At 45.5% G+C, this 247,626-nt stretch overlaps 3 protein-coding genes, 2 long non-coding RNA genes and 4 other non-coding genes across 17 annotated transcripts; 8 read left to right on the top strand and 1 right to left on the bottom strand.

The window, feature by feature from the left end:
* Window positions 1-6,228: 6,228 nt before the first annotated feature.
* Window positions 6,229-39,065, top strand: STAU1 (staufen double-stranded RNA binding protein 1). Of its 7 annotated transcripts, XM_037401999.1 has the most exons (17): window positions 6,229-6,402; window positions 12,160-12,226; window positions 16,812-17,088; window positions 17,918-18,042; window positions 20,044-20,200; window positions 21,712-21,850; window positions 22,576-22,741; window positions 28,299-28,397; window positions 29,748-29,978; window positions 30,500-30,643; window positions 31,504-31,650; window positions 32,455-32,527; window positions 34,622-34,941; window positions 35,634-35,756; window positions 37,333-37,418; window positions 37,518-37,560; window positions 38,066-39,065. In XM_037401999.1, the coding sequence occupies exons 3-17, from the start codon at window positions 16,896-16,898 to the stop codon at window positions 38,090-38,092; spliced, it is 2,073 nt and encodes a 690-aa protein (XP_037257896.1). In that variant the 5' UTR covers window positions 6,229-6,402; window positions 12,160-12,226; window positions 16,812-16,895; the 3' UTR covers window positions 38,093-39,065. The 7 variants fall into 7 exon arrangements, with proteins under 7 accessions (XP_037257896.1, XP_037257895.1, XP_037257893.1 ...); XM_037401998.1 differs by lacking the exon at window positions 37,518-37,560 and having other exon boundaries at window positions 29,766-29,978; XM_037401996.1 differs by lacking the exon at window positions 37,518-37,560.
* A 10,719-nt stretch (window positions 39,066-49,784) lies between these two features.
* On the top strand, window positions 49,785-56,059 carry LOC119154776. 2 transcript variants are annotated; one of them, XR_005106534.1, is made up of 5 exons: window positions 49,785-51,288; window positions 52,148-52,283; window positions 52,988-53,535; window positions 53,986-54,107; window positions 55,464-56,059. It is a non-coding gene; the product is annotated as an uncharacterized LOC119154776 (long non-coding RNA). The 2 variants fall into 2 exon arrangements; XR_005106533.1 differs by having other exon boundaries at window positions 49,806-51,288; window positions 52,988-53,125.
* LOC119155180 lies at window positions 50,985-51,076 on the top strand. The gene has a single exon (XR_005106629.1). It is a non-coding gene; the product is annotated as a small nucleolar SNORD12/SNORD106 (small nucleolar RNA).
* LOC119155182 lies at window positions 51,981-52,073 on the top strand. The gene has a single exon (XR_005106631.1). It is a non-coding gene; the product is annotated as a small nucleolar SNORD12/SNORD106 (small nucleolar RNA).
* On the top strand, window positions 52,823-52,913 carry LOC119155183. The gene has a single exon (XR_005106632.1). It is a non-coding gene; the product is annotated as a small nucleolar SNORD12/SNORD106 (small nucleolar RNA).
* On the top strand, window positions 53,819-53,911 carry LOC119155181. Its single transcript, XR_005106630.1, has one exon. It is a non-coding gene; the product is annotated as a small nucleolar SNORD12/SNORD106 (small nucleolar RNA).
* Window positions 56,060-74,457: 18,398 nt separating the features above from the next.
* On the top strand, window positions 74,458-87,012 carry LOC119154906 (somatomedin-B and thrombospondin type-1 domain-containing protein-like). Its single transcript, XM_037402899.1, has 5 exons — window positions 74,458-74,729; window positions 78,035-78,229; window positions 79,170-79,248; window positions 81,055-81,231; window positions 86,040-87,012. Exons 1-5 carry the CDS (start codon window positions 74,501-74,503, stop codon window positions 86,155-86,157), a joined length of 798 nt encoding a protein of 265 aa, XP_037258796.1. The 5' UTR covers window positions 74,458-74,500; the 3' UTR covers window positions 86,158-87,012.
* Window positions 87,013-91,923: 4,911 nt separating this feature from the next.
* On the top strand, window positions 91,924-94,287 carry LOC119154697. The gene is made up of 3 exons (XR_005106519.1): window positions 91,924-92,068; window positions 92,848-93,112; window positions 94,036-94,287. It is a non-coding gene; the product is annotated as an uncharacterized LOC119154697 (long non-coding RNA).
* Window positions 94,288-111,991: 17,704 nt separating this feature from the next.
* KCNB1 (potassium voltage-gated channel subfamily B member 1) lies at window positions 111,992-245,151 on the bottom strand. 2 transcript variants are annotated; one of them, XM_037402586.1, is made up of 3 exons: window positions 244,952-245,151; window positions 242,240-242,892; window positions 111,992-119,685 (listed from the first exon to the last, which is right to left on the bottom strand). In XM_037402586.1, the coding sequence occupies exons 2-3, from the start codon at window positions 242,804-242,806 to the stop codon at window positions 117,664-117,666; spliced, it is 2,589 nt and encodes an 862-aa protein (XP_037258483.1). In that variant the 5' UTR covers window positions 242,807-242,892; window positions 244,952-245,151; the 3' UTR covers window positions 111,992-117,663. The 2 variants fall into 2 exon arrangements, with proteins under 2 accessions (XP_037258483.1, XP_037258482.1); XM_037402585.1 differs by lacking the exon at window positions 244,952-245,151 and adding an exon at window positions 244,010-244,409.
* Window positions 245,152-247,626: the final 2,475 nt, after the last annotated feature.

Here is a 247,626-nt window from a genome sequence, read left to right as displayed (position 1 = left end):
ACTGCAGGGATATAAATAAATCTAATTATAGAGACTGGAAAAACTCCTGTATAAGAGTGAGGTCTCAGACTTACATGATACTAAGCAGTGACATATGTGATAGATTTTTTTAGTTGTCCATAGAAACTCTCCAGATGACTTGAATCAGGACTGGGTTTTTGTAGTTAGAATGCTTGTTGAAGCTGGGCCTCGTACGAAGGAAGTTACTGAATTTACTGAGGGTGAAACACAGGGCAGTCTTTCAGTTCCTCCTTAGTATGTGTGGCTGCCATGTGAGGATGCGTGCTGGCCATATCTCTTAATATATAAAGAAATGAGTTGCTTGTTAGACAATGGATTTAAACTACTAAGTGCCTAAAAATGTGTAAAATGAGTTGGCATTAACGGTTTTCTTGAATCTGGTCTGTCATGCAGTCTCAGACCCTCTTTGTTCGTAGGTATGAAGTGAAAGTAGTTCTCAAGAGTGAAATAATACAGTGGCGATCATGAAAAGCATCTGCCTTAATGCTGATGAGAGAGACTGTGATGCGTGTTACAAGTTTGCCGAAGCGCCTTGCAGAACGAATTTCAATAGACAGGCTGAAACCACATGGGAGTTGTGTGACATTTGCAAGGAACTGAATGCCTACCTCGAATGTCAATGTTAATTGAGCTGTGGTCATTCAAAACCTGCCAGCCAAAAGGATACTTGGAACGCTGGTCTGCAGCTTGGTCTTTTTCCTTGGATAATAGGGAGAACAATTCTACAGAGAACTTGCAGTCTTTTTTTTCTCGTCAGCCTCAAAGAACCAAAATTAAATCTGTACTGGTGGTCATGTAACAGTAATTTGACATGATATCTTTGCATCTATTCAAGTAGACAACCTGTTCTGCATGTATGCTAGATAACCCTGTGCTGAAATGGGGTTCTTCAGCACTGTGCAATATTAAGGGGCTCGTATTAGACCATCTTAGTTCTGCAGTTCTAAGCAAGATTCCTTTAAGGGACAGGTTGCTGGGATATGTACGTCAGTGAACAGGTGTTTCTTATTTTACCAGTACCACTATAGATGGAACTGGACAGGATTTACAGCAACAAGCCAGAACCTTTTTGAGAGGTAGCCAAAGAAAAATGGGTGCTTCTGAATGGAGAATTATCGGTGCATCTTGATGTTCACTTTCTTGCACTTCCTGCAACATGCGACTTCTTGTGGTTGGACAGACATTCTGTGTAAGTGCCTAAGTGATTTCAGATCAACACATACTAGTGGCGTCTTTGTCCTTTAGTTCACTCCAGAGCCGAGTAACTCAGACTTTGTAGATGTGGCACTGTTCGTGACATGTTACTAGTCCTGACATACTCTGCAAATTTCTTAAGGCATGCAAGTGTTTCTGTGGTGCACTTACCCTTTCAGGGAAATGAACTTTTCAAGTGTAGTGCAGGCAAGCAGATGCGTCTCTGCTTCAGACTACAGGCAAACATTATTGGCAGTGCCCTCACCTTCGTTTAGGTGGAGACCTTATTGCTACTTCTGACACCTCCCGTTCTCAAGATTCAGAAAGCAATGCAGTGTTCCAACTGTATTTATCTGATAATTTTAGTGGAACCTGACACAAGCAATGTCATAACAGTTTTTTCGCAAGATTGTTGAACTTCTCTGGGCCACCCTTTGTATGCCTTGTTGAACCGTTAGGCAAACAGCGATTTCTTTGGAAAGCTCAGGCTGAAAATGCCTTGTGTCAGTGGATCTTCTGAGGACTTGAAAGCATGTAATTCAGTATTAGGAGGTTAACTCCCACCCATCACATGAGATCATCTTCTGGAAAACCCTGAAAAACTACCACCCTCAAGACCAGTACGTATTCTTGTTTTCTTAGTTTGTGAATGGACCACGATACTACCGGCATTCCTACAACGCTGGCAGCATGTACTAAAGCCAAGTTCTATTTCTCTTGTTTCTTCATGTAAATATGTGCTAAGAGTCGAGTCATCCTCTCAGTAAGACAGACATCTCATTTAAAAAATCCTCCCATGAGGCCAGAGCACATCCTTTCTCTCAGTTGACTCCTGCTTTCAGAATAGTTGATTTTTTCTTTAGGCTCTTCCATCAGGCTGCACTTTGATTGTTGTGTGCAGTTTTGTGCTTGCTCCATGACCTTTCCAGAACAGCCTTCCTGAGAGATGCAATATTGTCAGGAAAGGGGAGGCCAGATTAAAGCTGTCAGAGCATGTCTTTGTCCTGTCACCAGCACGAGTTAACCGTAAGGCATTGTGTGAGATTGCAGATCTAAGCTGGTCACAGCAATCTCGTGTTTGCAGCTCTTCACCCTTCCTTGAAGTTCACTCATTCTTGTACAGAAGAGGTTTGTCATTCAGCGAGCTTTGTCCCAGGACTGCATGCTTCAAGCTGTCAAAAGCTCTGCTAAAATGCTGGTGAATCACTTTGAAAACATTTTGACAAACTTTGGAAGAAGCGAGCGGTGCAGCGTCTGCACACCTGTACTCTGGATAATAAAAGCAGCCTGGCTGTAGCAGCAGGGAGATGCAGGCTTCCAGCTACCTTTGGAGTAAGTTGTCTCACCTGACTAACAGAGCTGTCTCTGCCCGACTGCACATGGTAGTTCATGGAAACCTGGTTTGGATATAGCTGTACCCCATCCACCAAAATAAATGGCTGGGCAGTTTCCTGGTACCAAAGCTCCCCACTGTTAAACCTTGATTTTTGTCTTTTCATCATAGAAACAATAGTATTTCTTAATACCTGTTACCTGTTTTGCAGATTTCATCAACCAAAAAAAGCTGAGAGAAGAGGCATGCATGTTCTTTTAGCCCTCAGCTGGAGTATTATTTTCTGCTGTTTCAGGCATTTGCTGTTAAAATTGTGCAGCTGTTAACTGACAAAGGTATGCTCCAGGCACGACTCCTCTGTGAACATTTAAATCTATCTATAAATCTTCCCAGCTTTCAGAAAGTAGGATAACTGCTTTATTTTCCGTTAGCTTTCTACCCTTACTTATTTAAATGAAGCCATTATTGCCTTTAATATAATTTAGAGGAAATTGGAAGTGTTCCTGGGGAATATGGGCTATAATAATAGGTACCGGCTAGTACATGAAAAGCTCAGTGACTTCTGTTGACAGCTAGTTGCAAAGTGACTATAGGCTTAAAAATTTTCTCTCAAAATAGTAATCTAATTCACGTGAGCTCAAAGCGTGTGCTGGACTTACTGTGTTGTATTCAAGATGAAAAGAAAATGCTTTAATAATAAAGTAATAAATCTTACTAGAAAGTAAAAGATATTTTGTTACAAATGAGTAACGTGTCAGAAAAGCAGAGTAAAGGGGTTTTAGCACAGCTAGCTCATAAATTGAGCTTCCTAGTAAAATGTTTTCATTTTCAAAAGCTGTGAAGGGGAATTCACACTCTGTTTTTGTGCCAATAAGAGGTATTTTGAAGTAAGAAAATATATTGATAACAAATACCAGATTTCTACATGAACATCTGAAAATACTGCAATTGCAGTACTGCTTCATAAAAGAAAAAGTTTCAAATATTTTACAAATTATTAGCTAGAAATTAGTCTCTGTCCTTGTTTAAGCTGCTGCATAAATGAGACAGTCTTTTGTAACATTTTTGAATAATTAATAATCATACACGTAATAGAGGAGTGAATATCCTTCAAATGAAAGGACAGATGTGTTGGATATCTGAGGTGGTGTGCCAAGTGTTCCTTGGACTTTTGAGTTACATATTTGCTTAAATTATGTTCAACTGCTGCAGATACTTATTGTCCCAGTTGTGCAGATTTTACGCCTACCCAGACATTGACAGTTTTCTGGGAAAAGAGAACATAAAACTAAATTTGTAATGTAATTCAATCTGGAAGAAAAAAAACCAGCTTTGTAATTCCCTGTCTCCACCTAAGTTTCTACAAAAAAACCTGCATAAATGTTTCTGTTATTAAACCTTGCAGTAATGATTACACAACAGTTGAAATTTCATTTCCTTCTGAAGTATAACAGTTGCTGGCTTGGAATAATTAAAGCATCTAACAGCACATATTATTATGCAACAGACCACAAGAACATATGAATAGGTGTTTAAATGTGATATGGGATATATATCTATATACTTATATACTGGAGAATGTCTTTTAAATGCTATATTGTTGATTGATTTTAAGTGTATGATGTATTTTCTTTATAGTATCTTTGGAATCCATACCAGTATTAAATACAGAAATGGATATGGAGCTTTAGGTATATTGGTTTTTATTTCTAATTCATTTTTGCTGAAATGTTATAGTTGTGATTCTCCCCACTAAATATGAAAGCTTTTGCATTTACTGTAGAATTAAGTTATGTGTTTGGTTAGTAAATGTTGTGGGCTGGGTGCCACGTTTTTTTTGCTGAACAATGGCAGAAATTACTGACTTGCGATTTAATGATGCCATAGGATTTAAATGCAACCTTGTGACTTAAAATGTATTTTTACCTATTAAGAAAGATAAAATATTTCTAAACCAAAAAGTTCTCATAGTATCTTTTTCTGACAGAATGGATGGACCTATTCTAGCACTACTGGGGACTTTAATACTGTACTGTATTTTTTGCTAGCTGCTGTGCTAATTTGTTACAAAAAGCAGCTATATTGCTTTAAGAAATCATACAAGTTAAGGGAAACTGTTGTCTTTAAAATGCTTAACGATACTTTACTTGAAAAAAACTAGCGATGGCATTTATTTAAATCTTGTCTGGCATTTTGATTGCTACAGTGACCCAGGAAGGGAAACTTCTGCTATGTCAGAAGTTAACTGTACAGCTGCACACTACTGTTAACATCATTTTTGCTGCTCTTTCAAGAGCTAGGGTATCTGAAGCAATGTAATGGTATTGAAAGACTCAGGCTGTATGACAAATCTGAAATTACTAGAAATTATAGACTTCAGTAGTGGCATGCTGGAATTTTTGCATTCATAATGCAAAAGAGGTAGTTTCGTGTCTTGGCTTTGATGTGCTAATTTCAAGGGTCCTGCAGAAACAGTGACAAAGTCACAGGGAGCCATCCCTGGTTAAGGCAGTGGCACTTAGTTATTGGCAGCGGGGGGGGGGGGGGGGGGGGGGGGGGAGGCCTTTGGGAAATGCGGGTATGGATGCAAGAGGGCAGGTTAAAGCTGTGCGGAAGAACTATATCAGATTTAGCTTACATGCCTTTTATGTATACTCTTTTGATTCAAATGTAGAGCATGAATTTAAGTGTACCCCTTAAGTGTTAGCTGCGGTTCTGCACAGCTGTACACACCAGTTAGGGAATTTTTTTCCTGGGCAGTATGGGTTTGAGGGATTTTGCATGTATGTTGTTACTAGTTTTGCTTGTAACAGCACGGCTTTTCCTTCCCACCCACCCAGGTTTTGAAAGTTGGAAGGTTTTTTTGTTTAAATACTCTTCCCTAGGTGTGTTGGCTGACACTTGCTATTGACTCCTTATTTGAAAATAACTTTTGACGTGAACGTGCGCCCGTGCTGGACATGGATGTGCCTTGGGCCTCGTTTCGTTTTTCTTTACAGACAGCCCAGGCTCCCCGGGGGAAGCTGCCAAGTTCTGCATTTCTCTCGGTTCAGATTCCTCTTTTCCCAGAACGCAGCGATGTAAGTGAAGAAGGGGCTCTGCTGCGCGTGCCGCTGCGCCCTGAGGGGAGGTGAGGGCCGGGCACAAGGCGGGCGGCCGGAGCGCACAGAGCCGCCCGCCGCAGGAGCCTCGTACGTGGCCGGTTCCGCAGCGGCGGACGGCGGCACAGCCCGACCCCAGGGCCGCTCCCGCAGGGCCTCGCAGGCCGCGGGCCCTCACGACGCCCCGCCGCACCAGAGCCCTCGCCCGCTGCGGGAGAGGGGCTGCCGGGGCCCGGAGCGGGTGGAGACGGGCGGGGATGGGGCCAGCCCCCGGGGACGGTGGCGGGAGCGGCCCCGCAGCAGCGCGGCGGCGAAGCGGCCCGGCCTGCTGTCGCCCTCCGGCACCTCCATCTTGGCTGGGCACGACGCTGCTGCCGCGCGGGGCACGCCGGGAGCTGTAGTCCCCCCGCCCCGAGGAGGGCTGCGGCTCCTCCGCAGGGCACGCCGGGACTTGTAGTCGCCGGGAAGGGGGCGGTGCTCCCAGCCGGTGCCCGCGCCCATTGGCTGAGAGCGCGGAGGGGGGCGGTGCCCGTGGGGGCTCGGCCGCCTTCGATTGGCTACGGGCGCGGTGCCGTCACTTCCTCCCGGCCGGAGCTGGCCCCGCTCATTCTCTTTAGTGTTTGCCCTGTGCCCGCCGCCTCCCTCCGCTGCCGCGGTCGCCCCCCGGCCCCCCCCCGGGACCCGGCCCATGGACTGAGCCGCCCGCTGGCCCGCACCACCAGCCGGCCCGGGAGCCGCAGCCCAGGCAGCCAGGTGAGGGGGGAGGCGGCCCGGGCTCCCCCCGGCGCCGAGGCGGCGGGGCGGGGGGTGGCGACGGCGGCGGCGGCGGGGCCTAGCGGGGGCCGCGCCGAGCCGTGCCGGCGGGGCTGTGGGGGAGGGGACAGCCCCCGCGGCGGGCGGGCCCGTCCCGCCGCTGCTCCCTCCTCACCCCCCCGCTCCCCCCCCCCCCCCCCCCCCCCCCCCGTCCGGGGCTTTGCCCGGCTCCCGGGGCGGCGGCGGGCCGGGCGGGCAGCCCCCAGCCCCTTCCCCACCGCCTGACGGGGCCCGCCGCGGGGGAGCGGGGCAGGACGCGGCGGGTGAGCCGCGGGGCCGCCCCCCCGAGCCTCGATGGGGCCGTGGCGGGGGCAGCGCGGGGCCCCTGCCCGCCCGAGGGCCGCAGCGCCCCGGGCCCCAGGGGCGAGAGCGGGGGGCGGCCGGTGGTCGGGGGGGTGAGAGCGGCGGGGCTGCGCTCCCGGAGGGCTGCCGGACCGGGCTGGCGGCGGGGCTGGCGGTCCTTCTGTGGCCAGGATCCCCGTATCGCCTTGGAGGGTGACAGTGGTGCCTCGGGCCCCCCCAGGAACAGGGCGGGGGGTCGCAGCGCGGCCGGCTCTGAGCCCCTCGGAGAAGGTGGTCGCAGCCATCCTGCTGCAGGCGGCCCGGGCGGGTGACAGCGGGCGGGCTGCGGGGTCCCAGGGGCACACGATCTCGGTGGCAAAACTCCTGAGACTGAACTAGACTTGTCTGATTGTTCTGATAAAAGGCATCGATACGGTGACAGCAGCAGGAGACACCCCCAGCCTTCTCCCGGTACAGATGACAGTGTAAACACGGAGACAGCTGGTATTAGCAGCATTAGCTTGCTTTCTGAACACTGGCATCATCACACTTTCTCCTCCTTGCCCACTGGGTTTGGCAGCCATCACTGCACCAGTCTCACTTTTCTTTTCACTGTTTTTTGATCACAACGCCGGGTTTTCAGGAGATGGTAACAGCAACAAGTTCCTTTTAAATCTTTACGCTGCCTTTATCTGTCGTAGAGGTTATCCTGGGTTTGATTCCTTTGGGTTGTCTGTCTAGGTGATACTGTAGCTAGTAGTGTTGACAGCCATTTTTCTGATTTAATTCATCTGTTGGGGTATTTTTGTCATTGCTTTTCTGGCAGGTTTAAGGCAGACCTTGGCGGAACATAATTTGGAATCTAAATGGAGGCTAGGTGTATATATAGCAGTGAAATAAAATATCTGAATGAAGTCCTTTGTCTGCTTTTGGAATAGTATATTTATAAAATCTTCTTTCTTCCAATTGGGGCATGCAAGCGTACAACAGAGTTCCCTTGCTCAAACTGGCAAAAATGTATTTTTTTCAAATACCAGTGAACATCAAAACTTGAGTTTTAATGATGCGGCTATAGCTATGATGTAATACAGTGATCTCTGATTTGTCTGTTGATCATCTCACATGTGCAACAAATTTGTATGTTCAGACTTTTACAGAGATCTTCCCTGGTTGTCTGTCACATCTTGTTGAAAATTTAAAGAGCCAATAGATTGATTTATTTACTGTATTTTCTGTATTCTGATGTTGGATGCAAATCTTGTTTCAAAACTCTTCTTAAAGGATGCATGCAAGACACAATTACTATTATTATTTTAAACAGCCACTCTTTCTTTCTTTGAAATTTTTCATAATGCTTATAAATAATTTTTCCGCTGTCAGTACCAGTCAGTCAAAGTATTGCTTATTTTGTGGCAAAATTAAAGTACTCATAGATTGAAATAAATTTGAGGTGATGTAGCCATACAAAGTCAGAGCAAAACTGAAAACTGCTCTGTGCCTTTCAGGTCTTACTGAAGAACAGCAACGTTATTCTGAAGACATAGGAACTTTCAAAAAAATTTTTTTTAATTCCTTTGCTGGGATCCTTGCTGAGGAGTTGATTATTTTGTTACAAGTTCTTGAAGCTGCAGCTGGAACAATAGAGATCTGTGCACTGATTGCCATGTCAACTGTAATCAGTGTCAGTGGGCTTTTTTTGACCTGTCCTACAGCAGGAAAAAAAATCATTAAATATTTTGTCACAGTACTAACTGATTCAGCTATAAGTAAGCCTTTAAGCATTTATCTTTATTCATGATTGACTTATCACTCTCTGGTTTATTATTTTGCATTATGTTTCGAACTGTCTTGTTTATGTGTACATCTGCTAGTTCCCTCTTTTCCTTCAGATTTTACTTTCAAATTTTAGCTTTTCATCACCTGTTCTCTTATTAATAATCCATGGTTTGGCTCCCAAACAGATTTGCTTAATATTTACCATTTCTACCCTTGAAAATTCATCTTACCAGTACTCAAAAAGAGCATCATCTTTTTGTACAGTGAACATTGCCTTTGAGATGCACTTTGCCTTGCCCAAATATTGTAGAAGAAGATTTATCTAAGAAAAAAACATTGTTTAGCTAGTGGTTTACATTTCATGTAAACAGCCTGAAGTCTGTAAAATTTGTGGTCTTTTTTTATCTTGGTTGGTAACAAGTATATTTATTTAGAGTTTCCAGCTGTAAATAGCTAGATGTTCTTAAACACTGTTGCAGCAGTCAGATGCTTTAAAATTCTATGCTGTATATTGCAAAGTTACCACTGATGTAGGTTTTTCAAATGTATATTAGGAAATGAACCATCTGAACAAAACTCCTAGAATTTGTGGAAATTTATTCTTCATGCTCTGAAATGGTTGGGTCTGGGACAAAAGAGCCTCAGCCACCACATTTGAGTTACTTAAACCCCATTTTTAAAAAGGGAGGAGAGAGGGAATCTTTCCAACCAATATTTTCTCTAGGTAATGAATGCACAATAATGTAATATTCCCCAGTCTGCAAACAACAGGTGAAAATGATGTTGTTGGATAGTGGGTCTGTCTTTGATGTGCCTGTAAATTCTGATTTGAGCGGTGGGGGATTGGCCGCCTCTGTCAGACCAGCTCAGCAGATTGTTCCTGCGTGGCAGATAAGCGCTACTGCAGTGCTGCGCTTTTGCCCAGATGAGGGTTGGTTGACATTGAGTGGCAATAGAGTACATGCATGTAAAAATCCAGGTGACACAGGGCTTAGTGAGTAAATGTTGTGTGTTCCAGGGTTGGTTTAGTAGTTTCAGTTCTGCCTAGCCCCCGCCTCGGATACCTACATCCTTTTGCAGGGATGGGACTTGAGGTTTGTGTTCTAGTTGCCTGTCTGTGAAATAGGGATAAACGAACTTTCCTGCTTAGAGAAGAGCGTTTGTTCTTGATAAGGAACAATTAATCTTCCATGCTGTCTGACTGAAGGGTCAGTAACTGTTCAGATGCACCATGTTGTGTAGCATCCGCTTTTCGGGAAGAAATTAATGCTTAATTTAAAACCTCATTTCCTATAGCTAAAACTTTTTCTTGGATATTTTTTATGAAATGTTTTTTAGTTTGGTGATGTCAAAAAGTCCTTGTAATTTGAGTCTTGATGGTTTTATCTGGCATCTATTCTGTTCCTCATTCTACTCTGTTCCCATTCCATAAAAAGCCCTCCCTGCCTGGAGCTGGTACATTCTGAATGAATGCAAAGAAGGTTTCAATGGGCTACACGTGCAAGTTTGTAACAAGTAGCATAATGAGAAAGTCCTAACTTCCAGCCTTCCAAACGTGTGCATCCTAAGGAACAGGATATCTTTCCATATTCTGGTCCTGACAATGAATAAAACCTGTTTCTTTGAGGAATTAGTCTCTCTTGTATTTTCAAGTAGTTTATCATTGTTCAGAGCAAGTCTGTGGTGGGACCCATGTGAGATCCCCCTTCTTGCCAAACCTGTTGTTTAACAAGGCAGTTGTCTTCCCTGGGTAGGGGGTGGAAATGTGCTGTTAGAGTCGGGTACACGAAAGCGCGTTCACAGTCGTGGGAATCTGGGCTGGGAGGGACTCCAGGGAATGAAGTGGTCCATCCCTCTGAGGTGTCAGGTGTGCCAGCTTCGTTCTAAGTGGATGTTTATCAATTCCATGAAGTTTACTAACAGTGAAGTCACCTCTCTCGCCCAAGGCAGTATAGTTCATTGCAACTATTACTATCGGAAAGCATTTTTTTGATGCACTTTTAAGCCTCTTGCTTCTAGTTCTGTCACTTTAAGCGTGAAGAACAGATTATTCTTTTCCACTCAAAAAACCTTATATGTGCTTGAAGACTGCTGGTTGTCAGGCCCCAGCCAGCCCTCTCCTCTTCAGCATATACAAGCCCAGCTCCTTTAGTGGTTTTCTTACAGGTTATATTTTTCTAAAGTTGAGTGTTTTCTGCTTTTCCTGCTTTTTTTTTGCTAACTGGGTGCACATCTGTCTTGAAGCATGGTACCCATGTGAGGATGCAGTGCTCCGGCCGAGGGTTCAGTTACACTGAGTACAGAGCAGAATGACTACTGCGGATATCTCTCAGGCTATTTTTCCATTTCTGTATCTCAGTGCGATGATTATTTTTTCTAAAAGACCCTGTCAGCATTGCCTTGTGTTAGTTAATGATGTTATGTTGGTTGTAACTTCTTCCACGCTGCTGGTGTCAGTTGATGGGTTTTCTGTCCTGCATTTGATCGGCAGACAGTGCCTGGTCAGAACCTTGCATTTGTTCCTGCTGGGATCAAGTGATTCATTTTTGAGCCTGGTTAGACCACCAGAGATGGCTGGAGAAAATTTAGTCATCTTTATACAACTTGGGTTTGATCCCACCTGGAAGTATTATCCATTTCCTTGTTTTCCAGGTGCTTAATTAAGCCTCCAGAAAAACTTCTAGAAGAAAAGCTGAACTGACAGTAGTGTAATCCTCTTGTCTTCCTTCTTCAGTCTCCAGTTAAAAAAGCAGGTGCAGTGTCTACCTTTTTCAGGCTCAGTATCCTCATCTGTTCTGTAGGACTTCTCCAAGATTTGTTATAGGATTTTGAAATGGCTGGCTGAAGTAAATTCAAGAGCTTATCTACGTCCTCTTCTAACCCTAATCAAGCTTGAGTTCTTACCCATTTTGTTGCTGGTAGTAATGTTGCTTGCATCTGCGTGCAGTTGGCTTTAGTCATGGAAAAGAAGGATTAAACACTTCGTGCTATATTTGTAAGCAGAATAAAATACGTTTTGATTTCCATTTAAAGCAGTCCATGCAGTGACAGGTTTCATATGCAGTACTGAAACAATTTTATTTTAAAATGGTTTTAATTAGGTTTATTTTTTATATCCCTATTTATAAGTGCAATTGTTAGAGTGGAAATGTAGCCAAAAGGTAAAATTTATATCAGATATGTACAGTTAATAGCTGCCAGAGTTTCTCAGGTTAGTGGCTTGCTTTTGGTTTGGCTTTGTGAAATAAGGTCTGGCTCTAATTTCAGTAGCTGATCTCTAGGGCTGTTACGAAGAAGGTTAACTTCTACAGAACTAGAAGCCTTACTACAGAAAGAAAATTTGCAAATGACTCTTAGAATCCTGAAAAGAGCACTATTGTGAGATTCCACAGTTTGTGTAAGAAAAGTTACTTGCATTTGGGGAAGGAGCAAGGGAAGAAGGTTCTTGGATCATGTTAAAATTTCTGCTTGGAAAAACATAGCTGTGTTGAGCAGTCTGTCAGTGGGAATTTAACGGTCATACAAATTCTTGTCATCTAAACAGCTGAGGCAACTCAATGTAGTGGTGACACATTTACTACAGAAGATCTTTTTGTAGCTTTAGGAAGCAAAATGCTAACTCTCTATTTTTCCTTTTAGGCATTCTCCATCATAAATATCCTATTCAGAACTAAATCCAAATCTTCACTCTCTGGATCTCCTAAAGGTACAGGAAACTTACTTAAAACATTAAAGTTTCTTACCTTTTATTTGCATCATATTAAAGAAACCACGAGCTGTGGTAGAACATGATTATCCACAGGAAGGGTCTGGGTTTTGTTTGATCCTCTGGCTTCTATCTGCAACACCTTTGAGATTTATAACACAAAAAAGACCCAAGAGAACTTTTATCTGAAAATACTACATTCTTTCTTTTATATAGGAAGAATTTAATTTATTTTTGGCTGAGTGTACTGAGACTATGTTCGTGTCTTTGTGCGTTTCTTTGCTTGCCCTTTGGTTACCTTAGTGACTACTGAACTTAGCATTTTAATGTATTCAAAATTTCTGGGACTATTCCAGCCATTGATGTGCCAAAAGAAAATACAAGTCTAAAAACTGGAGTGGGGAACAGTGCTCTGTTATTTGAAAATCCATCTCTAAGTTTGTTGTTGTCCATAGGTCATTGAATTAATTGTTTGATGGCAGCCATTACCATCATAAGGGTAATATTCTAGCACAACACTGTCTCAATAAAATTTAAAATACTAATGCCTGAGTTAGCAAGAAGTAAGTGTGGAAGGGTGGGAAAGGAGCAAGTTATATGGTTAGCTGCTAGCTAAGGCGGTGTGAATAATACATTTGTTCATTCACTTACCGTTCCATGTTTGTGAGTGGTTTTAAGTTCTAGCAATGCCTCAAGTGTTGTGCAGGGGTCAGTTGTTTGTACTAGTATTTGTCTTAAAAGAAACCCAGATTACATAGAAAAATCACCCAAAATTCTGACATCTCTTTGTTTATCCACTGAAACAGCCTTTTGTAAGCTGTTAGCCTCAACTTTCAAGATTGTGGTGCTTTTTCTTGGATAGTTAGAATTTTGTAAGCCTGTTACAGGGTAGAGTTTATATTACTTTGTAAAAGCACTGTAAACCCTTTTATAATCCCCAAATAACCTATAATTAAATGTGCAGTGATGGACAGTGGGTTCTTATACCCTAGTGAAATACATCACACAAATGAACTACAGTATCATAAACTTCACAGGTGGCTGAAAAAATACAAACAAAATTCCACTTTATTTTGTCAGACTGTTCTTTGAAGTTGCTTGTCATAGTGTAAGCTGAATGCTTTTAAAAAGCAAACTAAATATTCTATATATATAAACTTGTAAGGTACAATCTTGTAAGTTACTACCTAGTGTCTTAAACTGTCAGAAATTTGTAAAGTGCAATTTCAGCAATTCACAAGATGTTTTTAATGCCTACGTTGCTTTGGTTCTGCCTCAATTCAATCTCATGAACTCTGAAATAGTTCTGAATTGGTGATAACTTACAGGATACGGATTCAGCTTTTGATCTGAATATAAAAACGTGAGATTGATGTATTAGTGAAGGAGAGAAAAACATGATGCCGTAGCAATTTGTGTAGAAATTATGTAGGAATTTATGTAGAAACAAACATTATATTAACTTTGGTTAAAAATGATGCATTTGTTGGAAACGCTTTATTGTCATTGCAAATCAGTTCTCTTCCTGGTAAAAAAGTTCTGTTCAGCTGTGACAAAGTAGTCAGCTACTTGAATGTCTTGGGGATAAACCTTGAACAGCATTGTGTTCTACAGGTTTCAGATTTCTATTTCAAATAAAGATATAGCTTATGGATTCCTTACAATGAATTTTCAGTTAGGTATTGCAGCTTTTCTTTCCACCGTCTTTAGAAACGTTCGTGGAAGGGAGCACTGACATGATCCAGTTGAGTACATCCTTTCTCTTGCTGAATTAATGGCTCCAGCAGCCATGTATTTGTATGGTGATTTTGGTCATCAAATCGTGGCTACATTTGTAATTGCAAAGCATTTTGCAAAGAAAGGTGGGTGGATTGTTACCATCTTACACCTACATGAAGGGAGTTGTGCTCAAACTCTCGATATTTGGTTTCTTGCGAGGTTGGAAGTCTTCTGGATTCCCAGAAGGTACACAAAGGCTGAACTCTTCCAGTTTGTTGAAAGGTTGGGGGAGGGCATGTAGCGTATTCCAGCAAGGCGTGTATCAGACACTTCCCTAGGCCCATACTAGTCCGTTTTGATGTGACTGGGCAGCCAGCCTGCTGAAGAAGCTGGGCAGTTGGTCTCTGCTGAGAAGCAGCAGGTTACGAGCTGTAGATGTGTCTACAGCAATTTTTTTTGTCTGGTCATCAAATGTGCACAGCTGAAGCCTATTCAAAGTTGGATCAGTTTCCAAAACCTTATTGTTTCAAGCACTAGGATGTGACCTCAAAGTCTGCGTAGATTCTTGTGAATAACGGCTGAATTGTCTGTCCTGAGTATTACTCTAACCAGAGGTGTTTGAAGAAAAGCTTTTTCAGGCTGAGAACTGATGGCTGGAACTCTTAATGGAGAGGGAGCTGGGCAGAGAGCAGCCTGAGCTGTACGGCGGTGAGGTTCTCTAGTACTCTGCCGTAAATATAGAAAGTGAACTAATAATATCCTTGTCAGGGACTTCCCATCTTGGGAAAAAAAAATTACTAGGGATTGGTGTACTGTTCTTCTCTGCATTGTATGACTAGAAAACCACCTGAACCTCTGGATTTTGGAGCTGGAATTCCATGTTCCCTAAAACCAGGGGAAGGCAAATAAATGAAGGATAGTGCTTTGCTTTAAAAGAAGTACTTGTAGGCAGAGCGTTCTGGAAAACATTTCAGACTTCCTTTCCAGCATGATATGAAAGATCCTGACTTGAAATTAAAGACTTTTGGTGTCGTCTTCTCAAAATGTGCGGATTAGGAACTGTTTAACTTCAGTTACTTTGAAGGGCATTGCACTTCAGCAGGAAAGGAGAATTAGCTTTTTTTATTGTACTGCAAGACTCTGAGTCTTTTCCAGGCAATTATTATTATTGTTGTATTATGTTTGAAAATTTTCAGTGTTTGTAGTGATGCTCCTGGGAATGAAACTTAGTGATTATAAAATTATTGCCCTGGAGTGTTACTCTACATACTTTTCATCTTTGTCTTACAACTTCTTTGAGTTCCTTTAGGTAGGCTTTCTAATACCATTTTCACAGTAACAGTGCACCCTATGCGTGGAACTCCTGCAAATTTAGTAGTCAAATACAAGCTTTGGTTTGAGTATAATCTACATAAAGGTCTTCTGAACTCGTTTTGCTCTGTAATAAAAAACAAAGTTATCCAGCTGGCATTGTGGTGAGCCTGACGTGTTTGTGATGTTTTTTCAAAGTAAAAATATTCCAGATGGTAGATGTGTTGCTGTATCTCTTGTTTCCCAGTAGCTTCTTTCCTCTTACTTAATAAATAAATCAGTCTTTGTATCCATGTATGTATGAACCTGGGTTCTCCTCTTAGGTTTGTTTTGTCAGTAAATGACTAAAAACTTCACTCTGACTCATTGCTGCTCCTCTTACATTTGGAAGTCCATTCACAGGTTCAGAATTTGAAGCTTACAGAGCACTAGTGGAGTTGTGTTGCTACAAATAGCTCCCTGGTGGTATCTGGAGCAGTGATTTCTCTTCTCCTTCTCTAAATTATGAAAGAATAAACCTTTGTTTGCTGCTGTAATAAAATCTGTAGGTGGCCAGTGTGTGTGCACCTTTGTGTGAGAAAATTATTTACTTGGCTGTAAAATTTATTTTTAATAAATAAATTGATATGTGGATCGTAAGCAGATATGGGCAGCTGAGCTCTGGCAGAAATGATAGCCTTCAAACTGCAATCTGTTAGTGTATATTTAGGCTTAACTGTCTGAGCACGAAGCTAATGTTGCATCCATGTGTAAGAGAAATCTAGTACTAATTTGTCAGGGGAGGAACGACCTATCACAGTACTTCACATTGACTTCATCGCTTGGAAGTGCTTTTTCTTAAATGAACATAGATGCCTATGAGCACTTTCAACACTTGTTTGCAGTGTTCCAAGGCCAAATAACTCTAAATTGGTACTTGAACTGCGACACGTTCTGACTTAAATAGAAATAACCTTCAAAACACATGTAGCTTGTAAAGTTTTTGAACTCTACACCTTCGCTTTTTCCAGTCATAGCTACTTCGGCATTTTCTGCTGGACATGGGTTGTGCCCCCCTTAGAAATGGCTGGGCATTCTTCTTGATGATCCTGGGGGAAAAGTATATGATTATAATAAAGGGTGCGTGCTTTAAATAGTTTTTGGTAAAGACTGCATTTATTGCTTGCCCTTCAGAGTTAAAAACTTCAGCTTCAAATGGTAGAATGCATGAAGTGTAATCTGTGCATGAAAGCGGCTCTTTGTTTAGTGTGTAAGCAGTGGCTATCAGTTCAAGTAACTGGGTTTGCCTTGTAAGTGGATTCAGTGATGGGGAAAACAGATGGATAGTTATCTTAAATGAACAAGCACAAATAAAGCTTCTCTATAAATGAAAGAAATATGAAATTTAAATGTCTAGCATATAGATTGAAATATGCTGCTAATGGAAACAATGGATCCTCAGTTGAACACTTTTTCCCCTTTTCCCTTTTTGCTGATGGAGAAATAATTTCAATAGATTGTTGGTTAGAGGATGCTAAATATTTAGTATAAACTTTTTTTTGTCTTTACATTTTAGGTCAGCAATTTGGCTTCACCACACTGAGTTTGCCTGCATTCAAAGCTGTTTACCTACAGTAATTTGCTCTGGCTGGAAGTGAACATGTCTCAAGTCCAAATTCAGAATCCTTCTGCTGCCCTTGCAGGGAGCCAAATATTGAATAAAACCCCATCTCTTTCACAGCCTCTGAGTATTCCCTCTACTACTAGTTCTTTGCCCTCTGAAAATGCAGGTAGACCTATCCAAAACTCTGCTTTACCCTCTGCATCAGTTACATCCACCAACGCAGCTGCAGGTGAGATGAATGTCTCTCAATAAGTGTATATATTCTTACAGTTTGGCTTGATATCCTGATGTCTTGCACCTACAAATACTTTACAAACAGTATTTATCCAACTTACAGCAGCTTGTAATGCTTTCTCCCTATTGAATGAAATCTGTCTTGAGGCATACTTTTCCATGAAGTCCTGATAATTAATTGAAGTGTTTGTAATAGTAAAGAATTATTTTAAATTGTATAGCATTGAATTTTTAGAACATTGCTATCCATCTTTTCTACAAGTAGCTTTTTTTAATTATAAAAACAGTGTGGTTTGAAATAGTTTGTTTATTTCTATTATCTTTAGTTCTTTTATGACTGGTTTAGTGATAACTGTATTGTGCTAATAAAATATAATAGAGCAAATAAAAGGTAATGAATAAAAAATAGGTAATAGGGGAAAATAGGAGAAGGAAGAAGAAATTAACTGTCTTTTGAAATTATTTAAAGCAAGTGACCGTGATGAATACTTCGAAGATTTGCTTCTTGAAATGTACTACATAATATGCAAGCTAAACACAGAAGTCTGCTAACTTAATGCTTCTGGTTTGCATTAAAACATTACATTTAATGATGCTCTTTTAGGCATGCACATTGCTTGGAAATCCCAATGTTCAGAAGATTGTTGCCAGTTTGGCTAATAAGCAGAGCTGTCTATTCCAGCAAATCTTTTCTGAGAAGTGGTGTATTACAGACAACAAAATGCTAAGACAATTAGATACTTTTTTTATTATTATTATTATTAAGAATTGTAGTGCCGTTCATAGCTACCTGTTCATTTATCTGATTTTCTGTAATCTTTCAGCTCCTTCAAACATGGCAAACCCCAAAGAGAAAACCCCGATGTGTCTTGTGAATGAGTTAGCCCGTTTCAACAAGATTCAGCCTGAGTATAAGCTTTTGAGTGAGCAAGGTCCAGCTCATTCTAAGGTAAATATGAATATAAGTGTCTTATTGCTGCTGTTCATGCTCTTTCATTTTCTTAAGTGGAAAGGCAAAGTATATGCTTTTGGTGCAAGGTCATACAGAATTAATAGAGAGGAATGGGAAGCTCACCTCAGTACCAATGGTAGGGAAGTGTGAAGCTGTTACATATGTACTAAAAAGTTGATTTTCCAACATACATAGAGGTTGAACTTACCTACTACTTACCTTTTTTCAAGAGTGATTTATGTTAGCTCCATTGCGAGATACTTTGACTTTAATAAAGCAAGGTTTGTCCGTTGCATCCTTTGCTAGAAAATTTTGTATTAAGTATGGATGATCTTTATACAGTCACCTTCTAGTATGATGTTAAGCTTTTGTCCTATGTCTTGCCTGTTCTGCAAATTTTCTGTGTTCTTCCTGTGGTGCATATTAATGTTTTGAGATGAATCCCACCAACTTTAAATGATTAAAATAGTTCCTTAGTCCACATTGGCTCATGAGATGCTGGAAGATTTATGGCAATTACATTTCTTTAGGAAGAATGCTCTATAAGGAGTTGTAGTGCTTTTGTGTCTATGTACTTGGCAAGGTACAAATCTGTATTTGTTGACATGCTGGGATAAGTTTTACTACTTAAAATTAAGAGTTGTTCTCTCTTATGCACATCATAATTGAACATTGCTTGGCTGTTGCTCTGTTTTGGTTGTAAATAAAGTGAACCTTTCTGTCCTAATTGGCCATTATTTGGAAAACAAAGGTCTTGAGATATGTTCTTTGATGCCTGAAGTACAGTATGATTGAACAGCACTGAACATTCATCTGTTCTGGAACAGTTATTTTAGCAAAATGGTCTTTAGTTCTTCACAGTGGGAATATATGAATGCCTAGGGTAGACCGGCATGTGGATGCATCCCGTATCGTGGCATATTTTTTACAATGTGTCAAAATCTCGGTAATATACAATTCCTTTGGTGTTCTGTTCATATGCAGAGAGGTGGTTTCTCGGGAATGCAACAAATATACAGGCAGTTTGTATTACTTCAAAGAACACTGAAGAAGGGACTTGGCATTACTGAACTTCTTAATCCTCACTGAAGATCTCTTATTGTAGGAGAACTGAGGTCAGGGCATACAAGGAAGATCAGCCTGGGATGCGTCTAATCTGACTTTGTCTCCGTAAGGTGTTTCCTGGAGCAGTGTTTGTTGTGTTAGAGGAATTGCCTTGGAATTGAATAATGTCAAGAACTAAAAATCTTTTGTCCAAAATAAGTATAATGTCAGCTTCAGTGTGCAAAGGAGGCAAGCTCTGAACTTACAAGAAGTATTGGAATAACGTTCAGAGCATCTGTTCAGTTGTGTTTTCATTCTGATTGAAATTAAACTTAATTTAATTACTAGAGAGACCTTGGCTTGCTGATGTCTGATTAATTTGTGAAAATTTAGGGCAATATATATCCTTCCTTATCCCACATACTTAAAAAGAAGTGCCACAGAACTTTGCTCTATAATCACATAGGCTTGTGCTCACCTGTGGACATGTAGAAGCTTTTATGGTGCAGTGTGAACTTACTTTTCTTCAAACTTCTGAAAAACACCATTAAAAAAACCCAACAGTATTAAAGCAAGAATTGAGTTATGTAAAGTCTGAATTTCAAGGCTGCCATTCCGAGTAATGTTGGCACCCCAGCTGTCCATGTAGCTGCCACCTCTGTACACATCGTGTCTTTTTTTTTTTTTTTTTTTTAGCCTATACGATGTCGTGCAGTGCACAGGATACTTGCTAGCTACAATTACTGTGAAATTCTTAATTTGGTAATCGGGGAACTCCTATCAATGTCCAAAGTGTTTAAAATCTGGAGATGACATGGTAGTTGTGGAAAGCTTTGATTACCATATTCTCAACTTTTGCATCCTAAAAAACTCATTGTTTTGTATAAGAGGGACTAATAGATTATGTGAATTCTGAAGCAGCTCATAATAAAATTCATGTTTTCTATTTTTGAGGTGTTTACAGTGCAACTGACTCTTGGGGACCAGCACTGGGAAGCTGAAGGAACTAGTATTAAAAAAGCGCAACATGCGGCAGCTGCCAAAGCTTTGGAAGGGACAAAATTCCCTAAGCCTACGGCTCGTCCATCTCGTAGTGAAGGCAAGAATCCAGGTATATGCCACAACAAACCGATTTTAAAAAAATAAAAATATAGTTTACACCTTTCTAGTTTTGGTATGTATTTTACAGTTGCATAAGGATGAATAAAAACTGTGATTCTGTGTATTTAACAATGGCATTTGTCAGGTTTTGTGAGAACAAACCTTGATTTAATCTTTGATTGTTGTAGGCAACATGATAAAAATCGTCACATTAACAAGTTAGAAGTGTAGGGTTTTCCCATCAAGTCATTCAGGCTGCTTAACTTACTGTCTGGTAACACTTGGTGAAATCCTGGAAAAGATGTTTATCCTAATCTTAAAAAGAGGAAAACTAAGTTAAAAAAAATTCCAAACATAAAAAAACCCAAGAAACAAAAAACCATGAGGAATTTGGTCACAGCAAAGAATAATCTTCTGCATGGGCAGATGAATGTGTTTGGCAATTCTGACAGGATAATTCAGAAGTTTCACAATAAAGATTTCTTTGGAAATATTTGCTTAAAAAAAAGGCAAATTAAAAAAAAACCCAAACCTAAAACCTGAAACTTTTAAATTTGTGTTGAGGAATTTGATCAGAACTTTGGAATTTGCATCATTTGTACTTCAAATAATAATACATGTTGATTTGTATAAAAGCATTTAAGTTGTAGTTCACTGTGTTTAGGGAACTTAGTAATAAGATTGCTTTTAAGGTACATTTACAATGTAAAATTAAGTATGAACTAGCTTCATATCTCAGCTGCGTGGGTGCTTGTTTAGCATTTACTCTCAGTCACTTGAATTCAAAGCTATTGGGATAGCATTGGTATGTTCAGCAAAGGTGAAAACTTACCTTTTGTGCCAGTTGTATTCTGGTATCACCTAAATTCTTTCTTTAGAAACACTTTGTACAGTCAATATGAAAAGAGTAGAAGCTAGTAATTACTTATTTTGTCTGTGAATCTGTGCCATCATTTAATTTTCTTTTGGCAATTGCCTTTTAACTACAGTACACACTGGTTTTTGAGCCAGTGAGGCCTGTGATAGAAAAAAATGACCCTTTACATGACTGTGGTTTTTTTTAAATAAGAGTAGTCAGGGAGTCAGTTCTTCATCCACACGGTATCTGCATTGAGAGAAATGTTTATAGCCTGAGTTAGTAATATACCTTCCTTTGGAAAGTCCGGCTGCAATTTGAAAGTGAAGAGTCATAAAAACACTTCTTAGGTCAAGAGAAAACAAAAAATTAAATGTAAAAATAAACAAATTGAAAGCTTCACAAGTTTAAAGCAAAATTTAAAAAATCACTTTTTTCTAACAGGATTTGTCACAGCTCTGCTAAGCTGTTAATTTAATATGCATCATATAGACTGACTTTCTTTGTGTTCATTACCATTTCTGTTCGGAATTCATTCATTTTAAGATACTGCATGTGGCAAATCTTGAGCTCGTTTTTGTCTGCTTTGGGGCAGCGTAAGAGTTTAGATTTTTTCAGTTCCTTGTGACAGTTGGACAACTCTTTTTATATTCCTTTTTATTTAGACAGTGTAACCCCCACAGTGGAGTTAAATGCACTTTGCATGAAGCTGGGAAAGAAACCTATGTACAAACCTATCGATCCTTATACAGGGATGAGATCCACTTACAACTACACTATGAGAGGTGGTACTTATCCTCCACGGTATGTATTGTTTAATTTTTTGTTTTTGCAGTCTCATATCTTTGACCTTTCACTTTGTCCGACTGCTTTGATGCTATATTCTGAAAACTAGCTGCAGGTATGACATCCCTTAAAGGGGTACTCAGCTTGAAACGTAGCCAGCTTATGAGGCAAAAGGTTTTGATAAGTACACCCCATTAATATCTGCAATTTGTCTTATTTATGGGTTTTTTCTTTGGGGGGAGAGGAAGGATTGGAAAAAGGGAACTGAACCAAATGATTAAGTGGTTTTGAGGACATTCAGATATAGCAAGCGTCATGAAGTAAATAGCTAAATATTTCTTGCATTTCCTTTCTGTGTAAAAGCAGAAGTGAATAAAACAGTTTGATTCTTTTTCTAAAGCTATTTAAATTAAAGCTTCAGTTGAAAGAATTTTATATGGGCATAGGAATTGAGAATTCAAAACTTACTGACCTGCCAAGTCTGTAAAAGCCTAGTTACATTGTCTTTATTTTAGTTCCTTAGAAATGTGTTGGTATTGTAAAATAAGAAATGTTGATACTCTGTTTCAAAAGTGTCTCCCTAAAATCTTGTAGACTTTAAAACAAAATTCGGCTTTTTAATACTACTGCTTCGGTGCTGAGTCGTGGTTACTAATATCCAAGAGACTCATCCGTGTATAACTTACACTTCTGTGTCCTTTGTAGGCCAAACTGTTTGCTTATTTCTTTCTCTTTCTGGGCAGGTACTTTTACCCATTTCCTGTTGGGCCCTTACTTTATCAAGTTGAGCTTTCAATTGGAGGGCAGCAATTCCATGGGAAAGGAAGAACAAGACAAGCTGCTAAGCACGATGCAGCTGCTAAAGCACTGAAAGTTCTGCAGAATGAGCCCTTGCCTGAGAAACCTGAGGTGGGAATTAATCTTAGTATTGTAAGCATAAATTGCTAAGAAACTGAGATAATATTGCAGATTTTTTTCCTTATTGAGAGGAAGGTGACAGTTGTGAAATTTAATTCTGTGTAGTAGTGTTGACCTACTTGTGTTAATAGACACAGTTTGATTTAAAAACATAAATTTCTATGGAACTAGAGTTTTCCCAAATGAAGTTGTTAATTCTTTTGCTGTCATATTTTTCCACAGCAATGCTATAGACCTCTGTCAGATATGAGCACTGGAAGCATAGATAGGAACTTACCAGGTACAGATCATATACAAAGTTCTGTAGAAGTGTGTAAATGGGGTACTTGCATTCCAGTATGGGCAACACAGAAATCAGACATCAGAAATCAGACATAGGTTTGCTTCCTGGGCAAAATTCCTGTGTGCTTTTGGAGAAGCCATGGAAGCTCTAGAAGAGCAGGAAGTTTGTGGAAGTCATGAACTCATGTGCACATCTTGGTGTGAATGTAAAAAGCAAATTCTTATCTCTCCGTATATTTGTGACTGCCCAGCATTTTCCATTCCAAGACCCTCTTACTGGTATTTTTTGATGCTGTTTTGTTAAGTTGCTTTAGACAGAACGTCTCATTGCGTGCACACGCATTACAGCTTCCGGGGCTGGCTGGATGCGGGCACCCCCTCCGTATGTGCTGGCTGACTGGCCAGTGACTACTACAGAGAGTGTATTTAGTCTTTCCCTTACGGGCATATTACACCTGTTTGAGTTACGAAGGCTTGACGTTAGAACTAAGAGCAAGAGATCTGTTGATGTACTCCTTGCTGGCATCTAGATCGTGTTGAGGAGAAGGCCATGCAATACAAACCTAGAAGCAAGAGAGACTATGGCATTGCTGGAGAGGTGAGGAACGGGGAGTGAAGGTTAGATGGATAACTTACAATCTGGGGAGCGTGAGAACTTGCTGGATACGGAGTCTGGCTATGTGCTGAGAAAGGTCGAAAATGAAGAATTGGGCAAGAAGGTAACAAGGGTTCTCAGGCTAGGAGAAAAAAAAAAAATAACTGGGAACTACCAGGAATGGCAGAGCAAGAGGACTGAGGAAATGTGTTGTGAAACTAAGGAACACTGAGTTACAACTTTAAGTGTGTTTGCAGGAGAGAACATTGCCCAGATAATTGGGCAAAACCACTGGACCTGGTGGTTCAGGTAGGAGGCCTAGGAGGCCATGGTGGTGGTTCAGGTGACAGAAGGCTCTCCTGGAGGAATGTAGATTATTGGGTGATGGAGGCTACTAAGGGTCAAGGGAGTACACATGTTGTTGGGGAGAAGAGAGTGATACTGGGAATAGAGGCTGAAAGAGTGGAGATGAGTTCTGTACCGAAATCTGGAACTGGTGATAGGCAGAGTGTGGTCAGGGACAAGCTGGAGGTCTTCATGCAGGAGAGGGCAAGCCTGCGGGGAATGTTCCCAGTCGGTGCGGGGGAACCCCAAATTCCTGAGTATTGTCATTCTGTTTCAGTGGTGTGTAACCTCCTCTTTTTGCACTCTCCCTTGTAAAAGGTAACTACTGTCATCAGCCACTTTTCTGCCTCAGGTAGCAAAGTTCTGTGTACTGGATCCAAGGAGTCAAACTCTGCAGAAAATAATAGGATCACATGCAAGTGAATTATTTTCTGTTCACTTTTTTAGAAATGCTTCTGTACAAGTGGCTTTCTGAATATTTGTGGAGTTTTGTTTAATGTTGAGTAATATATGAGGTCTTAAGAACACGCGCTGCAATTGTCTTTACATGACCACGTATCCTTTTCTATAGGATATCTCATGTAAGGGGTGTAAATTGAGAGGTGAAGGAAATAAACCTACAGAATCGCTCCTTTTTTTTTTTTAATTTTATTTTTTAGTGACGTGATAAGGGAAATACTGTTGTGAATGATGCAAGAGATTGCACGAAGGGATAATTATTTTATTAATAAAATAGTTGCAGGCTTGCTGGGAGCTGAGTGCTGCCTTGACCCTGCTATACGTTTCACAAGAAACATGCATTTCTCATGTTATTTTTTCTATTTATATTTGACTTCTCTACAGAATGAACAGGAAGAAATGCAGCTATGCCTAAGGAGAGCAATCCTTTGAACAGAGAGTACTGTTTTATAATAAGTACTCGGATAAATCAGATCTTAATTTAACGTTTGGTATTTAAATGCTAAGTTTGTGAATATTTGTGGCTTTCAAATACTGTAGTTTTAGGAATGTCTGAGGGAACTGCTGTTTTTGTAACAGCATTTTGCACTAGGCTAGAGGAAGATAAAATAAGGAAGATTTTACTGCTAAGTGAGCACTGTTCGCTCTTGCATTCAGTGAGGCAAGGTCCTTGAAGGATATGGTAGCGTAAGGGATGTTTTATAATGCATGGATACAGTGGAGACAAATTGATTTCACAAGCAGACATAATCCTGATACTTCCTACCTGTCATTTGATGTTGCCAGTAATTTTCCTTTTAAATGTATGTAATTTTATATATCCCATTTGTGTGTGTCTGTGTAAACAGAATGTACTTAAACTTGAACTTTTGTATTTTGGGGGGGAGGGTGTAATTTTGTAAGTTTTTTTTTAAGATTGTTGTATTTACAGGATTTTAGTCTTGTATTTTTAAATTAGAAAATATTCAGTGCTTAATAATGGTTGGACTCGGTGATCTTAAAGGTCCTTTCCAAGCTAAATGACTGTGTGATTCTAAGAAGAAATTGCTGAATAAAATTCTTGGGCTTTAAGGGTAAGAATGACCATAGCTCTCAACTGGACAAAGTCCTGCCTGAACAACCCAATTTAATTTCAGTCTGCTCTGCTTTGAGTGGGAGGCTGTAGTAGGAGACCTCCAAAGGACCAGCCTAAATTGGTCCGACTGCTGGAGTTGAGACACACTGACAAGTCACAGGATGGTGTTACTTTGCATATTCAAAGACAGAGATAATAAAGCATTGATTTTAAAGCTTTGAAAACATAGGCGGCTATGCTTTCTAGCACAGTTCTCAGACAGGAATTCTAACTTTTACCTGAAGACACGAAAACCAGAATTTCTTCTATGTTTTTTGCCCACTTGTTTGGTAAATAGCAGTTGCTCTTTATACCCTTAACGTGGAAGAATATAGTCAGACTGATAGCTATGTTGAAATCAACGTCGTTCTTATCAGCAACTCCACTGGTTTTCGTAATTTTGCTTATAAGCAGTCTTTGAAGAAGTGCATGTTGAAAGAGTTCCTAGAAAAGGGTGAATCCCTTTTAAAGGAGTATATTACTTTTGCAGTTTGCTTGGGAGTTTTTTAATCTATTGCTTTTGTTTCCTTCTGTGACTTTTTTTTTCACTTGTTAGAGATGGATTTTAAGAATTTGATGAGAGCTAAGAGCATTAAATGCTTATATTTGTGGTCTCATTCTGATTTAGTAGCGTAGATTCCTTGGAGAATTTAGTCTATGCATATGTGCAAACTACTTTACAAGCAGACTTTATAGATGATCTGCCTTGATGGGTGCAGGGAAAGAGTAAAGAGAGTGTGTGTATATGATTATTTTTTATTTATAAAATAAACTGATCCAGAACTCAAGTAGAGGCAAAGGAATCAATAGAATAGCTGTTAATTGTTATTTTGCTATTAATTTACTCTTTTTAGATAAAGGTATTGAAGAAAAGTACCTGTATTTTACACCGTGTGAACACACTTGGAATATGTCAAGAATATATACCGTAATAGAGCAAATAATTTCATACTATTTATTTGTATTGTATTGGAAGGGTATTAAATGGGAAAAATCTAACTCAATAAAGAGAAGTCCTGGTCACCTTCGTAAGGAAAAATGGTGGAATCTGAAAAACTAGAATATATCTGAAGTTACAAGGAGGGGAAAAATACTTGTAAATAAAATGATTGTGCTAATTTTTTGACAGTAAGGGTAGTGACAGATCATTCCTATAGATGCTGGTAGTAAACTTGCTATAACACATAGACTGTAATAAAATAAGACCTTAGTAGTTCAAATATTTTTCTGGGTGTATGATGCTATTCCTTTTGAACTTACCAATTGCATTTGAAATAGGTTTTAGAATATGATGATCAAGACTTTTGACTCCTGTATTCAATCTTGGTTTTGACAATTTTTACCTGCGTTGTGCCTTCTGCTGAGGTATAGTATGGTTCCTCTAGCGTAGGTGTTGCCTCCACGTTTCTCATGCAGTGTAATGCACAGTGCATCTGCCTCGCTCCTGTGGGATTGGTGCCATCATGTGGTCTCAGTTTTCACAGACCTGAAGTTTGCTTTATGTACACCTCTGCGTAGAGGCTGTGGAGACTGGATAGAGTAGTGGGATCAGAAGTCGCGGATGTTACCGGTTGTGAAAGGGTGTTGGGCTGTATGTGCTCTTTGAACTGTTCGCAGCCCAAACCTGAAATACAAGGTCAACCCATAAGAACATTGTGAAATTTGATGGGACAGTGGGAGGAGTGAAAACCACAGATGAATTTTACTAATTTTTTTTTTTTTTTCTGAGATGGGAAGAGCCTGCTTAAGGTGGTGGGAAAAAAATTTCCTCGTGTTTTAATCTGGCTTGTTAGTAACAGACATTGGGGATGCTTGCTACCATCAAAACTAGCTTTAATCAATGAGAGCTCTCTAGCATATTTCTGCTGCTCCAATAAAATCTTTAAATCATTTTTGTTACCTGGTTGCATAACTAGTATTGTGGCATGATATAATTGGTGAAATTGTTGCTGTTCATCTTTATCATAATCTTTCCAATATCACTGCTGGACACTTAGTCTTAAAATTTCTCTGTTGCTGTTACCATGCCTCTTAGTTCATGTTGATCCCAACATCAGTGAAGACATTTTTGGAATCACAATCAAAATTTTACCTGGAGATACGTAGAAGTGCCTGTAGGTAAGCTTCACCTGGCACTGCTGTCCTCCTAGCAGGTGTAAGTTCTCAGAGATGTACACCATTTGATATAAGGCAAGTTCCTGATAGTATGTTCTTCAGATGAGAAAAAAAAAAAATTTCTGTAGACAAAGCACTTACAAGGGAGCATGTTAAAAGACAGGGCTATGCCAGGATCTAATTAGCCATCCTTTATTCACATTGGTCCCATTCTCAGAATCTTTATTTTTCCTGCCCTTTCTCTTATCTGATACTGTCTTTAGTGCTTTTGGTACAAATGTCCAATCAGTATATGAAAATTGTATTTCATAAAGGTACTTCCATTTGGAAATCGGTTCATTTAACACTTCAGTTTGTTTTTATATAAATAGATTTTTAAACCTATTGGCCCTTATTCCATTTGTTCTTTCCTGTAACGAGCACGTGAAAATATGAAGGTTTGCTAGCTTTTACACATACACCTTAAATAAGCTTTTTAAGTTTCAATTCTGTAGTATGTGTGCTGCATTTCTACACATTCACGTAAAATGGCAGTCAAGGTTAGACTACTTAAAATTTTGAAAGTTCAGTAAACTGGTTGGATGGATAAAATTCAATTTAATAGGATCTTTATTTTAAATAGAGTATGCTTCTTTTAGGTTAACGGAAAAGAACCAGATGATGAAAATCTCAATAAATCTGAAATAAGCCAAGTTTTTGAGATTGCACTTAAAAGGAACTTGCCTGTGAATTTTGAGGTATGTTTATTTTACAAGCTTTAGATTTGTTTTTATTAGAATATTAAGGGTACACATTAAGTTGAGTTTCTTCTAGATAACCCGAACAACTGACTTTTAACATGTCTTGTTAGTTGTGGATACACTTTTACTTTTGACAGTCACCCTGATTGTCTTGGCGTTTATATGGTAAAGTGAAGTACCATTTACTTTATGGTAAAAAGAAAAATCCACCTGTTCACATATTCATGCACTAAAATCATAACATGAGTGAACAGCTATGCTGTGGTTGTCTGTGCAATCTTTTTTCCAAGCTTTTTGAAAAATCAGTATTACAGCGAACAAATAAAACACAACTCCACATAATGGTTAGAACATTGAAGTGCAGAGTCGAGGCAAAAGAGCATAGCTCACTCTGAAAGACATTTATGGAAGTATTTGCTTAATTAAACACTGATATGGACTACCCGCAAGTTGCAGAATCTCACAAATAGGTTTCTTTTCTTGCCATGAGGTGACCTCATGTGCATCTTACTTTCCTTTCCCTTTGGCCTGGCTGCTTGCTGCCTCTTTGCCCCTCCTTGATCGTTTTACTTATCTTAAATCAATAGCTTCCATAGGAGCATCTCTGTTTCACTAAAATATTAATTTATCATGCTGCTTTCCTGAGCTGGCAGAGTAACATTTAAGTCAACTATCTGAATTCTTATAGTAAGAAAATGCAATGGTGTGTAGCTAAATTGCTTCTAAAACCATTCTATGAAATTTGCCATGAAGCTTTCAATTATTGCAGATTAGCCTGAGCATCACTGGTAAAAATATAGTCACACAAAGCCAGTTGTGGTGGAAGTTCTTAATTCGTTCTTACTTTTTGACTTTATGGATATTTTGAAGTATGACGTGTTATCAATGGAGTTAGAAGATTAAATCTGTAGTAGGCAGCTATCTCTTGGATGTCTCCAGAATTCTTGATTTCTGAACTAAAATGCTGGATCCTAAAGAATTGCTTTCTCTGCAGTGTTCTATTACCGTAACGTGATGTATTTAATGAGGTGATGTTAATTGTGTGGCAGTACACACTGATGAAATAGAACAGTCATATTTTAATATTGAAAGGGTGCATCAGTAAATTAAGTAAGATGGGTTAATGACTTACATTTAAATACTGTTTACTGCTTGCTGCATCTGATGTTCTTAAAGTACGCGTATATTTGGTTTGGGTGGGATTATGTTATTAGAGTATGATTTACATCTCTACTTTCTGGATTGTATGAGAATGTAAAAACTCTTTATCCATAGTTCTTGAGAGAAGTTTGCTGTAAACAATGTGCCCTACCATTTTTAATATGTGTTTATCACGCTTTCACTCAGTTTTTCCCTCTGAAACAGGTGACCAAGGAAAGTGGGCCTCCCCATATGAAGAGCTTTGTAACCAAGGTGTCAGTTGGAGAATTCATGGGTGAAGGTGAAGGAAAGAGCAAGAAGATCTCAAAGAAAAATGCTGCAATAGCAGTCCTAGAAGAACTGAAAAAATTGCCACCCCTTCCTACGGTTGAGAAAATGAAGCCACGAATCAAAAAGAAAACAAAGTCAATAGTGAAGGTAAGAGACTGGAAATCTGCCTGTTAATAATAATCATCAGATGAGAAGGCATTTCTGAGGTAATAGTAAACACTCTTCAACTGCTCAACATTTATCAGCAGTTTGGTACTACAAATGAAATTATATTTTGCTTCCACAGTAAATTCAGGATAAAAGAGAAACCTTATAAAAAATAAGTGGCACATAAAAATGAAGCTCTGACTTTCAAGCCTTAGACTTTACAGCTTTGGGTTTTGCATGATTTTGCTTGTGCAAGTTCTCCTGCAAGCCTGTCCCTTCTAATATAGCAGGATTAGAACTTGTAAAACTATTACCAGTGGTAGGTTATATGTGGTCAACTGTGACAGCAGAGCCAAATAATTTGAGTGTTTCTCTTTGCCTGTGACAGTTTCATTAAACAACTTTTATTTCAGTTTTTTTAAAATTCTAGAGATGAGTGATTTCAATGGCATGCTGCATTTTGTCTATTAAACCAAATATTCACAAATTTTGGCTTATTTCCTAAACACTGTTCTGCATAGCTGCAAACAAGTCCAGAATATGGTCAAGGAATGAACCCCATTAGCAGACTTGCCCAGATACAACAGGCCAAGAAAGAGAAGGAGCCAGAGTACATGCTCATCACAGAACGTGGTCTTCCAAGGCGCAGGGAGTTTGTTATGCAGGTTTGTATGTTAATTTGAGAAATCTAGTTGCGTGGCTGTGGTGTCTTTTTCTGTTGTTGTTGGTTGGTTGGTTTTTTGTTTTGTTTTTGGCTCATGGTAATCAGGTGGTCATGATGATATGCAAAGTTAATGGGATTATGGCCAAATCTCCATGAAGTTTATTAAGAAAATATGTAGTGGGCTATATTCTAGAAAGGAAAAGGTTCAAGAAAAGTGATCTGAATCATGTTTTAAAAAAATTGCATAGGGCACCAGAAGTCTATGTTGTAACCACCTAATGTTTTAATTAACAAGAATATTAATATTCCATTAAGAGATACTGAGATGCTTATATTTTGTAATGTAGAATCTATTAACATGAACCTGGGTCTCCTTCATTTCCTCCTTCCCCTGAGTTTTGGTGTGTTGCTTTACTGTGCAGCAGTTTTTGTAATCTGCATTGCAAATCCCAGTAGCATAGTAATATTTTTAATACTGAATATCTGCTTGCCTCTAATAATTAAGTGCATTCTCCACACCCCTCTCCTATCCTGGCCAAAACAGGAAAATTAATTGCTTTCTTTGCATTGGTAAATCTGCTAAACCTGTAACTTAGCCTGTATCTGCTGTGATACCAGTTTTGAGTATTTAGGCTGTTGCCAAGGTGAGATGATGAAATACAGTTGTTTGTGTCACTTCTGTTCGGGTTTTTTGTGCTTGGAGGCCAAGGATCGTTGATAATGAATGACAGCTTGCTTAGAATAATGATCACTTGAACTTTTTTGTGACTTACGGTGTGCTCAAGACACACATCCCTAATAAGTGAATCTTCATACTGCTGTTTAAGAATTGATTTGGTATTTTCTTCTTCTTTTGCACAGGTGAAAGTTGGTGTACACACAGCTGAAGGAATGGGCACAAACAAGAAAGTTGCTAAACGCAACGCAGCTGAAAATATGTTGGAACTTCTAGGTTTCAAAGTCCCTCAACCTCAACCTCCAAAGCCAGCATTAAAGACAGAAGAGAAGGTAAGAGTCTTTAAGAATCAACTGCTGTTTAGCACTACAGCAGCAGCTGAGTTGAAACGGTAGCAGTTTTGCAAGGCAGTGACAGTGTGGTAAGTTCATACTTTCAGCCCTAGCCAGGAAGCAGTTGTATGAAGGTGACTGCTCTAAAAAATAGTGTCGTTTAGATAGATCAGGGGTTCAGTTTCGCAAGTAAATCAAAGTCTCATTAGAAGGCTAACAGTGTATTTCTTCTTTATGGAATGGCTCAACACTTGTGATAATGGATGTATTGGTCTTAGAATCTTGCAGACATGTAGGTGTTGAGATGTAGTAGCACTGGTTTTACACAGCCTTATCGCCAGTTGCAGCTGGAAGCTTGTTACAGGTCTCTTTCTTTGGTGGGTGCCTGAGCCTTGCATTCTCCTCCTGCTGTAGCAGATGTTGCCAGGGAGTTAAAATAGTGAGTCTGGTTCTAGTTTCCTCCTTTTCATGCATGTGCTCATTTGTGTCCAGTATGTCGTTCTCAGCAAGACCAATAACTAACGTTGGTTTAACTGGCTTTATTATGGTATCTAGTTCTCAGTATCTCTGTTCTTAATACCACTTCAGAGGTCTGTAGAGAGTTTTAGTCTTTCAGTGAATAAGAATCACTGAACTTGTCACTTCTTGGTAGCTATGTAATAATTGAGGTCTCTGAATAATAAAATTTTCAGTAAAATTTTGACTATACAGATCACCTTCATCTTGAAAACTTTAAATCTTGGGGGAGGAAAAGAAGTTTTAGAGGCTTATTGTGTGTGTGGCTTTTTTCCTTTTATTTTTAAGACACCAGTGAAGAAACCGGGCGATGGAAGAAAAGTAACCTTCTTTGAGCCGGGCTCTGAAGAGACTTCAACTAGTAAGTGACTTTACTGAAAGAAGCCTGGCCCGGTTGGCCCGTGTGTGTGTGTATGTAAGATGTTTCTCTGTCACTTCAACAGTGTCATTTAACACACTGCAGGAATGAGCAGAGGTGTGCCGCTGCTGGCTTGCAAACTAAATCTACCCCTTGGGAAGTTTTTGTTCAAATCTCTAAGAGTTTATTCCTCCCAAGTCATACAGTATTCGGCCTGCTTGGCCTCCTGCTCAGGGGAGGGGGTAGGTAGCTGAGCCACAAGCATGTGTGTGCTAGCAGGTCGGTCAAGCAGTTTGTGGAGGTGCAGTTGCTGCCGCCTGCAGTGTCTGAGCTTGTCTTACCTCGATCTGAGGGGTCTTGGGGCAGGATTTAATCTGTGTCTGGAGCTTTCGGGGGACTCAGTTCAGAACTGAGCTTGGTTCTGATCCAGGGACCAGGCTCCTCCTACCAACAGCAGGAGTGAAGTGGGGGTAATTTCTGGGGGGGAAAAGGTAAGGGGAGGAGGAGAGATCAGCCTCTTCGGCTCAGCAGAACACTTCTCTGGTGTAGGGCTCAGAACACTTCTCTGGTGTAGGGTTCAAATGAGGATGGGAGCAGATTCCCTGGGAAAAGGGTTGGGGTTTCTGCCAGCTGGGAATAGCCTTCTGGATTTGGAAGAACAGTTGCAGGTTAGAAGATGCCCCAGAAATGTCACTCTTAAGCCTGAGGCAGAGCTGCGATGGGAGGCTGGTGCTGAATTTGTTGGGGCAGAGTTAGCTGTGTTGTTTGGCCCTGTCGCCTTACAGATGTTGAGGAATAACTGCAGTATGTTGAAGGCTTTTCCTGGGACGAAGACGAGGAAGGGTGTCAGTACTAACTGAAACTGGTCTTCCTAAAGCAGAGTTGGAGAAGGAAAGAATGGCTTTGTAGTACACAGCAACCTCTTCACCTGCGCTTGGTCTCTCATGACTGAGAGAGCAAGGAGCTGTGCCTGCATTTATTTCAGACAGTTGGTGGTTGTAGTGGTCAGATCCACAGATGCCTGTCTGGAACAACAAACCCCCAGACCTGCCCACCCAGTATGCAGGGTTGGCTTTCTCTAATGTAAACTGTGGGGAGGAGCCGTTAGGGAAGGTTTGTCTCTTGCAATGTATTTCTGTTCTGAATAGTACATTTCAGGTGCTTTATGTGTTGAAGTACAGTTTTGTGGTTTAAATGATAAATAGTTGGGATTGACTTGGACTTGAGTAACATTTTACTGCATCTGTAAGATCTTAGGTAAACTTCCTGACTTCTTATTCAAACTTTGCCATCCCTGCTTTCTCCCATCTACAAGTTACGATTTTCAGCCTTAGACTTGAAACAGCTCAGTCCTGCTGAACTTCAATCTGTTCTGCCATAACAGTGACTCCTCCTTTCAGTGGCACTGTCTTTGCCGCCTTTCTTTAGCACACCTCTGTAGTTTTCCTCCACAGTTCTGTGTATATGTCTCCCCTGTAAAAAGCTGTTCTTATCCCTCTTAAATATAACTTACACCATAACGTCAATAAATTGCTATCAATTGACTGTGGTGGCATATTTGCTGTAAATAGTATTTCTTGCTTCCTCATACCGTGCTAGTGTTACATTTAACCTTATCTACCTGTTGACATTTTCACAATACGCAGTTTAAACTTTGTGGACTATCTGGCACTGTCTTTACAATATTCAACAGTGGCTCTGGCCATTCTGTGGTTTCATTATTTGCTCCTACAGTTTAAATAATGACATAAAAAATTCTGAAACCAAAAGATGCATCTAGAATGTGGTTGCAACTGTCTGAGGTGTCTGTAAGCTTGACTAACCTGGAGAAGCTGCTCCCGGAGGTAAAGGTGCTCTTTTGACAGATGCAGGTGTTGCCCTGAATGATTTATTCAGTAAGCAGTCACGTTTTGATGATGCTGAATCTCTGACCCACCAAAGGCAAATCAAGCTTGCTAAGTTCGTTAGCATTTCAAAAGTAATTTGAAACAATATTTTTTCAAAACTGGCCTTTGATGCCTGTATATGCCTTCACGTGCCTGCAGAAGGCCTCAGAAATAGCTAGCGTCTGTTTCGTATGTACCTCTCTCTTCTCAGGTAATAAAGAAGATGAGTTTAGGATGCCTTATCTCAGCCATCAGCAGCTTCCTGCTGGAATTCTTCCTATGGTCCCTGAGGTTGCACAAGCTGTAGGAGCCAATCAAGGACACCACACCAAAGAGTTCAGTAGGGCAGCCCCAAATCCTGCCAAGGCTACAGTAACAGCAATGATTGCTAGAGAGCTATTGTATGGTGGTACTTCTCCTACTGCTGAGACCATATTAAAGAATAACAACTCATCAGGCCACGTACCCCACGGACCACTCACTAGGCCCTCTGAGCAGCTGGACTATCTTTCCAATGTTCAAGGAATCCAGGTAAATGCTCAGCTTTGCAAGATTTCTTCCAAAGCTATCCAAACTGGTCCAGCCTGTTGTTTGTTCTAAAGCTTTGTAGTTCTGCTGGTGACTGACGTATTCTGAGGCTGCTTGTTAAGCTGAAATTTGTCTAAATATTTTATTTTATCTATGAAATGTACTGAATTTTACAGCTTTTTAATTTAGTTTTCAAATGTGCATGTCTGTACTGCATCCTCAGCCTTAATTCAGGGCTACTCCCAAACCTTGTATGAATTTGAACTTAGCTGATCTGAAGTCAGTTTTTTGAGTAATCGTTCGTATATTACCATTTGCTGTAAGCTGTACATTTTCTTGTGTTTCATCCCTTTAATCAGAATTGCATGCAAGTTCCTATATTAATATGTTAAAGGAGCTCAGCAGATTAAGAAGAGTAATAGGGAAAACTTTAAATACAGATAGTTATGATCACAATAAGAGTCCCAGCAACAATCATTAAGTAGCCACTTTTATTCAGAAGGCTTGCAGAGCTCTCATGATTACTAAAAAACATTGCAAGTAAAGTCACACTTCAAACTAAATGGTTCTACTGGCTGACAGAATGATTAAAAGTAAGGCTCCACTTCACATATATGTGTAAATAATCTGTTGCACTTGTGATATTTCCTGTACTTGGTTAACTGAAAAGAACTAAATCCTTCTCTTTTCTTCAGGTTGAATATAAAGACTTTCCAAAAAATAACAAGAATGAGTTTGTATCTCTTATAAACTGTTCCTCTCAGCCACCACTGATCAGCCATGGAATTGGAAAGGATGTAGAATCTTGCCACGATATGGTATGACAAATATTGCTGCGCTGCTTTCTCTTTGCCCTTCAGTGAACTGGGGGATGCAGCAGATAGACCCAGGGTTTCACGTTACTGCTGGATAGCAGTGAATTCAATGCTGTACAATTCCCTGGCTAATTTTTGTCTGATATTTCACAGGTTGCTGAAATAATTGATTAATAATATCAGAATCTAATGTAAATAACCTTGAAAAGATTTAATATATGCTCACAGTTTGGGTCCACAAAAACTGTGTTGGCTTTATCTTGGTATTATTTGCATGAGCACCTAAGAAAGAAAATGTATGAGAAGGAAACTTTCAAAACATAAGAGCATATCAGGTTATTTTCTGTAATGGAATGGGCTGATGTTTCATTGTGAACTGTAATACTTGGGTTCATGTTACCAGACTTCCTGGTGGAACAGAATCCAACATGGAAGAAATGCAATTCACCATTAGATAGCAGGAGACACGCTAAATCTGTTAAGTTCGCTTTGTAAATAAGATCTTTTATAAACGGTAGCTGAAATACTTCTTTGTGAAAGAATGAGTCTTAAGACTGTAAACTGTAAGGGACTTTGTCTACAATAGACATTACATATTGCTAACGATATGGACGCAGTTGTAATTTGAAAGGAGTTTCATTCTTTTGGTATCCAGTGGTGACCTGAGTACTGCCTGCAGGCTACAGTAATAGTTTGCAATGTGGAAAAACCTGGTTTTACTGATTTGTGTACTAAAAAAATTTTGCAGTAATTTTCTAATGGCTGTAATTCAGTACAGATGTCTTTGAACTCTGTCACTTAATTTTGACATTTTAATACCCACCTCTACATCCTGCTGTAAAGAGCCTCCTGTAAGGCACGAGTCGGCGCAGGAGGTAGAAGGGAAAAGGACAGCCAGTTCAGAGCTTAAATATTGTGACTGGGCCAGCGTGAGAACCTTGCTCTGTTCAGATGCTCAGCTTTCACTAATGCATGTGCCGTAATTAATCAGCGGTATTCTGAAAAGGTGTGCCTGAACCTGGTCTGAATACAGTTGAAGGCAATTCTCAGTTCTCAAAGGAGGTGACTTACTTTTGCATTACCCATGCCACATCGAGTCGTCTTTTAAACACTCACATGTGCCCTATCTGTGTTGTCTTTTTTATTCTTATGTAACTTGTTTTCTTTTTCTGCAAAGGACTTTTTTTGTTCTGTGTATTTTGATGTCCTTTGTTTTAAGCTCTGTACAGTTTTAAGCCATTACTAATTTAGTGTCTTTTTCCATGGTATTAATAGCACTGCTGAATTTTATCCCATTGCAAAACAAATGCAGTGCGAATCCCCCAGCCACAGCACCATTCTGTTGTTTAGATGTAGCAAGATGAAATTCTACACCATTGCATTTTTTCCACCATAATGATGCATCTTAAAAAAAAAAAAAAAAACAAAAAAAAACCCCAAACCAAACCAAAACAAAAAAACCAAAAAAACCCTACCAAAATTGGAACGTTTACTTTATTTTAAATGAGTCCTGGTCCTGCTTTCACTAAATGAATGAAACGGACTCGAGCTGAATTGCTGACTGCTCTCTTTTCTGTAGGCTGCATTGAATATCTTAAAGTTGCTGTCTGAGTTGGACCAACAAACCACAGAGATGCCAAGAACAGGAAATGGACCAATGTCTGTGTGAGTGTGACCCATTGACTTTTCCTTGCATTAATGAAAACCTCTAACCCTATGATGTTCTATAAACAAATAAAATGTGACGGTGTTTCTCTTTGCCAGAAAAGTTAAAATGGGCTGTTACCTTCTTCAGGAGGAGAAGAGGGTAGGTTTTGTGATCAAGCCTGTAATTTTCATGTGCCAAATGCAAATACTGAGCAGGAACAAGGGGATAAATTGTAATAGCTGTGATACAGAGGAGTTCGGACTGTGATCCCTCTGCTTAAACGATTTGTTCGTGTATATTTGTAAATAGTGTGACTTTGCAGTGTGTTGAAGTGTTACAGCTGCTCCTCTCTTTCTAGAAATCTTCTGTATGTAAAATGTAAACGATTTATAGGTATCACAGCTTGCTTTCAGCAGAAACTGGAGGGACTGAAAATTACTCCCTTTGACCAGGAAAAAAAAATAAGTGTAGCCTCTCACTTAGATAATAAGCTGTCGAAATGGCGGAATTAACAAAGTGCTAATTGATTGAAAACGGAGGCCGTTTATATGGAAACACCTTGTTATATATATGCACCTCAAATATTTTGTATCAGATTTAGAAGCATCTTACTCATGGAAATTGTATTTTATCTCCTAAGTAACAGGTGTTTTCTCATTTGTAGATGTGTGAAACAAGAAATGGAAAGTGATCCTCTTCTCAAACCAGCTAACTCAAACACTTTGGGACAAACACTGGACAGCACTGCCTAAAAAAGGCTTTTGACTGGACCCAAACCGAAAGCACCAGAGAAAATCAAATGCTTCCTATTAATGTAACCTAACTGTTTTAGAGTGCTACAGTCTTTACAACCTACTGTAGTGTCTAAATCATAACCGTTGCTTTTTCTTCAAACAGTGATAAATTTTTAGTTTCATTATGTTGTTTTGATTGAAATGACACTATAAATTTTTCATTTAAAAGTTTCTTAATTGTATCTAGAACAATAGCACAGTTTAGAAACTTTGTCTTCTGAGACTGACATGTTATCTGTGAACTAACTTGGGAAGATCATATCCGTGTATGTGGTTATTTTGTTTTTATTGAAATAGCACCGTTTCACTGGAAACAAATTGTGTGCCCACCATTTTAAAAAGTCCAATATTTTCGCAAACCTAGCTTAATTATCCAACGGTTGAATGAATTAAAACACTTTAGGAATTTTAAACTTTGTTTGATCATTTTTGGTTAACTTCTAGTTTTCTTGAGTTGGGGGGGTAGGGGAACTCGAATGCAACATGACTTTAAATGATCTGTCATCTATGTTTTAAGGATTGCGTATATAGATGGCACACGGCTCACTACATTACAGGATATGATCTCAATGTAGTGCATATAAAACTGCAGATTGATTTTCCTTGAGTGCTTTATACTGTTTAATTACATCTCCATGTAGGGCTGAAAAAAATTACCTATGTTTATATATAAACTGTGTTGCTTTTGATGTTGTGTTATTGCGCACTGAACTGTGTGCAATAAAGTTTTTTGCATATGGTCCAGGTAAAGCACGATAGCCTTGCAAGTTAAGTACTGCTTCAGTTCATTGTTTACGCTGGAATTTTTTCTCCCCATGGAATGTAAGTAAAACGTAGTGTTTGTCACCAATAAATGGTAATACTAAATTTTTTTTGGTTAATTTATTCTTGTATGCCACTACAGGGGCTGCTTTTTTATAGGATTTGTAATGCTTGTGATATAGTACGGGCAGTATTGTAAAGCTATGGAGTAACTGTACAATGGTTATCAATTACATATAAATAACTACTATTTAGTAATGTGGAGGATGTGAAAGCCTGGCAAGGTCAAGGAAATTCAAAAGTAACGTGGGTACATTTTGGTATTTGTGCCACAGTGTGTTAGTGCAAGTGTATTAATGGGAGCTTAAAGTTACGATTATGACAAGAAACCTGGCACACAGGTTGGTATGATTTCAAAGTTTAAGTCTCTACTTTTAAGTTTCCTTGTTTGCTTGTAATTTGAATCATAACCTTGCCTTGCACTTAGTAATTTTTGGGGAGTAGTACTTTCAAAACAAAACTTTCCCTCTGGCAACAAAAGCTGGCACCGTAGACTGACACATGACAGTGTATCATTTGGATGTGGACTACGTTCAGTGTGTACTTAACTAGTAATCTGTAGCAGCACTTCCTAAACACCTGTTTGCAGTGTGTGTAGTAACTCTTGTCACAGAGAGCCGTTACTGCATATGCTGTGTCTCAAAGCTAAATGTCTCGGCCACTTCATTTGCATTATTGAAAGCAGTTGGGCCACGTTAACTGCATACCAGACTTCATTGAATCAAGTTGGTTTTGATCATTATAAGCAAAAAAAAAAAAAAACATTGTAAAGGTTTTTTGGGGTTTGGGTTTTGTTTGGTTTTGTTTTGGTTTTGTTTTTTTTTTTTTTACATTTGTAGAACTAAAATGCTGTACATTTAAAAATTAAAAGAAACTTGCTAGGCTGAGGCTTTGTATTGCAAATTCTTACAACTTAGAAACTACTTACGAATTTATGTTGGAAAACACATTGAGAGTGGGTGTAAATGGTCTCCCTGCCTTTATCCGCTGCTACTTAGGAGTCTTCTCTTTAGGTGGGACTACAGCCTATTCTGACTGTTTTGCGGCATTCATTTGTTGATAGTGCTGTGTTCCGTATTACCTGATGTAAGGTACTTTGCCATGGATACCTCTGTTTCAGTACTCTTAAATGCATCTGTCATCTTAGAGGTGCTATGTAAGAGAAGGTTCTTTTGTCAAAAACCTTGTAGTCACAGCCTCATGATGGAAGCCTTCAGGTCACTGTGTGGATTCTAGGTAAGCCAAAGTGAGTTCGAGATAAAAGTGTTTTTTCTGGAGCACTGCCGTCGCTTGCTTTTCTGGTTGTCTCCCCTGTGCTTGACGGAGCGAAGGCTAGAAAGAATGGCTACATATTATATGTGATCACCTGAAGGCTTTATATGACACTTCTGTTCAACAGATACTAAAATGTTCTACAAAAAATAAAAATATGAGAAAACAGAGGTGAAGGTGAAATTCTCTGACCACAGCAGTCTAGCAGACTAGTACTGGTACAAAGCTTACATTTCTCAGCACTAGCAAAGTGCCGTCCGCAAGACACCTCACCTTCTTGGATTCATTCTTTGAACTTTTGGTTTTGATCTTAGGAAACCTTTTGACTGCAAGTGAATGAGCTGGAGCTTTAAATATGAATATTAGTTTACGTTAGCTTGGGCTTCATGCCATGTGTTTCAGTAATGATGCCATTATAGAAAATTTAAGTATAGGGTCCATTCCAAAATTACTTTCTCATATTCAGATCTTTATTGCTTGGGGTTGTTCTTCCACAAGTGGATTTTACCAGGCATTTTTTCTCCCCATTATTTTGACTCTGCTTAAATTACCACATTTTTAGTAAATTAATGCATTTTTCCTATGTTTCTCAGAAAGTACTTTTGAGCGCTAATAATAATATAATAATTAATAATAATATGGCACTACTAATCTGAGTGTTCCAGAACCTGCTGCACATTTAGTAAATTGTCAGATTTTGCACTCAGAATGTTTAGTTCAGCTACAGAAAACTTCCCTTTAATGAGTTTCAATTGGGAGTCAGGAAAACGGTATTTAATCCGATCTATCGGGCTCGTAACTATTGTGCTAACAACTAACAACACCTGCTACAATGATCTTGTTTATTTTCAGTATTTACGACGTTACTACCCAGCCTCTTAAATCCTCCAGCCAGTGTTCTGCAAGTCAGGTTGCCCTTGGGTCACTGCTGCAAGGTGCAGAGGAAGGAGGTCTGATCCTGCGGGGCTTCCACTCCTGATTTAGTAACTTGTGAGGGCAATTCCTGAGGAGGTAGGTCACTGGGGGACGGGAGAAGTAATGTGGCAGAACGAGTCACTGAGTATCAGTGCGTTTCAGTCTTGTTCATTTGGACCTTTTTTAGCACCTGCCCATCCTGCTTCCAAATGCAGAGCACACAGGCTTAAAAGAGGTAGCTGGAGTTTGGAAAACAGATCCTGGAAATATTTATGTTCATTTTCCAACAGTTCAGCTTGTAAATAAGATCAGCAGAGACCAGACAGTGTAAGTAACACATTTTCTTTCACCAAAGAAAACGTCCTGTCTGTACTCCCTCACGCGCCTAGACTTTGACAGACTCCAGCCTCAATGTTATTTTCTGGTATTGGAAAGAAAGCACTCGTACCGCTTTCTCTTTGCATTGCTTTCCGTCAAGCCTTTTCTTAGTCGTACAAGTATACAGCTGCACTTTGTAGTGGCTCTTGTCAAAAGAATTGCACTGTGCCACTGCTCTTTGAAGAGATGCAGTCGAATGTCTCATCTAAGAACCTGAAGAGTGGCTTTGTAGATGTGCTGCATATGAAACCTTTCCAGCACTGTGTTGTCAAGCTGTACAACTGCTGCTCAAGTCTCCTATGTTAAGTAAGAAGTTGCGCTCTGAAGTTGGGGTACACACAGGAAGGGAGTCCATGTTCAACCAGGGATTGTGGAGTATTGTCTGCTTTCTTGAATGGGTCAGTTTGCTGTCCTTGAGACAAAGCTTTTCTGTGAGACTGCATCACAAAAAAGTTAAAAGAGAATAATGAAAATTGGTCAGGGTATTTTTTTCTTAAAGCAGAATATTTTGTTAGTAGGAACTCTTGACTCCCCAAAGGAAGAAACATGACATTTCATGATCCTTAATTCTTGGTTTCAGGATGGAGAGCTTAAAGAAAAGGATTTGTGCAAAATTTATTTTTGGGAATGCTGACCTGTAGGATAGCTAAAATGTGCCTACAGAATGAGAAGCAGCCTGGATTCACTGCGATACCTGTTATTCAATAATAGTAAAATACATTCCCATAATGTTGTGGTTGTTGCTTTGGTTTGGTTTGGTTTTGGATATAGACAGCTGATATTTCTTTCAGAAAAGATTTATCCTAAGGGACTCAGTTGGTGAGTCTGGAGTCAGCAGGGGAGTTATTCTTGGTTCTCAATTCTCCAGCCAAGTATTAGTAACATAGATCAGGGTTAAATGTGGCAGTACTTGGAGTTCCACTGCAATTACTGTGTTACCTAAGGATCAAACCAAAATTCTTTTCTAACCCACTGATCAAAGTTAAAAATAGTTTTATTCTGTCCTAGTATATATAAAGACAAATGGTGGAGGTTCAAAAAGTGCCTAACTGCAGGAAGGGATAGGGTATGTGTATACCACTTCACTAGTCTGCATTTGTGAAGCAACCACATAACAGTTTGCTGCTTTTATTGTGAAAGTCTGCAGATAGAAACCAACAGAGTAAGTGTGATTCCATGTTAGGTCTTCCTCAAGGGCTTCTATGTTTAAGTGATTTTATTTAGATGATGACTCTGTTTAAGCTGAGACAAAGAACTGTTGCTCCAGAGGTGATTACAAACCTGAGAATACTCAACTTCATCTCTGTGGCTGTGACTTGCTGTGTCTTCCCTTTACCTGCTGATTGGATATGTACTTTAATACTTTAATAGTATTTAATACTTTAATACCCAGGAACTTCTGAGCATGAACCTGAATATCCCATGGAAGGAGGCTGGGGAAAAAAAATCAAGTTGTTAGAGCAAATTTCTAGGGTATTCATTTAATCTCTGGATTAGAACTGAATAAAAGCATACAGATGGCAAATCATACTTACCCAAGAGTGTATTTTGTTCTCAAAAAACCCTCAAATTATTTTGTATACCACTAGCAGTATCCTAATGCAACAAAATTGTATTTGATCAGAAATGAAAATATTATCGTTTTTTTAAACTTTACTCATTCTAACACTTCCAATTTCACACTTTTAGCCAGCTGCTAATAGAGAATGTTTTAGATTTTAAAACATCGTCCCATGTTAACGATGCAGAAAATACTCTTCACAGAGCATGTTTTCAATACTTTCATTCTCTACTACCATTCTCTTATTTTTCTCTATTTCCAACCAGAAGATAGTACTTTATGTTTCAATACCTTTTTTTTTTTTTTTTTTTTTTTTTTTTTTAGGGAATCCCAACCCCGTGTTAAGGGACAAAGGCTCTGATATTTTTCATGTCAAAGTCCAAATGCAAAATCTGTTTGGGGACAACTGGGTATCTCTACAGATAATTTCCTATTTCCTATTCTCCGTTTTATCATGGGTACAATCTCCCAAATTGCCAATTTTAACATTTTAAAGCCACAACCAAGTACATCACAGTACAGATACATATTGTGGTCTGATTGCTAGGTATTGCTTTCATTCTGTTTTCACACAGTAGCTTGGTTTTAACAGAGATGGGCCATATAGCTCTTGCCTAGAAAAAACAACTGGGAAAAGAAAGCATCTCTGGGAAAATGAATCCATTGGTAGTTTGTTGTACATAAGATTCAGTATAACTGTCCTACAAACTGCCACTACATTTGCATAAAAAGTTTGTAAATTCCCGTTAAAGCTTGTTAAGTAGATACAGAGAAGATTATGTATTAAAATGTTAAGCCACCAAGTTATTTTAATTACTAAAGTGGATAAAAACTTGAAGAAAATGGGCTACTTCAAACTCACAAAGGCTAAACATTTAAATAATTCTCTCTTTAAGCAATCTTAGCAATAACTGTTGTGCTTTCTCTTGTACTGTGTAACCTCAAAGATAACTGGTGTTTTCAGTGAGTGTTTTAACTCCTTGTTTTTCCGTGTGGTAAAGGGCTGATGTAGAAACCCAACGCTGATTTCTATTTAAAAGAAAAAATGATTTTTAAGAGTAGTTTTTCACTAACACCTCCCCATTCCGCTGTTCCATAATTGTACGCAGATAGGGAAGATGTACCTAGATTAAAGTGATACTTAAACAGGGTCAAATGCAGACCTCTCATCATTTGTCAGGCAGCTGGATATAACTTCACTGATTTTAATGGCTTTTTGCCACATGCTGAATGTGGTGCATTTTTGTTTACACTGGACATTAAACAGAGCTAGTCCCACTTCAACAAGCACGTGGCAAGTGTTCAAACCACCAATGTGCACAAGCTTGCACATATTGCATCCCCAAGCACTTGAGCCCATGGTCTTCTGGGCTACCCAGGGAGGGAATGATGTTTCCAGATACCCTGTGGATGCTGCCATTCCTTCCCATTTTCTTGTCTATCAGTATTTTTTGTTGGCACTTTCTTTTGGGAAGCTGGTTTGGCCTGTAGTTATGTGGCATACTCACCCCTCCCTTCCTACTTCATAAAGATGCCTACTGTCTTCCTCCCCTTCTGTCCATGAGCAGGATCCTACTCCTAGAACAGTTAACATCTCTTAAAGCAGGCTTGAAGATTATCTGGCTCATGATGGACAGATTCCTACATCTGTGAGGTATATGAAGTATCTTTCCTTTCCTTAGGGGGAAACACGTGTCAATGAAACGTTCCATGAGGTGTTCTTCCAAACTCGGGTGGAAGTCAGAGCACATGCTGTACTCACGTTCAGGGTTGTGTGGGGTCCTGTGCTCTTCACCTGACTGCCCTGGAGTGCTGTTGAAAGATCACCCCAGTGCAAAAAATGGTGCTGTTGAAAGATCACTCCAGGCACTGCTCTGAAAACAGGTCAGCTCCTACAAGATGCATTTTCTCTTGGTCCTGTCTGCCTACCATAACACCTCCTGATCCCAAGAAGCCACTAGCAAGGCTTGTGGTGCCTCCTGACTGTAGCTAATAATACACTGCAGATTAACTAAACTGTTTATCTGTTGAACCAAAGCATTTCCATATGAGTTAAACTGAAAAGGAAAAGTCTTGTAAGGTATTGGACCTCTTGCATGTGTTCTTTCAACACTGCAGCTGAAAAGCTTGTCTCATGTAAATGGACTAAAAACACTTGGATATTTTTGCAAGATAAAGAAGGATGTAAATTCTAAAGTGACTTTTAAGTTAACACTATATTGGTCTTCAATTTCCTCTGTCTTTTTGCTCCATCTCTTTCTGTCAGAACAGTGTCTTTCATCAACGCCTATGTAAAAAACATTTGCTAATAATCAAAGAGAAATCTGTAAGCCATCAAAGCTCCCTTCTCCCTCCAAAAACGTTTTCTGTAGAGTCTAGCCCATAAATTTGCAAAATTTTACTCGTGTCATGCAGCATCTGAAATTGCTGTATTCTCAGTACAAAGCTGTTAACAAGGCAGTTGCTCGTCTAACAGGCATTTATTGTTTCCGTGTTTTAAGTGGTTTATCTGAGCTTGGAAATACTGTTGAAACGTTTTGATCAATTTTAAGGGTAAACCTGGACAGATGCATATAATCAGCAGAGGACTTAGTCCTGCAAGGTGGAGTTCTCTGGCTCACCCCACGACTCGCTGCAATGCCCATACCCTAAAAAAACACAGCATCCCTGTGGAAAGTTTGCATTCATCAGAAAATGAATGTTGGGATCTCTCTGTAGGAGTGCTTTGGTGATCCTGGTGATCCGACCTCTCTGCTGCTGCAAACAGCCCTGAAGTTCCTGCTACAGTCACACTGTAGCCATGATCTGTTTCTATCATTTCTGGAAGGAAACCCTTGACAGTCTGTAGGAAACCATAAAAGAGGCGCTCATTTATGTGCAAATAGGCCCATTAAACTAGTGAATCTGAATACATCTCCCTGTTGGGTCTCTTGCTGAAACTCAGCTGGGTCATTCACAGTCTTAATTTCTGTCTAGTTTTAGCTCCAGGCTAGAAAAATTCTGGCTCCACAACTAAACTACAGCAGTTTCTTTCTTACTGCCCTTTAATCCATTCTGTGAATTTTGTGTTTGGAATTTTTCATATTCCAAATGACCAGTGTGTATTATTTGGCAGATGCTCGTTAAGACTTTTTTTCAATACCTTGTCAGTGCGCCATTTTATTTTATTCTTGCAGTGCTCTACAATGAAATTGCTGACCCAACAGTTCAGAGAGATCTCTTCAGGGCTTTCTTGATGCATACTTTTTTTAAAAAAAAAAATCTATTACAAAATTTTATGCTGGAAAACTACAATCTGTATTAGAATTTGCCTGAATATTGGAGGCATCTGGTGCTGGGTTTTTAGTTGAGGTTATTATGTGGGGAAGTCAGAGGCTGCATCCCAGTTGAAGTTTGAATTTCTTCATATTCAGTTCTGATTTAAAAAGAACCCCAAACGTAACAATGTAGCAGTTGGATGCTGGCATGTGAAATATTTAATCATCCCATGAGATTAACAAGGTCTTGTTTAGCAATTCAGAAGCATTTCTTCTTTCATCAGGTTTTCCCTTCCTAGAGAAAAAGACTGATTCTGTGCTAGCACTCCGTGTTGGCATTTGGAAGAGGCTGAAAACATGTCCCTGTGAAGCCTGGCATACAATACGAAAGCATTCTTTAGAAATCGTGGTGCTTTTAAAAAAGCACATGCGACCAAGTGCCTTTTAACCTTTTACCTTCACTTTGGCCGTTCTTGCAAGGTTAGACGGAGGAACTGCTCCTGCATGACTCCTACAAGAGCAAACACAGGGACACAACACTGGAGAGGTCCAGCCCCAGCACATGGTTCTTGCCTGCAGCTGCAGTGAATATCCACCCTGTGCAAGAAAAGGGTGCAATTGTCCTGCAGCCAAAAGTCTTGCTGATCAGCTGTGAGGCAAAGCTTTCACAGGCTGGCTGCTCTGGCCAGCAATGCCCCACAGAAGAGGTTCCTCCATAAGTAAATAACAAGGAGAAGTGGAACCTGAGGATGTTCTGACTTTTGCTGCCTCTTGAGGAACTTCCTGAGTTCGAGTCTTGCTACAATGAGCCCTGACTGAGCTGAAGAACTCATCTAGCTGAAGAGATTTTCAACACGTTTCTGCCAAGGAGAATAAAGCCCAGTGAAATCAAACAAATTTGACATTAAGTTCTGCTGCAGCTGTTCAACGTCCCAGACCTTCCCATTTTTCTTTCCTTGGCAAGGTAGGCAACACAAATCACATTTAAGGTTTCTTCTGCGTTGCACATGTGACATGGGTTTGCAGTGTAACAAGATTAGTTTTCCCTGTAATCCTCTTAAAATGTCCTTCCTTTGATTGTCTTTTCATCTTTTGGTGTTCTGGAACTTGGATTAATGGGATTGAGATTTATTCCACAAGTCCTGTTTGATAAGCTGCTTTCAAGAATTAGTTGCCTACAAACACATTTAATTTGGAAAAAGCATTTTAATGGTAGCTGAATTATGCAGTGTTATGCCAAACATACTGTAAGGCCTATATATGTACTTGCAGTATGTATGTCTGTAGATACTACTAGACAAGGAGGTGACTAAGACAGGCTTGTTTTGGAGTGTCTAAAATATCTCACATGGCTTCTCTAGGCAAAGTTGCAGAGCCTTGGCCGTGTGTTTGCAAACTAGCTGACAAATTGACCACGTGCCTTTTCTTGTTCTCATCACATTTCAAGCACCACCCTTGAACCACCCCTTCCATCGGTCCCACAGGTTATATTCGCCTGTCAAGCCGCTTGATCTGGTCCCCTTGTCACTGAATCCCTGTTTAGTTAGTAAAACCTTGATACCGAAGTAACAGCTGGTTTGCTGAAGCACTGATGTGACAAGTCACCCAATGCTAACACTTCATACAACTGAGAGTGAGCAACTGAACAGCTATGGCTGGTGCCTTGACATAACCAGTGTGCGTTTTGCAAATGGAAAACCCCAATGCATGGAGCAATTACACGATTCTGAACTAGACTAGACCACAGCTGCTTATTGCAGAACTAACTCAGGTTTGTTCAGCTCCTGTGTTTAGTCCAAAAGACCACCCTGCTGATGTAAAACTAGCATATGGCTTTGTGCCTTCCTCTGCCTGTCCCCCTGCCTCTTAAACTTTGACTCCATTTCAACCCAATCTCTTTAGCTGGTCTTACTCTAGCGACAATAGTTCCTCCCTTCCCCAGGAGGTGCTGTGCAAGAGGGTCACGGCTGCAGAACATTTCCGAATCATACGGTGGCATCCCTGCTATACAGTGACCACTGGTGAGGGATGAAACGCTGTGTCTGGCTGATCTTTCAGAACATGAACAGATGCACACAATCTGTGTGAGTGTAGGTCAGTGAGACCGTCAGCGGGTATTCAAGAACGTCATGCGGCAGGAGTCCACTGGATGCGGGTGACTGGATTCATACCCCATGTTCAAAGTGAACTTCTAGCTTAAAATCACTGCACGCAGCAATGCTCAAGCGAGATGCCAGGCCGTTCTCATTGCAGACACAACCTTTGCTGCCTCATTCCTCAGGTTACTCCAAGGCAAGCTCTTTAATGCAACATCATGCCTGTCTGTGGCCACCTAAAAACAAGATGACGGCTGCTGGGCTGGTCCCCCCGCCATAGGCATTGCCCCAGCGACAGGCCCGAGCTGGAACCCAGGTGCGCATCAGCAGGAGCCTGAGCTGGGGGAAAGGAGCGGTGTAGGGAGGCAGTCCCGGAATTACACTGGAGGGAAAGGAGCGGTGTAAGGCGGCAGTCCCAGAATTAAACTGGAGGGAAAGGAGCGGTGCAAGGCGGCAGTCCCGGAATTAAACTGGAGGGAAAGGAGCCGTGTAAGGAGGCAGTCCTGGAATTAAACTGTCTGGGGGCTCCTGCTCCGGATTAAGGTTTGATCACAGGCTTTATGTTGCGCATGCCTGTGGACAAACCACTAAACATCTTCAAACCCTTTTTTTTTTTTTTTTTTTTTAATTTCCAAAAGCACACCGGCCCATGCCGGCAAAGCCCGTTGGCTGCACCGACGCCCCAAGGCCGGGACCACGCAGCACTCGCCCAGCTCCGAGCCCCGCAGCTCCAGGCAGCGCGGCGGGAGCCAAGGCCGCCCCGCGGGGCCATGGCCGGGGCTGGGGCCGGGGCCCAGCCCCGCAGCCGCCGGGCGAACCGGCCGCCCCGCCGCCTCAGAGGCAGCCCGGGCCCCGCCGCGGCGCTGGGGCGGGCTGCGGGCTCCGAGCGCGCACCGCCATGAGGGGAAGGCGGCCAGCACGCGGCGGCGCGGCCGCGGTCCGCCCAGCCCTTCGCCGCGAAATGGCGGCCCCGGCCGCCCACGCTGCCAGGCGCACCGCGCCGCCCCGCCACCGGCCCCCCGCCCGCCGGAGCACCGAGCTAACGACGCTGCCCCCCGCCGCCCCCGGGAGAGACCCCCGGCGGCGAGTGCACAGCGGAGCGGGGGCACGGGCCGCCCTCGCGGTCCCGCCCAACATGGCGCCGGAGCCCGGCCTCCCGCCTCAGCGCGGGCGGGGCCGGGGCGGGCCCGGGGGCCCTATAAATTGCCTCGCTCGGGGCTCGTCGCCCTCTTGCTCCGGTGAGGCTGAGGTGGGTGTGGGCTGCGGCGGGTGGCGGGGCTGGGGGGTGCGGGTGTCCTCTCCCGCCGGGCCTGCCCGCCTGAGCTGGCTTTAGGCGGCCGCCGGCGGCGCTTCCCTGTCGGTCCCGCTGAAGGAGCGGCCGCGTGGGCTGGCGGCACGGCCACCTCTCCGCTCGGCCGCGGGGCCTCCGGCCCGGTCCCACACGGGCCCGGTGGTGTTTCCCGGTGGGCGGCCGCGCTGGCGGGGCTGGGGGCAGCTCCCTCCCCGGCCGGGCGGCGGTGGGGATCGCTCGCTGCTCAGGCCAGGTCGCGCCTGAGGCGCAGCGGGGTCCTGCGTGCCGTGCGGGCGGGGCCCCGGCCTCTGGCAGGTGAGCCATGCTAGGCCCTTAAAGAAACCGCTTCTCACTGTTTGAAAGTGCATATATATACAACTATGTATGGGTTTTTTTTTTAAAGAGTTACAGCGTTGCTCCTGCAAGGCCTTGCCGGGTCGGTGTCCCGTGAGGCTTGGCAGCAGCGCGGGGAGGGCCGCAGAGCGCTGCCTCCCGCCGGAGCCATGCGGCCGGGCCCTTTGTGCCTCCTCTCGCTCCCTGTGCCAGGTGGCACATCCAGCTGGGCGAGAAGCCTGCGGCCTGGGCACGGTATGGGTTGATGGCCTCAGCCCCTGGCGGGTGCCCCGTGGCCGCAGGGCTGGGACCAGGCCTCGCTGGAGGCACACGGCGTTTTGCTGCGGCCCTGCGTGGGGCAGGGCAGGGCTGGCCTGGCCACCCTTGGAGGGGACGCTGGTTCTGTACTTTCCAGCCCTGCCCCTTGCTGGTAGGTGTGCGTTGGTGGTCACCGCATGGGCGATGCCATGTTCAGCCGAGCTGTTGCCTCTACCTGAGATCTGACCGCAGCATTTACTGCCCCATATGTGACCTGCTTTTGTGTTGGCAAGGTGGAAGTCTCACATGGCCATAAAGCCTAAGCCTGTAAGGGTGCATAACCTGTTATTTCTGCCTGCCGCCCTTTAATTTCTATCTGTCTTGCTGCCTTGTGCTCTACTGTGGAGCTACTTGTGCTCTACCCGTATGTCAGTGGTGTTTCTCTGGACTTCTGCAGTTTCCCCTGTCCCATGAGCCCACTGAGCATGCCAACCATCCAGCTCTTTCAAGGGAAGGATTTGCATGAATTGCTGCCCATGGGTCTAATGGGGGAGGTGGGAATGGCACAGCTGCTGTGAGTGTGCAGCCACCAAAGCCCTGGGCCTCGCTGGTGTAAGTGATGACTGAACTTTTTTCCCCATCAGAGCGACAGTGTTGATTTCTTACTGTTCAAGCCAGGTCACATCTGATGCACCAGCAGGGGGGTGCTGCTGTGTCCCACACCCCAGCAGGGCCTGGTGCTAACTGTTGTTCCCTTTGGTTTTACTCACAGCATTCTGCAGAGGCAGTGGGGGTGTTGAGCCCCTGGGAGACCTGATGTGATGGCTGTAGCTGATGGAAATAAGTATGTGATGAGGGCATTTGCCTGGTTTGCTCCACCATGCTTTTGAGCCTTCAGCAAGTAAAAATGGTAAGTCCTTAAAAGTAGCTGTTGATCACGTGTTTTAATTAAATTAAAAAAAAAAGATGGTGGGCAAGTACCTTTCTGTAAGAAGTTGCTTCTAATTTGTTCCTGGAGACTGATGTGTAAAATTTGAGCATTAGTCAAAGGTGATGTAGAGGTGAAAGTACAGTTTTTTTTCTCGTGCAGAAGCATTGCAACAAGGTCCTTTGTGCCTCCTGTTGCTGCTGTTCCAGCATGTCCAAGGTAGCAGGTGTGGCTAGTGAACAGGAACCAGCAGGGCAAGGAATCTGCAAGCTGCATCAGTGCAGGCTGAGTGGGAGCAGGATGGTGGTTTACAAGCTCTGTCCTGTTTGTTTCCCTGATGCATTCATTCTGTTCAGAGCTTATGTTAAGGACACCCTGCATGGGGACATGCAGGTAGGTGTGGCTCAGAGCAGCTTCCCCAGCCAGGGACAGGAGCCAGCCTGACTGCAGAGTCCCTTTGGAAGAGAGGTGGTGTTTTTTCTGCCTCACCCCTTGCTGGCCAACTTAAGGGAGTGTGAGGGGATTGCAGATGTGCAGTGGTGGCCATATACCAAGTGTGCATGGCTTTTCTACTTCTTCTGCCATTAGTTCACTCAGTCCCTGTGGATCTGCCAGGCAGGGTGGGAATGTGGTGCAGCTGCTGTGAGTGTGCAGCCACCAAAGCCCTGGGCCTCGCTGGTGTAAGTGATGACTGAACTTTTTTCCCCATCAGAGCGACAGTGTTGATTTCTTAACTGTTCAAGCCAGGTCACATCTGATGCACCAGCAGGGGAGTGCTTCTGTGTCCCACACCCCAGCAGGGCCTGGTGCTAACTGTTGTTCCCTTTGGTTTTACTCACAGCATTCTGCAGAGGCAGTGGGGGTGTTGAGCCCCTGGGAGGCCTGATGTGATGGCTGTAGCTGATGGAAATAAGTATGTGATGAGGGCATTTGCCTGGTTTGCTCCACCATGCCTGAACCTTCAGCAAGTAAAAATGGTAAGTCCTTAATGTAGCTGTTGATCACTGGTTTAAATTAAAGATGGTGAGCAAGCACCTTTCTGTAAGAAGTTGTTCCTGGATACTTTACTGATGTGTAAAATTTGAGCATTATCCTAAGGTAATGTAGAGGTGAAGTACAGAAGTTTTCCTTATCGGTGCAGGATGGTGGTTTACAAGCTCTGTCCTGTTTGTTTCCCTGATGCATTCATTCTGTTCAGAGCTTATGTTAAGGACACCCTGCATGGGGACATGCAGGTAGGTGCGGCTCAGAGCAGCTTCCCCAGCCAGGGACAGGAGCCAGCCTGACTGCAGAGTCCCTTTGGAAGAGAGGTGGTGTTTTTTCTGCCTCACCCCTTGCTGGCCAACTTAAGGGAGTGTGAGGGGGTTGCAGATGTGCAGTGGTGGCCATATACCAAGTGTGCATGGCTTTTCTACTTCTTCTGCCATTAGTTCACTCGGTCCCTGTGGATCTGCCAGGCAGGGTGGGAATGTGGTGCAGCTGCTGTGAGTGTGCAGCCACCAAAGCCCTGGGCCTCGCTGGTGTAAGTGATGACTGAACTTTTTCCCCATCAGAGCGACAGTGTTGATTTCTTACTGTTCAAGCCAGGTCACATCTGATGCACCAGCAGGGGAGTGCTGCTATGTCCCACACCCCAGCAGGGCCTGGTGCTAACTGTTGTTCCCTTTGGTTTTACTCACAGCATTCTGCAGAGGCAGTGGGGGTGTTGAGCCCCTGGGAGACCTGATGTGATGGCTGTAGCTGATGGAAATAAGTATGTGATGAGGGCATTTGCCTGGTTTGCTCCACCATGCTTTTGAGCCTTCAGCAAGTAAAAATGGTAAGTCCTTAAAAGTAGCTGTTGATCACGTGTTTTAATTAAATTAAAAAAAAAGATGGTGGGCAAGTACCTTTCTGTATTGAAGTTGCTTCTAATTTGTTCCTGGAGACTGATGTGTAAAATTTGAGCATTAGTCAAAGGTGATGTAGAGGTGAAAGTACAGTTTTTTTCTCGTGCAGAAGCATTGCAACAAGGTCCTTTGTGCCTCCTGTTGCTGCTGTTCCAGCATGTCCAAGGTAGCAGGTGTGGCTAGTGAACAGGAACCAGCAGGGCAAGGAATCTGCAAGCTGCATCAGTGCAGGCTGAGTGGGAGCAGGATGGTGGTTTACAAGCTCTGTCCCGTTTGTTTCCCTGATGCATTCATTCTGTTCAGAGCTTATGTTAAGGACACCCTGCATGGGGACATGCAGGTAGGTGTGGCTCAGAGCAGCTTCCCCAGCAAGGGACAGGAGCCAGCCTGACTGCAGAGTCCCTTTGGAAGAGAGGTGGTGTTTTTTCTGCCTCGCCCCTTGCTGGCCAACTTAAGGGAGTGTGAGGGGATTGCAGATGTGCAGTGGTGGCCATATACACCAAGTGTGCATGGCTTTTCTACTTCTTCTGCCATTAGTTCACTCAGTCCCTGTGGATCTGCCAGGCAGGGTGGGAATGTGGTGCAGCTGCTGTGAGTGTGCAGCCACCAAAGCCCTGGGCCTCGCTGGTGTAAGTGATGACTGAACTTTTTTCCCCATCAGAGCGACAGTGTTGATTTCTTAACTGTTCAAGCCAGGTCACATCTGATGCACCAGCAGGGGAGTGCTGCTGTGTCCCACACCCCAGCAGGGCCTGGTGCTAACTGTTGTTCCCTTTGGTTTTACTCACAGCATTCTGCAGAGGCAGTGGGGGTGTTGAGCCCCTGGGAGGCCTGATGTCTGTAGCTGGCAGAGATAACTCTGAGGTGCCTGGTTTGCTCCAGTATATGTGTTCCTTGGACAAGGCTGTAATGGTAAGTCTTTGGTCCACTTGTGTTCGTTGGTTTAAATTTAAAGGGAAAATCACCTTTCTGCAGGGCAGTTGCTTCTGTAGTGCTTGACCAGTTAACTGTCCCTGGAGGTTAAGTTTCCTTTTACCATCTTTCCTGAAAGGATTAATACTTTGTTCGTGGTTCTGTATGTGAGATTTGTCAAAGTCATTGATTACCTTTTTAATGTTCAGCTGAAGAGCTTTAGACTTTTTTTTCCCCCAGTTGCATTGGCAATGCTTATGCAGAGTTCTGTTTTAGCCAAACTGACTGATTACACAGATGCAAGATGCTTCTGTTCCTCATGTGGCTGTATGTTGAGGCTACACACTCTTGTAACTGTGTGTAGCATACATGTAGTTTCCCTGCTTTGAGGGGTGGGCAGCACTGGAGGGTGCTGTCTGCCCATACCACAGTGACAGTGATTGTATAACACTATCTGATGTGTAAAAGACTTGAGGATGAAAAGTGAAATAATTCCTGCTTTCAGAAGATCTTGAGTAAATGGTAGAGAGCTCTTGACAGGTTTCAATTTAACTTTGAGGGCATTAGCATAGCTTTTTTGTTTTGCCCCACGTAAGCAGTGTTAAAATGTGGTGCTTGAAGTCGGGGAGCTTTGGTTTTTTTTGGGGTTTTTTTTTGGTTTTTCTTTTTTTCCTGCCCACCCCCCAATGGGAGGTTCTCTCAATGCCTTGGACAAATGTGGATCAAAGTTAGCTTCCAGCAGTGTGTCTACTTGAAAGAGAGGAATTGCTTTTGCTGTTACTTTTTTTTTTTTTTTAAAGGTGAACAATGTGCAGTCTGAAAATTTGGCTGTCCAATTAGGATTTCAATAATGCTGTAGAAAATGTGCTTAACAGAGCTCTTCCATTGGATAAACTGCTGTTGTTGCTGGCTTCACTCGGTTACAGCCTTGTGTTACTGTTCAGGTGCCTGTTGTGCAGCTATCATCTCTCCAAGGAGGATGAGGTCTCCTTGGTAGCCTGTATCTGTGAAGAGTGTAAATGTAACCCTTCTGTATGGTACTCCTGAATTCAGAAGGAGTATGGTCTGTGTCAGAAGGTGAAGCTGGTAGAGCTGACCAAAGATGTTACCTTATTCCAGTATTCTCTTCTCAGTCAGCTCCCCCAGGCTTTTATCAAGGACTACTCCAAAAGCTCCAAAACTGCAAACAATGCAGTTTGAAGAGCACACCCTGTCTGCAGTGCCTAGCAGTGAAGAAGTTTTTGATGTTTGCAGAGCAGCCCTAGCTGTCTTGTTTCTTTTGGGGGGATTTGAAAGCTATGTATTTGCTGTTTGTGGCAGAGTGGACTGACAAAATGTTGGCTGTTTTCTTGACAGGTTGAGATTTGTCAGAAGTTGTCCTGGGACCTGCTGTGATTTCAGTGTACTAGCAGAAAGCTGTCTTCTGCTAATGATGTCCCTCTCCATGCTGCTGCCTGTGATCGTGATCCCTTGTCCAAGCTACAGCATTCACATCACCCTGCAACAGCTCTGGTCTATTCTCAGAGCTAGCAGGAGTGATAAATGTGTCCTGCCAGCTTAAGGACGAAGGGTGTTAAATTTTTCTTTCCCTTGGTATGAGGCGTTTAACTGCAATGGATTCTGGAACTTGCCGCATGTTTAATGTAATTGGATGTTTTTGTCTGCAAGGGCTGCATTCATCACAACAGCTGTTGTTATCCTACCAGGATTATTAAAAACAAGGAATGCTCTCTTTGAAGAGCAATTGTCAAGTATGGGAGGATGGCCTTCTGTGTAAGGAGGGGGTGGGATTCAAGTCTTGGCTCTCCCCTGTTACCTGGAAAGGTTTGGAAATATATTATTGGCAGCCTGTGAAGTGGGGAAGGGGTGTCTTTGATGCTGCAGCGCAGTGTACATTTCTGTACTGTTTAGAGCCTATTTTTAATAAAATAAGAGTACTGGGTAGAACTTGGCTGGTGACTGAAATTCTCTTTACACACCTTTAACAGCCAATTTCTGGATCTCCTAATAGTTTTTGGGAGTTGAGTGGCAACAGTGCTTCTGTGTAGTGGTTGCTTTACATACCTGCTGCCTCCAGCTAGGAGAAGGGCATGATCTCATGGCAATGTAGCTTCACATACCCTGAAGTAAAAGTGCTTCACTGAGACTTGTGGCTGCTGCTGTGCTGCAGGAAGTGTCACAGGCATGGCTCTGTACACAACGGCTGGGTGCTAAAGGTCCACAACGGGTCTGTGCTGGACTGAGGGGAGAGGTGTAGTATGTACTTTGGCTCTGTTTGGACAAGGACTCTCCCATAGCTTCTCCCTTAGATCCTGTTGCTGAGAGCAGCTGGTGTAAATGATTCAGTGGGGGGATTTTAGCTGGCCTGCTAAAAGGTGTAGATTAGCATGTTTATAGGTAAGTCACTGGCTTTGCAAATTCTTCCATACATGAATTGCAGAAAGGTGACAGCAGTCTGGGAAGGTAGGGAAGCTGATGTCAGCTTATGTGAGGATTTGAACATTTCCCTGGTGCAGTGTGTTCAGCTAGTAGGGGATGACTGTGCTTCTGGTGAGAGAGACTTAATGGCAGATGTTCATTCAGATAGTGCAGCCTTCCCCTGGATGCTGTTTGGCAAACTTCCAGGTTTGCAGAGCAGGAGAATGAAATGAGAATTGTGCTCAAGTGCTGAAGTAGGGAACCACTAAAGAGGAAGCTAAAGGCTTTTCCAATACCTAATTTCCTAATACCAGAGAGGCGGTCAGGAGCCCTAACATTGCTTCCTATACCTCTGACTTTCAGATCAATTGACTACACATCTGGCAGCGGTAGAGGTGAAAAATCTGTCGATGCACCTGTGCTGTGTGGTGTCTGCACACGGAAAAGGATTGAATGGAGTGTCTGCTCTGCAGGGAGGGAGAAGGCATTTTCCATCTGCTGTGCCCATTAGCCTGGAAGTTGGTGGTGTCTGCATGATGCACAAACAGGCCGTGGCAGATGCTTCATGCAGGTCCTCATCTGGTACCATTTGTACACCCCACTGGCAATGCAAATGAAGTAAATAGCCCCTTCAGATCAAGCTGGTGGGAAGAATTGGGATATATATTAATGCAGTGTCTCAGCAGGATCGGATTCAAATCCCTGGCCTAATGAAGTAGCTGTTCCCCATATGCCGCTGTTGGGAAGCAGCGCAGCAGGTACATGCCTTTTGGATGGGGTTAAAGACCAATCCCCCCAGCAGCCTCATTAGGTTCCTGAGGAGCAGGGCTCCCCTGGCAGCTGTTGAAGCTTCCTGGGTTGCTAGTTCTGGGCCTGAGGAAGCTTGTAACTGATGGGTCATACATGCTAGATGCCAGCTTGAGGGGTTGCTGCCTGTACACAGCTGGGTGCACATGCAGGGGCTGCAGTGAGCTGGGCTGGTGAGCTGGCTAGCCCAGTGGTGACCTTTGGCTTAAAGCAGCTCAAGGGCATAAGTGAGGCATGGCTAACAGGCTGAGGAAATGCTTAAGCAATGATTTCCTGCAGCATTTGAAGTATTGCTCTGTCACTTTTACTGCCTGGTAGCAACAGTGTAATTAATATTCTAATATTGGACTGGAAGTTAATCAGCCACAAGTTTAGAGGCTATTTCTGCTACTTACAAGCTTAAAAAACTGTGGTTTTGGGGGGGATTTGGTATCTGAGCTAATGGTGGCCTTTAGCATGTATGTTTAGAAGCAAACTGCAACAATGGAGAATTAGCTATTAATTAGCATTCAAAGCAGTCTTCCATTAAAAACTGGGTAGAGATTTTTCTCATTAGTATAAGCAGCATGATCTCTTGAAACAACATATTGATGAGGGATCAGAACTGCTGCTAATGTAATTACTTTCATAATCTAATGAGCATACATACCAGCAAGCATGCTCTAGGGCGTGGAAAGTGCTGGTTGCCCAGTGGGAGCTGTAAGGACAGATGTAGTTGGAAAATGTTCTTTACAGTTTTTATTACTTCTCCAAGGCAAGTTGCTTGGGTTGAGATTCAAGCACTGCTGCTCTTGCATGTATGCATAGGGATGGAGGACAAAACTGCCTGAGGATAACGGATCCACTGTGGGCAACCTGTGAATGGTCTCTAGCCTGGATGCATGGGCTAGCTGGAGGAACCATATGGCATATGAACTTCAGCGTGGAGGTCTCTGACCTGGCATCTGTAGAGGGTGCTGTGAGCATGCGTTGCCCAAAGCTTAGTAAGGGCCAGATGGAATTTCTGCACCAAACCATCCATTTGGGTTGTTCTGTGTGTATGTAGTCAGGATTCTTTCACCTTACCCCTATAGCAATGTGCTGTAATATCCCTCTGGACCAGTGGTCATTAGCTTATCTGAAAGAACAAGAAGTTTGACAAAGTGGAGACAAACCCTGAAAGTAAAATCTGAACTTTCAGAGGCGCTTATTTAGAGGAGTTAGAGGTGGAGGAAGTCTTCTGTGCTGAAAGGCTTTTGCTTCAAAGCTCTCATCTGCTGGAGTTTCTGGTGTGCCTGCAAACAGCTGGGTACCTTGCTGTGACTTGAATTTACATCTGTGTCTTTCTTCTGGAGCCAGTTTGGGTCTGGAGAGCATCCCCTAGCACTCCTTCCACACCTTTGCTCCAAATTCCCACATACAGCGCTCAAAAATGTGATTGTGACTGCCTTTACCAAAAGTCTGTCTGGACAGAGTTTCAGGAAAATGAGGATATATGGTGAGCACAGACTGGCAAAAACAGGCTGTGGGGAGTCGTATTCTTTAGTGCCGTAATGTCTTTTTTTCTGCTGTATGGAATATCCTACCTACAGCTGCTGCTCCAAACACCCTGGGTAACGGAGAGCTGGCTGAACTTGGCTGTGGCCAGCTGTGGGCTCTCGGCAGCATTGTGTGCTATAGGCTCAGATAACTTTCAGGTGTGTAACCACAAGTTATTCAAATACTTTTCAGCTACAGTGGACTTCCTAGTACAACTGTTACAGCTGAGTAATGAAGTAGGCCTCCCGGTTAATAAAGAAACCATCAAACAAACTATTCTACATAAATTCCCATGCATGGAGGGAAGATGACCCCATTTGAAAATCTCTTAATATAGCCCTTTGATAAAAGATACGGGGGGAGAGGTTTCACACTGAATTTAAAGCAATTTAAAGGTTTCCTCCTCAAAGCTGTCCTTAGCATTTGTTGTCCCATTGCCTGCCTGACTTCTGCATGATCTGGAGTGTCTGCTGGTTGTTTTGCATGTGAAGATGAAGGCCAGGAGGTATGTTTTGGATGAAGGCTGGCTTACAGCTTTTCCTCTGCAGAGAGCTCCCTACTAGCTCTCAGAGGCTGGCAAAGGATAATCACAGCATGTCCAGAGGTCATATTCTGCTGCTGTGAAGTGGCTGAACAGGGCAGTGAGGATTAAGGCAGAATTGTCAGTTCTGTCAGTTATAGCAGGAGGAGACAATACTGCATGTACTTCTGTAATTTTCTAAAACTGAAATCTGGAGTCACTCACTAGGCTGGTATGTTTAAGTAAATGTTTACTTTTCTCAAACAGCTCTGTTTCTTGGTGCCATGAGATTTGAGAGGAAAATACCACAGATTATTTCTCTGTCTGATGTTGCTTTTAATAGACATGTTTTCATACACAGAGACACACTTAACATTTGTATTCCCCAAAATACAGGCATCTTTTTGACTGCATGGTGATTATTATATTTTTGAGACCCACCTATTAAGTAGCTGCATTAGCTTATGGGATAGCACAATCCTTTTACTCATTGCTGCTTCTACTCTTTGCGTTATTTTTTCTGCTTCCATCTCTGCTTAGTGATAGACTTAAGTTATCTGACACATCAGCTGCGTTGACAGGTTAGATGTTACCCTGGACAGCAATGAAGCAAAACTTGGTTTTGTGGTTGCCCTAGGAAGATCCAGGTTTCAGGACACTCAGACTGCCCCACAGGCAGTAAGGGGAAGGCTTTTTGAAGCAAAGGGTTTCTTCTACAGCATCCAGGGTTTTAAAGAGCTGTTCTGCAGTTATGGACTTCTGTTCCTCTTCCACCCCTTTTTGCCAGATCCCTTGCAGTGGTGGGGTGAAGCCAAGTGTCTTGGTTCAGCCTGAGTCTCTGTTTTGGCACTGTGGAGACTGCTGGTTTGTTATAGCACCTAGGGTTCCCAGGCACTTTCCCATCTAAGTGTTGGGTGTAAGGTGCAGTTAGGGCTGAGACCCTTTGGCACTGGCTGTCTTCTGGCAGCTTTCATCTTGCAGAAAACTGCAGTTTATGTCCCTCTTGCTGAGACTTTTCTTGCTCAGGCCACCTGGCTGATCCTCAGGTGAGCTCATGCTGCAGAGGGGAGGACTGGTGCTCTTTCAGTGGGGTGAATGGACAGGGGACAGTGAGAGAGTGACCTCAGAGGTTCCCAGTACATACTGCCAAAATCTCCCCTTTGCCTTGTGATACCTACCAAAGACTGGTGCTAAAGCCTTCTAGGCTGTTCACAGTAAATTACTCTGGAGAAAAGTGCTGGAGTAGGTTCTCTTTGTGTTTACAGAAACAGGTACTCTGGGGTCTGAAAAAATTCTTTTCACCTGTTTTCTCTGCTCAGTGCCAGCATGAGGCTAGCAAGGGCTGGATGTGGCCCCTGCCACAAGACTTTCAGTGACTGAAATGGGCTCAAGTCTTTAATAATGTGAATGGGAAGCACCTGGCAGCTTGCAGGTAGTAACAGAGTTGCCTTGGTAATAGGTAAAAATATTCTTTGTGCAAGACCATATTCATGGTATAAATTGAAACAATTCCATTATATTCCCTAAGATTTATTTGGGTTCGCAGAAACGGGTTCAGGGCCATTTCTATCTGTTACCTGAGAATCTGCCTGATTTTTTTAGTGTTATATTTAGAAAAATTGTCCGCTGGATAGTCTGCACTTCACTGTGCCTGTCGCTTGCTCTGTTTGGTTTTGAATGCTGTGGGTGGGTCACCTTGAAGCCTGCCTTCTGGTGCTGAGAATAAACTTGACTTCCTTAGTCTCTTTTTCAAAGCAAATACTAAAGCCAGGGGCTGTCCTAATTTCTGTACTTTGTGCAGAGTCCCTTGAGTTCACGTAACTTTCCTCAGCGAGGATGGCCAGGGCCAGAAAGACTCTTGGAGATATGGTCTCAGCGTTGACTGCATGAAGAAGCAAGGCATGCTTGCCATCCCTGACCGGGTGCAGGTGTCCTTCCAGTGGGCTGAGGAGGCTCAGCTGGTGCACGAGGGTGGGAGGTGAGCAGATGCAGCCACTTGCCCAGATGGATTCCCTGAAGCCCATTCCTGAAAGCTGCCCTCTGAAGGTGGGGCAGTATGTCAGTGTGCTGGGAGTAGTGCACACGCTCTCCATTCCACACATGATTGCATTTCCCGCTGTGGGTGGCCGTAATGTCTTCAACAGCCTATTGCTTCTGGATCTGGGCTGCTCTTCAATTGAAAGGGTGAGGCTTGTGCTTTTGATCCTCCCACAGATACTGGAATGCTTGCACATCAGGCCAGGATAGAGCCTGGCCTGTAAGCAGCAGCTAACTTCTGGATACCATTTCTCAGTGAGAAGAAATACTAAGCTCTACTTCTGCCCTTGTTTAGTAGCTTGGAGTATGTGCATTTTCTTTGTGCTGCACAACTGCCTTACACCCACCAATTTTCCCAAATCCAGCTGGAGAACTTAATGGCCGGCTGATGAAGAAAGACGATTGCTATCTCAGGCAAGTGGTTGCAAACCATCTGCAGGCCCATGAGATTGTTGCTGTAATTGTCACATGTTACACTGGCTTAGTCTCCATTCATGTTTGCAAGAATTTTGCCTACCATGAGGAGGTAAAAACTTTTTTCCCTGAGATATAGCACTCATGGGAAAAGGTCTACCATGAGAGTGAAGCAGTTTTTAAACAGATGTGGATGAGACCTTTGATACCAGCAGTTCCAAGCAGACTTCTCCTTTGAGTATTCACTGTTGCTTTTTTTACAGCAGGATATTTATAGGTGCAATTTTCTTGGAAATCTACAGAGGAGGACTGGAAGTGTCTGAGAAGTTTTGTTAGTCAGCAATTTATATTGCTGTGGAAACACCTTAGCAGGGCTTGGGAAAACTGCCTGGAGAAAAAGGTGGTTGCCAAAGATGCTAACAGCGATGCGTATCTCCTGTTGGTTTTTAGCTTACCTAAACTTATCTATCAGGCACATGCTTCACAAGAGTTGTGTCGTGACAGTGACACATATTTTGTGCTGCTGGTCATGATTTCCTTCTGTAAACCCTCTCGGTCACTCCCCTAAACTGTGACACATACTCCCTGCCAGTCTGTCTTCTGATCCTGGATGGTATGCTGGGTGCCAGAGTGGCATTGGAAGTCCTTGTAAGTGAGGTTGCTGGCTGTAAAGGTAAGTAGCAACATCAGTGGGGGTGAGAGGGATGCTGATGAGGTCTCCTGTTTCAAAATGAGTTTCAGTGACTTCGTGAATATATTTGCATGCAAACCTGGCTTCTTTTCTAGCAGAGATGACCAGGTAGATCTGCTGTTATGTAGGCCTTTGGCAAGGGGAAGGCTTCGTGAGAAGGGGTCAACTTCTGATTTGTCTTGTTAGTATATAAAGCAGATATAAATCTGCTTCTTGCAGTTCTTTTCCTGCCCACCCCCCCAGCCTTGGAGAAAAGTACTTGCAGGAATAGAGCAGAGAAGGGGGGAAGCACAGGTGGGTTTCTTCAGTGACAGCAAGCAGAATCAGGGCTGGGTGTGACTGTCAGACTCGTGGCACAGCTGCTGGGTGCAGGGTTCACAATGCTATGTGGACTGGATGCAACAGGCTCAAAGGATGTCACAGCTGTTGCCTGAGAGATGTGATGCAGCTTTTTCCTTCCAAGTGGCAAGTGGGTGCCTCTCTTACTCTGTTGCTGGCTGCTGGAAATGGCATTGCTGGGTTCTCCCCTGTGCTCTTTTTGTTATTTTTTTCTTTAAACAAAACAGAAAGGTCACAGTTTCCCATGAGATGCCTTCTCCCTGTCTGAATTGTGACAGGGAATCTAACACGGGTATCTATCCATGGCTGAGCCTAATGATTTTCCCTCATATGGAAGAGGAAGGGTCACCCTTATCTGGGTGTTGTCAGATATTCCCTCTGATGGTGGGCGTCTGTCTGTCCATCACAGCATTGTTTCCCCCCGCTCCGTGGCTCAGGAGCTGAGAGGAGGAAGATGCAAAGCTGCACAGGGGGTCTGCAAGGCTAACAGAAGACAGGATCTCTCAGGCCTTCAGGAATGCACCACTGGGTTCAGCCACGTGTAAGAGAGTTGTGGTTTCCTGTAGGTTTGCCTGATCCTTAAACCCCTATAGGATCCCTGAGAGAGGAGGGGGCTAGTAGTCCTGTAGCGAGAATTGTAGTGATGGAAGTGTTAGGAGGATCTCACAGGGTTTATTCATTTCCCTCATACTGGGAGCAGAAACCTCAGGAGCTGGAACAGTCCTCATGTCCTGTGAGATCTGTATGAGTACGCATGGTGCTCTGGCTCTTGGCTTCTGCAGCTGTAACTCATCCAAGTTGCTGTCAGAGTTAGTTGTGAGTTGTCTAAAGCAGATCAGTTGGCAGTCTTAACTTTTCTTGCAGAAGCAAAAATTGGTTTTGGCCCCTTGGGCCATGTTGCAAAGGACTGTGTACAACTGGACTGTGTAGTCCTGGTAAGAGATGTTACGTGGCTTAGCTCCTCTGTTTTTATGCTAACACGGACCCAATTTATGCTGGTACAATGATGATTAAGAATCTAAGTGGAAACTGTGTAAGAGGGAATCTCTCCAGGAAGCTTAGCAGCTGTGTAAACCTCTGGATTAGAGGAGAGCTAAGAAAAGAAAATCTTTATTAAAATAGTGACTCTGGCCCCTTAGCAATACCCTTATAATCTTCATGTCATCTTATTCAGGGGCCTGTTATCGGAGCACTAAGCATGTGGAGGTGGAAAGATCTCATGGGGTGAACTTCTTTTGCTTTGTTTTTGCCTTCAAGTTGGTGGTTAAATAAACAGCAGTTACACAATTTTCCCAAAGCTGAGCTTTTTGTACCTAAGTGAAGGCAGTGGTTGTAGGTAGGGGGAGTTGGTTTCATGCTGAATGTTGATGACATGTTTTACTGGGCAAATATTACTGATAAGAAATGATAAGAAATAAAGGACTCCCACACTACAGTCTTCTGAACATGCTGTCTAGAAGCATCTCCATCTGCTGAATTGTTTTAGATCGAATTTCTTCTATCCCATATCTTTCCACAAGCTACTAGGAGGTCTTTAATATGCTACTTCCTACAGTTACAGTAAGAAAAATATAGCAAGTTTCTTAGCAATGAAAACTAAAATCGATCAGAAATAGCTTAGTGGAGTTTTACAGGTTGTTAATGTAAAACACACTTTAATATCAAGGGGAAGAAAAATGTTTTCCTCACACACTTAATTTTTTTATCTTGTTTACAAGATTTTTCTTCATGTAATTTATGGCATCATTTTTCATGGGTCTGTGCAGGAGCCTGGGTATTCAAAAGAGGAATGTGCTTTTGAGGAGCAGATCAGATTATTCCTCCCAGAATTCTATAATTCACACCTGGGTATAGTTGAAATAGTAAAAAAGGTTTGGTTTTTTTTTTTTTTGGGGGGGGGGATCAGTGCACCTTATTCCAAATAAAATAAAGCAAAATTTTTTTCTCTTTGCATTTACTAAATTACAAAGTGACCTGTGCCTTGGTGACTTCATTTTGCCCGTGGAACATAAATGCTTGACTGGTCAATGCCTTCCCCTGCCAGCTTCTGCTCTCATTTAGGAAAATAAATGCAATAGTTTCTGTCATGTAAATTGTATCATTTGAGTAAAGCTGTTAAATAGGTGAGGTGGTGTTACAGGTTCTGTTTATTTTCATCCCAGCTGTTACTGCATGCTGCTTCCTAGTTGCACTCAGAAATGCCAGGCACAAAAGGACTGTGCTGAGAGTTGACTTCTGTGAGTTTGGGTCAATGCTTTAGGTTTTGGCTCTATTTTGCATCATATTTCTATGCTGCTGCTTAATGTTCTGCCAAGTGTTTAGCTGTCATCTGCAGAGACAGGATTTGTGCAGATGGGTGGCCTTGAATCTCTTGTGGAATTATATTCATTGTAGATAAGGCCTCTGGCTTCATCACTTAAGTGGTACCCTATTGTAAATAAATATCTGCTTCTTTGTAGATTAGCTGTAACTATTAATTTACAGGGGTGAGTTTACTACCTTTTCCCTGGTAAAACAAGGTAAGGTGGGTACATTTCAAGAGGCAATATGGCTCCAAAACTGAGGGGGAGCCCAGAAACTAGGACTCAGTTGTTCCAGTTCTAGTCCTACAAACGCTTGGTCAAGGAAAAAGACCCAGTGACGACGGGGAACTGCTGGCACAAACAAGGGCTTGTTGGTAGATGGGACCCAGTAGGATCAAGCTTTGCTTACAAGATTGAAACAGTAATTTCCATGCCACTTGGTAGGCAGATTGCACCAGATGTGTCTGACTCATTGCATCCGTGACATGCATTGTGCTGCGATTATCTCTGGCAGGCAGAGGTGTGGATCAGACCAGGAGTCCTCCCCTTTGTGGACTCCAGGAACTCTGCACAGCAGAGATTAAACTGGGGTCTGTGCTCTGACCTCTTTGGCTTCTTTACAATTTGACATGTATAAAACAAAGCCAGTGTGACTGTGTGATACAGGCAGCACCTGGACCGCAGAGATCCAAGACAGTGTAATCGGGAATCAGCTTTTTCTGTTACTGTAGTTACCAGTGTCAGCTAAAAGCTTGGCTAATGTTGGCCATACTCAACCTGTTTTCCAACTGGCCAATTTAAAATTCTGAAACGTACATTGGCACTAAACCAATTGTCTTTCAAATTTCACCTATCAGTCAAATACTAATGTATGATCAGTTTATTGGAGACCTTTATTTAAAGCCGTGGTCTCTTAGGCTGTGCAATTAACTGGCAACTTAGAAATGGGACCAGTTATAGTAAGCCTATCTGCTTTCTTCTGCAGCTTGTATAGCTTGTTACGGAGCCTGGTTAGTCAGAACAGTTATGTTTGTGTGCAGTGTAATATTCCAAGTACCATATTTAAGTGTGCTCTTGAATTTGGAGAAGACACATCAGTGTCCTGTGTAAGCAGCGTCTGTACCACTTTAGGATTTGCTTTCATTTACTTTACTTTTTTCCTAACGTCTGGGGAGAGACTTAGCAGAGCGAAAAATGTGACCTGGATGACAACTGCATTGAAGAAATTGTACTGAAGACTATTCCCAACTGTTCCTATGTTGTACAGTGTCCCAGGGGAGAAGTGGTGCTGTGTCACCCTGGAGCTTGCTGCTGCAACTTGCATATGACCCATTTGCAATTGCTGACTCATAAAACAGCTCAACTGACTTGACAATTCAGTAAATAAATCAGTGGGGTTTTCTTTATTTGTGGGTGGATTCATGTATCCCAAGTCTTATGCTGCTTGGAAGAACAATACCAATTTTTTATTGTCTGTTTTAGGAAAACCATTGTAAAAAAAAAACTTTGATGTTTCTCTTGGATTTATCAGTTATAGAAAATGAAGATGTTTTAGCTATTCCATCTTAATCTTATAAATAGCTGCTTGTGAAAATAAAGGGGCCTGGATTCTGGCCTGTGCCAAGTTGCAACTGTTGCCTTGTGACTAAAGAGAAGGAGAATTGGTGACCTGGAGTCCCAGGCTCTTATGTCGAGAACACGTTAGCCAAAGTGATCAGCTTACATGAGGCAGGATGATCTGATGGTGACTGGGAAGGCTGATCTTGTGGGGTGTGAACTGGGCGGCTGTTTCTTGGGTATGAGTGCATTTCTTGTTTCTTCTGTAGCATCTCATGCACACTTGGGAGATTCCTCATAGGAAGGGAATAAATGGTCCATGTTAAAGAAGACAAAAAGTTCCATCTTCTAGTTGAGCCACAAGTTCTTTGGAGTGAGGAAAGACCTGCTGGGAGAAGCCCCTTGCTGCGTTATACATGTCCCTGTTGACCTCTTCTATCCTTAAACGGCAGCAGTAAAATCCCGTGGGCTATAGAACGGGAATGAGCTGCAGCCGGAGTCAGTGAAGGGAGGGAAGGCTGCTGCTGCCTGCTGCTCCTGGAGCCATCTCGTAGCGTGGCGTGGGCTGCAGGAGAAGCATTGCTGGAGGAGGATGCAAAGGTGCAAGGGCTGAATGAGGAGGCACTTGTCTGTGGAGGCAGCTGGTGAAAGCGTGAGAATGGAGCTTGTTTGGGAGGAATCTGAAAAGTCAGGCACTGCTTTTGACTTAATGTGGGAGAGGGTCATGTAGCTTGTGAAATTGATAAAAGGATTTTAGGCATTGTGTTCCTTCTGCTAGAGAGCGTGCCTTGTGGCAGTTATTCTGGATTTGAAAGATACCCAGAAATGCTTTGTGGAGTCAGGTGTCAACCTGGGCCTTCAGAGACTAGGGGAATATTCCAGGTTTGATTTGAATGCAAACCTGGTCAAGGTTTGTCTTCTGCTTAGGGGATACAGTATGGCTTACCTTATTCGTAGGATCCCCTCTTGTGGCTCAGACTCTTAGAAATTGTTCCTTTATTTTCTCTTAGGAAAAGAAAACTGAGAGTACCAGGTCCAGAAAAGTTGGCTGGTTTCCTTTCCTTTCCTTTGGGAAAGCCAAAGGCCTAGAAAGAAAACCACTAAAAGCTTTTTATTAAAGTATTCATCGTCTTATTTTCTAAACAAGACTTCTGGCCACTTTGAACCTTCTCCAACTTGTCATTAAAAAGCTATTATCTTTAATGAAACAAGTTTGTTTCATTTATGGCCTGGGATGAGTCACAGCCCTGCTCTCTATGGAGAGGCAGTATGTGATGGGGTTGTGTAGTGGCTTTTGGCAGAAGAGAGAAGGCTAACACCTGTGTTCTCCGTGCCTATGGCCATGTTTGAATGAGAGGGGTGGGAATTCCCTGCTTCTAGCCTGACTTCCCCCCATGGTCTTATAATGCAGCATTATATATGAGAGAGGAGAAGGCAGAATAAGCAGATCATGCTTCCCATGTGTTGGGAGTCTGCTGAAGACAGTAGGTTTTCCACGTTGAGATGAAGCCTTTATCAAGGGTGAATGCTTTTGGGGTTTAAATCCAAGAAGGTGTTTGCTCAGCCATAACTGCTCTGCTGTGGTGCGGATTCTCTCAGCAGTACCTCAAGAGTCTGTATCTTGAGGACAAAACTGGTGAGCTGAAAACCAGCAGATGCTTTGGACCTAGCTGGCCATAGAGTAGGGCTCTGGAGCAGACTGCTGCCCTCTGCGCATGCCCTCTGTGTGCTGTCTGGGAAGCTTATGCGGTTATTTTGCAGCCAGTTGAGGCTGAGTTTTACAAGGGTGACAAAGGCACATCTGAAGAGGTGTGAAGCAGTTGCTGGCCTCCTGAGCACATGCAGAAAAGTCCAGGTCTAACAAGAAGGTTTTTTGGGTTTTTTTTCTGGATGAGATGCTTTTTGGTCCCTGGGTCAGCAGCCCAGTTCAGGTGTGCTGGCCAAAACTCCCTTCAGTCCTACTGAGATCCCATCCCTTTGTCAGAGTATAGGACTGCTCCTGGGTGGCTTTGTTTAGGACTATTTTGTTCGGTGTCCTTCTCTGACAAAAGACAGAAGAATCTGAAATATATGGACTTACAATCTGATTTTTCTTCAGGAAAATCTCTTGACTCCTTCTTGGTATTAATTCTCCTCCCGTGTCTCTGTGTGCTAAAAACTAGCAGATGTGTACAGAAGGGGAATGATGTTTACAAGTCTTTTCACTTCTATTCTAAGGTCTCAAAGGATACTGCAAAGGAGAGAATCACAGCGCAGAGTTTGAAACTCCTCCAAGTAAATTGGCATTAGGATACCTGCAGTTGTATTCTTTGCCTACTGGTCTCGATAAAAGAAAATTCTATCTGAATCCTTTATCAAATAAGCCTTTTTAACGCTCAGTGCTTAGTCTTCCTCCCTTTCCTGACCCCTCCAACACTTTTAATTATGGCTTTCTGTACAGGGTGCCTGAGGAAAGCAGGCAGACAGGCATTTAAAAAAAGCAGTAGTAGAAGTAGATCAGCCAGCTCCTCTAGTTCTTACTATTATTATTTTGAGTTTGTCAAAAGAAAGAAGAAAATTTAATTCTTGCATTAGGATATTCACAACATGAGACTCTTCTCTCTTTCTCAGTGCAAAGAGCTTGTTATCTGCCTGTGTGAATTTGTGTTTATCTTGGCCTTAAGTGCATGAATTCATAGTGTGAGCGGGTTGCGTGGGAAAGCAAGACCACATCCACAGCAGCCATTTCTTTCACTGTGAAAGGTTAGCTCACCTAAAGAAGGACTCGAGAGAAGCAGGACCGGTGAGGAACTGGATGTTAGAAACACAGCTGTAGCAGAGATCACAACGGAGGAGCTGCTGTGGCAGAGTCTGGGACGGTGACACCCCCCCAGCTCAAACTGCTGGCCCGGCAGCCCCTCCTGGCAGGGCAGTTTTTCAACCTACAGGAGCGATGATTAAGGGACAATTCAATGGAGATCTATAAAATCCCGAGTGGCCTTGAGAAAGTAAATGAAAATTGATTGTTCCCTGTCTCTTCCAATACAAGAACTAGAGTTTCAAATTAAATTAGCTGACAGTAGGTTCAAAACATCTTTGTGCCCTGTGTAGCGTAGCATTTTGCTACAAGAGACTGTGGGTGCTGAAAGTTTACGTGGGCTCAAAACGAGATGGGAGAGAATTGGCATAAGACATGGACTGAGGCATAGGCACCATCTATTAGGAAATCCTGGAGGTGAAATGACCAAAAGCGTGAGAGCATTCTGGGGAAATACTGCTATACATTCAACCTATCTTATATTCCCTCCCGGGCGTCTGCTATTAGCCTCTATTGAAGACAGATAGTGGGGGTGATGGGTCTTTGTTTTGACCCAGTGCAGCTTTTCTAGTGGATGAATAATCACAGCTTTTTATCAGCAGCACTCTGAGCTCAAATCCCAGTTTCTGCTCCTTGCTCTGGTATGGTTGGATCTGCTCTGAGGAGTCAGAGGACACCACAGTAGCTTGTGCAAAGGGCATCTTTGGCCTGCCTTGGGCAAGAGCTGGGTGCACTGAGCTTGTGTGCTGGGAGCTGGGGCTGGCAGGCTGGGGACAGCAGCATCCTCAGGGTCTAGGATGGAATGAAGGGCTGAGTTGCTTCAAAGATTTCCTACTGCCAGCGCGTGGGGAAGGGAGTTAAGTGCTTGAAACAAACAGTGAAACCTCAGGTGAATGACTTCAATGGAATAGCCAGGCAGGGTAAATTGTGGGAGACAGCCAGGTGTGTCTTGCATGTGTTCCCTCCTTTTCCTGAGCTGTGGACATTTTTTTTTTTTTTTTCCTGCCACACAGAGGGAAGGATCTAGGATGGGAAAACATTCAGCCAACTACAGCAACAGGTAGGTGCCATGAACACAAAACCACAGCATTTGCTTTGGCCTTGGAGTGAGGCCAGTTTACCCCTGTTCTGCCTGATTAATCAGGCACAAGAGTAAGGGACCGTTTGGAAGGGAGAGTTGTTAAGAATAACGTGGGGCAGTTCAGTCTCTCTTTGGATTGATGTTGATGGTCCTCTCCTGCTGCATTTTGTCTCCAGTTCAAGCAGGCATGGTGTGGCATAAGAGCAAATGCTGCTGCTCAGCCAGAGCAGCAGCCTTAGAGGAGCAAGAGGAAATGTAGGGCTTGTGTTTGAATATAAATACTGCTGAAAATGAAACAGCTTGTTTCAGAGGATGCTGAGGAACCATTTCATGAAGGGGGTTATCCCCCAAAACAGGATGATGGAATTAGGAGGAAAGGGATAGAAGGTTTTTACCTAACTTTAGGTAAATAAAGGAGCTCAGCTTCCAAAGGGTGGAGGGGTGACAAGAGCTGGCATTCGGTGTTGATTTGTACAAGTGCTGTCTGTGCTTAGAGCAAAGTCCCTGATTATCAACTATCCCAGAAGGTCTCAGCCTCTTGCTGGGTTTCTTGGTTATGGAGTTTTGCTGCTTCTATCGGATTAGTTAGTTGTAGGAAGCTTGATCATTTGCCCCAGCTTTTCTTTGAAAACATTTAAGTTTCTGAGGGTTTCTCTGCTTCCCTGCTGCTATTTAAAAGCTGAGAACAAAGTTGCTGTGTGGAACTGAAATTCCTCCTGTGCTTCTCTATGCCCTGCAGGACATAGTCTGTTTAGGACCACATGTGCTAAAACTCACCAGCAAAGCCTGGAAAAGTATGCCCTTGCACGCTCTGGGTGTGAGATAGGAAAAGCAGCAGATCACAACAGAGACTGCTACAGAAACTGATTTTCAAGTTAGTACCTGTTCACAGCAGCAAAAGTGTAGGTGGAAATACTGACCTTTGCCTCCTTTTGGATGAGTATTGTTGCAATTGCTGTTGATTTGCGTCATGTTCTGGAAAGCTTGTGTGAACTGGTGGTGATTCTTGCTGAAATATAAGGAAGAAGCAGAGCATCCCTGTGATAGCCTTGGAGAATGGTTTGTATGAGGTGGCAGCCAGCTCTCCTGTGGCCTTCACATATCTGTAGAAATCAGCTCCAAGAAATCAGATCATGTGGTTGGCTACTTTCCTTCTATGCTTTTACATACTTGGCTGTGACAATGGAAAGTAAAATCAAACACTCTAAACCAGAACCTTTTTTTTTTTTTTTTTTTTGGTCCTGCAGACTGATAGCTCTGCTAGTTTCCTTATTGCTGGAATGCACAGGAATCCCAAATCCTGCACAAAGGACATAAAATGTAAGGGGCTGTATAAACACAGAACAAAGAAAATACTGCTGTCCTAATGTGTTTGTAATGTATGTCTAAATTATCAGGTGATAGGGACATAAAGGCAAATGGCTGAATGCTTGGAAATAGGGTAAATCCTATTTAAAAACCTGGTAAATCCTATCCAGGCTAGATTATCTTTTTTTTTTTTTTTTTTGGGGTGGTGGTGGTGAAGTTATGGCAAAATAAAGTTTAAGAAGGGGTCGGTATTGGACAGCATTCCACAGATGGGTGGATCAGCCTGTGGTGCAGGCATGGACACTGATTAACTACCCAGAGTGAAAGTAAGAGTAAGCTTCCCTTTGTCCTTTGGAAGGGACTTTCCATCTGCAACATCCTCCTGCCCCTCAGAGTTAATGAAGGGAGCAGGAGGGCGTCTGGGAACTGGGTCAGTGGCAGCTCCAGCACAGTGCAGCTTAATTAAGCAAAGGAAAATGAGTGAGAGGGCAGGAACCCCATGTGGTCAGCCAGGAAAGCGGTTGAGTTTGAACAAGCAGATAAAAGCTGCATTTCCACCTGCCCTGGTGAGCTGCCTCTTGATGTTCCCCATAGGTTGGAAGACAGAGTTTCCACTGGCAAGGTCAGCGCTGCAAGCTGTTCTCCTCCTGAACCTCTCCTTGTAAGATGGACTAGCCACATTTCCTTTCTGTAAAGCACACTCACTTGGCTCCAATATCCCTTAGAGGGCTAACGGTCTTGACAACTCTCTTGCAAGAAATCTGTTGCTGGGCTGATGTGGTCCAGCATGGCTTAAGCCACGTTTTCCTTGGCTTCTTTAACATTACCATCTTCAGAGCCTGTCAGGGAACAAATAGAAACAAACCCTAACACCCCCTCCCCCCCCCCGTCCCCAGCCGCCCCGGGGCTTATGTCAAACCAGAATGAGGGAGAATTTCTGCTTTCAGACTGGGAATGTGAGATGAGCAACAAAGTTTGCTCCCAAGAACTTGTGTGGGGGTGGATTGAATATAAACCTCCTGAGATGTCTGAACCCAGATCCAATTTTCCTAAAAGCGCAGGGTCAGTCAAATTTGCAGTCGTTATGTGGATGCGTTGCTTTCTGAGGCTAATTTTCATTCAGTCAGTTCTCTATGCCTCATTAATGTGAAGGTGTTCCTCCTACCTCCACTATTGTTGGCGGGGGGGGGGGGCGGGGCACGACTCGGAGCATGGCAGCATCAGTGCTGGAAACAAACACCTGGGAAGCGCTCTCTGTTACTGCCCCTCAGTTAATTGCGCAAGAGCCTCTGGTTTGTGTTGACTAATTAGCTGAGTAATGCAATCTCCTTTTGAATGTTCTTCCTGTTCTAGATCAAGAATGAGACATACATTGATTAAGTTACCTACCTGTGGTCACATAGCGAGTGACTCATTGGCAGAGGCAGGAATTAACACCTGGTATCATTAAATTCCTGCTTCCTAGCCCCCATGGCCTCTTGTATGTAGTGCTCTTCTCTTTCCTCTCCTGGCCTTTTTGCCTCTTGCCCACTACAGGGTTTGTTACACGTGTGACTTCCAAGGTGACAGTATCTGACCACTGCCAAGAAAATGAGACATTTTGCTATGGTTTTGACATACAAAGAAGCTAAAGTTCCTTTTATTTCTGATCTTTTGGGAGTGTTTTACCATGTTATCCCTGAGCTGATGCGCTGGCCCCGGTCTCCTCTGCTCCCATGCCTCCAGCACTGAACATGACAAAGGTGTTAGCCTGTCCTCTAACATTATTTTCTGTTTTTCTAGAAGCATCTTTGCTGCAGTCTCCCTGAAGTGGGAACGCTCTGCCCATACCCACTGTTAGTACAACAGTAATCGGTTGCAAAAGAACCAGTGGGTGGGTCCTGTAAATCCCAGCTCAGTATTCAGCAAAGTATAACATCTGTCGCGATCAATATTTTAGAGCAAGCCTGTTTGATAAAAACTTACAGTAAAGCCTTTAGCTTCCTCCTGAATAGCTAAATAATTCACGCCAGTGGCTCTAATCGCTTTAAGCTTCTTGCATTTGGAAGTAAGCAGCAAATTCAGGGTAAATCTGCAGGGAGGCAGCATAGCCAGCTGGAGCGTCTTTCTTGCAGGCTGCTGTGCTGGGAATGGAGTACCTTCAGGTTTGTGGTGGCTCCTGGGGTGTGCTGGAGTGCAGTCCGGCCCCAGATGGGCGCTTTGATCAGTACGTTTCGATGATGATCTGGCTGGTAAGCGCTGGCCGTCAGACATGCGTGTCCGAACTCTGCCCAGAGGGTCAGGGCAGAGGCACCGCACGGGAGCGCCCGGAGAACACGGGGGCTGGTGCGGGGCGGCTGCACGGCGCGCCCCGGGGCCGCGGTCCCCCCGGGCGAGGCGAGGCGAGGCGGGGGGGGCCCGCCCGCTGCGGGGCCGCCGGTGGCACCGAAGGGCTCCGGGCCGAGGCGGCCGCCCGGGTTGGCGGCACCGGGGCTCCGCCCGGCCCGCCCCGCCGCCTTCCCCCCTGCCGGGCGCGGGGAGGCGGGTCGGCTCCTGCCCCCTCCGCGCCTTGGCGGCCGGGCCGGGCCGCGGGCAGCGCCGCTGGCTGAGGGCGCCGCGCCGCCATGGCGGGCCGCCCCCCCTGGGCCGCGCTGCTGGCGCTGCTGGTGCTGCCGGTCCTGCCCCGCCGCGCCGCCGCCGGCTGTGCCGCCCGCGGGCTGTGCTGCCCGGGCCGCGACCAGGCCTGCCGCAGCGCCGGCTGGCGGCCCGACGGCTCCCGCGGGCCCTGCTTCTGCGACCAGGCGTGCGCCCGCACCCTCGACTGCTGCCACGACTACGCCCGGGCCTGCCCAGGTGAGCGGCCGGCGGGGCTCGGCCCCGCTGCCCCCCGCGCAGGCAGCTGCCCGGGCGGGAGGCGCCGCTGGGCGCCTGGGGACGCGGGAGGGGGCGGCCGGCCGGAGGGATGCTGCGGGCACGGTGGTCCCCGCTGAGGCTGTGGCTCCCGGGGGTGCTGGGGTCCCCTGGAGCAGATCGCTGGCGGGACGCGTCGGGATGCTGCGTGCTTGGACAGGAAAGCGAAGTGGGACTGAGTCAGAATCCCCCGATCCCTTTCCCTCTTGTGGGTTGAATGAGTATGGATGGGATCAGTTCTGCGGCACCTGTTAGTCCGTGCTTCCCGGCAGAAGGCACCGACAGCTCCAGCATTGGATCTGGTGGCAGCCTCGACCACAGTGCCTGTGTGGCCGTGTGCCGGGTCCCAGGCAGCGCTGCCCTCCCAGGGGCACAGCAGCACTCCCTTCCTCCCTCCATCCATCCATCCCTCCATCCATCCATAAATGTCTTCTGCTAAAGTGCGGATGTGAATTGAGGAGGTAAGTGATTTTAGTGAGTGGTGCAATCTCGGATTCCTTTCCCACAAACAGCACCTTCAAAAAGTCTTACCCGCTCGCATCATGTCATTTTTTTGAAACCTGCATGGCTGTGCCTTAGCAGCAGAGTTTTGCTCTAGGCAGATGGGCCTGCATTCCCGTGATTCAATTGCCCTTTTCCTTTCAAGTAAGAGCTGGAAAAAAGGGGGGAAATAAATTAATTCCAAAGTGATTTAAACAAGCCACGTCAGTGAATGAGGACAGGCTGGTGGGTCTGCGGACCAGCAACTCCTAAGTGCAGCGGAGAGCAGCAAGCATCAAAGTGTTGCCCATGGGATCCCGTAAACCTGGCTCACCTCTGGCCTGGGGCAGGGCACCCCAGGGCTGTGGGGAGGGTGCAGCTCGGCTGTCCTGCCGTTGGGGCTGGATGCCCCCGTGCCTTTGGTGCCTGTTCTGCACATGGCTGGGCTGTTGGGTGCTCCTGCAGTCCCGCTGAGTCTGTGTCCCGCTGCCCTCAGCAGTCAGGGATAACTGGGATGGATGGGAACCCCTTGTGTCTATTCCTCACATGACAGAAGAGTAATAAGGAGAGTGTTTGCAGCCCTTGTTAGGCATTGTGAGGGGGTGGAACGGAGCGGTGACTGCCCCTCGCTGCGCTGGGCACCTTTGCAGCCGTGCAGGTGTCCCAGGGCTGCCCTCGCTGCCAGCCCGGGGCACTGGGCTGCCTCTCCCAGCCCGGTGCCATCCTGTGGCTCGCTAGAGGAATAACAGCATCGGCGAGAAAGCTGGTTTTGTGGAGGATGAGGTATTTCTGCATTATTTCCTGTGATTCATTTGCGGTGGATGTAAGGGACCCAGTTCTACTTTGACTAGTATTGCCTTGGCAGCCTGGCCTTTTTTCCTTCCTCCCACCGCTGAAGAGCTGCTTTATCAAACTGAATTGTAAAGCAAAATATTAAGGCAAAGGCATTAACATCTGACAGCAGACAAAACTGAAGAGAGCAGAATATTCTGAGTAAATCAGATGCACAAAATGATAATAACGTTGGGAAGCCTACGATCCAATGCACAGACTTTTTTATGGTGCCATTGCTGCATAGATGAAAAGTCTCGATCACTTAGATAATTGATTTAACGCCTGATCTTTGAATAGGTTTAAAAAGCTGTTTGTGGTGACTTTAGACAAAGAAGAAAAGCAATAGCATTTAAAAGATCTTCCTGAAGCTTTGAAAGATAAGGGCAGTTTCAAATGAGGTTAATGCAGTGATCAGGGGTGTCCTGATTTTGGTTAAACCAGGACAAGGGCTTATCTGTGTTTGGTGGGAGAATAAACTGAAGTATCAATGCTCAGAAAGGCTGGGATTCGCAGCAGCATTTAGCAGTTCATATCCCAGTGAAATCACTGGGACTCAGGCTTTTGAATGCCTTTCAAATTGGGGTGCAAATGCCTGTTACTGTAAGGTGCTGAGCATAGTGGCTCTTCGCGGATTTGAATGGGCTCATAGAATCGTTTAGGTTGGAAAAGACCTTTAAGGTCATCAAGACCATTGTCTAAACAAAACCTTGCCCTGGTTTAACCGAGCACTTCCAAGTCCGTCATTCAACCGTATCTGCATCTTTAAATTGATGTCCTTAGAAAGGCTGGTGTGGTGTCTTGTCACACAGTGGCTCAGCTCAGTCACAAGATACAGAAATGCAAGGAGAGGGACTGTAGCCAACTGAGAATATGTAAGGCAAAAAATAATATATGATAATATATGAGTTTAGGCTGACCTGCAAGTGTTTTTCTCTGAAGGTATTGTTCTTGATGGTGAGGTTGTGTTGGTTAAGTACAACTGATCAAATATGTCATGGGCTATGGCTCCAGTTGCCTTTGGGAGAGACCAGCAGGTGAATGCTCTTGTGCTTGAGTGATTCCTGTGTTATTCCTGATAGCTCTCCCCAAAGGTTCAATCCTATGAAACTCAACTATGGGCATGCTCATGGAGAAGAGATCACGAAGGGGATATGTGACACAGGGAGTGGTGCCAGTGTGTTCCAGACTGAGCGAATGGGATGTTGAATGCTGAAGGCAGGCATTTCTTTAGCTGCATTGGAGGTCAAAGCTTAGGAGTTTAGCACCGTGGCTACTATGTGAGAGCAAGTAGGGATGCTCAATGCTGAGAAGATTTTTGAAGCACTACATAGTGCAGGTTTCCAAAATTTAAAGTCATGAGTCACATCCTCAGACTATTTTGGGACTGGTTCCAACACGTAGAAAGTGGAAGCCATTGTATTTCATTTTAGTTCTTGAACTTAACTCCAGCCTGCCATGCTGTGGTCCAGACTCCGTGGCTGGTCATCATGTGCTGTGTGACATCTCACAAGAGAAGTTGGTAAGATTTCAGGCCTTATCTGCATGAAGGGTCTACAACACCCTCCCTTTTCTCCTGCTCTTTATCCTGCTCTTCCCCTACCATGCAATTTGACCTTGTCTAATTTTAAAACTTTTCTCAGTTCATCCAGTGCAGGTCCCAGTTTGCAGGGGAGGGTTGCAGCAGTATAGGAGATAGAAATAATAGAAAAAAACCAGAAATAGGTGACTGGCCCCATGTAGACTGCTCTGGATGGCTGGAGCAGGTAATTTCCTGGGAGCAGAGCTACTGGGAACTGCTGAACAGAACTGTGGGACAAGCGTGAAATAAGGAAGGTTGTACTGAGCTTTGTCAGAAAATGTCTTTTCTAGAGAAGGCACATCACTGACATAACTTCTGTAACCTTCTATGTCCCTGTTTGTTACCCTACCTCCAGTTATCCCCTGTGTCGTGTCTCAGTGGAGCGTCTGGAGTGGCTGCGTGGAGCCTTGCAAGACCACGTATCGTGTTCGGAGGAGGCACATCATCCTGGAGCCCAGGAACGGAGGAGAGGCATGCCCTCCTCTGGAGGAGAGGGCTGGCTGTGTGGAGTACTGGTCTCAGCAAGGAACAGAGTGCAAACAGTCCCTGAGTAAGTCCACTGAAAATGTAAGTGGCTGGATACGCGAGGAGAGGACCCGTGTTTGAGGCAGCAGAGCTGATCTTTCTTTACTGTACTTGAAAAGAGTTGCTTTCAGACACCAGCATGTTTGCTGTGGACCTGTCTGGTGTAACTGAGAACTGTGCTCTTCACGCAGGGGCTTAGAGATATCCTTTCCTGGACAGTATTTGAAAGCAATGCCTGCTGTGGGCTGAGATCTGCTGTATTTCAAAAGTGAAATACTACAGGCCAGTTGTGATCTCGCTTATACAAGTGTAAATGTCTGGCAATTTTGATAGAGTTGGTAGATTTATGCCTGTTTAAAACTTCTGTAAGTGAGTGTTAAGCAGGATTTTTTTCTTTTTAATATTTTTTATTTTATGAGTCATCTGCAAAAAGTCATGAAGGAGCAATACCCATCAAAGGCAAGGTATGCCTTCTCTGCACTGGAGCAGAGTGCATGCAGAGGAGACCTCCATCTATTTCTGGAGAAAGAGCCTGATTTCAGTTTGTTCAAGTCAACTTTTCATGATGTACCTTAAATGATTTTTAGAAGAGCTGCTTGTCATTTTTACTGGTATTTTGGGGTCAAAATCGGTCCAGTCTGGATGTTGGCTACAACTGACTTTTTCAAACCTGTTGAGAGTTGTTAAGTGAATATTGCCTCCCCACTCTGTCTTTTGGGTCTGCCTGGTAAGTAGGCTTACTCTGCTTAGGTGGAAAACTGGCAACAGGACAGTTTCTCTTTTTAGTGAAATGGTTGATGGTCACAGATAATGTGAAAATACAAAGTTAGAATTGTTTTTGTCTCCTCCTGAAGATAAAAGCATATGACATTAAAGGCCTATCTTTACTGTTTTGCAGATGTTAACAGCCTTAGTGCATTATTGCCACTTATGCTATGTGTACTCTTTCCCTTTGGTATACGCAGTCCCAGCATTAATAACAACAGGAGGGTTTGGAAAAGCGAGGAAAAGAAGAGCTGCAGCTGATGGCAATGAAAGAGCAGGGTAAGTTGGAGGCTCAGCACAGGCGCTCAGTCACACTCCACCTTCAGTGTCTCACTGGTTGCAGTTTTGGGCCCAGCTTTTTGCCCATCAGAATCAGCGTTTCCCAGCAGAAGGGTGGCTCTTTTCTAGAGCAGGGTGCTGCTCTCCCATCAGCGACAGCAGTAACTGCAGTGCATCTGAAAGCTGTGGGTCTGCCTTGATATAAGGCCAGTACAAGACTGAAATTCAGCTCTTTGTTGATGGCATCGCTGCTGTTTAAGGTTGTGTGATCAAAAATCCGAAGACCATTCATTCAGCACTTCCCAGTGTAGAATCTGGTGCAGTCTGGACTTTTTTTACATAAATGGGGTAAATTCCCAGGGGACAGGGTTTGCTATCTTGCTGCATGGGAAGAACATCTTTCCCCCTTTTCAGCCCTTTCTTGGCTGTAACACTGCCTGTTTTCCTCTGCAGCACTGTTGCACCGCACAGGTACAGGCAGGGTTGTGCAGAAAGCTCTGTTGCATGTTGTCTTCTGAGACACAGCCATCTCTGTGTGTGTGCTGCTCTGCCTTCGGGCTGGTGCCTCAGACACAGGGGAGCTGGTATCAGCCTTCCCACTCCCCTTCTTTCCCAGCTGGGACCATGGCTAGCAGTGACACAGTGCTGATGGGAAAGGTTACCTTCCACTCTGTAACCCCTCATACACAGCTTTGCAAGCTCGTTATTCCCCAGGGGTTCTTGCTGCAGTCCCTAGTGTTTTGCCTGTTTCTTGTTGAGATCTGCTGTTCCTGTAAACACTGTGTGGAGTTTCCCAAAGCTGCTCTTCCAGTGTGATGCAGCCATGCACTTGTTGATTTATTTCCCCAAATGCTGTTGCACATGTAAGTATTTCCATAGTGTGTGAGTGCATCCATCCCCCTCACTTTCGTGTCTGAAGGAAAGAGCATCTGTTCACCCTGAGCCTTCCTTGGACTCCTCATTAGTTGAGCCTTCTCCCTGTAAAATTCAAAAATGTGAACACAGCTCTATTGCACACATATTTATCCTTGCTCTTTCCCTCAGGTAAGACAAGGAAGCAAATAGCTCACATGGTTCAGTGTGCTGCTTGAAGGTGTTTGGAAATCCCCGTAATGACGGATACAGACCAGTCTAGGCTAGAACCCAATCCTCTGCTGTGTTTCTAGATGGTTACTGAACTTCCTTGGTTTTCCCCTCCAAACAAGGCCAGTTCCTTTGGGCTTTCCTCTCGGGTCTGGTTAAAATCAGAAGCAAAGCAAAGTCTGAGCAGGGCAGAAGTGCTGTGTCAATCTGGTAGTCATCCCACTGAGATATGACAACCCCACTGTGTCACTTAGGAGGGGGATCATCACATCATCGTGTACAGACTGATTCTTAGTTCCTGTTGCAAGCTGCTCTGCAAAACCCGTTATAAGTAAGTGAGAGTAGATGATAAAGTGTGGTTCAGCAAGTGGATACCAGACTTGCACTCAGAAGACCTGTCTGTTGGTGGGGTTTTTTTTTGCTTTAGTCAAATGCTTGACCAATCTGCATCTCTATTTGTAAAAAAAGATGCCAGTAATACCTGATATTTTTTGATATGTCAGTTGAAAACACCAGCAGAGTAGTTTTCTTCCCTATTTAACCTTGTTGAAGTGCAGGTACACCCCATGTTCTGGTTTTTATGACCTTGGGTGTGGGATTTTTTTGTTTGTTTGTTTTCTGAATTAGTGTCCTGTGGTCATTCAGTTTAGTCTGTCTCTTCTAGTCCCATGGAGGGCTCTAATCTCGTTACTGAGCTAACCTGCTTGGTTGTTTTGATTGCAGGTACTGTGTTGAATTCCAGCTTGTGGCCATCACGCCGGGCTGCTTGCACAGCCACCACTCATACACTCACTGGATGCAGTATCTCAGGGAGGGCCACACTGTCTGTGTGGAATGTCAGCACCCAGCTTTAGACTCCAGAAGCCTACATTGTTATGGGGATGGCAGTGGAAGCAAAAAGTAAGAGTTTTAGCTTTTGTTTTCCTGTTGAATTTTTCATTTTTCTCCCTTGATCTGCTTGTCCCAGTTTCATAATGCACTGCGTGCAGCTCTCTGGAGCACTCTACATATATTAACTGGTCTTTGTTGCATACCATGAGTTTCTTGCAGATACAAAATAACCTGGGGAAGCTCATGTATTAAACCAGTGACAGAGCCAGGACTGAAGTGTGGCAGTACCTGCAGTTAGCCTGCTAAATCTCATTGACTTTTAAGTGGCACAGTTGTGGAGGTTTTTTGTTTTAAAGACACTCTAGCAATGCTTCTAAGGTTAATGGTCCTGTCTGATGTCAAACAAAACCAAATCTGTTTCTGATTTTTAAGCACTGGGGATTATGTTTCTACAAGTGACCCTTTGTGAGTGTTTCTGGTGAGTGGCAGCTGGCTTAGGGACTTGGTGTGTGTAAGTGTGCTGGCACTTGAGGTTGGATGGAAGTACTGTTAAATCTTTGCACTTTCAGCATCCTTTCCCTGGAAAGCTGAAGAAGCTTTGGGGTGACTGATGGGGACCACCCAGGTTGTACAAATTGAGCAGACTCCAGCAAAGAGGAAGGGAATGGCTTGAAGCTGCAGAACACATCTGTGGCAGAGCCAGAAACAGAGGAATCCTGGCTCCCGAGCTCTGCTGTGGTCACTGGAGGGACAGCTTCTGCACTGCTTTTATGCTCATACTCTTAGCCCCATTGTTAGTTTGTTAAAGGCATCCTCTGAAACCGGTTGGCAGCCCTGCCTGTCCATCAGTGCTGGGCAGGGATATTTTAAAATCTTATATAAATGTTGAAATAAGCATGTTCATTTGAATTAGAAACTCTAAATTAGCATTGTCAGACCTGAAGCACACAATGTGTTGCACTACCAAGACTGCCAATAACGGCCTTTTTTAGGCAGGGTTTTTCTCAGGCTTTTTTGTAAGAGGAAGTCATCTTCTCATGCCTCTTCCTTCCCTGCCTGGGCTTGTTATGTACAAAGGTTCCAAAAGCTTTTAGATAAAGAAGAAAAAAATCACAGTTGGTTTGGCCAGGAGTAGCTCTTGCCTGTGTTCAAGATGTAACTGATTATAAAAGCTTACAATAATGTTATTTTACTAAAACCCTGGAGCCAGACAGGAACATCAGATTAAGCAAAATAAAAATATTTTCAGGAATTCATTTCCTCATTGGGCTGCGAAAAGAGGCGAGCATTTTCATTTGCTTGACCTGGTGAACAGCACTGAGTGGAAGCACAGAAAATGGCACTGTGTCCTTTAGGATTGGTGATCTGGTTGTCAGGTAGCTGGTAGGCTGAAGGCTGGAGAGGGGTAACGATAATGGAGCTGGGGTGAACGGTGGCTGGTTCACTGAAGTCAGCACTCAGCCCTCACCTCAGCAGATGGTTTAAATCCATCCCAATTGAGCAGAGCCTAGAAATTGTTCCCAGAGTCTTGCTGGGGGTCTGTAAGCTGAACTGGTGGGACCCTTGCACTGCAGGCATGTGAGAGCCAGCAGGAAAGCCAACTTCTAACACCGCCAGCTTTTACCCCTCCGGCGTTGCTGCCTGTAATGTCAAATGAGGTCATGTCTGTGGCGTTTTCTAGGCAGGTATGAGCTCTCTGTGTGTGCCAGGCTGAGGTACTGTGTGTGTTCACTTGGTTTCATTGCCAGGGTGGTAACATAGACTTGAAGGAGTGGCAGAGGTGGCCTGAGCAGTGGACAAAGCTGCCCTCTACAAAAGGCAATGGAGATGCACTTTAAGCCTCCTTGAACCAGCAGCGCTGGGCAGCTGTGTCAGCGCTGGGCAGCAGGATGTGTGACTGGCAGGTGGAACATGAATGATGTCTCTGGTCTGCAGCTTCCTCATCGTGCGTGCGTGCGTGCGTGCGTGCGTGCATGCGTGCGTGTGTCTGTGTGTCTGTGTGTCTGTGTGTCTGTGTGTGTGTGTGTGTGTGTGTGCGCGTGTGCGTGTGCGTGTGTGTGAAGCCTCCCTTATATTCCGCATGGATCTTTTAGGTAACTCTCCTGTATCCCCCAGATAGGACACCTCCAGAACATGGTCTGGTGATCTTTATCACTGTATGTCCTTACAGTGGTGAGTCAAGGAGATTGTTGGCCAGGGCTGGGTATTTTGCTTGATTTTCTTGATATCAACATCTCAAGCGCAACTATTTGCTATAGGTATTCTTTATACGAACAGAGCTATCCTCTAATTTGTTTCAAGAAAGAATATACTTTTTTTACGAGGTTGCATGGAGGAAAAAACTGACCTCTGATCTCTGAGAAGATACTGGGTTGTTGGTGGGGACAGCCATTGAGTGGGATGAGGGAAATGTCTGTGAAAAGGCTTCTGCCTTCTGTTAAAGTGGCCATATCTGAGTGTGCACTTTGCAGGGGAGCAGTGCTCTGAGGGGATCGCGTGGTGAGCTCCTCAGGCTGGGAGTCGCTGGCTAGATGTGGAAGGCGTAAATGCGATGCTTGTAAAGAAAGGTGGAAGGAGATGGGAAAGCAACTGTTTCCCTGAGAGGGAGGATGGTGGGAGGCCAAAGCTGATGCCAGAGCCTAGGATGCGGCGAGTGTTGTTTGCCTAGATCTGTTCACAAGTCTCTTGGCTGTATGCTCGGTTCACGCTCATTTTGACTTCTTGCTGGTGTAACTCTGCCAGGACATGGGGACAGTTTGCGGTAACCACAGAGCGCTGGTTGTGCCGGCTGACCTGTGCCGTGGTGGGCTGGCCCGGGGCTCTGGGGCTGCTGGCTGAGGCTGTGCGGGGAAGCATGCACAGCTGCTGCCGTCGCACCCACGCGTGCCTGCACTGTGCTTCTCACCCTGTCAGCTCGGCAGCTTGTGCCAACATTAGTTCCCTGAGATATTGTTCCAAGAGTGACTCTCAGGAAGGAAAACATCTGACAGAGTTTAAAATAAACTCAGCAGTGCTGGTATATTTTGATGAGTATTTCCTAATTATCTTCTTCTGTCTAAGTGGGGTCTGGCTTATAAATGCTTCAGGTTGAAGAGAGATGCTGGTTATCTGTGCCTTCCACCTGTCTCCCACTCTGTAGAAGATGCTGGTTCATTTTAACCTCTGTTATGCAAGCTGAGGAGGTTTTCCAAAGTCCTTGATTTTCGGCCAGACCTGTGGCCATCAGGTGAGGATAGCTAGGATAATCTAGCTTGCATTGGCTTCTTTCTTCTGGAAGGTTATGAGATAAACAAGGCAAAGCATTGAGCCAGGAAATTGATCTGTTAATTTTGGGTCATCTTCTGAAAGATCTACAAATAAAGCACAGGCTTGACATCTGTGAAATTGTTGCTCAGCCTGTGTCTAGGAGGATCAGCTGGTTTTCATCATCTGGAGCAAGATGTGGCAGTTGTAGCACATGAATGTCCAGACTGCAACAGTCTGGGGCCATGCTCGTGGGATGGAGGGAGAGAGGAAGGGTGGACTTGATTTATGGCAAAGTCAGTATTTGCCTTCCTCATCAGCAAGATGAGAGTAAGCAGGTTTAGCGTATATGTTTAAGGAGTAAAGCCTTTTAAAGGTAAAGCTGCAGCCCAGAGTTCTGAAGGGTATGGGACTGCTCTGTGCACAGCTGGCCTGATCTGGGATCTGAATCCCCCCTGTGCAGATTCTGGAATTTTGAAATGACCCCAAGCCAAAAGAAAAATACAATGAGCCTTTTCCAACCATGCGTGATGCATAAAACTGTGCTCTGGAGCATGATATCTCATTAAACCAAGGTCAGGGTTATGTTTGTGGAGCTGGAGCAATCCAGTTTCCAGAAAACTATAAAACAAGCAGAACTTAGAGGTCTGTTGGGCTATTCTGTGGGCAGCTGTCTGCACAGGGCAAGAGTTGATCCAGTTGTGCTTCTCTGAAGGTCAGGGCTGGGACATACTGACGTGAGAAGTTCCCTTAGACCAACAAATGCTAAAATGTGGGAAGGAGCACGGCGCTATAGCAAAACTTAAGTTTCTGTGGCCGTTAGGCCAGCACTGCTTGGGAAAAATGGCCCGCGGACCTGCTTGGTTGTTTTAACAGGATATTTCTCTGTTCAGTTCTGGTCAACGTATTGATGGACCTGGGAGAAAAAGTGGTTTTTGTCCTCTACTTAAGAGGCCTGTGAGTAACCTTGTCCCAACACTTGTGGGTCTGGTACCTCCAGCTATTTGCCAGCCAGAAGCTGTGTTGGCGTGTAGCTCTTAGCAAGGCAGAAAAGCTTAGGCAAGCGTTCCACTACTGTGGTTACCCAGAGATGCTCCTGTCTCTGCACCTGCTCACACAGACACGTGCTGTGTGTTGCGTGCTAGGTACTTATCCAGCACCTTGGTGGCTATGGGTGGCAATAGAGCTCTGCCTGCTGAGGGGGAGCATGGTGTTATAAAGAAAAATGGAGAAAGGGGTGTAACCTGTCGGGTAACTTTGTAACCTGTCAGGTTTTTCACGAGAGGAGTTATGGGGATGTGGGTGTGCTTTGTGAATTGTTGCATGCAGTGCTGGGCACCTCGAGGGAATATTCCTGTGAATCCTTTTGGACTTAACATCTACAGTATGTGCTACTCTGGGTTCTTCTAGTCCAGTGTGCCTGCCTGACTGGGGCTTTACTTGGCACTATTGTAATCCTATGGGGGTCACTGTGGTTGCTGCTTCCTTACAGCAGTAGAAAGGCAGAATTGGATCCATGGAGTGAAAATGGATGTTAGCAAACTAAATGGGATTTACGGGGTGATTTAAGCCCTCGTTGCCCTGCAGCGGCGGTGCAGCACATTAACTTTCTTCCTCTTATGATTATGTTTCAGGAATCAGCTGTTGCACTGGCAGGCGGTAGGGAACCCTCGATGCAGGGGAACCTGGAAGAGAATTCGCCAGCTAGACACTTGCTCCTGCCCTTCTGTTCACAGCTTCTTGTTCATCTAACTTCTGACAGTCCCAGCGAGCGAGTGCTGTGATGGCTGGCACCAGCGTGTGGCAGCAGTCGGAACCACAACCAAAGCAATGACTTCATGTCAGAGGCTGTGCCACTTACTTTCAAGAGGTTGCTCTCTGTACTGGGGCATCCTGAATCCTCTCTGTCTGTGTGTACTCCTCGATTTCCAAAGAAATCAGGGTGGCTGTCAAGTGCCAGTTTCTTTCTGCCCTTCTATCCCTGAGAGGGGCCTGTCTGACCCTGATGACTTCTTGCAAATTCCCCCTTTCTTGAGAGGAACAAGAATTCACCAGATAAGGAATTGGACAAAAAAGGCCATATGAACCCAGGTTTAATTGTTATTTTTCTAAAGTCTCAATGAAGAATCAACAACACAAAATAAATTAACTCAAGTGCCTGCTTTTCATAGCAATGGCACTTCTTCATGGATGCTTCCTGCTTATGCTTATATATCTTCCCCTTGTTTTCAATCTCCCTGGTCTCACCATTTCATATTGATCCTCAGTCTTACAGAGGGTTGATTTTGTGCTGCTGAGACAACAGCAAAACATAGAAATGAGCCTGTTCAAATCTGTGAGAATAGAAGGTACCAGGGATAAATTAGCTCTTGGACTTCAGGTTTCAAGGAGCATCTCTGAGTTGCTCCAAAATGCAGTGCTCTCCTGGGGCTCTAAATAGGAAGTCATCCCAGCTGTACCAGGAGGGCTATCTTATAGCTTTGTATTTTTGACTGGAAAATATTTGAAATATTTTCTTTAAATTCTTCTGATTTATATTCATATTTTTCTATAAATGAAAATAAAGGAGACTGGAGACATTCTTCCAGTGTGTATCTATTTGATTAACCTGTGTAGTGCCGTCTCTTTAGTGCGTGAACCTGCCTAATTTGTTCCAGCCGATCCCGCTGTTGACTCCTCTGCTCTAGCAGGTAAGACTGGAGGAAACGTCGCTGCTATCCAGTTCCAGAATTAGTCAGGATTTACAGGTGTAAGTCCAGCACCACGACCTGCCACTATGCAGAAGTGGATGTGATGTTTCTTTTAATATACACATGCTTCTGGATCTGCTTAAAGAAAATTACAGAAAGGACTTGCGCTTTGCGGCAGGGTGCTGCAGTGGTGAGCGTCTGTGTAATGACATTTGTCAAAACCCAGGTGAGTGGCTGGGGGTGGCTCCAGAAGAGAGTTTAAATGCTCAAGTCTGACTCTAGATTTGGATTCTGAAACCTGTGTAATGTCCATGTTGAGGCTCTTTTGTGGAAACATTAAAGGGCTCTGTGGATACGTGCTTGAGATGCTTAGAGGCATGTGTAGTATGGCAATGAGAGGTCTGAAAGTGCCTGATGCCTCTTGGCCAGTACAGTAGGGATTTGAGAGCAAGGCTCTGCTTTTCATTATATGTTACAAGCTGTCTCTGTGGATTAATGATTCACAGTGGGTTGATCACATCCCAGAGTAGCAAGATTTTAAGGAAAAAAATAAAAAAAAAAAGGGCTTGTGCTTCACTGTCTGACATAATGTGTAACTAACTTGTGGCCTGCTCAGGAGTACTTGCTGGTTTGTGAGCAGAGGGATGCGAACCTCTGAGAGATGGCTTGGGAATAAATAACGGGAGTACAGCATTTCAGTTTTTGCAGTGAGGAATTCCTGTTGAGCTGGAAGCCAGTTTCATTTTCTTGGTGGAGACATAATCACGGTAGCATTTAGTCATTGGAAGTTGTTCTTTGTCCTGCAGAAGCCCCATATTGGGTCACAGGACTGTAAAGAGGCAGCTGGTCATTTCAGGAGCAGAGTGGAGCCTCCTATTGGAAACATTTTTCATTTTCAAAATCTATCCAAACTTTTGACAACACGAAACCCTGCTTTTATCAGATGCTTTCAGAATTGAGTACTTAAGATATAAAGGACAGAATTTTTGCTTAATAATGCTTAAAAAAACTTAGTCTTCCAGAAGTTACGTTCACTCCAGTGCCCTTCTCCTATAACATCAGAACCAGTCAAGTAGAAAAAGGCTGTATTGCAAGGTTATAAATGATAGTGTCAAGTGGGAAAAGCCTTATTGTCATCAGTGAAAGGATGTGGCAACTAAAAGCACATTAATTGCAGTACCTATTATTTACTGAGTATACTTGTTATCTGCGCTATGTTTATGTGTATGACTTTTATTAAATTGTCATAGTACTTTCTGTCACAGATTTAGTCCTGACACTAGTCTGTTTGGTTGTGAACCTTTCAGGGTACCAGACTGCCCTCCTGATTCAGTGTCTTGGGAATAAGTGAACCCTAAGAGACATTCTTTTGATAATACTTTGTCCTATTCTGGCAGAAACTGTAGGAAACTCTAGCCAGGTTTGGTGTAAATTTGATGTCTAGGAAGTTTGCAGAATCAGTTTTTTAAGTGAGCGAAGGTAGCTGTGGAGAGTTGAGAAGTTTGAGAATAGGCTGCTTAGATATAATAATCTGGGTCAGATCACTACAGAACCCGGGCTTCATTATATGTTTTGGAGTTTCATGGTAAGTTTGCTAAAATGCACTTTAGGTTGACTGAAACTGCTTGTGGATTCATGTCACATTTGATGATTAGTCCTCGTAAATGGAGACAGAAGAAAAAGGGGGATTTAGAAGTGGTGGAATGTTATTATACCTCCTAAGAAGTGCTTTGATCTTTGATTTTGGAGTTTTATTTCAAGAATGGAAACAACATGAGTCAAACAAAGTATTTCATTGAGCCTGCTCATTGTTTCCAAGCTTCTGTTTTGAGGAAAATGTCAGAGAAAAAAAGCCCTCATTTTGAATTGACCGAAATGAGTTATTTATCAATAGTGCTCTCTTTTGGGTCCTGCTTGTGAGACAGCCGTGATACTAAATTAGTAAGCACAAAATAGTCTGTTCCTATGGCCAATGACTTGTTGGTCAGCATTTTTTTTTTGCTGCTGCATTGGCCCTGAGAGCTGATAACAGAAGTTCCTAACAAGAGCTGCTGGTGCTGGCTTGGTAGGACTTCCAGTCTTTGCTTCTGTCACCAAAACCCTGGGGATGCAGGAGTATGAAAGAATTAGTCCCTGAGGGACCCTCACAGCAGCTGTGGTTCTACACTGGCTATGTCTCTTAATGAAACAAGACATTGCAAATGTCTCATTGCATCAGCACATCCTAAAAAGGGCTGTGCAGTGTGCTGGCTTCACCTCCACGCTTTGGGTGACTGTACAGACAAATCCTGTTGGTAAATTCCTGGAGGAAGGAAGGAGATACAAGTGTGTGTGTGTGAGAGAGAGCAACAGTGAGCCTTTTACTTTGACGAAGATAATGAAGCTGTCAGATCACTTTCCCTGCAAATGAAGATCCACTCATGGTGTAGACACATACTGAGTCCTGCTTGTTTCCTTATAGGGGCTTTATCACCATCATCATCATCATAACCTCCATCATTTCTGCTGCCTGAGTTTTGGGAAAGACTTGGAAATCCAAAGCAAAATACTCCTGAAAAAATGGCTTTGTACAGTAAACATGCAAGGCAGCCAGACGTTGAGGAGAGGCTGTTCACCAAATATGACAGCCGTTCCCATGACAATGCTAAAAACCTTTCACCAGTGGGTATCACCAGGAGAACGTCTCCCAAGGCAAGTACATGAAGCCAGGAGCGTAGTCCTCATCTTCCACAAATCATCCTGTTGGGCATGGAGAATGAGGCGCTGCCAGCTGTGCACATGCAGCTCCATCTTCCAGGCACCAGCTTGGCTCCAGATGAAAGAAGAGCAAATAAAGCCAAAGAACCAGTGAGCCTGATTTATGCAAAAGGAAAATTAAGCTTGATTGATGTTCCTAACTTCCCTCTGCTCTCCAGCTGAGGATCTCAATTTTTAATGATGAAAAGCCAAGCAAGAAATCCAGGCCATTTTACAAACTGCTGAAGAAGCCATGTGATTTTCTCAGTTGTAGAGAAATCTTTCCAGTCATGATGGAGATAGAGGGAGACCCTGGGAGAATTCTGCTTTTCTTCACCTTAACCCTGTAGCACCCAGCCTGTGATTCAACAGTTTTCTTCTGCATTTGAAACATAAGGTGGTAAAAGACCATTCAACAATGAATGTATGAGGATCTGCTTCCTTTCTTAGGGAGAAAGCCCTTGTGCATTTGGAAAAAAGAGATAAGATATGCCCAGAAAGCTCAGGAGCCAAAGGTAAAGGTAAAGAACAGTAAAAAAATGTGATTTTCTTAAATAGCCTTGTCGCTTTCAGGACAAACTATTTTTTTTCTTTTGCTCAGTGGCCAGAGAAGTTGAGCACATTCTGCATGAATGGTAGGAGTCAGCAATACTCCATAAATGAGACTACTCTGTTATCTTTAGCTTTCCAAACCTGATTTTTTTTACCCTTCATTTTGTGTATTTTGAGTCCTTAAATATTAAGATCACTGCCTTTTTTTTTCTTTCTTTTTTTTTTTTTTTTTCTGTGAAGAAGGTTTTTTTAAGTCCTTTCCAGTTATAACATTAGTTGCTTGGTGATAGTCGTGACACTGCAAGTGGAGGAGTAGAGGTGAGAAAGGAGAGGAGAGTCTGAACCAGCAGAGATTATTCTGTTCTGTAAACATGTCTCCTGCAGCTTAAAACTACAACCCCAAATATTAGCAAGATATTTTTTTTTCTTTTTTAAATACCCTGGTTCTCTCATTCTCAAGCTGGGTGAAATACATTCACTTGTAAAGACTGTTCTATGCATCCGTCAAATCACCAGCTTTTTAAATCCCCAGGGCTATGCAGGGTCTCCAGGCTGCTGGGCTGTTGTACCCCCAGCTGGGCTTGTCCTGTGACACATGTGCACAGCTCGCTGTGACACTGTGGGACCTGGATGTGCATTCGGGACAGGACGTGCTCGGCTGCATCTTGTAAACAAATTGATATTGGAAAGGGAGAAAAGTGGAACCATGGTGCAGTTTGTCCGTGTCTGCTGACCAATACCAGAATATCACCCTTTTTTCCTGAGTTCAGGCACAGTGTGTGACCCCATACTCCCCCAAAGCCAGGAGTTCCACACCCTGGTCCATGCCACAAAGGAGGTGCAATGTTTCTTTTTACCACCATTCCCTAACCCTCAGGGTTGAAGATCCTGTGCTGGGACCTGGGCAGAGGTCGGCATCGCTCTTTCTGTTCCCTGTTCCATTGCTGTTACCTGCTGTGCTCTGTGCTCGTTGTACTTGAGCTCTGTTGTGCCCTTTCCGTGCTGCTAACGGCTTTTGGATTCCTGGAATGGTGGTGCAGGATGATGCCAGCACTATTGGGCTTTCACCTTCCTCCTCTTCTGTAACGATCCTCAGACCAATTAACCGATTCTTGATGTATCCCTTGCACCATTTTTCAGCTGTTAACAGGTGGAGCAGAAGCTGTCTGCAAAATGGGAAAAATGGGAGTTCCTCAGCTCCTTCTGCTGGCAGGGGCGAGCCGACGCTGCCTGGCTTGCTGGATCCTGTGCCTTCCTGCTCACCCACAAGCTGAGGCTGATCTGTGAGTGCTTGGAGCTCCTGTCTGAGAGCACGTAGTGCGACTGGACACCATCCCCATCCGAGTGCAAGTGTGCTTGTGTCTGTGGGGGGCTCCCCTGGGGCAGCACCTGTGACCTGATTCAGCATCCTGGCTGCTGGGAGAAATGGTGGGATATAGGAGAGCATCTCCAGGAAACAGTTCTCAATTGTGTTAGAAGGATACTAGGTGGAGAAACGGGGTTTCTCCAACATGACAACAGGATGCTGTTATTTTTCCTTTCTCTGTTTTAACTGTGTCTAGCAGCTGGATGCAATACAGAAGCAGATCCCTGAAATTCTTTAAGAAGGAGTGTGGCTTAAAGCTCGATTTTGGTTCAAGGGGATAAATGAGCGAGCTGTTTCACAAATGATGCTCAGGCACAAAGTGAGTCACCTCACCCACCTCTCCCTCTCAGCTCCCCGCTGGGGGCATCGGCTGTGCTGGTTTGGGCACAGCAGTGTGAAAATGCAGCCTGTGATCACCAGTGGAAAGAGCCGATTGCATGTGGTTACGAAAGCCCACAGCCACGGAGCTTGTGTTCTGCCGGGCTTTTCCCCCTCGGTTTGCCTGGTTAGGGTGAATCCTGACAGGTACATGCTTTTGCGTGCTGAGCTCCTCTGCGTGCTGCACTCTGAATATTAATGTCATCTGCCCAATTTAGGAATAAAGTCCTAAGCCATTCATCTTTCTATGGCAGAAATAAAGCTTAAATATTTCCAAGAAACCCACCACTGTTTATTATGCTGGCTAAGCTGGAAAGCCTTAGTTACAGTGTGTACTGAGGACTGACAGCCAGCTCCAAAAGACATAATACACGAGCCCCCGGAGCACAGCACCTCCCAGGGTGGCATGCTTGTGTGTAGGGGAGACAAATGCAGCGTGAGGCTGCCTTGTTTTACCTCTGACATCTAAACAAATGGGAAAGGAGCTGTGCTGTGAGAGACTGAGCGCGCTCTGGGCACCGGGGGGAATATCAAGGCTTTATGCAGGAATAGGTTCCCCTAAAAATGAAATCATCATCAGCTGGGAGGTTGCCAAAATGAGTTGCAGTCTTCTCTGCACAAAATGACCCTTTAGAGCCATAAGCTTGCTACCGGCACAGGGCTATGAAATATTAAGACTTCTGCTGTAAGATGCTATTTCTTCTTGTTGTTTGTCCTCAGAGCTGCCTGGCTGCGGGGAGAGACTTGTGAAACTGCCCCTCCGCCCTGATGGGGACGGGGTGTTGTTGGCACGCCGGGGGGCACCCCAGACATGATTTGGTAACAAAAAGGTAGGACAAAAAAGACAGCCACGGAGAAGAATCTGCAAGACCTTCTTCCACAGAATAGTGGAGTACGAACTGCAGGACCTGGTGAACATAAACATCTCAGCTTCCAAAAACTGGTTAAGCTTTTGCCATCAAACAGCAAATGTCAAAACAGAGAAGTAAGTATATATGGTAGCCCAGCCAGCCCTAGCAGTGCCCCTCTGTGCGTCACTGCAGCTTTGTTCCCCACTTACACTGCTTCCTTATATGAGCATTTTCTTTGAAAATATTATATACGTGGAGAACACAGAGGCAGATCAGTTTTGTATCCTATATAGCAATGTTCACGCCTGCTTTGTTACTCCAGTCTCATTGTCTCAATAATCCAATAGATCTTTACCTAGTTTTAAGTTTTGAAGGTCTCAGTTTTAATGATTAAAGGCTTAGACCTAATGCGAATTTCTAAACCAGTTTTTAAGAGCAGTTTCTTGACTGGAGCAGGACTGCCCACACTGGTAATGTTAACTACATGTCAGGTACCAACAGAAGGACAGGTCCACCTTCAACAGCATCTCCCGTGCACAGAGCCCCAGCTGGTGGCAGCTCAGGGGACCAGGTAGATGCCCTTCCCAAGGGGCCAGAGGTAATTCACTCTGAGCTAGTTAAATTTTGAATTTAAATGGTCTCTATTTGCCAGTGATAGTTCAAATGTTGTTATTAATAGATATATATTTAATATATAAATATATATTAAATATATATATATATAAATATAGAATTAATATATGAAGCAGTGGGCAGAATTTACTGTGTACTTCTCGTACCGTGTATAGGGCAGCTGGCCTGCAAGTCAGTAGTAAACCCCAAAGCAGAAGGATCCGGCAGGTAGCTGTGCTGTCGGAGATGCTGAGCGTGCAGAGGAGAGGCTGTACGCGCACCTGGGCGATGGGCTGATGGTGCAGGGCATCTCCAGTGCCTGGCTCAGCAGTTGCAGTTGTATCTCTCGCGGCTCCAGTCGCAACCGCAGCGTTTCGGGAATAGCTGTGGTTTTGTTTGTAATGTGGATGGGCTTTTCTTTCTTTTTTCCTTCAAATGCAAATAGTCTCCAAGGTTAATGCTGTTTCTCCGAAGGATGGTCCTGCCTGTGTGAAATCATGGACAGCTGACCACCACATCTTGGGTGCAGGCTCACAGGGCAAGTATGGGGACTCCTCTAGCACATCAGCTGTGTGGCTTAATTTCTGTGTCAAAATGCAAAACAACCTGATGGCAAATGGGACCTTTGGATGTGAGAAATCATTCAGCTCCACTAAAGTGGTTTTTTCTGGTTTTGTTTTGGGTTTTTTTTTGGTAACATTTAGAATTGCACTATCAATAGTCATTAACAGAGGTTTCCTAGAAATGAAAATTACATGTAAAAACCAACGTACAATTAAATTGATGTGATTGGGGTTGTCAGAGAGAGGGGAGCGTTTACCGTAGCTGGCATCAGTAATTGGTGTTACTAATGTAAAGGCATTGACGTGTCAGGGTGTGTTACAGCTGCCCTCAGCTGGAGTTTGAAGCAAGCCATGCAGTCACAGTGTGTCACCTGTGTCCTTGAAGGAGAAGGGAGCAGAGCTGGCGGTGAGGCAGGATGGCACATCTGCTGCCTGCCCGCTGCCTGGCGCTGCCTGAAACAAGTCTTTTTTTAAGAGTTCCTCACCACACAGCAGCTGTACGAGCCCCGAGCAGCACTGAGTCATAAGCAGTCATGGGAATAAACCCATTCAATAAGTCATAAGTGTCACAGGAGTGATGGGCAGTGTCCTCTGCCCGGTGTCCGCTGGGTGAGGGGGAGGAAGGATGCCTGGCTGGAACAGGCAGGCAGGGAAGGGCAGGAGCAGGGAGAGGCGCTGCGCTGCTAATAGGTAGCAAGAGAAGCGCCCTGTGATGTTCCATATCTCCAAATGCGCTTCTGACCAGCATTTCAAGCGCCTAGAAGTGGCTTCCAAAGCAAGAACACTGGAATGGTTGCTACTTTAACCTAGTGGGAATGGGTTATTAAACAAAATGTGCAAATGCAATGGCCAATACGTTAGCTTTATGGTAGTACATTTCAGTAAAAATGGCTTAATGACTGTATTGAAGTTGTTTATTGGGAAATGTGGAAGCCATGCAATTAGGCAAATACATTTTCCAGGATTATGATCATCCATTTTTTTATATATCCTGTATGCCTGCAATGGGTCTGTTCTGTCCTGTTGTGCACCTTTGGTAAGAAGTGGGTAGATGTAGCATAAATAGAGTTGTTCTTCTAGCTCGTGGATATGCAAAAAGCCATTTTCTCTCTTCCATCTGGGAAGTGACCTCACTTTCATGGAAGAGTACACGGCAGGCCGGAGTGTCTTTAAAACCAGCCAAATCCTTTAACCCTCTCCAGAAATGCACAGCCTTGGGCTAAACCAAAAGGCAATGCAGGTGATAAGGTCCATCCTTCTCCCTCTCACAGGCTGTCTTCTCACTGCTGCGTGCAGGATTTGATTAAAAAACTGATCACTTCAGTGCATTGGGGTCTTGGAGAAGAGCTTGAGGTGATCAGCAGAAGCAGCCCTTTGCTTGAAATCAGGAGTGAAAAGGTGTTATGTAGAATCAGTGTGACAAGTAGATGTTCAAACTCCTCATTAGTAGCGGAGGTTTCTAGTGTGGGGCAGAATTTCTTCTTTCATAGTCTGGATTGTGCTTTGTGTTCCCGCCTTACACTAAACCCCACCAAATCTCAGAAGAATCTCAATTGCTTGGAGCAGAGGCTTTCCACAAAACTGGGTGGGAGTGGGCTTTCTAAAGGCTCTGGGACAAGGTAAAGCTGCCTTCCATGCTTGGAGCAGCCAACATTGTGCAGGAACCCAATGGACGTTGGTGGTCTCCAAGGGGGCCGCAGACAGCTGCATGGTGGGGCCAGCAGTGCCCACCCTGGCCTCTCAAAGGGTCTGGAAGGGTGTAAAATGGCCAGATCCACAGAAGGCTTTAGGTGCCCAAGATAAGAGAGCAATGTCCATGATGGAAGGTTTTTATCAGCATGACTGTCACCTATTGATCAGAGATGAGGGGGAAAGGGGGACAGAGATGATCATGATCCCCAGCGGCGATCCTGCCTGCTGGCTCTCAGGTCTCTGTCCTTTGAGCATGGAGGGAAATCAAACCAGTTCTCAAGTCGGCTCATGTTCAGTCTCCTTCTTGACCTGTCATGGAGGGGGGGCAATGGTAAAACTTAATAAGGAAATTCATTTTACGCAAGATCCTAGGCCTGTAGTTAGCTATGTTATAATTGACTGTGTTAATTTGTGTGCCTATTTTGCTCCTCTTTTTAATCTTTGCATCTATTAATTATTGCAGAACAGTTCTTACTGATAACTCCCTGGCAGTTTGTGCTGCTGTTCCAAAATTACAAAATGATATAGTTGGCAGAATGGGTACAGACATGTACAGTTAATTGGGTTTTTGCAGAAGGAAATTACATAGTATAATAATATGCCCAGGGTGCTATGGGAAGTGCAATTTCTTATTGCTTTAATAAATAGGATTGAGAGAATATGAGCTCTGGATTATAAACTGTCTTGGAATTTATCCCAACGTTGTAGAGGGTTTCACAGCCCTGTCACTGAGCCCTGGCATCACAAACTCATTGCTGTGAGTGCCCCTGGGTGTTTTTTTTTCCTCCCCCAGCTCATTCATGCAGGTAACAGGTCTGGCTTTAGAGTCCCGGGGTCGCTGATCTTGTTGGGTGCTCTCTGCCCAAAGTCATGGGGGTCACTCGATTGTAAAACAAGTGGTGGGTCATGGTGGCCAATGGGTAAGCTGTGAAACCCCAGAGCTTTGCTGGGGGACACAGAGCACTTCTATTTCTCATCTCTTTTTTTTTTTTTTTTTAGGAAGCAGGATTGGATAGAAGTTGTTGAGGAGGTTTTTCTAAGTGAGAAAGGTTGGTGAGAATGAATGTTTTTCATTTCTTGCTAAATGCAAGTCTCAAAATCAAGGCTTTTTTTTTTTTTTTTCCCCCTCCCCAAACCGCAATCTTCGGTCAACTTGAAAGGTGTTAAACAAACTGGGTAGTTTTGGTGCCTGTGAAGACTTTCTTAAATAAAAACATGAACAACTTGAAGGAAATCTGAAGGGCAAATGGAGATTGAAAGTTTATTTCTAGTAAGAAGCCATTTCCTTTGAAGAGAACAACTCCCCAGAAAAGTTTGAGTAGCAAATCTTGATTATTGCTACCTGCTGCCTTAGCTGGAAACGTCAATAATTTGACATCAGCCTCCGCAATTCGATGTCTCACAAGTGCTGCCAGCTGCAGCACAGCACAGAGACATGGACCCTGATTCCTGTTCAGCCTCTGGTCTCCTGCATGCCTCTGAGACTGCAGCTCTTCTCTTCTCCATTTCATCTTCTCAGCTGTCAAAGGGGGGGTTGTAAACTTCACCATTTTTGTGAAGGGCTGAGTCCCTCAGCGAGATGCTCTGGATGCAGGCGGCATGCTCATTTCGTCCTGCATATATATACAGCGTGCAACCCCCTCCAGCCATCTCCACTAATCTCATTAAAGCTCTGCTTTTATGAGTTGGGAATTTGTAATATTTTTTTGTTGTTGTTGTTGCTGCTACTGCTGGTTTTCTGCATCACCACCCATTCTTACAATTAAAGTGACAGCTCTTGAACTAGTATGTCAAAACAGCATGGTTGAGGTAGAAAAGTACTGGGAAGATCATCTTTAATCAGAAGCAATGATTCATGTTTAACTGGGTGGATGGTAAGACCTCGCTCTCGCTGGCTCACAGGGGTTTCCCCATGGACAGGCTGTTGTTAAGAGTTTTACACAACTGCCTAGTCCCCACCGCTTGGGGTTTTTGATGGGAACTGTTTAATATGCAGTTTCTGTCGCATCAGAGCTGTAGCTGGAGAGCTCTGAACCCTAGCAAATCTTTTCAGACTTATTTTCTAGAAGCTGTACAAAAAAAAAAAAAAAAAAAAAGTAAAGGAGTTGGTTTCAGTTTGAAGATCAGCTGAGCCCTCCAGCTTGGTTGGAAATTCATCGTTTCCAGGAGTCCCAGCTCTTTGTTCCCTGGTCTCTCAGCATCACAAAGTCAGCAACACTAATCCTGAGGGTATCTCAGTGGAGAAGTCCCAAGTGCAGGTAATGTTTGCAGCCACATGAACTGTGCATCTTGCCTGTGGTGTGCGGGGCACGAGGGGCTCCAGGGCAGAGTGGCACAGGGCTGCACGGGCATCCCGGGAGCTTCTGACTCACTCTTTGCTCCCACTCCAGGCTTAATGTTTGGTCTTGTTTTCACTCTTCCTCCTGCTTTCCCTGCTGTCTGCTCCCCTGGCATCAGCCCATGTGGCTGTAGATACCATGGTATATGTGTAGATGTACACCACAAATGGCTGTAGATACCATGGTATATGTGTAGATGTACACCACAAATAAATAACTCTTGCATTCCTTTGAAGGTCCCACTGCTAGGTGTAGCTGCTTTCCCAGAAGGGTTTCTTTTTTCTCTGTGCACCCAATGCAGGGCCATGCCATCTGCTGTAACCAGACAGCTGAAGTCCCTAATATTTCAATATATTCCAGTTCCGAAATAGCTGGTAGCACCCAGCCAACAAGTGTATTATACTTGTTTTCCCTTTTGTACAGTTAGGCTGCTGACCCCACTGTCAGGGAGGTAATGCGAGATCTTGGGGATGGCTGGGGATGTATCAGGGTATGTGAAGATTAAGGGCTTGTTTGGCCTTTGGAAACCCTGGGGCTGAGGAAAGGGACTCAGCACACAGGGAAGACCCTGATCAGCTCTTGCTTTTTAAGGTTCTTTTGTCTCTCTGGGTTAATAAAGCTTCTTATTACAGATTTCACCTGAAACTCTCCTCCTCCTTTGAATTTCTCCAACTTTTTGCAAAGGCTTCGTGAATACGTGTGGAAAACACCCCCCACCTCATGTGTTCAGCTGGGCCTGATTAACTGAGACCTTTGAGGTAGACCCATGGGAAGCAGGAGCATATTCATTGTTCATTTAAGATGCCCTGTGACTCTGCAAAGCAGTATCATGGCAGCCTGCATACGGGGAAGCCTTTAAATTTAACCTGCTTCTGCAGCAGCCTGATTTGTAGGGTACAAGAACCCTGGATGAATGGCAGTATCTTTATATTGCCTTAAATAAACTCTTATTCTCGACCAGAGGTTTGTACTTCATTACATCGGTATGTTAAATGCAGTATTTATTTGCAGTGCTATGCAATTGTACAGTAACATTTGATGCTACTTCAGATTAAAAGGCTGAGGTTTCAAGAGGTGAAAGGATTTCTAGCTGGAAGGAATCAGACCTCCAGTGCTCAGATTCAATGTAGCACAAACCTGAGCTAACAACTTATTTTCCAGCAACATTTCCAGCACTGAAGCTGCTGACCTTTGTGAGAAGATCACTGGAGCGGATAGCCCGGCGCGGGTCCGGCGTGCCCGCTTCTGTATTCCTGATGGGTTTTATTTTTGAGACAATATTCTCTCTTTCTCTCTCCCTATATGAATGAAATCTTTGATTTCAACACTCTGGATTGGTAAAAAAAAATACCTAAAGTGAAAAAGAGGGGTGAGTAGGTGGGGTGCAGCTGTTCTTTACACACGTGCTGCCCACTGAGGGTCACTGAAACGGGAGTTTGGTCCTCAAGCACAACAGCTGGAGTAGTGCAGTGGCTACATGAGGATGCTCTGGGTGAGCTGAGTGCTGCTAGGATCCCTGCCAGAATGGAGATGAATATACATGACACACTTGTGAATTGCTCAAAGAAATTAGTGGGTGGGAGGGGAAGGAGAAGGGGGGAGGTGGGGCTGCCTTTTTCTCCTGTGACTGGGAGCTATTGAAATGCTTATAATTGTCTCATTATGGACAGAAAATGTAATTAAAAGGGACAGCAATCTTTCTTCAGATTCAAACCACTGCAGTCTATCTTTGAAAGCAATTTTGGCTATTAGCACAGGTGGTAATGTCCCAGCAATTGAACCCAATCTAATTTTGGTATCAAACCGCTAAGGAGAAAAAATGAGTTCCCTTCTAGATGCCACCTGACACAGCTGCTGCATCTGGAGGGGGAAACGGGAGCATGAAGCAGCACACAGAGCTCGGGACAGGCAGCCTGAATGCGGGAGCACCTGGGCATGTGGGTGGGCACCCACCAAAAAAGAGCAGAGGCGTCTTTGTCAGATCTGTTTCCCCCCGGTGCTGCCTCTCCCTGAGATGGAGGTATGATGGGTCCAGAAAGCAGCACGCGATGGTGCTGTCTGCAGATGGCATCAAGTGTATTAGGTTTTCTAGAGATGATCACTTCAGCCAAGTGTTCTCCAGGACAATAAGCAAACCACTCACATCTTTGTCTTGTTTCGCTTACATGTTAAAGCGACTCCGTGTCCTGGGAAAAAGGATGCTCCTTGAATTTGTCAGCAAAGCTGAGATGTGTGTGAGAGAGACACCTGGGTGAAAACATGCGTCCTCTGTTGGACCCAGGGTGGCTGTTTCCTTCCCTTGCTTGGGCAGGGATGGCTTCAGACAGCTGTGTCCCTCCTGTGCAGAAAGAGGGAGGTTCGCCCGGGCTTGCAGGGAGCACCCTGGGTAGGTGCAGGGATAGCCCAGCAGAAAGCTCTTTGCTGCTCTTCGTGGCTTTCAGAAAGACCTTAAATTTTTCGGAGCCCTGAAATTGCAAGAAATCAGGTTTCACATTCCTCAGGCATTATGAGGTTGAACAAAACATTTTGGATGGAGTAACCAACAGGATTTGACTTCAGCTGCTGGTGTATTTTCTTTGAAAGAAAATCTACAAAACTCTCTCCCTCTATCGTTCATTTACGTGTGTTGCTTTTCTTCTGGGATCAAAAGCAGAGGAGCTGAAGTGCAGAGAAAAAAATCATCTTCCTGGAGCCTTTTTTACCCTATGAAAAACTGAGTTGTTAGAGTTGCTGCAGGTAAAAAAAGTCCCTCTACCTTGGTCCCCAGTGCTAAGCTGTGTGTCAGGGGGAGTCTGGCTTAGCAGAACAGGAGCCTTTTTGTATTCAGCCATGGAGCTATGCTGAGCGTGCCCGGGGCAGCCAGAGGCCACCACCGAGAGTGACCAACTGCTCTTCTCTTAGGTAGGGACTGGCAGAAACCCCGCTCAGAAAACCCTGTGCATGAGTATAGCATCACCAGGGGAAGGTACCATCTTATGGTACCCAGCCAAGAGCTCGTCTGAAAGGTGTCTTTGTGGTCTCTGGCCTTACGGCTCCATGTCTCTGCTTTGCAGCCTGGAAAGGGGAGGATGCTGAAGGAGATGGGAAGGAAGGAATTAACAATAAAGGTAAAGTAGCTAATTTTTTGTTTCATCTCCTGAGACATGAAACAAGGTTCTTTTTCAGCTAATGAACTATTTCTGAAAACTAGTAATAGCTGCAGGCAACATTAACTTCAAGTTCCCAATGAGCAAGCATCACTTATGTACTGATTTAAAATTCTAATGTATTTTCATTTGCAGTAGCTCAACTCTAACGTGACTGGGGGTCTGGAAAGAGGCCAGAAGAAGTAGCCATGTTTCTGACAGTTTAGTGATCTCCTCAGATGCAGCAGCGGAGAACAGTGGCCAGATCCTACTGAAGCCTGGGGCAACCAATTAGCTCAACAGAGAGACTCCAGAGCCCTTCGTTAGTGCCGGGGTGTTTCTGGTTGCTGTAAGCCCAGTGGTGCTTTCAAGCTAAGCAGAAAATATTGTTGTGTCAGAGGTCAAACAGCTCTGCTGCTATCTGCAAACGCGGGATGGGACCCCAGCCCTGCTGAGAGCGATGCAGGTTTTGCTCTGGGCTTCAGGGACACCAGGGTTTCTGCCTCCTTCCCAAAGAAACCCTGTGGCCAAGCCGGAGTTAAAATCCAGCCAGGAACTGGACTGGAATACTGCCTGTCCCCAGAGGGTGAGGTGGTGATCTGAAGTCCCACCTGGCGGCTGGAGCTGAGGCTGGTGGCTGCCGGGGACACGGGGAGGAGGGACGGTGCTGCTCTGGTGAGGTTCCAGGGTTGGGTTGCCATCCCAGTGGCACTGCTCGGTGACTGAGGGATGTGTCATCCGAGAGAAAAAGAGAAACAGATGGTAGAGGGAGTTACAGTGGGAGGAAAACCCAATTAGATGTCCCAGCATGGTTTGTGGTAGGGATATGGATCTTATACCTTAAGTAACAGCCAGGAAAAGAGAGGCACCCAGCTTTTTCACCCGTGATAGAGAAAATGCTTGTTTCAGGCAGAGAATGATATTGAAAAAAGATTTTGCAAGGCTTTGGAGAGATTATTTTCAGAAGGGAGACAGAGTAAGGGAGATTCAATAGGGGAGATGGACTTAATATGCCCAGAACGTGGGCTCGTTATTCCAATATAGGGTTTTTTAGGTTCCCCCTCCTGGAAGAATGCTTAATATTTAAGACAGCAGCCTGGGAGCTGGAGGTCTGTAATCCTGCCCCTGGGAATCCCCCCAGTCCCTCCTGGCATAGACACCCAGTGTCTCTGGGGTCCTGTTTTGGCCATTCAGAATTCTCCTCTGTGAAGCAGTTTGTGACTTCGCAGTGCGCGCAGGGACCGGGCACCAGCTGGGAGGGGGATGTATGCCAGGAGGTTGTTGTGGTGTGATCCACAGCCTCTGACGTGGGCTGGGGTGATGTGAGCCAGGCGTGGGGTGACAGTGTGGCAGGGCTCCACTCGCTCCCCGCCATGGGGAGGCCACAGGGTGTTGCTAGCACGCAGCGTAACGCTCGTCCCTGTGAGGTGGCAAAGCAAACACATAATCTCTCAGAGTCCAGAGACTGTGAAAAGGCTAAAGAAAACACATTTCATGTTCTCGGTGAGTGCTTGGGGGATGCTGGACACAAAACTAGCTGGGACAGTGGCTGTGGAAGGGAAACTGTTCTGAACAGAGGCTCACAGGCAGCTCTGTGTGTCCAGAGGGGAGAAAAAAATCCCACCCCCCTACCCATTTGGGGACCTGGCTGTTACCGAACTTGCAAAATACAAATCTTGAGTTTCAGAACATATCCGATCTGTGTGATTCCTGCACTGTCATGGATTTGCTCATGCTTTATGCTGGAGCGCGGCCGCCGCAGCCTGCCCCCAGCCATGCCCAGCAGCTGCAAGAGCAGGCGAAGGCACAACTGCTGTGCTGGTGCTCTCTAACTTTCACATGCTTGATTTGCTGTCAAAGCCGTCTCTTCTTCCCATACAGCTCCGCAGTCGGCAGTGGAGTCGCTTTGCAGGTGAGCTGCACAGTGTGTACTGAAGCATACTATTTATAGGAGGGCAAGGTGTCTGTTTAAGAACCGGGGTAAATGCTCTGGGAGCAGGATGGAAAAGAGCAATTGAGCAAGAACGAGAGAGAGCTGTCTGATTTTATTCCCTGACAAAACGGCTAGGGAATAAAATCAGAAAAATAATTCCTGAATAACATAAGAGATGGCAAAATTAACATATTTTTATTTATTGTTCCTCACTGTATTTTTTTTCCCATGAAACCGTATTCCTACCTGGTACTGCACTTTTAATTATCTTGCCAAACACACTATGTAGTTCTCAGATCACATAAATTACTCTTATGAAATAGGTATGTGTTTTCTCCCCATGGAAGGATGCTCAGGAACAGAGGGTCAGAGTTAAATATAGGACCAGCGCTCAGGCATTCTCAGGCCTCAGCATTATGCCAGAGCCATCAAGTCATCCTAGAAGCTCATAATAGCAGCACCGATGGAAATTGCCTATCCTTAAAGCTTTCGGCTTTACATAAAAAAGTCCAAGAAGTGCTGTATAAGCGAGTTTATTCTGGAACTCTGTAAGGGCATCAATTGCACAAACTATTCATGATGTGGGCATATATATTAAGAAAACTGCAACACAGTATGGGGCGCTTGGTGTCCTGGAAATCCTCTTTAAGTACCCCAGTATGTCTATAATATCTTCCTACAGCTCTGGGGGTGGTCCAGTCCGCAGAGTATCCCACCTCAGCTTCCATTCATCCACCCTGACACCAGAATGTCAAAAGCATTTAGTGGGGAAACAGGCACTTGCAAATTCAGTCCTCCACTTTCTCTCAATTTTTGTTATATAATTTCTATATTTCCTGGAATAGAGGCTCTGAACTGCTGAACTCAGTCTGAAGTCAACCCAGCTAACAAGCTCATTTATATTAAAAGGAAATCAACTGTTCCTTTTTTGCTGGATTCCCAGTGGAGCAGCTGGTGGTCTGCTTTTTCCACGCAGCCATCCTACTCCATACTGAAATGCCTCAAAAATATTTGTTTGCTAGAAATTGTTAGTGGAAACCAATGCTGCTGATGTGAAAAGCGAATCAATAGAGAAAACCACAGATCCTTCTGGTCAATTAGACCTTCAGAAAGTGGTCATATTTTTTGTTTACTATGAGATAGCACTCAATAGCTGTCTTCCAACAGCCGGATGGCTTTTAATGACTAATCATAAAAAAACCCAAACAAACAAAGAGAACAAAACAGAGTTAAAGTTACGCCCTCATTATTTGCTAGGAGCTTGTATTTAGGTGTTTGGGTGTAGTTGCTGTAACACATCAGACTCAGACTTCTTCCCCTTACCTAGCCCAGCTGGTCAGCACTGGCTGTTTGGGGAAGATGCATAAGAAAAGCCACACAGGACAACTTATGGGCTATATTTGTGGAGGAGAATGAATCATTTTTGCTTTATACCATTAGCCAAAGGGTTGATATACCTTCTAACTTGTTCTTTCTTTTGTACTGCGATTTTCTATTCCATTTAGTTGCCATATAGAGTGTTTAAAACCTTTGGAGCTCCTGGGACATCCAGACGTCCCCACTAGCGGGGTGGGCAGCACTCAGCTGATCTGAGGCTGGTGAGCCACTCTCATCTGGAAGGTGGAACGGGGCCCTGTGGATGGCCCAGGGTAGTGCTCGGGTCCTAATGACAAGCAGATTGCACATTTACATAATGATGCGAATGAGTGACCTGGCCACAGCAGGAGTGGCATGTCCTTCCCAGACCCTTGTTTCCATCGTACAAAGTTGGACATTAGCCATCAAGGCTAGAGAAGAGATCATCTTCCCCTGCTTTAACAAAGCCGAGAGAGATCCAGCCACTCTCTTGGGATTTGTTTCCTGCAATTTCCTGCATCGTGTTGCCTGAGGGGCCATGCTGGGGTTGCAGGAGCCCGGGGCTCCCAGGTAGGGTGGTAAACCCTGTGGTCTGCTGGCCTCCTTGGCATGGCTGCAGTGACTTTCCTCTACGGGTCAGCCAGACGCCTGGTGTCATGCACACCATGCTGGCTGTGACAGGGTCACAGCAACGAAAGGTGGCAGTTCTGCACAGCCACACAAGCACTAGGTGTTACCACAGGCTCGGAAGGTAAGCACACACTTGTGTAGCGTTGTAGGTATTTGATAAGCTCTGTCTCAGGCTCCTGCACTTGGGGGACTTAAATTTTTAAGGCTATTTTTGGCTTTGTCAGTCTCTTATAGAACCATAGAATTGTTTAGGTTGGAAAAGACCTTTAAGATCAAGTCCAATCATTAACCAAGCACTGCCAAGTCCACCACTAACCCGTCTCCCTATGTCTCATGTCTGGTTCAGAAAATAATGTCTCAAATTTATTTTATCATCTGCCCATTAAATCTGCCTGTAAAAAAGAGTAAAACTAGACCATGAATGTCTATGGGAATTCATTTTTGCTAAATAATTTAAGTTTACACTTTCTCATGCCGGGATCAGTCTTCATCTCACTGTCCCCTAGTGTTTGCCTCTCCACCGTTCAGGAGAGTGCTAGAAGCTGCATCACCGTGCAGTTCATTTTAAGACTAATTATCATCAAGACATGAAAACAGCATTTTACATTATGTATTTCTTATGTTCAGCACATCGACCAATTCATTTTACCTTCAATTATTGTTAACCGTGTCAGCTAACATTATAAAAATGGCATTGGGAATATCTAAATATAAACCTACCTTTAGATTAGAGATGTGGGTTCATTGTTTAATTATATAGGGATTAAATTCTATCATGTCACGTTGCACAAATTTGCTCTTATTTTCCAAAGCTAAGGTTAATGCTTAGTGCTTGTGTTTCTAAGCAGAAACCGCAAACTTTCATTGCTGTAATACATCGGTCTCAGCTTCTGCCTGGATGGTTGCAGATGATACTCTGGGGCAAAGTTACCTCTAAATGCTCTTGCTTGCTGAATAATAATGATGTCACATCTCAGTAGCTAAATTTCCTTGTGGAAAGTAGGAAGGAAGGTATGTACAAAGAGACAGTATGGCAAAATCTAATTTATATTTTATAAGCAGAGATTTTCCTACCAAAAACCCCCTTGTAAATTATTTAAATTGTTACTGACTCTTTTGAAATGATCAGAATATATGGAAAAGCTGAACCTTTCCTCATGTTCATCTGTGCTGAAATACCTGAACATCCTCCTTGGGTTTAGTGCCACAATACGCTAGTGTGTGGGAGCAGAAATGTCCCAGGAGAAGGCAGTGACATCTGTAGGAGCGAGGGCCATGCGGCACCATCTGTACTTGCAGCAGCCCAGCTCCCGGCACCGCACGCCAAGTTACACTCTGGAAAAACTCCACCAGCTTTGCTAAAGAGAGAATTAAAAGTAACACAATGAAGTGCCCGTGGCCAAACGGAGCTCAGCACGCCCTTGCCAGATGGTTCCCTGCTACGTGTTTAACACGTGTATGATGGCGTGACGCAGAGCACAGCGCAGTGCCGTGGTGTCGGGCAGTGGAGGCAGCCGGTGCAGCCCAGCGGTGGGCGCCTGGGCACCCATGGGGGCTGCCTGCACTCCCTGCCTGCGCTCCCTGCCTATGCTCTCCCTGCCTGCACTCTCTGCCTGCGCTGCCTGCCTGCACTCCCCGCCTGTGCCCCCCCAGCTGCGCCGCTCACCTTGGCTTGCTCTGCTCTATGGGGGGATGGCGAGGGCTGGATGAGCCCCACCAGCGCTGGGGGGGCAGCGCTGGGGCTCCTGTGCCCTGGCTCGGGGTGTTCATGCCCTCGCCAGATGGTTCTGTTTCGTTAACCTTTGGGATTATTGGCTGTTGTCCAGCTTGGTGCGAGGCAGACATCAGCTTGGTCTGGGTGTTTGGAAGACAGAAACGGGTTTTGTAGGTGGTTTAGAGGAGGGTGTGTAACAAAGCAACCAAAAAGAGCCTAGTTTGGCTTAATTAAGAAGAATCACAGGAAAATGCATCCAGGTGGGAAAGAAGATTTAGTGAAGTTATCGCTGATGGAGGCAGAGGAGAGATTGCCTGAGGACGTGGGCTGGAATAGGTGAAGGAGAGGAGACTAGAAAAGTGAAAAAGCTGCTGCATTTCATTAATCTGTATAAAGTCTGGAAAATGCTTTATGTTGTTGGTAGATAAGTAAATCTACAGATGTTGGCCCTGGTAACACTTGGCAGCTGGTGCCTGAAGTAAGGCTGTGGCTGGTGCTGAGCAGGTGCTGAGCTGCCGCTGGTGCTGAGGACTGGGAGGGAGCCTGCTGCCCACACGGAGCTTCTGCCTTGGGGTTTACTTTTGCATTGGCTTGGTGTAAAGCACATGTGAGTAACGGGCGAAGGGCTGTGGGGTAGAGGATTTAGGCAAAGCAAAGCCAGGTTTCTGTAGATTATGTTAACTAGGGCAAAAATATCTCATAGCCATAGATTTGGCACACAATAATGAACCACAACGCCTCAGGAGACAGGCATTATTTTGATCGACTTGATAAAGTAAATCAATTTATAAAGAAAACCTCCTCGGACAGTATAATTACAGATACTGGATTATAAATCAGGAGCTTGCATGCTGAGGCTGGCAGGCAAATAACAAGAAAAGTCATTAGCAGAAAGTGGAAGAGGAAGACATATGTTTTAGGAATTTCTCCACTTTCTAGTTTTTCATTTGTAAACTTCCCTTCAGGTTCAGTGCCTTAATCTTATTAGATGTCATTGCCACTGCTTGTTAAGAAACACCCAACTGATCATTTAGATTTTCCTTAAAATGACCTTACTAAACTGAAAATGAACACAAGCAAATACAGAAACGTGCCATTAAAATGCTATGCATGGACTTCCTAAGATTTGTCCACTTGTGCATTTAACTTTTTGGTTTCCATTTGGAAATGTGGAGGCTGTATAAAATAAGATGTAGAACTGTGCACTTGGTGTTTTTAATTTGATTTGTATGTGCAGGAACCTGTAAGGGTGCATGGAGTGCAGAACCATACAAGCAAGCTGTCAGACTGGGTAGAAACCTGTGCTTATTTGTTCTTTTTACATTTCTAAATGGCCATCAATTAACGACTCCATAAATCAGGGGGTTCAGATTAGAGCTTTGAGGGCTCTTACAGAAATTGCATTCCGGTATAAAAAAATTCTGATGTAATCAACTCAGAGAAAATATTCCTGAGCAGTTTGAATTACGTTTGCTCGGATGACTTGCATAATTTAACCATCCCACTGCTTCAGTTAATGGGGAAGAAAACCACGGTGGCTCTAGTAGAAAGCCCAAGTTTTTGCCTCAAGTAGCAGCCAAAGCAGCTTGTTTGTATAGTTGTCACACCCAAAGCTCTTTGTCTCCAAACCTCGGCTGTTCTCCCATCTGCATCTCTCTCCACATCTGCACGATGAAGATGCCGATTTCCAGGTGCTGCGTGTGACAGGGATCTGCCCGTGCATCGCGCACACACAGAGAGAAGCTGGGAGATGCCCCGGTCCCCGAGCCTGGATGTGGCTATGGCAGATGAGGGTAGATTTTCTCCGTGTAGGGTGAGGACTGAAGCCCACAGGTTCATGCACTGAATCCGTCAGGCTTAAAACAGGAGGAGTCCAGCCCAGCACTGCTTTCCTGAATCACGGCTGTACCCGTGAGCAAATAGCATCTGCCTAAACCTGCTGTCAACTGCAATGAGCTAAAGCAGAAACTCGGTGCCAGCTGATGGTGGTTATATTTTTGGCCAGTACATATGATCATGAAACAGAGCAAATAAAGGCTTTGGTTTTATCCATACCTTTTTATTTATTTCTGTAGTCTGTAGTAAGGGACCATTGCTTTAAAATCCTTAGACATTTGGACATATTTTACAAGACAGTACAGTTTCTGAATGTCACACATTGATCACAGTTTCATACTACTACATGCATATAAAGACACTGATTTTTTTCTTTTTTTTTAATAATTTGTTTACGGAAACAACTGGAGAGGTCAATAAACTTCAACAAAGAATGACTAAATCAAAGTTACAAAAAATGTAAGACTCTAAGTACACTAGTATATGGCTAACGTTGCTGTAATCACCCCAAAGTGCCAGGGTATTGAAACATTGCTTAAAAGGGGAGAGAACACCTGCTGATGTATTGCCCCTTGGGTCGATCCAACATAACCCAATGAAGAGATTCTGCAAGACGTGCAGGATCTGCTGGGCTGGGGCAAGAGGCACTGCCCTTCACTACAGACACGCTGGGCTGGGTTCCCCAGTGCTCCCCCATTGCGCAGCTTCAAGACTAACTGCGGTGCAAGGCAATGGAGGAACTTGTCATGTTCTGCCCTTTCTCAAGCCAGGTCACAGTCAGTTCCAATTTCCAGCTACAAAAGCAATTTGATCTACGTGTACTAGAAGAGCCACAGGAAAGTTACATTTTTCCAGTTTTTATTTGTTGTTAAACATGACGTTTTTCTTTTAAAGGGAACCTCACAGCTTGCTTATCCTTCAATGACTAGGGATGCTCACCGCTTTGGAGATGCAACAGGGAAGCCCTCGCCCGGGGCTCGCGGGCTGCTCTGCAGGTCCGGCAGCTGGCAGAGCTCTGCGGGTGCAGCAGCTGTCCTGTGCTTTGGGAGAAGGGAGACCTGAGCTGTTCCCTGGCCTGTGAAACACTGAGCAGCCGTGATGTGCAGCACAGCAACGGACTGCCCCAGCGTCCTTCCGCGGGCATGGCGCTGACATCAACAGCACTTGCAACAGCTTCTCATCGAGTGTTTTCTCCCCATTCAGGAACTGCTTCACTGGCCTGATTAGAAAGCAGGATTGTGCTGCGGTAAGTAAGTTGGGGTATCTTTTTTTAATGCTAATCTATTTGGAAAGCGAGTTTGGTTGGTAGCTGTGGCTGGCCTTTCTGATTGCAGTATCATGGCTTCAAAGTTCAAAGTAACATGGAGATGCTGCTCCCCCCCAACACCAGTGGGGAATGTTTCAATGCAAAAGCAATTTTCTGCACCCACCACCAAAAAGCCAGAAAGAATGGGAAAAAAAAATGTTCTTTGTCTTTGCCACAAGCCAACAAAACTGATATAAACAGAACAGATACCAGTGGTCACATGAGCCGACATGCGGCTAATGATACTTAGAGGCAGTGAAACGTAACAGGGAGAAGTGGCATAAAGGGCAGAGCTCCTAAATGAAATATGGAGATAGAGAAGAACTGATGAATCTTAAAATGGTCTTAAATGTAGATTACCAATAGGACCAGAGGCTGTGACACAAAGGTGACCAATGGCCCATCTGCTGGTGGTGTCCTCCCAGCATCAGTAAAATCCCTGGATCGAGGGCTGAGACTGTTGAACCGTGTGGCTGAGCTTGTGGTCCTGCTGCAGGGACAAGTTATCTGCAAGTCTGGGGTGCCACTTGCAGCATCAAGCCCACAAAGAGTGAGCTGACATGGAGGGATGCTCAGTCAACATTGGGATGACATGATTATCATCCTTATACCTGAAGTATTCTGTCCTTTCCCTGTCTCCATTTCCCATTCCCTCACCCCACTGGTTTCCTTGTAGGTGCTGTGGAGAGACACCTCCATCCCTGAGGTCATTCAGAGCTTTTGTTTGCCGTTAGCTTTTAGAGCTATGGGTCCTAATTCTTTACTGGGCTAAACGGGGCACAGCTCCATTGACCTCAATGGACTTTTACTTACAGCAGTAAAGAATTTGGCATTTCATGCAAATTTGGCTCCCTGGCTTCCACAAGGCTCTGGTCTGGGTGGGTCTTTGTACTGAGCCTGGCCCAACTGTTATTTTCTTGAAGGTCGTGTTGCTACAGCCTTGCAAAAAAACCCCTTTACAAATGTCAAAGGTTAGTCCTTGTTCAGTCTTACAGAATATCAAGAATATTATTTCTAGGTATAAAGTGAAGCTTTCTCTTCTAAGCCTCTAGACTGAAAACTTCTTGTGCGATGAAGCCAGAATCAAGCAAAGCAAAATTCTGAGTAGTATTTACAGATAGGAACACTTGTGGCACCCTACCATTGGTGTCAAAGGACACTTATTTGTGGCTTAGGTAACACCAGCAACGAAGGGGATACACACCCTGAATGCAGACTTTCAGTTTTTCTAAGGTTTCCCTTGTCTGGCCAAGACAAAGTTTCAGTGCAAGAGCCTAAATCTGATCAGCATGGGGTGTGAAACACATGCTGGAAAATAACCGCCTCTTCTTTGAAGGGCTGGTTGGTATTTGGGTCGTTTCTGTCGTGGGTGGGCTACCTGCAGGGGCAAATTTAAGACTAGTCTGACTAGAAGCTTTCTATGGTTTTGTTGATTATGCTCAAACAAACTTACTGATATGGAAGGTGCCTTTTGAAGGGATTTATGTGATTGTTAATGACAGATAGGGCAGGCTATTGCATTAACTGCTTTCAAAAAAAGAAATATCCCACCCACTTTTAATACCTTCATGTGTGAATAGGTCTTGCTGACACATCACCACATGCGGAACTGTATCTCGTTGTTATTCTGTTCATTTGGGTGGTATCTGGACTGTCTGAAACACACGGTTTCCCAAATTAATTGTTTCAAGTTAATTTGCTCATGTGGTGGGCGTATAAGAAAACCACACAAGCAAACAAAAGGAAATGGGACCAGAAACTCCATCTTTGGAAAAACCCATGGTCACTGACCAGACTGCTGGGTGGATTCAAAGGGAAATGTTTGTGCGGAGCTACAGAGCTGGTCCAAAGCTCTTTGTCATGCTAGACTTCAACAAGCCATGAGATAGCTTCAGGACACACGTTTATCTCATGGACTTTTTATTCAGTTTATGTGATGGTACAGCTATAAAGGAGCAAGGAAGATCATTAAGTAAGCAGGTGTATGGATGGACTTTACCATAACAAAATCCAAATCCGGTCCCTTTCTGAATGTATACATTCAGGTTTTTCATTCCCCCATAATTTTTTCTTGTTTCCTGATTTTGTCTGGGGCTGAAAATAGAAGTTCCAAAACCCAGTGGGAAATGAAAGTCTTGACCCTTCTGTTTTAACCCAGGAAAAGCTCCCCCGACGGTGGGAGCTTTGCCTGAGCATTGTCAGGTCACTGCCTTAAAATAAGAGCCTGAATTTCAATGCTTATCCCAACTCCACCATAATGATGAGGACAATCAGATTCAAATCCTCTCTCTCTCCTTTATGCTCTGAGCTTAATCAACGTAAATCTGGAAAACCACTGAAGTCCAGGCTGTGGCTAACACTAAAGCCAGAGGCATTTGCTGACATTTACGCTGCCATAGCCGAGGGCAGAGCCTGGCCCACGCTGTGTTTCTCAGAAGGAACACCTCGGTTTCCATAGCCAGTCCCTGGGTATTTTTAAGTACCACAAACAGGAAAATACAAAAATGTGACAACATCAGACAAACTCAGTGACCTTTTGCAGACGCACTTCCAGGAGGGATGTTGCAGGTGTTTTTCAGAACAGAAGAAAAAAAATGACAACAAAAAGGTTAAGGGATCAGCTATGTAAATGAACACCAAGAAAGCATCTAATATATTATTCTGTAATACAAAAAGAAGAAATCTGACTTGATTACCCTATTATAAATTTGCTAAAAATACAGATATATATTTATATTTTTATATATATATAATTTTTTTTTTTAAATCTGAACAGAAAAATAGACTACTCTGGAATGCATGAAAGTCACATGACTTTTCCATACATCAGATACTTATAAAGCCAACACAATGGCAAACAGGAGGTACAGAGGTAACTAGAACATCTGTACTTTATTCAAGAACTATTTAAAGCCATATTCTCCCCAAGTGGGTGATCCTAAAGCAACCTAAGGTAACACTTGTTCAGTCTGATTACCGTAAGCAGAAGTGACAGACCAAACATGAAGACATCGGAGCTAATTTGGTCGCCAGGGAAGCTCCCCTCCCCATCCCGCTCCCGACTGAGCTGCACAGGAGGGCGTCAGTGCCACACGGTCTCCATCGCTTGGCTACTTTATTCAGTAATTCTACTATGCACTTTAAAATGAGGTGTTAGAGACTATTGGAGATCAGGTAATGTGGAGCTTACCGACAGAGAGAGAACTTGGCTTTAGAAACCTTGTCTTTGCGATGAGTTTTAAATACCCTTGTGATTTACTATAAACTGTACCAGTCATAATTCTGTCAAGACATAAATATACAATAGGTACAAATATTAACAATACATTACAATTTTACAGAAGAGAATACTGTTTTCCTTAGAAATGTGTATCTTATTAGCTGCAAGGGAAGAAAAGGCTACAGTTTATCACAGCCATAGTTGCCAAAGAAACCGACCGCCTCGGATGTGTTTCTGTGTGACTTGCGCAGACAGATATTCCCCGGCATTTGACACACAGCATGTTCAGGAAGGGAATGTGCGTTCCATGGGTTTTCTTTTCCTCTTTTTTATTTTTCCTTCTTCTACCTTTATTGACTCTCGAACCTTTCAGAAAAATATGGATTTCACAGGAGACTCTTTTGTTTCGTGGTTTGGTTTTTCTTTTTTCCCCCGTAAGTGTGCTTAGGTGAAGTTTCTAAGAAAAGGCACTGAGAAATCTACTGCAATGTGACTGCTGTTTTCCTCTATTCAGGGCTAAAACTCAAAGGAGCTTTGCCTCCTGGTTAAGAAAACTGCACCCATTCCTTCCGCGCATATATATATATTATATATATATATATTTTATATATATGTATTAAAAACGATGTTGATGACGTAAGATACAAGCAAGTGCAGGCATCACACGTACATAGTCCGTTCAGATATGATGTCTTCTGCAGCAGCAGGTGAAACTCTGTCGGCTTGCTTGATACATGATGCACAGTAAATTCGCAGACCTGAATGCCAAATATCAGTGATTAAACTGCACGCTTTAGCTCGATGCAAGAGATATTGCATATATTCCCCAACTGTTATGAGCTTTGGGAAACACGTATCAAACAAACTATAAAATGAAATTGTCTTTTTAGTGTCTATAGGATTTGATGAGCGTTATGTTTTCAAAGCACTGCCTTTCCTTTTGTAATGAGTACAGATTTAGTCTACCATAGCATTATGTTAGAGTAGATTTCCCAGTGCTTACATTATATATATGTGTATTATGCACACACACACATATATAGATACATACTTCATATTCAGACTTTATTTCATTAAAATAAATTAAACATACTTCCTTTTTAACTGGGCACAAAATGAGAGCTACATCTTCATACACAAATAAGAAAGAAATGCTCTTCAAGCATATTATATGCTTAATTTTAAATTATTTGCTTTCTATAAGAAATCTATAGGACTTTGGCTATTCAGACTTAAAAGGTAGATTTTTAATGATACTTTTGAATTTGGCTTTCAAAAGTGACTCAATAAAATGCTACTTTAAAGGTAGGACTAAATAGATGATATAAGGTGTGTGTCATGAGTGATCACACAAGGCAGACAGAGGGCCTTTGGTTACAAGGAGAGTTGCACCAGTTGATTATCAGTTAAAAAATGATAGAATTGTTGATCTATACATTTTTGTCAGTGCCATCTATAAACCAAATACATCAATTTGGATGAGAGTGTGGTAAATACTACACTATATGGCTATATTTAAATACGTTCACTTTCGTGATATGTAAAATATGACTTTTTTTTCCACATGAAAGCATCAGCTCTAAAAATATTTAACTTGGAAATCACTATTACTTACTTTATCAAAAAAAAATTCCCTGATTTTTCTTCTTTTTACATTTGTGCTGATGGCAGACATGAATGATCACTGAAACATAGAGATTATGTTAAGACTGTTCTTTTTAAGATTTCTTGTTGCCGCTCTATGGCCTCGGAAAGCCACAGAATAAATCAGTATTTAAAGCTTATCTGCTGGAAAGTCACTTTACTTTTTTGTGATGACTCAATCTTAACTAGTATCTCAGCAATACGTTGGTTCCTCTAAGTACACTTGTATTTACTATGGCCAAATCCTAAAGTCCTTCACCAGGCAAAGAGCCCACTCAGAGGAACGGTGGTTTTGGCTGAGTGGAGGCAGAGTAAAAGCTAACGAACCTCAGGAATTGGCCCTGTGTAAATACTCTGGAGAGTATTTTTTGCACACGTAGGTGCCTTGAACTTATTTCGAGTACCTCCCGCATCATTCTTTGCATGGCACGAGGTCTCCTTCGCTGCCGGCGGGCTAATTTGTGAGGTGGTGGCTCAGGTCTTACTCACGCCTTCCTCAGGGTCTTGCCTTGCTGGGGCGCAAGGGTGAGTTCTGAGTGGGGACCTCGGGCTGCGTCCCGCCACCCGGGGATGGGGTCGGCTGAGCAGAGTTAACTCCAACGCGTGTACAGTTTTGTGCCAAGGAGAGACCTAACAAAGCTATCGTCGTAACCCATAATAGTTCCTAAAACATATATGTGCTTATTGCTTTTGTCCGTACATGCTGCATTCACTATTACGGATTACAGACAGAAGTACTGTACAGCTTGGACGGACAGACATTTACATTCAGGACTAACCAACGTGGTTTTTGTTTTTTGTTTGTTTTGTTTTTGTTTTTTACAATAGGAAGGAACAAAACGCAGCAGGCTCGAGCGGCTCGGGGTCTTCCTCCCTCCTGTGCACCTCCGCTCCCACGTCCCATGTCCCGGCACGTCCCCGGACCTGCTGCCTGCAGATCGCCACATACCCCGGCAGGTACTCAGAAATAGGTCAGGAAACGCTCATTGACAGAGTTATTTACAATTGAGTTTTTACAGTAGAAACAGAGAACAACAGAAAAGATTACCATCACAGTTATCACAGGACAGGTTGTGACTTGCTACAGGCGTGTAACAAATCACGGTCACAACAGGAGGCACAAATTAAAATAGTGCTTGGTTAAAGTGCTTGATTGTTACACTCTGCTATCCTACTCCAGCATCACAACAACAACAACAAAAAGTCAACGTAAAGTGCTTTCCCCCCCCGAGATTAAAAACCAAAGACAAATTATTTCCTACACAATTTGACATAACTTTATTGAAACAATAATATTTTAAAAACCTAGGCTGGTGGCTGCTAGTTCTGTTCATTTAAAATGGTCAGATCTTTTTTTTTCTTTTTTTTTTCTTTTTTTTTCCTTTTTTTTTTTTTTCTTGTTTCCTTTAAAAATGACTGGATGTTATTAAAACATCAGGCCTGATTCTCCTGTCTCTCGCAGCTGCTTGACGCCACAGCTTTGCAGGAGCCTCTCCTGCCTGACCTCCTCACGAGAGAGAGCACAGCCAGGCCCGGGGCGGGTCGCTAACGAATCCCTCTTTTTGCATATTTATTTAACACTTGCATATCTTTCACTGCGCCGCTCGGGCGCAAAAAGCTTCAGACCGACCGGTTCCTCTCCTACGCCAAGGGCGAGCCTTTGGCTGAGGCCTGGGGTCGGCGTGCGGGCGGGAAGGGGAGGCCAGAGCCATCCCAGTACCCCCAGCACGCACCGCAGGGCCAGCCGCAGCATCCCCGCCACCGTGCTCGGCCATCCCCACGGGGCAGGGCAGCCAGCACCCCCCGGCCACGGAAGGGTAGGGTGAGAGCTGAGCTCTCCTTCCAGCCCTCCGCTCCCCAGCACCGGGAAGAGGGTCTGGCTGCGATGCCCCCGGAGAGTCCTGCTTCTGCATGGCTCCTTCACTCCTTCCCAGCGTGGGCTGTGGGTCCCCTGAGGGCCACGCGCTGGCCCCTGGGGCAGGGATCAGCTTTTAGCAGAGGGTAAGTGCAAGTTTCACTATGTCCTAGGGGATGTTTGGGCTTAGATACAAGTGGTGCAACTCACCCTGCTGATATTTCAAAAGAAAACATCAGGTCCTACAGGATATCATATTGTTAAACACACACAGAGCATTTTAATAATTGGTTTCTCTAGACCGTTACTAGTTTTAAATGGGTTTTGCTTGGATTTTTCCAATAATGTAAGTGTTCCCTGTTACCTTTAGACATAATATCCATCAGAGAAAGCTGTAGATGGGGAACAGCTGCCCTGAAGCAGTGAGCATTGTGTTTTTGATAGCTTTATACCAACCCCAACAATTTATTCCAGAGTTCAAATCTGGCTGCCTTGGCATCCTTTATGGAACTAATGGAAATCTGATGTTACTATTTCCAAAAGGAGCTCTAGCGTTCAGGGGGAATGGGTGGATATTTGGTCACATTGGCTTCACTGGACAACATGAAAGGAGATCAATGTGTGATCATGATTTGCAATCCTTATTTTTGACTGATGTGGGCAACGTCTTTAGAGTTGTTTCAGAGAAGGACATTTTCACAAACCCACACTGGACCTCCCCCAGACTTTTAGAAACAGGTGGCTTGTTTCAGCCAAGTTCATGCCATGCAGAAGCTCTTTTTTTTTTTTTTTTTTTTTTTTTGTGTGTTGACTGTAAAGACATTCCTTTAAACTTTCAGTAAGTTCTTTTGGAGCCCATCTCAGATGCTTTGCTCATGTGTGTTAGCATGTCCTCCGCTGCCTGGTAATACATGGACTTCTGGGGAAATGTGATTTTCTAGTCTGACGGTCTCCTGATTGCCCTGGGTTCTTCCAGTGATACCTTCCATAGAGTAAATGCAGTTTTGCCCTATCAGCTTAGGGGAGGTGGGTAAAGCAGCAGCTTCTAGATGATTCTTCTCTGTTCTATAAACATTGTCCTTTTGCTTTAGATAGCCACTGTTTGTAACATTGTACTTGGGACTCATATTTCCAGGTGGGCTTGAATCGTAGAGCAGCTGACCTTCATCATCTGTGTCAGCATCTATATATTTGTGTATACCAGCATCGTGGAAGTTGAATGCTATGGCTGTCTGCGTCTCTGGTGACTTTGGGGGTGTTCTCGCACTCGCGGTTGTGTAGATGGAGGTTTCTGGGCTCATGAGAGATCTGTCGGAGAGTAGGGAAGAATCTGTGGCGGCAGCAGCAGCTCCCTGGCTCTTGAGAGGGCCTGAATATATTCTCAGTACATTTGATGCTGGTACTAATGTGCTGGTGTCCTCTTCCATGAAGTTGACTTTCAGAGATCGTAGCTTTAAAGGGTTAGTGGCCTTTATGGAGCTTTTGGGGCTTTCTATGAAAAAAGCAGAACGGTGGCTGCCTTCAGAGCTTGGGTTCATTTCCACAAATCTGGCCCCGCTCCCCTCCGGCCTGCTCTGCTCCTGAATCACGTTGATGCCACCTTTGCAGGGAAGGGTAGCGAGCGGGCTGTGGGAAAACCTCCCAGAGTCAGGGAACTCTGCCGCGCAACTGATGAAGCTGTCGATGCTGGACATGCTCCTCATGTCAATGATCCCGTCAGTGCGAGTCGTCAGCAAGGGCACCATAGGGCCGGGAAGGGTTTCCATTTCCAGCTCTTCCTTTTGCTTTCCAGGTTGACTCGACTCTTTAGTATTAAGGTTTGGCTGGGACTGAGTCTTTGCCATTTTGTTATACATGTCCTCTAGCTGTTGGACATTTAGGTGCTGGGGACTTGAAGACGACCTGGCTTTTTCTGGAGAACCTTGTTCCTTAGTTTCAAAAGATTTACTAGAGCTAGTTTCCGAGAGCGTTCTCTTCGTCCATTTCCATTTGCTGGGAGATAAATGATTGTCCTGAACTTTATCCTTTTTGGCTATGCTTTCTCCATTCTTTTCAACCACAATGTCCATGAGTTCTATACTGCGGGCAAATGCATCCTTCATGTTCATGGAAACAATACTGCCATTCCTTTTTGCCCTTTCAAGAGCTTCCCTGCGCTTAATGGCTTTCTCCTGCCTCTTCTGCTCTTTGTAGAACTCAGAGAAGTTATTGACAATAATTGGGATGGGAAGAGCAATCACCAGCACTCCAGCAATGCAGCACAGTCCTCCTACTATTTTACCTAAAAGTGTTTTGGGGTAGATGTCTCCATAGCCTACTGTTGTCATGGTGATTGTTGCCCACCAGAAAGAAGCTGGGATGCTCTTGAATTTTGTATCATCCTCGTCCTTTTCTGCAAAAAACACTAGACTGGAAAAGATCATAATGCCCATGGCCAAAAACAAGATGAGTAATCCAAGCTCATTGTAACTCCTCCTCAGTGTAAATCCCAAGGACTGTAAACCCGTTGAGTGCCGGGCGAGCTTTAGAATCCGGAGTATCCTCATAATCCGAAATATTTGGACCACTCGTCGTACGTTTTGGAACTGAAGTACACTTTTGTTGGATTCTGTGAGGAAGATAGTGACATAGTACGGTAAGATAGCTAGCAAATCAATAGCATTCAGCGGGCCTTTGAAAAACTTCCATTTCTTAGGTGAGGATAGGAACCGCAAGAGGTATTCCATTGTAAACCATGCGATGCACACCGCTTCCACGTGGGCAAGTTGGGGATTATCTGTGGTCTGTCCAAATTCATCCACGCCTTGTAGTTCAGGAAGTGTGTTAAGGGACAAGGCAATTGTAGATAGTACAATAAACATGATGGAAATGATTGCCAAAATCTGGAAAGGAAAGAGAAAACAGTGAGTTCATCTCCGAATGTATTATGCCGTCTACCATTGCCATTAACACATGGCTGTATTTCCACTTCTACATTTCAAGACCAATTTTGCTCTCAGCGCGTGGAAGTCAGATAACTGATGCATCCTGAGGTGGTTTTGTTTTGGAAGCTGCTTTAGTTATGCCAGATTCATAAAGGAGATAAAGCATCTACTTCAGCTCCTGCGCCTTCATCTCTGTGTAGTCAAGGAATGTGTACCAAGCAGCTAGGATGCCAGGAGGGCTGTGAAGCAGTTCACAGCAGGAGCTTTTGATTAACTACTAATGAGGTACCCAACAAAGCCCATCTGGACAACAGGCTCTGAAATCTAAGCAAGAAGGAATGTGATTGTGAATGGAAGATTCAATCAGAGCAATGTCCTCCATTTAATGCATGGTTACATCTGTGATTTTGGGTGCCTATGGCTAATTCCCGAGATGTGTGTACAATTCTGTTAGATAGAAGCGTACAAGTAATACACTCTTTTTTAATGACTCATCTCTAATCTGAAACTTGATGGCTGTGAAATACACCAAAACTTTATCAAGCTTTCTAAAACATTTTGAACTCTGAGCTACTCTGCATGCGATTGACTGGCCATCCTAGTTCCTCACTGCAGCCGGGGGAAGGAGCAAACTCATCCCGGCAAACCAAACTGCACAACATGAGACAGCCAAGGTGGGGCAGGTCCAGCCACTGGGGACCTCATCCATTGCCAGAAACCAGCGCCTGGGCTACAGTGCAATGAGAGAAGAAGGGTCTGCAGTGAGCAGCCTCTCTAAAAAGCCACGTAAATCCGCTCGGGTCCAGGGCCACTGACTCTGTGCAGAGCTGGAAAGTGTGAAGTGCTGGATTAGTGCATCTGTAGCTTTCAGGTGGTGTAGGCAGGCTGTCCTTCCATACCTGTTTTATATATACGTTAATGCTGTACTTTCTAGTTTTCCCTAATTACATCTTTTAAAATAAGTTCAGGGAGGTTTTAGAACTGACAGACAATTTGAGGAGTGTTTTTTTCTATCAGTGAATTCTTTCTTTAGTTAGTTAATTGGGTGGGATTTATCTAGTTTCTTAGGTTACTGCCAAAATACCGCAATGATTTCAAAACACATGTATATGTGACTCATGTTTTATGTATTCATTTCAGTGTAAGCTGGTCCCTTATGCTCGCTTTTCTCCTGCTTGATAGAAAAGCAGCATGAAATCAATTGCAACGTATGTGCGTGATGACTAGATACACAATATTAAGCAATGAATTGTAAAACATACACCGTTCTGCATCATGAATTGCAAATCTGACACACTCTTCCTTTGCCAATATAACTAGATTTTAGACTTCCTTACAGTGACCTTTCTCAGCCAGCCTTGCGATTACCACAATATCCACAGTTACCACCTGGAGCACTGGAGAAAGGAATTCTTGCAGGATTTCTCTTTAGCCAAGCCTGGCACAGATATTCTAACATTCAGGAAATATCAGACTTCTGAATGTTTAGCCCCCCATGGACAGACACTACAGAGGAACAAGCCTTGCTGCTGCAGGAGAAACATGCAGACCCAGTACAGTTCAGAAACCCCGCGGTCTTCTCAAGATAGGTGTCCAAAGCTGAAAGGCAGAAGTGCTCAACAAAGGCCGTAAGCTTTACTTGAATTAAATTCATATAGTAAGCCTAAGCTATGACTTTAGGAGAAAAGCCCATATACCTTCAAAAAATCCAAAACTAAGGCAAAGAGTTTCAATTCTGAAATTTTTATTTCAACAAGCATTTTGAAATCCACTCGCTGTTAAGAAAACCCCTTCCAAATCAATGTAATGAAACCATTTACCTTCTAACTCACTAAAATGTACTATATAACTTTGATTTGTACGTTACACTGCAGACCTAGTAATTTAATCTGAAGAATGAGATTTGACTAGAAACAAAAATTAACTCCATTAAACACTGGTTTCATTGTCTAAATTGGATTAAATGGAAGAAGTGAACACTGTAAATAGCCTCCTGTGCAATGCTCTAGTGCTGGGAATTTTAGAATAGCCTCGCTTGCAGTTTCTAAATTGTTGCCAGGAAAAATGCTGGGAGGATTCCTTTTCCTTTTTAAAGAGGTTGCATAAAATAATATTTGTGGCTCGCTGTGCTGTGCACCGTCGTAGTGCCAGTGAACCTTTTGCCTCCTCCTTGCCACCTTCCTCTCCCATAAATTTGCTGCTGAGATATGAACAACGCCACAACAACTTGTGCAATGGGGCATTTGCCTTGTTGAGAGACTTCGCAGGTCAGTGAGGCAAAGAAGCTGTGGGAAAGGCTTGGGGGGTGCAAAAAAGGGAGAAGAACCACGGGATGAAGAGAAACAGAGAGACACAGGGGAAAGTGCTTGAACTGATGGCTTCAAGCTCAGGAGAATAAAATGTAAGTATCTCATGGTGAGAAATGCAGATGCTAACTACTTCTGCACAGTTGTTTGTTTCAAAAGACCATCTTCTGATGACCAGGTAATGCCCCCAAGAAGCAGGGTGCCTGATTTGCTTTCCTAGAAGGCTCTTCTAGTGTTTTTGCTGTCATTTCTTTGTTTACAACCCAGCATTTCTGAAGGTGTTTGGGATGTTTTCAATGGCAATTTCAATTTTTTTTCACTTGGTTTTATCTCTGCCCACTATACACAGAAGGGCTTATTTGTAGACTTAGGTGTACCTAGTGTGTTTTATCTCTTTCACTTTCGGTGTAAATATTAACACTCCATCTTTATTCAGTGGATGGCATCCAGCAGCAGTAATTGGTGTCAAAGCTTCTGTTTCCTTTGATATACCTTCCTTCTTTGAAGATCAAGGCAATGCCAGATGAACATAAATTTGAAAACTAGGAGATCTGAGGGTAAAATTTGTTTTTGGTTTAGCAGATTTAGCCACAGAGCTAAGCAATAAAAAGAGAGAGACATTTATCATTTCTTCTGCAAGTTGCAGCAAGATGTCACCTGTGCTCCTAAGATACAGATTTTTCTCCCTATTGATCTACTGCAATCATACATCTTTGTGAATCTTGTCAGGCTAAGAAAAACTTCTAAATGTGAGTTGACTGTTCTCAGGTATTCAAAGCACTTTTCATTTTGAGAGTACAAAAACCTGAGAGATGGAATATCTCCAGCGGGGATTAGAGGATCCTTCTACTTCTCTAAAGCATCTAAAGCATCCATCAGCATGTCCTGGTAGCATCCACCATCCAACAAAAGACACCCAAGGAGCAGCTGTCTATGGAAAACTGGATCCAGCTGCTGTTGCCAGGCATTAACACTGCATCCAGTGGCACAGGGCTCTATGCCAATGAATTTACAGTCTGGGATTTCAGATTCTAGAAATCACCGTCCGTCTGTCTGGTAAGGTTTTCTATCTTAGCAGCTTTCGTATTTTCATATTGTCAGTAATAAGAGACAGAAAGCTGAAGGGAAGACATTTATACCACTGAGAATGCCTCTAGCCATGCTCTGTGTGGCAGGCAACTTTTTCATTTGATTCCTGGCCTTTCCTCTGTCCTTTCTTCTTCCACTTGCTCATTTTAACAAGAATGGGACAAATCTGGACTTGAGCAGGAACGATCCCTGTGCAGAGAACGAGGCTCCGGCTGCTTAGGCAAGCGGTCACCAGGAAAAAGCGCCTGTTGTCCCTGCTCCAGAGTGCTGACCCAGAGTCTGGCTGCCGCATCAGCAGCTGCTTGCAATGGAAGCAAGAATGGGCCAGGGGCCTCCTCCTGTAGCACTAGTTTCCATGTTTCCTTGAAAACCATGCAGCACAGCCTTGTGCTGGTGAAAACTTTTGGGATGGCAACCAAAGAGCTGAGGCTGAACAGGCTTAAGCACAGAAAAGTCCCTTGAGTGCCAGCTCAGACTTGCAGAAAGAACCAGGAGGGGAAAGTTAAGTATTAGGGGCCGGTTAAGAGTTTGTGAGTGCTGCTGAAATGTGCATATTCCTCCTTATAGAGCTAGCTGTACCCCCTCCTGTATCTTGCTGATGGCTTATCTGGCATATGCTGACTTGTTATGGGAGCTAGGGAAGGTACCTCCAGTATCCCTGCAGGCACATCCAAAGCTTCTGACTTGTCTGCCCCATGTCTGCAGTAGGTCCTATAAAACATGTAGCTAAAACCACAAAAAAGCTTGCAGCCTAAAATTTGGAGGCATAGGAAAAAGATTTGGAGGCACAAAAGTCTGAAAGAACTGGCCTGAGGACAGGCTACATTGGTGGCAGAGGCAGATGAGAGAATCCATGTACTCCTGGTGCCACCTCCATGAGCGCTGCTCTCCAGCATCCTCACACGGGCTCCATTGGAGCTAACGCCAGGAGCCCTGACAGCCCAGGTCTTGCTGGGCAAGTATCCACAACAGAACATCACAGACACTCCTTAAGCAGCTCATGAAGCTGGCAGGGTTTAAGACTAGTTTTTCCCCGCACAACTTTCAGACAATTTCCGCAGCAGATTGCCAGAGAGAAGCTGTGTAGCTTCCTCTTTGCTTCTGTATTTACTCTTACATTTCACCTGTAGCAACATACTATAAATTGTGAAATACCCCATCACGTACTTTTCTAGGTGACTTGCAGAGGGTGTTGGACGGGCTCCTAATGACAGCACTGGCTCGTAGTGCAAGTCTCGGTGTGTATGGGCAGGATTCCAGAGAAAAAAAATCTCCACTAAACTGACTGTTTCAGAAAGATTTTTGTTGAGTGAATCTCTGGATTGCTCTTATGGCTCCTCTGTGAAAGCTAAATAACCCAATGACAGGCAGGGCAAGGTTTTGAATGAATTTAAAGCAGTTGCCTCAAAGTGATTAGCATGATTGTACATACATGCTGGTTATTACACATGCAAATGAGACAAGCAAGCTGATTATGTGAGTAAGTGTAACCAGTTTGTGTGCAACTGCTGCTTCCTGAGGCAGGATGGATGTGCCATGCTTGCAAGCCACTAATCCCCATCTCCTCCAGCATCTCCCCAAAAACTGGGCAGGTAAACCTGTCAGGAGATACTCCCCTGCTCTGCACCTGGTGCTTGCTGGGTGAGAGTGGCCCCAGAGACTCACCCTTTGTGTTGGCAAGGTCACTGATATTTATCACTTGATTATCTGCTCTTTGGACTGCTAAAGACCATAACTAAGGTCAAGGCATAAGACCAGAGACTTTCAAGGCTATTGAAATTGGTGAGAATTGGCTGTCCCAATCCTATAGATGGCTCTAAAATCTCAGTGTGTAAGCACCCTGAGATCTATCTGCTCATGGCAACATGCCCTACACTTTTTTTGTCTTCATACTCAGTAATGAAGCTGATATAGCAAGGAGAAGGGGTGGTGTGTGGGAGAGAGTAGGAGGGTGTTTGAATATAGATTCAATATTCTTGGAAATACGATGAGGAAATTGTTATGTAATCAAGAAGTTCAATAATGGTTTTGTCTAATGTGCTTTTTTAGCTCCATCAAGGCCTGCAGAATAAACTTGGCATCAGGAACAGGTTTCATTCATATGCTCCATTTACTAAGGGATTTTTCCTGCAGCCCCCTTACTTCCTCAAGCAAACAATCTACTTTTGAGTCAGACTGTCCAGCTCCAACCTGCCATGCCTATGCCAGCCTCTGTCTCCCCAGGCTCTGAGAAACAGAGTGCAGGGTGTATTTTGAGCAATATCCAACATGCTGCAGAGTGCACAAACAGATGGAGAGTTCCTTAATCTTCCCCCTGCTTCATTCTGCATGGGAATAACGTCTCCTGCTCATGGCAGCTATACATGCCTATGGTATTTATTGTCAGGGACTTGTTCTAGGAAATAGTTCTTCACTAGAAAATGCCTATCTATTCATTAACTGGAAGAGCTCACAGAAAATGCTCACTTCTGATGTCATGATTCTGACCACTGGGCTTGCAGGACATTTTTTCTAGAAAATGCTGATGCCATAACGAAAAGTAACATTTGCTTCTTGCATTATGGCAAGAAGTTGAGGTCAAACTTGGGGATAGAGTTGCAAGGGAAATGCAGAGAACCTTTATTTTGCTTTTTCATGTGGAAGGATGTTAAGATGCAAAATCAACATTCTTTGTTGAATCTCCAAAACCCTTAAGGCCCACTGATTCCTGTGGAGTATAAACCATGCTGAAGAGCTTTCCCTGGTGTGGCACTTTACATGCCTCTTCTGCATCCTGCCCCAAGCGGGTCCTTGAGACCCATTTGCCCCAGGAGATCTGAGCTCTGGAGGGGTAGGACCCTGCACACACCAGCTCACTCACATCCCTATGGTGTCCCCAGTGACTGTGTCCACAGTCTATGAGAAAGGAAACTATGCTCTTCTGTAAGCATCACTGCATAGTATAAAAACCATAAAACCAAAATCATGGTAAAACCATTCATATTTTGCTTTGGAAATACATGAGATCTTAATTGTAACATTGCCTGGAAAAGTCCAGATTGAATAACGGTTAATTACCTAATTTCGGTTACACTTGTAATGATTTTACCTGTTGAGGGGGTTAGTCTGGTTTAAAAGGGGATACAATACTTCTGCTGATTATATGCCAGTGCTTCGTTTGCCTACAGGCACCCAGAGAGCTGCAGCTACAACTGCTGCTGACTAAGCTAAAGTGGGCAGAAAAGTAGCCTTCAGGCATGGCTGCCTGCAAATTCCTTAATGCTGTTAAGAACATGTTTAGTTGTCAGAGAGCTATCAAGCCCCATTAAATGATAAATGGTGTCAGTCTTCCTTCTGAGCAAAGCCCAGATGCAAATGGTGTGCTGGAGAAGAAAATGATAAATGAATGAAAATACTGAAAAGGCAAACTTCAAAGGCATATGCTGCCTTCAGACATCTGTGCAGTGATAGTGCTCAAGAGAGGATGAGAGGGGAGCATCTGTCCTATTTCTGCTGCTGTTAGCCTGGGGAAAATCAAAAAAGAAAACAAACGCACGGCACATGGAAACTGAAGTTTCCCATTTTTTTTCTCCTGGCCTTGCCTTCTGCCCAGAAAGACTGCAACCCCAGCAAGCGGCACTGCTGCAAGAGACTCAGCCCCAGCAGCACCAGACAGACCCAAACTGCGTGTCCTCCCTGCACGTCCATGCAGATGAACCTTACTGCCATGCTCAAGCCGCAGCAGCGTGCTCTGCTCAGGCCTCGCATGTCAGAAGGCGACACACGCTTCCAAGGAGGGCTCCAGCCGTGCCAGTACCTGCTGTCCCCAGCTCCCCGCCAGCCGGAGCAGGGGGTCTCCCTCCCCAGCCCTCCTGCCACCACCCTTCCCAGCCCTCTGGCCTGACCCACTATGCTTTCAGCTTGCTCACACCTTCCCACCCTCTGTGCCATGCAAAACGCTGGTCTTGCAGCACAGAAGGTGGAATGGCAGTGTGGTATTGCACAGCCTGGTCTTTCCCTGGAAGACAACTAAAGACACAGACACCCCCACACCCTCACCACTCCCACCCCCCCCATGCACAGAACATCCCAGCGGCTCTTCAACCCTTTGCACTGCAGCACATCATTAGCTGTTAACAGGGTCAGGCTCCAGACCACCTGCCCAGGCAAAGCCTTCCCTCCAGCTTGGTGCTTCGCTTTCAGGTATCTCTCCCACTCCTGCTATATATATTGCATTCAAGTAGATGATGGTTTGGATTCAGAAAAATAGAAAATAATTACAGAAAAGAGTGCTGTAACCCTCAGCACTGGTAAACGCCTTGGAACATCTCTTCAAGATGCTTTTGTGATTTTACTCTGCAACAGGAACAGAATATGTTCATGATCAACTCCCACTGTCCCAAACAGTCTGCTCAGCCTCAGACACTGTTTACAGGGGATGCTGTGCTTAAAGTGTTGGTGTTTGCTGGAGTAGTTGTGGAAGGGGTTTTTTTAATGGTTAAATTCAATCAGGAATGTGCCAAGATAGCATGAAATCAACTAAATGTAATTAAGTAAAAACTATTAGCTTGATTGCTAAACCAGTCTTCCTCTCATGACTATGCATGAGAATAATTGATATTAATTCTTTTCAAATCTGAGCCACATTAGTCCTGCATATTATAGTGTGGAATTTTTTGGAAGAGTAAAGTGGTTCCACTGCCACTTTCTCACCAAAAGGTATAATTAATGTTGCTGCAGGGAGATTTACCTAGTCATTGATACCATACTGGGTTGCCACATAGAGAGGAAATTAGAACAGAGCTGAAGTGACGTTTTGTCTGCAAAAATGGTGACCTGTTTAATATTTCTCCCAGAAATGTGTTAGGAGAAGTGGCAAATCCGGTTACCAGCACCAGCCACACGAATGACATTACAAAGAGGCAGGGGAGCCTGCAGGAACAGCAAATCCCTATAGATAGAAAGGCAAAGGCAATATCTTCTACCTGTTTAATATGTTTGATGCTAGCATGGCCCTGTTACCGAAGCACCTGAGCATTTCAGGAGGCTGTTCCAAAGGGCTGGCTTTAAATTACTGGGGCTGCTGCACCTGGGCTCCTGCTGCCGGTCATGTGAGATGTCTCCATGGGGTTTTAGAGGTGTTTTTTTTCCATTCATGCTTGGAACAAGGGCACAAAATTCAGGCTGAAGCATTTCTACTGCCTCACAGGCTGGGAGAGAGAGACTTCTTTAGGGAAACAAATCCTTCTGTACCTTGGGTACAGCCTTCGCCTGGGCTGCACCGCCCCAGACTTTGCCCATACACTGTAAGGGGGGCTTTGGTGGCAAAGCTTGCACTGATGAGGAAGCCTTGGGCTCACACAGGGCATTACAGCTATTAATTGTCTCTTCCTTGCAAGTAGCCTGCAAGGAAATTGAGTACTAGCACCCCTCTTTTTGCAAAAGAGACATAGGAAACCTATAGGGAGCAGGAAACATCTCTGCAGGATCCCTCCAGTCTCTCAGCACCTTCTTAATTCTTAGTCCTTTATTTTGCTAAAACCTCTTTATTTCCTGATCAGCTTCTCTGCTTTCCATCATGCCCACTCTCACCTTCGTGCTCGGCAGGCAGACCCTCAATCAGACTGAAGGGCTTTGGTGCAGGGACGTGGCCACACATGGCCCAACCTTCCCAAAAGCGGCTTCCCAAGGTTTTGCTCTAATACAGCAGAGCACGGAGCCCTTGGTGAGGGCTTTGGCACAATGTGAATCAAGTGTTTTAATCTCAAACGTGGATGGTTCCTCCCTTTGTAAGCGCTGGATTAGATATCACATATTTAATAAAAAGCAACAACTGTATACAAACTGTGTAGAAAAGCAGCTAAAAGCTAATCCTTGGCAATTAATCACTCAGTACGAGGCAAGTGGTAAGCAGAGACAGCGGATAGCGAATCTGTTTGAACACAAAAATAAAGGCAGCTGTACATCAGAATTTCAACAAGAGAATTTCATCTCAGCTCAGTAAGACAAATTTGATGCATTCTAGCTATAAATATAGAGGATGAAACTGAAGTGTGGAGATGCGCACTTGGTTCTTTATTGGGATTTGGTTGTGGTTTTTTGGTTGGTTTTTTTTGCTTTTTTTTTTTTTAAACTGAGCTCAGAAAAAGCTCAAACTCTTTGAAGTGTTGGCTGGCAATCTGGGAATGCTCACTTGGGTACTTACTGACTTCTGGACATTGACACAACAATAAACCTTTCCAAACCACAAGAAATAAAAGCCTACCTCAGATAGCCCTTGGCTTTCTGATAGCTTTGAAACCTCTTCTGATAGCCTTTCCTATGTTACTGCCTCCCAGCAGGCTCCCAACAGACACAGCCCAGGCTGGCCAGCAGCAGGACAGGCATCACACAGCATCGCACAGCGCAGTCGCTTCCCTCTCCCATCCTCTCCTTGACCCAGACCCCTGAGATCACCCCGCTGCTGTCACCCTCCCTGGGTGGTCACAAACAGCAGAGACTCATTTATGCTACTGTGGTACCTGAGAAGTCCTTTTACAACAGGAACTTACCTTTTCTTTACTACACCTTTTGCAATGGTCAGGGGACTACAGAAAATCAGAGCTGAATGAAAAGAAATAAAAAAAAGTGTGGGGGGGAGGAGGAGAAAAAAAAAAGGAGAAAAAGAAAAATAAAGCCACTTTGTTTTGATAGGGAGCAGAGCTGGGGTTTGTACTGTTTCTTGGGTTTTTTTGGTTGTTTGGCTTTTTTAGTGGCTGTTTTACTGATATTTTGCCCTTTACCCTAATAAATGTCACCTGAAACTGGAAAATGCAGGTGTGCTGCCTTTCATTGAATGGTTTTTGAAGAGAGGGAGAGGAGTAGACAAGGTTCCCTGTAAATGGCAGCCGAACGGTACCAGGTGGCATATCATATTTTAATCCACGTGCAGAATAGCAAAGCCAGTCCAGAAGATTAAAGGGAACGATACACTTCCCTGGTTTTAGCACTTTTTCAGTTGCCTGTTTTGTTTTTTTTTTTTATTTGGGGTTTCTGTGTTAATATAGGATGATACCATGGTATATACTGGCTGGCAGAAATTAATCTTGTCACGAATGTACTTCTTTGAAAGGCTGAGCCTTCCTGAGCTCTTAATTTGAGCTGATTTGACTGCCTCATTATCATAGCAGCAGATTTGAGAATAGCAAAGTTGAACCTTACTTGAACTTGCTGGCTACATTAGCACTGTTTTTCTCTCTCCTCCCCACCTCCATCCATGAATAATAATAGCCAGAATCACTTTTTTTTTTTTTTTAATCCTACCGAGGCCTCCTAGTAACTGTTTGCTAAACAAACACACGCTAACATGGCGTGTTGGGGGAGAAGCATATTAAAGAGCCTGAGTTTTGTTTGCCAAAGATAGAACTTGTCATTCCAGGGAAACGTGCGGTTTTGACGTCCTGGGAAACTCGGGATTTTCTGTCAGGCACGCGGTCCCGTTATCTCGCACACTGAACAGACTGCAAGCACGACAGCTTCAGCGTTTGCGAAACACATACTAAGTGTGGATGGGGGCCAGGTCACTTGGTTTTTGCGGTTTTGTTCTGAAATGTCATTGCAGTTCAGCTGCCCAGCCCTCGCCTGGCCCCGCCGTTTTCCCCCTTGGAGCGTGGCTCTGCTGGACTTGCCCTGCTGTGGCTCCCGAGCTCCAGCCATGTCTGGGCGTTTCAGCCAGCAGAAAATAACCTGTCCCTCTAAACACACACATCTAAATCCTGAGTGCCACCGTCCCCGCGGCAGAGGTGCCCATCCCTTCCATCTGCAATAACTTTCTTCGGAAAGAGAGAGCGGGTCTGCAGAGGCCGTGCCCTGGGGCAACACCGCGCAATCCAGTGCAAGGTCAGACAAAAGCCACCCTGTGGGTTCCTTTAGCCGCTGGATAAAGCTCTGTCTCCCATCAGGTTGCATTATCCCTAACGAGCTCTGGCAGATGCTTCAGCTCTCTGCTCTTCCATCAAGACAAACTGGTAAGACCCACCTTCCCAAGGGCAGCACTTCACCTTTTCCATGCATGCTTGCGTGCCCACGGGGAAGCCCGGCTATGAACTGGGTCCTGAACAAGGCACATAAATTGCTCACGGTCCTGCAAAATGCTGGTTGCTGAACTGGGGGATTTACCCCAAAGCTTCCCTGCTGGAATAGGCGATCCTGGGTTCTTCTGGAATGGGCACCTATTTGTAAATACATTTGGCCTCACCATGAGTACAACACCAAATGCCAAAACCCCCCAATGGAGCGAGATTAGCAAAAGATCCCAGCTCCTCTCTAGGTATTAAAATATGGCTTTTTAATGCATGCAATACCCAGCATCTCTCATCAACAACACTTGTGGCAATTATCTGCTGCCTGGTGCGAGCTGGTCTGGTGAGAAGTCACCCAGCACATTTGGAAACGAGACACAGAGGAAGCCTGGCACAGAGAGAAACCCACTGCTAGGTGGGAAAACCAAATCCAGTCTAAACTGGGAGTCGTTTAAAGAAGGCAAAACACTAACGGGGAAAAAAACCCTCAGCGTAGCAGGGAAATAAGTTTATAGGAATTACTAAGGAATCTAGGAATAACCTTTCAATGGTTGAAATCTGGCACAGATGTGAATGAGAGTCCTCAGCAGCTGAGGGCTCTCTGTGCGCTACGTGGAATGAGCTGGCAATTCCCAAGGCAGTCCCGAAAGGCCAGGCTCATCAAAGGAGCTAATCCTGGCTTGTTGTTTTCCTTTATTTCTTAGAGAGGAAAAAGCATCCTAAGGGTAGTGATACTGGAGCTGTGTGTCCCAATTAACCTGCTGCAGGTAGGGTCAGTCTACTTTCTCCTGCATCCCCTTCAGAGGGCACAAAGTGTGTCTGTTCCCATGGCCACTCTCCCCTGGGAAAGAAAGAGGGGAAGGAAAAAAGGTGCCGCTCTATTTATGTGATAGTCCTGCTTTATGGTGCTGCCCTTCCTGCAGCCTGGCTGAATGAGCTGTCTTTTTATTTTTTTCCTCTCATTTCTCTGTCAATTGATTGCTCACTGCCAGAGGGTATTGCTGACTTCAAAAGCTTCGTTTTCTGGTTCCTGATCTGCTCATCTTCTCGTGGCTCATTGCTGCTGCTGGAGGTCAGATCCAAGTCCCAGAGTCATTAGGCCATTTTGGGTTTGACCTTGAGAGCTTCCCTTGCTTACCCATCACACGAAAAGCCCCTTTGATCATTTCAGACACACAATTTTTAAAGAAAACTCCAATGGCAGGAGATCATTATTTCACTGGTAGGTAGAAATAAGCTGGAACCGAGATGTCCCCAGCTAGGGTTAAAGAACCCCAGTGTCTGGGGGTGTTCCTGCTCACTGCTGAGCTGGGGGGCTGCAGCAGCACCCCTGCACACACCAAAAACTTGCTTCAACTCTATAAACCAACTCAATTGTTCTCTGGCGCCAACTGTTGCTGTGGATGGATTCATGGGTTGCAAGATGTTTATAGTCTGCATGAAAACTATAGCCTGTTCCTGAAGGTTTTCCACCTGGACTGGAAATTCCCAAATTGTAACTTCCAGTTAGTGGCTACTGAAAGCACAAGCTGAAAAGAAGAAGTGGTGAATCCTAATCCTGAGCTTCTGTGCTCTGCTGCTCAACTCCACCCTGTCCAGCTGGGTAACTATGGAGAAGAAGGTGCAGTGGTAAAAATGCCTTACAGAGAACAATTATTTTCTTAATTTAACACCTTATACGTTGCTCCCTGCAATATTGCAGAGGATTAGCTTGTTCTCTGCAGAGTTTTGCTAGCAAGGTCTCATGAGATTCAAATCTTTGACGTGAGATTTCTGCTACCTTCTGGGCGGGAATGTCTTTGTCAGGTTATCGAGCAGACAGTGGACTTGTTTAGGGAATGGTTACTTAGAGCATAAGATCAGCAGGGCAAGGAGCAGACGCTTTCCCTGGGCAGGCAGGGAGCCAGGCACAAGCTCTCCTTCCTTCTGGGGTGAGCAAACTGGACATGGAGCTGCTACTACTGCGGCTAAGCTTGACTGAAGATGTGTGGCTTGGGGCTGTCTATGCGTTAACTCATTTCCTCTAAGGCTTTGTACCTTTGCAGAAGGAATAAATAATGTTCCGTTCTGGATGGTCTCATCTTGTTTTGCTGCAAATGTGCCAGCGCAGGCTCCCAGCCAGAGGCTGTTAACAGGAGCCCCAGACAAGCCAGGCTTGTGCTGACTGTATCTGTGGCCCCATGGAAGACACAGGTGAGATGCACGCTCTGTGGACAGCTGGACTTAAACATCGACCTCCCCAGTTTAGGACCAGAGATCACAGGTGTCAACTCAGGAAAAGCACCGAGAAGGACCTAAGGCAAGGAGAGAGGCTGTTCACCTGTGGGACACAGCTGGGGACAGCCCACGTGAGGTGGTGTTTTCAGGAAGGGCTGACTTCTTCAGGATCGTTCTCATTTATGAACTTTTCCTGCTTCTGAAACTCTCTGAACATTCGATTTAAGGCAAGAAGAATAATAGTTCAGGGTTAAAGAGGTCAAAAGGAAAAGCTTTGATAAAATAATTAAAATTTAAGATGAAAATATAACAGAAACATGAAAATAATGAAAAAGTAGCTTTGTTTCACACCCTTCTATAGCACAGGCAGCTTCTGTGTGTATTGCAGTGTTCGTGTGGTGAGTCCTCAGTCACCATCTGTTTATCTTGATGTACAGAGACGTGTCTGGAGGAGAGATGCAGTGACAGGATCCTGCTCCTGACCCGGCTGAGGTCAGCAGCAGAAATCCCTTGCTTCAGTAGGGCACTGTTTCACCAGGGGTCTTTCCTTCCCGTGTTATTTGCCAAAATACAATTCAGGGTGGAGGGATGAAGTCTTTTTCTTAACAAAAAGGATGCAAACACCGGGTCTGGCACTCAGCATGCTGGCAGGGTGGTCACTGCCTGCCCAGCCATGCCCCGCTGCCCTGCTCTTGCCACCAGCCCCATGAAGGGAGGCTTGAAAACTTCCCATTTCAATCCTGGCTTTGGGCAAGCTGGATACCAAATCGGACAAAAATGGGGCATTCTGGCTGAAACATTGCTCTTGGAAATATGAATAGTTACTCAGGCTTATTAAAGCTGCATGTAAGAGATGACAGTATTGGAAACCAAATAAAAAATCACGAATACTTTGTCAGCAGGGCAGGACGGGAAGGGATGGTTCCTATTTAAAGGTGTCTTAATCAAATGCAGCCCCTTCTACACCTCTACATTATGCTCCAATATGCAGTTAAACCGCTAAGCTAACAACGATCGCAGTTACCGAAGGGAGAGATAATGAAGATACAAAGCAAGAAAATTAGCCAGCAATGCCATGCTCCTGGTTTATTTCACTGCTCCACGGGGAAGCACTGAAATGCTGACAGTTTACCTTTCAAACCTATCAAATCAAGCAACTCTTGAAAATTGCTAAAATATTATTAACACAAACAGCAACATAGCAGCAGGGTTGCTTTGTCAAAGTGACAGCAAAGGCCACGTCTCCCCTCGCTGCCAGCAGTAGCGTCTGACAGCCACACCAGGAGGGATTTGCTTCATGCACACCTGGATGCAGGATGCGGGACCCTCCGTTCCTGCACTGTTGCACTTCTGTGGGTGGGAGATGGTCAGCCTTGCTCATACACTGAGTGTGCTACTATTGCAGCCTGAGAACTCACTTAAAGAGAGGATTTTCAAAGGCTGTAATGTGTGAAGTAATGGACCTCTGCCTCTCAGCTCCATCTTTTGCAAAACCTCCTCTCTGCACCAAAAAATAATTCCCAAATAAGTGAGCTTGAAATTAGTGTGGGACCATGTTCAGCCCCTATGAAAGGCAGCCTGGAAGGAGGGGTCTGCCTGGAAGGAGGAATCAGGAGTGCCTTTTGCAGGGCTCACCCGTCTCTTCCAAGACTTCTCCCTCCAGGTTCGCATGCTCAGAGGAATCAAGGTCGGACCCTGTATCCCCCTCCAAAGTTGCTGTTTGCCAAAACTAATTGCGGCCGATCTCCCTCTATGCGAAGACGGCAGAAAACATAGAAGAAATGGGAAATTTGGAAGGAACTATACAGTTAGTCAAAGAAAAATGTCAAGTGTTATTGTTAAAGAAAATTCTGTTGAAGAAAACAGTAACAATCACCAGCTCTCTGCATTTGCAGCTCGGTGTCTGCTGCTTTGAAATCAGGCTCTAGTTGATGTTATTTTGAGGTATTCAAGCCAGACTCTTGCTGTCACCATCTCAACGTTCTTGGCTTTGTTGCTGTTTCTCTGTTTTATTATTCTGAAGAAAATAAGTCTATTAGTGTTCTTTTTTTGGCAGAGGAACGGCTGCGTGAGCACCAAGTGGACGGACTCCAGGTGGCACAGTGGCTCAATGCATGAGTCCTTCCTGCTACAGCAAGGCGCAATGTCACGGGGATTTCCCTCCTGTGGCACAGGGGTTTTATGGGCTCTCAGGGTGTATCCTTGCAGCATTAAGCACCTGAGCTGTGCTCCAGTCCTGTGGCCAAATCCTGCCAAATGGCTTGTGCAGCCTGGATGTGATGCTGGGGGCCAGGGAAAGGGATGCACATGAGCTGGCACCTGTGTGCACATCCCACCTGGCCCTGGTCTACCCCATCCCTGCCATCACGAGGGTCTGTGCCACTAGACCTGAACTTCACGGGAAAAAAACCCAATCCTCGTTATACTGCCAAAGTTAAAATTCTCTGTAAGGGTCACTGTGTGCATGTGCACAGTGCTAGTGAGCCTTTGCCTGCCTCCAGACACACAGGGCACTGCTGCTCCCCGTGCACAGGAGTGCTGGGTGTAAATAGATGCCAGCAGCAGAGGTGACTCTCCCGAGCACAGGCTATGAACCAACCTGTCTTCAACAAGCTGTTCTTAAGATTACCTGGTAATAGCCTGACAGAGAGCCAGGCAGATCTCCTCCCTCCCAATCACTTTCTTTTAAGAGTTTATTAGATGCCTGCTGTTGTAGTAAAGACTGGTGCTGTTACAGGCTCTTGTCTCCGAGCGCTCCTTAATTGTCCCCTGAAAACCCCACCACCCCTCAGTACCCAGGCAATTTACCAGCCAAACGTTGATGCCTGTATTTAAAAGGGTGACCCTAGTTTGAGAAAGCATTTTTTGGGGGCCAATCTGTAATTTGAAACGGTTTAAACATATTTTTAAGTAACCTTGTAAAATAACGTGCTGCCAAGCAAGAGCTTTGGGTTAAATTATACCCCCATGAAAATCACAGCATGGAAAGGCAGCTGCTGGAAGTTGACAGAGTGTTAATTATGGCAGCCCCAGTGGGCGATACAGCAGCGGTACAATCAAGCCTTGGAAAACCTGTGCTTTAAGGCCGCCGGTTAATCCTGCGTGCCTTGCGCATGTCCTGCTTTGGAGCTGTGCCGCTGGCGCCAGTCATGAGCCCTGAACGACGTTTTCAAGGGAAACAGCTTCAGAATAGCCAAGCGTGTCCGTCCGCTTGCTGGGGGAGGTTTCTGGGTTTTTTCTTCTCCTAGTTCAGGCTGCTCCAAAAAATAAACACAGAAACTGCTCTGCACAGTGTTTCTTGACACGAAGCCACCGCTCTGCTGTGTTGCTTTGCGACAGCGGCATCATAAAATATACGTTCCTTGTGCTGCTCTGTTCTGACATCCCCAGCTTGTGACTTAAAAGTCAACATATTCCCCCTCCTCAGTCCTCTCCCACACCATCTCCTACAGAGCCAGAAGTATAAAAACACTAAGCCCTGTTGCTAATGGCCTAAGCAAATGATTTAATCATAGTGATGTAAAAGGAGTGAGGAGCCTGTAGGATGGAAAAAATGCTGGATAGACAGTAAGACTAATGAGGTAATGTGTAAACCCAGGCATTTTCTAACAGACGGGACGTGGCAGAGCTGACATGTGTATTCAAAGGGACATAAAAACATAGACAAAATGATAGCCGGGGTTGGCCATAGCTCGATTTACGCAGTGGAAACATTTTCCTCTAAAGGCGAAGGGGAGAAGCGTAGAAGGCACCATGCTTGGTGGTACAGTCACAGCATCGTGACTGGAGATGCAAAACACCTGTACTCAAGCACACCCAGCCTCTGCGGCTGCAGTGCGAGGCTGTCTCATGAGCACTCATGCAGTAAGTTTCCCAGGGCTCTGCGAGATGAGCCAACATCACTGTCCCCACAAGGAAAGGGGAGCCCAGACAATCTGTTAGACATAATCTGTTAGACATAGTGTGAGAGCGCGAGTGCCATCACCGAAGCAGCAGGCTGGTGCACAGGAGCCAGCCTGCATTGCTCATGCTGGCCACTACTTGCAAGGTAGCTCCGAAAGCAAACTCAACTGCTCTGCAAACTGAAGCCCACCCCATGCTGTCTGTGCAAAGCAGAGGGTGCCCCAGTTCACACCTCTGGCTGCCACAGGGTAACACCCATGTGCAGGCAAGCTGTCTGTTCACACCATGGTGGAGTTTGGGTAGCGCGAAGAAGCAAGCGCTCGGCAATGCTTATGGGCATGGTGGTACCACACCAGTCCCAAGGCTGGGATGAGACATCTGCTTCCCGAGCCAGGTTGGGCGCTGCTCGGTGAGAGAGCCAAGTGACACAGCTCCTGGGACTGCCAAACATATGGTGTGCTCCACGCGTGAGCTCTGTACATGCTTCTTAAAAACACCAGCTGCTCAAGGTGAGAGCAGGAGGACTGGGGAGGAGAGGACAGCTCAGGGACATGAGCACTTGTGCCCAGTTTTGCTATGGGATGGCTAATGAGGAAAGTCTGTGGTTTTGCCTGCCTGTTTTTACTGGAGAAGCCTCTTGGAAATTCCTGGTGGTACATGCAGAAAACCACGAAGCAAAAAATCTGAGTCATCTGTTTCAAACTGTCATAGCAGCTTCCCCTGTCAATCTGCATGACCCACTCAATTCTCATGCATTTTCTCCATTTTGGGGGAGCTGTGAAAAATAAATAAAATCGTTCCAGCTGATTGGTTATAACATGCTCAAACTGCAGTTATTTGGCCAAATTCTTCTATGGCTGTACCACAACTTGAGTTTTATATAACCCAGGCAATAACACCAGACACAAATCAGAGAACTTGGTCTGACTGCATTGCTGCTGTGCCCTGGACAGATTTACCACAGTTCAGTGTTCTGCAAGTAGCTTAGCCAGGGCTAAAAAAAAAAAGGAATTTAGTTATTAATGTCATTTTCCATTGAGATAGTGTGTGAAATCAATCTATCATGCTAAATCTACAAGTTCCAAACTGTATACATAAGGTATATTAAGGGATTTGGAAAGATTAAGAATAGCTCCTAAGCGTCTGTGTGTGTATAAGCACTGATTGTTTTATCTATGAATTACCTGCTGCTGTGCAGAAAAGGCAAAGATAAGGGAACCGGCCTGAATCGGCCTTGTTGGGAACAGCATTAGTGGGATTATTTGCTCGCAGCTGAGCTCTGCTTCTGCTTCTCAGGGTGATGTGACAGTATCGCAGAGGGGTGCTGCTCTCCAGAGCCAGGGGAGCCAGACAGCTACCTGCCACCCCTAAACCAGCTGGCATCTCTCCTTACTGTGCCTCTCAGGCCAGCGCTCACGGGATATGCCGGGGCCGTGGCACATTAAAAAATGCATTAAAACCCCACAGCGTTACAATGCAGGAGTGGCTGGGGCCAGTAGGAAGAGACCTCTTGCTTCCAGTGGGAGCCAAGGGTGTCTGCTGGCACCTCGCCTTCAGCATGGCGCTGCAGGGGTGTTTTGATGCCCTCTGTGTGCACCAGCTCCATGGGCATGGCAGCTCCAAAGCAGGATGGGTGGCTGGACTGTGACATGGGGCTGCAGAGCCACAGGAGGGTCTTGGTGTGCAAAGCCCACCCTGCACATGTGCCACGGCTCGGCCAGCTGCCAGGCTGCACTGCTGAGCAGGCGGGTTTCCCAGGTGGCAGCTCTTTTAAGAGCAATTGGGACAGCCTGAGGACTGGGCACTTTTAAAATTCCATCTTGTTTTCAGTGCAGCTTGCTGCTCTGTGTGCATGGATAACTACCGGGGGGGGTTGTAGCTGTTCCTGGTTAGTGACAAAGCGTCAGGCTCAGCCTGGCCCCGCTCCCAGAGGACCAGCAGGACTCTGGCTCTCATAGGCAGTAGCCCAGGAGTCTTGTCTCTGCTCCTAATAAGACATGCTGATGAATTAGCCATTCACACACGAACACCATCCTGCTCTCGCCTTGTGGTTTGCTGGATCTCATCATTCCCGGAGGAAGGCAGACACCCACCTCCCACAGCCACCGGGCAGCTGCGCTTACTGGTTCTGTGTGAGCCCGGGCAGGCGAGATTCACCAGGGCTTACACAGCTGGAGGCACCTGGACTTCAGCTCCAGGATTAGTATCGGGGGAAGCACTTACAAGGAAAGACCATTCCACGGGATAGCAAATACATGACTTGCGCCGTTAGTGGCAAACCTCAGTGCCCCTGGCACGGTGAGACGTGCTATCCCACAGCGGTTACCTGGGCTGGTTCTGGCAAACCTGCGTAAGGAAGGATACCTTTCCCCAAACGCTCATAGCGTGCGTAACTGTGCAGTTTATAAAAAGCATCCTCTGAAAAGATTTTCCTACTGGGTAAAGGCCCATTATGAGGACTTCCTGGCTTATGTGGCTGTATATAGCAGCAGTAATCCTATTATGCTTATCCTAAACTGTCCTCCACCGAACAGTGAAATGAACTTTACAGAATGCTAGAAGCTTAATTAAGCCTCCAAGCCTGCTGCGAGCAGCACAATTCTGCCTCTGCAGCCGCATGGTCATGTTATCATAGAAAACACAAACAGCACACCTGTACCACAGCCCCCCCAAAGGCTGCCTCCCTGTCTTCATTCTGATTGTTCTCCACAAATTCAAAGCAAGTTCTTTGTAGGAAGAGTTGTCCTGCTAATCCTTTATGACCGAGAGCCCAAATCCACAACCACATGCATATGGCAATAACTCTGCTCTTGCGAACAGCTCTGCTGCGGCTGAAGACTAGTTGCTCATGCATGTCAGTATTTTCATTGCACAGCTGTGAGGATAAATAAAATTGGTAATGTCCAGCCAGGCCCTGAGCCTGGCCTTTCTGGAGGGGCTTTGCAAGTCTCTAAGGAAGCAAGATTACACCTGCAGCTAGTGAAAAACAGCTGGGTAGCAGTATCCCCAGTGCTCCTATGGACAATTTTTGCTGAACATCAGCATGAACCTTCACAGCACCCACGCAGACTGGAGAGCTGAACAGCTGTGTCAGGCTGTGCCATGGGTGTCAGGGCACATTTGAATGGCCTGGCCATTTCGGTTCGGCTGTGTAAGCTTGGCTGACAACATGCATGTTTCTCCCCTAACACTTTTTCACACTATTCACACTTGACAGTCTTTGAATTGCTCCAGAAAAAGCTGAACATCAATGAAGCTCCTGTGCAGAAACCAAAGGGATGAGCAAGAGCGTACAAGCTGCAGCTGGAAAGGGCTATATTGGTGATTATCCTGCAATCTTAATATTGCTAACTAGTATCTTAAATATTGCTTTAAAAACCACAACGCAACTCACAATCCCGAAAATTGCCCATCTCTGACTGCCGCAACAGTCTGTCTGTGCCAGACATGTCCTGGATGGGACAAGACCTGACCCGAGGATGTCACAGCACATTTGCAAGCATGGCAAGAGGTGCTGGTGTCACCCCGTGTGTGGCCAGCATGGCTTAACTGCTAACCATCACTAAATACCTATTCCTGTGACCTTTTCAGACCTTCCTTGTGCCTTTTTGCACATCTGAGGTTTAGCTCTAGAAATTAGTATCTTCAAATGCTTGCTTTTTTTGGTGTAACAGACTGAGACAGGCTAAATATTTTGTGCTCTTGTCTTGCCCAGCTGGTAACCCAGATACTATTAGTGAAGCACAACTGGGTCATGTGAATTAATATTAGCATCTGCGTTAGCTGCTTTATTTACAGCACTGTAGCTGTCAAAAGTTGTAGGTAGCTTAAAAGTAATATGGTTTATTCATGTTGACACCAGCAGTAAAATAGCTAGATGAAGGAAGGCTGGCTCCTCAGGACCAAGAGGCCAGGCTGGGCTTGTGGCAAGCACAGGGCCAAGGGGGGCAAATGCCCAGTGAATGGTCTGCCCAGTGCAGGGTGAGGAGGGCAGCTCGTCCCAATGGACCAGCAAAAGACGTGGCCAGCGACACAGCCTAACAACATCCACTGGTTTTCTGTATTGCCCAAAACCAGAGTAAGTGTTGTTGAAATAATGGAGGATGGAAGTACCCTGATTTTCCCAAGCCCCCTGCTTCAGGTGAGTCCTGTCAGCGCCATTCTGGCTGCTGCTGGATGCAAACACGTGAAATGCGTGTGTCCTCATGGCTTAGCAACAGGGATAGAGATTGATACTGATTGTTAAAAAGGGAGCTCTCATGCGTCCTAAGCTAATGCCAGGTATTCTGGGTGGGGATCTGTGTTGCTTCGAGATGTGGACCTGGCAGGTTTTCATCAAGGTTCAAGTTGAACCTTTTCTTGACGGCTGATCCCTGGCTCTGCTGCTGCAAACTTCCCCACGTGGTGCTGCTGTCACATCAGGACTAAGGGACACAGGCCCTGTTATTCCCAGCTCCTGCTAAGGTGTGTGCCCACAGTGGGGAAGGGGGAGACTGCCCTGCAGCCCCCAGGGCACCCCCCCCCACCAATGTCCTGCCCTGTGAGCTTGGGTCCTCCCATGGCATCTCACTGTGCTTCAGCAGGGCTCTGTCAGGGCAGAGGCTGGGTTTGAGGCATCGGGTAGAAGAGGTCAATTTTTAAAACCTCTGATAGCTGTTTCAGTATAATTAAGGAATTAATTAACTTTCCAGCTCAGTAATTATGGAAGCTTGAGCCATATGAGGTAGTCCCTCTTTCCCTGTGGCTCTTACAGTGGTCAGCGAGTACCTGAGAACACCCTGCACGTCCTGTTTGGAGTGGGGGGAGCCAAGCTGCGGGGTCGGTGCTCAGAGGGGGCTGGTGTGAGTGAAGTCAGACTGGCATCAACCTGAGCACACAGCGTGTGGGGACAACACTTAGTCAAAGCCCAGAAGGTGCCATGAAGCGCAGGGCCAGTTGCACCTCTCTCCACTGAAGCCTGCAGCCAGCTCTCCGACATGCAGGTGCTCAATCACGTCTCTGAAGGGATTTCAAAGCCAGGGCTTTGTCTCCACCTTAGAGCCTGCTGTGGTGGGAGACTGGGACTGCCAGCTAGTGCATCTCATGGTGGTTTCATTCCTGGTAGGTGGCCACTACCTTCTCCAGCAGATACTGTGTCCCTGCTGTGTTCTGCCCCCTTTCCAAGATGCCCTGTCACCAAGAGCCAACCATCCTGTAGCCAAAGCCAATGCTGGGCTGCAATTTTATAGGAACCAAGGTAACACAAATTTCTGATTAATAGAAATCTCAGCAAGGTGGTATTTAAGTAACTGCTGGCAGGGTGCCTTTTATCAGCAGAATTCTTAGAATTCCTTTTTCTTATCGGTAGAAATTGTATCAATACATTTTTCCAGTCTGCTCAAATAAAACCTTGGACAAAGAAAACCAGAAAATGGTTACACAGACCAACTTTACTGGGCAACAATACTGTTAATTCCCTGGGTGCCTAAAACTTGTTTTGAAACAGCATAAACCAGCAGAACAAACTCAGTGTCTGCAGGGCACAGACATTGCAGACAGGCCAGGAGCTTGCGTCAAGCAGCTGCCTTTGCCTCCGGTTCAGGCAAGGGATGGAAAGAGCTTTGGAGCTACCAGGGGTGTGTGACATTGCAACAAATATCTCCCTGGATTCCCTTAGCCAGTTACAGCTGGATGGCTTATCATGTCACCGCATGGATCAGATAGATCACCAGCTGTTCCAGCAACCTGCACCAGGAATGCAATCACTTGACTGTCGTAGAGTCCAGTTATCAGTGAACTAACCAAAGCAGAAACCGCATCCTCCCATACGGGACAAAGAAATTACTATAATCCTCTTATATTACTGTTTCAGTTGTTATCTGGATAAATTCTTAAGCCATTATATCACAACAAAGGCAACATCTATTTTTTAAAGTGAGCTAGTAAAAACAAATCTCCAGGAATCAGGTGGTCCCAGAGCCAGAGATATTTTTCTCTGTTGGATTTTGCTACTACTGGCTGCTGAGTTTCTCTTTGCCTTCAAGAGACACAAGTAGCCATCTGGAAGCTTTATCAACACACCAGAACAGCAGCTACAATTGTGCTTATTGAAAAGAGTCTAAATCTGTCCCAGAGAAAACAAAACTCTCCCTAGGACCAAGCACAGGAATGCCACCCTGGACCCATGGCAAATCTGACCTCCCAGTAACCACCAGCATACTGGTAAGAAGAAAAATTCTGGCTGAAGCATAAACTTTGGAACAAGAGGGACAAGCCCTACTGCACTCCGCTTTGCTGGGTGCTCTCTGGCCCATGTACTGACCTTATTCGGTATAAATATTCCCAGACTACAAAAAACCAGGGAAAGACAGTGGCTTTCTCTGATTGCATTTTAACATGGTGAGGCGCTGCCAGTCCTTGGGATTACACTGATCTCCTTACGCTGAGAATGAGCAGAGAAGAGGCAGCAGCAGTCAGATCCTTCCCTCTACTTGTCCCAATGTGTGATTTTGGTTTTAGGAGCAGCGTCTGCCCAGCAGTACAAGGACAGCACAGTGCACTCTTTTTTTTCACTTGGGAAACCACCCAACCCCAACCAGCTGGTGCCTGCTCCTCCATCCCATCCCTGCTCAGGCATTCCCCAAACCCAGATCCAGGGGAGCCCAATGTGTACATCCAGTGGCAGGAATTTATCCCTAGAGACTCTGAGCACCGAGACATGTGGTAGAGAGAAATAGCTATTTGCATACAATCAAGTGTAATTAACCTTGAGAATACATTATGCCCTCAAACCGGTGTGATTTTTCACCCAGAGTTACACAATAGCATATTTTCAGTTCAGCCTTTAGCTCCATTCTAATTTTTAAGACTCCGATTCCTACTATCCTTCTCTGCCATACAAAACTCAGTTCCTTTTGCCTGATCAATCAGTGTGATTGCTCTGAACTTGACCAGGTCAGAAATATTACAGTTACATTTGTGACAATACAATCATTTATCAAACCAGAAACATTCTGGGATCAAGAGTTGGGTTCCTATGGTCTGTGTGAAAAATAGATGCGTATTTTTGCATGTTCAGAATGTTCCCTTTCAACAACATTAAAAGAAAACCTCTCTTTTGAGCTCAAAGTGCCTTCTTTCCCTAGTTTGGTTAATTAATTTTTTTAAAATTACAGATGTTTTTGAAATGTCCTGGTCTGAAATTACTTAAATAAAATATCTTGAATACTCAGACCCAAAATATAGGATCTGGGGAGAAAAATGGTTGCACAATTTGGGGAGGGAAAATTTTCAAAGTATTAAAAATTATTTTAGACAAGAAAACTATTTCCTGCACCTCCCCAGTCTACCACCTGTGCCTTAAGAAGATCTGGCGCATTCCCTGCTTGGACCTCCTCGGCCTTTGGGTGGTTTGATGTCCTTCTCAAAGAGACAAGACACAGTCACAAACGTATCTAGAGATGCAGCTCCTGGGATGACACCCAATCACTATCAGCTCTTTTTACTGTATTTGCTGATGAAAATTTACATTTTTACAAGCAGCCTTCAAGATTATGCAGGAATTTCAATTAAATTTTCAAGTTTCAACCAAATTAGCATCTCTCCTATCAGACTCATCAGCCTTGCACTCAGCTGTGACACTGCACTGTGACAGACCTGCTGGGTTCGTGCTAGAGCTCGCACTCATCCCTGCTGCAGCGTTCCCATGAAAGCCCTCTGTCCTCGCCAGCCTGTGCCTCCTTTCTACTTCAGTAACAGGAAAAGGCAAAGCTTTTCTCCCCTTAATCAACTGCTGGCTCCATAGGTGTTCCCCCATCAGTTGTTTCCAGCAGTAATCACAGCGTTAGCCTCTTCTTGCCTTGCACTAAATCTAGACAATTCCCTACCAGGCCTGTATCAGCTTTGCTCTTTGATCTCCAAGGGAAGCCTGAAATAATTATGGATTTGTGCCTTTTTTTTTCTTTCTTTTTTTTTTTTTTTTATTTTTTTCCTGGCAGGTTTAACAACCCTCTGACCGGCTCTTTGGACGCTGTCCTGCCAGCTGTCAGTCATACTTTGTAGAGGCAAGTCCATAAATATTACCTCACCTTGTCTAAAAATCTCACAGAGGACTTTTTAGGGGATGATTTGTTGGTGTTGGCTGCGCAGCCCCTGCCAGCAGAGCCCTTTGAGCTGACTCTTACAGATGACTCTAAAGACAGCTTTTGAGTTACTGCCTTCATCTCTCACGGTAGTACCGACCCCAGCCATTGCCCCCGGGAAAGGAGAGAGCAGGGATTCTGGAGTTAGTATAACTTGTGCTGTTTATACAAATACTTCAGTGTAAGACACCTTGCATAGGACTTGCTCCCCCCCTACCTTTCCAGAAATGCCACCCTAGGCCCCCTGATCCTCTTCACGGCAAACAATTTCTTTGAACAATAAAGGCTTCCAGAGACTGAGAGGCGATGCTTCACTGCATCCCCTCTCACAGACACTTGCACATCCCACCTAATGATTACACAGACACTTCTCCCTGCATTAAAACTCCCAGAAGTACATGGTCAATTATTTGGAAGACTTGGGAATACCAGCAAGTGCTGCTCCTGATTTGAGGAATGAGTTGGAGCTGTTTTGTTGCTCTTTGCATTGTTGTTGTGGGGCCAAGAAGGTGGTCTGGGGGCTGCTCTCCTCCTCCTGAGGTCCACAGGAAGAGAAGTGTAGGGAGGACACAAAATACATGAAGAACTGGTGGAAGAAACAGTCACTCTGGCTGGTTATATTTGACCGAGAGCTCTGAGCATCTGTTGGCTTTAGTTTGCTAACTGTACTTTTTAATTTTGGCAAGGATGCCTGGAGCCCAGGAGAGGAATGCGCTGTATATATAATTATAAATCAAAATATAATATAATAAGTAAAATGAGCACTGAAAAATACCACTCACTAACTGCATATGCCATCTACCTAATAGTTCCAGGTTGTGAGTCACCACTTGAATTAAAGAGGTGCAGCAAAGCGGCAGAGGGCCAGCTCTGCAAAGGTACTCGGGGGTCTGGCGCCTGCCATGGCATCTACCCCTCGCTGAAGCCAACAGCTCGCAGCCCCAACCCAATCCACCCCCCAGGGACCCTGAGCTCAGCAGTGTCCTACCTGGCTGCCCTCCCAGAATCAGTGCCGGGTTGCACATCTCCTGCATTGTATAGGCAAAGAGTTAAATGCCTGAGAAATGGGATCACAGACCTGACCAGAGATCAGCCTAAAGGAGTGAAAGAAATCTTGGGCTGGGGCAGAGCTAAACATCACCGTAAAAGGCAGATGGCAACTTGCAGGAGATGGACACCTCCACCAGGGCTGTCTTTTCCCACAGGAAAAAAGGGAGAAAGAGAAGGTGGTGGCATACCCTGAGGGCTGGAGCACGGTGTTTGGGACTAGGGGGGTCAGTCCAAGCTCCGATCCCTGCTCCGCTGGGCTGGTGCAAGCCTTGCAGCAAGGGAAACAATCCGACTGCTGAGAGCTTTAGTCCTGGGGCATGGGAGGCTGTGAGGAGCAGGGTGGCTCTTAAAAAAAGTTACACAGGCTTTTTCTGAAGTGACTGCTTAAGGCACTAGAGAATGGAAATGTGAGGGCGAGAGGGAGAAAGATGCAGATATGAGAGTTTTCTGCTGTAACCTTAATGCCCTGAACACAAGATCAAATTTGCGTGAAGATAACGAGCAGGAGAGTGTGTGTAAGGGTCTTTCACGTGTTACAGAAGCAAATGTTACCCCATCCGCAGTAAAGTGTTCCCATAACACATCTGCACGCACACGGGCTTGCACACTGAGCTGCAATGCCCAAGAAAAGCCACCAGCCAAGGGCTAGACCTTCTCTGAGACCCCCATGTCCCTGGTGGTCCTGCAATAGTAGGTGCTTAGGAACTTACAAAAACCACCAGTGCAAAATAATTTAGTGCTGCTTCACTGACAGATGTCAGGATCCCATAAGAACAAGTCAAGATGATTTCAATCCCATAAGAACAAGTCAAGATGATTTCACAGCAACTTTAAGCCAGACAGTTTCCATCCTGCTGTCAAAGCCGTGGACACATGGACACTTGGCTTTGAACCATGTTCTCCCCACTAGAATCCAGCCACCTCTGCACTGGGACACACTGGGATTTTAATCCTGTAAATGACAGCATCAGTCCTGGCCTCAGGGGCTTCCCTGGGAGCGAGGGACTTGCTGCAGGATCCTTCAGTTCTGTTTCCAGACAATTAAATATTCCCAGCAAGCTGTTAATCTTTGAGAACTGAGCTGGGCTTTGGTCATCATTACTTAAATGGAGTGGATGGCAGAAGGCAGGCACCTGAAACCTTAATAAAAACCCCAGCCAAAAGGTGTGAATATCTCATTCCTCTACCAGAGCAGCAGCTCCAGTGTGTGGCAATGCTCTAATGACATGCTGTCTTGCTGTTCCAACTGGCCAGAAACAGAAAAAAAAGCCATTTTGTGACACATTTTTCTTTACAGGATTCCAGAAAAGCTCTAGGTCTTTTGGAAACATTAGCAACAACCTCAGAAGACTTAAAGTTATTTCCCTCACAGGTGTTTTTTTGTTCCTAAAGTGCTTTACATTTCTTATGTTTGGGAATGGCAATAACAATGATTAAAGCCCATAAATCTAGGAGCGAGTCTCCTAACCACCTTGTGTGTGGTTTAAATGAAGCAGATTTGTTTACGGTATATTAAGGGCACTGGGAGGTTTGAGCATTTTTACCAGCTGTTCCTTGTGATTTTTTGGCAGCTCTCTGGATGTCATTGTCATTCCCAACATATCTCGAGATGGCTCTCAGAAGCCCAAGGAATGGCAGCCAGGCACTTCGGCACCCTCCCGGGAGGCTCAGCATGCCTTGCATGCTCCGTCGTCGTGTTTGCTAAAGGAAAATCCCCCACTTAGCTGTGCCTTGGAGCATGAGAGGTCTGCAGGTCAAGAAGCTCCTCTCATTGCATGCAAGATGCAAAGGCAGGGAGAAAGAACACTTTTAAAAATACTATTTTAGTAATTTTAAAGCTTCTCACTAGGAGCTTTTGAATTGCTGAGAAAAAGGTGTTAACTGTGATGCTGGAAATACAGCCCCTTGCCCTCAGGCTGAACCTGGACACGGGCTTGCCAGATCTCACAGCATACCTGGTTCATGCTGATTGCCCTTACACTTACTCTTTCTGATATTTTTATCAAAATTTGCTTTATTCTGCAGGAAATTAACTGCTAAGCTTGGTGATTGCTCCTTCGTCTGATGGGGGATGGACCTTTATGATTCTCATAAGACCTTCAGTACATCCAGGTTGCGATTTGGGTGTTCCCTTTCCTGCACATTAAATGCACTTCTGATTTGTTTCTGCAAAAAAAGCTAGAGTGTTTGTTGTGGTTTGTTAATGTATTTTCTTTCTTGATTGATAACGCTTCAAGAGAATGTGACACATCTAGCTGCAAACTCTGGCAATACACCATACATTTTGTCCTGCGACAAGCCTCATCCAGTCAATGCACCAAGAAGTTAATTTTAATTCAGATACTTCTGATGATCATGTTGATGCAGTACCTGCTCTTGACACTTTTAAACATGATTACAGGCAAAAGGGCCCTTTGCAAGGCCATCGGGATAATCAGAGTTAGCCCACATTGACTGGGAGACTGAAGAGCATGAGATTGGAAGACTTTAGTGTGTCCATAGACTGAACTGATCTCAGCCACAATTTGGGTTGATGAAACAATCAGTTCCACTACTTCACAGAATCAGGTTTAAAAACCCTGTCATTATTAAAGGTTAAAAAAAGCTGTAGTCTCTCAGGTAGCTCTTCCCAAAGCAAAACAGAGCACAAATTAGTATAAATCGGTGCTTCAACACAACCGTGTAATTTGCATTTAGACTCTAAAGAGACAAATGCAAATCTTACTTTGCCAGACACGATGCTACACTGAGACTGAATGCTTCGGTGTGTGCCGTGGTACAGCTGAGTCAGAAGTGAAGAAGTAGGATAGGTACCAAATGAGAAAGGGATCGGGTGCGGGGGGGGATGACAGGGTGCCCCAGGGACAGTAAGTCACAGCGAGGAGGAAAAATAACATTTGCTGTTAAAACCCAGGAAGGAGAATTAGGCAATCTGGGGCCTTTTCCTAATTATGGCATTTTGGATTTGTTCTGTGACCTTGGGTAAATAATTTATTCTCTTTGTGCACGGTTTCCTCATCTGTAAAAGAAGGTTAATAGCTACTGCTCAAAAAGGTTGGCTTTTCTTGGCTTAGGTGAAGGTATGAGTCAGGGCAGACTTTGGCACGCAGCAAGTCTGTGATGTGCTAAGAGACACTGTAGAGGTTAAAAGTGCAAATAATTACTATTTATTTTACTTGAGGTAGGTGTCAGATACAGCTGTATCGATGATGCAAAGCTGACCAGAGGGGCTGCCGGCACCGGGAGCAGAAGGAGCTGTCAGGGGGCTCTGGCTTTTATGGGGGGTGAGTCTGGATCTGCTTTGGTCACTTCTGCTGTGGGTTTGCATTTTTGTTTACCAGAGGAGCAGCGTAAAGTGGAGCAAAGTGGGTTCTGACAGCTTTAGTAGCACAGGGAGTGGAGTAGCTACATCTTGCACTGTGGGTAAGAAGCTGCAGCTCACCCTATGACCACCTGCATTTCCACCCATCATCTTGAAATCCATAGTGCTATTTTGGAAGCCAAGCAGGAAGAATAACACAATATTGTACTTTCTTTAGGTCTTTTTCAACCTAGCTATAATGCACGGCAGATGTATTCACCTTGCAAACTTGCTAGCTGGCTGAGGGTGATGCAAGACGCCATCAAATACAGAAGTTTGGGTCTAACCATGTTTTCAACCCCTTTTATGTTGAAGCTGCCATTCCCAATGTGCAACACCTCTCCCCAGTCCGAGGAAATAAGCTCCCTACAGAGTCTTCCTGTCTGGCTTTTAGAGCCTTGGAGAACCAGTACCTAGAATAGATTTATGGGATCCATGAGCAACCATTCTTATTGCACTCCAGCCCAGAGTAACTGCTCATCTTGGTATTCAGTGACTTGATCAACACAGCAGTTGATGAAGCTGATAGTATGGTTTAACCAAATTACTGAATTTCTATAGATACTCAGTGTTTGCACCAATATACATGAGAAGAGAATTCATCTCCCAATGATAAGAAACCCTTTATGAAAAGCTATAAATGTTGACCTTCTGTGTAACTTTATATTCACTTCTTGCCTCCCGTAATATTGATAATGTACAGAGTCTCTTTAATGGTAAGTCCCAGTAGAACACTAACGACAAATCTGCTGTACTACTTACCCTACTATTTCTTAGTGGTGTGAAAATGCAGAGCCCAACTCATTCATAGTATATTAGCGCTGGCCTGAATCCCTGTGAAGTCACTTATTTTAGTTTCAGTGCACAATAAAAGAAAATGCAAGAGCCCTAATGCTACTGCAGCAGGGAGGCATCAGCCTCTGGCATCCTCTCTCTTGCCACATGGAGCAGTGGGAACCGCGCACGAGGGAGCAGAGCTGGTGGGGTCTGACCCATCTCCAGTGACAGCACCGTGTTGCTCTGTGCTCTGTTTGCTCAGGATGATAAAATAACTGCTCTGTAACCCTGCAGGCTGTAGCTTCATGCACTGCTAAAGTGAATAATAAACCAGCCTGGACAGCAGATGGGTTCTCCTGGCCATATAACAATGAACAGCATCCTTATATTTTTAGTGAATTGCTTCGATTTCTGTACCTTTTGTAAAAAAAGAAGCTATGTGCACTTACAAGGCAAGTCACATTTTAGGAGTTTCCTATTATGGATGTCATTCCCAATGGTTAATAACTCATCCAAGTGTGACTTGAGTAGCCCACATCATCAATATTAAATGTGACATTTACTATCAAGAGCAAAGTTTTGGGGATGCTGCCAGCCCCACTCACTGAGCTGTAAATATTTTGATCATTGAGCAGGAAGGAGAAGGAGCTGATCAGCCTGCACTCACGCCTGATACCAGCAGGGAGTAAATGGGTGTTTGCAGAGAGCCCCAAGTGGCTCAGCAATTGCAGTCTTGGCAGGAACATCTTTGGGCTGGTGGAGCCAAGGCAATGTGTAACACGCCTGTGACCCTCTGCCCAGGCTGGTACCCTGCACTGCGGAGACTGTGCTGCTGCTGAATGTGCCAGTGGGCACATGGGGGAGAGATGGAGAAATTCCTCTGAGGTTTTAACCTCATTGCATTGCAGCTGACAATACTCTGGAGCAGCAGTTCAATCAGTCCTGCAGATGTTTGCACTAAACTGGGCACCGGGCACTTCTTGGGAACGGAAGAGCCCCAGTGCCCTGGGGAAGATCACCTGGCCCACCACAGCATCCAGTTTCCAGCAGGTCTCTTGGATGGAATCAGTGACATGTCACCTTCCCTCCTGGAGACCAGCTGAAGCCTGGCAAGTGATTCATGCAATAATTTGACCCTCTCATGATGTTTTACACATCCAGTTTGCTCATGGCTGTGTCCAGCCTGGAGCTGCAGTTGTCTGGGATGTCTAAACATCAATTAAATCCAATACATTGATTTCCATCCATAAACATGTTGGTGCCTACATCTGTTTACTATGCAATATTGTTGCTATAGCTGCTTTATGATTGGAGCTGGCTGTTGCAGCGTGATCCCTGCTGAATGATACACAAAGGTGCAAAACCAAGAGGCTGCTGTTTTTTGAAATATGTGTTGTCACTCTGTGGTTATACTTGTCCCATGGCCATGAACACTGCAGAGCTTATGAGAAGAAAGGCCCTTGTGAAAGACCTCCACATCGGAGTTTCCTCCTTGTATTTCACCCTTCCAGAGCAACAAGACAGCTGGAGAAGCTAAGCTGGGTGTTGCTGGCATGAGAAACACCCCACAGCTCCTTCTGCTGAAGTGCAGTGAGCTGCTCATTCTGCCTCTGCTGCATCCAGCACCAGGTTTAGGAAGTCCCATCAGCTCAGGAATTAGGGAAATGGAGCTGCAGGCTCTGCCAGTGCCAAACAGCAGTCCGGGCACCCTGGCTGTAGCCTCGCCTGAGCTGCCACAGATGCAACAACTCCACGGTTACCAGCAGCACAAGCCACTGTCTGGGGCAAGCCTGCCCATTGCAAATGTGCTGCTCTTCTTCTGAGCAACAGGGTAAATAGAGACAGAAAGCTTTCCTGCAGCGAGGAGACGTAAATCATAGGCACATACAGGGCCCAGGGGTGCTGCTTCACTCCAGCCTCTGCTTTTCCACCATTCCATAATTTAAAAAACCCAAAGCAGTTATTTCTACTCTTTTAGGCCAGAGTAAGCGCTGTGTCTTTTGCCTGCTGCCTGAGTTGCACAACTCCAGCAAGCCTTAGGTAGAGCAGAGAAGCCCTTGCTTTGGCAGGGAGGTGGGGATACAACAAGCAGTGCTGCCAAATAACAGGTTGCTTAGCTGGGAGACCACACGGAAAAACTGAAAAATAAAAATTTGACTAGACTCAAAATATTTTTTTCTGTTCAAAAGAAAAAAAAGTTTGATTTGCTCTGGGTTACCAAAATTAAGATATTTTTTTTTTTAACCAGAGAAGTTATCTTAGCACGATTTCAAAAAAGAACCATTTCATTTAGAAAATATTACAACAGATCACTTCCCTTCAGCTCAAATAAAATGTTTAGCCATCCCTGAATTACAGTTCTCATTGCTGCAGACTGAAGTATTCCTCAGGGCTGCAAGCTGTGCAATGCCCCTCTCTTCCTGAAAAGGAGTATTTTGGCAACTACAAGATTTACTAAAAAATACATCACTCAGCTATAGCAGTAAGGAAACGCCAAAGAAACACTGTTAAATAGTTATATTAATTTTTTTTCAGCATCCATTATTTTAAGGGGAATAATTTTTGGAAAAGTACCGAGCATGTTTTCATGAATGTGATCCTATAACTAGAGATGATAAATATGCCTGGAAGGTCTCATTACTGCGCAATGGCACTGTATAATAAAGACTGCAAATTCCAAATAGCTTCATTACTCCCATTATTGTCTTTTATCATCATTTAATTGTGTGTATCAATTTTTAATAAAGAAACTTCATGTGCCTATGAATTAGCTCATACTGAGAGGGGCTTTCATTGACTGCAGAAACACAGCCAGGCTAGCCGGGTCATCCAGACACAGAAGCAAGGTGGAGCAGGATGAAGCATTTTAGTTATTCTGGTCAGCATGATGAACAGAATCACTTGTTAAACTTTACTCAGTGTCACTTAACGTTATTAGCCCTCATGGACCACAGTGATTTTACTGCTCCTCCAAATAACGACAAATGGTGCAGCTGGACAGGGCTGAGCTATTCACTCCAGTGATAATTGCTGCACAACGATATTAAAGAAGCATTCACCAAAAACTTCCCCGGTTAATGATGTTTAATTCATTATGAAATGCAGCTCATTACTGTTGGAAAGAAGGCCATTTAGCAACCATCAGCTTTGCTAATACTGCTGAAAGTTTTGCAGTGGTCAGACAGCAAGGGGGGAAGGCATGTTTTAAAAATGTATTTTCACTTCAGAATACAAATGGAAAATTTTCTGGCAGTATTTTGAAAGGAAATAACGTCTAATACCACCTGAATCTCTTGTTTCCCTGTAAAATCAGAGCAGTCAGTTGTTTGCTTCTGGAACTAATATTTACATGAGATTTTAAAGGTGTAATTTTCATTGCAAGAAAATCTCCTTATTCAGCACTTGTTCGCTGCCTGCTTCTCACCGGCTTTGCTCTGACACAAGTACAGGCTTTTTAACCACAGCCTGTCTGAAAGGACTTTCCTCGCTGCCACTGAGTCACCAAATTTCTCCCAGCAGGTACTGCTGCTCATGCTCTTGTGGGTGCTCCCCCTGGAGCAGCAGAGCCCAAGGACAGTGTGGTCCCCGCACCACACGAGGTTTAAGCCTCTTACCCGAGGCAGCCTCCCTGGTGCACCTGAACACGCAGTTGCAGGATGTTTGTTTAATTGAGGTGCTGAAGGTGAGGCCAGATGGTGCTCCACTTTTGAAGCTCATTAGGGAAAGGTGTTTGGTGACTCATGTCTAATACCACGTTAATGTTTCTCCAAGCCCTCGGGTACAATTCCCAATGCGTCTTCTGGGTTGGAGTTACCGGGTAGACCCGCATCGCCCTGAGCCAGAGCTGTGCTGGCAGGTCAGCCACATAGCTCCATAGTAAGACCTACAAGTGGAGCATTAAAACCCACCAACAAGAGGAAAGGAAAGCTATAAACTCTCAAAGTAATCTGTTCTGGAGTCTGTTATCTCAAGGTCCAGGTAGACCCCTTGGCCATCCTGATACCACAAAATGTCACTGTTCATGATGCAGAGAAATGACCCAGGGGACACAAGCCGCTTTCCTGGGGTGGCCTGCAGGGGCTCTGTGGGGCTAGGTTAAACCCGCAGATTCTTCTAAAAAGCAGATGTGCCAGCGGTGTTGCCTCCCTTCCTCCACAGCTCATCTCGAGACATACGTGGACAAAGCACAGCGCAAGATCAGTTGCTGTTGTACAAGTAAATGGCAGCTTCCCCACCGATGCGCTCCGAGCTGCACACCATATGTTTACAACAGAGCCATTCTAGATATTGTACAAACATTGCTTAATTAAAGAGCAGATAATTCTCCGGAAAGGACTGAATAGCACTGTTATCATCAACATTTACACACGCAGAACTGAGATGTAATGACTGGCCCGTATTCATACTGGGTTGCATGTGTCAATATGGGCGCCCATCCCTGGGGATGGTGGGCATGGTACCTGGCTCCCAGCACGCCCTCCTGGCCATATGCACCTCTAAACCCTCTTCATTTTATTTTCCTCATTCTGAAATTGCAAGCATTACCCAAGGACTTCCAGCATGACAAGATGAGACACCTGAGTAAAGGGACCCAAATGCTCTTACTCTTCGTGGTATAAAAAACCAGGAGGGCCATGGCCCCAAAACAGCGTAACAATTTGTTGGTTTAAATTATCTTCTCCCCGTTTTTTCCTTCTGATCCTCCCAGAACCTAGACTCTGGTTAGAACCGGTGTCAGAAAACATCTAGCTCCAGTACCGAAAAGCAAAGCCACCTTTCTCCAGATAACATTACCAGGTCAGCAACAAATCTGTACTGAAAACATGAGATTGTGTGGACCAGGAACGGGCCAGTCCTGTTCCCTGTAATGGCGCTTAGATGCCATATCACATAAAATAGTATTTTGCTCAGAAGGGAGCCAGGAGGAGGATTAATCAGTTCAAGGGACATTGCTTGGGACCTGCAGCAGGACCAAGAAGTCCCGCTGTGCTGTGGTCCGGCAGCTTGTCCCTCCCCGTGGCTTGGAGCGGGGCACGCGCTGTGCCCTGAGCATTGCCTACAAACACTGCTCGTGCAAAGGCTGGAGTAAAAGCCACCACGAACCATCCCAGCAGCCTGCACTATCTACCACCACTTGCTGGAGACAGGGCTCGGCTTTCTCGCCTTACTCTGGGGTGCTGCACGGTTGCCTTGGCAGACAGCAGCTTGGGATGTACAAATGCAGCTAAAACCAACGGAGCAACCATCAGCCAGTACAGTGAGCAGTAAGTGAATTTAGGATAGGATAGGATAGGATAGGGTAGGGTAGGATAGGATAGGGTAGTGTAGCGTAGGGTAGCGCAGCATAGCATAGCATAGCATTAGCATAGCATTAGCATAGCATAGCATAGCATAGCATAGCATAGCATAGCATAGCATAGCATAGCATAGAATAGAATAGAATAGAATAGAATAGAATAGAATAGAATAGAATAGAATAGAATAGAATAGAATAGAATAGAATAGAATAGGATAGAATAGAATAGAATAGAATAGAATAGAATAGAATAGAATAGAATAGAATAGAATAGAATAGAGGAGGTAGATCTAGTGGTTTGCAACACAATTACCCACAGCAACCATACAGGAGCACCAGAGGCAGTGCGAAGGAACTGGGCTGCTATGGAAAAGACTGGTTTTACCTGGTGTGATGGGGCACACCAGAGTGCTCAGCTCAGTTTCAGCTCTCCTCAGACAACCACAGTACTGAAAGACAAGAGAGCAGAGGTGCCAGTTCCCTCCAAGGAGATATCTCAGCACTAATTCACATCTTTTGAGCTAAAAAATTGTACAGGGTAATGTCAGGTTATAAAACAGGCACTTGATTTGCCCTGGTTTAATTAAGATAATGAGAAGTGTAGGATGATGAGCTATGGTTCCAGGCAGCAAGGAAAAAAAAGGGAAAAAAAAAAAAGATGAAGAGCAATTACATTTGGAACAGGCCTACAGAGTTAGGGGCTGGGAAGAAGGCTGTAACAAAGGGGATGTCTACAGGAGATTTATTGGTACCAAAAATAGAGCAGGACAGGACTGGGCGACTGGAGAAGTTTGGTGTAGCAAAGCCTTCTGCATCCAGAAGGCAGGTGCCCATGCAGCCTGCTGGTCCTCTCCAGTGGTGTCTGATGGGTGGAGGAAAAATGAGCTGGGGAATATCGGCACTGTTCCTAATGCACAATTAGAAGTTCAACCCACCTGCAGATCTCTGCAGAAGGGCTGCTCCCCGGTTTGCTAGCACCACAACACTGCTGACTGCTCATAAACCTCGCCTAGTTTTGTTTTAATGTATCATTGCCAGTGGTGGGGTGGCTAGCTGAATTAAAACCTGGTGCACATGCTGCGTGTCGGACAGACCCCTCAGTCTCTGACAAATAGCTCAAGCATGTGGTTAAGTCTCCAAGATTTCAGTGGGACTTGTGTGGACCCAAGCTGAAGCATCTGTTCAAGTGCTTCGCTAAACTGAGCTTAGCTGCTCCCAGTACCCAGACACACATGAGAACGCTTCTTCTTTAATGCAAAATGCCGGGAAATCCTGGATAAGTCAGTCTTACTGTGAGGCACTATTAGCTCTGCTAGCTCTGGATCAAACCCAGAAAAGGTTCAGTACTTTCCAGTTTAAATATAGTCTGCCCTTCCCTAAGTCCACCAGTGTGCATTATTTCTGTCCCAGCTAGGAGCCCGTGATATAATTTGGATGAAAGTGCCTGTTAGAGAGAGCACCGAGTTCATTACTGATGCTTTCTTAATAGCAATAATGGTAATAAAGACAGTAACAATAATACCACCACCACCGGCACCAGAACTGGTATGCCTAAATTTACTATTTCGTAGCAAATACTGTTTGCTTCTTTTATACCATTATTACAACACATTGCCTTGGAGAAAGAGACCCCTAAAACCACAGACCTGCCCTGTCCCTGCAGCATTGTTTTGACAGCAGTTGGAAACTGTATTCTAGGAAATCCAGATTGCAGGCTGCGCTGGGACAGGGAAAACTCCAGATGGGTCTGTATGTGCATGCTACGAAATCCACCACCACCACGATTAACCCAGCTCACTTAGTTCTACCAGAAGTTCTTCAGCAGTGTAATTAAGCTTATCGGTGATCTAATTGGGTCTGGCTTCAGCATCGGAAGAAGAGCCAGAGAGAGAATTGCTCGCAGCAGGAGTGAGGAGAGTTTAGGCTGGAGGCAGTTGGTCAATACTTGGCTGACATGAGACTCATTATATATCTCCTTAACAAATAAGCATTTAATTTCTCTTTCACTGTGTCTGACCCACATGACTGACATTTTATTGTATTGTGTTTCTATGCAGTTTTTATAAGTGGAGACCCAAGAACCATAATTTATTGACATTCTTTCATAAATCTTTAAAAGGGCAAGAGTGACTGACTTAATCAGAACAAATCATTTCCCCTTTGTTTGGACCTGTTTAAAATCACTTGCTTGCTACTTGATACAATTTAAGTGACTAATTATGACTTGATTTTCTCCCCTCCCTATCTCTTTGATTCATAATCAGTGCTTTCAGCTAATGAATTTACCATTCTCACAGTCCCATTAAAAACTTGGTCTCCTCCATGAATAGTCCTATTTATGCAAGTACCCCCTCGACTTCAGAGAGCATCAGAGTGATTAATTCACAAATAATTTATCTGACAAATGTTGTTTCCCCTCTCCCCCCTCCCCATCCTTGCAAACTGCTTGTGGGTGAATTAGAAATTTCTCAATTATTCATTATTCAGAATTACTTGCAATTTTTTTTTTTTTGGTAAATAATTTTTGCTCTAAACACTGAGTTTACTGCAGTGTGTGAGCACACATCATGCTCTCTTGGTCAGCTTCTGAAGCCACGTGGCCTCATTTCAGCCCACAAACAGTGGTTTTGGTATCTAACCGGCACAGAAGCAACGGAGAATTTTACTTTCTGACATACAAAATGATAGCTATTTCTGTATTATCTTCAATTATTTATCTATGAGCCCACTTCGAAGTATTTTAGGCAAGAGTTACATAAGAGGAAAGTATTGTTATGCCTTCATGTGCCCTCCTTTTCCCCGGGACGGTGCTCCTCGATCCCGCCTGCTCAGCCACCGCAGGCGTGGGCAGCTTTTCTAACTTCTGCTTGGCGGGGCTTGGCAGGGCATGTGCGCTGCTGGAGCAGCCCCTGATGCTGATGGGGAAGGGGATTCACCTGGTTTCAGAGTGCTGCTCTCCCCAGACTACACCCTGCCTTTGCCCCCTCTCACTGGGATGCCCAGGACAGGGAAATTCCCTGTGCTTCCCAGCTGCAACACCTCGACCCAACAGATTCTGAGCCGCTCTGAGCACTGGTTTTAAATGGCAACGAATGGAGCTGGTGGAGTTGTGTGACTCCCAGTGCCTTGCAGGGACAGGAGCTGTGCAGCCTCTGGGAGCGGTGGCAGCCAAGGGTCGCGTTGCCCAGCCACGTGCCAAGGACCTGGCGTTGTGGATGGGCTGCAAACAGCACCCAGAGCTGCACCAGCAAAGGAGCCCAGCACCTGGGGGCGGACTCAGGGGTTCCCCAGAGACATGCTCAGCATCAGTTCCCAGCAAGCATGTGCATGCTGGGCTCAGGGAGACTTGTGGCAGGTGATGGTGCAACTGCTGTCATGACTGCCCAGCATCACTCTTACAACATCTGGGATGTCTGATCCCCGGCGAAGCAGAGGCTTTGTTGGGGGCAGGCGGCTGCAAGCATCTGCCAGGCCAAGTGAGGCAGCGTCCGTGAGCTGCGAGGAGAAGCTTTTTATTTGTCGGGGGATTGGATCATTATCCAACAATGAATTCTGGGCAGCCACTTACTCTCCTCTTTCTGTGGAGGCTTTTTCCACTCTTTAGACTCAATATTGTACGTAAATAGAATTGATCTAGGTCCTGAGAAGCAGCTCCTCGGCAAAGGAAAACAAGAAAGCTCTGCAGAGAGAGGTTTGCCAGGACACACACTATATCCCTCCTGGAGCAAGTGGTCCTTCTTGTAGAAACCCCTTCACATGCAAAGTGCTCCGGTGACTAACAGAGCTTCATCTAATTTAAACAAAATGACTAAAATGACTCCCTCGCTTTCCCTTCTGACCTCTGGTCCTTGCTGGTTGCCATGGAAAATGGACAGATGAAATCCACGAAGAATTTAAAGGAGAACTTAATGAAATTGAAATTGTCGCCCTAGAACCTTGTTCATCAACCTGTTTCTTTGGTGGCCTGGCTGTTAAACAATTGAACAGCAGTACTGACAGAGCACAAGTTACAAATCAAGGTAGGTAAAGGGTCAGGTGAATGAAGGCAGCTTGGCAGACGGCACTTTGAGCCGTGACAGGGTCTGCGCTGTGTGGAGATCAGCACGTCTCAGCCTGCGGTGAAGGGGGTGTCAGCACCTTCTGGCTGTGTCTCCAGATGCCCTTCTGCTGTCACTTGTTCCTGTCAGAGGAAGGGCTGGACTGAGGGTGGTTACAGGGATCTGAACCAGATCAGCCAGGTGCCAGAGAAGAGGAAGGAGGTCTGGAGGGCTTAATAACATGTGTATGGGGCTGGGAGTTTCCCACTCCATTTTATGGCCTCTCTGACCCTATCTCCACTTAGCAACATTAAAAAAAAAAGAAAAGTAGGTATCTATTATGCATAAATAACCTTGTTGCCATGACAGCAGCAGTATCTGCAAGCACGAAGAGTATCAGGAGCTTTTAGGTAAATGAGAACCGACACCCTGCTCACCAAATGAATCTCCCAGGTTAACCAGGTGAAGAAGAGCTCAAGTCATCTGCCAAAGGGCAAAGGGCTGGATAGAAGTGGTTTTGGTTTTCAGGAGATTTCTGAGCACAACAGATATTTCATCACTATGCCTTTGGAAAGAAACCAGCCTCCGGGGCGTAGGCTCCACCGTGGAGTGTGCAGGATGCACACGCCAGTGACAGAGCAGATGCAGCACCGTGTCATCCGTCACAGTGCTTCGCCTGTCTGCAGCTCACTGCAGCGTCATCTGTCTGTCACGTCCCCATATCTGCCGTAAAACTGGGCAGTAATCGAGGAGCTAATATTCCTAAAAGATTTGGCACATTTCCCAAGTGCCATTTTGGACTTTCATGAATGAACAGTGAACAGTGACTCACCCACCGCAGGGAGAGCCAAGCTGCGAGCAGGGATATGGGGGGAGGCAGGTTTGGCCCATGCCAGCAGAGATGGGTTACACAGTGGATCATCCCAGTGGTCTAATTCATCATCATCTCTTAGAGCAATCAAACCCAGATGAGGCCTCTAAATCTCTCCCTTTTGTTTGCAGTTAGCTGCCTCGTTCTTTTCAAGATCCTGTGAAGGAGAGAAAGGGAGTGCCGCGAGAAGACAGGGGCTCACCAACATTTTGTGGTGGGAGAACTGGCTTTTTGTAGAATATTCATCTTTAAGAGATAAAGGAATTGCAAGGAGGATGCTGTGGATAGGTTTTCCATGTACATGTGTGTGCTTTATCAAACCCTAAACCTCCATAAATTAAGCCAGACCAGGAGAGCTCAGAAATACCAATGTGCCTGGTGCACAGCCTTGCTGACTCCTGAGGACTGGATGCTTCCTTTGCCTTGGTGATCTATTTTTTTTTAAAGTCTAATAGCCAACGATTGTGGATGAAGCATTTCCAGCAGGTCCTCTGCCAGCACAGGTGGCAATTCAGCACCCGGACACCCCAGCACCTCTGGGTCAGGTTTTCCATGCCTCCCTTACACAGCCCCTGTCCCAGACACAGGCCTGATAAGCTTAATGTCCCAGGTGATTACTTTGGGAGAGCTGATCTGCTATTCCACACCAGCAGCAATAGGCCTGGTATCAACCAAAACCTGGGAGAAATCTCTCTCTTACATAATATGCAACCAAGAAAGGACAACAGCTCACCAGAGGCTCCCCCCCATCTTTTAAACATTGTTTCAGGGGCTTTTTCTCCAAGGCATTTTTGAATAGGAGCTGCAAGTATTCAGTACAGCTAAGATTAATGATATTGGTTTTATCCCAGCAATGTATTGCTTAATCTCGGGTTTCTGCTTCTGGAAAATGATTTCTGTATTAACAGGATCTCTGTGACATGCCTTCCCCACGGCCCCACTCTCTGTTCCCGTGACTGTTCCCATGACCATCACGTCCAGCACTGGTGAACTGGGCCAGCGCCTGCTTCCAAATTTATTTTTAAAAACCATTTTGCACTGCACGATCGCTGGTGCCAATGCAAATCTCTGCTGGTGCCAGATGGAGGAGAGAGGCCAACAGGTCATTCCTGCCCCAGATCTACCCCAGCCCCTTCCTGCACTCACTTCGCTGGCTCTGCTGTGTCTCAAAAAAGCTTTTGCTGGAGGGGAGCTACACGTAAGCTGAGCCCTGAAAGTGACCCCTCTTACGCGAACTAATGACTCCAATTTTTCCATGCAGAGTGCTGTAAGAGAAAATTTCCCTCACTGACCGCTTCTGCCCTCCAAGGAACAACTCCAAAAATGTTCCACAGACCCTCTGTAGATCCCACTTTGGGAATTAGTAGTGTAACTAGGATATATTTTCCCCAGGGAAAAAACAGAGGCTTTTTTGCTAAAACATTTTTCTCCTTACAGGAAAATGCTTTGCTATTGAAGTTTCAAATACAATGTGTAAATCTTTCTTTTAAACCATTAACTCTTCCTTGGCTCTTCTTATCTTCTCAACTGTCTCTTAAAAACCCAGACACAGAAAGTTACCCCTTGGCTAAAAACCATCTGGATTCAGAATTGCTGCCACTGCGCGCCTCGGGAGGTGGCCACTTTTGAAAGGAAGGGGGATCTGGATGCAACGTCAACCTACAATTCCCAGCTTGTATCTTCATGTTTAATTTTACAGAAAATCAGTACTTATCATTATTCCAGCAACACCGAGACATACTCCCTGCACACTTCTTTGTCAGACAGTTCTGCAAGACTTGTTCAGAGAAGACTGAACAGTGTCACCCCAGCATCGCACGGGGATGTCCTACTCATTCCTTTTCCTTTCTGGAGGGTGGATACTCACTCATGAACCACTAAGAAAACCTATGTTCATCTATTTAAGACAGAAATAATTACACTGACTTAAATGTGAAATCTCCAGCATGCTTTTCCCAACATTAATATCTCCTTGTATAGTAACCTTATTACAGCCAGAGAGAAGTGACCCCACCACAGTACTGGCCTTGTTTAGGTTTCTTAGTAAGTATAAGAAGATTACTATATATATTTTATTTCTGTTGCGATAAGCAGCTTAGACAATATGACTAAGGGTCACTCCATACAATAGCTCTATGTAATTATATATAATTTTCTGGTGTGCAATGAAGTGAGCTGAAGGTTTCCAACGTGTGGCTTCAGGTCTTTGCCATTAACCAAGCGACTCTGTGCTAAGACTAGAGCAGATTTTTTTTTGTTTCCCATAGGAAATAAGGACATTTTGACATTTACTGTATAACACCATTTTTGAAAATATACTATGTTTCAGATAAATAAAACCATTTTGAGAATACTGAAAAATTTTGTTCCATGAGGTCACGCCCTTAAGAAACACTATGAGCTATAGAAAATAAGATGAATCTTGGAAAGAAAAGTCATTCCAAAACTGAACCAAAGTTGTACCATCTCCATTTTATCAAAAGCAGTATCTCCCTTACTGTTTTCTTCCACAACATCCATCTCTGCTGATACCCACACTCCAGAGCAGGCAGGTAAAGCAGCTCACCGCCTGGGTACCTCAGTGCTCATGCAGGAGCAGACCCTGGTGCTGGCTGGCCTCTTGTGCAAGCCCCTGTTTCCCAGCAGAGCCAGCCAAACTGGAATTGGGCTAGCATGCAGTCAGCGTACTGTGGCTGAAGAGCCAAAATACCATGGAAATAAAGAATTTTAACAGAAGACAAGCTTCTGGAGGCAAAGTGCTTGAGGGGGAACTCCCTGGGCAGCCCTGAGAGTCTAGGTGCCAACAGGGAACTCCTGATTTCCTGGGGGGGGTTGGTCAGGAGGACTAAACCCACCTTGCCCCCAGTAATCCCAGTTCAAGAGATCGCAGGGAGTTGCCGTGCTGGGTGTGATGTACAGCAGCCCCAGCACGGAAAGGCAGTGGGTGCAAAGCCGCATCTCCTTGGCCTCAAACTCAGCTCGGTCTTGGCATGGACCTGAGACCTGGTTGTCAGCTGCATCAGCCCAAACTAACCCCCAAGCAGGGAGCCACAAGGCTTCGTAAAAACAGTGCAAACCCTGCTTTCAACATCAGCTCCACAGGGCTGGGCAGAGGCTGACGTTAGCTGTTCATGGGAGCAGAAGCAGGTCTGGCAGGAAGCACTCTCCTGCTCCCTGGTTTCCAGAGTTGTATAATTCTTTCACCCAAAACGGGTGAAGCCACTGACAACTGCATTTCACCTCTGCTCCTCGAGTGTCCTGTTATACTGCAGGTTTAAGAGCACTTCAGAGCTGTGCTTGTACCATCCAGAAACATTTCCCGTCTGTGGTAAGATGCATTAGCAAACAGGTCAAAATGCCATTTACTGAATACTCAGTATTACTCAGCCATTTGCTGAGCGAAAAAACCAGCACATTAAGGAATTCAAGAGATAATGCAGCCCAGGGCTCAAGCAAAGTTAACTGACCCACAGTCTGGTTTTGTGAACACCTGCAAATGTCAAGTTAGGGGTTGCAAAAGGAGAACCTGGGGTATTATAACTATAACAGCAATTGTCCTTATCGAGGGATTCCCTTAGGTCCCTTAACTGAGGTAGAAGAACCACAGAATGGTTTTGGTTATAATGAAAGTAAGTACTGTGCTCCTCACTGCACACCCATGCTGAGCCCTGAAATCCACTGCTCACCCACATCCAGCCCAGTGCAGGTGTAAAGAGCAATACAGGTACTCAATGAACAGCCTAATTTACAAGCCAGGTGATACCAGTTTAATATATAAGCAGTTAAAAACGCACCCTAAATCACATGTAAACAGACACCTATGGGCAAAGCTGCATCTCCAGAAGCAGAGTAGAATTTTCTTCTCCGTTTCTCACTTGCTGGGTGCATGAAGGCTGCAGCAGAAGCACCGAGCACTTGAGACCCAGTGGTCTTTGGTTATGAGGAGTGCAGCCTGTGGAGCATCTGGTAGGAGCCCTACAGAGATGCCTCCAAAAGAGCCCTTCCCTGTGCTGTCAGGCTGGGCTGGTGAGCCCAGAGCCATGCCCTGCCAACATGTGGAGTTTCCACCGTTCAGGAACCCCAAATCTCTCCTGCTTGGAAATCCCTCCTTTACAGAGTGGAGCATGATGGAGCATTTCAGGGCCCTGGGTTTGTGCTTGTCACTGGCCATGCTCTGAGCAGACAGTGAACGAGCTACTAGACATGCAGTGCTACGTCCAAAGGAGACAAAAATCCAGAGAAAGAAATGCAGGGACAGGTTAAGAGACAAAGTGATGCCAGAGACGGCCACTTCAGCACTGTCACTGTACAAAGAAACTCCCCCTCCTGCCCATGCTGACCTGCTGGCTTTGGCAAAGGTGTGGACCTGACCTGACCTGCCCCTGGGAAGAACTCATGCAATCCTGTGGAGCTGGTGGCTCTGGAAAACCCTCTGTCCCCTGCAAGCTGAGCTTGCAAGGTAGAGAAAGTGCCAGGCAGGGAAAATGCTTTTGGGCAAACTGGTGGGATATTGAGGTTCTGCTGTTTGTTAGGGGAGGGCCAGCTCTCCCCTGACTCCCAGAAGCACAGCCTGATACAGTGCTGCCCTTCCAAAGTTGTTTCATTTTCCTGACAAACAGGAGACAAAACACCCCTTGAGACATGAGCTGCAGATGACCAAAGCTTCACTACGGTCCTGAAAGAGGGCTGCAGGTCAACTTTAAGTCTTATTTGGCCATTAAGATACTGATTTCCTATTGACTTTTTCTGCTGAGCTTCCTATGGAGAAAAGCCCTCCTTAGCTGGGTCCCCCAGCAGATCCTGCTTCTGGCACATGGATTAGGTGATCCTCCAAAGTGATGGTGGCCTACAGGAATTTTTCCTGCAAGAAGATGACATGGTTTTTTTTCTGCAAGGTGCAGGGGAGGGCTGCATCTGATTTCTTCGCAACCCATTTCACACAAACCCTCATTACCACTTGCTCTAACCATTTCCCATTAGCCTGCAGTTTTTGCAGGGAGTTGACGTTGCCAAAAAACAAGGTCTGAGTAGACCAGACAGTCTGAACTCCCTGCTCACCCCTGGGGCTCCTGCCAGCCAGATCGGGAAGTGCTGCTGGAAGAGGAGCGAGGGAAGGTGCCTGGCCCCTGCCATGGGGCGCTGCATGCGAACCGCAGCTCAGCCTTGGCGAAGCACAGAACGCCTTCAGTGTCTTTCCCGATGAACAGCTTTACAACTCAGTCAATCCCCAGTATAATTACACACATCATGTATCATTCCAAGCAGATTCATTTTGAAATCAAGAGCTTAATTGTGAACTACTTTTTTATTACCTGCTTATGGAAGATTTTGAAAGGCCTTTGAAATCCAGGATGCTAAATGGCTGCTCCACGCAGAAGAAGAAAACCCTTATTTTCTACTTTCTTACACTCTTCCCCTGCCCCAGGGATGACTTTTATTCTAAGCCTTGTGTATGTCAACATCTCCTTCCATAAACCAACTATTAATACAGGGCTGATTAGCCCTAGCACATACCCAGCTCTTTGTAACCTCACTGAGTTGAGATGGGGATCAGAGAGAGGTAGGAGCATGAATAACGTATGTCAAGTGGAGATCCACCTAAAATCACATGGCTTCCATTCTTAATCAGAGAGACCGAGGGAGGTGAATGGGCTGCAGCTCACCCTCACTGTACATCTCCCTTCTGCACATCTGTCTCTCTCATCATTTGACTCAAATTCTTCTGGCCTGTTTCTATTGATCATTGGACATCACAGACTGAAAAACAGGGGCCAGGTTCACCTCTGCCACAAGCAGCTCTGACAGGACCCACAGCTCTGACAGCCTTTGCCCTGCAGCTGCAGGCAGGCACCACCGGCTTTCCCTCCCCTTCCCAGGCTGGCTCCCGGTGTGCCCGCTCAGCCCCCAGCCCTACATGAAATCAGGGATACCCAGCTTCATCTGGCCTGGAAGAAAACCATGGATTTATGGAGCAGCTCCCCTTTCTCCCCTCCACGTCACCCAGTGAAAGCCCCCCCGTGTCTGCTTTCATGAGGTGTTACAGAGCCTCACTGCACCCGAGGGTGCTGGGGGCATTGGAGGGGGGGGCAAGCAGTCTGTGCCATAGCTGGACAGCAGAGAGGATGAGGCAGGGAGAAGGGGGAGGTAGCATGGGGTCAGCACCATGCCTGGTTTGGGCACAGAGAGCCCAGTGCAGGCAGTGGATTTAGATTTACAGGCAGCCCATTCTTGCTGGGAAGGGGCCGGTGTCATTGAGAAGGAGCAAGAAAGGGGAAAGGAGATCATGTTTTCTCAATGCTCTTATCTGAAGCAAACCCTTAATAAGGATAGGGATGAGCCCAGATAGAGGGGAGGGTTACCTGTGATACTGTGAAAAGCTGGTGGCAGGCGGTGGGCTGCTGGGGAAAGGGGCAAGCTGCATGGAGTGGGGGGCTCAGCTGGCCCCCAGCAGTGCTGACGTAGGCCATGGACCTCCTGTCTGGAGGAACATATACATGTGTACACTGCTGTGGCAGGCTGCCACTGCCAGCCAGCATCTGCCTGGACAGGCAGCGCTAATCCCTGTCTCTTAACCTTGTAGAACATGTTGGATAACTTACCTGGCTAAAAATGAGAAATATTACCTTGGGCAACAGGAGTCAGGGGTTCAAATGAACCCAGACCCCCCAAGACAAGGACATGGTGTAGTAGCACCTGTCTGACACCTTCCTTCTCTCCTCACCGGGACTCTTAGTTCTCATCACTGCTGGTCCTCTTATATTTGAGTTCTCGTGGCTCGAAGGTTTTGGGGAAAAAGGTGAAAATTCAGTCTTTTTTGATGAAAAGGCGGCCTCCCTCCATTCTCTAAAGAAAGCAAAGCCAGAGGACACTATGGTGTACTCTACTCTGGAGGAGAGCCCATGAAATACAGGAGTCCTGGAAGACACAGCCAGTGCCAGTGTTTTCCTTACAGACTCAGCACAACGGGAGCGGGGGGGATATGGGCGATCTGCAGGGCACCCCGCAGGGTACCATCCACACTGGACCAGATACATCCCTGCAGAGTCAGCAGAGCACAAATGGGAACTGTTACCCTCGTCCCTCACCTGTTAGCGGCTGCTCTCAAAAAAACAGAGAAACAGGGATTAAAGGATTGAAAACTCACTGGGTATTAGGAGCTACAGAAATACTCATGGTGCGTGTCGGTTTGCCGCAGGCGAGGTGACAGCAGCTGCTGTAGGACAATGCCACAACACGGTGTGGGTCTCCATCCCCTGGGCTCAGGGTCTAACAGCCATTTCAGTCCCCCCTGGTGTTTCTGTCCACCTGGGGGGAACTGCTATACTGACTGGAGCCCTGATATACTGGGAACCATCAGTTGTGGCAGAAATTCCTCTGTGAGGGCTTGGAGAACTCAGAAGTGCTATTATTTCCTGCACTTAAAACGACTGGTAATCAAAAGCTTTGTTTGGAAAGCCCCATTTGTGCCTCACACAACCCTAGGCTCTGATGTATACTAAAATCTCACTTTAATTATGCATGAAATGTACGTCTTTGGCTTTTAGGGACAGAGGAAACAGTTTTGTCTTGGGAATAACTGAGAATTATTTTGGCCTGGAGTCAAGAACACACAGCCCAGTTTTTGTTCATTTCATTTGGTTTTGGGTTACTTTCTAAGTGCGGGCAGCTGTTTGACGAGGGCCCATTTCCTACAGAAAAGAAAGTTATTGTGCTCTCCACAAATTCTCTCAACGCACCATTGCAGAGCCAGAGCAGGCAGCGTAACTCCTGTCTTCCCAGCTCCGGGGCTGCTGCCTGGCAGATCTCCAGTGACTCCAGAGGACACGTAAACCTGTTCTGAGTTGTGTTCCACCCCTCCACACCTGAAAAACCAACCATGAATCCTCCAACACTTCTAGGCACCTAATTAGTTTTTAAACAGTGGGCCAGAAAAAGGGTTGCAAATCATGTAAGTATCTTAGAAAAATGTTGCTGCTTATTTTCTGCTCGCATGCATGCTCCCTGCACCAGCCTGCAAGCCCTGACTGCCAGTCTGCCACGGCACTTGGGTGTATTTGCAGAAACCATCGTTTGATCTCAGCTGAGCCGGCTGTCTGGGCACCTGGCAGTTTCCTGTGATCACAGATAAAATCCAGATGATGCTGTCTTGCCTCCTTCCCTCTGCACACACCCAGCAGTGGGCATCAGACATGCCTCTGAGCTGCTGCCTCTAAGATACCCACCACCCAACAAGGAGACACTGGAGCTCTTCCTCTGCTCTCAGATACACAGAAGTTACCAGGAAAAACACTAAATACATGGCTGCAGATTCCTCCTTCACTTAGGCAATGTCCAGCCCTCCAACTCCATTCCTGTTCTCCCAGCCCCATGCTGGCTGCTCCAGCTCTCCCCTGGGTCACCCACACGAAGCCCAGCTTGGATGTATCCTCATTCCTCTCATCCTCCCTCTTCCTTTCCCTCTGTGGCACTCACCTCTCCCTCCTACTGCACACTAATCCCTCTCCATCCTCATCCTTGTGCTGGTCAGCGTGGAGGGCAGCAGGACCTCGGCCAGGCCAGTGCCTGACCTGCCACAGCAGTTCCCAGGGGACCAAGGGGACGCATCCATCCCTCGGAGAGAGTTGGCATGATCCCTTCTTGCTGGGATAACACACAGCCAAGGGCTCAGCGCTTCTGCCTCTGCCCCAGATCACTCAGGCCAGGTCCATCCCTGTGTACCATGTCTAAGTTTCCCTCCTCGTTACTCACAGTGATAAAAAGGGGCTCTGGGTGACCTCTCAGCTCACGCTAGCTTTTCCAGGAGAAAAAAAATTGCCTCTTCTGAACCTCCCTCCCCTTGCAGCCATGAACAGGGAGCTGCTTGCACCCTGAAGCACAGCTGGTACCTCAAAAACGTGCCTGGATGATCGCATTCATCGGTACTTTGGGGAATGTGGCAGGAGATGAGGTCCCTTCTGCTGCCTGCAGAGCCTGGCACAGCAGGAGGGAGGGCTGAGAGCAGGGTGGCGTGATGAGGATGGGGGATATGGAGCTGGGAGAGGCAGTGGAGGATGGGGGAAGCTCCCCATGGTGTGGACTCATCCTGGCTCTGTTTCTGACAGACAGCACTCTGGTTTCCTAGTCGGCACCAAGTGGTAAGGGGATCTGAATGTGGCACAGCACCCAGGGGAGAGACGTGGCCCCCTCTCAGCACCTGGCTCTAACACGGATTTTGCTTTTCCCCTGACTGTACAGAATAATCTCAAGAGGTGAATACAAACAACCCTAACAGATGTTCCAGCCCAGGGCTCGCGCAGCCAGGTGGCTGGACCGTGATCCCCCCAGCCATCCCAGCCAACATCTAGGCAATTCCCATGGGTTTCGGTGGGACAGGACCCAGACTGGGGTGTTTCTTCCTCAAAACCTGGCCCTGAGTGAGCAGGCAGCCGTACAGCACAGGACCCTCTCCTGCTCCCAGCACAAGGTGAATGAAATCCAAATGCCACTGCGCTCTGCGGCAGGCATCTCGCTCACAATCTCACTCCCGACTTCAGGAGCATCCCAAGAGCTGCTTATTTCCAGATTATGCTTCCAAGGAAGAGCAAACAATGCAGAGCTGCCATGATATATTTAACGATGAATCATTCCCTTAAAAATTATCAGCTGTGAAAGGCTTTCACCACTCTGGGGATAATGCAATGATGTATTTCATGTGAATCAGTGCAGAGCGTATCCATGGCAACCCCATCCTCTCAGTTTGCCAACAGTTGGGGTAACCGGCCTGGAAGAGTTGCAGAAAATAAACCCGCATATTATGGGTTTTTAAAGGAAAAATCAGGCCTGTTTTGAATTACAAGTGGCTTGTCTGTATGCTTGGCTTAGGCTTGTTTGGTTGGCATATTGCAAGACCTTCAGCGGGTATCACTACCCAGGGAGGTAATTCATCATCTCCGTGCAGCATCCGTCCCCACTGGGTGGGCACAGGCACCCAAGGGCTCCTTCCCCGGTGGCTCCCAGCTCACCACACACATAGCCAAGTGGCCACGGGCTGGACCCAGGGACCCAGGGACCTGCAGCAGGGGCTGGCCGTGGAGGCACACGGGTACAGGCACAGGCGTGTAAGCCGGCTGTGATGCTCAGAACTGAGCGCTTGATTTAGTAGCCTGCCTCCTACTCTCAAAAGAGGCGTAGGCACTGCGGGGCAGATCGTCATAAGGCTACAGGCAGCTGAGCCGGCAAACAGATTCTAAGCCCACCCCGAGGGCACTGATGAAAGTAATGCAGATCCCACCATAGGGGCAGCGTTTCTGCCTGTCGGTAATTTTAAAGCAGCCAAAATACTTGTGATATGCTCAGAGCCCTGTTTCCAGTGGGTGCTCCAGAACCTGCGGTACTTTGGGAAGAGAGCAGGAAGCACCTGCATCTCCACAGGGGCTTGATCCCTCAGGATGTATTTTTCGGCAGGCTTGGAGAACACCCTATCGTGTTCGACAGGCTGCTGTGAGCTCCGGGAGGGCGGTTTGTGGAAAACTGCTGCCCTTGCCTTCCAGAAAGGGCAGGGCAAGAGACAGAAATTCCCTGTGCGATTGTGAAGTTGTACCAAGCAGCATCTTGCATTACTCAGAAGCTGAGTTTTGAAGACCATAAAGAATTGGGGAAAGTCTCAAAGGGAAAAAAAAACCATTCCAGTTTGCTCTTTGGCTTTAGCACAGGTGTTAGACTCTCCCTGGTTCAGTAATATGAATCTTATAGAAAGGGAAAAAATGTAATTCTTCTGTATTATAGCAGGATTATCATCAAGTTATTTAAAAAAACCACCCTGCAAAAAGAGTGCCATGGCTTGTTTAACCCTCATCAGCTCAGTTTGGGGTCTGTGTCTGCCTCAAGGACAGAAAAAGTAGAGAACAAGTTCCTTTAAGGAATGAAATGGCTGTTTTGATGCAGATTGCTGGGCATTAGCAGGCTGTGTTTGAGGTGCCTCTCTGTGACCAGACCAGGAATGCTCAGGAACGGTGAGAGCAGCAGAGCTGGACCATCCCTCCGGAGCGCTCAGCCAAGCTTCTGAGCCTCAGCCCATTCCTGGTGCTCCAGAGCCCTGGGGACATGTGAGCTCTGCTGAGATTTCCTCTGTGCAGATACCTAATGGGTTTTATGCCTGGTATTTGGAGTTCGAAAACCTAGCCTGAGGCAGCATAAAACATGATTTTCCCCTCAGTATTATGTGGTGAGTGACTCCAGCCCATCTTTATTTTCTCTAAAGTGTTATGAAAGACTAAACACTCCAAGAAAATGGCATCCATTCACAGCACGCCAAGGGCCACTGGCAGTGCTAATAAAAATTCTAATTGCAAGAGGATAACTATCAATCTCTCTGACTCATGCTATGGAAGATGCTGAAATGGCACTCCCGTTTTCGTCTCTCCAGCACTCTGTCGCAATGGTAGTGTCTTTATGGTAATGTCTATAAAGCACATGCAGGTTTTTATATGTTTTCTAATTTCACTGAACATATCCCTTATATTTCCCCATTAAAAAGGAGAAAAACAAAGGGGCAAAGGATAAAAGGATGAAAAATGGCAGAGAAGAAAAAACAGGGAGAAAATTGGGTAAGGGAGAGGTAGAAAGAGAAACAGTTTGGCTTATGCCAACCTAAGATTTTTCAGTCTTCTAAATAATTAGAACCAAATATTTATCCATTTCTCCATGTTTCACCTCTCCAAAACTTTGCTATCCCACATGCCACTAGGTCAGCCCAGTTGCCATGCCCAGCCCTATCCTGGAGGCCGCCTCCTCTCCCACCCAGCAGTCACAGGTCAGTTGGCAACACAGATTGCTCAGGAGAACCAGTTCTGCTGCCATGTGGAGAACTTCCAGGTTGCTGGGCTATATCCCAAAACACCACCAAACCCAGCTCAGGGAAGTAAATTTAAGGAGGTATCCATTATCATATTAGTCCTCCTACTAACTTCCAGCCATAAGAATTGTGTCCTGGCACAGCCTCAGGTCTTACAAGCCCATCCACATTGTCAGCAACGCTACCTTGGTCTCGGCCAGGACCAGAGAGTACAGCCTTGGGGAACAAATGTGAGCAAAATCTAATTTTCTGCTGGATCAACCTTAATTGTAAATCGATAGCTGAGGTTTTTACTGCTTCACAGGGTGCTTTGGCGCTGACTAGGACGAAAGTTATGTACAAGTGCTGGTGCTGAGCCTGGCACAGGTGATGGAGCCTGCTGGGTTAGGAAGCCTGAATGGCAGGAAACTTTGTATGGGCAGTCACTAACACTCCTGCTGCATCACGAGTATAGAGGCGATTAATTACCCCACAGTGCCACAGAGAGGCTGGTTATAACTGGAGTAGGTGAAATGACAGAAACTGGTATTCTGAGATGTACTGGGAGGTGCAGATCCATCTATCCCCACGACTACCTGCCTGCCCATGGTAGCTCACCTGCTGAATGGCTCCTGGTTAGTATTCAGCAATACCTGGACAAGCAGGGTCTGTCTAGAGAGGGGAGATAATGTGAATATTCAGGCTAACCTGGGTGATGCTTGTTTGGTCGTTGATATGTAAAATCTGGGGCCAGACTCTGCCAGGTGACTGCAATATTTAATATTACTGTATTATTTAAGTAGTTGCAAAAGCTCACATTTGAGGAAGGCTGAAAGGCATTTCTATACATGTATGCAGGTATATTCTCGTTTTGGAAGAATGGAAACTCAACCACCCGGGTCATAAGGGAGCTACGGGGTGCTCCATCCATGCTTTCAGCTTGGACAATGGCAGCACCAGGATTTCTGGCTTTTCTGTGTGTACCCCTTCCATGTACATAGTCTAAATGTAGTTAAATGGACGTGGCAGTGCCAGGGTCAGAGCCCAGGTGTGCCGGCTTTCAACATCCTACCTTCAGACAAAGCCATTCGGGTCCAAATCACCCATTCCAGAGGTCTCCTCTACCAAAAACAAGTAGTGATAGAGCAGAGTGACCAAGGCCCACGGTCTGTGCTTGTGTCCAGGTAAAAGCTTTGTGCTTTCATATTGAACCTAGAGGGGACAGTCTAGAAAACCATGCTGAGACTGTCTGTCCATCCTAGCCTCTGCCTCAGTGCACACCTCATGTGGGACACATCCATACCTGGATGTCCAAGGACAGCAATGGGACCAGGCTGAGATGTCGGGACCCTCCTGTAACGAATGTTGGCCAAGAAACCTGCAGCTCTCTAGAGAGGCTGCAGAGAGGCTCCCTCCCACATGGTGCCTGTCTCATGCTGGGCAGGGCTGCGTGCTCCTCTTCCTCCCAGCTGCTGCAGCCTGCCAGTTCCCATCTGTTCCCCTGCCCAGTAGCACTTGAGTACCAGCATCACTCTGCTGTTGCCCATGTTTTATTGATAAAAACTTGGTCACTCCCTTTGGCAGATGACTTGAGAGGTCTGGCTTACAAAGAAGCATCTCACCCTGCTCTGTTTCATTTCTACCAGGTTTCTGTCCACATTCTCTCTATGCAAGTCCATTGCAGCCTGAGCTGGTCTATGCCTGCCAGCTGGGCTTGGTTATGCTAATGACAACCAGATACACTGAAATTGCTCTGATTAGCAGGCTCTGCAAAGTGCTGCCTGTAGTTAGCACCCTGCAAACATGCAATGCTAGTCATGACCAAAAGGATATGTTTTCCTTACCCACATCTGCCAAGAACCATTTCACAGACTTCTTTGAAGCAAAAATACATGTCAGTGGGTAAAGCAGACCTGGACACATAAATTCGCATGGAGCAACAGAACTTCACTGTCTTCCCCTCAGAGCATTAGTCCTTTTCTGCAGAGGTAGTATCACACCACTGACAATACACATGTGCATAACAAGAATAAGATCAATGAATCTCTACCATGTATGGTAGAATGAACAGAGACTTCTTTGAGAGAGAAAGGCAAACGTATATTTTCCGAGGCCGAGGCCTGCCATGAGGTCAGCTAGTACAGCTGATATCAGCAATAAAATAAGATCTGACTGATTTTAAGGAGACTCAGCAAAGCACATTGCCATGCAGGATTGGGACCTGAGATGCTATTTTCAGTACTGTGTTCTTTTCATACTCATGCCATTGGTGAATCTGCAGCATGCAAGCAGGCAAGCCACAGAGGGGAGGTTAAAAATACTTTTTCTGAATACATAGCCCTAAACAGTGGAACCTGAATTTCATCCTATTCAGATAAGAAAATTGAATATGCCATTCTGATAACGCTGTTTTCAAGAGGTGAGTTTTCCTCTGGAAGCTGCCACTCTATTAATACCCTATGTCCAGGTCTTAACTTTCATTTTGCATCACAAAGTGGCATTTGTGGCAGATAAATTGACCATTGCCCCCATTCTATTGATGACATTGTGTCTTCCAGAGGTTAAATGACTTTATCAATGTCCTATTAATAAAGAATACATTACTCTCGATTGCTTGCTTCCTTCTAGGCACCCTGAGATCTGTAGTTCTACCTCGAGAGCGGAGTCCTCCTGTTCTCAGTTCTCAGCTGCCGGATCAAACTCTGAGGACCTCCCAGCCTCCCATTAGAGAAGGTGTAACGTAATTCAACAGAAAAACTCAACAATATCCTTTTACTGTGTTGCCTTAGTGGTCTGCATTGATGGCTGCAAAAGGCAGTCATGGTTAAATGTCCAATACTCATATTTTTTTATCCCTCTGGGTTTGTTTCCTGGGCTGTGGATGCAGTAGCATGTGCTTGTGTGGTTTTACGTATGGTTTTGGTAATCATTCTTTGCAACCAGTTTCTCCTATGGACCAGTTGGGAATGGCTGACAAGCGCCTGAGGAAGTTCTCCATGAAAACAACCTGAGGGTCTCTCCCTAGTCCTCACTGTCACCAGAAGTCAAAACTCTCACAACTCTTCTAAACCCTTCTGCTGCTCAGGGTCTGGCAGCTAGAGAATTATCTATTTCCTTGAAAGACAGTTTCTGAAATGCATCATTTTGATAGGTGATAGGATAACATTGTCCTATTTTGTAGGAATTTATGTTTTGAAGCGATACGAGTGGAGTTACAAACAAAGTAAGTAGAAAACCAGAAAGATATGTGCACACAAATTTACATGGTTGGTATGACAACAGGGATGTTTTGTTTAGATAAGACTGAAAGGCCTTCAGGGGAGAATGAAAGAACATGTACACTCCAAAAAAATGCAAATCTGGAATGGCTTCCCCAAGACAGACATAAATTTATTAATAATTTCCTTCAGAGGGAAGATAAGGTTGGCACAGAGGAGAATTAACCTGAGAATCATCAGTTTGCAACGAGCTGAAACCAAGTAGTAAACAGACATCATGATTACATTACAGCTGCAACTGGGAGAGATATTTAATTATTAATTGTTAATCATGTGAACAAGTAAATTTACTCCACCTCCGCTAACATTGCTCTGCGTGTTTGAGAGATGAAGATCTACAGCCCCTCAGAGCCACTTACACTCTGGCTTGAAAACTCCCCCCAGGTCCAGCTTTGAGTTTATATGTGCCAGGAACCTCCAGGAATCCCCTTTGTTTGTGAGTGTTTGTGAGTGAAACCCTGGAGGATCTCCTGTCTCTTTCAGACAGGAAAAAAACAGTGGAAACTCACCATAGTTGGAGTCCCACCTTGGTAGCATAAAGAAAAATTGGCCACTGGTGTTGTTACTTCTGGTGATCTTAATTTGAAAGCTCCTAGAGGGACAAAGCAGCATGGAGCAGCTGCCACGTTCCAGCATGACACTTGCAACATGGAGAAGACCCTACTCCCTCCCCAAGATGCGTGTGACTGAGTCTGTGAGGACAGCAGGGTGGTGGAGAAAGCCACCAAAGTCAGCCTGGCACTGCAGATGCTATGCTATTCCCAGCTGCAATAAACCAGACACAGAATCAAATATTCCCTTTTCTACCAAAATCGCAGCGCTTTCTGGCTTGTTTCTTTCTTTAATAGCCAAGATGGTTAGAAGGTCACTGTACGCTCAGCCTTTTAATGCATTATATGAACTGCTTTGAAGCAGCACTGGGTTTGTTACCCTCTCTTTTCCCTGCAGATAAGAAGTCGGATGGAGCAGCCACCGTGGGAGCAACCCGCGGTCTCATGAGCCGGGCTGTCCCCACGCAGCCCAGCTGGGAGCTGGGAGCGTGCACAATGCCAATGGAGCTGTGCAGAGAAGTGAGCAGCTGGGGGAAGTTATCAGCAGAGAACCGTGGAGTGTGTGACACGGAATTAATAGCACATATCGGTTCAACTTGAACCGAGAGCCAGCCAACAGCAGCATTGAAAATACATTTCCAAGATCATTCCATTTTTCTATGTCCAGCAAAGGTAATACCAGGTATATGCTGCTATGCCCTCCCAGTACTCCTCCCGCAGGCACTTTGGTGGGGGAAAGAGGGACAAACAGCAATGGAGAAGGCTGGCACATTTCCCACCCTGACATCCCCTGATTTTATGCACAACAGAGAGCTTTCATCTCTCCAGACTCAACAGCTATGATGCTGTATTTATCTTTACTTTAGCAAAGCTAATCAGAAAAATCTGTTTTGTGGAAACTTGTGATGGTCTGGAGAGCCGTCATTTTTATATTTTCTTTGGAGCAACAGAAAAGAGAACATGGGATAATGTGCTTTGATAATGAATCGTTTCAGTTTGATGAATTATGATTCTTTGTGCTAAAAGTGCAAAGTCATAATCCACTATAGAAGATGACATGTCGTATGGTTGGACTCGACGATCTTAAAGGTCTTTTCCAGCCTAAACGATTCTATTATTCTTTGATTCACATTTTAAAGCTTGTATTTTCATCTAACTCAGAAGCCAAAATGACACAAACTGAAATGATCAAATCAAAGGGAAACATTTTTACCTTAGCAAAATGAAACACCTTTGATGTTATTGAAACTAAACAAGAAAGTCAAAATGATTTGACGTTTCCCATGAAAGACTTAGTTGGTACTGACACATTTCCATGACATATTTCTAATTTGAGGAGGATCTGGGGAGGCCCCACACCATCACAGCCAGAGCCTCCCTGTCCCTCTCGCTCCCTTCCCGAGTGCTGGCTCTGCACTGACTCATTGGAAAACCACAATGCTGGTGCAAAAGGGCTCAAGTTTCCCAGCCAGTACTGATTCTGGAGGTCCTGTGGGGCTGTTTGGCATTCCTCCAAGGGGCTTCAGCTCCCAAAGCCATCCCTCGTGCCCCCAGACCCTGAAAAGAAGGAGGGTGGCTGACCAGCACTGTGTGGGGAATCCCACAGACCTGAAATGTTGCAGCGGGGGGTCAGCACGTGGGCTGGGGATGCTGGAGACGATGCAGCCCTGGCGCTGGGCTTGCAAGCCCCGCGGAGGAGCAGGATGCCTCTGTGCATGCCTGTGCTCTTTCTGTTGGCGTGAGCAGAACTCCAGAGGAGTGTGAGCCTCAGCGCCTTCCCATCTCACGCAAATCAGTTCCTTTGATGCTCTTCCCCACCTCCCCCTCTAGAAAAGTCTCTTAGACGCTTGTGGGGACAAAGTGGGTAGAAATCAGTTCCACTGCTACAAGCATTAAGAACCTGCAGGTATCAATAAAAAGTTTATGGAGAAATTTATGCAATGACTTATATGATTCAGCTGAGAATTATGCTTCATCTTTATCATCTTATACTCTAGTGCAAGAAAGAACATTATTCTTTGTAAAATCCTACAGGGTTTTTTATGACAGATTTAAGAAAGGAAACAAGAACTGCATATTCCATCTGATTCTTCAGTACCCCAGCAGTATCTTAATAAAACTAGAAAACAAGATAAGGTAGTCCAAAGTGGAAAATACTAATACCCTTTCAAGTACATGGCTTTCCCAGTACAGGTGGAATAAAAAAAAGGAATTAATTGTAAAGTCAGTTAGTATGTGATTTCATTCCAAAACACATGATATTTCTAGGTCTGCCCTTTAATATTCTAGAGAGGAGAAATCTTAAACCTTGATTTTTGTGTTTTGACTTAAGGGAACACGTGTCTACCACCTGTTTACAGAGCAGTGTCTCAGCCAGCCAATTATTTAAATACCGAAACACAGACATCACCTGTGACTCAATTAAGCTGTTTCTCTACCTTTCCAACCTGAAACAATCTCCCTCTTGTTCTGGGGCACTTTCTCTATCTGGCTGCTAAAGAAACAGCCTAGCCAGAAGTAATTTGCTGTATCCGAGCAAATTCACCCACAAGAGAGGAGAGGAAAGTTAATTTAAGCTCAGCCTTTTCACACAGCCTAAGACATCTGTCCGGAGCCACCATGGGATCCAGCTGTGGCCACGCTTGGGTGTTGGAGGGGCAACAGTAGTGATGGAGCACACAGCAACACCAGCCCATGACAGCTGCTGTGTCCTGGTGGGAAACAGCAGGATCCAAGGTCCACCTCCTGATGCTGCCAGCTGCTTGCTGCACGGCCAGGCCGAGAGCGGTGGAGGCCACCGCTCTCCTCCTGGCAGTGACAGGAGCTCTCTGTTCTCCCTCCTCTCCCGGACAGGATTCAGCGTTAAAAATGGATCTCGTTCCATACATAGAAGCAGACAGACCCAGAAACGTCACCCAGCTGAGTGTGCAGCCTTTGCGAACTTGGCCGGCAGCTTCCAGGTTTACCAGAACTCCCATTCCCACTGACCTTATAGCGATTACAGAGGCTAAAACCACAGGGCCTTAACCATTAGACCAGAGAACTTGTTTACACAGTGAAGGACAGCAGCTCTAGCGGCACGAGAAGTGAAGCGGTGACGGTGTGAGAAGGGAGGATGAGGGTGCTTTCGCCATGTAGGTGGTCAGGTCTGATGTAGGGAGGGCAGGGATGCTGGGTGCCTCCCTCCAGGTGGCTGGAGGAGCCTCCTCCTGCATGAAGCAGAACTGCACGTCTCTGCTGAGGTGGGGTTTTGCACCAGGACAGGTATACATTTTGATAAGTCCCATACAATAACAAATTCCTGATGTGAACAGGCAAATAGGTCTGACCTGCACTCGTGTGTCATGGGCTTCGTGGTGCAGATGTGTGAGAAGAGGCAGGGGGGAGGGTCCCCAGTTCTCCTCCTGTTCCAGCAGTTTCAGGTAGTTCTAATGAAACCCTGGGCAACTCAGAAGCTGCCACAGTAAGGTTATATAAGTACCTGTCCCACTGCTCACTAAAAAAATGAGTTTTCAGAGCACTGCCTTGACATAATAATAACACATCAATATTACAAGGCTGTTTGACGATACACATGAAACTGCTATCTGGAGCTAACTGTAGCTTGTAATAGATGCTAACCTGAAGCTATGAAAACATATGACAAAACAAAGCCTTAAAATAAAACAGAAGACCTTTATGAAAACAAGCAAAGTTTTAAAAGGTAGGATTGTGGTTTACCCACAGAAGCACAGTAAGTGCAAGGAAAGACTCAGCTGCTGGAACAGTACAGGACAAACCACCCACGCCGAGTTCCTTAGAACAAGTGAAACTTTTGCACCTCATTGGCCTCTCCCACGTGCCATCAGCCTCTTGAAAAGACAACCCATCCGCCACCCTCACGTTAAACTAGATGCACCAGGAGCAAATTTCAAGGAGTGTAAGGAGCCAGACAGGCTCTTCTCTGCAGAGAAGCATTATTCATCTGAGTTCACCACAGATGCTGAATGAGGGACAAAAATACATCAACAATCACCATATAACACCATTTGATAGACTGTGGGAAAGAGACCTGACCCAAGAGTACCGAATATTTATGACACAGATCTGTTCAGTGTTCAGACTCAAGTGAACAATGTTCAACTTAGTACTTCCCCTTGTGCTCATTTTTATCATGTTTGTTCAGATTGCTTCCTCGCTGCCAAATTTTTGCCAGGGCATCCCAAATCTCACTATTTAGCAATAGCTTTTTATTCCTTTTTACTGCCACCAAAGCCTAATCCTGTATGTTAGCAGCCTCCTCACAAATGTCATAACAAGAGGTGCATCTGAGCTCTGAGATCCTCGGGTCTGACTTGGTTTGTAAGTACCTCAATGGATTGCAACTCCGTTTTATCTAGATTTACTGCTTTGAAGAAAGCAGAGCATTTTGTGCCTGACAGATTCATTTGAGTTTTAACTTCAAATATTTTGCAGGATAAACTCACAGCAAAGGGTTGAGTTATACAACTGGAAACACTCAGAAAGAGCCTACAATCATGAAATACATCTGGAGCTAATCCTTTCGTTAGGGTATTATTTTGGGCTCTGAGACAGCCCTTGAAAGGACCTGAAGAGGGTTCCAACCCTTTCCCCTACCCTCCTTTGGGTGCCCCTTAGTGCAGTCACACCTGGGTCAGACCTGCCCTCCTGCGCTGAGCAGCTCAAGGGAACTCACACATTTGTGACTTGACTTCCCAGCGGGATTTGTGTGACTGCCAGGGTTTGGCATGCTCGGGGCCTTCGTGACGCATTGACTTCTCCCATCAGACTTGCTCTCCTGCCGAGGAAGTTGACTAAATGGTGATTTTTCTGATTTCTCCGCTCTCGACATGACTTGCTTTTTGAATATATTCACAGGTCCAGAGTAACTTACGGTACGCATTTTTTTCAAGTCTTCCTTTTTACATATCTATACAATGTGTTGGTAGCCATCATGTCTGAGAGCCTGGTGGGATTCCTTGGAGGCTGCATGTGCAGGACTAATGCCACTGACTCATGCAGCACTTTGGGGTCCCCAGTCCTCTCCCCGAAGCATGAGCAGTAGCGCTCCTATTTATAATGACTAATGACTTATTTAGCATTTCTCATTTCTAATCCCAAAACAGTGCAGAAGGAAAGGGAACTAACAAAATCCCGGTTTGACAGAAAGAGATTTTTATCCTCCTGTAGCACAGGATTTACACAGTAATCAGGACATGGAAAAAAACCCCAGTTTTCACAGCTTGAATCCTAGGGCCTTTGGCACTGTCCCATATTCCCTGACCATGGATCAAGTAATTTAGCAATACATCGGTCCCTTCTTACTAAATCAGAAGTGTGCTGATGTTTGGAGAAAGTTCAAGGGGAAGGGAGTGGGACAATGATGACAACCATTATTTTTTAAATCTCTTTGTCCTGTAGAACTGGCTGATCTGAGCTGAATCACCATGGTTAATACACGTTGTTCTCAAAGCTTTTCAGAACCGTGTTTGAAAAACAGGAACACTGGAAACCTTGTAGGAAAAATCATATTCCCATTTTGAAGAGATCATTTTGGACAAGTTTACCAAAAAATGCGATGATCTATCGAACAACTTTCTAAAAGGAACTGTTACATGCTGGAACCGACCAAGGGCTTGACTCATTCAAGGTAGCTGAAAGCAAATCCATTGCACAGCTTGGGATCAGGTCTGAAGTGATTCTCTTATCCTTTCCATGAGACCAAGCGGGACCAACTGTCCTGCTGGCAACAGAAAAAGAGCAGAGCAAATGGGTGTAAGAGTGAGGTCAGAGTCAGCCCTTAAATCATCGTTAGATAACAAGCCATGCTGGCTTCATTATTTCATTTAATGACACATGAACTATAGAGGTGTGGGAGTAGAAAATGAATTATCTGAAAAAGCCAAGATTCAAATTAAAACATTTTACACAGATAAGGATTCTTTTCCTTTCTTTGAGAAAGCTAAAAAAAGGAGGGAAATATCCAGAATTTTAGCCCAAATAACACCATTAATCCTAAGCAGAAAAAGACATTATTCTGCTTGGATCCCTGGAGCAGGATGAGAACATTTTATCCTATGCAGTATAGCGATTTTCCTTGTTTACATGTTGCACATCATATGCTCCTCTCCTAACAAGCAGCAGTCATTGCCAGCCCTTCAGCAGAGCCTAGCCTGAGTGTTCATATTATATGCATGGCTGTTTCAGAGCCAAAATGCTGTAAAATAATCTACCACTTGAACTTATTATTATCTTGACTGCCAAAGCCAGCTGCTCTTGCTGTTTAGCATCCCTTTTCAAAGGAAACACATTGTTTCTACCAGCTTTGGGTCTCCTCTCATACACTGATGGAAGCATGAATAGCTTTTCTGAAGCCTGTGGAGTTGTGGAGATGTAAGCTTGGGGCATGTGAGAAGGAATTTATTGCTGTCATGTTGCCTCTGTTGCCATAACTCCCCCAGCCCCTCAACCAAATATCTGCTCCAGTTGTGCTGGGAGTGCTACGACATGTAATCCTTGCAGCATCCTGACTCAAAACAAGGCTGTTTTGTTTCCTCTGTGGTTTATTCTGCTTATGTGGGAGCTCCTGTGAAGCCAGGGGCATAAATACATTGCGTGATGCTACTTAGACCTCGAGGAATTAGTTGATCTTGGAAACGATGATGAAGAGCCATGCTGTCTGAAATAGGATGATTTTTATTATTTTGTTAGCTGCTGGCACAATCAAGTCACCCTCAAGACAAAAGGTACGACAATGAGATTTACCTCTTTAGAAGATGATTTGGGTCTTATCCAAAGATCTTTGGTGCAATATGTGTTGCATACAACAGCTAAATATTTTGTGCACCTTGCAAAAGAGATGCGGAAATAAGAACATGTGGAGAACATGTGACTTCTACAATACAAACCCCTTTCCACAAAGTTTTTTTTTCATCTGCTAAGCTTCGCCTGCTCTTCACACATGACAACTGTTCACAAAACAACGGGGTCCTGGATAACGGGATTAGAAACTGTGAGCCCTGAGCTGAGCTAAGCTCCAGCCTTGCTGCATGAAAACAGCCTCTGAGCTCAGCAGATGACAGGCTGGAGTAGGGGGAAAAGACAACTTTTGGGGAAATGCAGGGGAAGTCCTGCAGTGCTTCCACCTTGGGGAGACATCAGACAGGGCTTGCTTTCTTGCAGGCTTTGGAAACCTATTGCATGGCCTGGCCCTGTATGTATTTGTTGGCATTTTCATTTGTATTGAGGGATGTCACTGAGCATGCTGCTGTGACATGGACACAGACATGGGTGACAGGACACAGGCTGGTTGCCACTGACAGCAGCACGGTGCTGCCTGACTCTCGGAGAAGTGACCGTGGTACGTCTTCATGCCACGCAGGCAACATGACCAGTGAGGGCAACCAGCTGTGACTGCTGGAAGAGCAGAGCTGTTGAAGCAAGGGGGACGGCAGTGGGAGGCACGTGCGGTGCCCCAGCAAACCAGCCCAGGCGTGCCAGACCCCGGCTAGGCAGGCACTTGTGTGTACTGCTCAGCGTGCAACGCTGTCCCCCCGGCTATGTCCAAAGCACGTTTAGTTTGGGGGGTTTACAGAGCTCCAGCAGTTTTTGCACGGAGTGATGAGAGATTATATTTATCAAAGGAAGGAGAGGAACTGCTGGCATCCTTTGTGTCTGCCTGCCTCTTTCTCTGCTGCAGTGATGCTTTCTTGCAGAACATGAGCAGTGTCTCACACCTGCTGCTTAATGCATTTTCCATGTGTGTTAATCATACAGACTGTCATTTATATGCCTGAAATCCAAGTTTTTTTGCTTTCTCAACTATTTGCCTCACTTCAAAATGCCTGGAGGTGGTCCCCTGGGCACATACACAACAGTGTTCACATGCTGCATTGGTTGGATGTTCAAGAGGTACTGTAAGATCATAAACCAGATGCAACACCCTATATTGTTGCTAGAAATGAGTGGAAGTTAATATATAAACGGTAGACAAACAGAATATTTCATTCTGCATACAAAACTGCAACTGGAATACACAGATCTAACACCAGAACTAAAAGTGTCTGTAGCAACAGTTATGACTTGTGCTCGTTCCTTCCCACCTGCATTAAAAAGTACTTCTGCTCATTTGATGGCTTTTCAACCATATCAGAGCTCTTCATCTGAGAACACAATTTCAGGCATCAGGTAGGGTCTTAGCAGAGGTTTTAAGCAAGACTTCCTGAATATCTTCCCGTTTTCCCGATTTTTTCTTATGAGCTGGCTAACCATTGCAGCCCTGAAACACCTAGGCTGATGCACCTCAGAAGCATCTGGAATACTAAGGCACAGCCTGGAGCCTCTTGCTTCAGATTAGCTGGGAAAGCAATTGCAGCACAGCATCAGCAGCTGAATGACTGCACTACCCAGTGACCTTTCGCCATTGCTGCCTACTCATGGCACCCTTCAAACGATGACCCTTCCACCAGTTATTACTGCGCTGGTTCTCCTGTGGTTCTGGAAACAGCCTCAGCGCGTGCTGCCAGGGATCCCTCTGCAGCTCCAGGCTTGCCCGTCGCATAAGCAATGGCAGCAGGGAGGGAACCAGCCCCGACACGGTGCACCCACCCACGGAAGCACAGGTTGGGAGCCTGCTCTGCAGTATCTTCATTGCTTTTATTATCCACATTAACTACACTGAAGACAATCCTAAGCCACGCTGCGGTCCCCATGGAAACAGGTCCAAAGAGCTTTGGCTGATTATTAATCAAAGCATATGAACGCCCTTTCTCCTCCAAAGGTCCTGAGGAAATGACTCCTGTTAGGACCCCCTGGAGCAGATGGATCAGCAGCAGAACACAGACCCGGGAGGGTGTAGCCTGGGGCTGGCATGGGATTTTACTTGCTTTTCCACAAGGGATGGAAAGGAGGAAATCTGCCCAAGTCTCCAGCAAGTCCCTACCCTTTTTATCCCACAATATGCCATGAGATCATTTAGAGACATGAAGTCATGCTTGTCTCCTTGGTCTCAGTGCTTGAAGGCCAGCAGTGGCATTTCCAGGGCTAGCATTTGGGATGACAAAGTGTTTGCAAGCAGGGTGAATCATTTCCCTAAGGACACCCTCAGACTTGCTGCAATGCATTCAGGAGGAGAAAATGTTCTGCCTTTGGCCTTGACAGTCTTTTAGTATCTCTGAAGTCCACCCGTCAGACAGGCAGACACACAGGGTGGTCATACCCAAGGCCTCAGCTGTAGCAATTACCGATGCTCCCAGGGCAAAACAAACACAAATCCCAGTACCAGACTGGTTACATACCAAGGGTTATGAGGCATGTGTGAGAGATTACAAGCAGCACAGTGAGGAAGGGGCTTTAGAGGACTCAGACCCTTTTTTCTTAGCAGATGACAGACCAAGGGAACTGCACTGGTGGGAAGCAGGTGCCTCCTCCTCCACCCCTGCCCAGTTCTTAGACTAAATTTGCACCGGGGTGTGATGGGCAATTTATGTCCAAATCAGAACATAAAATTTTAAACAAAATTTTAAGTTCATATAAGCAGGATAATCTAAATTATTTATGATTTCACAATATTTTTTTGTGATCTAAAAAATTGTTCATTTTAATATTAAACATAAAATATATGAAGTCTAATCATAAAAGCTGTTTTGAATCACACATCAGAAAAATCCCATTTCAAAGCTTCTCTTAAACTCTTGTTTTAAACTTGTTTCAGAGAAGGGAGACCTGAAAGCTGACACTTTCCTGTATGCAGCTTCAGCTTCAACAGTCGTCTTCTAATAAAAATATTGCACCAGAGACCCAAACAGAATTTCTACAGTGTCAGATTGTTCCCAGATCTTAAAATAGGAGACTTGGGGTTATCAAGCCCAAAGTCTTTCTTGGTCATAAGCTCTTTTTTTCTTAAAGGAAAAGCAGACTGGCCTTTCCATGAGGACCTGCAGCCCCAGTGACGCCACGAGCACTTCCCTCCCGTGGTGAACTAGCCCCAAGCTCACATTCAGCAGTGGGAATCCTTCTCCCTTTCCAGGAGTTTTGGCACTGGGCTTTTTCATGGGAACAGAGAAAAGCAGCCTGGGAAACATCACCCTCTGTGATCCACCAGCCACCACAGAGCAAGATGATGCAGCCAAGAGGTTCCAGCCACCTCCAGGACAGACATGGCACCATGCAGCTGCGCTGCTCCCTGCATAAGGTCGTTACAGCAGCTCAGCACCTGCAGGACTCTCCAGCATGGTTTTGTGGAAAGCTGCTTCTAGTCTCCCCAGGCAAATGCTTTCCCCCTTGGAAAGCCTCCACCTTCACCAACAGGCAGGACCACCAAGTGCGCAGCAGCCTGGGTGCTGCTGGGCAAGCTGCTGCTTCCCAGCTGGCCCCATTTGCCACTTCGTGTCTGCTCTGCAGGAGGTTCTCCAGGGTGGGAACTGAAAACGGCAGTGCCCAACACCAGGAGAGCCAGAACTGGAAGCTCTTTGCCATTTCTGCTTGTTTGAAAATGGCATCTTGGCAGAGTTGAGCTTCCTCTCCAGGCATGGCAGTGTCTGTGTCTGGAACCCCTGGTCCCCCGAGGAGACCTCTTGCCATCTTCCATGCTTGTGAGCCAAGGAACTACGTAGTCCTTCTAACCTGCTCTTCTAAAAATGAAAGCGGTAGATTTTCCTCTTCCATTGACCCATATTTTTTCTCCCTCAACACAAAAGGCACCCTGAGGAGTGATAAGATAAATTCCTCCTTCCCTCTGCCACTTTCATGACTAGCTACAATCGGTTTTGCTCATGAGATGCCACAAACCATATATACAAGCTGCCACAGAAATATGCAATTAGAGTAGATCTATACCATACATGGTTATGATCCCTGGGAGTTAGAGGACAGGGAAGCTTTCGTGCTCAGACCCAGGCCATGGGCAGAGGAGCACAGAGCAGCCAGGCAGCCACCAACATACCGGTGTGCGGCTCCCACAGCTCGGCATGCTCCCCGCCGTGGTGGCAGAAGGGAGCATTGACTCACTTGGAAGTGTGGTGGGATCTCATTGTTAGCTTGCAGTTCTTTTGTGGTTCTTGGGACAGCCGAAATGTTACAAGATGGCAAAGTCACTGATCACATTCCTCTCCCGGGAGTTTCACAAGCTTTAAACGTCTAAAGCAAACAATACAAATAGAGCAGCAATTATGTACTGGAAGTTTCCTTTTCTGTCTTGCATTAAACAACGCCTTTTTTCTTTCCCTCTATTCTGGAAGGTTCAGGCTCTCTGGGCTGCACCAGAGAGAGCTGCATCCCTCCACCCACAGCCGCATCATGGCCACTAAGTGGTGTAAGCACAGGGTCTCCGCGAGCCAGCCACTGTGAGGTCTGCACAAAGGAAAACAAGATTGGGACTTCATCCCTAAAATTCCTTTCCAAAGTCTTCCCAGCTACGAAAATGTCTCCTCTGAACCATTATGCCTTCTTCAAGCAATGACACTGAAAATTAGGCCATGACAGGACACTCAAAGGAAAAAATATCAGTTAATTCCAAGGAATTACGTGTTCCCTCACTTAAGTTCAGAAACGCCTGCTCAGAAGACACACACAGTTCCTCAATCTATCCTCCAGCCAAACTCAAAGAGAAATTCCTTGATCTCTGAAGAATGACTGTTTTGCAGAGTTTTTAGATAAATTCTGAGCTAGAGGCATTTTTACAGAGAAAAGAAAAGGCCCATCATCATCTTCTGGGCCATAAATGGAAGCCTGAGGCGTGGTTTTGTGTGTATGTTAAGATCAGGGTCAGAACAGGTCCGAGTTTTCTATTTCTAGTCAAAAGCTTTACAAAATAACCCAGTGCCAGCAAGTCCCATAACCTTCTTTGCATGGAAAGGGCAATGACCTCTTGGCCAGCTACAAAATGAGAATATCCAGTGTCCTTCTGATGTCATTCTTTTCTTATGGAAGAATAAAGGCTGGGGAGAGGAGATGGAAACCACTGAGAGTGAGGGGCGTTCAAGATGCCCCGTGTCAGCAGCACTGTCCTCTTTCCTAACAACTCCTGACTTCAGCCAGGCTCCAGCTTCTCACTGCAGCTTCAGCACAAAGTGAAATACAGGGGTTAATCCTCAGAGGCAGCAGCTGAAATAACTGGAGGTCAGACACTAGATCCTTCCTGGTATGTTTTAGTCTTTCAGAGGATTATGAAGCTTTCCATAGAAAGAAAAGGTTATGCATGAGCTCTTGTCTCTGCCCAGAATTAAGGTGCCCTGGTCCCTCCTCACCATCCTTTGCTCTGCCCGGCAGGGAGCCACGGTCAAATGCATATGACAAGAAACAACAAAATGTTTAGACACTTAATTCCTAGTTGGACTAATAGATATGAGCTGTTAGGTGTTTGTATAGGAATTGGGAACCTTAGAGCTTTTTGAAATTGGACTTAAATTTTGGTTTTTCCTTAATGAACCAGAAAGCCTGTGGCATCATCATGAGAACAAATCACATGGGTGCTGCCTATTTTCCACATCAGCGCCTTACCCCTTGGGCATTAACAGCTTTGAAAATTCATGGGAAAACACACGCATAAGACCGCTTCGGGCAAAAATCTCTGGCCTTAAAGAAAACACAGTGATGAATGATGATCTCAACATGAAATTAACGACCTGAGAATATTTTTTGCTTTCCTTGCCATAATGAAGAATTTGTAGAATTATCCATAAATGGTTAATGTCCTCCTGAAGATGGTCACAGTTTATTACTATTATTACTATATTACTACCATAATGATTCAGAGACTGGCAGAGAGAACCTGATCAGAAGCCCAAAATCTCTTGAAGGTGAATGTCACATTTACGTTCCTCCAGAATCGTTTCTTCTTTAAAGTCCTCTAACAGCAACTGCTGTCCAAGAGCCTCTCCAAAAATTTACTCCTATCATTTGCCTATGTCGCCTTGAGGAAACAAAAATAGGAATTTCTATGGGCAACTTCCTTCTGTTGGGAAGCTTCTTCAAGCTTCAGGCTCTTGCAGGGCACATTGGAAAGTTGTAGTGGTACTTTTCAATCCTATACAATTGGGAGAAAGTACTCACACCTATCAGGATTTTAAATGGGAAGAACAACTGAAGTGTTTCATAGCACAAAGTTTCCCGAACAAGACTTCTAGCTCAGCAGCATTCCTGAGCACAGCTCAGTTGTCCTTCCAAAATACAACATGTACTGAGAAGACTTTGCTGTGTCTGAATACCTTTACTGTTCTATTTCTTCTTTTTTAAACATGCATATTCTAAGGTTGTTTTTCTTTAAATACCTTGGTCTGGTCTGGAAGGAATGAAAGGCCAGTTCTCTGCTCATCCTTTTGCTGTGCATAATCTATAGATGTGGTCTGATCTCCATTTAGTGAGTGGGAATCTTTCTGGTTAGGCAGCAACAGTGCCAGTATCTGAGTTTTACACGAGGGAACTGATGTACAGAACAATTTTTTCAAATATATATATATATATAAAAAAATAAAAATATATCTCCACTTCTGTGCAGAACTACATAGGAAGTTTGTTGAATCAAGCCTTGCTCTCGAGTCTCTTAGATCAATACCTTGGCTGACAACATCTTCTTCCCTGACTTTTCCTGTTCCTCACACAGTATCTCCACCAGCTTTGCTTACTCAGCTTTGAGGAAGGCGAAAGACTAATTCAAGCAAGTGAGATGCATCGGGAATTTTATATATATATTCAGACAGGGAATCCAACAGCCAGGGGCAGACAGGAGTTATTTCTGTTGCTGCCAATGCCAGAAGAGCGCAAGGGAACCGAGAGCTGCAGACAGCTGAGAGCAGTGGGGTCCTGGGGGGAGGCACAAGCACCCTCTGACTTTACAGCTGCCAGTGTGGGATGGGACAGACCTGATACCATACACAAACCAACAGGCATGAAGCACATCGAAGTAAAAGCTCTTTGACACTGCAGCCTTAATTTCTCCTGCTCCATTACCCTCCCATTAAACCAAAGCAGTGTCTGATGCATCTATCTGCTAGAGATGGGTTGCCTGCACCCCCAGACAGCTGCCCCCCTCTCCCACGTGGAAGCAGGTGGGCTATTGGTTTGTACTGCATGACCTACTTGATGACGGCAGATGTGTTGGCTATATTGTCCCTAGGGCTCCATACTAAGAATAAGTAAGAAATAACATTTGAAACAAAACAGAGCTCATTTTTAGTGCTCCAAGATTTTAACTTGGTGGGACTGTCTACTACAACTGACCGTAAAATGTTACATAGAAATCAGATGATACTACAAAAGCGTATGTTACAGGATAAAAGCAAGAGCTAAAAACCCAGCTGTAATTTTAGCAATCTTGTCCATAACATTAAATCACACACCAGTGCTCCACAGACTCTGGATGATGCATATTTTACAGCCTTATTTTTATTGACAATAATTTATACCCTGAAGCATTATTGCCTCTGTATGAAAAGTGCAATTCTGTTTTCCAGCAAGCAAACAGCTATCCAGAAGGCACCCAAGTCCTCCAGAGAGAGGCATCAGCAACAAAATGTTTAAGGCAGAATAAAGAATTTACTGCTGGACCAACACAGACTATAACCTATTTTGCCAGTGACCTTTACTGAACAGTGTAAATGAGATATTCCAGTCTGAAAATGACCTATAACAATCTGGCAATCTGCTGCTGGAACGCTGAGTGTCTGAGGGGTTGGAAAACCCACTTTCCATGTAAAAAGGGATGTGCTTTCTGCAAAACACCAGCTCTGCACCGCTGCTGGCTGCCATGTAGGACAGCAGACCTGTGGACAGTCACACTTGCTGTCCTTACACAGCTGAGAAAGCCACTGGCACACCAGAAGTGCTGCTCCCCTCCTCTGCCCCCTCCCGCTTCCCATCCAGGGCATCCTTTGGCCCCCCGGAGGGCTCAATCTCCACACTGTTTCCCACAAAAGTCTTGTGGGGCAAGGTGGAAACCAATCTCGCATGTACGCAATGACCGTGGGGTGAAGGAGAAAGCTGTAAGGGGATCCTCACCATGTTCCTAAGTGATAATATTGACCAGCAATGCTGAAAGGTAACCGAATTTTGCAGAACCAAACCCAACCATTTTCCCCACAAGGCCCCCAGTAAAGATAGATTTGTCTCTCATCAATTATCCAGTCCTAATAAGCCATCTGCACTTTTACTAATAAAAAGGTGAAAAACTTTCATTTCAAACACTCCTATTTCAAGAAAATGTACCTAAATTATGTGCATTTATTTACTGCAGTTGGAGAACAAAATACCCTTTGCCTGTGCGTTCCCGGTAACTACATGCGAACTTTAGCATAGTCTACGCATTAAAGAACACCTTAATATTTAGTGGTAAAAATAGATGGTATAAATGAATGGCTATAAAGCTCTCACAGTTTACTTCCAGCAAGGTTTGGTCTGTAATTTTTAACCAATCGACATCTTTTCAGTTGACAAATGTGAGCCGGTATGTATCATGTTGCCTTGTGAGGCTGAAAATAGATTTTGCAAATATGTTTCTTGGTGCGGAGGTGGTTCATAGAAGTGAAGCAAAAGATGAGGAGAGAAAAGATGGACACGTTTTGGTTCCCAGGGCTGGATTTGAGTGTCTCTCATCTGCCTAGGCTCATTAATCAGTCCAGAAAGGAAACTCTGATCCTATTCACTGAGTGCATGACTTGTACTCAGAGAATGGAGCCTGGGAGTGACAGTGCTTCAAATTCATGCAAAAGGATACAGCAGGAACACCATCTAATGTGTCCTACTATGTCACACCATCAGATAAAAGAGCAGGCACTTGTACTGAGATCCTTAATTCTAATGGAGCCTATGGGATTTTCCAAGTTGCATTGACTGTATTTTTTAAATCTAGAGGCTAGTAGTGGGAAACAGAAAAAAAATTGACAGCAATGTATTTTGTTTCCACTTGTATTCTATACACTTGAAAAAGGTGGAGAAGAGTGTGGCTTAGGCTCCCCACATACTCAAAGGCTAGGCTTAGTCAGAATTCTCATGGGCTGGGTAATCGCAATCCTTCACCCTTCAGCCTGACTCGGGCATCGGGGGTCCTGGAGAGCCAGGGGCTGTGGTGTCTGTATGCAGTGGAGGGGGAGGAGGCTTTACCCCCTGTGGCGTCTGATCCCTGAACCAGCACCACAGCCAAGGCTGTCACTGCAGGACCACCGTCCTTGGCTGGAGATGCTAGGGAGGGTGAGGAGGGAGAGCCCAAATGCAGGCCACAGCCAATACACAATTCAGTCTCCTGCTGAACCCCTAAGTGCTCAGAAAATCTCATATTTAAGGCATATATATCTCAAACCTGCTGCTTTTCAAATGTAAGATTCAAGGCAGCCCTAATGTTCACCTAACCCAAGTGGAAACTGGAGGTTTGTTTGGGTTTTAGCTGGAAGAGAGTTTTAGTATGTAAATCTCTACTGCCACTTAATATTTTTGTCATACTCAGTCTTTTCATTTCTTCAAAAGAAAAAGAGACACTTCATTGACTCGCTTAGTCATTGCAGGAGGAACAATGTTTGAGACCTCTGAAAAATGTTCAACAGCAACTTACGTGAAGAGCTGTAACAGCTGGAGTGGAACCATGACTTGACCAAAATTAGAATTTGCTACAACTGTATGATTTTTATGTCTGGCAAAATATAGTAAAATCATCACATAATAAATTACTTACAACTGACCTATTTTTATTTAGAGCAAGCAGAGAAAAAAGCCTCTGCAAAATGAGCTGGAGGAGAAGGGGCTCGGAGGACGTCTGCTAGAGCTACGGGAAGCTGAGCCTGTTGAAGAGGAGATACAAGGAAAAGGATGGTCAGCCGATGTCTTAGGGAGGGAGACGGTCTTCACTTTCAGAATGAAGATGATGGGTACCTGAGGGTCTAATTTCACAAACACGGGTATGAAAACGAAAATTTGCATGGATGAATTTGGTTGTCCTCCTGCCCATGGCTTTGATTGGGTAAAATTTCAGTGGGTGGCTTCCAGCTTGCTGCTCCATGGACCCATAAAGGAAAGGACAGTTTCATGGGTCTGTCAGTCTTATAAACCATGCATGAAAGAATTCCAAAAGGGCCTGGTCCCTGGGTAGGAGACACATGAAAACCGTTGGCTGAACGAGGCAAGAAGCCGTCGCTGGAGCAAACATTCAGCGTGATGCCTCTGACCCGCGCCAGCCCCCAGACAACCCAGGGGCAGCTCACACACGTGTGCCCCCCGTGCGCAGGAGCATGCCTGGGGCAGCGACCCAGCCTGGGAGCTACTCATTGCCCAGCTTCAGGGTTGCTTCATACCTGCGGGCAGGTCTTCCACCAGCCTGTGCCTCAGTTTCCCCTGGCTGGGGATGAGCGATGCCTGTGCCCTCCATACACACGGAGGAGGTCAGTGGGTGACAGGACGGGGTGCGCTGGGTGTCACAGACAGCCACACGCATGCCAGGATCTAGGTGAATCAGAGCCACAGGGACATATTGCTAACTTTAAGCATTCAGATCATGAGACTGGTACAAATACATATTTTTTTTCAGGCTCTGTATCTGCCTTCTGCGTTTTTTAACCTTTGATTTTGTATCTTAAAGCTTTTTTCTGCACTCATGAGGACCTGAGACTTTCTTTTCTTTTTTTAAATGAAGCTGAGCCCACTATGTACTCCCAGTTTTGGCACAGCAGGCTTTAAAAAAAACACATGACCAAGAGACCAGACAATTTGCACCAAGTCCTTTAGTCCATTTGCACACAGCCACTACAGTGTAATGTGTTTGTTTTGCTATAGTTTGATAGATTATTCCTGAGCTGTAAAGTACCCACCTACTTGCTGCTGAAATTATGCAGAGAGAAGCGAGCTGAAATAGGTTCTGGAGTTATCTGCCAGGGACATCCATGCATGTTTTTAAGTTTTATGATCTTAAACAACCACATACTGTTCTGTCCCTAAAGCACATCTACACAGTGAATCACAGTATATGTTCTCAAAGAAAGCAGCAATTTTCTGCCTTTCTCCTGTTACTCAAACTAATACAGAATCTAAATGAACTTTTGTCAAGTACTTTAAAATTGCCCTGTTATGGCACCAGCACAAACCACTGCCTTTTAGCTTGGGTTTCCACAAAATCAAAGTTGTAATCTTAATCCCATTTAAATCAAGGCAAAGTTCCCATTTCAAAGACTACCACTGCATCCTTTGTACTTAGCCTGCCAATGCAATAGGAGCAGATGCAAAAGGAGCGGAGGGGGGATATTTTTCCATCAAGAAACATATGCTGATGGGAAATATCCTTTTTCAAATGTTTAAATTTTCTGAGAAGTTGAAATTTTATCCAAACATTGTCCACTGAAAAAAAATCCTGTCTGTTAATGGTTGCAGTAGGTTACCTTCCATGCCCCCAGTTCTATCTGCATTTTTTCGTAGCGAAAGTTTTCTAGAAAACACTTTTCTCACTAAAGCACTGTAGTTTTGAAATTTTTTTCTGAGTGACGCTGGGAATCTGTAAAGGGGAAAGGAGGGAGAACAGGGAAATGCATTTCCATTTCCACATAGCCATGTCCTCCCATGCACCAGGCCTGCTGCACAGAGTCACGCCATGTTATCGCAAGCCATAAACACACAACAAGAAGCAGCCACACAATGCAAGCTGTTGTATCTGACATAAGATGACACAGGTTGTCACAAGAGTGCTATATCAAACAGCCGGGGAAAGGAAATAACAAGAGACACTTTACAGATGTCTGGACTGAGGTTTGGAGGCACAGCCGTTCGTGCATTGCAAGGGTAAAAACTCTTCGTTGGGTCTTGTACACAGGGTGTATCCTTCCATTAATGGCAAAAATACACCAGAATTAGATGAGTTCTTCTCTGGAGCTTCTTTCTGCTCCTGTGTATTTATAGCCTCTTTCAATCCAGATAACGTGGCTGACAAAGCAGGATTGATTTGATTAGCATGTAAATAAAGCCTCATTGCTGCTCCTAGCTTGTCTGTCATGGTTATGTTTTGATGGGATTTCTGTCTGCCTTTCCTATTTACATCTGCTTCTTGTTTGCCGAGTTCCCGAGCCTGCATGTAGGGAAGGGCTCAGGTCTCTGGGAGCTGTTGGATGGAGCCTCCTCAGGCAGCAACACCACAAGGCACATGTGGAACCATCTGAGCAGGGATCCAGGACTGATTTCCACTGGGCCACGAGCAGCACCAAGAGTGTGGTGATGCCCAGCATTTCCCCATGTTGGTCTTCACTGGTCTGGTAGAGAATGCGCAGGGGTTGACCGAGCCGAAAGAACTGCATGGGGAAGTAAGCACTCCAGGACATGGCCAAGTTTGGGAATCTCCTAGAAGGATGCTAATAACCCCCTTGAACTGTTTTACCCAGGTACCTGTGGACATCTGGGCACCACAGAGGCAGCAGACACATCCAGACATATCTACCAAGCTGGTCTTGGACAGCAAGGAGCAACTGAGGAAATGTCTTACTGACACGGAGATATGCCTTGGTTTCCACGTGACAAAAATGGAATTATTTCTTGCCTGTTAGCCATAAGGCTGATTTGATAGTATCTATGTGCTGCAGCTGATGTGGAAAGAGCCTGAAAGCCAGCAGTGCCCCAGCTCAGCCAGTCCTGTCTCCCTGGTATCCCAGCAAAAGGCTGGTGAACTGAATAGTCCATTGGGTCATGCCCAGCTCATGCTAGGGACATGAGGGGACTTTGGCCATGCTTTCCCTTGCACTGCCGGAAGGATCCTTCCGTCCTTCTAGGGGGCTGCTCAGTTCTGAGCAGAAATCCCCAGCAAAGAGCAAAAGGTCCCATCCTGAGCATGTGGCATGCACTCCTGGCTTGGCTGCAAGAGCAGAATCCCATCAAAGCCATTCTGCACATTCCTGCCCATCAGGGAGCAGCAAATACTGGTGTATTCACATCTCATTTTTCCAGCAAAGCAGTTCTGAACAGAGAAAGAAAGAAATCAAGCACATTCCACCAAATGCTGGCCAGGTAACTACATGCATCTCCGGGAACAGACCAAGAGGAGCCACAGATGGAGAGGTTCCAGACTGAACGGTTCAAGTAATGGTTAAATATGTGATCCCCAGAATTAAGCAAACAAATCCCCTTTCCAAATAAATTCTACCACTCCCCTGTCACTTACAGAGATGGGGCTGCTTTGAGTCAGTCTAGTGAGGAAGGATAAATCTGCAGAATTTTGTTCTAAAGGTAACAGCTACAGGACTGAATCCTGACAGTGAAAGATGGTTTGCAATAACATGTTAACAGGAAACATAATCCCAATAAATGAAAGTGGCAGAAATCCACAATACAAAGTAACAGACTGCAAGCAAAAATTGATCGCCAGATAAATCACTACTATCAAAATAAGACTTAAAAATAAACATAGAAATCGCCTTGCAAAACTAACAGAAGAGTTGCTAAGTAAAGGACTGGGTTTGTATACATAGGCATGTATATGTACACTCACACATGCATGAAAGCCTGTGTGCAGACCTCTTCATATGTGCAAGAGCACAAGTGTGCATACATGTATTCACGGATTAGAGAACTTTCACTTTTCTCAGAGTAACTGCATGCCCAGGGACCTGCCAGGGATGCTCACACACACCTCCAGCAGCAAAGAGCCCCTAAGAAAGCCCCAGCCCCAGTCTGGACTGACCAAAGGTGTCACACCGTGTCCCCAGAAGTAGGAATAGTGCTGCCCTCTGCTAGGGGAAGCCCTGGTTTCCCCGGAGAGGACATAGGAAATTCAATGGGGATTGCTTTTCTTTCCTCTGCTCAGAGCAGACCAGATTTTTGCCACGCCACGAGACTGCTCATAGGATGTTCTCTTTGCTTCTCGAGATGAAAATCAACCTGTTCCACATATAAAAAGCCCAGGGAACATGGATGGCTGGTTTGAGGCCAGACCTGCTGTTCAGATCATGCACGTGGAAGGCTCAGCCTGAGCAACGCGGCTGTGCCCCGCTGATCTCCCCGGGCTGCCTTCAGATGGGAAAGGGTTTATTGATATTCAGATTTTGATCTTCTAATAGTCCTAAAGCACTGCAAGTACTTTTGGTCATTCATGCCAGTCAAGGAGAATAATTACAGTTGCGAACTGTTATCTAAGAGAGGTCTCCGTCATTCAGTCCCAGATGCCACGCTGATGGGCTCCCTGGAATTAGATGTGCAGTCAGCCATTAGTGCAACAAGGTGGATTAGGAAAAACAGAACTTCTGATCCAAACTGAAAGAAGGAAACTACGTTTTTGACGTTTATACAGAACAGAAATGCAGAAAGGTGTTGTTAGAGCAATGCCAAATCAGTTGGTTTCATCGTGTTGAAGTAGCCAAGGGAATAAGCACACTACACCTTCACACCACTCGCCTCTGAAAACACAGTGGAAACGGCTCATCCTTGTGCAAAGAAGTGCAAAAAGGAAGTTTAACTGGTGTCTCTCTAAAACAAATCCAACAAAGCTGTGCTTTCAGATGGAAGACTATTCTGCATTTAAAAATTCTTTACTGTCGCTGAGAAAGCACCAGGGAGGACGCAGTGCCCAGGGCACCCTGGCCCCTCCGTGCATTGCCAGACTCCTTGGGTGGCCTTGGCAAAGCAGCTGCTGGGTGCCCGGTCATCCCCCCCAGAGGTGAGATAACGATATTTCTGCAGATAAAAAGATTCTATCATGACCAGGGATGGAGGGGCCAGCCCCTCGCCCTGCCTTCTCCTGCTGCTGAAGGTCTCCTACGGCTGCACTTATTTCTTACCCCCCTCCAATAACTTCTTCTTTCTTATTATTGTCAAGCAGCAAAGATGGCATCACAGAAGCGCTTGCTTTTGTGCACGCTCTGGGGCTGTGGAAATTAATGGGATTTTTATCTTTGAACAGAGAAAGAACAAAACCAGCAAGTGTCCCCAGCGGGACTGCTCCCTGCGCAGGTACAGGATGGGTACCATGCCTTGCATCCTTGCTGCGGGTTTAATGCTCCTGCCACGGCAGGTTTCAGCATGGAGACTTTGCAGTATGAGCCCTTAGAAACTCTGGATGTTGGCAAATTCCATTATGAGATAAATGCCAATATATCCAATGAATCTCCCTGTTTGCGGCGGTAGGGTTAGACAGCCCGCACGCTCGGATTATATTACCCAAAGGAAGCACCAGCCAAAGACTGCCTAATGTAATTTTCCCTCATTAGGAGGTTATTAGTAATTCCACTTGTAGGGCTGTACTGCGTGCTGCATCCTGACGTTCAGCAGTATTTCAGGGGATGGCATTTTCTACTCTCATTTATAGGAAATTGAAAAGATCAAGTTCACCATCATGAAGGCAACATGTGGTCTGGGCAGGGAGGTGTTTGCCCATGCATTTTTCATGTGATCCTTGCATCAAGGTTTCATGGGCATCTGACAGCATGACTTTATCAACAGGTATGTCCCTAGTTTGGGGGTGGATACACAGAGGTGAGGGACTGAACCACACGTATACCCATAGCTGGCAACAGCCACCCCTGCACAGCACGCTGGCACACAGCTCGGTGTGATTAGATGCAAACCCAGCGAGCCACAAGCAACAACACCTCTGACCACACAAAAAGGTGTGTGTCTCTGTGTGGCAGAGCCTGTCTCCCTAAGCATGGCTGGACCCAGTCCTGCCCGCTCTGCTCTGCCCCAGTTAACAGCTCCAGCAGCACCAGTACAGCATCGCGGCTACCGAAACAGCCCCGGCAAAGCAACAGGAGCACAGCTGCATCTGGGCACGGATGGAGCCATGTGGGCGGGAACCAGAATTGCCAGCCGCAGGAAATCCTGGTTATTATAGGTTTAGATAATGAAAACCTTCTGCCTTGGAAGGAAGAAAAAAAAAAAAAAAAAAAAAAAAGCCCTGAATCTTGAAATCTCCTATGGAATGAAGTTCAATAAAAAGTTGACTCACTCAAATGCTGTGCTTTAACAAGATGGATATGCATGATATTAATATTAACTATACCAAGGAAATTACAGTTAAATATAATATCTGTATTTAACACAAAATTAAACAAAACAAGACCATCAGTTCATTTGAGCTGTTCCAGTAGGGAATTCAGGCAAAATTAACATGGCCCACAAAGCATCTTAATTTAAGCATGACTGAAATGTTGTGGTTCTGCTGGCAGATTTCTGAACAAAACTGAAGTTTCTAGCTATGTTATGTGGCTTCAACAGTAAATCCATTTTCCCTGGGGCATTGTCCTACCCTAACAAAACCCCGGACAAGACTGGAGCATCCCTGAAGCCTGGGGCTGTTCCCAGCTGGTGGAAGCACAGTCCCTGCTCCTGTTTTGCTGCCCCACAGCTTCCTGCTTATTTGAAAACATGTAGCAAACCACCGTTTTTAAGCAATCATCCAATTTCTCCCCAGAATCTTTTCTGCTGCCTTCTCAAGGGACTGGTACTGCTAATCACTTTGGTGTTTTGAAACCCTCCTTGTAAAAGCCATCTCTTCCTCCCCTCAGCAGACATCTGACAGAGCTGCTGCAATCAAACATCGCAGGACACAAACCAGGACAGTGATTCTTTGGGCAGGCACGCCTCTGTCTCTCTTATAACATATTAGCTATTTTTATCCATTACAGAAAGCTAAAAAAAGACGATGTGGTGGTTTGGGTGGGGTTTTTTTTTGTAAGAAGTACTTCAGGGAAAAAGAGGCTCTGCACTGAATCCTTCAGTAATTTCTGAGCAGCACCCACCCAAATACTCAACCCCCTTCCCCCTGCCTGCCCCCTCCCACAATTAGCAGGGACTTGACGGGGGGAATGGCTGGTGGGTGTCTGTCTGCCTGTCCCCCGCCAGGGCTGCTCCTCCAGCCACCGCAATATCACGGTGCCCCAGTGCTGCTTGCCATTTTTGGCAGTCAAGCCCAGAAATATGCAGAAGACATAAATAATTCCTTTTTCGAATTTGGTCAAGAGGACAGAGTGCTGGCTCCTGCCAGCGGCGCAGTGCTGGGAGGGCTGGGATGCAGGCAGGGGCTGACCGGTATCCCTGGGCTGTGGGGCACCCCGCTGCTCTCACCCCCCAGTGCAGGGGGGGTTCTCCTAAGCTGTCAACTATCCATCCTTTCAAGGACGAAGGAAGGGAGAGGAAATCAGGGATCTGGTGGCAGCCCTAAGACAGGACATGTTTTAATACTGATTCTTGCGAGGAGCACTGGGGGAGCACAGCAGAGGCTGATCCAGCGGGCACCAAGTGCGGATGGTCCCTGCCTTGCAGTGCTCCCAGCCAGCGTTTTGGGGTAACCGTGCCCTTGTCTCACATGTCCCTGCCCTTTGGGGGAGAGGCAAGGCAGAGGTAGCTCATGCAGGGAAAGGTTTTACTGCCAGAGCCTGAAATACCGAGTGGGTGCCCCGCGGTGGCTCAGCCCTGCCAGGGCTCCCCATGTGCTGGCAGCACCGCAGCTGCTTCCCTGCTGTGGGCACCTGGGCAGCAAGGTCCCCACTGCTGCTCAGCCTCTTCCAGACAGCCCACAGCCTGGGTAAAATGCATGATTTGACCTGTGAATTTCTTTCAGAAAGCCAGGTGAAGGCAGGGACTAGGTGGACCAGAGCAGAGCAGGACCCCCTGGAGCAGGACTCTATACTGCCCAGCCTGCCTGTCTCCTGTGCTCTGCTGAGACTGCCACATCTTGCCACGGCTGCTCAAAGGGGTTGTGTGCTGGAAAAGTGCCACTGAAGAGTGAATTCCTCCTGCCCCACTCCAACATGTGTTATGTACCTGGATGCTGCCACCCACTCGGTCCTTGGCTTCTCCACTGCTGCTGCCTGCCAAGAGGCTGAAGATTACAGGCAGAGACCCACTCATTAGGGAAATAACCATTCCTCATGCACATTATGACATGGCAGAGTTTCAGAGTGACATTCAAAAGCACTGTCAGGCTCTGACCTTCTGCAAGACACATTCTCCTTTTCCAAGGCTGCTGACACCTTCCCCAGAACAGCTCCAAAACCTACCCTTACACCTCCCCACGCCCATCAGAAAATGCCAACACGTGATGAAGACCCCCATCTCCCAGGGCTCTCAGTCCAGAGCATCCTGACTCAGCAGCACAGTACCAGCACAAGAGGGTAACGAGGCACTGGCACTGCATTTTGTAACTTTTAGCAGTGTCAGGGCGACAGCTTATTGTGATACATCTGACTGCCTTCCTTCAGCAAGTCTCAGATTCTGAGAAGCTGTCTGAAGTTCTGTCTGAAGGGCTGGCTTCACTCTGACCAGGACCTATGTGCCCTTGTCCAACAGTGGGAATCCAAAACCAATTCATGCTCTGAAAAATTCTCCTTGTGTGTCTGCTATCAAAATCCATGGTCACACCTCTGCTCTTACCGGCTAGACCAGATTGGTATGAGAGCAGCTGCTCGTGTAGACAGAAGGCAACAGCACCTGATATCATGCTGATTCTTAATCTGGGACCTGTCACATCCAGGCTGAACAGAGGAAACACAAATATAGGAACAAAGCAAGCAGGAGATGTGCTTTCAGGTCGGGATGCCTGTACTCATCATCACTGGACATGGTCCTACTTGGTGCATCAGGGCACCAGTGTGAGGAAGGAGGTGATGTGAAGAGCTATCACCAGATAAGGACATGGACCAGCGCTGGTCCTTGGTCAGTTAAGGACCACACTAAAATTTGGTCAGATCCTCCCGCTCTGCTCAGTCACTTCTCTAGATTCTTACAGAGTCATCTCACCAAGTCTGACAGCCCTGTGCACTTTCTCCCCACTTTATTTCTCCCCACATCCAGTCTGTGACCAGACGTCCATCCCAAACGAGCACCTCCTATGGTAGAGGAAAAGGATGGGAAAACTCAAAGCCCGTTGCAATTTCCCAATTAAACAGATCCCTGTGGCGAGTCAAGGTATCTTTGTTCCCCACATCGACTCTGTGCCTGCAAAGCCAAACCATGCACAAGGCAATCCATAAAAAGTGAGGAAAACTGCAGGCTGGGCAAAACTGCTGACGTATGAACAGGGTTCAGGCAAGTGTTTACAACATACAAGGCATCTCGCCTCCCCAGCTGGGAGGGCAGGGGGACCTGGCAGCCTTGACAGGAGGTCCTCTCCCCACTGCTGGGGTTCCTCAGCTGTTGCTCACCGTTAGAAAGCCTACAGGAACCTGCAGTGGTATTAGAGCTAGTCTTGCATCAGAAAGGTCTCAACCTGAATATCTGAAGAGCATCTTTAAAACTGGCCTGTGACCATGCCTTGTACTGAGAAACAACCTGACCCCTTGAAATGCTCCGGGATTTCATTAGCTGACAAAAAGCCTGTCCAGAAGAGTCCTTAGCACTGAGACAGCTGCTTTATGCCAGTATTTACTTCAGCTCTCCAACTGCAAAAGGAAAAAAAAAAAAAAAAAAAAAAAAGCTGAAATATTCTCCTGGTGCCCTGAAAACAAAACACTCCAGAGTTTTGGCACCACAGGCTGATCCTTAGTAGGTGGAGATTTGCATTGACTCCAGCTGAGCTTTGCTCTTTGACATCAGCACAAGAACTCGCCTGTGTCTGCAAATACCATGCTTATGCAATGCTACTAAATACATTCCCTTGCTGCTACTCGCACCAGCTTGTAAATACAACCCAGTGCAGCCACCGGCCCTGCACAGCACAGAGCCTGCACAGCACTCAGCGCTGCAGCTGGCTGTGGGGGAACAGGGATGTGCTGGACAAGCAGGATTCATTTTGTTTGGTCCAACAGCACCGTGGGTATTGACAGGTGTGAGCTCCTGAAGTGTTGCTCCAATAATTAAAACACAGCCCATTCTCTGCAAAAAGACTTGAGAGGGTTTTTCTACCACCTGCACAGGGAGCCGCAGGTCCCCTCTGCCTGCCCAGGCACTGAGCTGCCCCTGAACCAGCCATCACCGGCCCATCAAGCTGCAGAGGGAAAAATCTCAAGTTTACTCACTGTGGGTGGAAAAATATTTGCTGGAGGGCCCAGTTTAATGAGTGAGGGGATAAAAAGGCTGCAAAAACCCCAGTAAATCTGTTTCATGTGTGGCACTTCCTTTTCTTTCATCGTAATCTTCCCTCACACTGGATGCTGGCGGCACTGACAAACTGCTTTGCCTTCCGTGCAAAGCACACGTGATGTGTGTTGCCTATGCAATAAATACAGCATAATTCAGAGATACCAGAGGGAAGGGATGCTCACAGCCCCCCATCCCCCTTCCACCTCCATGCAGACGGGGGTTCTCCTGTCCGTGGGGTCCAGCCCAACGGCCCCGCATCACCCAGCACACCTCCTGCATCAGCCCTTCCCTGCCGCCTGCCAGCCAGCAGCTCCAAAAGCTGAAGCTGGCAGATAGCCAGGAACAAAATAGGGTCCACTAACTGCCCTGCAGGCTTTGCAGGCTCCAAATGAGCGGGGTGTCTGGATTTTCCTTCTTGTGCTTTTAAAGTGTCCCCAGTCGCAGCTTGCATCTCCAGCAGTGGGAATCAGCTGCCATGGAAACCTTGCAAATGCCCTTTTCTAACAGCAGCTGTCTAAGGCACAGCTGAAGTGGATTCCCTCCCCAAGACACACAACTCTGAAATTACCCCTGCTATCCCTTGTGGGATCCTCTGTGCTCCTGCAATGTTAAGATAAACGGTTTGGAAACCTGTTGTGGAGCAAATTCACCGCAAATGAGGCTGGGCACAAAAGGATCATAAGCCAGAAATTCAAAGAAATCCAGATCTACAAAACTCTGTTTCAGTCTTGTCCTGGACTAACGAGTTTTCTTCAATGACATTCACTGCCACAAAGGTATTTCCTGGCACTGTGAGGCTTGCAAGGAAAAAAGAAATATTTCCATCTCTTGCAGGTAGACCATGATTCAAATCATCTCCTACCCACTTCTCTCTCTCATTAGGGCACTGAAAAGCGCTGTCAATAAGGCACAAATTGCTCAGCTGAATGAGGCCAACAGGCAAATGGAGGCATGAGATTGTGCTCAGAAAGTGCTGAGCTATAGCAAGGCAGTGGGAGGCAGGAGCCCCTCAAAGCCTAAAGCTTCTTTGGTGCTGGTGACAGCGTGGGCTTGAAAGAGTTTGGTGAGCATCCCAAAACATTGAGTGCAACAGAAACCCCACACGCTACCCAAACGTGCTGAAATTTTAGGTGTTAAAGATGCAGCTTGAAATCTACTGGCCCACAAAGATTATTTAAGAAAAATCAGCAGATACTTAACCTATCTGAGGTCCTAAGTAAAGCCACCATGAAGTACACATCTTTTGGTACCCAAAAGCCTTTCAGAAGCCAGTGCAGGGTCAGAGGCTTGGGCTGACAGGCAGCTGCCAGCAGCAAAGGCACTATCCCGGTCCCCCATCTTCTGCTCTAGGCACACAAAAAAACTCCCTCGAACTTTGGGAAAGGCAGCCAGAAATGCAAACACCCAAACCTTCCCTTGAGTCCTTGAAGGGCCTCCTGATGGAGTCCCTGCTGTCAGAGCCTTGCTGCCACACTAACCACCCTGACTTGGACACTGAATTTCCCAGCTTATTTGTTATTTTAATAGGTTTCACAGCGGCATGAAGGAAGAACAGCAGATAAGATCTGTGCAAGTTAACTGAAACAGCCATCAAGGGAAATTTTGACAGATTGATAAGCAACTAAATGCGATTCTTGTGACAAGAGTTCTCAGACAGCTTAAAGATTAATGAACAGTACCAGCCCCTGGGAACAAGGTCTCCAGAGCTGCAGGACACTCCCAGAAGACAGTGTGCCCCATCCCAAAAATGCCCAGACAGCAAAAACAGGGACAGAGGTAGGGAAGGAGTAATGGCTACAAAAATACTGTACAAGTCATTCACCACACAGCTTAGCTTTAGGTTTCTTCTGCTTGGTATTCAGGTCATTTGACTTGTCTGCTTCCCTGATGAGAGAAGGGAGCATTTCACAAGCCAGCTAGAAATTGTTTTGACCAAACAACACGTGAGCGTTGCCAGAGTACATTGCAGGCAAAGCTGAGAGGGCTAGAAGGGAGATGAGAGGGCCAGATTTCATTTGTTTGAGGATAGATGATCAATCTGGATTTTAGCCTTTAACCATGGGGCCACAGACCCTCTCAGCCTTCTCCATTTACCTTCGTTCCATCACACCAAGAGTCTGGTGCTCAAACACCAGTTGACCCCTGACCACCAAAAGAAAGGGTCCTGCAGCAGTAACACATCAGCTGGGGGTACACCCTCGCCACCCATTGCTTTGTTCATTTGTTGTGCCTGGCTGATCTGTCTTTAATCACTTTAAGTTATCTGGCATTCAAGGGAGATGCCATTTATAGGCTTTAATTGCCAAGCTCCTACCAGTTTTTGTTGTTGCAAAACTCGTGTGCTGTCAGTCAGAGACAGTCCCTTGTTGCAAGATAACAACACGAAATTTCACTGTACAGAGACCTTTTATAAGATTGGCATCTAATTACCAGCAAAAACCAAGAAGTTGCTAATATCTTTATCAAAATACAGCATGATATGTTTCACATACAGAATGACAAAGGCTTAGCACCCAGGTCTGTCCCAGTGCTCCCTGGCATTTCACCTAATTATCACGGCACAGCCTGAGTTTGCATGTCCTGGAAATCTGCTCAGCTACAAGGAAACATTTCCCATCCTGTACCTGAGAAAAGCAATTAGCAGTATCTTCCCTCCCACCTCCTGCAGCCGGTACTCAACCCAAAAGCTCTCCACTGTCTCTCAGAGCAGACCACGTTCATGCATTTCCTTAGCTTTCCATCCATGCGGGACTACAGCAAAGCGGAGGGCAGGCAGCAGTACCCTCCCTCCCCAGCCCCATGGCTGCTGAAGCATTGAAGCTGGCTCAGGGCTCAGCTCCTCTCTCTGTTGGGAGCAGGATGCCCCCGCACCGCTGCAGATCCCACTTGGCCTCTCAACGTGCAGCCCAAACCCAGCAAACCCCCTCCAGGCTGTCTGACTGCCAGGTCATTTCAGAAGCCCCTGTGGGCACCTGGAAATGTCAGGAATTCAGGTGGGCTTGCTTTTCTCCCTCTTTCTAACTTTCAGACCTTAGTGTTAAATCAAATGTCTCTCCAGACCAGCAGAGCTGGATCACCATCACTGGCGGCTGGCAACAGCCTCGGTGTTCACCTTCCAGCCAGCTGTGTGCTCAGTGATCTTGAACTGAGCAAATAAGTCCCCTCAGGAATTTTTTTCTCTCAAGGACAGCTTGAGTAGAGATAGTCTGACCTCTTATCAAGGCCTCTGTGGTTTGGTGGTAAAGAAAATTGCAACAAATTCCTGGCCTGGAGTTAGATCTCTTCTGGGCTCGGTTTCAGCCGGTGATGGATTTCTTTCTGTAAATGGGCACCACCTTTTTGTTTCAGTCCTGGTCTTATTGGAACAGGATGACCAATAGCAAAAACTTGCCTATTTTCTTTCTATTTTATAGGTGCTTTTCAGCTACTTACTTCCTGCTGTAGCTCCTCTTGGTTAGCAAGCTCCACGATGGCCAAAGGTCTCTTGACTCTCCAGTCCCAAGGGAGGGCTGGCACAACTGCAGCTGTGCTCGGCAGCCTGCCGGGATGTTTTGTGCTCCCACCCCCAGCACAAACTTCATCCCTGCCTGCAAGACATCGTCCAGCCCCTCTGGGAATCTTCCAGATGCTCCTTTACCTCTTTTTTTTTTTGAAACCCATGGCTCTTTATTAGAATTTGCTCTAATCTTATTTTAATTCCTTTTGCAAAGTCTCTAGCTGCCTTAGATCTACTCTAATTCCTTTTGCAAGATCTCCACCTCTTGTTTTAAGCCTTCGCTTAAAGTCTTTTGGCCTAAGGTCCTGGGCTCTGTGCATGACTTGGTTATTTGCTCCATCAGATTCAGCAGCCACACTAGCTCACGGCTTGTTCCTTTGAAACACTCCTTCTTCTGATAGCCAGGCTTATCCCTGCTTGATTTGGGGCCCCACTAGATGACCTAATTAATAGGAAAAATTGACAAAGGACTTAGGCATTTCTCCAATCAAATCCTACTTATTTATGCAGAATGAACAGCCTTGGTTCCCTGAAAAGAAGCAGGAATGAAGTTTCCTTTGTTACAGCTCCAGGCATGTGTCAGCCAAGATTTCACCCCTCTAACTGCTCCCTTTTAAACTCTTCTGGGATAACCCCTCCAGGATGCCCCTCCTGATTTCTTCCCCTCCCTGACTCTGTTCCTCCAGCCTTTATTCTCCTGTTGCCCAGATTGATGAAAATTCATCAAACAGCTGCCTGGAGGTCCTTTCCTCAAGCCATACCAGGTACAGCGAGCAGCTGCGTACAGGAGGAAAGGAGCGCCTGTTAGAGGCAGAAAAACCAAGGGGTCAACTCCTGCTGACCCCACAGCTCCCACTAGTGCAGTCTGGGGCAAATCACTTCTTCCCTTTGAATTACATTCTCTCATTTCAAAAACAAAGGCATGACAAAGCCTTCAAGAAAATTTTGGTCCGGTTTGGATGAAATCACAGACTCTGTAAAATAAAAACCCACTTAGCATGTGCGGGCAGCTGTGCCAGCACAGGTATCACCCACTGCCTTGCACACATACGGACCATTACCAGGTCCTCTAAGGATCTCTGTGTTCCTCTCTAAACCTGGGTCTCTAAACAACATCCCGGGGTTGCCTTTGCCCGTCTTGCCCTGGAAGGAGCAGCTGGGGCAGTTCAGCCACCCTGCAACTGCCTGAACTGACCGAGGGGAAGGAGGAAGGGGAGGAGGGAGCTTGTTTTTCTACTCGACAACTTTTGGAAGTGAAACCAGCAGTAATAAGAATTGCATTGACAGACAGAAAGACAAGTTTTCACTGTTGGTAAGACCGTAAAAGACAATTGTTTATTTAAACTAACTCAAGGTCACAGAAATGTCCAGCTTGAGAGAACTAATTTTTTTTATTTTTTTTTTTTACCCCTTTGAAATTCTGCATCTGAAGTTGCTCAGAAGATGAAGCAGGACGGTATGTGAATGTGGCTCCCGCTGGTAGTGGGAGGGCAAAGGAGGGCTGGACAAGATGCTGCAGTCTGAAGAAAAGCAGAAGCTTTCTGTGAAAGAGTACAGATTTAGGCAGCGTGGAAAGGTCAGCCCTCCCTCCCAGCAAGAGCAAACCTCAGAGGCAGCCAGAGGATTTCACAGTCTCTTCTTCTAGTTTTGGAAAAAAAAAAATCACTCTCTACCTTTTGAGTAGCGAGGATTTAAACGCTGGGTTTTCCTAAATACCACAGGATATTTTCCAGGTTCCTTCCAGTGGCAGGTGGCTGGGCACTGCCATCACCATCAGGGCTGTGGCACAGCCAGGGTGAGCCAGGGACACAGGATGGTCCTTGGAAGAATTTCTAAGCAGGCAGGGACACATCGTTCTTGCGAGCCCATGTTTCACCCAGACCTAGGGAAGGCCACCGTGCCCCTGCATGGGGCGTTGTCCTCCAGCCGCTGCACTTGAATGTGGGGTCTCTGAGGAGCTGTGCTAGCAGAAGACTTGGCTGGCTGGGCCATGGGCATGTCACTGGCACCCGAGTGCTGGATAAAAAGAAAACCACCACCACCCCAACCTCAATCTATTTCAATACGACCGGGACTGAAACAAAAAGGCGGTGCTCATTTACATCTGGGACACGACTGCCCAGGTGCACTCCTTGTGCAAGCTGCTCCACTAATCTTTCACAATTTGATGCTTTTTTGAGGATGCAGACCCTTTCCCTGATCCCTGCTGAGACCTTGCGGGCAGCCCTGTCCCTGCCCGTCCTGGCTGGCACCGATCGCTGCTCTGCCAGGTCACTTATGCTGACAGCTCCAAACTGGATCCCAGATGCCATTTGATGCAAGAAGCTTTTGAAGGTCTGTAAAAGTCCCACATCTACAAGGCTGGCTTCTCCACGGCAGGAGGGAGAAAGGTTGGAGAAGTCACGTGGCAGAAAGAGAGTTTGAGCCTTTTTGTTTGAAGAGACTCTGCCTGAAGCGTTGGAATGAGAAGGTGCCTAGAGAAAGCTCTGAAATTCAGATCTTGATTGTGAGCACAACCAAAGCAAAGTCTCGTGTTACAACTGAAAAGAAACACTGTCAAAACTCTTTGGATTTACGGCTACTGGAAACCACGTCCCAACTCTTTTCTAAATCGGTTCTCTCTGAATTCAAAAGAAAGCTCACTCTCTGCAGAGATTTTGCTGAAGAAGAAAAAGACGGTACTTGGAATTTGATTTTGCTTTTGTTTTATCAGGGATTGTATGATGACTTTTTCTCACATGGTCCAATACAACAGAAATTGACTGAAATCAGTGCCATGGGAAATGGATAAGTCAGGTTTGTAAGGGTTAACTTACATTTTTCCTTCATGGCTTTATATGCTTGTGATCATGTGCCAAACAGACACATGACTTAGTTCTTAGAATCTTCTCTGCAGATAAAATACCGTTTCAACTCAGCCTTTCTATGATGCAGAAAGAAAAAGTCTTGAAAACAAGCATAAACCAAGCAGCCTCATGCAGTGAAGAGATGGGATTTCCCACTCCCCTTGGACACCTCCATCCACAGTCAGCGTGTGCTGCCTGCGGTGCCTCCCGGTGCCACGGCAGCCCACCGAGCCAGGGACGCGTGTCTGGGAGCATGGCATTGGCTCCAAGACTTTCCAGCTTGGCTTTTTGTAGTGTGCAGTTCCTATCACACAGCCTGTGTTGATTTTCATTGGGAGGGACATGATTAGTCCTCCCAGCGCAGGGCTGTTACTCTAAACACACCCGTCAAAGGGAGAAAAGAACCATCCCATGACAGGTTCCCAGCCATCTGATGGTGATTGGGAGTGATAATTAAAAATTGTGAAGCAATGCAGTCTCTCAGAGGTGTTGCATATGCTTTCAAAAGTAAGTTGAATGACTCCGAACTGGAAATAGTGCTGTATTCTCTTGCCAAAAAACATTTGCAATTTTGGACCTAGCTTTTACCTACGACTGGTCAAATACCCATATACATATACACCTGCACTTGCAGCTCCATACCGTTCTATGCATGCACTGTAGGAACAATCTATAACTACCAGGAAGATCTAGTGGGTGAAGAGAGCCCATGTGCTAGGGGTTGGTCAGCAGGTATGTGACGCCTATAAATACAGGTATCATATATATGCACATTCAATAGAAATGTCTGCACTGTTTTGTTCCTATGTTAAAAAAAAATCTCAAAACAACTCCCTTCGTAAAATGCTTAGAAGACGACCAAGATGACCCAAATTCAAATAAATTGAAATTTAAGGATGATAGAATTGTGCAAAAGGGACTGTGCAAGCATTTTCTTCTGAATTCATGATGCAACATAACCTGGAGTCCCAGGTTCTAGTGGAGAGGGCCCTTAGCTGTCGCATGCATGGCTAAGAGGAGATATATCATCAAGGGCATTGGAAAGCGAGATCACCCACTCTCAGCCAGAGCATCTTACTCATCCTAACATGCTCTGCACACACCGCATGCTACCCATGGCCCCCAGAGCACAGCTCACCCCCGCGTGAGCTTTCCTGGCGGGGGACCTGGGTCATTGCTGGGGCCAGCTGTACCGTGTGTGCCTGTGCCAGGATCCTGCCCTGCCACCTCCAGGCAGCTTCAGACCAGCGTTGCCTCCATGGCTACTAGCACAGCTCAATGATATATAAACCGAGCCTCAACAACCACTCTCCACTTTGGTGCATGAATGGGAATTTGGAAATCTTGCAGGCGACAGGTGTGGTTTGCATCCCTGCTCTGTCCTACCCAGTGCTGTCTGGACACATTAAAACTTGTACGTGCCACATCCTAGCCTGGAAACCACAACTGCTTCATTTTCCAGCCCTAACAGCCTTGACCTCTCCCAGCCTTTCATGCACTCCTGAGACTCATACTTATCACAAGATCACAGTGGGCTTGTGTTTTTCATTCTCATGTGATTAATAAATTATGCTCTACAGATATTTAAGCTGCTCATGTTTATTTTTCTGTCAATAGAAAGAGAATGTTTATTTGATCTGGGAGCTCTATTTTCCATTGTCTGAATTTAAAGTTCAAAACAAAAACTTTAGATATTGGGTGATTTATGAGCCTCTGCTAAAAATAGCTCAGCTCATTCTCATCAGTTAATCTCCTATTTTGCTCTTAGCAGTATCCCAGCAAAGCAGTGGGTGAAAGAGGAATCAAAGTCAGTGGCTACTGGTAAACACTTATACTTGTAAATATACAGACACCCTGACAGCACATCCAACTCTGCTCTGCCAAGGCACTGCAAACACTGAAGGATGCCCCATGCAACAAGCAAGGTTCTACCATAGACTCCCTCAAGAAATGTGAACAATCTTTTGTTTGAGCTATACTAATTTATAGCTTTAGCTCGTGGATTGTTACCCTCTCAGGCTGTGGCATCTAACCTCAGCTACTGCTGAGTTTGGTGCCGATACCTCTTATTTAATCTTCATTTCTGGACCACAGCTTCTGAACAAACTTCACTTACTACATGGTTTCCTCCCTTCATAAACCTATGTGGTGCACCACAGAAAGTATGTTCTCTCCTGGGAGCTCAGAGTAGAAGGAAGAATAGGGATGCAAGGCACTGGACTACGACTCCCATGAATCCCTACAAAAGCATTTCCAAGTAATTTTTTTTTTTTTTTTTGGCAAAAATATCCAAACGGTCTATAGGGGGAAAAAAAAAACCAAACACAAACCAACCCACTCCCAGCAAAAAAAAAAACCAAAACTGCTTCATTTTGCTGAAATATAGTTTTCAGCTAGAAAATGGCTTTGCTGGAAAATTTTCCAGCAGCTGTAGCTGTAACAGCAATGCTTCCAGGGGCCCTGGGAAAGGACAGCGCTGGCATAGCTGATGAGCTGGTCTGCTGCCAGCGGGAGGGAACCGCAGGGGAAAGGCCCCTTTGCCATACGGGAAAGCTCCTGTACACAGGTCCTGCTCTCCTTTAAGCTCAGGGAAGCAGCCTGCAAGGCGGCCACTTGGTCGGGCTCTCCGTGAGCAGGAGCAAGGAGCCGGGCATTCCTCCTCCTCCCTCGGAAGGTGCTGTGAGCACATGTGCGAGGCAACCCCTCTGCGCCGGGGCGGCTGGGGAGTGTGGTTCCCACCTCTATATAAAGCTTCTGATTTCCTGTGATGCCGAGCGTGTGGGTGTCAGCGAAATGGATGTTTTCTGTCAGGGATGACAGTACTGGGGTGAGCGTCTGCTTCCGCAGCATGGCAGCACCGGGAAAGGCAGGCACGAGCCGCGGATGGCGCAGCTGCCCCTGCTGCTGTGTGGACAGGAGCATCCCTTAGGAGAGGATTCGCTTTCCACTGTCCTTTCACTGATCTGATCTCCTTTCTTCCCCTAGAGATGCTGAAGCTGTGTTCACAGCTCAACAAAAGGACCGAATCCACGCCGTGCCCCGCAAGGCTGTTCGGTGGGGGCAGAGCAATAGATGTGTGCACAGCCCGCAGCTCCCTGGAGCTCAGGAGCACAGTGCAAATAGCAACGTCTCCCCGGCACCCACCTGGGGCCATCCCATATCCCTGTACCATTTCTCTGGATAAAGAGCAAAAGACAACTGGTATTTACAGGGCAAGGAAGGTCTCTAAGGTTACGGCTTAGGGGATAAATCATGAAAAGCAAATAAGCCAGTCTGTTGGCAGAGCGGGCAGAGCCAAAAGCAGGAGGAGTGAACCTCAGCCGTGCTGCGCTACAGGCTCCAATTCAACAGGAAGGTGCTAAAAAAATAATAAATTTGTTTGCTTGGGTGCCTAGCTGGGGGAAACAGGCCACCGTGTCCTCCCGCAGGGATGCTCACCTATGATTAACCTGTCTGGGTGGGGGTGGGCAGTTAATAGCTCCCACCCTGCTACCTCCAAAAATCCACCTCCAGCAACACCAGCTCCATCTGCCCGGTCAGTGCTGCCTGTCCCAGCGGCAGGGCTTCCTTCCCACAGGGGACAGGGCAGGGTCTGTTCCCACCCCATCATGCTGTAGCATGGCAAGTCAGACCCTACGTGGGGAGGAGGCTACAGGCCAGGGCTGTCCAGATCGTCCCCCCACCAGCAACCCACTGGGGTGGGCAACCCGAGCTCATGGACCCTCTCAATCCCTGATTTCCGGAATACGTCAGAAAAGTATAATTAAGGAGCCCTCCCCTCCTGGCGGAAGTCTGCTTGTGTCAACAGAGAGACAGGAGTATTTAGCAGACTTCTTTTTCCATCCTGCTAATTTTAGCCCCTTATATAACATTTCTTTTCAATACAACCCAGTTTCTGTAGCCCACTGAAGGAACGGCGCTTCTCATTTGTCTTACACCAGTGCCTAAAATATTCCCCAGAGCCCAAGGGCTGGCTCTGTGCTCCCCACCGCACACCGGGCCAGTGCTGCCCACAGCAGCCTGAGGTTTAAATAGACCAGCATCCAGTGGGGCACGGAGGCAAGGTGGGCGATGCCCTAATGCAGCAGCAGCACCGGGGGAAGGAATAAAAACCAGTATCTCCCAGTGCAATGACAGGACCCCAACTCCAAGTACCCCTATGCAATCACCAGCAGAGAAGAGGGGTGCTGGTGTGGCACCTTCCCAGCCTCCACATGCTGATGCCTGAACCTCCTAGTGAACCCTGAAGCTCCACGTGCAGACACTTCATCTTTCAGCCCTTACTGCAAATTTGCTCAGCCCCTTTCCTGCTCTGCTTTCAGCTGTCATCTTTGGCAGCGAGCAGTTCTTACCTTCCTAAGTAAACCTCGAAGTTTGATTGTGAAGCTCCAGAGCACATCAAAAATACATCAAAATAACTCATACTCCCTTTGACGGGCCACATAAAGTTTTCAATTAGCATTTCAAAGCTACCATCAGGCATGGAAGGCAAAAGCAAACAAGGCAGCAGCAGACACCTAAACCTGTCAATCATCCACGAGGCCGGGAGAGCTGCAGAAATAACCGTCTGAGGCCAAGTTCATCCCTGCCATGACACTGCTGAACTCAGTGGCTTTACACACGTGATAAGTTTTGACTTTTCTACATTCTTTTTCATGTGACATGGTTGGTTATCCAGCACGGCACCAGCAGGCAGCCTCCAAGTGCCTTGGGGTAACACAGCTGCCAGGTGAGTGGTGATCTGGCCAGTTAACTGGTTGAAAAGCAAGGAGTTCTCACAGCTACTAAAGGGGAAAAAAAGGAGTTGCCTGCAAGCACAGAGCGCTCTAGGGAGATGCCACTGAAATGACATGTGTAAAAACAGTGTCAGCAGTAGAAGCAAAGTGTGGTGATTCCCTGCGAGAACGGGCTCTTCCCACGCTGCGGTTGTGGATCCATCCCACAGCCGACCTGCTCTCCGTGTGGGGAAGTCGCTCGGTTCCCTTTCCCCTCAGCACTCACTGGTGCAGAGACAAGCATGGTTATTTACATGCCACCTCGATGGCTTTGTCCTTTCCTCTGTATCGAGTCAGGCCTCTGAGCTCAGTATCCACCAAGGATTTCTAGTGAAGCTTTGAATAAATAATGAACACCTTATTTCACTTTACAGTAATTAATCTCAGGGATAATGCACTAATTTGCCAATGCTGGGACCATTTATCTTTTCCTCAAAAAGAAGTTTTGCTATGAAAGTCTCACTCTAAGCCAATAAAAAACAAACTCCTGTGCCCATCCTATGCCAATAACTGGTTTTAGCAGCAGCTTAGAGAGGAAATATTTTCTCTGCAGCACAGTGGTATGGTCCCCTCCCATATCTAGAAAAGTAAAATATCTCTCTCATCCCCAGCATCCCCTACAAAGAATTGACAAGACAATAAATGGTGTTCCCCAGTCTTCATGGGGTGACCTCTGCCTTCCCTTCTCTTTTCCCTTAAAAACAATAGTAAAGCCCTTGGGCCAGGGTGCCTGCACAGCACCTCGCACAGCAGGCTCCTGGCCCCGGACTAGACCTCCCAGGCACTACCGTAATATAAATAAATATGATTCATTAAGTCTAACTTGGAATCTGGCAACTGATCCTCTGAACAAAGCTGGTGAGTAAAGCCCTGAAGAGGTGGAACCAGCCACAGTCTTCATGATCGTATTACTCAGCATGAAAGAAATCATCTCAATCGCTCTGACGTGTGAATTCGGTACAGCTGACCTAAGTGGTGGCAGAAAATTATTTTCATCGTAAGCTTGAACTGTTTGACCTTCTAATTGCACATGATACCCAAGAACATATTTTTTTCTCAGCTACCTAAGTGTTGGTGTGCAGTGCCAGACCCTGAGCTGGCATCAAGCAGCATAAATCCACCACATGCAACAAGGCTGGAGCCACCAACACCAGCTGAGAAGCTGCACAACACGTAAATAACGAAAAGGAAAGAGGGATTAAATGTTAACATCTCTAACACCCTGCAGGCCAGAATTAGAATAAGTGACAAGGTAGTGTTCCTCTTTCATAACATCCCACAGTTTGGGGTTAAAATTATGGGGAGAGCGCTACATACTGCTGTTAATGCCCATAATATAAGCATGTAAAGACAGTGATCCCCAGGTAATCAGTTACTGGCAGCTGGTGCAGCCTGGCTGGCTCAGGGGGAGGTGGGACGGTTTGTACCAGCTTGGGATGGCAACTGAGCTGCTCCTGCATGGGCACCATGGCTCTCTCCAGGAGGGGTTTGAACGGGGTGACAACATCGGTTCAGAAAGTGTGAGCCACGTCACAGGGAAACAGGCAGTGAGTTGGGCAGAGGAAGCACCGAGGGAGCTGAGGCTCTTCCACCACCTGTCCAGTAAGGCAGGGACTCCTGGGCAGCAGCAGATGCAGTGAACGAGCCAGACAGAGCAACGTCTCCTCTCCTGCTCCCCCTGCCCATCTCAGCAGCAGCACCAGGGGTGCAGAGTAACAAGGACCAGCTCATACAGCTGCGTGCCTAACGAGCCACTGCAAGGCTATCCCTAAGGCAATGGAAATATTAATTATAAGTGCATCATGCCAATGTTTGTGAACTTGTCAGTGAGGCCTGTTAGTAGGGCTGTTGAAAACCATAAAATATTTGTAAGGCAAGAATCTATGGAAAGGGAAAATTAAACCTGGAAAAAGAGTTGCTCTGCTGACGAGTGGCCATCCTCTCGACCTTCTGGCAGCTGGGGGGCTGTCACGCTTGGGGCCAGTCCCTGGGCACTGCACAGAAAGAAGATGCTGCAAGAGCCCAAGGCGTGCTGTGGGGGCTGGAGCACCCTGGGGATGGGGTGACAGCCCAAGAGGGCATCACATCTGCCCATGTGAGAGCAGCTCTTGCTACTCCAAAAGTTCCATCTCCCACCAGTTTTTCCTGCTCCATCACCTTGGGGCAGGTCTGTGCTGTATCTTTATACTAAAGCCTAACTGGAGGTGAGGGCCTGGGGAAAGGTTTGCCCAGGCTTTTTGGGCTAGGTCTCTTCGAATTTTAAAAACCAGCCTCCCTCGTTCTCCGTCAGTGTCTGCTCTGCTTTCTGCAGATGTTTTCCCATATCGTCACCTCTGGCCAGGCTGGGTCTGCCTGTCCCAGTAACGCCAGGCCCAGGGCAGCATCTGCCCCATCGTGCTGTAACCGCTGACACCAGCACCCACACCCCCCCCAGCCAGCCTGGCTGCACAGCTCTCCCCAAAACCCTTCCTCCATCGAAGCCTAGGCCCTGCCATCATGACCTCCGCAGCTACCTGAGCTCAGTTAAAGATGGAAAAATTCAGTTACAGAAAATATGGTGAGAAGCACTGTCCGAGGGGCGTTGCTCAGGGGCCGTCAATCTGAAAAATAAGGGCCTTGAGTCTTCATGGACCCTGCCATCCCTCCCTCCTGCTCCCATGCTTGGATAGCAAGGGCTTAGGATGCATCCCTGGAAGTGCTCAAGGCCAGGATGGATGGAGCTTTGAGCAACCTGGCCTAGCAGAAGGCATCCCTGCCCATGGCAGGGGGTGGGACTAGGTGATCTTTAAGGTCCCTTCCAACCCAAACATTCTATGACTTTATGAGTAAACATCTGCAGGGCAGCTTTCCACAAAACATCTGCTCCCAGCCACTGTCAGAAATATCCCCTGGTCTTGGTATGACAGTCTATATATTCCTTAAAATTTACATCCTCATTGCTTTGAGTCAAAAGGACTGAAATCTCACTGGGTTCTTTGCTTCAGTAAAACCGAAGGAAGATGTATTGCTAATGACAGTCCCTCACGGAGAAAACCACCCCTGTATGAAGCACGCTCGGGTTTTGTTATTCCTGGAGGCTGTCAGGCAGCTCTGGGGCTCCTTCACCTCAGGGCCCCCCTCCATCACCCCAGGGACAGGGTCAGCACCACTGGGGATGGGATATCTCAGGCTTTGAGAAGAAAGGAGCAAAAAATGGGGAGAAATTAAAACCAGGGCAGAAAGCTCAACTCACAGCAGGAAGAACCAACTCTTGCTTTGCAGCCTGAACAGTGCAAAGGATTTTGTTCAGACATTTCTCAGCTTATACTGTTCCACCTCAACCTTGAACACAATCCAGCTATATTTATGTCCCAAAAAGAATAACCCCCCAAAACCCAAGCATCTCAGCACATGGCAGTAGGACTTCCCCTCACCAAGAGTCACAATTGGAAGAGGGAAGGGAACCTCTATGTAAATTTGCATTACCTGCATTTTATATAGCAACAAAGAAAAGAAAGAGATGCATATATAGTAACAGGAAATGTATATATCCATAGGAAAGGAAGACGGGGTTCTAGGAGCATGTACTGGGGGAAACACAGCACAATCTAGCAACACCATTTGGAACGGCCCATGAGGGTGGTATTGAGAGGAGGAGGGACCAGACGGGGGTTTATGTGGTCAAGTGAGAGGACCCAAGGTGTGAGCAGGGAGCGAGCAGCCTTGCCTGGCACAAACCCCCTTGCTGTGGGGATGGGAAAGTGGCCTGGGCTCAGCCAGACTGAAATAAAGGACATGCAGGTGTGGGAGGATGGAGAGAAGAAACAAGGGGAAAATAAACATGAGAGAGCACGGACAGAGGAGTTGTCAGTACAAATACAAGGGAGACACCATAACTGTCATCACACGCTACCGCATAATCTAACACCTTAAACCCTCCCGGGGTTTGGGTAACTGGCACTTCAATCTCCTACTTGTGTCAGGCCACTGAAGTTGTTGCTTTACAGAGTGTTTCTCCTCCGAGGGTAATTACCCCCTCGCTGCCATCAGCCGTAGCACAGTCAGTCAGCTGGCGAAGGGGACAGAAAACAGCATCAGGCTGAATGGTCTCACCTTCATTGCAGAGCTGGAATCCAAGTGTGCTCAACAGCAATCCAGGGCGGATCTCCTTCAGAGCAAGGAGTGCCTGGGGGTCATGGGTGGCAGGGGGACACACTCACCAGGCATCCCAGGAGTGTTTGCCAGGGTTACACTGGGTGCTGTGGCCACGCACGGGCAGCCCAGCGCCGGCGAGTGGCAGAGGAGCGGCGGCGGATTGTTTCTCAGATGAGGTTTTTATTGTGACAAGTGAATCATCAGAAGTGAATCTAACAAAGATAGTGTCGTAAGCTTAACAGAAAAATTATATCCTTCTGGATGTGTGTTATATTTGGAGAATAAACTGAAGAACAAGGCATTCCTCAGTTTAATCTATCTCCTGTGTTTGCCTGGGGAAAAAATATAAACCCTACAACCCTTGTTTTCTCATTTCCACGTAACCTGCCTTTATGAAAGTTGAGACTAAGACAGCCCTTGTTAACCTTGCTCCATTAGAAATTTTTGTAAGTACACACTGTCCATGGTTTTTTTTATCCTCTGCCTCTTCAAAGAGCTCTCTTGGGAGGGATGAAAGTCCAGGCTGATGCAGCAAGATGGTAATGCCACAAGTACCCCCTCACCTGAAGTTCACTTACCATGCAGTGACCAATGCACTTAGTTTGCAGATACGGAATTTTTTAATTAGGAGAATACAAGGTCAACCTCAACTCTGATACTCTTGCTGAAGGATGGAGAGTTAAGGTCCGCATTCCAACTTCAAAGGGACTTTTGGGACTCAGCAAGTCTGCTGACATCTTTCTGATGCTGCATGTACCTGTATCAAGTGAAGGCACCATCTATGCCTTAAAGGAAAAGCCTGATGAAATCCAAAATGCACATAAGGAAGCCTGAGAAGCTGTGAAAATCTATAGGCGTTCTTTCTGAAAGCAAAACTCCATGCTTGCAAGACCACTGTTGGACAAGGTTGTCCTGCCCATAAATATGCTCATTTCTAATAAAACATCCAAAAATTACACAGACAAAAGTGAACACTTTTGCCCAAGTGTCCGTTTCAGCTGATTGCTTACACAGATTCATCCCAGGTCTGCTGGTTCCTGCTGGTCAGTGCACACAGGAAACCAAATCTGCTCTCTGCTGGGGAACCAGATGTAAACAGCCTGAGCTGGTGGGAAAGCAAACCCCCCTGCCCTCGGTTCTGAGTGAACATTGTCAGGTTGTCCCTTTGCCACTGACAAGGAGCTATGAAATCCAAGGCTTTGCATGCTGGGATCCCACAAGTTCCCAGTGGGAAAACAGCCCATTGACTGACAAGGACTGAAGAACAGGATTGCAGGGGAGCAGAGCAGAGAGAGGCCAATTTCACAGCCCATGTTTCCAATTTCACGGTTGTAGCCGCACTGTTCGGGGTGGGGATGTGTGCCCATGCACAGTGCGTCAGACATCCCTTGCACTTCCCTTGGCTGAGAGAGAAAAATTCAACTCCAGACACAGCATTTTGGTATGATGGGAGTTTTATGGGAGCTGACTTCCAGGCTCACGGCTCCTTCAGCCTCTCAGTTAATATTTATAAAGCTCATTATGTGTGTAGTGTTGTGCAAGGGGAGGAATAGGGTGTTCTGCAAGGGCAGAAAGTCCAGGGTGGGAGGTCCAGGAGAGCAGATCTTACTCCAGGCACCAGCCACCTCCCTGGCTGCAGTGGGGCACCTGATGTAACCCAGAAGTTGAGAGAATCAGGGGCAAAGTTTTCGGCCCGGGCATTTCATTCAGGCTCCATGCACCAGTGTGTCTGCAGAGGTAAAGGGCAGCCAGGATAAATCCCCAGGCAGTCACTGAGCTGCCAACATGGAGTTAAACACTGCCACATTCTCAATACCGAAATACTTGGAAATCAAGCCAAGAAGCTGGACTTTAGAGAAAGAACAAAGGATAAGTCCATCTCACTGACTTGTTTCCTTTTTGGGGTTTTGGAGGTTTTGTTTTCTTGGGGTTTTTTTGAAACTCCGATCAGATTTGCAGGAGTGGAAATGTATTTTAAAGAGGCAAGAACAGGCTGCCCCTCCAGAGGACTCTCCCCTGTTCTGCCCGAAGCCGCATTAACTCTGTCTAAAAGAAGTAGCCATGTCATGACTCATACTTTCCACTCCCCACAATCCCTCTCAGTAGGATGCAGATTTAAGAGTTTTCCTCCAACTTCAGTTTTGTTATAATTTATGCACCTGCTCTGAAAGAGCCTTTGAAAAATCTGACAGTGGAGAAAAAAGGAGCCTGTTTTATCTGTCTGACGGACAGGCTTAAAAAGTACCCCACCGCAGTGGAATTCTGCATTACCAGGAAAATAACATCTGCGCCTATAACTTTCTACCAGGCTGTTAGCAATCAAAAATAAACTACTAGAAATCCTTTGTCAGAGCAAGGGCAAAGCTTGAGCAAAAGAATAAGCAGTTCAACGGAGCCAGAAGTGTGTGGCTGACACGAGACAGAGCAAATGTAATTTTTAAAACTACGCCAATTAATTATGTACGAGTGCATGGTCAAGGGCCCAGACCTCATGTCTGGCTCCCAGTGACACCAGCAGCAGTCATGCTGGGTCCCACATGCTCCCCGGGCCTCTGGAGCCAGGTGCAAGGCAGTGGGTATTTCTGTAAAAGCATTTTTATGGGTTTTTGGAAAGGCCAATAAATAAAATTAAGTTTTGACGTGCTTGTTATTTTAGGAAAAATTACTTTCTCTCCATTGTCTCTAGGTCTGAAACAGCAAATGCCACTCCAAAGCCACTTTGGAGTTGCAGCTTTACACATAATGACAGATTACGTCCACATTGCATCTAAAAATCTGAAAGTGACAGTCCACGAGACCTTCCCCATCCAGTCCAAATGGCTCCCCAGGCCCACAGTCAACGTGGTTCAGGCTTCACAGCCTCTCTGCAGCCTGCTCTCAACACAACTCATCCCACCTGATCCTCCTCTGCCAGTCACCTGCTCTCAAGCTGAGCGCTTCCCCTGCCTGCCTTTTGTTGGCATCAGCCACCAACGCTTTCCCAAGGTAAACAGCTGTTCCTGGGCTCAAACCTCTCTCTCTTGCTCCATTTCCAGCTCTGATCTGCACTGCACGTTACTGCAGAAAGGAAAATACAAATTGCATCTCCTCGCTGGTTTTATGCATGTTGAGTTCATCTCAAAAGATAGATTTCATTGCTCCCATCCTGCAACAAATTGCTTCCAAAGGCACCTGTCTCAGTGTGTTCCCACCTGGCTTGGACGCTGCTGTCCTCTCTGCTAAGAGATGCATCCAGGCTTCCATGCAACGCTGCCCAATGCACCCCCTCAAATCAAATCCTGCCCTATAACCTATTCTGCCTCACACAGAAGATAAAGCTGTAAGCTAGGAAGATTTCCTTGGGTTACTGTTTATTCAGCATAATTTTACAGTTCTCTTGGTCTATGTTGTGTATTTTTACCGTCTCATAGATTGCTCCCTCCACCTAGAGAAATAGCAGCGAGTGCACAACATGTGCTGGAAAAACAAACAGTTTTACTGCTGGCTTTCTAGAAGCTTTTAATAAATAGCTGCATCTCATTCTAAGTGTATGTTGTTCTAAAGTGCTGATGGTATCTACCTGCCTGATGCAGTGCTTTCTGAGGCTGTTAATTAAGAAAACGTTCAGTTTTATCGGTGTTAGCATCTGGGGCTGTGTTTTGAACATACAAACAAATGGTGCCCCTGGGGAAAATTATTATTTCTGCTAGAATGCAAAGTGAAGTAATATGCGAGTAATAGAGACAGACCCTCTTAAAACAGCTCAGTTTATCTTCTCCATTTCTAGAAAGTCATATTACCCAGCTGAGAGTATATAAATGATGCAAAATTGCCAGGGTGTTGAGTTATTTTGGGATATTCCAAACCCAAGTGATAATATATTGGTACTCCTGTGATTGATTTATTGAGTGCTAATCCTTCTACAAACCCTCTCATTCTGCAGTCAATGAGTAGCTCTCCCCCAAAAAGCTCAGGAGCCTTTACCATCCATCATCTTGATGACTGCAAATATCTCTTTAATGGTGCGAGCCCCAGGAATGATTTGCACCTTTACGAGTATGAAATGTTCAGAATACTCCTTTCTCTGGAGCTTCCCTAAATGTCAATAACAGGAAGGGGACACAAGGGTAGTGGAAAGGGATTTAGAAGTTTGCTAGTCTACAGTAAAGTTGGATCCCACAAGTAACATCTCCAGGTTACCTGTGACCTTCACCATTCTTAGTGCTGCTAATATAGACGCCTTGTACCATACAAACCTTCTATCATTAAATAAATTTTAAAGGAGCAAATTTGATAGTTTATGCACTTTTATACCCTTCCCCCAGCAGTGGGGGAAGCATTCACTTGTAAAACTCAATTATAACACATCTGTTAGCTCTATAATTACACCAGTTAGGTCATTTTGAATGTAGTAGGTGTTGCTCACCTCAGCAACTAACCTGCCATTCCATTCGCATTTTGTGCGCCTTCCCAAAGGCTTAGAAATACACATACATTCTGGTGCCATGCGTGGTATCATACAACAAAACTTTACTCCTTTGAAAACCCTGGTGAGGAGACCTAGTTGTGGGCTCAGCTTGGGCAGAAGCAGCTCCTACCTTCTGCCAGAGGTAAAGGAGAGAGCTTGCTTTTGATGCTTTTCCTGCAACGCAGAGCTCAGATTAAAGACTTTAATCAAACGCTGCCAGAAATGCTGGGAATGCTGGGAAGGGGCTCTGTGGGGATGGAGACATGAAGGCAGCCAACAGCGCAGAGTTTCCCCAGGTCTTTGCCAGCACAAAGTGCTATTCATCTGCGCAGCACTGGAGCATCCCAGTGCACACTTGCCTCTTGCCGTCTCACATGAAATTTCATAAACCACCAGAGTGCTCTGTAAATAGCAAGGAAAGTATAAACAGACCAAACCACATGCCTTCACATTAATGCTGGTATACCATCAACTTCTGAACCCAAATAAACTTTGTTGGTTTTTGGTTTTTTTTGGTTTTTTTGAGCTATCAGACAATCCCATGGCAACCAGCCTTTCAGACTAGTTGTCATTTGATCAACACAGCTTAAGTCATTCATCAGAAAAACCAGGTCCTTTTACCCAATCTACTTGCTTAAAAAGCATTAATTTGGCCCATACGTATGCTGTAAAGCTGCCACGTGACAGAGTTATTTTGGGATAATGTGTGGTAGGGTCACAGAGCACCTGTGATGGAATCATTTGCTGCAGAATGCTTTTATTCAACCCTCAGTGACTAACTCAATCCCAAACACAAGATAGCCTTTGCTCTTCACAGTCTCCATGGCTTCAAATACGCAATCAAGGAGTAAACTGTCTTGCACGCAGCACGTACAAAAACATCACTGTGGGGAGTTAGTGCAAAACTGGTGTTTGGTAAACACAAGCCCTGGCTTCCAGCAGCCCAATGTCCACACCCAGGCAAGCTTCAGCAAGCTCCCAGGCTAAGCCCTTCTCCCTGCCCGAACTGATACATCCACTTGCTGTTGAGAAAACAGCATAATTGCACACCAAGTGCTAAGTCTAATGAAACTACATTGATTTTGTTGTTAAAGCCTACGTTTCTAGGATTGCTGGCCTACCAAGACATGTTTTCCCAACCATACAGACAAAAAAATGCAGAGAAATCTCATTAACAATAAAACAAATAAGCCAGCAACCCAACAGTGCTTGTTCCAAATTCACATCCTAAAGGTGACAGGTTTTACTGTGCTCAGCATCTTGCCTCCTACCTGATGACAGTTTTGAATGGCGCTGGGTCACTGGTCATTAGATACATCTTTTACACCATACCCCTACTGATATGGGGGGAGGGGGCTCACAATGCCAAAACTCCTCTGTACACAGGCACTGTGACTGAATGGCTACAGAAAATGGGAAGGATGGTAAAAAGGGAACAGCTGTTCTGTGAGAAGGAGAATTGTGTTATTGTGGGTAGTTTCTGGTTACAGAGCTCAATGATGCTGAGCAGGGATTTCATATGCGGGGACTATTCAAGTTGAAAATCTGTGCCCAAATCCGGTGCTGGGATCATGACCCCTGGAATAACAGGATAAGTTTTTCTCACTTCCCTGCCTTTTTCTTTAATTCCTTCATTATTTTTCAAAGTTTTTGAAGTACAAGTTGCAAAGGAACACCTAAGAGATGACCCGAGGATGAATGATGAAAAATGGCAAGTCTGGGCAGCTAAGAGGGGTGGTAACTCCTGCGGTCACCCTCTGGGTGTGAACACATGGATGAGGAGAACAATGAAGGGCACCGATGTCGCTCCAGGAAGATCCATCAAGAGGAGAAAATAAAATTGTGGCTTACATTTGAACGCAGGAGGTAAATACTGAGGCAACATGATCTAGCCTCATCTGGTCTCCTGCCTCTTCATGGGCCAAGTGGGACCCTGCTGCCAGGAGGGTTTGCCAGGGATCAATCTCTCTTTGATGTCCTTGCCTCCCTCCATCACAGCACTCCAGGTTGCTCAATAGACACCCAGCCCTTCCATGCCACTGATCCTTTTCAGGAGGGCACGAGCACACCTTTAGTCAGCTTTGGTGAGATGCACACACATTAGGAAAGCACACACTGAAAGTGAAGCCTACATGTACATGCTTTGCTGAATTAGACTGGAATAAATTAGCAGCAGAGAAATTCATTCAATATTCAAAGATTTGGTGAAGGTATTTGCACCTAGATACAGCTGCTGTTCACCATACACATCCCACAGGCAGGGCAGGGAGCTGGATATCACTGTCCAGTGTCCACAGACAAGACGTGGTTTCTTCAACAACCTCTTCATCTCAGTATAGGCAGAAACCATGGCAAACATTGACTGTGTTTATGACAATCACCGCACAAAGACTGAGCGCCAGCTACCTGGAGGCTTTAAACGTGCTGGGGAAGTGCTGCTCTCCCAAACTGGGCCATTTGCTATCTTTCACTTCCACACAATCTGCAGGGCAGTAGCTTTCCAGCACAGCCTCCCCAGGAAAGTCTCTTTCTCAGAAGACGGCAGACTTTCATGCTCACAGTCTAAAACACAAGCATGCAAGAGTACACTGTCCAGAAGGAAAAGAGCCCAGGATGCATATTAATTACTGGTGGCATAAAGCCCAGGCAAGGTTGCTGCTCCATAGTCAAGCTATAAATCTGTCCAAATAGGATTCTGACCACGTCTGCCTTGTTTATATTACAAAATTTTATGGCTGTATGATTCTTCACCTGGAGAGGAATAGTATCCCTGTACAGCCAGTTAAGGCCTGAGATTTATTGTCTGACAAAAAAAGACCTCTATGTTCTCCGCAGGCTGGAGAGCATCCGTGTGTGCTGGCTGGCTGCAGCGGGGCCAGGGGCTTTCCCTGGGGAACCGCTCAGCTGCTGCACCTACAGTGAGACACCCCCCCTACGAGCTGGTTAAAAGTTCCTGTAAAAGTTTTATCCCTTTGTTTTCCCCAGCAAGAAGAGCTTCAGAGTAACAGATAGCTTTAAGCTGCCCTGCCTCTACCAGCCTATTGATCTAACTGAGCTGCTGCAAGGGCATCCTGCTCCTTCACCCTGGTGAGAAACATCGTCCATCAGAAAGCTCCTGTTACATGGATTGCTGCTTTGAGAGGGATTTTGCTATGCAGTTTGGGAGGATATTTCCAAAATGAGGTCAAAAAGAGGTTCTCCCCCCTTTGTCCCACAATTGCAGTAAGCCTGGCTCTGCAATGCTGACAGGAGAGAGAATCCAAGGTTCCCTTCAGCAGGGAGGGGAAAGGACTTGCTCTGGATGTGCAATGGGAGACAGATGGCTGAATTCTAGAAAAATACAGATTCCCTTCCCCATTTCAGCCATACCTCACAGCTCCTGGGCCCAGCACCGTCATAACTGTAGCCACAAACAGCAGATGAGACCTCAATGGTCACATAGGATGCCAGGGCTCGGGTCCATGAGATGCTCCGCTGCAGCTTACCAGCCAGGCATGCCAGCTGAGGGAGGGAACTGCTGGTGTGCCTGCTCTGAGCCCCAGCCAGGGGGGCACAGCACACATCTGATGGGCACCAGCTCAGCTGGGTGGTTTGGCACTGCCTGCACGGCTGACTTGCTGTGGGAAACACTGGCCTGTGGACTAGACCCAACTTGGGAGATGCAAAAGCTGCTAGTGTGCCTCAGTTTCCCTGCCAGCAAAGTGGAAATAATTAAGCAGACTCCTGAAGAGCGCTCTGTGATCCCCTTGGGAGGAAAGCCGCAGAGACAAGCCTTCCCTGTAGATATGAAGAATCCAATTTCTGCAATCAGTAGCAAAAAAGTATCCAAACTGACAAAAAAGGGAATGCAGGTTGCCAAACGTCTGTTTCACAGAAACAATCTCTCCAGGCCTCTTGGATGTTGCAGATGACACATTAACCTTAAGCACTGAAGAATTTTAATTAGAGGAGGAAAATTTACTTATTTACACAGAAACTTAACCAGCACATACTCCTGGCCTCCTCAGTGAAATGGGTCCCTTAATTGCACCATAACTCGCTCCCTCTTTCCTACATGCTTAATGTTAAGCAGATGCTTAAGGCTTGTCAACTTCAAGGAGACTACTCACATGCTGAAAGTTATGTGAGTATTAAGAGAAAACTCTCAGCAATGTTTTCATTTTGCTTCTAGCCAGATCCAGCCAGAGGGTCAGCTGGATCTGAGCATCATGTATGCCCCAGGCAGAGCAGGAGGATCAGCTGTCTGTTTTGATACTCACTCTTAAGAGATAACTTTGAAAAAGGGTAGGGGAAGGCATCTTCCATTCCATGTTATTATATGAACATATAGCTTCAAAAAACTCCGTTCTGTACTGGGTCCCAAAGGGAAATATTTGAAATAATCCATATTCATTAGAGTTTTTAATTCCTGACACACCAGAATTCAGCAGACTGCTAATGAAGATGACAATTATACAGCACTTCACACAAAAAGCAAACCAGAACAGGTGCAAAGGCTGGAGCTTTGCCATACTTGCTCTCTGTTCTTTGGCACAGGGCATCATTGCTTTACTTAAAATGTATTGAAACATCCCAACAGTTTAAGAAGCCAGTGTGAAAGGAAAAGGGGTGACATTTAAGATTAATCATTAGCTGTTGACCACCTAAGATACTAAATCAAAAAGGCGACAGCTGGCAAAACTAAGCTTTATTTGTATTCCTTCTGAAGAACACAAGGAGAAATGATGCTCCACCAGCAGGGCAGCAAAAAGACAGACTGTGTTTGTTTTGCCCCTTGAATTAAGGCTCTGATGTACCAGTACAGGGCAAAGAAGTGCCCAAAGGATTTACATTCTAACAAGACAAGCATGGGAAAAGCAAAGAGAGATTTGCCATCTTTTACAGATGTTCATCAGAGGTGCAAAAGAGAAAAGTCACCTTTTGGAGTTTGTGCAGAGAACTCACAGCAAAGCCATGACCCCTGAGATCTGACAATATCACCTATGTCAGTGTCCAACAGACCATCATCCCAGCTTGGGGTTTCATCCCACTTGCACGGCAGGAAGACAAACCAGAACAGTACAATGCCATAGGCCCGAATTCAAAAACATCAAGCTACATTTTGACTTGCTGGAAACACTTTGGGAAAGACTGCAGCAAGGAGGTCAATGGTGAAGGACTTCTACTGAAAGAAACAGGCTTTTAAGGGGGGGTTGCAATGTACTTTTGGTGCAAAAGATCATTCTGCAAGCAGGAAAAGGGAGTCTATTACCAGAATTATGGCTTACTCCCCCAAAAAAAGTGCTAAGGAAAAGAAATATTCCAGCAGGCTGGTGATCATGTAGGGAACAAGAGACGAAATGACAGCAGAGATGTGAACTGCTTAAGAACCTGGTGGAAAAGGAAAAAAGAATAAAATTAGGAAGAGACTTAGTACTTAGCTTCCCTTAGGATAAAAAGTCATTAATTACTGATAGAAAGGATCTGATTTGCTGACCATTTAAACACTCAACTGTACTGTATGCAATGATATGTCTAATTTGCACACAATTATCCTGTTTTTCCACACACAGATTAAGTAATTGCTTGTATAAACTGCAAGACATATTTGCGTATTCCAGCTACCTGATTTGCATGCTAAATCACGGCAACTGCGTGTACAACCTAGCTGTTCATCTTTCCTTTGCACACACATCCCTAGGTCTGCTCAAATCAGGACCACAGGTTACATTTGTGTGGAAAGTATCAGTAGCGCATTCATGTACCAGAGCTGGCATGGAGTGCCTGGGGGAACGCTACCCAGTTGCTGCGGGATTAGTTTATACTGACAAAACCTGTGATGCAACCAGCTTAGGTGAATTAAGCAGGGACAGCCAAAGCAATAACTTTCTCTCCATATCTGCCCTGCTCCCTGTTTTGGAGATCACTGCCTTCCATGCAAGTCTCCGCAAGAGGAGGACAGCCAAACAGGTCCTGTAATCCTTCGCTGCTTTGCACAGCTCAGAGTCCTACTGAAAACCGGGATCTCAGTTTAGGGGAGCTAGGGGTGGTAAGGTAAGCAGCATGGTTAAAGAGCAGGCAGAGGCATGCCATCCTTCTGCCACTTCTCCTCAAGGAACCGGCCGGTTTGGTTATGGGATTAGCAATTATGGAAATGAATTCCATACCTTTCTACGGCAGTTTGTGTTTTCTCTGTAAAACATATTTATTACTTGTTTTGGGGTAGCGTACCTGAGCTGTAAGTCAGGACAGTGTTGCGCTTAGTGCTATGTAAACACCAAACAAAGGGATGGAACTTTCTGCAAGAAGTTTATGAACTCAACAAATTACATTATTACTCCTGGAAGTGGCATTGCCATGCCCACGTTACCTAGACCACAAAGCAAGTTTTCCAGAAGACAGTGCAAACTAAGAAGTACTCCACACCAACTTACAAGAAGCTCTTAAGAGCATCCTTAAAAATAAGTACCAAGTCAAGTGGGTTTTGTTCATGGACATTCATTCCTAGCCAGAAACTTTAGCAAATTTGTTCTTTAACTTAACAGACATGCAAAAATAGCAGAATTATACCTGCCCTAACATTCAGAAAAGAGGAAAGAAAAGCCAGGTATCACTCCAGTGGGACCTGATGCACTTGCCTAGCATGATGGGAGTCTTATATTTCAGTAGGTAGATTGCATATGCTAAAGCTGGCTTTGGCCAGGGCCACAGGTGTTAAATGAGACCATTCCCTGGGATTGCTAGAAGTCTAAAGTTACTCCTATAGAATAACATTGTGTGTAAACGCAGATGCAAAACACAAACATGTCAATTAGCAAAATGAACTCTGATACCTGACATGATCTAGAATGCAGCACATCTTACACTTGGTGGAGGTATCTCCTTACCATGACAGCCCAAAAGTGCCCTGTCCTGCCATACCGAGCCAGATACAGGAGCCTGGGAGTCAGAAAGGGGTCAAAACACATACAGCAAGTGTTGAGTCTGTTGGTACCTTGGGTGGCGTGAAGGATGTGTGAGGTTCTGACTCCTGAAAAGCTCCCTTTGGCAAGATCTGCTTCAGTCAAGATGGGGCTGGGAGGCCCGGATGAGTAGGACTCAGGCATCACACACTGCACCTCACCTGCTTCAAATTTACTTTGAAGGATCAAACTAACAATAAGTAGGACCCAATGTACCTGGAGTCAGCTACCTATCCCACAACTTTGTCAAAATAAACTAAAAATAAGTGTCATTCGTGCTGCTTGTCACCTCCTCCAGAAGGCAAAACTCAGGGTTGACGTATCCAAGAGCTCTGGTGGTACCAGAGGGTCTTCAGCCCTCCTGGGAAACCATGCCAGACCACATTCTCGTAGTCCTTCCCAACACAGGCAGTATCTATCTTAATACCTTGCAAAAACCAGCAGGTACTTAACACTGCAAACCAAAACTGCTGTTGTGTGAGCCTGCTTTCATCATAGTAACAGGTAGCACATTGAAAAGACATGGCTTTTCTCAGCTATATGCTGTAAAACCTGCCGAGATCAATCAGACGCTTACCTGGGGAAGACTAGAGGCTAAGAATAACCATGTGTTGACTAACTTAATCCAGCTCACTAGCAATAAGCATGAGATACATCTATAAAATGAGAGTGCATTTGCTGCCAGAACATTGTTGGGTTTTGGTTGGGTTTTTTTATCATCTCTGTTCTACCTTAAGAAAAACTATTCTTTCTGAGAACAAACCCATTCCTAAGTGATGTTGGTCAAGATAATAAGACATAGATGCTCATGCAACTCTTAGTCCATGGGCTGAGGGGAAAGAACTAAGGCCACTGTTGCAGTTGACCCTGTGCAGGACTTCCTAAAGCTTTGTGCACGGAAAGGAGAGCGCTACCTTAGGTGCGACACCACAAAAACTCCTTCCCCTGCAAAAGCAGACTCAGCCCGGGAGCAGCAGCTCTGCAGTGGCTCCCTGTGGAAGGGAAGAGAGCAGGAGAGCAGTCAGAAATGAAAGGCTCAAGGGTGAATGTCCCCCCACTCTGCGTAGTGACACCTTGGTGAGACCAACTGCACTGGGCTTATAGCTTTGGGTCCTTGCACTCATGTGGTATGGGCACTGGAAGAGACCCCATCGCTGTGACAGCCTTGGTGGCCAGCTGGGTCTGCTGAGGGTTAAGAAGACCCTTTGTGGGACACTACACGCACTTGATGGGCTGCACCGCAGGGCCACCTCCTGCAAAGGATAACAAATGAAGGCTCTCTTGGAGCAAGGATCAGTAAATCCCATCACAGAGGCGGCTTTGGAGAAAGCCCTCCGCCACTAGCTCTGCTGCTTTCTACCAGCGACACGAGTTCTGCTGCCAGTCGCAACTTCCCTCTTGCCAGCAGAGATAATACTGTGTTGGTCTAGAAAATCTTCTAACTGCTGTCTTCAGCCTGTGTCCAACACCAATCAACTTCAGATATAATGGCTCAGACACATTGACAGGCAGACTAGTGGATTCACTTACAAAAAACGCAACCAGAAAATTATAATATCTGCTCAAACCTTCCTAAATCAGGTTTACTCTTGCCTGTATCTGGGAAATTTTCTTATTTACTATTTCTTCTGCTTTGTCATATTTAAGTGTAGATTGATGATAATAGTTACTGCACCAGATAGACATGAGGATCACTTAATTAATGTTTGTGAAGCACTTTAAGATCCTCAGATGAAAGGAGAGAAGAAATGCAATGTATAATTATGATGTTTTATTAATAAACTTCTGGCACATTGACAGGAGAGGAGACAACATTTTTTTTTTCTTCCCTTTTCTAAAAAGATTTAACTTTAATGCTATGAAGGACAGATTTACTAAAAATTCACAAATAAATAAAAATCTCCCTATTCCATCTCCTGATAGCAGACAGCAAACATGGCTTCAGAAAGAGAGTTACACTCCTTTTCTATCCAGACACTTGATGAACCCATAGTTCTTGGGAATGGACAGATTTGGAGAAATATAAGCATGTGAAGGTAATTATTAATAGTGGAAGTGGTCAAATGCACCAGCTATGAGAAGTAAAGAGAGTTTGTTTAATGTGTGATTGCTACGGTTGATAGGAGCACGTGATGCAAAAGAAAGTATTTCTGCAGAGCAATAGATGGACATTTTGAAACAAACAGAAAAATTACAGCTGTGCGAATGAAGTTTTTCAGAGCTGAGAATGTGCCAGATACAAACAAGATTCCCAGAAATATGAAGAAACCCAATCTGGGATGGATCCCTAGGCAGTTTCATGGAAGCATTAAACGCTTATATATTGCAGCTGCCTCTTGAATGCTTATGGCTGGAAACCAGCTGCACCAGAGGAGAAAAGTGGTCCTGGGATTAGGGGTGGATTATGACTCTGTTCCTTGCTCCATCACAGACCTTGATAAGCCAGTTAGTCCCTCTATACCCTCTCCAAGTAAATTGGGATAATCACGCTGCTCTCCTTTACAAGACAAACGTGAGGACAAATTACAATGCACTCAGATACCAGGGTAGAGAAAGCTAGGGACGGGCAGATGCTGAATCACTGCAGAAAAAGTTAAGAGAAGACTGGACATTGTCATTTAAAAGGGTCCTCAAGGAACCAAAGAGCTGCTCCTGGTGCTTTGTGCCACAACATGTTTCCATTCCCAGTTTATGCCACCACTAGATACCATTGAAACCAGCCAAGCCAAGCATACCCGGCAAGTGGAAGAGATTTGTTGTGTTGTGGGAAGTGTGCTTACTACAGTTCCTGCTCCCTACAGAAAAAGTAGCAAGACTGGGACAGATATCTTTGCTCACATCTTCAGTTTATTTTTTGAGCAAAATTAGTATTTTTTTTTAAGAGATACCCACAAGGAACCTTAAGTCTAAAACAAAATTGGTAAGTATAATCAAGTTTTAGAAACATTTTGTCCATCAGTACCGACAAGATAGCATTTCTGGTGTTTATGTGTTTATGTACTGCAAATGAGATTTACAGCTCCATTTTGCTCAAAAGTGAGCAAGAGCAAATGCACTTAAATAAAATAAAAAAAACCTAATATGTGCTTTTGGCTGAAGACTCTTCATGAATCCTAGTCCAAATAGCACTGAATAAGTTCAACTTCTAATAACCGGAACTGATTATGCACTGCAGAAAAAAAATGAACTTTAAAATAAATTGCTCCTTCCATTTGCTTTGACTGTTCAATCCAACTTTTGTTAGCAACAATTTTTTTTATCAGATTAGATGGATGCCTGACCAATGTTGTCGATACAAGATTCGGGTACCAACAAGTACTTCATTTTTTGCTTTGATACTGATTTCTCTTGCCCACTCCCAGGCTTCAGGCACACAACTAAGGCAGAGTGCCGAGTTAACGCCACCTTCCCCACACTGCAGTGCCAGCACCTCAGGGTGCAGTCACAAAACATCCACAGCCATGGGATCGGTGGTCCACATTATTGGACCAGAATAGCTGCAACCTTCAGCAAGAACACCCAAAGGAATCACAACAGCCTAGGTGAGACTTGCAAATGGGGAAAGGAGGAACATTCCTAAAAACATCAATACATCTTTGAGGCCAGGCTAGAAGGGAGGTCCCAAACTACCAGAAAGCCCAGGCTCTGACCATAACGTTCACACGGATACTGTTACTATCAAAGACAGCAATTGCTTTGTCTTAGATACTATTCGAGTTGAGTAATGTTTGAGTCGCTCATTATGTTTTCTGTGCTCAAAGCAGAACTCATTGCTAGGATTAGTTCTTAATTGACAATAAATACCTTGCTTATATAGGTTAATTTTGGTACAAAGGAATTCCCCATATGGAAGGGGAATTTTAATGTACTATGTGTGCATACATATCAACATATACTACATTAGATATGTATTATGATTTATCATTTCACAATACAGCTATTTACATATATAGTCTAACATATGTACCCTCCTGCTATTCAAACACACTTGACACCATTGACACTAGAGTCAGAGCTGCACCACAGCGTGCTGAAAATGCCTCAGCACAGACCTTCTGCTTTTAGATCTACTAGAAGACTTGCCAGTTTTCCTGTAACCACGCATTCCTCAAACATGACAAAATTTCCCAGGACCTTCCAATGCAGACTGGGCTCATTTAAGTAGGAATACCTGTGCGGAAACAAGGACAGGTTTGCTTTCTCACGCCTTCCCCTTGAATAAACTGTCAGAGGGCTGCCAGCACCTTTCCCTCTGTAATACCCCACTGCAGGCAGAGGCCACTGGAAGTTCATCTATACCGTGAAAATGTACTGGTGACACAAGATAGGGGGTAGCTAGGACCCCCCCCCAGCTCTGCCCTAGCCTTCCTCGCTGACCTTGGGGCAATGATCACCTCTTCACTTTAAGATGAGGATAATACATATATCACAGGTTTGTCCTAGCCTTAACTAATCCATCTTTTCAAAGCATTTTGAGAGCTTTGCTTGATGAGTTCAGACATTATAATACTCATCTGTTCCCATTACATTCAATGGGAGTTGAATGCCAGCACCTCCTCCTCCACAGTCGCAGGGCTGGGGCTGCTGGGGCTGTTGAGGGACCTAGAAAATAGATGTGCTTGGGGTGTGTTTAAATGCTGGCATTTTGGAAGGGGCTATAGCAGGTACAAAGGCATAGTGTTTGCTTAGGGGTGCTCAGCACTCTTCCAGGCTTGGCCTAGAATAAAGAGTAGACCTTTTTAATTAAAAATCAGAGTAAGACCTCACCGAATCCTCCTGGTAAACATGTTCAGCTAGTGCCAGGTTGTAAAGGAGACAGAGGCCTGGAAGAGTTAGGACAGGAGAGAGAAACCAGAGACCAGCCAAACTCAGCGGGGAAGCTTACTACAAGGTTTACTTTTGCTGTACTAATTGAGAGCACCAGGAGGTGAACATGTGGCTATTGCCCCAGGGACTAAACTTAGAGCAAAGTCATCTTAAGGATAAAGAGTGCCAAAGCTAAAGCAGCTCAGACGCGACAGTTAAGCGATGGGGCGTGGGGCAGGGATCCCTGAGCTGTTGCTAGCTCATAGGTCCATGGCACAGAGCAATGCAGAGCCAACATACCCACTCGGCCCTCAAAGCAGCTTTGCCCCATAATGAGAGACCTCCAAGCCTGAGCTCAGCTATTGCCATACCAATGGTGCCAGTGCTCCCAGTACTACTGCAACACATGGGAAGCCAACCCAGCCCACGATGGAGCTAAGCCTCAAGATCCAGGAAACAAACCAGGCAACTCTCCCAACAGTAAGGGTCTGGTCCTTGTCTGCCTTAACGTGGTAGCAGCAGTGACGATGTGTATCTTCTATGTGTAACTTCTTGAGAGAAGGCTAATATTAATGTCTTGCTCACATTCACTGGCCGCATTTGTGCCTCTTCTGTTGCTGCCAGATATCTCCATGGAGTAAATCATATTGACTGTGTTTATTATAAGAACTAAGTGATCAGCTGTGAACTTTCTTTGACATAAATATTTTGCCATTAGCAATGACAAATAGCAACACTCACGTTGCAAAAGTAACATTGGATTATTCCTTTCCATGGGGGTATTTGTGTTGAAAGAAATCAGAAGAAAACTGTGATCTTCAGGATCAAGGGAAAGAGGTAAAAGGAGGAACGTGATGGCAAGGATATTTATCCCACTGTGTAAGAAGAGTTAAATGAAGAAAGTATTTTAAAAAGTGAGAAGGATTGATTTTTTCACACAGCGCTGGAGCTCCCCTGTACAGCTAGCCTTGACTGTGGCTGCAGGCAGCACGCACCCATGGGGCACAGCATGCTTGGCTCAGCAGCACATGCAAGCGCCTTGTACAGGTACAAGCTGAAGCTGCACCCACACATTGTGTGCATTACACCACACCAGCATATCTGGGGGAGGGGAGGGTGGGGATCAGGCCCAGTACTTTTCTTCTGAATCCCATTATTACTAAACCTCTGCAGTTACAGTTGAACAAAACAGGGATTTTTCTATTCTTGCAAGATTTCCTACATTTCTGACTGGTGGTGTTGGCACCTTAAACCACGTCTGCTCACAGGCTGAGCAGGATGGAAGAATGATGAGCAGCAAAGGGAATTAATTTCTCAGAGACATTTTTCAAAGGTACAAATGAGAACTGGTGCTTTAAAAATAGCTTTGACTATATTTCTATAGCGCACGTCCTGTAAGGGATTCAGCCCTAGCACATAAGCTTGTTGCTTCCCTCCTGTGACACGCAGGCAGGCAGTCTCCCACTGATGTGGATGCTTAGGCTCAGGGAAGACTTGCTCCAGGCTCTCCGAGCAGAAAGTTACAGGTTAAATTAACAATCCAGGAGTATGTGTACATATATCTGTTCATGCATACTATACTTCATGGACTGTACGGCAAGTACATCAAAAGAACTACCAGGTGTAACTGTTTTAACTTCCCTTTTATAAAATTCTTTATAGACTGCAGACCTGCAGGCTTGGATTGTAAACTGCTGAACCCAAACCATTTTCAGGCCAGAACTGCCAGGCAGCTGCCTGCCTGGATCCAAGGGCTGCTCAGGGCTGCAGTAACAGGTCTAGAGAAAGGATCACCTTGGAAGGGTGAGGCTCCCACTTGAAGAGCTTAGAACAAGTTGTTGGCAGATGCATCCCATGAAGGAAATAACATGGGATGTTGCATTAGAAATGTGGGAGACTACCAATGTAATGTTATGTGACGTAACATATGAGAGACCCTGGACAAGGACTCCCAGCAAGATTCTTTAGAGCCAGGAAACAGTCACAGGACATTATTACCAAGCCAGCAGTGTCACTAGGCTGTTCTCTTCTACCCCTCAAACTGGGAGTTTAGGGAGGCTGTAATGCAGAGGAGTTCTGGGATCTGGCAGCACAGCAATACATTGTGGGAAGGTCACTAGTGAGGCAGAGGACACGTTGCATGGAATGATGCAGGAATTAGAGCTCCCCAGACAAAAGATTTCAGAAGTTCACAGGAAGGACAAGCCCCCAGAAAGGAGCTGCAGGTTGAAAAGAGATTGATACAGAACAGCAATGATTTGTGCACCCACAGGACAGCACTGTGCTAGAAACCCAGCAATAAACTATAGACCAAAGTGGCAAATCAGTGAACCCAGGGGAAAGGCTTTGGAACGAGGTTCTGCTTTTTTAGGATCTCTGAAGACAGGAGTTTACCTTGGATGAAGGGAAAAAAAAAAAAAAAAAAAAAGTCTTTTATATATAGCAGGAAAACCAAGGCAGTAGCCGCATCAGAAAAATGAAAGCTACAGATACCAGCAAAATATGGGCAATCTGGCTTTAACAGACAAAGTCAACATCTGCCCTGTGATGGTAGCCTCAGAGGCAGACGAGACAGGGCTAAGATGTGACCCCTGCAATTAAAGAGAGGGGTTTCCTCTGCTGAATGCTAAATTCAGGCAGGTTTGGAGATGAATGAAAACTGCATGCCATAAGGGAGGGCCAGGAATAGAAAGCCCATGTGGGGGAAGAACTCTCTAGATGTAGCAAATGCATCTCCAAGAGGCTTTATCATTCTTATTTTGTCACTACTATCAACAATAATAAGAAAAGAGCTTACAGAGCAACCTCCCCAATCCCTAAGCAATGCATCCAGAGATTAGCAGCAGAGAGCAGTGGGCAGCTTGAGAAAAGCTGTTCAACAAATGTAGAGGCATGCATAATAAGATTACTGAATTGGAGTTGCATGTTTTCAGGGATAAACGTGATATTATTGCACTGGCAGACGTAGTAGGAACAGGGGAAAGGATGCGAAATAGCCTGTCAGAATGGAGGGGTTGCTGCAGCTGAGCTCCCAACAGGACAGGGACAAGTGGGAAGTGGAGGCAGCGAGGAGGAGAGGAAGTGCACATCCTACTTGACATGCAGATATGCAGAGAAGCTTTTTGCAAAGTGGGTGATGTCATCGTGTTTTTCTCAGCCTTCAGGACAGCAAGAGAAAAATAGATGAAACCAGCACATGCAGAGGAGTCTGTAAGACGAGCAGACTTCCCCCCCTCCGCTCTGTGCAACACTAATTGCTCAAATATTGATCGGGAAAATAATTTCTAAGGACTAAAAGAAGAAAGGATTTCTTTTCCTCTTAAGGGGCAAAAAGGGCAATATTTTTGCAGAGTTGCTGGAAAGGTCCAGGTGACCAGAGGATTTCCAAGACCATATAAGTTAGTTAAGATGTTGAGTTGTTCTAATTTGTTACTCGTTTATACTGGAAGGCACAGAACAACAGCAGCCTGTGATTTTTCAGGATGCCATGAAGACTAGTTGAAATAACAGCTAGGCTGGCTCTCTCAAGGGGCATGAATGTCTCACCAGGCAGGCAAGACACCCACAGATCCTAACTAGCTTGGTTAGTAAAAACAACAGCTACAGGAGGGACCTCTGCTTTGGAAACCCAGGGCTGCTAGCTGCATTGTGGGTACCAGAAACAAGCTGCCCAGGCTTAGCCTTGGCAAGGGAAAGAGTAATTAAGATTAAAAGCCCAAACCAGAGTGCTGGAGAACTGCTAGTCACTACTGCCCTGACATGGACACTAAGTCCCAAGAAAAAGCAGCAGTTCTGCTTGGCTTCTGGAGAGCTGCTTTTCTTTCCTGGGGAAAGGAAATCTACCATACCAAAAAATGTAACAGCTACTCCAGAAAATATCTCCACCTCATCTTCATCTAGGGTAAATCTGGACAGATGAAAACACCAGAGTGTCCTCTATGGTTTAAAATGGATGTTATGAGTACACAAAAGTACAGGAAGAACACTGTTTAAAAAACAAAAATCAGCCACCAGACTATTCACACAGACTGAGAGAATGATAAAAATAAGCAGGAACATGCAAAAACAGCAATTGCAGGAAGAGGAGGAAGCATCCAATGAAGACTGCAATGAATATTTCTGAGAAGTACACAGACAAAGTCACTGGAAACAGGAGAAACTGGTCCTTTAATAAAACTTTTAATTTCTCCCTCTAGTCTTACAATGTATTTTAAATAACTTCTGGTTAAGTATTTTTTCATTTGGTCGATTTTGTGCATAGGGGTTTTCCCACTGGGCAAGACTAGCTCAGGGGAGTGCAGCACAGCAAGTGCCTCCCAGTTAAATGGACTGGTGGGTGAAATAGTTTGGGCCCCGGTTGCCCAGCCTGAGCCTGGGGAAGGGCTGGGAATGCTGTCCCCATGGCTTTAGAGCATCTCACACAAGGACAGCACAGCTTCAGTGACAACCGCAAGGGACTGCAGTGTTATAGGAAAGGAGCAAACACCCCAGCTCTGCTAGTGCTGGGGGGTAACAAGGCAAGCCTGGGGCTTCACCAGCTGTCCAATTCCTCATTGCAGAAATCGGGAGGCTCTCATAGAGTGGGTATTGTAAAGTCTAACAGTGTTCTCTCCAGTCACGTACAGGGTGAAGCATTGCACATAAATAAGACACTGCTTGCCATGAGGTGGTTAGTTTAAAAGCCAGACAGATTAGCCAAAAGATATGGATAAATCCCCACTGGGTAAAAAAAGCAACAAAATTTAAGGTCTGGGGGATTCTTCTCCTATTTGAATGCTGTTTTGCATCCTGAGGTTTATCAAATAATTCCTTTGGGAAAAAAAAAAAAAAAAAAAAAAAAAGTAAAACACAACTCACACTTTCAGTATTCAACCAGTCCCAGTATAACCATAAGAAGCTCTGCAGCAAGCTGTTATGGAGGAGTCAGGTCAAGTGTTGTGCAGAAAACGTGAAAATACAAACAATGTTGACAGCTGGCAAGAAAGCTCACCATGCTGGAGCGGGAGTTAGGTGGTGGGACATGGCTTACAGAGGGGTTTGTGTTAGGTTTCAGGGAGAACCTGCATTTGTAGCCATTTTCTAGACTTCTTAAAGGAAACATGAAGGTAGCCTCGATTTGTTACATTTAAATGGAAAAAAAAACTTTGCATTGAGTGGCACTCTGAAGAAAAAGAATAGGTGAGATTAGTACAGATTTTCCCAATGGTGATTTTAGGTCTTTCAGTGACAGTCATTAAACCTCAGAATAGTTTACTTTGTTCCCTTTCCATAGGAACAGTCTGAGCTCCCAGACCTGGCCAAGCAGATGGAGCCTGGCTTTAGGAAAGGTGACAGAAGTTCCTGGAGGCCCGTGGCCTTAGCGAAAGTGCTCCACTGAGCAGACAGCTGAGGAAAGCTGGCCAGGAGCTGTCAGATTTAGAAAAATTCAGCCTGAAAACAGAGCCTAGGCACAGCTAGCTAGGTCAGATAACAGGTCAGGCTGCCAAGTCCCTCTCCCCACATCCTTCCATCAGGAGTAGGAGATTTGGTCCAGCCTATTCAATGTGTGGAATGAATTCTCATGAAGGTGATCAAAGCAAAGGGCATACTCTGGCATGAGAGAAAAGCTATCCAGCAGCAGGGAGAAAATCGGATAAAGAATAGGCTTAGCAGCTCTTCTGTCCCTGCCTGGTAAGCTAATTGTTCATCATGCACATTTTCCTTGCTACATTTGAATTGAGTAGAAATTGGTGTTTGGGAACTGCTGGAATATCTGAGGTCTGAGAACGTACAGCACCATTTTCATTACAGTAATGAAGTCACAGAATGGTAGCTTTAAACATCAAGGGTAATAATGCATTACCATTCCCTCTCAATTAATCCAAAGCCTGCAATGCCGAATGCACTTACTCCGAGAATTTTCTCGGAAAATGATACTACAGTATTTCATTTATAAATCACAAAAGACACTTATTTGGCAAGAATGACCCCTGCTCATATACAATAAATCATGAACATCAACAGTCTCTAATGGATTTTGAGTCAGTGCCACAGACAGCCAAGCCCGGGGCCTGTGTTTCAGGATTCCAGGACTGTGCCAAAGGAGACTTATAAATGATTAATGCATTCAGCACAGTGTCATCTGTGCCATTGGAGAAAAAGAGACATTCTGGGCCTCCGTTTGTCATTAAAGAAGTGATAATCGGTTCAGCAGCCGACCATGCCTCTCCCTTCCCCTGCCAGAATGAGCCATTTAGCTCCACACTTCATAAAATCCCTTCCCCAAACTTCCACACATGCTCTTGGTTCATGATGCGCAACATTTTGATAAGAGAAAAGAGGGAAAGAAGAAGTCTGTTTTCATAAGTGGCCCACCAAAGCCAGGGTCCCTATGAGATGGAGCCAAGGTTTGCATTTGCAAATGTACATACAACAGGGAGGTGACGTTAAAGAGATAGCTGGGGCCTCTTTCTACTACTTTGCCAGACGGTGAGGACACTGGTCCATAAAAAATTCAAGTTTGGGTCCCTACTGCTCTGTCTGTCGTGCTTTTCTGTTATTCATCACACAGTTTTCAACCTCTCCCCCTTCACTTTTGTCCCCATGGTTACTGAATCACTGCGTTCAGAGAGATTTTCCTCACTAAAGAACGTGACTAACATGAGACAGCTAAATTATCAGAACCAACTCTGACATTGGTTTCTCCTAACATGGATCTTATCTTCCAAGCGCCTTCAAATAGATCTGTTGCACAAGTACCAACTTCAGAGTAAGCAGCACTTCAACTATTGACAGAGACAGAGCTGCAGCAGTATTGCACAGGGCGACTTAAAATAGGCTGGATTCAGGTAAAGGATGAAATTCAAACACTGGCTTTAGCAGATCCACCGCCTTGGAGCACATGATGCAAACAACTAGGAGATGTGTTTCGCTGCAAAATTTTAAATTAAGCCTTAGAAGGGGAGGCGTTATTTCCTGAATAGAACTGGGTCTTAAAGTTCAAATACATTTCCTCTTCTTAAAGGCCAGTTTGATTAAGCAGTAGGAGACACACATTTTAGGCCCAAAGAAATCTCTGTTACAAAACGCACCAAGGCGGCCACTGGATAACAAGCCTACAACCTCTAGCCACAGCAATCCATGTACACTGACCCACAGGGCAGTGGAGCTGCTCCCACACTGAGCGGCCTGGGCTGCCTCAAACCAGATCCCTTCCAAAATACCCGCCACCCCCCCCCCCCCAAAAAAAAAATAAATTAAAACTTGTTTGCATCCGAGAGGCCTTTCTCCCCTTCACTCTGAGCATCCACAAGCCTCCAGACATGAAAGCAACGTTAGCAGGACAACACCTTGTAAGAATCACCAGTCATGAGCCAATATAGACAAGGCTTGAGAAGAAACGTGAAGCTCTTACCTTGGCCGCTACGGAGGAGTTGGGCTTCTCCAGGAGGTCCCAGAGCTTTTTCCTTTTGTCAGCACAGCAAGTGTTATCAAATTCCTCCCCTTCCCTTTCCCTCAATGTCTCAGCTTCTCTCTTCAGCTCCTCATTCATCTGCTCCTTCTTCTGGTGGTAGCGGGCCTGGCAGCAGGACTCCAGGTAGATCTCATCCACCCCCCAGTAGTCCAGCTCCTGGCTGAAGGACAAGGCGCACATCTCCTCCATCATGTGCAGCTTGCCAGTACGGTAGAAGTTCAAGATTGAGGTGAATGCCCCGGGATGCCTGTCGAAGAAGTACTCGTTCTCCTCCAGGTTGTAGTCATCACAGATCTCCATGAGGGAGTCATGTGTGTTGCAGTCTCTGAGCTTACCCAGCCTGGTCCGTGGCAACCTGTCCAAGGTCCGCCAGAGAACCTCGTGGGCCAGCCCCCCCACGTTGAGCTTGACCCTTCGGGAGCAGGCCTTGCTCCTGACGATCTCAGTGGGGTCCGGAGGCAAAGAGGTAGTAGAGCGAGATCCATGCTTATTCATCCCCAGAGGCATCGCTGGTCCCCCTCAGGCTGGACGCTCCAAGGTGCGGCGTGGGGCAGGACGCTCTCCTCACCTCTCCTTCCCCTCCATGCCCGGAGCTGCAAGAGAGGCCAAGCCGTGGGTCCCCGCCCGCCGCCCCCCGCCGCCGCCGCCTGATCCCCGCGCGGGGGAGCGCCGGGCGCCGCTAATCTGCCGGGGGGGCGGCGGCGCTGTCCGCACTGGCGGTGCTGAACCGCGCTCCGGCGGCCGGCCGCTGTCCGCGCCCGCGGTGCCGGCGGCCGCCCGCTCCCACGTGTCGGCCCGGGCGCTGCCGCCGAGCTCCCCCGGGCGGCGGCCCGGTCCCGGTCCCCCCCCTCCCCGCGGCGCCCCGGGAGGGTCGCTCGCACACCCCGTCCGGGAGAGGCGCGGAGGCTGGACACGGCCCCGGGAGCCTCTGCTAGCAAAGGTCTGGGAGCTGCCGAGCGAGAGGGGAGAGCAGAGCTCAGCAACGCGCCCCAAAAGGCGCCGGGCCGCTGGCCAGGGGTGCGCTGGCGCGTTGTCACCCATCCCGGAGCGACCGGCTGGGAGCGCACCGGCCCCGCCACCGCCGTCTCCCGAGCGCCCGGCCCCGCCGCCGCTCCCTCCCGCAGAGCGGCCCTGCCGGACCCCGGGTGCCCCTACGACCCCACCGGGGCACCCCCCGCCCTCGGAGCCGGCGATGCCCCCGGCCCTGCAGGCTACAGGGAGGCGCGGAAGCTTTCTATAACTCCAGGCTTGCAAATTTCCCCGAGGAAAGAGCTGGGGAAGGGAAAAGGGGGAGGGGGGCTATCTCCAGCCACTCTAACGACGCACTCTACCTCTCCGGGCTACCCAGGGATGCCCCCCCACACCCCCACGCCAACCTCCGCATAACAAAGAAATCAACGAAAATCGGAACAAGGAAAAACCCCGAGCCTTCCCTGCAAAGCCGGGTGGCTTATGACAGCCCTGAGCACTGTTGCTTACACAAGATGGCACGAAGAGAAACCCCGGCGCGGAAAGGAACGGCTCCCCCGCGCCCAGCCGGCACAGCCCCGGGGGTTCGGCTCCCCTCCCCGCCGATCCAGGTCCCCCCCAGCCCCAAAACCGAGACACCGCCGCTGCCCCCAGGCCGCCTCCGGGGCTGCTCCCCGCCGCCGCCGCCGCCGCGCACGGGGAAAGGCTCCCTCGCCTCGCCCGAGCCCGGCCCGCACCTACCTCCTCCTGCGGGCTCCCAGCGAGGCGGTGCGGGGCTGTGCGGGGCCGAGGGCGGCTACATCGTGCGGCGGGGCGGGCAGCAGGGGCGGCCCCGCTCGCATCCCCCCGCGGGCAGCCTCAAGGCGGAGGGATGGCGGTGGCGCTCCCGGCTGTCCACGGAGCCCGGGGGGAGGGGAAGGGAAACGAGGTAAATCGGATCCCTCGGCAGGAAGCTTTCCCAGGCCTTCCCTCGGCTGCGGCTCCTCGCTTCTGCCTACAGTCAGCGCCGAAGCCGCATCTGCCCCCGCCCCCCCAGCCCGCTGCCGGCGCGGACACAAAGGAAAGCTCCAGCACTTCCTCCTGCTGCCTCGGAACGGAGATCAACAAGTCTAGGCTGAACCGCCGGCTTTTCCCTGCAATTCTGTCCCGGAGTTGTTTGGAGTGAATTGGAAGTTGGGGGTGGAAGAGAGGAAGGCAGCTCCACCGTGAGCTGGGATGCAGCATTGCAGGGAAGGTTAACGCTTTCCTGGCCGGGCCCCGCCGCCCCGGGGCTGATTTACAGCGGAGGAGGCGCCTGGAGCAGACCCAGCACCGGGGGGGGGGAGGGAAGAGCCGCAGCATCCCTCCTTAGGGGGATGGGGCTCTTCCCACCATCCTCCAGCTCCCGGTGGTATCACCCGTGCAAATAGGAGCAGGGATTGGTGCCAGCAGATGAATGCTGAGCCGAGAGCGCCTGGGAGCCCAGCAGGGCCACCCCCCCCCCGGCTCCCAGGCCCTGCTGGCTGAGCCAGGAGCAGCTGAGCCCAGCCAGGCTGCACATCACTGAGCAGGGAGCAACCCGGGCCCTCGGCAGCCCCTCGGCAGGGGAAAGACCCTCTTCTCAGGGTGGTTACATGTATTGGGGATACAGGTCTGTGCTGCTGCTTAGGATTGTAAGTATAATAAAAAGGAGCATTCACTAACCTGAAAATACAGCAGAAGTGGAAAAAAGGGCGACTTTCCAGGCAACAGCACAGCATTTAAAGTATCCCTCTGTCCTTGCCTTCTGCCTTCACCCCCAACAAGGGAAATGGACCTTGCCTGGAGCTCCATTAGTACCATTTAATGGGTACATTAGCACTTAATGCAGTTCACCTGCTTAGGCTGGTGTACCAGAGGTATCCGGCAATGCAATGCTCGTTAGCCCTTTGTCCTCTTGTATTGATTGACCATGGCTTTTGGACTCTAGTGACAATTCCTGCTACCAGGTTTCTAAAATAGGAGCCCAGTGTCTGATTTTATGTGATTAACTAGGGGAAAAAGAGTCTCAGTGCTGCTTTTCCCTTCTTTCTATGCTTCTCTCCCTAGCCCCCACCAGTCTCCCATTGCTCAGCGTACACAATGTTGATGTTATGCTTTTATATTTGGTTTTGAATGTCCACATCTTCCTTAGAGATAGCTTTCTGAAATCCCAGGCAGTGTTTGTTTTTCTCCAGTACCTCCCACAACTGTATATCAACTGTAAATTTCAGAATTTCTTAGAAGTGGGTCACTACCTTCCTTTTGCAGATGGGGAAAATAAGATATAGAAAAGCAAGATCACCCAGAGGGAGTGGAAGGAAGAATTGGCAATAAAATCTGTTGACCAGTGTAATCCCAGACCAATACCCATCCACTGAAGTAGCTCCTCCTACCCCATGAAAACCTATAAGCAGTATCCAGAGGTGAACAGATCTCCCCTGACTTTCTCGTCATTTCACCTCCAGACCCTGCTTTACTCCTCTTATAGCAGAGAAGACGACCATTCCTCAGGGCTAGGAAACCAAACCTGTTAATGATTACAAAATGCTTTGAAAATTCCAGCTGGCAGATGCTATAGGAGAGCAAGTTAGGTTTTTGTTAGCACTGGCATCCAGGGCACATCATCTCCCCTTGTGAAAATGCAGTCTGCTCTTCTGCGGGAAGAGGGTGCTGGGAGGGAAAATGACAAGTAGCCAAATGCAGGGAGATGCATCAGATTCAATGCAGTTAAATCACTGGGAGAGAGGCAACTTGGGTTTATTAGCAAGGCATTTGTATCTTCTTGCATCACTCTTGCTACCATGCCAATGTCATTCACATGTTCTGCCAAGAGGCCAGTGAACCAGCTGTGAAGGGGGGCACGTGAAGGGGTAGCATGGAAGCACAGACTCCTCCACTGCTGTTCCTCACCCTTCCACGCATCTTCTTGCCAGTACTGAAAAACCATACTAGAGTCTCAGGTAGAAGCTGTGAGAGGGAGCCCTGCTCAGGACAGACCCTCCAACTGGCTGTGCCTGGGGTGATCCAGGAGTCTGGGGAGAGGAAAGGGTGTTTCCACCCCCAGGACATCTGTTCCCTACAGCATTTCTTGTCCCAAGATGGAGAGTTTGTCAACAAGGGGCAGTGCAGGCCTGAGGATGCAGAGCTGTGCAGCCTGCTCACTCTTCTCCAAGGTTATCTAACCCCCTGGTTTGGATATACATTTCAATTGAGATTTTTGTACTCTGAGCTTCTGCAAACTTAATTTATGGTTTGTTATTTCCACAGCCTATGGAGCCAGCCAAATGCTTGAATGCAGTCCGTGGCAACCCCTGTTCCTTTCCAGGTACTACAGCAGTTCTTCACAAGGAAACACCTTAAACCTCAAGTACTTTAGAGGAAATAGGCAGAGCCCAACAAATGCATGTTCTCCTGGGCTCACAGTCAGTAATATACACATATCTGGATTACACCTGCCAGGCAGGAAAGGTCCTTAAGACAGTGTTTGTTGAGCTACAACGTGACAGGGAAATAGGCTCAGCCTAAATGTGGAAATATCCCTCTGCTGATCTGCAGTGACTCCTCTGCCTGCATCAGGAAAAGTGTCACATCTTCGCAAACACCCACGCCTATACAACAGTCTGGCATCTTCCTGTCCATCCTGCGAAGCAAGAGGGGAGGGCAATTTACGTCATGTTACTGGTCAAAGAAGAACAAAAGGCTGTGAGAAAAGAAATACTCCTCACCAGTAAACAAGCGCTCAGCCCCGACACAGCAATGGTATTTGGAACAATGGGTTTCCAGCAGAGATGGGCACAGCAGCTTTGGTGGCCCATGATTTTTGGCTGGTTCCTGATGCTGGAGGATACTGGATTTCACATTCTAAAATGAGCTATAAGATGTAACAATTACACCTATTGTTCTTGCAGCCCAAGGGCCTTGTACTCATCCTGGTGAGTGGGAAAGACAGTTATACACAATAAGCTGTCTCCGTTACAGTGTTTCCTGTTATGTCCCTTTAAGGATTCCCTTAGTTTCCAGGGATTTTCTTTCCAGCATAGAAACACTTTAAGTACAATGGAGATTTTCTTTTGTAGTCCAAAATCCTTCCCCTTAAACGGGAAAAAAATTACCAGGTTTCTTGGCAGAGAACTGTAGCAAGTGTTGAAAAGGGCAAAAAGAACTGAGATACATAATGCAGAGTGACTTGCGCTACTGAGAGCCCAGGAGCATGGAAATACTGGAATACCAGGGAAGAATACTGGAAGCAGACAGCAAAATACAATCCAAAAATGAACCTTAAAGAGACAAGGTCCTCCTTGAAAAACTTAGGCAGAGCTTGGATGACAACAGCAGCAGCAGCTGGGCTCCACCACCAC

The sequence above is a fragment of the Falco rusticolus genome, chromosome 10 (assembly GCF_015220075.1).
Source record: "Falco rusticolus isolate bFalRus1 chromosome 10, bFalRus1.pri, whole genome shotgun sequence".
Lineage (NCBI taxonomy): Eukaryota > Metazoa > Chordata > Aves > Falconiformes > Falconidae > Falco > Falco rusticolus.
The sequence above is the reverse complement of the archived record's forward strand: the minus strand, read 5'-3'. Positions and strand labels throughout refer to the sequence as shown.

Coding starts and splice junctions, on each gene's coding strand:
- STAU1 (XM_037401997.1), top strand. CDS start 16,896: ATGTCTCAAGTCCAAATTCAGAATCCTTCTGCTGCCCTTGCAGGGAGC. Junction 17,089..17,917: donor ATCCACCAACGCAGCTGCAG/GTGAGATGAATG, acceptor GTAATCTTTCAG/CTCCTTCAAACATGGCAAAC. Junction 31,651..32,454: donor CATTAAAGACAGAAGAGAAG/GTAAGAGTCTTT, acceptor TTTATTTTTAAG/ACACCAGTGAAGAAACCGGG.
- LOC119154906 (XM_037402899.1), top strand. CDS start 74,501: ATGGCGGGCCGCCCCCCCTGGGCCGCGCTGCTGGCGCTGCTGGTGCTG. Junction 79,249..81,054: donor GATGGCAATGAAAGAGCAGG/GTAAGTTGGAGG, acceptor TTTTGATTGCAG/GTACTGTGTTGAATTCCAGC. Junction 81,232..86,039: donor GATGGCAGTGGAAGCAAAAA/GTAAGAGTTTTA, acceptor ATTATGTTTCAG/GAATCAGCTGTTGCACTGGC.
- KCNB1 (XM_037402586.1), bottom strand. CDS start 242,806: ATGCCTCTGGGGATGAATAAGCATGGATCTCGCTCTACTACCTCTTTG. Junction 119,686..242,239: donor ACTCCTCCGTAGCGGCCAAG/GTAAGAGCTTCA, acceptor TTTCCTTTCCAG/ATTTTGGCAATCATTTCCAT.